Raw genomic sequence first — 288,358 nt, 5'->3', positions numbered from 1 at the left:
TGTCCAGGCCCTTTTGGTGGGGTCTGGCAGCATGCAGGTGCAGGGGATGGGAAAGGAAAGTATCCAAGCAGAAGAAAGATATCTTACCAAATACGCAAGTGAGATTGTCCCGGGAATGATATTGATAAAGGCCAAATTCTGCATGCATCACCCGCCAACCATGGCTTGCTCCCGGTTCCTCACCAGTGCAGACAAAAATGGTGTTTCCATCAAGGAGGAAGGACCCTAGCTGTGAGAGGAGAGCAGGGAGAAGGGACAGAGTCAGGTGCATCTTCTGACCAAGTGCCACATTCAAAGAGGCATTGGGCACCAAACTCGAGCAGTGAAAGCAAGGGGAAGTTTGGCACCAGTAGAGCATTGGGTACCTCCACACCTCCGTGGCACTGGGGCACACTCCCTACACAGTCACTCAGAAAATCAGGCATCACAAACTAAAACCAGCACTGGGCAAAACAAGGTAACACTGTGGCTAACCAACACACGGCCTCTCTGGTGATAACACACCCTGTCTAGCCATTGTTACCGGCATTTAGCTAAATGCCACGCACGCTCACCTCTGGTGCTGCCTCACCATCCTCTGCATGCTCTCAGGGCATGCCAGACTGAGACGGGGGTGGAAAGTGGTACCACTACCTTACATCAAAGGTAGGTGCTTTACGCCTCAGGTAGGCACTGCGTTTGGGTTCAGGCCACCCTGAGCCAAAGTCAACATGGATGTTAGAGTAATCAGGGACTTCCATGTGTTAGAGACTGTATTAAAGAGCAGGTTGCAAGCAGGGGTGGTGAAACTTGTTAACTTTTGACTCATACTGACAAGACCTCTTAATAGGAGAGGAGCAGAACCAAAAGTATTGATGGCAGAAAATCAAGGCTGAGAAAGGCAATATAAAACATAGCACATCCCCTGAAGACTCGACCAGACTGGTAGAACTGGGAAAAAAAAAACCTAAACAAATTCCTACAAGCCCTCACTGAAGCTGCCTCAAGGAACCATCTGTGTTGGAGAGTAACTTTGCAAATGCAAAACAATCACAGCCTACACAGACACAGCATGAAGCTCTATGGAGAAATGCTGTCGTGCACTCCTGACACGCTCACAGCCCCCTAAAAGTGGCTGCCTGGAGAATCAGGATCCAGCCAGCACCTTGGCACTTTCCCAGGAGCCATACCTTTCCTGGGTAGCACCACAGGCATCCTTTTTTCCCCAATATACCCAACAAATTCATCAGGAAATGAATCTTTGTGCTGACCTTCCATCAGACACTTATCTAGTCTGCTCAGCAAGGCAGAAAACCTATTTATTGGTTCCAGCCACTTCATGTCGATTTTTCCACTTCCACACCAGTAATATGGAGGAGGCAGACAAATACAATTTTCTCACGAAGTGAAAATTAGCTAGTCTTTGTAGAAGTTGTTCTCAAGCAGACCCTGGAATTAAGCTTGCTTTAGTAGTACTGACAGGTAATCTCTCATTATTGCAGGAGAGAGATATCTGTTTTCATCCTCTCATACATCCCTGCAGCATTTAGCTCCCTCAGCCATTTCTGTCCTGAAGAAGACAGCAGACTCACAGGTGATGGTGCTTGAGGCCATTCTGGAGGGACAAACTCAGTGAACACTGACGGGGGCTCATCGCACACCTTCTTTACAGGGTCCAAGAACAATCATCTTCCTGTCCTGGAGTGACACATACACATCTTCCGCATGGGAAGAACATGCACTCGAGTGCTGACATTACACAGATGGTGCCCACCACGCCTTCACTGTGCACCACCATGAGGGCTGAGCGGCTGGACACGATCAGCTCTTGAATGTGTCTGATTCAGTTTGGCCGGTGGCTTCAGAGGACTCCTGCTTCTCTGCCAGTCTTAAGGTTTTGCCTAATACAGTCTCCTAGGGATGTCTTCTCTCATTTGAAGTCAGTGAGGAGTTTGTCTCTTCTTAGCAGAGAGCTATCTGGACTCCACTGCACATAGCCTGGTCCAGTCAAGGGAACTACAATAGAATGTGAACTACGTGACCATGGACCTTGAGCCCTTAGGAAACTGCTGAGTAGGCACTGCTGAACACGTCAGCAGAAAGGCACCAAGATGTTTGGCTGGTGAGGGCAGTATGGAAACCAGAGGAGAAAAGCAGAGACGGGCACACGGATGGTGAAAGCTGAGTCATCTTCATATGGGGAAGGAAAAGACCAAGCTGTCAGATGGTTTCCCAAGAAAGATGTAATAACTTTCCAGGTACTTATGAGTTCACATGCTGGGAATGTGCTGCTGTCAGAAAGGGACACTCATTTACAGTCTGCATGTGAGAAGCTCAAAGTTATGGCAGTCTGAATGTCATCTTATTATACAAGTAATTCAGATTTCTGGTGATTATGCTTTCTTGGCCAGAAACCATGCAGCCAAATCTAACCTACAGAAGAGATGGAGGAGGTAAACTTTAGGGCTGATTGATCTGGGCATTGTAAAATGCATTTGTGGAAACGCCCTCGTCAGTATATACATTCCTGCCTAATGCTTCTGTTGGAGGTTTATGGCTTGCAGATGAAAAACTTCTGCAAATACCTTCCCCAAAGGCATTTATGGTCAAACTCTTGGAGAATAGAAGGAAAATCCAGAATTGGACCATCTTAATGAGACCCTGCAGAGTCTCCCTCTTCAAAAAAAGCCATTCCACTCGGAATAACCCTCATCGCCTCAGCCTGGGGTGTATAAACACCCAACTAATAAAAATCATCTGCCAAGCAGCCCTTCACAAACTATCCAAGGAAATATTCACACCCCGACAGGAGAAATGACAGAAATGCCTGAAATTTCGGTAATGCCTTTTCAAGTATTATCGCCTTCCAAATAGCCCAGGAGAGAGAAGGAGAGGCTGTGCAAAATACCCCTGATGACCAGGGACTTTCATCTGGCAAGGCAACCACCGAGGTCTGGAACCATCATACTTGGCTTCTGAGCAGCACAGTGACTGCTAGATAAAATATGCAGATAAATTCAACACTCGCCGTGAGGCTGATGATAACAAAAACCAAGATCCAAAATAGGGGCGCGGGTCCCAGGCTGGGCATGACTCCCCTTTTTCTCTACAACGGTGTTATTTTTTCTGATAGTTAATAAATACATAATTACTAATATACAGTTATATCTACATGCTTGCTAGTTAAAATTCTAGCATACGAAGAGTTCTCTTGTTAGGTAAATATGCTGGGAAAAGGGATGCTTTTAATATTCCCTACCAGTTTTACTGACTTTTACTACTAAGATCATAATCCTGCCTTAAACTGGAGGAAGTCTTAGATGCGCTGAAACATTTTGGATACAGCTCTTCCATCTCCACCTTTTCCTGCTCTAATTAACTCATGATGAGATTTTTTCACCAAAAGGGTCTCAGACCATAGGAGATACGTGCACACTTGCACCACATTTTATTTTTATCCCAAATGAGTATTTATTTGTGAGGATCATATTTTTTTCTCTTTTAAAAAAATAAACAGGAGTTAAGAAACCTGAGCCAGTGGAAGCATCTGGATACCAAGTCCATTTCATGCAAAGGCCCACTATCAGCTTTCACTCTTTGAGAGTAATTTTAATGACATTTTCAGGAATTAGGTTTGCAAAAGCAAGGCTGTTATTGGATATTCAGAAAACAGAAAGGTAAGTGCTGTATTCATTACAACATTACAACGCTATGTTGGCACAGAAATACTCGTGACTTTTCCATCAGCCTTGTACTTAAATATAGAATTTAAGAAACTTTTACAAGGTAGAGAAAGGGCAAGAAATTGTTGGCAAAATGGGTGGTTCTGAGGTTACAGAATCCAAAATAATTTTGGTTGGCTGACCAAAAGCTAGTTATTTTTTCTGAATGTGCCACAATCCTCATGTAGGTGGTACTAACTCATACCTGCCTTGCCCAGATCGGTGTATCACATAGATTTTTATGAACAGGGAAGAATGTAAGAGCAGTATGAGCCCAAGGAGAGCGGGCAGCTCTCCAAATGGGAAACACTCATCCTTGTCATTAAAGTCAATCTTAAGAAACCATTTAAAAGGCCGTCATTTTAGTCGTTAGGCAAAATCTCCAGCAAAGCCAAGGGAGGTTTGCTTGTGTGGGAGGGACTGGAGAAGCAAGGCCTCTGTGCATGTGTGAGCGTGCAGAGCAGGGCAGAAAAACAATTGTTTATGCAACATTAAAGCTGAGAAATGAAGCAGTCAAGAAATGCAGTGTTAGGGTTGACTGCTCAACTGTAACGTTGCCTCCCAGTATTTAAGTGTCAGCAAAGGTGGGTTTGCACATTGCCGTGAATCCATGCAATAGGCAAGATTGCTAGGAACGTGCCCTAGCTGGGGTTGTTCAGTGACAAGTCAACCTGTAATTATCCTGCAAGGAGGGGGGGGAAAGCAACACTTTAATTCGAGACCTCACCATCCTTATGGCCCCACACTTCATCCTTGATCTCCAGGCCTGCGTGAGCTGTGCCTTGGTGCAGAGGTCACATCACACCCTGCGCAACAGAGAATCATGCCTAAAATAAGACTGTCGCTTAGCTGACCGCAAAGTGTTTCAGTCTGGATGCCGTCATCCAAATAAGAGTCTAAAACTGTCACACCTGATTTTAGCTCCTGCCCGCTCCGCAGGGGCACCGGGAAGCTGAGTGTCCCTCACTGCCTGTCCAGCCCCACACACAGGCCATCACAGGACCAGCCTTTCCTATTCAGCATCTCCTAGGGAAGCTGTGCCCTGCATTGCGGTACCTGCTTTTTCATTATTCACTCAGTAATTAGCAGTTTTCTGGCTCTTGGTCTAGGACGCTCCTCACAGCTGACACATAACAAGCCAACTGCCCCTTCTTGCAAGCGCAGGAGCACCTGAAAACGCGGCTGCGGGTAGTCCCTCACAGAGTCCCCATCATCTCTCACAATTCAGCTATGCAAGACAGCCAGGGCAAGCACAGTCCCATGGCTTATGATGAGAGCTTTTTTCTCCCTTGGAGAAATGAGAATCTGTGGCTAAAAAGGAAAAGCGCTTCCACATCCCTGTGCCTTTCAAACTTTCAGGCTTACTTTGCATATAATTCCAAATGATCGAATCTAATGCTGATCTGACCCTTGTTTATTTTTCTCTCCTCAATATCTGAGTGATTACTTTGGCTCAGAAAATGGATTTAACTATCATTTCAAACAACCGCTAATTACAGCGACTGAAACCTAACACTTAATTCCAGCCTCAAAGGAGCCAATGGTTCGCATTAAACAGCAGATAAGGCGAAACATCTCAATTTAGTCTGGCTATACATTTGTCAGATTTCTGTGCAAAATGCACGCATGAGCAAGATACAACCAAGACAGGAGAAATCAGATATCACCAGGCTCTCAGTAACAATCAAGAGCGTAACCCACCCCATTCATCTTAGGTTCCTTGAAGTTCAGGCACTGATGAAGCAGATTTTGAGTGGGACGTCTAATGGGCCGAGAGGGGGAATTTCATCAGTGAAATAAATTCTTAATCGTCAATACCTCTGTTTTCACATCTTAAAGTCACAAGGTGCTGAAGCGAGAAAGACTTCTGCAAATTGAGTAGAGCAAGAGCAATGCAAGCTCAAGGAATGCTGCGAGTTTGCGGCACGTCTCCCAGGCACGCAAAGGCAGGCAGCATCCAGTGACAAGTGGGGGCACAAGAAAGGGTTTTCAGATCTCTGCGTAATCTTTTAGGATGGTGCCAATGCTGACAAACTTGAGACCTGAGTTTCTACAGCTAATTACTGCGGTTTACAGGCACTGAAGCTAAGATGCATGTTTTCAGAAGCGCTGAGAGCTCAGGCTCCCAATACGGTGCAAATTAAAGCAATAGCTTCATTGACTGTCCGGTCATACAGGTAACACATTGCAGAAGTAGCCCTAGAAGCTGGAGCATGAAGACCATTGGCATGCAGTAGAGGATTAACTTCTGGGCTCCTCCACCTTGCTTGGGTCAGATGGCAGAGGTATTTCATATTTTTTGACCACTCCCTTAAAAAATATAAGACTTGCAAGCCAAAAAAATGGCATTTTACTATTGCCAACTAACGTGGATTTAGCTGGCTCATCTTCAAATGCTCAGGTTTGAAACTTCTTGTCTTTTCTTTTTACAGGCATTTTTCTGCCTGACATTAAACCTCACATTATTCAGTGTTTGCTTCAAAAAGCCAAACACCGCATTAGAGGGAGGCTACAAACCGGACACAGGTTATCCCTGTAATCTCATGTACAACCATCCTAATCAGCTCCCGTGGTGGGAAACCCCCATACGCAGCATTTCAAGGGTTCGGGCACATCCCAGCAGTTATTTTTCCTGCAGTCTCCTGCTGCATCTGGGACTCTGACGTTGGCGTACGGCTAATGCATCCAGCTGCCCTGGAGCCAGGGCTTTACCTCTGCTCATTCACCGTAAAACCCTGTTGTTCTGTGGGAACATCTGCTCATTTGCGCTCCACCCAAACACCACACGCATTCTTCAGAAATTTCTCTTTCTACAGGTCTGGTTGCTTTTTGCCAGCAGCAATGTACACACTTGACACGCTAAGAAAAAGTATTTAACAGGAGGAAAAGTGCGTTCCTCATAAATTATTCTCACTGCAGGATGAAGAGGAGCAAACTAACACTGCTGTACTTTAGGGAACCTATTTGTAAAAGGAAAGGAGCTACACTGAGCCACTAAAAGTTAAACACCTGCCATTCCCTCCCCATAATATACTTCAAAAAGCGTTTATGGTAATTTACCCAGGTCACTACTGGACCAAGGGACTCCCCCCATGTGAATCCATGCTCAGTGAGAGACCGGGGAATGGATTTCTACCTGTGCTTCCACCTTGGCTTCTGTGAAATGGGCTGTGAGTTTGGGGCTGGTTTCTGGCCAGCTGGGACAACTGTCTTTCCTTAGCTCCCTGGTGCTGATCCATACCTGACACCAAAGACTGAATTCGCATGGAAGAGCAAGAGTCCTGCTCTGGTGGGCATGGAAGAAGGCACTGTGCTGTGCCAGACAAATGCGGGGTATGGGTTTTATAGCAGTTCTCTATACTAATAGACCCCCAGATATGCAATTCCATCCCAAAGAAGCAGGACTTTTAATTCTTATTACTTTTCAGCGTAAGTCATCAGTTGGAGCTGTTTTAATTTGACTTCTCACTGGTGATTTTGGAGGGTACTTCGCAAGGACCGTTTACAGCTTTTCTTCACAACTATAAAATCTAAACACCATTTAATACCACAGCCCCAGCATCTGAGGTTTCAAAGAAATTAAACAAATATGACAGTCACCAAGTCTGCTTTTCACTCAGATTTAAGATAGTGTAAAATTCTTTAATTTTTTTTAAAGACAATTTTCAGACATGAAAATATCTATAAGTTTTGCTATAAATTTTTCTATAAGTTAACGATTCCATTCTGACTGCACTTCCCCCCCTTGCCTTCACTCTAACGCAGGCGATGCCTGGAGTAGAACAGCCTTTTTGATGTGTGGTGGTGACTGGCCGCTAAACCCTCTGTGAGAGCTCGTATTTCAGTCACGCCTGGGCTTCACACTTGATCTTCAGCCATATGAAAGCGAGTAATGCTGTAACATTTTATGGCTAGTTGTGCTGGATTTGTTGCTAGAACTTTTTCTTTCAGTTGACCCAGCAGTCTCCTTTGGAGCTGCATTTTGAGTTTGCAGTTTCTGTGTGTTTTTCTCATCAGGATGCTAACAACAGCCTCCGTCTGAGCAGACATGGGCAGAAAGCCTTTCCTGGGCTTCTTGGGTTTAGTCTCGCTATTTTATATAAGGATCACAAGCCTGAGATCTCATGGCATTGGGCAGTGCACAAATGCATGGCACTCAACCCTTGTCCTCCAAATGGATGTTCTGGCAAGGGCTGAGGTGGAAAACCAGGCTGTAGACAGCACCAAAGAGCACAGACCCTCCAGCATCCAAAAAAGCCCGGCTCTTACCTCCAGATCTTCCTAGCTACATTTCTGCAAAGCCCTTTACTGAGTCTTTTGCAGTGTCATCCAACTGGTCCGAGTGTTAAGCAAAACGGGTCATTTGTAGGAGCTTCAAGTCATCTGGTTACTCAAGATTTGCCTCTGGTTGGATGCTCAGTGTCAGGGACGTTTGGTGGACAAAGTTTCTGTAAAACCTGTTCAAACTGCAGCGACGCGCTTCTTTCCTTCATTCCTGCAGTTTCAATTAATCTGACTTGATTTGATCTCTCATAATTGTGCAGTGTGTTTTTATTTAAGTTTGCCTCCAGTCTTCTACCAATTAGTACATCCATGCATAAGTAATGTCGGTACCTCACATCTCTCTGGACTCCCTTGCTCACTGTTTCATCATCTTCAGCTGCTAAAACGCTCCAGGTGTCTGCCAGAAGCTGAGCATTTCTCCCTCAAATTCCGAACCATCTCATGAAAAGTCTTTTGAGATCACGAGGACTGCCCCAGAACAGCTCCACATGCAGGAAAGCCCTATTAAATCACCCTCAGAGCCTCAGAGCATCTTATCAGCCCCATTTTTCCCTGTGAATCTCAGAAGTGGTTCCCATGGGAAGTGATGTGCTGATTTTGGCTTGCAGGAGAAAGTTAAGACTGAACAAATGAGTTGTTTGAATCCAGTTCCAGGTCCATCTCCGACATGTTTAATAGTGTCCATAAATTGCTTAATTCCTCTGTAAGATTAAATGGCTAGTTATGCATGGCTTGTTCTGGCTTCCCTGGTACCAGAATCGTCATGCTGTAATTTCAGCCACGAACAGGGATGACCAGCTGATAACTGCCATCCAGGTATAGGCTGCAGATGCATGTAGGGGCCCTTGCACCCATGTTGGCCTTGGTTAAGGAAAGATATGGCGAAACAATCCACAAAACCCACTTTCTTGACTCGAGCTAGAAGATTTAGGAAGTCCCTTAGAAGTGTATGCATTGCACGAGGTTAGGCCAGCAAAAGCAAAGAATGAGAGGGCAAGGACACACTTCTCAGCTCCTCACTTTATGCCCACAATGGCTTTCACCGCCTTCTTAATGCCTGCATCCCACCTGCCCTGTTGTTGGAAGAGAAACTGAAGGAGCAGCAAGTTTTTCTCTGAATTCCCCTACTTTTCACACAAAGAGTGCTGTTGAGATAAATGAGCGAATGCTCTCCTCTCTAACAAAATTTTCTGTAAAAGCAGTTGGCAATTACAACTATAATGAGCACAGACATCAGCTAGAGATGAATCAGTTGTATACTTTTTACTTGTCTGGAACTACAGATTATGTCTACAGTGGAAAAGTTCATCTTAGAAAATATATTCGTTAGCATGATTAGATCAACACCACCACAATATTCAATATTACTTTGCCTTTGGCAGCAGCAAGGACAGCTGGGCAAAGCAGCATTTAACATGATGCTAGTTAAGGCATGTCAGATAATATACTTTCCAACACGAGGCAGTCTCCCACAACAGACAAGTCATAGCAAAGGAACCAGTTTCAGTGGTCACTAAATAAATTACAATCTTTCTGAGGTTATACATGGGATGGGTCAACACCCACCCCAGTGGAGCTTCTCATAGCAGGGGCAGTCCTACGCAACGGCAGCTTACAGGAGCAAGCCCATGGCTACTTACAGGAACAAGCCATTGGCATCAACAGGAGCTCTGCACGCTCCCAGCAAAGTTTGAAATACGGAATTGGGCATTGCTGGGAGCTCTAGCCTGTCTGGGGAGTTCTTAGAAGCTGGTTTCCAGCTAACTAGGAAAGCATACCCGCTACAAAAGGCTTCTTGGACACCAAATCGGCCTGTGTCCATGCACTTGCCTCAACCACCCTCACAAGCACAGCCCTCCTCTGTGCCTTCCCCCAGACCTGGAGGCACCCTGGTTTCCGTCAAACTGTGCCCTTTCCACTCTGGTTGCGTTTTCTCAAAGCTGATGTTGTGAAGGCTTCAGTTGCAAATGCTGTCTAGTATTATTCCCTTAAAAAGCATTCTTACTTTCAAATGCTACCTCTCCGGTGGTTATAGGCACTCTATCTGTGCCAGCGGGTAGCTGATGAGGTGCAAATGCTCTAATTGAATATCCAACACACTCAGAAGTAGTTTCTTTGTCTGAAAGGGCTAACAAACCATTCTGTGCCTGTAAGATGTTTCCTCAAGTTGCTCCTTATGCCTTATACATACAGAAACAAGTGAAAAGTGTCTGTTTGGTCAAAAATACACACATATCCCCTTTAACACTTACAGGACATGTAGAGAGACATAAAAGCTCACAACACTGTATTATTGCAGCAAAAAAACTATTCTTCAGGCATGGCAGAGATCAGCGTAGGTCGGTCAACCCAGCAGCATTAAAGCAGCAGTGGAGACCCAACCAGTGAGCACCACAACCGCTAGGGCTTCTCTCAATGAGCCACAGACTGTGCAAAGCCAACTCTGCTAATGCATAGGCCAGCATCAGAAGTCTCTGAAGGCTGCTGTCATCATCTGAACTGCATCTGTCTAAGCTCACTTATCATGCATCAGGGTACAGGCACCATTGGCACTATCTCCAGCTGTAATCCAGTCCACATGCTGGCAGCGGGAATTGTCCTGCACTGACTCTGTGCCAGCAGAGGATTCCCCAGTCCATGGGAACGCTTTCCCTTAGCAGCTTAGCCAGTTTTTCTGGTTTGCTTTGCATTGCCATAGTGGAACAGAGCAGCTGCTATGGCTACTCTGGCTGACTGACTCCTACCCAGCTGCCTAGAAAAACTCTCTACCACAGGAGCAGACAGGAATGTCAATGTTTCAGAAAGATTTGTCCTACCTTGAGAAAAGCCAGAGAGCTAGAGGTACAAAGAGGTTGGGGCAATAGCCTGAAAAGTCCAAGCAGCAGAAGTTACCTTTCCCTCATGGTCAGGAGAGATTTCCAATCAGCATTTCAGCCTTTGCCTTATCTGCCAGCCTAGGTGCCCTTATGGATCCTCCCAGTAGAAGATCTGCACACCGCATAGATGTGCCTGGGTTAGTGCTTTCTCTTGCTTTGATTTTAAAGATGGCAAATTGAAAGACAGGTTAGATTAAATAAAGGACCAAAGACTCTAGAAGAGCTTGCAGCAGAGTGGAGATGGGAGCTCAGTTGAGCACCACTTCAGGACCCCCACCTGAAATCCATCTTTCCTCCACAGTGGGGTGCCTGAGCACACTGCCTAAATATCTGCAGCTACAGGCCACCATCCCATCCGTAGACACAAAAGGAAAGAAAGTCCTCTACAAATCTTTGTGAACTCTTTCCGCCTATAAAAATAAGTAAACCCTGCATTCCTTGCCATTAAAACACAAGACTTGGATGGTTATCTGCATGTATGTAGCCCCTGCAGACAATCATCTTCCTTTGCTCTCTAAGATTAACTCTTGTTTACACCTGTAAGTCTTTTTCCCCATGACAGGGATCAAACCTTACCAAGAGGCCTACAGAGTTCTCAAGAAACCTGAGTTCCCAGGTTGCAATGGCAGAAGACAAAGCCAATTTAACTACTCATGATCTTTGAAACCCTAGGGCATCACATCAACCCCCCATCCCATCTCCTGGCCACACACCCTTGCTCTATTCCCTATCAGACTCTTCCATGAGCCAATTCAGTGCACTTGACCAGCAGAAGACTGATCTAGCTCTTGAAAAAATGTGTGGCTCACTGCTGGGCTAGGAGTGAAGAGCTCAGAGAGGGGCCTGGCAAGCCCCAGAGCTCAGGAGGGGCTGTGAGACCACATAGCCTGGGGCAGAGGTGGGAGGAAGGAGAGGAGTGAGCTAGGGGGTTGTCCTAGGTGAGCTCTTGGGTTATCCTTCGAGGGGCTCTTGGGCTGTGCTAGGAGTGGCTCCTGGATTGTCCTAGGAGGAGCTCTCCTTGTCCTCCAGGTGTTCTCCATAAGAATGGACAGGCCAGGTTTATCATCCTGTGCCACTATCTCCATGCCAGGGGCAAGGGTTTTCCCTCTGCAGGTGGGGGCAGAATGGGAAACAAGAAGCCCCACGATCCAGGGGGAGTTTGCAGCCTGAACCTGATACACAAAACGTCCCCAATAGAGTTATACCAAGACAACTCCCCCACAGCCATCAGAAACAGCAGTCCCGCAAGAGAAATGTCTTTCCAGTCACAAGTTTCAAAATGATTTCTATTTGCATTGCAATGAATTTGCCACTGGCAGGGGTTGAAACTCAGGAGTTAATGTACTGCAGGTTTATGGTAAACGAATGCTTCTGGAGCCATAATTCATGTTAATTGACAGAAGCTGTCTACAACACTATGAAATATGCACATCATAGCTGCAAAACAGGAATCCCTGTGTGCATCATAAAACAAACAGTGCCTTTTGCTTCCAAGCACTGTGATTACTTCTCTTTTTCACATCAAATAAAAACTGCTAGTTACGTCCGCATCTGAAATGAGGTGTGAATAGTCAAGGAGGCATCTGTAACAAACCAGCAAAATGCAAGAACTGGAAGAGGAACGTACCTGAGAAACGGCTGACCATTCCCATCCACGCCACACTTTGATCATAAAACACACTGAACAACCAGCGAGCTCAGGGCAATGAAAATTGTCAGGCAATTACCATTTGTGTGACCCATTTTCATCACGTCATTAAAAAAAAGGGGCCAACTGGGGCAAACTGGCTTAGCTCCACTGACTAGAGCACAATCAGCCCCCCTAAGATTTATCTGCTTGGAAAATGCATATATTCTGCGAGCAGATCAGCTTGTAATGACTGAACTGGATTTACAGCCTTACAGATATATTTATGGGAAGGTATTCAGTTTGTCAGTTAGGAAATTAGAGAAACCAGTGAGGGGAGGTACCCAAGGATTTTTACTGGGACCATTGAGCCATGGATAAGTTTGTGAAGATGTGTGTGAAGTGTGAAGTGAAATGTTGGAATGTTGTGTACAGAAGGGATTTCAAGGCAGTGAGGGAAACACCCTGGAAATCTCCATTTTGTCAAAGTGTGTCATCACATCAAAGCACAGCCATCCTGAGAAGATATTTGGGTTTGACAATGTATTTGGAGAAGATTTTCTGGAAGTCTGAGGAATCCCTAGCTGAGAGTGGCATCATGGTATGGTGTGGATTTCTTTTTTTAAATTTGTTTTTTGACCTAAACCCTGTAATATTAGGATATTCCATTCCAAGACACCATTCTGAAACAACTCTGTCCTATTCCTATGAAAAATGACAACTAGCTTTGAAGATATTAAAGTTGTCACAAACAAAATTATCTGCTTACATCAATAGCTGTAGGGGACAATATTTGGCCTTAGAAAATCCATCCTAGACCAACAAACCCAGTTAATGCAAGTTAGCTCTCATTGCAGCTGTAGAGTGTTTTTCCTCATTTCTTTCCCTATTAATATTATTGAACACTAGTAACTTCAAGGAAATGTATTGGGAAGCAAAGTCCTTTTTCTAGATTATATACAGTGAAGGTTTTTTGTGCCACCATGGAACACATCGATATAAGAGTCTAGGGTTGACCTTAAGGAAGGTATGTTCACCATGTTTCTTGTCTTTTTGCAATGACAAGCAACATGCCAGCTAACCCTACCCAGCGCCACCATCCAAAGCATCTTTCCATCAGCTCCCCTGAGACCTGTGAAAACCCCCATGGGATGTCCTGTTGTCCGGGATCCCTTCCCAGCACGGCCTACCATCTTCATCAGAGCTCCTGCCAAAGTGAGGTGCTATGCAGCTCCAGGCTGGCAAAGCAAGAGCTGGGCAGACGCAAGTTGGGGCACGGCGTGAAAGGGGAGGAAGTAAGAGGTGGCCCAAATTGCTCAATCTGTGAGATTGCACAAGGTTTAGGAGGCACTGTGGCGGGAAGGAAGCTTCAACTAGGTTCTACTGGATCTTGCCCTGAAACAAATTTTGCTGTGTAATTTTTTCTCTGTTTCGTTTACTTGTTTTATGCTTTGCTAAGGCCCAGGGTCCAGCTTTCTGTCTTACACTCCTTACGCATCAGGACAAGCAGTGAGCATTTTGTTATTCCTTCACTAACTAATGGGAGCCAATCTTCATACCGCATCGTTCCTTTTTCCCAAGAGGGATCCTGGTGCATTCAACATGAGCATCTGAGGACGAGGTGCTGCGGGTGAGCTCACTGCAGGCAGGATTTGGCCCAGACAGGGCATCATTACTGAGCCTTAACTTGCCCCTTTCGTTAGCAGAGCGGTTTTGCTGGTTTGCTCCTGCGTTAACTAGTGAAGAAAACAGTGAACGATGATTCCTTCCCCAAAAGGCCTGAAACCTGTGAGCCCAGCCCTGCAATCATCACTCCCACAGCTCCTTCTTGACTTACACAAGCAGTTCCACGTGTGGACGAGGTTGGAGGATTTTCGGGATGAGACCTCAGGTAATCCTGACCTGACCTGACTCATGAAGGGGGGAGGAAGGAGCTCAATCCAACTGGCTTGGGAGGCAGTTCATCTTGCCAGGGGTGCCTGATGCCAGTTCCTTTGAAAATAATTAATCATCTTTCTGATTAAGTTTAGATACTCTTAGATGGGCAAGGAGAAACAAGTCCAAGCTGAAGACACCATCAGAAAGGAGTGGAAGAGGAACAGTAGGTGTCGGGACAAATTGTTCTCATTTGGAAGCTCAGCTGAAGTGAGGTCGGTTTTTGCAGTTAGAGCCTGACCCAAGAAGTTTTCCTCTCCCACCCCAACCTGGATGCTGAGTGAAAGCAAACAGGGCTTTTCACTCATTTTGAACCTGATCCTGCACCATTCAAACCATCCAGGCTCTGTCATTAGTCCCAAGTTCCCAGGTGGGGAAGGAACACAGCCCCCTACCTCCTGCCTATCCTGACGACGGCGAAAAGAGCGTTTCTGAAATATGTCAGCTAAAATATTTGAATGAGCCGGTTTTCAAACCCCAGTGCAGACAGAAGGAGCTGCTTTTTAGTAGGTGTTAGCAGGAAAAGATAAAGCTGCTTGGTTGAAAATATGTCATCTTTCATTTGGAAATGTGTCAGTACAAGTGTGTTAGCACCTTTGCGCCAAGTCTGTTCAAGCCCTGGAGGAGGAGGAGGACAGCTGAACCAGGGAGGAGAGGGAGTGGGAACTCACTCTAGGGGTAGCCGGTGCTACAATACTTTGGGTAGGAGAGAGAAAGCAACTATCCTCTAACGGGAACATTTTAAAGCCAAGGAGTTTAGGAAAAGCGTTTGCAAATGCCAGCGTTTTACACCTGCTCCAAGCAAACTCTGGGGATCTGTTTGAGGCAGCTGTGACCACAGGGAGTCTTTTCTGCACTAGGATTCCCGAGGCTGATGTTATTGTGGGAGCTAAACCAGGTTCAGCAGCAATGGGACCACTACTGGAGCTAGACCCAAGTGGATGGAGCCAGAGAGGAAAGGGGTCACCTTCCAAGAGCTCAAGCTATTCTTGTGCTAGTTCCTACTGCTCTTGCCGCTTTGGCATTCAAGCTGGCAGTTTTGGATCCTGCATGCCCAGAGCAAATCCCAGCCTAAGCATCTTCATGTCCCTCCATCAATAGCCAGAGCAGAGCTTCGAGTGCAGGGTTTGCTTGGCTTGTTTTTCTCTGTGCAAAGTGGCTGCACTGTCCCCTTGACTTGGCATTTGCCCAAGCAGCTGCTGATACAGTCCCGAAGAGACACAATAAAAAAGCTGGGGGAATGCACAAATTCAATTTAACGTGGAACGAGGGACCAGTTAATCTGATCCCTGAGGAACACAAAGATATTTATTTTCATGACAGTGTTGTGAGGGCTCCTATTCCAAGACAAGAACAGCTCTCATCCCTTGGATCCGCACTCCCTCTGTGCAAACATGCCCGAATGGCCGGTTTTGAAGCCAGCTCCCAACCTGCTGCTTGCAACCAGATTTTCTATTTTGAGCCATCTCTCTCTTTGTCACAAACAAATGTGTATAAACCCAAGCCACGGAGACATCTAACAGCAGCAAAGACAATGTGAATTGGGATGCTCAGATTTCTATCCTGTTTTCCAGGCACACCATGGTTCCCCTCCCATCCCAACAAATCCAGTGAGACACATCGAATGGAATGTCCTAAAGGATTATTAAACATATTAATGAGGTCTGAACAGAGCTATAAATAATAAATGGTCAGTGCCTCAGTATCCAGGACAGACATCCCAATCCACAGCTGTTAGGAAGAAGTACTTAACCCACGTACAGGGCAAACAGAACTATGAGAATATTAATCCTGATGATCCTCTGACTGTTAATATCAGCACTAATTACTGTCACCACAGCTTTCATTCCATCTTATTCCTTCAGGTCTGTACATTAGCTCACAGTTTCCCGAGGGAAAGCATTGCAGCCTTCCCTGCCTCGCAGCACAGCCCTGCTAGGTCTCCTAACCCTGCTCTCCACGCTCTGTGCCACGGGTATCCGGATCCTGCTGCTCCGACCCCGTGCTGGGGCAGCTGTAATTGTGTTGCCACAACATTGGATTAGCAGCACTGCGACTCTGAAGGTACATCACATTTTTAATTTCCTATTTGATGAAAAAATAGTTGCTGAAAGCAACTACATTTTCATCATGTTTAAGTGGGTGATCAAAGTTCTGTTGCTGTACGTGACCAGAGCTACCTCCTCCTTGGATAAAACAAGAAAAAACAATTTCCTGCCCAAATCCACTTGGAATACACAAGTTCCCTGAACGGGGACTTCCGCCTTCACGTAATGTCAGGGCCAATTGAACATGGTGTGCTGGCGTGATGCTCAGCAGCCACTGGCACCTTCGCCCAAAACACATCCCAAGGGGGAGGTGGAAGCTCTCAGCACCATGGCAGCCACGGCACTGGGCCAAGAAACAGCAAACTTGGATTCAGCTCCTTTGTTAGGGCGAGGGGACTCAGAGACATTGCTCCCATGAGCATTCCTCAACCACCATCCCGAGGAAAAGCCTAAGAGAGAAACCTTCAACGCAGGAGTCGGGACCCATCTGCAGCCAACAAGCATTAAGTGACAGTCAGAAATGAGAGCGGAAAGGGAAGAGCTGCCTTCAGCCTCCCGGCTGCAGCACTCACCCCTGAAGAAAGGGGAGATCAAAATAATTTAAAAATCAGCCCTTTGGGAAATACAAAGCAGCCTCAATTCTTTGCCTCCAATGATTTTAGTGGAATGACTCAGATGCTTCAATTGCCTCAGACACCAAAATCCCCTGAAATACTTTGTAAAGGTGACATGTGGAGAAGCAGTTTTCTAAGAGGCAGTAATTGTACTGGGGGTTTAACCCTTTCCAGCAGTTCTGATTTCCACTTCTTTCAGGAGCAAAAACCAGTTGGTTTTAGAGACAAATTAAACCACTTCCAAAGAAAATCTTTCTTCCTTGCGCCATGCAGGGCTCACACGAACAGCAGCACGGTGCCAGCGATGTTGGTGCGGAGGCAGGGCAGGTTGGCTGTGGGGACCGGCAGAGCAGGGCCAGGTTGGGCACGCTGGCCTTTCACTGCCCGCAACCCATGGCTGGCTATGGAGTCCCCTGAGAGCTCTGGACAGGCCATTAGCCACATTATAAAGAGGAGGAAAAAAAAGCTTATGGTTAGTTTTGGGCCAAATTTGCTTTCTCTCCGCGTAGGAAAAGTTCTCAGCAGTTTTGGAGAAATAGTGTGGCAGGGTCTAAGCATGCCATCAGCCTGAGCCCAGGTGAAATAACATGGCAATGCAAGCTCAGACACCGGTCCTCCAGAAGTCCAATAACTGAAGGAGATAAAAGGAGCTTCCTCCCCTGAGGCAGACAGTTCTTCTGAGCCATCTAGGGACAGATTTAGATAAGCAGAGGAGGCAAGAACAAATCGGTGTGTCATCTCTGTGGCTATGTGTCAAGGCAAAGCAGCTTCTCCACCACTTTGGGACCTGAGAAGGGACAAACCCTGCTGTTACACCCAGCTATCCTAGGTGCGGGATGAGCCTGGTAGGGCATAACTGAACAAGCTATACCTCCTAGGGTATAACTGAAAAAGCTCTTCAGACACAGTGGGCCGTGTGTGGTTTGGTCCTCTCCAGTCTCTATGTGACGGAGCCAAAGCAGGTATATTGAGGATGTAGTCACCAACGAGGCAAAGGAAACTTCCGTGGATTAAAAGAGGAAAACAACGGAGTGTGAGTTGTTTAAAGTGAGGATCATCGTTTTCTGTTGCATTGTACACTATAGGGGACCACAATTCCCGACTGGCAGACATAAGCACTTGTGCAATAAAATGAGAATAATAACAACAGGTACGGTCATTTTAAGGAAACTGAAGAAAATGTAGTACATTTAGGCTGAATATCAGTCGCTGTTTCTGGAGTCCCTTTAACAACGGAGTAATTTGTCAAAGGAAACTACAGAAGTCACATTTCAGAAGTTTTTATGGACGCTGGATGAAAGACAAAATATATTTTAGATACAATCCTACATTAACAGGAGGGAGTGGAGGGCTTATTTTTTTTTTTATCTCCAGTTTCTGTGCATGCTCAGCCTTTTACCCAGGGGGATTATCTCTTTCTTAACATGTTAACATTAAGACTGCATACTTCTCTGAAAGATACAACTCAGTGAAACACTTGGTATTGAGCTTAGTACAAAAGTAAATGGGTGACGTTCTGTGACCTCTGTATTTTATAGGGGATGAGACTAGATGATCTAATGGGCCCTCCTGGTCCTACTGGCTGCAACACCATCAATTAATGACTTTTTAGTGATTTTTTTTTAATTTTTGGATCCTATGCAATTCTCTTTGCATCTTTAGTAAGAGATAAGAGGTTTAGGGAGACCAAATTGAATTAAAGATCCATATAACAACAAACAAATAAATATGCAGTGTTTTTGCTGACAAATTGAGGGTATCATGGATCAGCAGTTTTATTATAGTCTCAGAGAGAAAAGATCAAAAGACAGATCAATGCATCAGCTTTTAGTTGGTTTTAGATGGCACGCTAAGGGATTAAGAACTCAAAGGATTTCCCTTCAATCTCTGAGAGTTTCCAGAACATGTAACAGTTTTAGGCCAAATTATAATAATTAACTTGAGATAGCATGTTGACTGGAGAGGAACTTTGCCAAAAACAATTTTGCACATCACTAAATACTGACGTTTGAATTCAGAAGGGAAACTTGCTTTAGCTCACCCACAAGTTTATACAGGCTCAGCCATTAAAAGGGAGGTTGGTCTCTGCAAAAAACAAGAGCTGAAAGTTGTAACGCTTCCCAAGTCAGATGGGGAGTAGTCCCAAGCGGATGATGTATAAAGCAGCAGAAAGAATGTTTAAACATACATGGGATCATGCTGCCGTGCAGATAGACATGGCCTCTTAAAACTCTGATAATTAATCAGCGACAGGATCGTTAATCAGCACTTCTATGTTCTTAAGAGATCCTCAGGAAACTGGTAAATGTAAATGCCAGGGCTTATTTTTGGTAGACGACTCGTGTTTGATAATGAATAGATGGACACTTGTCAGGAAAAGAAAATACAATCTCAACCCAAAGTTGAAATTTTGTATTCATATTAAAAAGCTGCTGTATCTCAGGCAGGTGGGATGGTCCTGCTGCAGGGGTCACCATTTGACACCACGCAGCCTGCATTAGATAAAAAGCAAGGCTGTATTAAGAGGAGAAATAGTTTTAAGGTCACAAGTAGCTGTTTTTTAAACAGAAAATATCCATTCCCTGTTGCTCCATATCCAAGTGAGCAGGCAGAGGGGAGCTCAAACATCTGCACTGGCCAGACCTAAGTTGTATTCAATTTCATTTCGACCCACATTCCTCAAACTTCAAACTGCCATTACTTCCTATCGCCCCTGCAAGCTGCTTCGCCCCTTTAGAGGAGAGGAGACAGCTGAAGAAAGTCATTTCATTAAAATAAAAATAAAAAAAAAAAACACAAAAAAAATAAAAAGCAGGCATCTAGGCTCCGGCTTGAAGAATTAGACAGTCCAACAATCGCCGGGTCAATTCACATTAAGCTGAACAAAGAGCAGACGGCAACAAGAAGATGAGCTAAATGGCTCGGTGGATGCTGCCTGTCCCTAATTCTCTGTTGACTTTCGCCAGCGCCTTGTCAGAGGGGGGCTGCAGCATTTGACCCCCCGTTTCCAGGCGCAGGCAGGGAGCTGGGGACACATGCGGCAGCGTTAAATAGGCGACTCCATCCCTGCGTGCCCCGGCCCTGCCATGGGTGACTGCCTCCCAAGTCAGCCTATCAGGAATTTATTGCCTCTTCTCCATCACCCGGCAAAGAAACTGTCACACAGATGTTGGCATTGTAACTCATTCAGTGTCACCGTGGGGTTCTCCGCCATTGTGTCCCGGCACAATGGGGCGGCATTCAGGGAAGGGCATGGCGGGGCTGCAAAGGTAGCCCCAGGGCCGGGGACGTGCTGATGCGCTCTTTGTTACGGCTCCTGCGCCCAGGGTATCGCCTGCCCTTGCACTCCCCTGCGCCGGAGGCAAGGCCTGGAGAGGAGCGGGCAGGAAGGAAGGATTTTCTGCCTTTTGTGGGCTCTTTCTGTGCTATTTTTGTTCTCCGGGACGGCTTTTGTTGTCCAAGGTAATGATCCTTGGCCCTTATTCATATCTCTGCTTTTGTCTGGGGGCCTTTGTAGGCAGTGCACCGAGAGTGAAACCCACCAGACAGCACCAGGGCCAGCCCCTGCTATATATATATAGCTATAAATTACTAGTTGTGAGTTATATAGTACAAAATGATTCTTGTAAGGGTATTGGCAGCAGGTTGTGCAAAAGGCTTTTCAAAGATACAGCAGATGCATCCCGACTTGGCAAAGCCTCCCCAAGAACACACCCCACTGACCGCAGAGGTGACGGGGTGATGAGCAGCATCCCAAAGCCCGGTCAGGATAAGTATCTTCACAGGCTGTCCCACAGCCATGTACTGTGGTCCCCTGAGCTTCTTTAAGTGCAGTCACACTCCTATCCGTAGGGAAGACCAAGGAAAAAGGTGTTCCAGGAATGATGTAAACCAAAGCAAAACCCTCCCCCCGAACCTCTGCCAGGGTGATGCTCTCACCCCTTCTGCGTGCTCCTCCCCTGGTGCCTGCGAGGGGATGGGATGGCAGGAAACACAGGCATGCTGCTCTTTAGACGTAGTCATCTGTGCACATAAATATAAAAAAGTAAAACCAGTTTCAGTCCTTAAAAGAAGAGGAGCTCCAAGGCCACATCTTTCCTTCCCACTGCCAGCACCGGTGGCTTCCTCACCACGCTTGAGCCAGAAAGGCAAAACGCAGCAGGGGAACAGCCCACGGTGACACCACTCCTCACTGAAGCCTCCCCAGATGCCCAGTGCGAGCTTTGTTCCGGCTCCCTACGCAGAGCTTTCCCCAGGGCTCCAGACCTGCAAACAGTTATGCAAGTTCTCACATGCATAATATTAAGCATATTTGTTTTTGTTTTTTCAGGTTCAAGGCCTTGGAGTGCAAGCTCCGGAGGGTAGGGAGGCTCTGCCGTTCAGACATCTAAGGCACCACACCCAGCCATGAGGAGGAGGGATTTTTTTAAATATATATATATATTATTTTTTTTTAAACTCCCATCCATCAGCTCAACAGCAACAATGGTGCCAAATGAAGTCTTTCCACTCATGCAATTTTTGCGGTCTAAAATTCACCACGTGTTTAACCATGACTCCTTGGCCGGTCCCCGCAGCACCCAGGTTCCCAGGTGGTCCCCCATCCCAGCACCGGCCAAACCTGCAACTGTTTAGTTTCTAAGCTCAGGGCAGTCAGGCCAGAGTGGATACGGGCCAAATATAATATAGACACACACAAGCCTATATTATATAAAATACACACACACTCTTACACATATTTTATGTATATACATATACATATGTATATAAAAATATATAAACTCACACACAATGTGTGTTTAAAATAGAACCCCCCAACCAGAAAATAAAATATTTTACTGCAAAGTGAATGGATTTTTTTAATGCTTAGAAAAACGTGTTAAAATAAAACTAGAACATTAATGAATCCCTGTTCAAATGCCGATGAAATACAGTGCTTCTTACTGACTGCACAAAAAATTTTTACTGTTTATTTATATCGGTGCTAATAGGAAAATCTCATTCTGAGTGAAATATTACACTTGCTACAGAAGGGGCCTAAGTCTTCACGGCCCACCAAGCTGTCCTCAGCAGCAAACCTGTGGTACAGAGGGTCTGGAAAACTCGTGGCCTCACTGAATGCAGGCTTGAAAATCAAAACTGAACTGGAGCACATAAAGTTCACCCTGCTGGTGGGGTCCTTTTGCCCTCATGAGACTCCTGAGCCAGGCAGTTTTCTCTGAGCCTGAGCTGGGGAAAAGCCTGTCCTCCACACCACCCTTTTTTTTAAACTTTCCCCTCAAACGGGTACCGTCCACCGTGGATAGGTGCCCAGTGTCCCCACAGGCAAGGTGACCTCCCCGAATAAAGTACTTCTCCACAGGACCTAACCTACTGCCCCTGATGCTTGCATTTGGAGAGAGGACCATCTCCATTTAACACACCCTGTTGGTTGATGAAAGACCCTGGTGAGGGCTCGTAACCCAGCCCAGAGAGGGTTTCTTGATGGAGGTAGGCTTTGAGATCTCCGACCTTCAAACAAAAGCCACGAATTGTGTGGGCAGGTTTCCTGAATCATCACACCCTGTTATTAGGGCTTTCAGCTGGGAAGGGGAGAGACCTGGACTGTTCCAGTGGCAATTTAATTATTCTATACAAATGGGAACATCTTTAAAGTTTTAGAGCCTGGGAGAGGCTTTGAGAGCTGCATTTGGACATTTCTTTGGGGAAAGCAAGTTCAAGTCCCATCAAGCACAGGAAAATCACCCATGGGAGTCTCCCATATCCCAGACAAATACTTTAATTATTGGCCTGGGCACAGGGAGGAGGGGGGAAGCACAACATTACTGCTTTCTCCAGCTCTTCTATTGACAGTAGTGATTAACCCTTCTTGGGCACCAGAACATGTCAAACTTTGGGTCTCCAATCACAACACCTCTAGCCCATGCAGAAGTAACATCCAAAGGCAATGGTAGACACTTGTCTGAGGAGGTGAGGGTGATAAGGGTCCCATTAAGCTTCCCTTGTGGTCAGTGGCCAGAGATGGGCTTCTCCAGAAGGCAAACACAACCACTGAAGACACAAATTTCCCTTTAGAAGCGTCTGTCTCTTCCCACTGAAGGAAGAGAGATCCCAGGCCACCGGAATCCTAAGGAAAGAAACCTTCTCTGGTGCTCAAACAAGGTGGGATGAATCACAGGATTATAGAATGGTTTAGGTTGGAAAGAACCTTAAAGATCACCTAGTTCCAGCCTCCCTGCCTTGAGCAATCTGGGCACCAAACCTCAGTGTTTCCTCATCCCTTCCCCTCCTGAAATTCATTAATCCCACCCTGTATGATGCCCGGCGCACTGCACGGATGCTGAGTTTCCCTGCATAAAGATTATTCACACAGTGACCCATAACTTTGGCCGGATGAGAGCACTAACATATGTAAAGGATTGAGCCAAGCTCTTGGAAGCTAACAGGAAAGAAAACAAACTAATATGCTGACATAGCACTATAGTATGGAGTAATCAAGAAAAAGAGCAATGCTAACATGGCTTGAATTATGTAATGCTGTCATTGAAATGCCTGAAAAATGGTGGGAGGAATCCTTTTTCCTCAGAGTTCAGAAGAACAGGACAGGACAGCAGACCCCTTCCAAGTCTGATGAGTAACTAGTTTTCAGCAGTTTAACAAAGAAAGCTTTCAGCATGTAGGTATAATGAATGATGGCACAACCCAAGGAGATAAAAGGAGAGGACCAATGTTCACAGTCAAAACAGTCTAGTCTGAGTCAGTTGGTTATGGTAGACTGAGCTCAATCAAAGATGATTTGGAGATTCCTTGAGCAATCTTGTGCAGCAAACCTAGCTAATGGCTGTGCTCTGGCTCTGTGTAAGTTGTAACTCGTACTCACCACTGCATCAGGAGGAAAAATACATTAAAAATCATTTTGCTTTGTACAAGTCAGTCTAGAACAACAACAAAAATACTGAAATACCTCAGGGAAAAGGCTTTCTTAAGCAAAATTACTGGGCACAGCTAGCATTGATTAGGTACCTCTAAACCCCCAACAGGAGATCTAGGCTCGGTACCTCAGGCTTTTCACCAACAGCTCTTGCCCAGGAGACCAAGGCTAGCTCAAGGTGCAATGAGAGCAAAGGAGTCCCAACCATAAGTGACTGGGTGACAGTCCTCCTAATACTCTCCATCAGTGACCAAAGCAAACATCCACCGAGTTGGTGGAAAGAATCTCGTTCATTTCAGTGGTCTTTGGATCCTGTCCCAAAGGGGGAAGCAATTTCCGTCACAGAAATATGCCTGCCACCTAGCTCATTTATTGCTCCTTTGTTAAATGTACTATAAAGACTCACACAATAAAGTTCCAGAAATCATCCAATATCAACAGGTTTCAGCTGGAGTGATTAACCAAAGCCCAGGAACTTGGAGAGCAAGAGTATTAATATCTTCTGGCCACTAAATCTTTCTTGCCAAGCAATAAAAGAGCCAAAAAAAGCTAAGTAATTAGGAAGTTAGCACAATAACTCCAAATCCCAAGGAGGGTTCACTAATTGTTTACAGAAGATAGACTGCAACGAAGGGATGATTAGAAATATGTCAGCTGCAGGACTTTGATAGCAGCAAATCTGTCTTGGCAGGGGGAGGAATAGGCTATGGAGAGCAACAGCAGTCAAATAAGCAGAGGGCAAATTACTGGCTGCTCAGCCACTGAGATTTTGCAGTCCTGCAAACATCTACTCTATTGGTCTCAATGTAAGATGGCATCAGATATGTCTGGCATTTTGCATAACGGGAAACAAATTAAAAAGAAGTGGACATGGGCCATGGTGTTGCCTTTCAACCCAGCTGGGAACACCCATCCAGCTGATGAAGCAGAGACACTCCTTGGGAGCAGCACTGCACACAGCTGCTGCTGGAGCAGATGCTGGGCAGCAGCGACCCAAGGCAGCTTGCCTTGGGCCATTGCAGCCCTGAGAAACGAAGACAGACTTGGGCATCATCTGATTCTGGTTTTCTGGATCCTGTTAGTGCCCTTGGCATTAGAGGGCGTGGGAACAGCCAGACAACAAGCCCAGCATCTGGGGTGCTTGCTTGGTGTCACCGGTGACTACACAGTAGAGTGAATTTCTACAATAATTTTCTTATGTTTGGGCCAATGTAATAAATCCAGAGTTGTGAAGCTCCACAGTCCTATCTCTTGCATGGCAGCAGCCCACTGGTAAGTGTGTAACACCTATATTAACACCTATAGCTTTGTGCCAGATCATGCAAACTGAAGCACAGAACAAGCCTAAAGGAGTGTGTGGAGAATTCGGGACCACTTTGTCTATATGAAAAATCAAGACCAACCACCATCAGTCACATGAGCTCCACTGACTGTTGCATCTCACCACTCTGGCTGTGCCAGGTACCATGTGTAGAATCTCACCTATCAGAAGCACAGATGAGCAAAGACGTATGAAAACATCCTCATGCCAAGAGGCTGATAACGTTTCTCTCTCTTCCACAGTTTCCAGATCCATTTGGCTCTGTTTCTATGAAATTTTTCTTTTTTTTCTAATTTTTAATACTGCAAACTCTGCCTGGAGCCCATTAAGCTGTGTCCATACACCCTGGGGCTCAGGGCTGTTCACAGCAGTTACGTATGGGCTCTCAAGGGAGGGAGGAAACAGGGATGGGTTGTAATAAATACTAACAGGGTGTTTTAACGAAGCCTCTGGGCACTGGGCACTCTGCACCTCAGCCTGACCAACGTAGCTTGGTGCGCCCTGCAGGATCCCCCCAGACCAAGCAGTCCCAGGCTCTCCGGTTAAACTGGCCGGCCAAAGACAAGGCACGTTGCTCTGCTGTAGCTCCTTGAGACACAAAGACCTTGTAGGTGGTACCAGGAATTTCTGCCAATGACTTCAAAGAGGGCAGGATTCAACTCATCGTTTGAAGCCCGGCCCCATTCCCTGTCCTTAGGCAAGTGGAGGAGCCATGAGAACAACTCAGAAACCTCAGCTGCTTCAAAGCGCATCTGCCTACCTTGGGAATAAAGAAGCATCCTAAAAACACACACACCCCCTCTGCACCTGCAAAGTGCTGGCGACCTGTTCGCACTGCCTGAGACGAGAGGAATGCCCATGCCCTACTTGCCAACTGCACAGCCCTCAAATGTCTGAGCCCCTGCTATTTCACGTCACATCCCAGCTCTTCGCACTGCATACAAAGCTGCCGGCCCAGACGCTTTACCCAAGTCAAACACCCACAATCAAATGAGTAAAGGCATAATCCCGTCTCGGATGCATGGCTTGGTAATTCGGCTCCCCTGACAGCAGTGGTGGAAAAACAGCACAGAAATATTTTTGTAACATTACGGCAATCTCCTTCTTAATTAATACTTTATTGCAGTAATTCAGCCTGCTTTTGCTGCTTGCAGGTCATCAGTATAAAATCACTCACCCTGAAAGGAGCTCGTAATTCAGATGTTTTCCCACAGTGCAGCCTTCCTCCCCCCATCCTGTCCCAGCCGAGAGCGAGGCCAAGCAGCGTCCCCATTTCCTTGGGAAGTCCATGGGGGCATTTTGCAAATGAAGTGATATGATGCTTAAAAGGCCAAATAAAATAGGATGAGGGGCTCCTCCCCAGCCCAGGGCACACAGGAGATGCTGGCCAAGTGCATGTTCTCCCCATTCCAAGAGGATGAGTTTTGGGAGCAGCCCCGTGCTCACACATTCCCTCAGATGGTACCAGGACACCAGCTCAGTGTGAGTTAACACAGTCCAAACCTGTGACAAGGCGTTTGCCAACACTGAAACTGTGTGGATGGTGCTAGGCCACGGTACAAGACCACGTGTTGGACATGCATGTCTACTAGTGGCAATGGAGCAGAGGGACCTGCCCGTATTGACCTCACGCTGCCAGCTAAGTGCATGACTTGTTACAGAGTTTAGAAAAGCAAAGGCACCAAATTTTCTGTATGAAAAAGACCCAAAGGGCAGTTCTGAAAAAAGGCTTGAGACACTTACTGACTGCTTGGAGCTGGTTCAGGCTGACACTGCATGAGAAAGCACGTAACCTTGGGAAAGCTCCCTTTTGTTTCTGAGCCTCCATTCCTCATCTACCCAACGGGAAAACAGCACGTTCCCTTCTCTCAGGGGTGTTGTTAGAGTTGTACATCAAAGACCACAGGGTGTCCGGGCGCTGTGGGGATGGGAACCAGATGAGCACCCAACCTAAGATGAAAACACAAAGAAAGGTGTTTTCAAACAGAAGTAATCTAAGTCAATTTTGTCATCTCCAACTTCAAAGATATAAGGTCTATTATTTTGTCTGCTCAGGAAGTGGAAAAACATGCTACTTGTCCAATACAGATTCATGCCAACAGTAGGCAAAATTTTGGCCTATTGAATTAATTAACATCATTTTTAATTGAGGTTCCAGATTTCGCCCAGCCTGGCTTAGGGCATGTCTACACAGATGGGCGCAGACACATGCGGGCTCCTCTGTCTGCCTTCCAAGCCAGCTTGACTTGAGCTGGCTTCAGCATTGCACCGTGCTCGCATGAGCTATCTGGCTACTTGAGGGGAAATAAAACATGCTCCTACCAGACAGGGTATGATATTTAGACCCAGCACTGCATGAACGTGGCTTCATGGCTTCTGGATGAAGCTGGCTCGCACCCACTTGGCTTGGAGAGCAAGAGACGAGCTCACATCTGTTTGCATCCATCCTTGCGGGCATGCCCTTATATGCCTGTTTTCATGTTTACTAAATATCTTTTTATTTCGCCACCCACTAATGGAAGTATTTTCATGACAGCTTTTAGAAACTGTAGAGCTTTCCGTTTTACCATTTCCTCATACTGTACAAAGCCAAAATACTGTGGTGTTCACAATAATCAGCAAAAATCAGGAATAGATTATGACAGCAATAAATAGCAACAAATTAATTACATTTGTAAAATGTTTTTGTTTCTGATAATCACAGGTGCTATTTACAACACAGGTTTTATTTCATACGTGGGTGTGTGCAATGATCTATTATTTTGGCAGATTCTTTTTAAAAAAGCACATTCATCTGTCCTTACTTCAATAAAATACTCAACCAGAGTAAAACCTACAAGACATGGAAGCATCCATGGAACGGATGCAATCATGGAAAAACAAACCATCCCCGTTTCATCTGTATTAATGTTCATCCAAGCTCAGGATAAATGCCCACGCAGAGACACAGCTGAAACAATCTGAGTATTTACTATGATCAGTTTTCAGCACAGGCCAGAGATACGTTTGGAGTGAGCCCAGTCGCTGGAAAGAAATTCTCTGGATATGGAATAATAGGAAGTGCATGGAGTGTACAAAGGAAAAACCTTTTCACAGGAACACAAATAATTCAGAATTCACAGGGACATAATTTACAATGAACGTAGTAATTTACTCAGGGAAGGAGGAAACTTGCAATAATTCATTTGAAATGGCTTTCTTTGCATAAACATTGACGAAGATAAAGCTTATCAGAGGCTTATAGCTTTTGTGTGCAATTGTAGTAGTCCATGGAGTATTAGTTATTTGGCAGTTAACATGTTATTCAGATATAAAACATACAACCCAATTAAGTATATTTAACCATTCACTGTCCACTGCTGGAATAATATGAGTGCTCCTCATGACACTCAACCAAAGCCTTTGCTTACGACATTGGTGTCATGATGTCATGGTTTAACGCCCTCTGGCAACTAAGCACCATGCAGCCACTCGCTCACTGTTCCCCTGGTGGAATGGAGGAGAGAATCAGAAAAGTAAAAGTGAGAAAACTCATGCGTTGAGATAAAGACAGTTTAATAAGTAAAGCAAAAGCCGCACACGCAAGCAAAGCAAAACAAGAAATTCGTTCACTACTTCCCATTGGCAGGCAGGTGTTCAGCCATCTCCAGGAAAGCAGGGCTCCATCATGCATAATGGCTACTTGGGGAGACAAACGCCATCACTCTGGATGTCCCCCCCTCCCTTCTTCCTCCCCCTGCTTTATACACTGAGCATGAAGTCACACGGTATGGAGTAGCCCTTTGGTCAGTTGGGGTCAGCTGTCCTGGCTGTATCCCCTCACAACTTCTTGTACACCCCTAGTCTACTCACTGTCAAGGAAGTGTGAGGAGAAGAAAAGGCCTTGGCTCTGTGTAAACCCTGTTCAGCAGCAACTGAAACATCCTTGTGTTATCAACATGCAACTCAAATCATGGGTCACAACAATTTAAAGGTATTTCCATTGCAGTTTCCACTCCTGGTCCCTTTGGACCAGACCATCAGGTTTAACATTCTATGAACTCCTCCCCTTGCTCCTAGCCTGGCTAGAAACAAGGGGTTCTTGCTATAGGAATCTTCAGACGCTGCATGGGCAAGAGATAGGAAAAGTTTATTGCTTGAACATCTGTGTGGAGGCAGGAGATGTTTCTGCAGCAACAAAACCCTGATGCAGCAGCCAGTCTTGAAGAGGCAGGGAAGAGAAAAGCAAGACATTTTCTCTTCTCTCATGTTTGCTGTGGTCACCACTTCTTGGAGCTTAATCCAAGCTCTTCAGAACCCACAAAGAAATAAATTTACAAGGCTGGACACTGCAGCTGCCAAAACAAAAGATTATTCTACAGTCATGAGAATTAAAATTACTCATGAGTTCAAGCAAAATCTCCTGTAAGGGGACAAATTTTCTGATCATCTGTAGAAGAAAATACCCCAGTTAAGTAGAGGACTATATCTAAACAGTTATTTAGGTTTGGCTGAAAGGATTTGGCCTGCAGAGATTATTGATTCCTTGTTCATAGATGATGTGCCTTACAAGAATGAGGGTTTGAAGGGCTGTGGGGCAATGTGAGCAAGAGGGCTTGAGACAGTTAAACCATACAATATAACTGTGGGAACTGCTCTCCACACTGACCAAAGCTTAAGGTAAAGTAATGTCTCTAACTGTCATGGGATATCTAGTACGCATGATGAATTTCATCTTCTCACCTTAGGCCCAGAATGGTGGAGTTTGGTGCAAGATGAATGAGGAGACAGTTGCTTAAACCTCCTTCTTTGAAAGCCTACCCCATGGGTCTTTTCTGGGGACACTAGTGTCAGTGGTATCTATGTTTTCATTAGCTTCACTGTACCTTCAGTCAGGTCCTACATCTATGTTTCAGCTGGGTATCCAGCACAGGCTGAAGCCCACGCAACCCCAAGCTCACTAGTTGTCTTCATTGCACAGACTCCAGCTCATGTTCAGGTTCAAGACAAGCTTTGGGGAGCAAAGGTTCCAGCATGCAACTGCTTATAGCATGGAGAGACTGGCCACAGTGTGCTGTAATATCTACCACCTTTTACTCCTCTGTTGAGGTTAATTGGCCTCAAGGACCTCAGTAGTACCTGCCACTCGGATGACTAGAAAATATAAATTAATCTGCTGCTGTAGAGCAGAAGCACACATCTGCAGACATGCGAGTCCTGTAGCTGCCATATGGTAGTGCATATCCAGGTGAAGAAACAATCCAGGGTTTGCTCATAATTTGGTCCCTGCACCAAAGGATGGTATGGCCTGTCCTGCCTGCTCAAGGGCCACAAATGCACTGAGGATATCTACGGGGCTGTCAGATGCTTCCTGCTACATCATCTTTGCTACTGTGGCCCAAGCAAGGGAGGCTGATACAAGCAGACTCACCCTCTCAACTCCTTTGCCACATAAAGAGAGAAGAAAACAGAAGAACAGATAATGCTGCTTATAGAGAGCTCCCACAAGATTTTTCAACAAAATGCTGTAACTGTTAGTTTTGATTAGTTCTTCAAAAGACCTTTATAAGATAGTTGTTCTTTGTACATCAATAGAGAGTGTCAAGCAGAGGATTATTTCGAAGTTCCACTTCCCTTGGAGCTTGACATTTGTCCCCTTTGAGTACCTGAGGAAGGTGGGAGCTGTACCAGGTTCTGCAGGTTTTCCCACCTGACAGGTAGGTGAATAGATCGTTGTTGTCAACCATCACCCAAACCACAACTGACTTACCTTGCTGCCTTGCAAGAAACCACATCTGTGCCTTGTCTCCCAAAGGATCTTACAGCCATATTTCTGACATGCGTAAGTTATTAAACTGTAGAAACAACTCTGTCCTTTCTGGAACTGAATATAGCTCCACATTCACTGTCAAGCTCTACCCAAATCTTCCACAGGGATTAATTCCACCCAAAAATTTTCTGCCTGTTGTCAAGGTAGACCTGGCATCCAAGAAAGTTATTCCTTGGTTTTAGCAGGAAAGTCTTGTACTTCCGTCTATGGTCTCCATCCTTTGCTCTCAGCACATGACCCTGCCCTATCCCATCCAGGCAGCTCTCTCCAGATCAGGAAAGATATGCAATACTTACAACTGAAACATTCGTTTTCTCTTCACGCTCCACAGTTGCCAAAATAAACTCTTCATAAGATAGAGGCAAAAAGTTACTAACAGAGTGAGTTATGGCCTGATTGCTGCATTCCTTTCGGCGTTCCCTGGGGGCTTGCTTGGTGCACAGCCCAGCGAGGAAGTGCTCCACACGCTGGGTTTGTTTGTGTACCCCTTTCAGGATTTAACTCTAGCAACACCTTACGGCAGCTCATGAATGAAAGAGTGAATTAATGAATACGAAATACGAGCAAACAAAGTGTGCTCAGTCCAGCTCCTGATTTGCTTTACTCCACGCTCGCTGGGCCAGGTTGAGGGGCAGGGGTTTGTATTTGTCACCCACCAGGCTCATGTTGCATGAAAGCATCCACCTTCCTGTTGGTTTTGAATTCCTCACTATTTCATTTTACTGAGTCTTTCCTTACTTCTCTTTGCCTGCACTGAAAGGAAAACCAAAAGCTCTCTCATGACCATGGTGCTCCCTTTCCTTCATCTTATCAGGGTAACTCACGTCAGCCCCCTCTCCAAGGTGTGGTGGGCAGCACCTCAGGCTGTGTGCTATATGAGGCCATGCCGCTCATCGTAGCAGGCAATACAATATTCTCCCTGTTTAGTCTCCACCTCATTCTTTTCCCTCACCTCTATTTGTTTTCTCGACTGATGAAATGCACAGAGCAAAGCTTTTCTCGCCTACAATCTTATGCTGGTTAAAGCAGTTCACTGAAAACACTTTTCGTGACCCGCACTAACCAGACCTTCTCATATCATCATATTCAGCTTTTTCATTCCTGTGGCTTTAGTCACTTTTTCAATTGTTGCTTCACCGATTTGCATGTACATAGATATGGCTGACTGGTTCATTCGTTCCCTAACCGTCCTTATGGGTTTTTCACGCTGCAGTGCAGTTTGGGCTACACTTTGTTCCTCTGGGGTGGCATGGTGAAGGACCTACACAGCCTCACTGCTGTTGGCATCTCACTTTCAGCTCCCCTAGGAACTTCCAGCTGCCCAGGAGCATTTTGGACAATCAATTTTATTCCAGTGACCTGAAAGGCTACCAAGTGGAGAGATGTCCCAGGTGTATCTCCCTTCCACCAGACTAATGTCCTGTGCTGGACAAATATCCTGACCCCAGATTCATTATATTGGATGGACATCTCCTACTAAATGTTTGATTCAAAGCCTCTAAGGATTGAAGCCATATAACCATCACTCCCTTCTCCCTTCAGCAAGCTCAATACATGTTTAAGGTTTGTAAGGGCAATATCCTAACATAAAACAAATACTAAAATCTACTTTATGCTGGACAAGAATAGAATCCTACCACACCGATGTGACAGTCACTCCCTTGTCATGGAGAAATGACCTCCTTAGTACACTCTTGACTACACCTATAAGGAACACCATCTTTCTACAAACAACAAAAGAAGCTGACCAGATAGAAAAGCATCTGCTTTGTGCTCCCCTTCTCCTTTGTTACCGTGTCTCCATGCTGTGCCCCAGGTTGCAGTCACAAGGTGCCAGCTGGGGTGACTGGCTGAAGCAGAGCTGAGAAACCAGGTCTCTCAACCACAAATCCCTTGGGAATACTTGTGTCAGGTATTTCTCAGCACCGCTGCCTGTAAGGAAGTTATTTCTAATGTCTTTTACCATGAAAACTTGCACCTTTCTATCAGTTGACCTCATCCCCTCCCTCTCCATTCTTCCTTCCAGCTATTTATTCACCCCAAATAACTTCCACGGCTGGCAGGGGGAAGGCAAGCCAGCTGTGCAAAGCAAATCTCCTGTTGCACACCGAGAGCTGGGTGCAGAGGTGCTAGCACCGCCTCTGCTCAGTGGGGAGCCAGGAGCTCTTTCCTACAGACAGTGTATGCTCCCTGCCCAAAGCCTGCCAATTTATTCATTAAAACCTGTGCTTTATGGAAAGCGTTGGTCTCCCAGCTGGGAGCAGGTGCTGCATCCAACACACGCAAGTGCCCTCCTGCCCAGCACAGCCAAGATTCCCTAATGCTGGACACTCGCTAAAGCAGGCAAGTGGCTGACTTGGTCATTTGACCTCCTCTAAGAAGGAAATCATAGCTCACTGTGATGTATTCAGGGCTGGTTTTGAGGGACAAATTCTCCTTCCCCCATGAAATACATTTTCCTTGAGCAGAGGGTTGTCAGCCTTAATGGGGAAAAATCTTGTTTGCTTTTAACTGTTCATGAAAATTGTTCGTGTCCTCTAAAGTATTAGGACAGTTGTAACCTTCCGGAATGACATCTTAGCTTTCTATTAAACACTTTGGTGTGTTAGTCTAAGGAATGGATGGCACAACCTGAATAAAACCTTAAATCACATCAATATTAGGTTTCAGAGTGGGAAGGGAACAAGTTTCTGAGCAAGAAGCAGCCAGTAAAGCACTCTCAAACTAAATGGAAAGTTACTGGAACGTACAAGCGCTTGGGGATATCCTTGATATTAAAGATGTGCTTTGATAGCCAGTCACCACAGAGTAGATCTGAATTGTAACGAAGGTCCGCTTCATCTGATCTATAAAGATCAATCAAACTCACTCCTGATAGTTCTGGGCTTTGAACATGAGATAATTGCAACTGAAGCAAACATTTTATTCCTCAAAGCTCATTTTCTTCTGCCAGCAGAGCTTCTAAGCGCAGGAGTGGGGTTGGACCTGCAGTGTCAGTGGCTTTGCTAATAGATTATGGTGGGGGTTAAGATCCATTTCTTGAGCAAACAGCAAAAATTTTGAGCTGATAAGAAGTTGCTGCTTGTGAAAAAAAAAGTACCTTCAGTAATATCAAAAGAAGTGCTGAAGATCAAAATGGTAGTTTAGGAGCATGATCTGTGCTGAAGCAGCTTTTTGAGTTGTCTGAGGATTTTAGGTTTCGCAAGGCTGAGCTAAACACGGTACATGACAACATGCAGGGGCAAATCACCGTTAGTCTAAATGGGCGCAGAAGGGATATGCGATGTGATGAAACTCCTGAAACCATCACTGGCAGAGACAAGAACACAGCTTCCAGCTCTGCGTTTTCCACTTGAGCCATTAAATAAAGCACTCAGGCTGTTAGCCTGGCTCTATCTGGTGTGATAGTTAGGCTGGGATATTTGCAAGTGGACCTGACTTCAAGAGGGGAAAAATACCCCGAGTTTTCAGTGAAGGTAGCTATTTACAGTCTCTTTGCCTGGGATCTGTGCAGGTCCAGCTTAGCAAAGCGTCTTTCTACAAACCAGGCACCAAGCAAGAATGTTCCCACCAAGTATGTTTAATCAGTATGCGGAGACTGTATAAAAGGAAAATTGGAAACTTAACCAAGGCAAACAAAATGAATGGCAGATAGCAAATAAAAACAAATACAAAGATCTAATTATACGTATCACTGGAAAATTCCACCAGCTCAAATGTCAAGATCCGCATTTAAATGTGACTCAAGCGAAAAGGGGCTGATCTTCAAACCCATTGTCACTCTTTTTGCCATCATCATTTGAACACCTTGCATTGTGTTTAAAACGATGGCACTAAAGAGTAGAATAAATCCATGAAATTCACTCTGACTGGCTTTGATATACTGGAAAATATACCTGGTGCAGACATAAATCTATTTTATTACAGCAGCGTAATGACATTAACTTCATATTAATGCACCGCGTGCCCTCCGTGCCCAGCCTGGTCCGGAGATCACGGTTAACGCTGGTTCAGCTGCCCCCAGGGACACGGGCAAGCAGAGAGGCAGCCCACCTGCTCGGCTGGGGTGGGAAGGTGGGTCCCCAAATAGTCAGAGAGGACATCAGCTCACACAAGTGCTTTTTATAAAAATGCCACGCTCAAAAATAAAACACAAAACCAGCGGGTCATTTTTAGCAAGCCTTGGCTGCGGGTGCAGCACGGGGGTTTCCGTCACGCAGGGACGCAGGGCTGGTGTGCAACGGGCTGCTGCGGAGCCCAGCCAACGGGGATGCTCCAGCCAACGGGGGCATCCCTGAAAAAGCCTCCTTTGCCAGGGTTATCAGCACTGTGCGTCCTTCCACTTTGAAAAATCTCACTGAAGCTTGCAGCTGTTCAAATCAATTCCATGTTTCTTCGCATGGACGGACCCCAGCGATGCGTCTCCGTGCAGGCTGCGGCTCTGCACGAGCACCATGAGACAGCCGAGGGAAATTCAGTGGCTGCTGGATGATCTCTCCGGCTTCCAGGATAACTTTTTTTCCCTGAGATTTTTCTGGATAGAAACATGTGCTGCTCTGTGCAGATCAAGAAACCTGCAGACTTTGGAGGAAAACCTCCCAAATCAGGCATGCTCTGCTCACGGCCTGTATGCATGCTCTATGGGGATTTTGGTGAATGCTTTCACCAGCAAAAGGGGTTTTAACTGCCATACATGAGAACTGGAGGCTTTGTCAATGTTCCTACCCTGCGCCTCTCCAGCCAGCCCTCTTGATGTGCGCGAGTGGATCTCTAACCTGGAGAGACACGTTTTGGGGTTCAAATGTCTATTATCAGCTTCTTGCACCATGTGGATCCGAATTCACCAACGCCAGAGATCAAGTTCATTTCTAGGTCTCTTCATCCTTGCTGACATGCTGCTGGCAGTTATAAAGCAAAATTTTGGGGTGCACTGGCAGAAATGAGCATTACCAGCCCAGTGCCATAGGGCTGCCAGACCTCGGTCACCACAGACCAGCTCCTGGCTGAGACACATCCAAAAGAGAGGGAGCAGGGGCATAGGGGATTTGGGGCAGAGTTTCCTGGGGTTACTCTTTCTAATACGAATAATAACTAAAAAAAAAAAAAGATGCAACTCTGAAACCAGACTTTTGGCTGATGGAACTTGCTAGCTTTGCAGGCTAGGCCTGGGGGGAAAAAAAAAAAAAAAAAAAAAAAAAAGAAAACCTTCAAAAAATCCTGAAACCAAAAAGAACAGCAATAACCCGTATGAAATCAGGCCCTGTCCGCGGGACGTGCTTGGCCACGCTATCGCAACATCCGCCCCGCACGCAAGTTACCTCATGCAGCAGAGAACGACCCCCGCGAGACAGTGTGGGGAGATGAGATAACGCTCCTCCTTATCTTGCAGAGGGTGGAAGGTGCCCGATGCAAAGGCTCACGCGAGGATATTGTCACAGCCCCGAGCTACCCTATATAAAGTCTCAGAAATGCGGGCTCAGCTTTTCAGCTCCTTGCAGGAACCTCTTCCCTCCACTTCAGATGTTTCTAAGCGAAATACAGCAACAACATTTATTATTATGCTTTTTATTAGGCAGCAATACTGAGCCTTCCTTAGCCAAAGCCTTCACAGGCTCAGCACAAACCAATTTATGTATTATTTTTGCTCTGTGCGGGTGTTTTTTCAGACACCTTTAAGCAAAGGGCTGTGCTCCAGAAGTCATTTGCAGCTCAGCTCCCTGACAGTGACATTACTGCACCACAAACTTACAATCTTATAACAGATTTATGGCACTGCTCTAACAAATAAAGGCACTGCTTTGCAAGGACCATTCCTAGACCACGTTTCAACATGTAAAACCAGCTCTGTCTGCTCTGTCAATGTTCACTGAGGGAATTATTAGAAATAATAATGGGAGAAAAGTTTCCTCTCTCTCCTTAAATGCAGAGATGACTTACTAATATTTGGCTTAAATAAGTATATACACGTGAATGCTTTTTTACAGGTGGAAAACAAGCCCAGAAAATTTCAGCCCAAAAGCTGAAAATTGTAACAAATTACTAACTGAAAACGAATTAGAATGGAAACCATTATGCAACTTTATCTTTGTTATGCTAATTTTCAGCTACTATTCCCTTAGGCCTAGCATAATGCCAAACTCCAGTCTCTTATCAATCTTTCCCAAGGACAAGAGGATCATGTGGCCTCTTATATTAAAATATTATGCAAAAAGAGATACTGTGAATTTTGGTTCAATTTTGTAACCCTGTGTCTTCAAGTCCTCTTTCTGTCCTGTGTTTTAGAAGAGCAAGAGCCATCAGACCGATGGTACATGCAAATTGTCTTTCCCTGAATTCGTGAGCCTTGAATAAATGCGCAGGCACACCGGGGCACGGTATGGGGGGCTGCACACGGAGAGGAAATATCACACAGGTCAGAAGCATACAGCACGCTACAGACTAACTATGTATTTTGTATTAACGTTTCCGTAGCTCAGTCTCGTGACAAAAATTGCAATGAGGGCGAAGGGAGAAGGTTGAATCCACCCAAGGTGCCACGTTCATGGAGAATAGCACGCCCTGGTTCATCGCAACCCTATTGGTGCCGTCACAAAGCCTTGTCCACGCTGCCCTTCCCCCAGGGACTTTTCCCACACACATCTGCTGGGTTCCTCTTCCCTTGCCACCCTCCCAGGTGGGCACATGTCCCAAGGGCTCCCATCCCACCTTCTGTTCCTCCCTTCGCTGGCGCTAGCAGGAGCACTTTACACCTCTAAGCTGACGGTAATTTGCTCCAGGTGGAGGGCGTAACAGTGATGTACAGCCCCCAGCACCGCACTCAGCCCTGTGCCCATCACCTGGTATCATCAGAGGCAAAAGTGCTCCAGGTTCACCTTCTTGAGGGTGTTTCTACCCCAGCAGCATCCACCAGCATTTCTGTCTTTCCTCACCATGCACATTAACGTGCATGCAGTTGTATTTATGAAAAATGAATCCAAGTGTCCATATTGAGCACAAGGTGGGTGAGGAGAGTGGAAGAGGGGGAGGGAATGGCAGATTTGGAGCAAGGCCCCAGCAGCATCACCATCCGAGGGGGCAGAGAGCGAGTGGTAACTTGAACATCTGCCATTCAGCAATGTGGCTTCCTCCTGACTCAGCGATTCGCTTGATGCTGTGTGGGAATGCCCACGGGACACATTTTGGAAGAGTTAGTGAACAAGTGCGAGCAGCTGTACACGCTCGCTTTGAAAGCGTATCCCTTCCTTTCCAGGACTTTATACATATCAAGATTTAACCCTATCGCATAATCTGCACCCTGCTCTAAGGACATCCCTTGCTGGCCTTTAAAATAACCATTCGCCATTACATAAACGCCAGGTTGGTTTCTTTGTGAGCAATTTAACTTGTTTTCCACCCTTTTTTCCTGCCTGTTGAACACAAGAGAGTTATTCCCCATGCGCAGCTGGTGAGTTACCAGCGGTGCCTGACCCCATCGGTTCGCAAACCCACGTCCACAAAATCCAGCCCACATGCACTTGGCGTTGCTCCAGTCAACACCTCTTGCACTCCATACGCTGAATATTTCTTCCAGCCGCTCCCCTCTTCCCTTAAGATGAAGCATAACTTTCCTTTCCCCCTTCACGTGAGCTCTAGGTGCAAACTGTCTCATCATCCATCTGATTACTCTTGCTAGTGGTTGCCCCTGAATAGTCCTGCCGCCAAAATGGCAGCCAGCTACTGCTCATCTGCACCACGTCTCTCTAATTAAACCCCTTGAGTGCACAGATACCTGTCAAAGACCTTTAAATGAAGCTTTCTCTGCTTAGTATTCAGTGCCTGATGCCAGGGGAAGGGTTGGGTTATTCTATCTGCCTTCATTTAAATGACCTACCTGGGACCACCAAGACACTGTCACCTGTGATAATGCCACAATAATGGCAGCGTTTGGGACTACACACACCTTAAAAGCAAATAATAAAGACTTAAAACTGACCTAAATTTTTTTTCACGCAACTCCTGTGATAAGTGCCAACATATCTTTGTGTGTCTGGGACTGAATGACAACATATCAAATCCTAGAGATTTTGAATAGAAGAGACAGTTGGAAAGGACCTGCAACCATCATCTAGTCTGTCCGTCTGACCAGTTCAGAGCTGATATCTGTTGGGGTGCATTCTTTTTTCCTTTAAGGCCATTTCGATGCACTTGAACAAAAATTATAGCACTATGCTATCTACTATACCATCATCTTGCAAATACTTCACAGCCGTGCCCAAGAATGTTACAATTCCCATTATAACGGAGCATGTGCTGCGCCTGCACAGGTCTCTCTGCAGGACTGGATTTCTATGTTGAAGCCTCCGAAGACAGAGGACAGGTTGCAGGTGGTCTCATAAGGCACCCCATTTTGCCTGGGGGTTATTCAAAACAGCAATGAGATAATCCAATAGACCCAACGATTTGGTTCTTTCTGTAAACCTGTACAATGGTGGAAATGGGAGGAAAATGAAAATCGGTTAGAAGAATGGCTGGGTCAACAAATGCTTCACCAGCAACATGAAGAGTAGTGTCCCCACAACTGTCAAATTGGGCTGTACGCTGTATTTGTGGACTGGTAAACAGAGTTTTATAGGAACCATGGAACCTGGGAGCCCAGCAGAGGTCAAACTGCCCCGCAGACAGCATCTCCAGCCATGGTGGTCTGCATTTAATCCGACAGCTCCTGGTGTTAGGGGGCACAAACAGTGGTGCTACACCCTGAAGGCATCATGGTCCCTGGGAACCTCAGACCTTTGGGGCTTCATCAGGGCACAGCTGCATGTGTAGCTGGGCACGGGGACCATCCCGCCTTACAGCCCAGGGTGGAACGCGAGATAAACATGTTGTAATCAGTAGTAATCCTGGGAATTTGTCCCGATTTATTCACATGAAATGACTGGGCTGAACTTGCACTTGCTGCCATTCTCCATAGTGGCAGAGGATTCGCTGCGCAACAGGGTTTGAACTCTCTTAATGAAAGAGGGACCTCGAGCCCAGCCTGGGAACGGCACTGCTTCTTAGTCTTTAATTTGTACACAACCCACAACTCGACGTGGCACGAGGGAGAGAAGTGGATCAGAGGGGCCCCCTGACCCTTGCTGAGGACTGCTGCAGACAGGGAAGATGACCTCTCCTTCTTCATCTTTTTTTTTTTTTTTTTACCCTTTTTTTTAAATTTGATGCGATCAGAGAAGACCCAGTGAATAACCTCAAATTTTAAATCAAACCAGTCCTATCTGCTTCACACTTACCCCTCTCTACCACTCTGCTTAATTTTTACAATTGTTTTTTCCCCCAAAATGTCAAATCAGACAAAAAGTTCTAGAAAGAGAGTGTTTATCTTAAGAAATCAATTCTGCATCATTTCCTAGCTTGTATTCTTTCCTTTCTCCTGTTTCAGAGAAAGCCACTTTCTTATCCCTGCTGCTGCCAACCTTCCACTTACAAGAGAATGAATCCAAAATAAGCCCATTAATTTCAGTGAAGATACTTTGGAATTATTTCATTATAACTCCAAGCATAATTTTCCCCAGATCTCTTTAACCACTGGACGGATTCCTTTTATGCACTCAGGTCTCAGCCTGTGTCCAGTACTCTTAATAACTCACTTAATGTCACAAAAACTCAGTTATATTAGAATTTAAAGCAGAAGCAGAGACAGTGGCACTGTTTTGTCTCAGTCAATAGCTGGTATTCACCTGGAGGGAAGTGCAAAGCTTTTCTTTCTTTTTCTTTTTTTTTTTTTAATGAAGAGGCGTTTATGAATGCATTAGGAAAAAAAAAAAAAAAGAACAAGAAACAAGATTCTGTATAAGTGCCTTAGATTTAACTTTTTTTTTCCTGACTCATGGCAGCATGACGTGGTGAGATGCAGACAACTGGACCAGACTGATGAGACAGTGGAAGAAATTTTACCTTTTGGAGGTGTAAGCTATGCATTTCTGTATCCCCATTTTGGAAGCGTAGCTAGCAAATGGAAACATTTACATACTATCCATATCACTAGCCAAGAGGATTTTAATTGGAGGATTTGATTTGTTGGTTTTATCTTTATCATTAAAAGATACTTAAAAAAAATCAAAGGTTAAAATCCACATGATCATTCAATCCAATAAATTCTATTTATACCGTCCTGAAATTTCCCCCAAGAAAAGTCAGGACCATTACTTGTTCCTGTACTGGCACAGAGCTCTGAAGCTCTTGTTTAGTTCTCTTGTGTAAAATGATTAGGTACTGAAATTTTTCTCACCCAGATAATATTGTGCCCAATAACGACTGCGCTTCAGCGATTCCTATGGAAAATGGGATTGCTTAGAAGGACATGTACTAACACACAGACAACAGGATTTTTCCTTCCTAATTATCAACCCGCACGCGGGAAGGCAGGGCGTGTATATCAGTATATCTCTGAAGTTTGGAGAAGAGGTAATACCCAGGATTAAAACTGTTACAGACACGTTATTTCTTGCCATACAACGTGGAAATATCAAAGTTCACACCCTGTTATTTTGGAAGATCAAACCAAGCGTGGATGGCAGAACCTGTCTGGCTAAAAAGAGCACCCGTTTGGGACTCATGTGCGCCACGCTGCAGCGCCTGGATGCGTTTTTTTTGCCCAATTTTTAGTCCTTCCAAATTATGTCTAGGCCATAACCTAAACCAAGAGAAACTGCAAGGACCCTGCGCCACAGTGAGCATGAGGAAGATGGAAACACCCCTCTGACTGAGCGGTCGGTGTTTCGGGACATGCTGCCTGCAGCTCCATCACTCGTCCCCCAGATGCTCCGTTTCCAGCCCTGCTCCTCCCGAAGCCCACCTGAAGCCTGGTGCGAGCTCAGCATCGCACGCAGCCTTTCTGCGCTGGGCTGCGTGACCTTTCTCCAGTCTCAAGAAGTTTTGTGGCTTCCCTGAAGGCTCTTCTTCCCACCTTGGGAGCAGGTCACTTCCTCGCCCTTCCCTCACAGCTCAGGTGATCGAGACCAGCCGCACTTGTATCAAGCTGCTCAACGCCTCCCCTTCTCCTGAGCAAAAACATCCTTTTCAATCCCCTGAGCCCATCCTCCGGTGGGGCCCGCAGCTTCTGTGCACAGGTCCAAAAAAAGCAGCTGCTCACTAGATAATAACGACGAATCGCTCTCGCTGGCAGAGCGCAGGAGGCGATGCTCCTTCCTCCTGCCTAATGGGTTATTTAAATCACCCTAATCAAGCAATGGCACACCATCACTCCCCAAGACCAGTTTTCCCCATTCCCTTCTTTCCCCCTGCTCCTGAAGCCCGGGCCTTTCTGCAGGAGGATGCAGAAATGTTGGTACATCGATGCTTGCTCACCTGCCACGCAGCAGGCACCAGGCACAATGATACGGCCAAATTAAACAGATTTAATGACTCCTGCAGCAAAAGTGCCAGGGCCCCGCGCACGTGCTCTGTTTCCGGAGCCTAACGGGGAGAACATCTCTTCCACTCAAAAGGTAATTTTTTCCCATCAATTATGATAAAAGCTCAAGCTGGAGATGAGCTACAGAGATCAGGCTGGATGGTTCAAGGGTTGATAGTCAGATTAGAGGAGCTGCTTCAGCTGTGAGGAACCTGGGAGGAACCAGTGCAGACAGACTGTATCAGCACCCAGCTGTCATCTGAGGTCTTCTCATTCATCCCAGTGTCTCTACCTGTGTCTCTCCAAGATTTCCTATAGCTGCAGGAAAAAAAGGCCTTGAGAAGAAAAGCCAGAGGAACAACTGTGGGCATCACCTGCTCTCCAACACTGCCTGCTAGAAATGCAGTTTCTAGCCTGTTTTGGTTTATTAACTACATTTGCGCTGGAGTTGTAGAGGCCTGCAAAGGGAAATGAAGTCCTGGAAGCCTCCAGAAATAATACATGGACATGCTAAGGACCACGCACCAGCATGCTGTGAAGGACAAGCTGTAACTCCAGCCACAGAGTGGGCTACTGGCAGGAATGGTGGCATCAAGGCATTTTGGCCAGTATCAGACTCATTGCAACAAATTTTTTTTTTAATTTAAAAGTCTATAAATCTCCTCTTCCTTGTCCAAAACACCAGTTTTGCCTATGAGACCCTTGCAAGCAACCAGCAAAATGAAGAGACATGGGGCACAACTGAATTACTGGTGTGGAAGACCACTGGAACGGGGTGGCCCACGCCACCACCAGCTGTTCAAACCTCCCAAAACCACCAAGTTGTCAGGTTGCTGATCCCATCTGTCCCACAGCTGCCAGATCCACACACATTCCCCTGAGCTGAAGAAACTGCCCTTGGCAGCACCCCGGGACACCTCCAAAGGACGCTTTACAATTTACGAAAAAAAAAATCAGTGCTTTTCAGAAGCGAGCAAGCAGTACCCCGCAAGGTGCCCACAGAGCCCCAACCTTGCTATTTTATCGCCATCCCAATCATTTTATCTGCTCTGGAGAAACAAAAGCTCCCCTGAGAAGTGGAAAGGTGCCTGGGTGGAGCAAGGGAGGTGGTCCAGGGGCCGGCTGGCCCCTCCAAGCCCTGGTTCTCCTTCCCAGGTCCTCCAGCATCTTGCCGAGAAACTTTCCAAACTGGGGCACAGTCTACTCTGCCAGGGGCTGTAGGAGAAGATGTTCACTTGCAGGTGGAGGCACGTCAGGAAAACTGCCAGGCAAGACGTTAAGCAATGAACTACAAACTACAGCACTAAGTGCCCACCAGCTGCAGGCAGGAACGGTGCCTGTCTTGAAGCAATCCCAACTCCACCTCCACCAGTGCTCTGCCTTCCTCTGCCCACATCTTAACCCTCTGCAGAGCTCTGGCTTGGATTTGGAAATCTGAGAGGCAGGATTATCATCTTCACAGAATGGTAGGGGTTGGAAGGCACCACCGGAGATCATCTAGTCCAACTCCCCTGCCTAGAGCAGGTTGGACAGGAACGCATCCATGCGGATTTTGAATATCTCCAGAGAAGGACACTCCACAGCCTCTCTGGGCAGCCTGTTCCAGTGCTCTGGCACGCTCAGAGGTGTGGTATCACAGGGCCCCGGGAACAATAACCAGTTCCCCTTACCTCAACCCAATGTGTGACAACACACCGCCTGGGAGCGGTGCTTGCTATCACAGCCTCTTCTTGCAGCCAAAATCTCAGCACAGGCAGAACTGATGGATGGAGATTGAAGTCGTGCATTTCAGACATGAAGTGAAACAGCTCCTTTGCACCACGCCGTGGGAGGAAGAGGCATGGGCTGCAGGCTGAGCAGCCACAACTCTGCTTTAACCCCAAGCCCCCTGTCATGCTGGGACCTTCAAGGAGCACAAGCCTGAAACAGGGCAACCCTAGGGCTGCTCTAATTTGGGCTCAGTGCTAAAGAACAGATCGAGCCACATTCAGCTGCTTCTGCCATCTCTTCTCCACACCTTTATTGGGAGCCACTTGGCTACTCCAAGGGCAGAAGAGGAACCCACGGAGGCAGCAACTCGCCGATGACCCTGCTTTGAGCTGGGGGTCAGACTGGAAACCTCCATAGGTCCCTGCCAGCCGAAATTATCCTACAAGCATATCAACTCTGCATTACCCTTCCACGCCATACTGCAGCCCTCGGCAGGAAAAGCCCACCCAGGTGAGGACAGGGGCACTTGGCAGCCCTTTTGCCCACAACCTGGGCACGCGAGGTAGACCTTTCATCTCAACCCCCGATGCTTCGAAAGCCTCATGAATTTTTTTAATCAAACACTAATGGTTTAATTCCTGCTCACATATGTAGAAACCTAGCCATGAGTCTGAGCTTTTTGGGGGGGTTGGTTTTGTTTCTTTTTAACTTTATAACAACTTTAATTTTACAAGTTCATAAATCAACTCTTCTTCCTTGCTCTGCCCCACACCTCCTGTCAGGGTGTGGCTATAAGCAAATGAGACCACTGAATGAAAAGTAACTTTTTTCTTTCTTTCTTTTTTTTTTTTATTTTCAAGAATTGCTCATGTCTCCTTAGAGCCTCAAATATTTCATGCAGGTTGTGCCATGTATTTCACAAGCTAAGCCAAGCAAAACACCGCCTTCCATATACACAGTAAAAAAATGTTTTCCAGGGCTCAAAGCATTTCTGTCTTTGGCAGAATCTTTTCTCAAAGCATACTGAAGGAAAAGTATGGAAATGAAATACAAAGAGTGGTTAAAATAATATTTTGGGTAGAGATGAGCCCAAACCAAACCCCAGATTAGAAAGCCAGATACCCCCCTAGATACCATTCCCAAAATGAGGAGGTTTATTGTGATACTTGGAGAACAACTGGGAAACGCTGCAGGTCTCCCACCAAGTTTAATTTATTAATTGAACTTATAAACTACTTAACCCCTACTGGTCCTCATAGCTAACACAAATCCTATTATATTTATATAATGGATTATATTTACCCAGACTGGCCCCAAGTAGGTTAGACAGGGGTTGGACAGGCTGTGGGGGGACAGATGGGGATGCGGCGTGCCAGAGAGGACCCACATGAGCAATGGGGGTTTTCTGAACCCAGGCAGGAGACCCAAAGCTTCCCTGCGTTTTGGTGTGGTTATATCTGCTATTTGGATCCAGCCTGTCACTGACGTGGGCACAAACTGTGGTGTAATTTGGGGTTTCAGACCCGGCACTTAGGACCGGATCCAAAACTCGAATGGAAGAAATTTGGGAAAGAGGCTTTTAAGAGTTTAATTTGAAACAGAAAACCCCGTGAATCTATTTTTGCCCTGGTCTCTAATTGAACTTTTTTTTTTTTTTTTTTTTGAAATCCTCTAGTATGCCCAGGCTGTTCAGACATCCAACAGCAACTTCTCAATATTAAATAGGAGTCTTTATGCTATATGAATGGTGAACGAATGACAAACTCAGCTCTGTGTGCACCCGCTGTTCTGGAGAGGTGAACAAACAGCATGTTATGGCTCGGCGCATTTACTCAAGAGCAGCCAAAAGGAAAGCCAACTTCAAACAAAGCCTATCTTGACAACAGATTTCAAGAGGATAATTGCACCTACTAATTCATAAATACTTTCAGACGCTGATAATGTAAGTCAAACTTAGAGGCATCTTTACTTTCTGTATCCCAGTAAAGAGCCCATGTGTGTGACTATAAAATGAAGACAGTTTAATCATGTGAAGTGTATTTTACTCCCTAGTTTAATGCTTTTTATAAACCTTAAAATAACCTCGAAAATATTTGTCCTAGTACTTGACAGGATTTGGGTTTGTTTTTCCATTGATTTAGTGGTTGTAACACAGGTCTCTAAATAGAGTACCCAGGGGAGGGAGGGTGGTTTTTTTCCCTCCAGAAGCCAGCACATATACCTGCACCAGCCCCAGTGCGGTGGCAAATGTGACACCAACCATCAGGAGCCGAAACCACCCCAGGTCCCTGCCAGTGAAGGGCAGACGTGCCCTGGGCTCTGGTGACTGCTCTGCTCCACCCCACACTGCGCCCGGGCTGCTCGTGGCTGGTCCCCACAGCACAAGCAGGTACTCAAACAAATCCTCCCCAGTCTTCAGTAAGCCAGGTAACCACACCACTGTTCCCCTGCCTCAAAAACAAGGACAAGACTTGGCTAAAGCGGTGGAACTTCAGTGAAGCACACTGGATGAGCAGGTGCTACCCGCTACTGGGCAAAACGAAATGTATCAGGCATGAAGGGTCTACAAAAGAGACAACTCACTAAAAATCCGTTTTTCTCTTGAGAATCATTTTGTGTTTTTAATGTCTCATGTTGTTAAGTCCTTGCCCATCACAGCTTGACAATTTTTGGTCTGCAGGAGTCACGTCCCATCTTTAATGCATACAGCTCCCCCCAGCCCAAGCCCAGCTCTGCCCCAGCAGCAGTGCCAGCGCCTCCCTGCTCCCCTCCCCAGACCCTCACTGCATCCCACGGATGCACGGGGAGGCACACCTGCCCCGCTCAGCCTCCTCAAGCAGTTTTGGGAACCACAGGCATCCAGGCTCAGAAGCAAAGACTGGAAGCCAGTTTTGCAGCAGACAATGTTCCTGGACTCTATCAGTAACATCTTCAGACTTGGTCACCTTTAAAAAAAAGCCTAACTCCATGAACATTGCTTGCATATACATACATGCACACAGAAAAACACTTATTAGCTTAATAGGGTGAGTATCAAAATGTAACACTAAATTATCTGACATCTTTATTGCTTAGAATGACAGATTCAAACAAAGCTAACCCTTTAATTATGTTTATATAATGTAATTTGGCATAAGTCATAAAGCACCCCTTTGGCAATGCCAGATTAAATATTTTACATTTGCTTGGGCAGCACATTACAAGACTGAAAGCGGTATTTTTGCCTGACGCGCCAGAGCAGCGACTGCAGTAGTGCAGATGGGAACAAGGCTCAGCAGAGAGGCTTTCCCCAGCGGGAATTGCTCTGGGCTCGCAGGGACCCCAACCCCACATCCCACTTTGCACAGCTCCTCTTCACACCCTCTCATCCAGGAGACCAGCACCACCAGTGTTTGCCAAGAAGCAAAACAAAAGGCCCTGCTGATGCCAATGGCACCAGAGGTGCCTCCATTACCACCGGCGGGGTTTCCTGGGGCAGTCACCTTTCTGCCCGCTGGGACTTTTCCAAGTCCTCCCTTTTGCGTACGGAAGTGGGGAGTTTCACACTTCATGCCACAAAAATTTTGGCTAACGGGCTTTGAGAAAGTTCATACCTGAGAGGATGAAGCACCTTGAGCTTTTCTGCAACAGGGCAGGGAAAAGAGAAGAGTCTCAATGTCCAGATTTTCAGGGCTCATTTTTCCCATCCCTCCTACGTATCTTTCTGAGAAGAGAGAGTTCCCCACGCCAGGATTGGTGTCTGGGTTCCCTTGTAGGAAAATCCCCAAGGGTCCCACATCCAAGCTCTGTGGCCCTGTTCTTCACTGGTGAACTAGAAATGTTAGTGATGCTCATTGCCTATTTCGGCAGGGTGCCAAAGAATAAACATGGCCCTCACTCTCAGAACAGGTCCCCATAAAGCCACCCCTCCACTGTCAGCGCACCGGGTAAATTGATGTAATTGAAGCTACAACAAAGCCCCTCAAGATCCAGGATAGCCATTTCGCTGACAACAGACTGATTGCTCTTTCCAAGAGTCTGGATTTTCCACTAGTCACCACCACCACCCTGGGGACCTCAGTCCACTCTCAGCCCTCTGAGATACACCACCTACTCCAAAATATGCAAATCCACCACTCCCAAGGGTCAGGATTGTCCAGACTAACCACATGGGTCCTCCAGAGGGGTTTCTCTGGCCAGTTCTGTTGCTAGAATTGATTGGTAGCACAAACCTGATATTTGTAAGCAAACACAACACAGTAGGACCTAACCAGTCCAGGAAGAATGTGGTTGTCCTTGGTAGATGTTTGATTGTTTCACGTTCTTCTGTTAACTTTCTTCCATCTTATATACTTCAATGGGCTGTTTACTTCGTACCAGTAAGAGGTTGAGACCATGCATACACATGTTAAAACACTGTAAATCTCACAAATTTAACAGAAAGCATTCATATTTGTGTGCAAGACAGAACTGCACACACCAAATATGAGTGTTTCTTGGCCTGCACATCATTGCTACTCAAGGGCTTCTTCCACGCTACAAGAAGTCGGGCAGCAGGCACCCTGCCCCGGTCAGCCCATGAGCCCACACTTCACAGCCCCATCACTCCAATGTAGTCCATTAACCACACCCATGCAGTGTAGCTTCTTTTTCAGATGGTATGTGCGCCTCTACTTTTATCTCACCAATAGGTTGTGACTGAGATGGTTTTTCTTCCTATTTCTCAAGTCTTCCTGTCTGACCCTCGTGTGTCACCTTTGACCCATGTGGTATCATTTGGCCTCTGCCTTCTACCCTACACCATGCTCCCCCAGTCTTGAAGTCAATTGTCTCTGTAGACAAAGATAGAAAAGGATGCAAGACAACAGTCTTATCCCTTTCTTATAAAAAGAACACTGACTCCTTCAAAAATCCATAAATGCCAGGAGTTGGGAGGGAAAGATTTTACCCAGCCTCCATCCCAATCTCATATAGTGTTGAAACTTCTTTATGTAAAAGCACAACGGTCACACCTTGAAGGAGATGACCAAAGTGGTTTTGTTTAGGTTGGTGGGTTGTTGGTGTTTTGTTTTGGGTTTGGCTATTTTTTTTTTTTGGGGGGGGGAGCATTTGAGGGTTTTTTTGGCCTTATAATTTATGTAATGTGAGATTTTATCAACAATGGTAGGATCTGCATTGCTCTGAAGCTGTCACCAGTACAGAGAAACAGATGCTGCACTGCTGGGACAGATGGGAAAAAACAAAGCCGAAAAAAAACCGTGCAAGTGTTCACCTCTGCAAAGAACTGACCAGAAGCAGGGAGATGGAAAGCCACGTTCACAGCCCGCTGGAGCACCCAGCCCCCACTGCCTGGCTTAAGTTCCGACCTTACTGTCCACAGCTGTCAGACTTTCAAACACACACACGTTGTCTAGATTATTCATTGCGCAATGTAAAGTAGGTAGCGGTTTGAATTGCTCATTACGCGCACCAATTGGGACGCTGCAAGCAGTACCTAAATCCCTCTCCACTGTCACAATAAAGGGATGGCTGTAGAGACGTCAGGAAGAATGAGGATACAGCACAGACAACAGGAGCTTGAACTTCTTCCATAATATCTAGAGCTGAATTGTGAAGACTTAACATCAAAATAAATAAAAAAAATAAATAAAAAATTCAAGTGGTCTCCAAAACAATGCATAATGTACAATTCAGAGCAGAACATTGGCTAATGCAAAGAGAAGAGGCCTTTGGAGCGCTGAGCAGAGCAACGGCTTACAAACGCTGGAGTATGCCATGTTTGCATCAAAGCATTTTAATTACAGAATGAATAAATCTACCCAGACAAAATTTCCTTGGGTTCTTCAAAGACAGTCTTGACTGTTTTGTCAAAGCACTTTCCCTTTTTGCCTTCATATAAATTATTGTGTGCAAAAAAAAAAAAAGTCAATTAAGAGAGAATAAGTTATGAAATATTTCCCTGAGCATTGCAAGCATACAGGCTTGCAAATCTCATTGAAATTCTGTTGAAACGTATTACCCTCACAACTTGCAATCTCAGCGAAAGCCACACAAAAGGCTTTCCTCCCCATTGTTTACACGAGCATTTTGGAAACGGGGCATATATCGCTACGCAGAAAGGGAAATAGAGACGGGAATGAAACGTAGTTTGTTGAGCTAATAAAACAGCAAGCCTTCCATTTGTTTCTTTAGTCCTATAGAGCCATTTCTGTTTAAGACTTACACACTCCACTGTTAGCAGAGCTGGTGACAAGCATTTTCACTGCAGATTGTCAAAGCGTGTGGGCTAGTTTAGTTTCAACTATGAGAAGGTTTCCCAGCCATAATAATGGTAGTGGCTTAATTCATGACTTAAGAGGTTGATGCATAAAAACAAAAGGACAGAAGGCCCTAAAGAGACTGGCTGCACCGTCAACCTAGATAGCTAAATTCATCTAAAGACTACAGCAAACCTAGAAAAACATGAAATTAATCTGAGTTCTGGAGCTTCTGATGTCTGCAATGAGCTTGGCCGAAAGCAATCTAATTATTTTCATATTCCTTTACATAAAGTTACCAGTACTGCCTAATTACATGAGTAATAACAGACAACAAAGCCTCCTCACATATTCAGAACTGTGGAAATACTCTTTCAGGCAGCAAGGAATGGTATATATAAAACAATTAAGACGGACATCAATGAAAGCAAGAAGGGGCATGAGCTTCAGGAAATCTGCCAAACCACTGGGGCTTCTGGCAGAACACCCTGAACGTCTGTGATCTACTCGTTCAAATACAGGCATCAAACGTCTTAGCGGAGACACCATGACCATGCAGGTCAGCGGCCACACAAGGCCACGGGAGAGCAGCTGCCTCCTGCTGCCTTCACAGGTTAGTTTGCCCACTTCAGCTCTAAAGCAGCAACGGCAGAGAAACTGAAAACAGGTAAGATAAATTCTGTTGCAAATAGCTCTGAAAAAAAGGTGTCAGAGATGCCCATCCCCACGTGCCAGGAATTCTGTTGCTCAGGCTCCATCCCTCCATTTCTAGAAGGGTTCACAGATCATTTCTAAAGGCACAGGCAGATACAAATGAGAAGAAAAGCTCAAGAGTCCAAGAGTTTCTATACCCCACCCCACCGCCCCAATATTCAGGCAAAACGAATGGGGAAAATTCCAACTTTTCTTCACAGATACCCTTAGACCATCATGGCTGCAGGAGCTTAATGCTGTTCTGCACATTTGCAATGCCAATACCAAACCTTTTCAATATTCTAAAGCCTATCAAAGGCAAAGGATTGCCTTCTGCTCAGCAGAGAGGGCTGTGGGCCAGCTCCAAACTGCTTCTCTTACCTCTTGGAAAACCCAGTTTACCCCCTCACTGTTGAGGAAGGAAGGGGAAGGGGATAAGCAGTTCTATCTAGACCTGCAGTTGATTTCAACAGGATAGTGATTATTAACAAGAAGGGATAATGCCACCAACAGGTCAACTAGCGTTTTTCTTGAATTACGCCAGCCAGGAATGATATTCACCATCAGCAGGTGAACCATCAGGGTGTGGATGAGACCTCCTCAATAACCAAGTGACTTCAGTGTGTTTTGTTTATGAACCTCACGTTTAGCCCAGAGTAACAGGAGAAGGTATGCTCCTCTGCAAAATCTCATCTTTGCGTGGTTGCGTGTGCTGGGGGGTTGGGTGAAGCATCCTGGAAGGTTTTCAGGAAAACTGAGCAGAACTCCTTTCCACCAGAGCAGGGCTTTAAGCGCTGCCCCAAAACAAGTGGGAAGCATGTTAAAGTCTGCAGCTGGGCTGGTGAAGGTCAGTGGAGATAACAGGGCAGCTTCTTTTTGGCTGTGCAATCCCTTTCCTAAGCACTCACACACCACCACGCTCTCCCAAGCCAGCCCCAGCAGAAACACCTCCCATGGAGCACTACTCAGAGCTGGGTGTTTGAACCAACTCATCAGGTTTTATCGGCTCAGTCCTTGACTCGGAGTCAAACCTCCCTTCCCATGCTTTCTCCTTGCACATTCACGCAGTGTTCCCAGCTGGTTTGATCCACAGCAGTCTCCACCTCCCGGCTGCAGCAGCGGTTTGCTCCCATACCTGGAGCCATGCGAGCCGCTTGGCTGCAGCATGCACAGCTCTGGCAGCTTGGTGGCTATCAGGGAATTTGCAAACCAGAGCCATGAACTGTATGGACTCTCTGGGGAAAGTGCTTCTGGCACAGGCACGCTTACGCTGCTGGAATTAAAATCAGGTTTCATTTCCCTCTCTGTATGACATGGAGTAAATCATCATATGCCTCATAATCAAGGGGACTGCGACAGCCGCTTCCCCGGCAATAAGCCTTAGTGACAGAAACACATACCTACCAGTAGTGAAAGATCTTCTTCACTTAGAGTCTAAGTGTTTTAACCTGGCCCTTCATCCCACACCCCTGCATGTTTTCTGCTTATAACAATTAATTGCTTCATAGCTGAAGGCAGGGTTTAATGCTGCAAGCATAAATTCACACATACAGTGATGTGATCGGTGAGGTCTGTGGGATTAAGTCCTTGGGTCCAGCAAAAATTTTCACAGGAGTATAATTATAATCAGACATGCAGCTACACGAGTGTTAAAGGTAAGCACATGTGCAATCGCTTGCAATTTGTTGCGTTTTTAAAACCAGAAGAGTTGTTCAGCGTCAAATCAATGTGAGCTGTCGCGTACAGAATAGTGCCGATTAGAAAATTCCCTTTCTAGGGATCCTCCTGTTGATTCTTTACCTAGTCCCTTCTCAACCCCCAAATCCTTACTGAAGAAAAGGCTTTCCTCCACCAGGCTTTACGCTGTTGCTCCTCCGGGGTTGAGCCCCTCCTGCCACCTCTGCATTAGTCCCAAACCTGAAGTTTCAGGCAAAGATGCTGAACTTCTTACCTACACATCTCACTGCTTTTTCCTTGCAGCCCAAACGGCAAATAAGCATAAACGTGAAGTTATCACTTTGTTAATGATGTACTTGTTCACCTGAGCCCCTCCCATTAACCCAGAAAGTGGGAAGAGGAGATTTTCACGTTATCTCCAAGATGACCTTCCTGGGTACAGTGTTTGTTCAAGAAACAGCTTCTTGCCCTCTCCTGGGAGCATAGGTCTCCCATGCTTTGTTCAGCCACGTCCTGGTGCTCAGATGAAACCCCCACCTGAGGCTGCTCACTGCAAGTCACAGACCAAACAAGCAGGCACAGCAGCAGGAAACGCATAGGAGGAACTCCCACCAGCGAACTGCAGCTTTTCATGCCATGACCATTAAGGAAAATATTTATAAAAGATGTGCTCCTCAAAGCAGCTCCTTTTGCTGAACCTCTTCAGTCAGACACTTTCCCTTGTCGCCTGCTGCCGCTGCATCCCCAGCAGCTGCTTCTGACCCACTCTCCAGGTCTGCCACAAAATCCAGCTTTCACATCTTAAACTTCCCACATCACTGTCCCAACTCCCATACTTACAGGAATCTGGCAGTGCCAACCCACACCCTGCCTGGCCAGCTGCCCGATCCTGCCGCAGTCTCCCACATGCTTTTGATCCACGTTTTCAACCGCTTTCGAGCCTTTTCAATTAAAGGCTGCACCACAGAAGCAAACTGTCCTGACTACAGCCCTAAGGGCTCCAGGTTTTGGAGTGGAGCTTTCTCCAGGTGAGCCCAGTTGCAATTACTGGATGAACAAGATATTTCAGCTGGGTAGTGCCCCAGCCTCCCTGCTGCTGAGAGCTATAGCCCTGCTGAACACCACTTGAGACCTGTGGCTATTGCTCTAGGCTTTCCTCCAGCTCCGCAGCAGGAATCAGATCATTGGGGTTGCGCTTGCGCCTTAGCCTTGGCCCTGGACCATCAGCTGTAACCCATAGACCATGCAGCCCACATCCTGGTTCCCTTTAGGGTGTCTAAAAAATTACCAGCTGCACCAAACTGTGCAGAACTCTCAGTAATTGATGAGTAACTTAACTACTGCAAAAGGTGGGTGCCAGGTGAGACAGACTGAATGAAAGGCACCATAAACAGTGATCCTGCAGCAGGAGTTTCTAAAACCACTGGGAATGTACCTGCACCCTCCCCTTGCAGGGTCTGTGCTGGCCCCTTTGACCTGGCCCTGTGTGGGCTCCAAGGTAGCAGGACAGAAATGTAGCTCTTGCACCCTGTGCAAGCTTCTCCACACTACGTATGGCTGTGTACGCGCTGACCTGAGCCTGTGTGCACAGCGCCCTGCTGATGGACTGAAACTACCATGATATAAGGAAAAACCTTGCTTCGTTAGACTAATTTTGCCCCCTTCTGATGGTACAGGTCATCAGCCTGTTTCATGGGCTACAGGTAAAACCTTTAAATCACAGAGGGAGACAGCTAAGTTTGATTTAATAGCAAGCAGTTTGCTTAATGAAAAAGAGTGCTAAACAGGGAAATATTATTCACTCCCCTTACTAGAACCATAATACTAATTAAAGCAAGGGTAATGAAAGGGGAAAAGACATATTTAATGTTTCTCCATCAGTCTGAAAATCAGGCTTATTGTTCTAGACCCTTTTAGAAGTATTTGCTCCCTTCAGATCATGCGTGCCGGGTTTTAAATGAAAATAGACTGAGATAATCAGTATTTAAACCTCTACATAGACGGTTTAATTCCAAAACCACAAAAATAGCCGTAAATATCCCCCCTCCAGTTATACACCGCACAAAATTTTTTTCTTTCTTAAAACTGGAATTATTAATTTCTGTACTGAGTGGCAGCTGCTTGCTCAGTTGTTTCTGGTGAGAATTTATGCTTGGCCCAGGCCGAGGAAAGGAGCCTGGAATTAACCTCTTGCTCTCTGCTACTGGTAATTACCTTTGCTGCAGCGTAGAGCGCGCCAGACGGAGAGCATCCAGGCAAGGCCCTGCCATTAGTGGCAATGACATAAATCAAGACGTGACAGCATGAAAGGACAAATAAATCACCAGGGGAGAGATGACGTGGGGAAGGATAAGAGCTATAAGCAAGGCAACCAGATGAGTGCATGGCCAACACCAACTGTGCTGGAGCTGTTTTGGTTGGCATCGGTTGAACATCTGGAGTTGAGCTGGGTTTGTGGTACAACCTATGCTTTGGAGACAGAAAAAAATGAGACACAGGGAAGTTAAGCTTGAGTTTTCCAAGAGCTTCAGGGGAGCGAGGCACCCTCTCCTGGTACAGGGTCTCCTCTAAGCAAGCTTCCCATGGAGAGTTCGTATCACAGCTAGAGACAGCATAAAGACATCCCAGATCCTGTCTTCTGACATCATTGACATGGGGAATTTATGTCATCCTTTACTATTCAAATACATCAGAAGTACTTGTACAGGAACAATTTCTTTTTGAACTTCTGCTCTTCTTTTTGATGAGAAAAAGAAGCCTGTCTTAAGATACATAAATATCCTAATAGAAACTACTTTCTTGGAAAGTAATAGACAAAATTTAATGGGAAGGAGCACTTCCTCTTAAAACTATACATTGGAGTTGGGAGAATGAAGAGGAAATACGGTTTTATTGGTGTTTCTTTTTTGTTTTTTTTTTTTTTTAGAGGAGGAGAGAATGAGCAGCAGAGATTTGGCTGTTGAGGGTATCTCGTGACAGTAGGTGGCAAAGGCATCTCAGTGCTCCCGTGTCATTTTGGTGAGATGTTGTGGTTGGGAGGAAAGTGAAATGAATGCAGCAGCTTTCCAGAAACCATCTCCCAAGGTTTTATCTTTAATCTCTTTCCATCCGTACTCTGATATGGACTATGTTGAGGAAACCCTGAGATCAGCAAAGCAGCCCATGCTGATGCCGAAGCATGTAACCACAGCCCGGCCCCACTCGGCAGAAGCGATAGCAAATGTCTCATCTCCTCCAGGAGCTTGAGCAGGCTCCTGGCTTTAGATACATTTTCATTGCTGCTGGTCCACAAACACTGTGCATGGAAATGCCTGCTTTGAGCTGCGGGTTCTGCCGGTGGAAAGGATGCAAGTGCAAAGCTGTGATATTTTAGCAGGAAAGGGGAACCGCCAGCCAGCTTCGGAGTTAAGGAAGAGAAATCTCCTCTTTGCTGGAAAAAGTGAACGTACACAAATAAGCTTGCTCAGCAGCTCTTCTCTTATGGCAGTGAGGGAATTAGCTGGCTAGTCTTTATACCATCAAGATGTTTGTTTCTGGTTTGGTTTCTCATCATGAATTTGAAGACCAGGACACACTTACATGCGGTGAACAGAAAATACCAAAGATCATTACAAGGATAGAAGACACATAATGGGGGGGAAGAAGAAACACAGCAACAACTGAGTGAAGAGAAACCATTAAACACCTGGAGGACAACAGAATCAGGACCCATTAGGAGACCGACAGGCAGCTAACAACACTGAAACTGAAAAAAAAACCAACATACAGTATTTTGTGCAAGACTCACACTTCAGTTTGTGTCCCACAGTGCTATGGAGGTCAAGGGCTTGCAAAGTCCTAAAAAGAATCCAGGGGTTTTGCCAGTATTAGGTCTCCAGAAGTTTTTGTTAATGAGGAATGGGAGCAGAGGGTAGGGGAGAAATTATTTCAGATGTGTGTAAAGAAATACTGCCAGCTGATCTGAAAGTGATAAACCCCAACACCACCCATAGCCAACCCTCACAGGCATTTCTCTGGGATTCCTCAACCCCAGAAATGAGTCAACTGCCCTCCAAACTAGAGGGATGGTAGATCATCAGTAAAAGTCCTGTTGTGCTGAAAGGCGAAGGGCTGGTGCATATCTAAAGCCACCTTTTGATCTATGCAACCACATCGCTTCAGCTTAGATCCTCAAAGATCCAAGTTTTGTTATTCATCTTTTGTTTGGGGGCTGCTGTGGATTTTTTAATTATTGCTACTTTTTATATTTGACTACTTTGAAGAACCCATCCCTGAGGACCAGAATTCCCTCTGGAAGCTGATAGCAGCTAAGAACATGAGAGACAAAATCATAAGGTGTTTCAGAAAATTTTATTTTAGCTGTGAGCTACACAAATACTTGCACTTTGGAGAATACACCAAGCATAAATTATGGATAAAAGGAGAATGCAGGGAAAGACATCCATGTTATAGACAAGGAAATTCTCCACACTGACCTGCCACCCCACTCCAGGAAAACATTTCTCACACTCCCTCCAGCCTACATTTGATTTTGTGGAATAAAAATCCTGCAAGACTCCAACTTTCTTTGCCCTTCCCCTCAGTTTTTTTGGACAGAATTACAGAACGATGGGGCTAAGAGAGTGCAGAGCAGCTGCAACCTATTTAGATTTCACTGAAGGACTTGATACTGTCTCCTGAAATCTTATGCTCCAAATTAATTCAAGTTGGCTCAGGCAGGAAAACACTGTCATGCTGATTGAAAGCTGCCCGAGAGGACTGTAAACACGGGGTAATGACATGTGGTGATGCTCTCGCTGCGGGCACCCGGGGGCCAGAGAGCTGCCTGCTGCCCTCATCGGCCATCCAGGGGGAAAAAAGGGGAAATCCAAGGAACACCAACAAAAAGTCACAGATGCGGTTAAAATAAAAGGGGGTTGCATCCAGAGGGGCAAGACCCACAAGGCTGAGAGAGTAAAGAAGTGTTGATAAAACAAGTCAACTTTTCAGTGGGAAGGAAATGGGACAATGGTGGAGAAACACTGCGTACCTGTGCAGAGATGGGTGAGTGAATAATATTTAACAGGGCGGAAAAAAATCCAGGAGACAGCGGTGTTAATAGAGATCTTTCTTTCTTACTCAAAGGCAAGCACAGTAATAACATTATTGGATTCATCAGCTCGCATACAGCCATCCGTAAAGCCGGAGGCCACATGTGCTGGGTGCGTTCCCACCCGTGCTGCAGCAGGGATTCACGGCTTGCCGACACGGGGAACTTGACCAGAATAGCTATTGCAGAATAAGCTATTCCACAATCACCGTTCTGGAACAGCTCCCTACTCAAATCATTGTCTTCTACAATAAGAGGTGAGATAATTAATGCTCTCCTCCGGAGCAAAATAATTGCTCTGGAATACACTCCTTCCATAAAGTTCAGATGAGCAGTGGCTCCAGAGAAACTCTTGCAAAATCAATTATTCTGGATGTTTTTGCCTAGTAGGCAAGCCCCAAAATCTGAATGCTGCTCATCCATAAGCAGAAAATCCATGTGGTGACTGAGGAAAGGAGTTTCGTAGCTCATGCAATCAGGAGTCTGCTGCCCTTGTCAGTGTCAAAATCTGCTGAGCGCTCATCCCACTGCTCCTGAAACCTAGGGGAATTTTGCTGCTTTAATAGGAGAGGATTCGACTACAGCCAGTTGAATGGTTTGCAAGGAAAAATGGCTTTTTGTATTAAAATTTTAATTCCTTCCAGATTTATTTGGGGATTTCTTTTTCCATTTAATTTCGATACAATTAAAGTGTTTCAGCTTTGGAAGGGAAGGAAATTTGGACAGACAGATAACTGAGAAGAGTTTGAGAAAATTTAGGGGAGGGGGACACATTTAAAGAAATATGGTCAGGGAAAGATAGCTTGCATTTTCCCAAGCACTGTTGATAGTTGTATTCTCCACCAGCCCTGCTTCCTCGCATGCATGGTTTCCAAATTGTCCAGCAGAAAATAAAACTACAAGAAATTCCCTGGCATCTCCTGCCCAGAACTCTCCAGTCCATGTACAAGGAGCTCACCTTTGGACTTCATGGTACTTCAGTTTTACAGACGCCCATGTGAAATTCTTCATCCTCCTCCTCCCTGACTTCTAGGAGAAAACCACTGCAGCTCCTGCTTTGAAATACTCACCCAATGCAGTGATGGGCATTTCCCGAAGCGCGCGGGTGGCTGGGGAAGCCAATCATTCCAAGGGCTTTAAAAACTGCTTTGGTCACTTAGCTGTTGGTGTTCCTCCAATGATTTGGATTTTGCATCCAAACTACCTCCCAGCTCCATCACCTCCCCAGAGAGGGCTGCATGTCCTGGGAGGAGCTCTGGGCACCTGGTACGGGACACTGCTCTCATCGGTATCTCAAAGCCCAGGCTCAAGCCTGATTGAATTCACTGCAGGGGCGATTCCAGTTTCTCCTTCCAAATCCAGAAGCCTCTTTTCTGCCCATACCAAGGTTAGGAATTTGGACAAGGCAGAGCCAGCGCGATGCAGGGCAGGGTGAATCGCCCTTCGCCCCTGAATGCAGCAGAGTGGGGATCCTTCACAGGTGAGTCCTCTGTGCTGCGTGACGCCCTGTCTCATCTCTGATATTCTTCGTCACTTGGGCCTCGATACATGGACATCTCCAGGGTGGAAAAAAAAAAAAAGGCAACCTGAAAAAAGCTTGATTTCCAGTTTAATGCAGAGTCCATAAAGAGCCAGTAACTAGGGACATGGGTTTCAGCCTCTTCTTCATCTCTCCCCACCTAATGTGAAGCAGATGTCTTCTATTAATGAGCTAATTGCTAATTAGTAACCACTTCATTTCTTTTCCATCAGTTTTATTCTCCGGTTCAGGCACAGGGAGGGCAGGCTGTGTAAATAAGCCAGCCCCCATAGAAATGTGGGATGTATTTTTTGCATGTAGAGCAATTCAAAGGCAGCAAGGTAGGAGGTGCGCAAGGCAGGGCCTCTTACCAGACAGGACACTTGACTGGGGAGACTGGACACCTCATTTGCCACTTTGCGTGTCTGTTGACTTGCCAAGGTGCTTAACTCTCCTGTATTTTGGTATTAAACCCTCGCTCAAGCCTTGTCTGTTCACATCATAAGCACTAAGCAAGGGGCATGTCTCTGATTTCAGTGTTTAGCAGAAGGGCTGTGATATTTCCTAGCATCTTGGGAGAACCTAACAGGGCAAAACGTTATAGCAATTTCTCCTTGCTTGCTTACAACGGAGCAGAGCTGAGTGATGTCAAGTTACAGCCAAATTCCCATGCCCAGCACAAGGTCATACAAAGACAATGCAAATGGGCTTTGAAAGCGAATGAGGGCAAAGCCAGACCTTGTACTCTAAGCCATGAAAACATGTGGGTTAAGCTGAAGTGGCACAAAACACCGGGACTTTTGTTAGCATAATTTTATCACTAAAACCAGAATTGCACACGTCCTTGGAGCCAGGTTTGCAAAACGTCAAAAATACAGACCACTGAGGCCTTACTTTGTCATCACATCTCCTGTGGGACAATGCGTTGGGTATCGTGACAGTAACACATGAGCGACTTGGACAGCACAGTGACCGAGCACCACGTAAGTGTCCCAGACAGAGAGCAGCATCACTCCTGACAGCTGGGTGGGATGTGCCCTCTGTTCTTTGTTCACCCTGAATTACCACAGGAAACTCCAACACTTGCTCCAAAAGCTTTCTCTTTGAGTTGCATCATGGAACTGACCGAGATACAACCCTGTGAGTTTGGATCTAGGTAGTAAATACTCCACTCATGGTCCAGAGGTGAAAAACCATTCACGGTAAACAGCCCATTTTCCTGATGGGCGTTGCAGCACATCTGGGACAACCCTCAAAGCAAGAGGCTGAAGCCCTTTGATCTGCTTCTGGTGCAGCATCCTCATCCCTTTGCTCCCAAGACACTCGAGCAGGATGGGAGAGCACCCAGCAGCTGGGACACACCACCCAGGACCCCTGAACTTGGGACCTCCAAATTTCAGCCCACAACATTACATCCCAATTCAATCAAGAGAGATTATTTCCCTCTGGATTCTGCATTCAAAAATACGATGATGCTTATGCATTATTTATAGAAAAGGGACGACATTCAAATTCTGCCTGGGTCCCAGCCACCACATTGCATCTTTCTAACGGTTTCCCAATAGAGACAGATTCCTGTTCTGGCCGCCTGACTCTCCTTTCCCCTTTCCCCCTGATACGAAGGGATCTTAAAAGCTTAGAAAGCTATAGCCATGCTAATTTTGTAATACACTGGAACTCTCCTTTTGCATCGTCCTAAGGGGGACTTACTCTAACTTGGTTCTTGGAAATAATTTCTCCCCTCATAAAACACCCCGAGTTGTAAACCTTCCAATGAACTCCTTACATTAAGGCATTTTAAAGCCTTGCGTTAGGAATCATCGTCATAAACAACGCCAGTCTTTACAGAGCTCTTCATCCCCAAGGATCCCAGAGTGCTTTCAACCACTGTGCACCAACTACGGATAGGGATGAATTCATCCCCCTGCGAAGACGCAGCTGCTGCCGGGGCCACGGCCGGCCGTGCCGAGCAGGGCTGTGCGGGAGAGGCACCCATGCGAGGGGAGAACAGCATCCCCGAGGCTCGGCCAGTACAGTTGCCCTGTTACAATGCTCAAACCTGGCCAAAACGGGAGCGGTGCACGTCCTCCACCTCTGCAGAATCATGAAACTAGAGCCCAGTAGGCGGTTACCAAGAAACACGCTGTTAAATGAGGGATTTATTAAGTAATAACTCACATTATTGATTGCATCATGACAGGGGAGAGGCAACGGCCACAAGTTGCAACACAGGAAATCGTAACTTAATATAAGGAAAAAAATTCACTATAAAGGTGGTCAAGCATCACAAACAGCTTGTCCAGAGGGGTTGTGGCATCTCCATCCTGGGACTGAGTCCTTGAGTTCAGCTGGACGAAGCCCTGAGCAACCTGGTCTGGTTGGGACCTTCCTTGTGCAGGGCGTTGGATGAGAGACGTCCCGTGGTCCCATCCCAAATTCTTCTATGCCGTAGTCTGGCACAATAACTTAAAGCATGAGTGGTGTTGGTTTAAATTAACAAATCAACTGCTGAATTGCAGCAGCTGTCACAGCTGTTAGCTTCAGGCCTCGCAACCTCCAGCCGACACCAGAAACTGCAATGCCTCAAGTTGCACTAGTGAGAGTCTGCAGAAACCCCACTGTTTCGGCAATTTCACTGAAGATTTTGTTGATTGCTCTCATCTCACCCCAGCAGCTGCGGAGGAGAACAGAGCACCGGGCCCCGTGCAGCACGTGTTTCCGAACTTGGGTGTTCCCTGCCTTCAGTCCCCGATTTTCTAGATTAAAGCCATGCAAAGCCGTTAACTGTTCCTCACAGCAACCAACCCCTCATTATTCTCACTAATCTGGACCCGCTCCAGTTCACCAGTATTAGTGGTGAAGAGCAATACTCAAACCTGGCTTCAATACACTGCACTTCAGACCTCATCGACACCCGGTGTAGCCACCTCCCTTATCTCATACAGAGCTTTCCTATGAAGCTGGCCCAGAAAGCTCTTGCAAGGCAGACAAACGGCGTCACGCTGTCCCACTTGGATTAGAGTCTCCCATAGCTTCCAGATGTTTCTCCGTCGCGCTGCAGCCTCACCAGCTGTTGCCTCCTCTTTAGGAATTTGCGCACTGGATTGCACCTTCTTGCTTACGTCTTTGCTGAAATTTTTCTTGCTGACAGCAGGTTTGTGGTTAACTCCTTCTGAAAAGTAATTTCCCCCTTCCCCCCTCCCACCCCCCCTGCCCCGCCAAGGAGTTGTGCACCCTATGTAAGGAATGACGAATAGACCTCGGTTGGAAGACAGCAAGGCAGGGAGACTCCGCCACTGCCCGCGGGTTTATTCCAATGGTTAACTTCCAGCTAACCACTTGTCGGCTCACACTAGATACTCAGGAGGTTTCTCTGTGGGCAAGGCTACAGCATGATGTAAAGACTTGGTAGCTAGACAGCAGCTATAGGCAAAGTCAGTGCGTAAACCAAGTCTTCTGGGGCCGGGAGCCAGAGAGTGGGGAAGGCAATATGGAAGATATCACTGTATTTTTTTTGTTGATATCATTAGGTTTTATATTCCGCTTCATTACAATCTGAAAATACTTTTTAACCCACTGCTCTCACGGCAATTTGCAGTCACCCAATTGCCTTGTGACGCTGATCCCGAAGGAATCCTCACATGGATTCGGGCTCTGCCTGGACTTAGAAATGGATGGTTTGGAGTTTTAATCTGTTTGTTTTTTTTTTACAACCCTTAGATACCATAGGGAAACGAACAACTGAACAGTCCCTATAGCCATGGAGCACTTTTTAGCAAACAGTAACTCTGAATTATCGAGGCAGCATTTTAATCACTGCTGTAGGGCAGGGGGACCTGGGGCAAACAGCGTAGATATCTATAGATTGAACAAAAACCCCGTAATCCATTGACTTTGGACAAAGGTCTAGTGAGTTCCAGCTCTGCTGCACAGCAGCTTCTAAACTGCAGCTGCCAGCGCTGTTAAATAAGTTGAAAAAAAATCTATACTGCTGTAGTTCACATCTAGAAAACACGTAGGGCAGAAAACACACGATTCGAAGGTGAATTGAAGAACAACTTTTTGTTTAAAGTTTTACCCTACTTAGCGTAAATAATGAATGGGTCATTTACAACTTGTAAGACCAGTACATGCAAAAATCACATAAACTTTTCAACTTACAACGTTTCACGGTGATAGGAATGCCATTATTCTTGTCATCGTAGCAACTGAACACACACAGAAATGGGGAAAAGAAAAAAGAAAACTTCCCACCAGAAAGTAATGAAAAGAAAGTTAATTACAGGACTTCAAAAAAAAATAGTAGTTGGACATCAGCCAGGAAGCTTTCTGTTTAGACCTGGTGAAGTCTTCCTAAGGGAAGCATTATTTTTTTGATGCAGAGGCCCGAGTCTATTTTTAGAGCACATCATAGTCAATGAGTTTAGCACTTTCACATTTGAACCAGCAGTCTATTAATATTTTTTTCAGACCTTCTATAACACCACATGGTAGTTTGCTCACTTAATAATAATTGCGTAAATTGTCATCAATTCCATGCCTGGCATTAAACTGGTTTTACCCTGAATAACCTCTTGGATTTGACAAGCGAGACTCAACTATTCCAAGTCGTATATTAACCGTGTGGCCTCCTTGTTTCCATTTCAACCCTTCTTGTTCAGCGATGTGTTCACCAGCGTGTTCATGGTGGTCCTTATGCTGGAGGAGAGGGCTGCGTGCAGAGGAGCTCGACAGGCTGGAGAAACCAGCTCATGGGAACATCATGAAGTGATACAAAGGCAAATACAAAGCCTGGCTCCTGGCAGGAGTAACCCCATGGTTGGGGCTTGGGGATCCCATGATGGTCATTGGCCAGTTGGACAGCAGAAAAGGTCCTGGTGGAGAAGTTGGCCACGAGCCAGCAATGAGCCATTGCAGCAAGGAAGACCAACAGTGTCCTGGGCTGCATAAGTAAGGACATTGCCTGCAAGTCAAGGGAGATGGTCCCTTCCCTCTGCTCTGCACTGGTGAGACACGACTTGGGTCCTGGGTCCAGCTCTGGGCTCTTCAGCAAAAGACACATGAACATACTGGAGTGGATCCACCAGGATGGGCCAGGGGCTGGAGCACATAGTGTATGAGGGGAGGCCGAGCCAGCTGGGCCTGCTGAGTCTGGAGAAGTGAAGGCCTCAGGGGGGCCTTATTGCAATTTGCCACTACCAAATGAGAAGGTGAGGAGAAGAAGGAGCCAAACTCTTCCTGGGGGTGCGCAGCAATAGGGCAAGAGGCAGTGGACACTAGTTGCAACATCAGACATACCCACCAGATTTTAGGAAAAAACGATCACCGTGAAGGTGGTCAGACAGAGGGCCCAGGGTTTTGTGTAATCTCCATCCCTAGAGACAAGCAAAACACAACCGGACAAGGCTGGGAGCAACCTCATCTGAATTTGGCCCTGCTCTGAGCAGATGGTTAGATGACCCCGGGAATCCCTTCCAGTCTGAATTATTCTGATTCTCTGATTCATACTTTTTCACCAAGCTACATTTTTTTTAAAACATGCCGGAGTCATTTGAAGCATCGCATCCAAACCGCTGAATCACATGTGCATAACCCACTCTAACCTGACCTAGCATTTGATCCTAAAAATGCCTCATACCAAAGAAATGAGAATGGACTTTCAGTTTTTGTTAACTAAGTGTTTATAGCACTGAGTAAAACATTTGTTAAGCCCTTGAGACAAAAGCGGAATCTGCCTTTGTTTGCACAGGAGAGCACACCGGCACCACCACTGCTTTTATAGCAACGGGAAAGTGCTGAGTGGGAAGATGCAAACCCAGATTAGCAATTATAAATCATCACAAGAGGACCGCATCTTCAAGGGTGTTTGGATGTCACCTCCAGATGTGCAGTCAAGTTGCATGCTCTGCAGCCAAGGTAGGCAAAAAACCCACAAGGCACGTTTGAACACCTTGATCACAGTGTCAATACTGACGAGCTAATTAGCAAATGTTGCACGTCACCATCCCAGAGGGACTCTGGGTACTGCAGGACACAGGTCACTAAGGAGAGAGTCAGGAAACTTCTGGAGGAGCCGTGCAGCTCCAGAGTTACCCACGTTAATGCAGCCCATAAGTAGCCCCACAAAGAAAACATTGTCGGGGGCTTTTCCACCAAGCCAACCGAAGTCAAATGAATAGAAACGAGCATTAGACAAATTCAGTAGAGGCGGTTTGGCTTTTTGTTGCTTGATTTTCCAAGGGTGGGGAGTTAATTTATTTTTCTGTTTTTAAAGGCTCTTTCCCTTCTCTCTTCCTCCACAAAAATACCCCCACAAACCACAGAGTGATAGCAATAAACGAGTACAAGGGCTCACCAAAGGATTGTGGTGGATTCTCTTTCACCATCAAATTTTAAACTGAGATCGGAGAACTTCCTAGAAATGATGCTGTATTTTAAAGAGGGATTGATTTTGGGAAGCCCAGTGGCTGATTATACCAGATAATAAGGGTTTATTGTCATTTGCAAGTGCTAGCATGTTGACAAGCAGAGAGGAGATGAAACATGGGAAAAGGGAGTATCTATCTTCCTAAGTTAGATATTAGGAAGAAATTCTTTACCATGAGGGTGGTGAGACACTGGAACGGGTTGCCCAGCGAAGTTGTGGATGCCCCATCCCTGGAAGTGTTCAAGGCCAGGCTGGATGGGGCTTTGAGGTTTAGTGGGAGGGGGGCTGGAACTGAATGACCTTCAAGGTCCCTTCCAGCCCTAACCATTCTATGATTTTATGGCTGGGGGACCGAGCACGAAGTTGGGGGTGCAGAAACATGACCTTGCATTAACAGCATCCTCAGTGGAAGAAAAGACAGATTTAAGAAAAAACAAACTGAGAAAAAGATCTTGTGAGTGCAGAACAAGAAACTGGACATAAAGACAAGCCGGGGAAAAATCAGGAACAGGATCAAAGGAGGGGAAGTAACGTGCTGGGCGCCCGTCCCGGCCGGGAGGCGGTGGGCGGTCAGGGCACGCCATCTAGTGAGATGCCACCGCTCGGCGGGCGGCCCCGGCGGGAGCCCTCCCGCGGCTGCGGCTGCGGCTGCGGCTTTACATCAACCGGTGCAGATGTTTTTTTGGGGGGGTGGGGGTGGTGGTGTTGGGGGGAGTGTCCTGTTCTGCAGCATGGATGTCGTTCCCGGGGTGGGAACCCCGGGGCGATGCCGGTCCCTGCGCTCGGACAGGCAAATTCGCCCTCCCTCTAGTCTGCTGCGAAACGCAGGTGACACACGTGTCTGCTTTCTGAGCCACTGTGTCATCCCTTAATTAAAAAAAAAGAAGAAGAAAAAAAGAAAAAAAAAGAAAAAGGAAAAGAAAAAGGAAAAGAAAAAGGAAAAGGAAAAGAAAAAGAAAAAGAAAAAGAAAAAGAAAAAGAAAAAGAAAAAGAAAAAGAAAAAGAAAAAGAAAAAGAAAAAGAAAAAAGAAAAAGAAAAAAGAAAAAGAAAAAGAAAAAAAATTTAAAGACTTTACCCCACTTCCTTGAAGTACCCGAGTTTCATCAAGGACTTTCATAAGAGCATCAAGCTTGGTGGTACAATACATTTCTCTTGCCCAAGGATACCTTCATGTGTTCAAAATTAAAATAAGTACTACAGTACCCTGCTCACTCAAGGGCAAATTACAGGGAAGAAAGCACAACCAAAATGCTAACACCATCAAATCCCCCCACATCCCCCCCCCCCACTGCTACAGATCTGTATGAGTTTGGGTAGCTGAACTGTTTTCCATGCCAGTTTCTCTTGCTCACAAAAGTATTAAGAGGTACAAGTAAGGTTTTTCTGTTAATGCTCCCTCCCCCTTCATTTATTTGAAGAGGCTTTTTTTGGGTTGACATTAGTCAATCCTTGAGTTTGCAAGTCCAAAATGTAGATACCCAAAAGGATCTCATTTTCAGAGTGCATACAAGGGACTTTCCCGGGAAAAAGGTGACCCAACTGGCTTACATACACCTCAAATTAAACAGTACTGAGTCACTAAGGGACCACAGTGTTAGTTCAATCACAGGATTTGGATGGGTAACTCTGGTTGCAGAAGGTGGGTCTAAAAATAGGGATGTGTGTGCCTTCCTCTCAATGTCACTCTTGATTTTGAAGACTCATCCTAAGAGCATATTTTCCACTGAATGCTGTGGCTTATGGAAGGGCATACGCAGTTCCCTGAGCTGTGAGCACACAGAATTCAAAGGGAAGGATAAAAGCATTCTGCTTTTACCAGCCTTGGGTGCAGAGACTGCACAGGGACCATGGTGGAGCTGGTGTCATTATGACAGAGGAAGGTGAGAGCGGAGCTTGATGAAGGCCACTGATGACTGAGTTTACATAGACTTGTAAACTCACATCACATCTAAGAGGTAGGCTTACATCTCCTCACTTGAAGCCATAGAGTGAGATGTTCACCAGAAAGATTGATGGTCGCTAAATTTCAGCTCTACTTCCACCAGTGCAAAGCAAAGTACCGAGAAACTAAAGTGCAACAAGGACTCCATAAATCTTTCCTACTTAGTCCTGTATTACTAAGTAAAGGATAGAGAAAAGGGCAAGGCTGGGGGGTAGGGAGGGAGAAGAAAAACCTACTGATGTGCTTTCTTCTTTGGGGTGTATTACGTAATTGAATCTGGGGGGAAAGAAAATAATCTGACAAGTCTGAAGTAGGCTGCAGAGATCCCCAGGTTTTCTGCGTAACAGGTTGTTAATTCCCATTTTAAGACTCTTAAGACTTTGTTTAAAAAAAATACATTTTTTTTTTGTTGCTCATCTCCCAGTTGCCCTTCAGCTCCTTGCAGAAGCTCTCCTTCAGATGGAGTCTGAAGATCTCGCTTAACCAAGGTTGTGAAAACACGGTTAGAAAATACTGGGAAGGAGCTTGGATGGCTCTCGGGCTGGAGCTAAGACAAAAGGAGGGGGGATGGAGAATCCGCAGCCGCTCCCAACTCGCAGGGGAGACCTGACATCTTGAACCGCCGGCTGCAGCATTCACTGAGACATAAATCAGGCCATTCATGAAGGGGTCTGCTCTGCCAATATACATAAAGAGAAATACTAGACGGAAAGAGGCAAATCTGAATTAGATCCATCTCTTGCATAGCAGAAATCCTTTACGCCAGTTAGATGAGAGAAACTGATGTTTGAAAACCACAGAAGGTTTGGCAAGGGTAAAATTTTACATGCTAATGAGCCCCCAAAGAATTTTGACCTGTGAAGGATATTTAACTACTGAGAAAGATTTATATCCAATAATACATAAAAATGGAAGTGAGCACAGAGTATGGGGAATTGGAAACACACTACAAACACCCTCCTGTTCACATCACAGTTGAGAAATAATTCAAGAAAATACCAGAAACGCTTTTCAACATATAAGCAGTGAGAAAAGTAAGATTCCTTAGCCAGGGAAACTGTTTGGTATGGGCTGTCACTGCCTGCATTCAGTATTTAAAAGCCTTATCATGACAAAATACTATATTTGGTCCTTGCAGGGAGAGACTCTGCTCTGAAGAACTTGTCGTCTGCCCGGTCGCTGTCAAGGAGATTCTATGTTACAGTGGCACAAGAGCCAAGCGATGTGTGATGGCAGGAATAAGCATTAACTGAACACAGATTTCCCAAGCCCCAGGTCAACGAAAACAAGCACAAGACTATCCATCTCTCCCTCACTGCTATGCATACGTATTCGCTCTTTAAATGGTATTTCACCAAAAGAGTTTGCAACAAAGATCCTTCTGTATTAATACTTTTAAGATCATGATTTCATGAAGTCAGAGGTTTTTCCAACCAGCTTTCGGCACACCTGTGTTACCAGCCTGATGTAAAAGAAGCTTCCACCCAGTGAAGGTGTACCGGTGTATCTGTTAGCTATTATTTCTAGTTAGTGAAGCCGGTTACTATTCCCTCTGTGTGCATTTGTGGACAACGCATAAATTCACCTCTGTAATAATAGATTATCACTATCTGTCAGAAGGGAAACACAAGAAAAAAAAACTTTTATCCTTGAGAGTGATCAAACACTGGTGGAGGTTGTGGCGAGGTCCACCCAGAGAGGATGCCGGGAGGTGGCGGAGTCTCCATCCTCGAGGATACTCAAACCGCGATGGGACACGGCCCTGGGAAACCATCTCTGAGCAGAGGGCTGGGCTACACGACCTCCGGTGGCCCCTTCCAGCCTCAGCTCTTCTGAGACTTGAATTTGGCTTGTGCCTCCCACCTATGCACCAACCAGACCGGCCGGGCCACTCTGCTTGGTCACAGGTACCGCTGTTCCGTTTCCCTCCTACATCAGGGCAAGAGATTCCAAAAAACCCTGTTTTTTTCTTTTGATTGTAACAATAACTAGACATAATTGTTATACATGTGTAATAAAGATTTAGAAAGGAGAAAAATTTCTTTGATACAACCAATATAACTCAGCAACACTGGATCCAGAAGTCAGTCTTTTTCCTGGGCATTCAGGACACGGGTAACCATGACCAAATGCACTTGCCAACGTCCACATTTCCTTTACAAACTCAACACCACAATTTCTCTGCCAGTCTGTTTTACCGCATTGCTGCACAACAGTCCTATTCACCCTAATTAAACCTGTCATTAAAGGAAAATTTTAAAGCAAAAGCTTAAAAGGAACAAGTTCTGCTACTTTCTGAGCCATTTATTTGATATTTGGCTTTAAGCAAAGAAAGGACACATCTGCAACCCAACCTAGCTTAACTGTTAAGTTATTCAGGAGGTTGTTTTCAGGCACCCGTTAAAATACTTTGATGCTACAAAGTAGATTCAATGTTTGCATGTTCCCAAATCCTATTTGAAAGCAGGCAAGAAACTACTTTTGTCAGCCCAGGTGCCTGCACCAGGACCTCCACATCTTCTGGGTCTGGATCTTCTTTGCTATGCGTTTCTACCGGAGTCGACCACAGCTGGGCTGAGACGAGCACCGAAGCTTCCCGAGCAGCATCAATACAAGTTACCTTTGAGACAGCTCAGTTATTTCCAAGGGACCAGAGGCGCACGGGACACCTTGGTGGCTCTGGCACTCCCTGCCTTCCCACCCAGGCCACCAAGGCTTCAGGAGGAGAGCCTTGTTAATAAATCATTAACAGCTTTTAATTGAAAAAGCATATTGTTGGATATGCCCAAGACTTAAAAGTCTGCTGTACGCTGAGATGAACCCTGTGAAGAGTATTAAGATTACAGCGGAACACATACAATTTTGCAAAATCAGTGGCAAAGGGCACAGCCTGGCATAAAATAATCAGTCTGCGGCACCATTTCAGATGTGTTCTCTCTCCTAACGTGGACAAAGACCAAACGTGGATCCTTCCTAAGGAGACTTAATCCTATTTGGAATAAATCTCAACCTTTCCATCAGCTCCTTAGAGTAAAGGGCACACTGCTCCCCATTTTCATACCTAAAATGCAATAGTTCGAAAGAACGGCTTAGCGCAGTTCATTCACTATGCCACACAAGCAGTCCCACAGGTGTCAACAGAATTTCTGCAAGAATTAACATCCCCCTCAAACCCCACACAACCCACCACCTCCCCAGGTTTAAAGATTTGTCCTTCACTTGCCCTCTTCCACCCCAAACATTTCAGTTATAATACTCAGCTCATCACTGCGCATCACTGTGACTGACATCTTATCTGAACAGTGACAAATTAACATTAAATATCAAGGGCAACAGAAAAATAATGGAGAAATGAGACTTCAAAATGACACATTTATTATAACTAAACAAAGGACACAAGCTCCAATTAACTTAATAAAATTTATACTGCATTATGGCAAACACAGAACCAGTATGCTCAGAGCACTAACAATTTTCAACTTAAATTTATTAACACAGGCTGAAATTCTTCAACTGAAAAGCAAAACTTGAAATACGTACAAAGAACAGAATATGGGATTATCCTTTTAATTAAATATACCCAATAATTTGATATAAACAATTTAAAATATTTAAATACATGCTGAAGTAGCTAAAGTTTAAATTATTAGCAAGGTACGTAGATATAAACTTACAAGAAGTATTTTGGAGTTGTATAAAAGATGTAACTTTTTCCCCCCCAGACAAAGCCTACCTAAGTGTCAGGTACTATCCTGGCACGAGAATATTCTCTACCTGCATGCAGTCCTGCTGACAAACTACCTACTAAATGAGCTGTCTGATACAGATCTACTCTCACAGCATGCAGTCAGCTATGAAAATCTCAGTAAAAACCATCTTTGGAGCTAACATGAAATGGAAACAAAATTTTTTTTTCAACAAAACAGGTCCTTTAACCCGCTTGTTTTGAAGGGGAAGAAGAAACAACATCCTACTTTACTTTTCACGCTTGTTGCTAAATTGTTGGGTTTTTTAAAGCTTTTATACGCTTTACATCTTTTCCCCTGAATAGTTTATAATAAAAATCTGATCTTATTTGAATCTGAAACAACCCCAACAATAGTCTCACCAATTACCTAACTCTGAGCTTAGAGGCTTTGCCTGTGTAAGTCCCAAGGTTGCCGAAATCCCACATATATTTTGTTTTATTATTTAAACAAATATTTACATCTCCTGGTTAAATACGCATTCAGGAATAAGTTCTGACCAGTTACTGTACACTCGGAAGTCATCTCCTTTCTCTGAAAGTACTGCAGCTTCTGCGGTTTTTTTTTTTTGGTCAACACTAAAGACAAGAAAGGCGGTTGCCTGAAGGTAGTCCTCAAGCCACTGATTTGCTGGAGTTGTCTGTATCGCCTGGACAGAGCTGCTCGAGAAGGTTCAAAGCCGGGAATCACCCAGGGCTTCCTAATCATTTTAAACTCGCAGAACAGGTGTCAATCAAATCCAGCTGTTATGGGTTTGCCTACTTTCAACATCAGAAGGAAAATATTCCCCGCGAAAATGCTTTGCTGCGGTTGACGCGTACGTCCTCTACACGCTTTCAGTAACAGGGGAAAACTGACATTTGTGATTGACATTTAAATGTATTTTATGTAACCTGTTAAAATTTCACAATATGCCAAATTTCAAACAAGTCCAAAGGCTAAAAGTGTTCAATAAATGTATCGCAATTATTTTAATCAGGACGTTCCTTATTAAAAAAAAAACAAAACAAACAAAACCCACAACTATTTTTGGCTCCCTTCTTATTTATCCACAGAAAATTTAAGTGAACAGTAAACACGGAAAAAGAACAGCAGCAAAGTCTTACACTCCCAAATACTACCACCAGATAATTTACTGTAAAGAAAGATCGTTAAAGCTCCGTAAAACTTGAATCAATAAATCTTTGAAAAGTTTTTTCTGCTACTTCCCTGTTTTAAACTTGCGTGCGTTCAAGTGCCCGCAATTCTTAGGTTTTTGATATTGCATGAAAGGTAGCACACAATTTTAGAGTATCTTTATCATGTTTCAGGAATGTCAAGTAAGATTGTTATACACCGTTTTCAAAATGAAAATACGCAACTGCAAAATTTAGTGTACTTCAGAGCCCTGTAATTCTAATTGTACGTTATACAATGTAAAATTAGTTTTTAAATTGCATTTTTGTGAAATTATTTTTACTCTGGCATTTTCATCTAAGATAATTTTTGGCCTAAAAAAAAAAAAAGCACCTAGTGAAGTCCTATCTTCAAAATCTACAAACTGACTGCCATGCTCTTCCTTGTAAATCTTGATTTACAAGGGAGAGAACAGCCCCCTTGTTTCAGGGTGCATTAACTACAAAGATCGTATTGACTTGAAATTTCAGCTTTGCCACAGCAATTTTACACTTCAGATACAATTACAGTAATTCTCAGGAGGATCTTACTGTAAGCAGCTTTCTTTGCAAACTGTACAGAATATGAACTCAATACTTGAACTACACACTGACCCTTTTTCTAGAATTAATGGTACTGTACATCTTACTGTACATCTTGCTTTGGAAGCAATTAGATACAATGGTCCATCATGCAAGCCATGAGACTGTCGAAACTGTCTTGGTTCCACTAACTTCAAATGAGTTTTTATAAATAATTTAGCCAATCTAGATAAATAGTGAACATGGAATTATGCTGAAATACACTTGGGAGTCAACATTTTCTAAGAAAATATGCAACTATGACTAAAGCGTTAAGTACTAACTGCCCACCTCAATATCACTGTGTACAGCGCCATTGTAAGATGTGCTCTCTATAGGATACACAAAATCAAGGATGTTCACATATTTTATAATACTGGGTGCAAAATAAAAAAAGCCAAACCGCAACCCTGCTGGTTCAAGTCACACTATGTCTATTTCATAAGAGATTTTAAGAAACGGTGGAAAATTCAGGCTACCAGGCATTATGGAACATCCTAGAGTTGGTATTCTGGTTTTTAAACTTAAAAATTTACTAAGGACAGACATTAATGAGTAAACCTTGACCTACTGTCAGTATTTAATCACACAGTTAAAGACAGTAACTATAAGCAATTAATTAAAAAGCCAATGATGTAATCAAAGCACTGGCAATACAAGACATGACTTGTTGACTGCACAGTAAGTAAGGCCATGAGATGAAAGTATTTATGTACTTTGACTATACCCGGCTAGTGATTTTATACCTGAGATGAAAATTGAGAGGTAAGAAACCTAGTTATGGTATAAATAATTATCAGATGAAAAACAACAAACGTGAAGATAACTAAATTTTTTTTTTTAAAATAAGCAAAAAGATCACAATTGACATTTTCCCCTTGCGATTATTTTCATTTTGCTATTTAGACAAACACTTTAACTGATTTTGTGTGACAGATTGTGTTCTGAAACTATTTTAAAGGCTCCTGTGATTCCAACGCTTTAGTAATTCATGGAATTTTGAGTAGAAGTGACATTCTCTACTCCCTCATCTTAAGAAATTTAAGGCACCCATAAGAAGCAAACTTCATGGGAAGTTTCCATTCTAGGGAAAAAGAAATCTCTTTTTCCCTTCAACAGATAGAAAATAATAATCATGAATTCATAAAAGTGATTAGAATGCCACATTCTCTGTCAGTGAGGCAATGGCTTAGTGATATTTAGCTTAAATAAAACTCAGTCTAAAGAGCTACTACTGAAGCCACAGAATCTTCACTAACAGGTTACAAAATACGTAATATTGTGATGGAAGAGAAGGTTTATTAACTTCTGAAAAAGCTAAAAGGCAGAAGCAAAGCAAGGTTGGGCCCCATGTAATGACGAAAGAAAATAAATGAGAAATATTTTTCCATGACAAATACACTTAATTTATACAGCAAACTTGCACGTTTAATGGATCACTATACCACAATGAGTGCAAATACATGATTTTGTGGGCAGGAGCACTGCTAAAGAAGCGTATTTTGTTTTCATCGGTATGGAATGACAATAAATCACTTCTCTGACGAACGTAAATGTCATCCCATATGTCAGAAAACATATCTATGATTTATTACTAGAATCAGCTCAAAATACTTCCCATAATCACAAAGGCTCAAGTAATATGTAGCCATTAGACATAGAAAGATATACAAGGTTTTGGTTACAATTGAGTTTAGCTTCAGATTCTGAAGCTTAGTTCTTTGCTTCCGCGGCTTCTTTATCATGCTTTTCCTTTGCTTTCTCTTTTTCTTCCAATTTTTCTTCTTTTTGAAGCAGTGCCATAATCTCAGCAACCTGACTGGTGCCAATATCAATATCTTCTTTGTCAATCAATTCTACTACCTACGCGAATATAAAATGAAATTGAGAGAGCATTTAATTTTTACATAATTGAGGCATTTTCATATCATAAATTTTGTTAAGACAACAAATGTAATCAGTTGTCTCATGTTCAAGGAAAACAGGTTTTTTCCTACTTGAAAACATAAATTCAAACCACAACCAGTGCCTCAAACATATCAGGAGCATTAAAAAGAGTCAAACTTAAAACAAATTATGTAGAACTTTTGCCCTCAGCACACAGAGTTGCATTTTAAAGCATTAGTAAAACAGACCCATTTATTCAATCTGTTGCAATGAAAAGCTCAGATTCAAATTCTGCTGAAACAGTATTTAAGACAATACTTATTTTACAGGGTTAACTTTATCAAAAAGACCTACTGTACTAAATAGGCATATATCTACGAAAATTTAAAAATAGAGGGGGGTAGGCCTTTCAGAAAACAAAAAAAAATGTAGCAGGCGCTTCAAAATTCCTTTATCTAGCTTTCTGTACAAACATATTCTTAGCATAAGCCCCTCAAGTTCTTCGAATTATACTGCATTACACGCAGAATTGAGAAGTACATTTTGCCCATGTTGCTAAATGTACAACAGCTATTCAGAGCAACAGGGAAGATAATCACTACTGGGACAGCTTCAGTAGAGAGGAAAAATGTCTTTCAAAAGACTGATCCCATATTTTCTCGCTGGCCACAGTGTCCTAACTTCAAGCACTACTTCTGTATTGAATAGGAAAATTACTTGCAAGGAAGTAAGTTTCAGGACTTCTCTAAATTCACCAAGTAAAAAAGAAACAAGAAAACAAAGGAGAAACGCAGGGAAAACCCGAGAATGTTCACAAGACAACAGGACAAAGCGGGCAAAGAACACAAGTCATTTACAGTGGACCTAAAGAACAGCTGATGGTCTGATGTCTTTCAAGCATAGGAAATACAGGTGCCAATGAAATATCTAAGGTATACAAGGAGGCAAGAGAAGCTGTTACACCTTGTGTTGATGTAAAGTGTATCTATAAACATTATGTCAAGACTTTGGCTGAATAGTGGTATTCCTAAAGTAGTTCTAAAGCTCCTTCACATTCTCTCTCCCATTCAATAAGCAGCATAACAAAATCACCATATTTTACAGAACTTGACATACGTCAAGTTCTATGCATATGCATAGAACCTATATGCATGTCCTATGCATATAGGAAAACCTATAGCTTTAAAGGCAATTTGGCTAATAGACACAGGATAAAGATTCCGCCCCCCCCCCCCCCAAATAGCCATATAAATTCTGAAGATGCTAACATGTATTATAAGACCTATTTAGAATATATTCCCGAAAACCTCACTGGCATCAAGACTCTTGCAAAAGACAGCAATATGAATTTAAGTCAAAACAGGTACAGTGTTTGAAGGATGGCTTAACCTTACTTTCTTTTAGTAGTCTACAGACTTACCTTAACAACATTATCTATATCAATTTTGCCATCCTTGTTTTCATCTAGTGCCTCTGCAATCCTTGTTAGTTTCTCCTCTGGAATCTTCTGAATCTGTCTCATCACGTTAATTAGCTCAGCAATACTGATGAGATTCTCCCTGAAGAGGAAGCACAAGCTGTACACGGCAAGCAGTTACTCCAAAGGAGTAAAGTTGACAAAAGGCAGTATTGAAAGTCACTACACTGCAGGTCATTTTTAAAAACAGTAATTGTTTATTTATAATCCTGAATAGAGTGCAAGAAAGCAAAAATGAATTACTGATCAGCACGCAGATTTCAAATGAATCTTTACCTTACCATCGAATCTCATGGTTTTGGTTTCCACATGTTTTATTGCACAAATACAGGCATCCAGTATTATTTGAAATAAAGTTTGCCACAGTTTCTATACTTCCTAGACTGTATCTAATGCCCTTTGTCCCCTCGTCCCCATTTATCAAAGATACAGTACCATGCATATAAGTCATCCTTTTAGATTTAGAGAGGCTGGCCTATACAAAATTAATGAAAGTCACAGGAAAACAAAAGCTGAGAACTAACCACTTCAGCAATTCAGCCATTTTGTTAAAATAGGCTTCATTTGCTCATACCAAGGAATGGAGTTTGTAGAAGAAAGGACTAAAATTGACATAATGACTAGCAGGTTTCACATGTTTCCACTGTCTGCTTACTGATCTCATGAAGCTAAAGTTGTCTGTCTTCTGCAGCTTAAAGCCCCTGCTAGCCTATGTAGTTTTGTTAGTTTGAAGAATGTCTTCCAGCACAGGTCAAGCTGAAATGCAGGAGACAGTGAACCCAATAAATATTAACCAGCAGGGCTTTATTAGTATAGTCCCAGCTCCGTACCTGTCCCTAACCTCTGGGCACAGACTGACTTTTATGCAAGAAGCATTTCTCACACTGCCACTAAATGTCCTCGACTTGTGTTGTTTCTATGACTTTTGATGGCTTGGTAATGACTGCAACAACTTAAAGGTTCAAAAACAAGCCTTTGACAATTAAGCAATATTTAAACTAATAGTTTTCAGTTATCCACAATAACCTACAAAATTATCCACAAACCCATACATTACATAAAGTATAGCTGCATTCAGAACAAGGTGATTCTATACTGCATTTTTAATTTACAAATTCGGATGGTTTTGATCAACAACTTCTCTATAGCACCATTCATATGGTTGCCTTAATCTTATTACACAAAATTTGAAACAAAGTCCCCGTTTGCCCCGGGGACTGGAAAAAAACAAGACTGGAAGCAACAAAAGCAGAATCCTTATTTCTGGTTAGGTTATGCTCTATGGGAGCTGAGAAGCTCTCTTAATGAATGGCACACGCATAAACAAGATTAATACAGCATTCATAAGCGTAAACTGTGAGAATTACAGTCACAGTTTTTAGGTATTTCAGTGCCTGTAATATGGAACATATGACCATTCAACATATGATTGTCTGAGAGACTCTCCAGTAACATTAAGACCTGGAGAAGTGTTGACAAATGAATTTTGCAATGAAACCACCAAGAAAGATCTTTCTATAAAAAAAACCTACAAGTTTGTTAAAGTTGAAATGAAGCAAATTTTCAGAAAGGGACCATGTAAAGTGATCTCCTTACTTCTATTAGATCTGTTCCCCCATTTCTCTCCAGAAAAAGAATAGACTTATTTGCAATTTTTTTCCTCACTAACACCTTCACTACTAAAGAACCCCAAATATGAATATGCTTATCATGCTGTTCTGCACCTTTTCAAAGACACTTGGCAAACCTACGGCATGAGGAGCATGACTAAAGGCAAGATTTCATCTGCATCACCATTAGCACTATAGCCATGAACAAGATGGTAAGATACTAATCAACACTTTGAATTTCATAACACCCTTAGAAATAGCATCTGGGGAATTATACCTGCTTTTTCTCTTCCTCATTTCAACCATATTTAACATACCTTAAAAAAGAGAAAATCTACATTTTTAAAATAATTTACCTTAACACTCTAAACAACAACTTATTTGCTAATTCTTTTCTAGTCACACATCAGACACTTTAAAAGTGAGACTGAACAGTCAGGGACACATTCAGTACTCTGAAGTCACTTACCCAGCAGCAGGACTATCACCACTGTCCAGCTTTACATCCGCCGTCTTTTGACTTGTCTCTAATTCATTGATAATTTTGTCTATCTGCCCAATCATTCGGTTCACTCTCTTGGTCAATCGCTTGCTCGCCTTTGACTCTTCCACTACCTCTTCCTGGCCAGTTTTAGAGAGTTCTTTTATCTCTTGCAAATCCTAAAAGAAACGGTCAAGAAAGAGAAAAGCTTTTGTCAGTGTCAATTTTCAACAATAGACACTACTAGCTTTGACTAGCATTTCAAGACAGCAGCCATTTGTAAATGAAATGCAAACGTATAGACATATAAAGCCAAACCAGAATTAGAACAATAAATTCTAACACTGCTGCCTTTTTCAGGCACCCCCTAAATGTGAATTTTCCACATCTTTCGTAAGATTGGATAAGATTCATTTTACATAACTTGAAGTATCTGTAATACTGACATCTATGCTTGATAAGAAAGAACTGCAGCATGCAGTAGTTAGTTAGCACCTGTTAGTCTAGTAATCCTGGGAATAAGAGCAGGAACAGCATTCTCATCTGGTGGGAACTACTCCAATAATTTTAACTAGGCTTTAAACATGTTAAGCAAATGAGGCTCTGCATTGTCCCACACACAGTTCATTCACTCAGCTACCAACTACAGGCTAAGAGACATCCAAGCAAGACAATCTTTAAATTTGTGGATCATTTATGCTAAAACTAGACATGAACAGAAATAAAAAAAGAACTTCCATGCTCCATTCTTCACCTCATTATACTCCTGGACATCACCCTTCAATTCCTCAAGCTCCTCCTTTTCCTTTGTTAGTGATTTTTTCTGTTCCTGCAGCTTGGTGCAAGCATCACTCAGCATGTCAATCTCCTCCTTAGTGATTTCCTCACCCTGTAACAGAAAATATAAACAAATCAGTGAAAGGCACATTTGCAGTTTTCCTCAAAGATTTCAAGTCTTTTACCAGAAAAGACAGACTCAAGATTCTTTTTCCATGTTCAGAGTCAATATTGTCATAGCCATTTTGAAGCTAATGCAGAGTTCTTAAATGCTAAGGCGATTAGTTTGCTATGGTATGTTATTTTTTAAGTGCACCAGTAGTAAGTTCAGCTAATGTGATTCATTATGTGGGTTCTGACTATTTGAAATTCTGTACTTGACTGTCTCACTTAAAAATATTTAACTTCCTCCTTTGCTGGGTGAAAAACCCAAACAACTGAGAAACGATTCACTACGTACAGGAAAGATAAATTACACAAAAAAATTTTCAGAGCAAAATTCAGGAAGCTGAGCTGAATCAAACTTATCTTCAACAACCTTTGTGAGAATAAGGATCAACATCCATAGTTTGTGAAATATATCTGTCTCTTGAAAAGCTGAGAATAAAAATCTAACCCCCAACTGAATACTTAAAAAAAAAAAAATTCAAGATGATTCATTAAAAATGCTAAAATCCCATAATGATAGCTACAGTTAGCATATTAATCTTACTCAGACACCAGCTTTTATTTTGAATTCCTGAACTCTGAACAGCCATGTGAGCGCAGTACAGAAAGACATGTGCAAACAAGAATGCCAGAAACACAGAGCAGAAGGATGATACGCTTCCAAGAAACAACTACGGGGCAGTTCACAAACTAGGCACCCAGCCCCTTTGTCAACTCAAAGTGTTTCAGAGTACTGTCAATATCTAGGCATCAACCTTATTTATGATTTTAATAAAATATCTATAGTTCACCTTAGCAAAAAAAAAAAAAAAAATGAAAGCAACTCAGTTTGAAAACAAATTCCTCTGTCTCAAACAAAAATCAGTCATCTTCAAGAAGCTGGGAGTCTTACATTTTTCCTCCAAGAGGGAAGAATGTATTCCATGGTGTTTAAAATCTTTGGAAGCATCTTTAGGGGACAGGCCACGCTGTAACCTCGGTTAAGAAATGCCACGCTAACTTTACTTCTTGTTTTCTTGTGGCGAGCCTGGTGTCATACATTCTCACGGCACTGGTGTCGTGGCAGGCAGCAATTTAAATGCTATGCCAGATGGGTAAGAGTGAACTAGCTGCGACATCACACGTCCTTGCTGTTTCCAAACAAGATTACCCAAGCCTTGCCTGTCTCCCTCCCACAGCATTCCTCATGGCTGCACTATCATGCACCCAGCTACAGTCAGCCAAGTCACAACAATGCATGATTTCAAATGTGGATTACTTCCATTTTGTTATTACCATTAAAACATTCTTGGCAGCATTCTAAAGTAAACAATGTTATAATAATAGCAGGTAGATAATGATGCTGTCCAGGAAAATTGAAAATATTTTTCTAATTAAAACTACTTTTTTAAAAAAAGAAAACAAACAACTTGTTATTCTGCAAAACAACAATGAGACTGAGAAAAATCCTGACATCAAACCTCATGGACAAAGATAAAGTGCTCGGCTACAAACAAAACTCAAGATACAACTGAAACATGAAAAGGAAGCATACAAGGCATGGAAGCCGGGACAGGTGACCCAGGAGGAATAAAGAGACACTGTCCCAGCATACATGGATTGGTTCAGGAAAGCCAAAGCCCAACTGGATTTAAAACTGGCGCGGAACATGAAGGGCAACAAGAAGGGCTTCTACAAGTACATCAGGACCAAAGGAAGACAAGAGAAAATGAAGGCCTGCTGGTGAATGGGACAAGGACTCTGGTGCAAGAGGCCACGGAAAAGGCAGAGGTAGTCAATGCCTTCCTCAGTTTTTACTGGTATGATTGGCCTTCAGGAATCCCAGGTCTTTGAGACCAATGGGGAAGTCTGGAGCAAGGAAGATCTACTATCAGCAGAGGAGGAGCAGGTTACAAAACATTTAAACAAACTGAACACACAAATCCATGAGACTTAACGGGATATGACCACAAGTGTCATGTGTTAACTATACACAGATTAAACATGCATAGATCCATTACATCTACAGACAGTGCAAATGCCCCCCAAAATAGGTATATTAGTTTCAATAACATAGATAGAGAGATAGAGGAGAGATAGAGAGATAGATAGAGGAGAGATAGAGAGATAGATAGAGGAGAGATAGAGAGATAGATAGAGGAGAGATAGAGAGATAGATAGAGGAGAGATAGAGGAGATACTCAGAGATGTTTCATGCTGACTTCAACTTCTGCATTGGTAGTTAAGAATTTGCAATCTACTAATTAGCTGTTTTTAACTGAGAGAACGTGGTGATAGAGCTAAAACTGAAGGACAGCCAGGCAATTTATCATGGTTCTTACATGGATGTTTTGAATCTGTACATTAAAAAGTACAAAAATGTACAGTTAGCCAGATTACCTTAATGCCTTCCAATACTGGTGCTGTATCTTTCAGTATCTCCGACTGCATCGCCATATCTGCCCTTGCCAGTTCTTTTTCAGTATCCATAGCCATATGACTTTTTTTAACTTGCACAGCAGCTGCTTCAAGATCTATTGCTGATTCCACCTCTTTCTATATTTGAAAGATCCATGAAGTTTTAATTAAAACAAAGATAACATTATCCATATTAGCATCAGTAAAGAATGACTTCTCTAAATAGAAATAGTTGCCAAAGTAGACGCAGACATTTTTATGAGAAGACGTTGAAAAACTGCAGCATATTGAGCTGTTTCACATTAAAATACCCACTTGCACTTAACGAACAACGCCTGTGAACTCCTGAAGCTTAATTCACCAGTAAAGCAGGCCAGCAGCTTTCATAGTCAATTAATATAAAATGACATTACCAGGTTAATGACAAATAGAAAAAGCCAAAGATATGAACATTTAAAGTATGGGGTGGGGTAAATCAAAAAACAAACCAACCCACTACCTGTGCTAGAGGAATAAAAGGCTTCTCTTACTACTCTAAACGGAAAGAGAAATCAAAGATACCCAAAACTGAGACAATCTCTTATGTTTCACAGCGAACCCTTCTATGTTGCAATTTGTTTTAATAATTCTCCCACATCTTCCATTTGTGGATTTAAAGTCCAGTTGCTGGCAGGCAACACCCAAAGCAGAGGCAGTAACTCGTAACATGCTAAATTTTACACCACTGACATTTATTTCTCAATAATTGAGAGCAGAACTTACCATGGCTGCAACTTGAAGGGTTTCTTTGGCTTTCTCTGCAGCTTCAGACAACCTTTCCATCTCCTTTTCTTCGTTTTCTTTTCTGATGGCTTCCTCCTCTTGAAGCGTTGCTTCCAGCCGTGCTTTGTTATCTACTTTTTCACCTTCAACTTCTGCCACTTTGACTTGAGCCTCTTTGGCCTAAAAATAATTGAAGTCGTCTATTAAAGTCTGTATATAGGTATGTGCACATAACAGAAGAAGTTTATATATCCTTATTGAGACAGGTAGTACAGATAGGCTAATGAACATAGTTAAAACCCCCACAAGTTACCCTATTTTTGCATTTCTCAGGAAAAGAGGATTCTCTTTCTTTGAAAATGAGAACTTTCCACCCTTAAATTGTACATGTTCTTCATTCTCTTTCTCTCAAATTACCAATAATCTACTCAGATCATTTCTCTCTCTACACATCATCGTCAACATTTTCATTTATTAATGTCTTTATATTGCCTAGATCGTAGACTGTTTTTTATAAAAGTAAAAAGTGTATTCTAAATTTTCTTACGCTATTACTATCTAGTAACATGCAATGAAATACTGCCTTTTATTTGCTTTATTCTCAGACCCCTCCACATATTATCCAACTTCTCCCGTGTTTGAAGGTCTCTATATAATTGGTCTATGGTTTAGTTTTTCAACAAAAAGAAAGGAACCAAGAAGAACATCTACTTCAGCAATGATACTGAAAGCTGGTTACAGACTATGTACATCAATACTTACAACACTCTCTGGCAGTGTTTGAAGTGTTGTTTTGAGCTGATCAGCTGGAGAAAGGGTATCGGGAAGATACATGGCTCTGGATAAAATAAGCAACGAAGTAGGGATTTCCTGGTTCAGGTGCAGGTCTAACCACTATAAATGCAACACATAAAACAAATCTTCAACTTTTGGATATTTTTCTTTTTTACAGATCAAGGGAAGCATACACAAAAAAGTAAATACTGATTTTTTTTTTTACCACTACTTATCAGTCAATATCCCAGCACAGGAACTACACGCTATAAGCAGCTAAGAATTACAGCAATCACATTGAAATATATGAAGTATTTTGTTCAAAGAAGTATTTCAAGAAGTATTGAATGAATATTTGAAAAAGTGTTTTGTTTCATATGCGCCTTACTCTAAACCAGGCAACACCAAAAGACAAGAAACTAATCTACTTGGAGAAAAGTTCTTTACAAAGTAATACAAATAATTAACAAAATAAACTGCAAAAATTGCAAACATATTTGGGATATCTTTATGTCTAAGTATCTAATTACATCATCAAAACATCACGGCCCAGTCAAAAACCAGAAGCCCACTGCTACTACATATTTACACATGTACTGACACACATGACAAAAGCTTATTAAGGAGGAAGACTGTTTTAGCCAAGCCTTTAATGAGAACAGAAGCAAAATGACTTCTCAGAATCATAACAAAAACCAGAGACAGCAACTGAAGTTAGGTCTGTGTATTCAGTCTTGCAAAAACATACCTGTTTAAGCTGTTCCTTGAGACGCTCCTCTGTCACACCAAGAGCTCTCATACCTCGGGCACGACATGCTGCCTGCAGTTCTTTAACAGTCAGGCTATCAACTCCTTCATCAGCAATTAGCTGCACAAAGCATAAAATAAACTTCAACATGTAACAGCTCAAAACTGAAGAACCACCATCAATGGTGCACTGCCAATGCACACTCAGAAGTCCGTATTTTTATAACAGCCACTAGAGGCTGCTGTGATAACACAAAATAACCTCCACTTTTTAAATAGTGAATATTATACTGTACTCTTAATGGCTCCATAATGGTAATGTCAGTCTCTCTAAGATAGTATTTCTATCAGCTCCCTTACAAATTATAGTTTCATAGAAATGCTTTTCTTTTTAACATAATTACATTCATTGCAATTAATGGTAAATTGAAAAAAAAGTCAGCTTTTTCTATACAAATAAGGACACTTCTGATTTTGAGCTCTTCAAGTCTTTTCTTTCTAAGTTAGGTCAAAAATAAGATGATTAAGACAAAAAAGGAAAATGCCTAGAAAGATATACATCTATCCACACACACTCATTAGCCTTACATGTCAAAATTATTAACCAGTGCCTAATTAGAATGACTCACTTTGTCATCTGCTTTTATGGTTCTCAACCTCATAGTCAGCTGGAAGCGCAGAAAGTTGTTTGTCCCAATTGACTGAAGTTCCAACAATTTACAAAGTGCCACCAACTGAGGCCTGGTTAGATTGTCCAGAGTCAACTCATCTTCAAACAGTTTAGAGAACCTTAAGATCTCCTCATTACTGGGTCTTTCACCAGTTTCCCTGATCTGTAAGAAAAAACAAACACACACAAAGCTTTTCAAAGCAAATGTTATGATTGGGCACTACTTTGAACAATAAAAATATTCTCCTCATTTGTCAAGTACTTTGCATCAATTTTGGGATAGGAAATAGGACACAAGGAAGACATGAAAGAAATTAAAAAAACCCCACAACTTACTGTGAAAGGCAAAAGAATTGATCACGTTGATAGTTTCCAACAACATGAAAAATTACTTAAGATAAAACTAACAGAAATAAAAATTAAATGCATCTGTATACTAATAAGCACTGAGTTGGCACCGCTATGAGATACCTCAAAAAAAAAAAAAAAAAAAAGACAATCTGAACGAATAAATAGTTGCTACAGAAGTCACGGTGACAAGTATTATTTCTGGTGCCATACTTACTAAACATAAAAGCAGTTTAAAAGCATCACCTTGTAAAGGTAAAGTGAGAAGTACGTCCAATGGCAAAAATTTTGCGACATCAGCGTCCCCATGAAACACAAATTTGGACACCTACATTCTCTCCACAACCACAATGGTTACAATACTGTTTTGCTTCCAGTTCCTAGCTGTTTTATGGCACCTCAATGCAAATGCACTTGTACTTGACGTTATTCCAAAATATAAACTACTATTTGGGAAAGGACTCTGCATCCTTCTTGATGGAAGGTTCTAAGTAACGGCTTGTACAAATGTAAACTTAAGCTTTTAAGTTATGTGTTGCCAAGTGGCATTTCACAGTAATTAAATCCAAATACTGGAAGCAGAAATAACAGTTCAAAGTAGTAGAAAAAAAATCATTCCCTAGACTCATCAGGTCATAGTAAAACATTATCACCTGTATAAATGTTGATTTTTCTATTTTAAGGATACCAGCAAGTGCTTATTAGTGATATAACTGAATCCAAAACCTACGGAACTTAACAATGAAGTCCTCCCAGTCACTTAACACCTTCAGTCTAAACAGTAAATATGTAGATATCCAAAACACACTTTTCCCAAACCCTCTACGTTTTATTAAGCCCTGTAAAGAAAACATAAGCTAAGTGACATCAAGTACAGTCCGAAAACCTAACAGTACCTATACAGCCTGATTTATTATGCCTACCTGTTTTATTTGCCAACTCAAGTCTTTTAGTGAACAGCTACTGAATACAGGGAAAGATAAAAATTTGGAAGACAAGATGATCTTGAGTCCATTAACCTCCAGGATACTTGTGCAGCAGAAAAAACAACTCAGAGAAACAAAGGTCAAAGGCCTTGTTATTCCACTTCAACAGCTCCTTCACTACAGGAGCCAAAAATGGAATTTTAAAAATAGAGAAACTTTTTCTTCCTTGTTTAAAGCTGAATTTTGTCAGAGCCAAGCATTTGTTTCTTGAGAGTACAAACTGAAACTTTCTAGTACATCACTAACTACAAAGCAACACAGATAAATTCTGGAATTCTGAAGCAAATATGTTAAGCCTGTAATCAATGGTACTTGCAGCACCAAATACTTCACTGCAGAAGCAGCTATAAAAGAATCGTAAAAAGGTGGGAAACATTTAAGCTTCTTCTTGCTCTGACATTTATTATCTAGTACAGTGAAATGAGATCAATAAAGTTTTGTCTCCATGGCACAAATGAGAAATACATAGCTGTAAAAAGAACACCCACACATAAGAAATGCAGGGCTTGAAACTTCTTTTTAGTCAGAGGAACTTGGGACTTCCTCCAGCAAATGCTGAGTGATACGTCATTTATTTCCACAGAAATTAACCGCCAAATGTAAATTCTCAGTAGCTGTTCTTTCAGAAGAAAATTAAATGTTCCAAACATGAAGCATGGCAGTGGCATGCTCCCAGAGTCTGCAGCGTCAGTGCTTCAGCTACTAACTGCTATAGCTAACCACTTAAAATGTTCTGCACATGAAAAAGAACAGAAGCATAGAAGCTTCAAAGTACCTGGACTTTGCAAGCAGATACCAACTGGCAAAACCCACCAACATTATCATCTGAGCTAACCTACACGGCACTAACAACTTGATCTTATTACCCCACCCTTTAAAACTTTATTCTCAGCACTGAGAAGCAGGAAAAGCTCAAGCGAGCTGACCGGATTTGTAAAATTCAGGTGTGGAATCCCCAGACTTATATGTCCTTTTCTGTGCAAATACATACTCTCCCCAAAGGAAGGGGTTACACTTTTACGTCCAACAAAGCACCTAGTGATGGTTGTTGGCTCAATCTCTTACTGGACAGTCCCACAATTAAGAGCAATCAGAAGCGTGAGATAAATCCTACCCTGATTTAAGAAGGTATTTTTCATCCCTCCAGGGAATACCTAACCCCTACCTACAACTCGGTGAAAGGAAACGCTGTCAAATCTAAAGGCTATCAATATAGGAGGCAGGTAACTGACATTTAGTCTGTCAGCAACTGCTTATGAACAGAGAAATTTTGCACCAAACACTGCACTCACATTCTAGGAAAACCCCAGATTATACCACATTCTAGTCACTATCCAAAAGGATTTCAGCAGTACAGCAACTGCTTATAAAAACAGTTTTTAAATGCACAGAATTAATTTTGACCAAAACCAAGTTTTACTTTACCCCCAACAAGTCTTAATCAGTTAATTCAAAAATAACTCCTTCCTCCCAGTTTTTACACTCAGTGTTCAAAAAAAAAAAAAAGTCCAAAACTACGTAAGTAATCACTGAGTGCATAATTATGTTAGAATTAACTTATTAACAAAGAGAACAAGAAGTGAATGAGCAGAAATACACTGCTTCTAGAATAAAACAGAGAGTCAAAGTACCAGCTAGAATGCCAAAGCTAAGAATAGTAAAACTTCAGCACACTGAAGTATTACTTGCAAAACCAAAATCTATCCTAAAAAAACCTATTACATTCTGCTTCTTCAAATCCAACAGAATAAAGGTATCAGATGATTACCATAGACCAAACAAAACACCAAGCTATTTTTTTGGTAGGAAGAGAAAATAAATTTTTTAAAAATTTACCTTTTGAAAGAATGTTGAAAAATCTTTCGTAACGTTTCCTTTGGCTGCTTTATTTTTTAAGGCCATCTCCTCAATTGTGTCTTGAAGGAATTTAGCCAATTCAAGCTTTACTCTCAATTGTTTCTTCAATCTTTCCTCCTGTTAAAAAAATACTCGGTTTTGAAAGTTCTTTCCAGAAATATGTGCACTAAACACCACTTCTTCTGTGCCCAGACAAGTTATGTGGAGTAACTCTGAACTTCTGCTGTAACACAACACATCACAAGAGAACATTCACTCTTACCAAAGATCCCCAGATCATACTGAAAAATAGGTTAGTCAACTCAAACCTCCATGCAGCATGAGATGCAATGCCAACAGAGTGAAGTGCACCATGAGTGGCCTCACCTGCGAAAACTAACAGGCACCCTCTGAATTAGTAACAAAAAAATAGAAACTAAGCAACTGCTTTGTTTAATTCCCAACTCTTGTATCCAGCACAGAAATCCTACACTACATCTCATCCAAACAAAGAGGAATGTATCACAGAATTTAAATTAATGGTTATTTATACTAAGTATACAATCATGACTGATTATATCTGTGACTGACTGGGAGCTCATTATGTATGAACCTCATGTAAGTACTGTGTGCTCTGAAAATGAGAACTTGTGGGGCTTTTTGGTGTGTTTTTACAAAGCTCTAAACAATTCTGAGAACACTTAACTAAAAGAAATAAAGTTTAAACAAAACTATGCACAAAATCTATTTTAAATATTAAGAAATCATACAAAAAACTTGAGTCAAGAATAAGTACTACAAATATTAAAACAAAGTCTGACCATTTTAATACAAACTAGAAAGAAATAAAGTTTCATAGCTTTCATTTCTGCTTTATGAGTCATAGAAAATGGAGATGAGGATTGCAAAAAAGACAAGAGAAGCTTACAGCCCTGATAGCACTTGCTCATATAAAAAAGTAAACCAGGATGCCACTGGTTAATTATTATATGTTAACAGCAAGATCATCAAAACGACATAAAGATAACAAAAGCGTTTCCCCAATACTCAAAAAAAAAAAGAAAAAAAATCATAATTTTTAGAATATTTCTAGTTTCTAGAATTTTTCTAATTTCTTTCTTTACCAAGGAAAGCTCTAATTTTTTCAAAACATATTACTGGATTATAAATTCAGACCTGCTTACCTTTTTAGACTTTGTCTCAAATGTTGACGGAAGCATGTTAGGGAACAACTTAAGAGCTACTGGAAGCAAAAATTCCATAAACGGGACAACAAGAAAAACTAGGAAAGGGACCAAGCGGAAGAGATCAGCACATATTCGAAGAAACTGGAAGGAAAACAAACAAAAAAAGGAGTAGATAAGCAAAATTTTTAATATTTATTTTAAAAATACTTGATATGATCATCCACACTATCACTTAAGCTCACATATATTTGTTAGAAAGGAAATTTAAAATAACACATTAAAAGGATGTGACAAAGTCAGTTTTTAGTATCTTTTTCTTCAAGTTGCTATATACTACAGAGTGCCAGAGTTTCACCAGTTTTCAACACTATAGAAAGTATTTCAAAAGCCTCACTGTGTCTCAATAGGATTACTGAACAAGTATCTCATTTAAACCTCTTAAAAGCACCTGAAAACAGGAGGTGGTCATTTGTTGTCGTTAAAGCTGCTTAACTTCTTTTATTCATCTTCATTTGTGCTCTACCACTTCTTACATGCATGAGCTACTATGGACTAAGTAATCAAGAATAAAATGAAAGATCCCTCCCCCTCTGCCTTATAACAATTGTAATGTACATTTAAATCCAGGGTAATGAGCCCAGCTTGGTAGATTCTTTTTTTTGTAAAATCACTGCTTTTCTAGAGCAGTAATCCTCTGAAGCAGGCCAATGCATTAGTTACCGAATCTTGAACTGCATAAAATAAATACTGTCCTTCTGATTTCTGTACACCCACAAATGTATTATTAGGCTGTGCGGTCTATAATCAAATCCTTCAGTATTCGTTGGAAGCTTACTAAGTTGTGTTATATGGGGGAGTGCAGATCTTGCTTGACTCTGCATCATTTTACGAAGCAAATAACCAGTTATTGGGAATACACACAGTTCCTAAATCAGACACACGCTACAGTACAGTACTGCCACAGCAGCGTCATTCAGTATCATGACTTGATAAACACAGGTATGATTGGGAAAAAACGGCAACATAAATGCTATTACAAAAGTAAAAGCATGCTTCCCCTTCCATCCCCTCCCCACAGCTCATGCCAATCCATGGGGGGAGCAGCAGCAACAGCCAGTATAGCTTGCATGTCATCAGGAATGTTTTGCTGGAATACAAACTCAGTAAAACTTCAACCATCATTTTCTTAGCATAAAACCAACCAAATACTGTTTGAGGAATGCACAAACTCCACAGATCCAAAGTCCGACATTTTTCTTTGTATATAAAAAATTCAGTTTCCCAGAAGGGATGCTTTGGTCCATTGTTTACAGGCTCAGAGATTTTTCCGTTCATTCCAACAACAGAAGTTAAATGACTACCAGGGAATTCAAAAAGATGTAAGACATTATGGAAGAAAATGTTAAAAGTCAGAAGAACAAGTACATTTTCCCTAAAAGAAAAAACCTCAAGAACTTCCATAAAGTGCAGTACAAAGTTTCTATTTCTATTCAGTATCTATTTTTAGACAGCAAGTGCAAGTATTTGTACAAGGCAAAATCCATAAATACATACACAGACAAGCAAAAAGGAATCAGTACTACCCAAAAGCCAGGGGCAAGGGTGGGAAAGTGTTGGAAAACTTGATTTAAGCACCAAACAGGACTGGCATTTTTTGCAGCAGCACCATCCTAGATCAGCTTACATAAATCATGAAACTGCACCCTCTGCTAACTCAAGGGAAACAACTTTGCTCAGGAACCTAATACAATGGTGCATGATTACACACACATTATTTGGCAGCACAGCATGAAAAACTTGTGACTACTCTCTGTCTGCTGCTACAGTTCATGTACTCCACTCCTCCCTCCTCTGCAAGCTTAAAGAGTTTGTAAAGCTTATATACTTGCCACAAACTCCATAGTGTTTGCCATCTCATTTCCATGTTCTGAACCATCCTGCTGTAGGAGGCAGCACTATAGCAATTAGTCTTCGACAGCCAGTATCATATTTTGCATGTTTTATTTCTTCCTGCCTTCTCTCCTAAGTGTAGATATGTGATCCTGTTGAATCCAGACCCTACCAGCAATTGTACAAGCAGAATTTTGGAACCAACTTTTGGTTTATATAAGCAATAGCTCGCTTGCATTAGCCATGCTGCAATTAGCTTGTTAATGTGGTTAGATTGCTTGGATATCTTTCCATTATTGCCTCCAAAGAGGAAGGAAAGGGCAGGCAGAAATAACTCATTTGTCAGTCTGCATGAAGATAAGATTTCTCTAGGACTGTCAGTTCATATGCAGTTTAATACATTTAAAGCAGTATGTACTTCAAATATTTATATATTTTTTTTAAAGTTCAGGAGCAACTTTTGCAAAGTTGTAGCTAATCTGGCATCAAAGTTTTGAGACTTCTTTAAATCAGTCAGTATACTACAACTCAAGGCTGAACTCATAAAAAATGAACTGTATTGAAACAAACTTAAAATAAGGTTTAAAAAAAGCACATGTAAATGGTTTTGTTCAGCTGTAGGCTGGTTTACTTTTCACTGACCCTGGGTTCTAAGCCTACCATGATTCCATTCAAGAGAGAGGACATCCTCTACATCCATATAAAGAAAACACAAAACCTAGATTGAGAAATAACATTACTGTTGTTCTTAAAACTTTTTCTCTACATTTTCTACACTGTATTGCACACTCACAGACACATGCGCACATCATTAGATAAGACACAGGCTACATCAATGTAAACACTAATTTATACCTGCACAATAAATTTCTATTTTATTTAAAATAAGCAAAATTATACTGAAATCGCATATCTGCCCAAAAAAAAATTGAGGAAGGCCAAATGCCAGACCACTACATAAATGTGAGAAAGACAGCTCTATCACCACTAGATGATGAAACTAAAGGACAACCAAATGAATAAATCCATCTACTCATGGAATAATGCATGTGTGTCCAAAGATAACATATTGCTTCTAAAGGTTCATGCCTTCTAGAATACAGTCCTGACCTTTCAACAGAAATATTTCCATGATATTCATATTTTACCGTTGTTTGTATAATTTCTCAGAAGTACGGCTCAGTGAACATGAACCAGGCAGAAAAACCAATGGTTCCAATCTTTCCCTCCAGAGGACTTCTGATTCTGTTTTAAACCATGAATTAATTTGTCTCACTTGGTGTTCCAACTTTCCCAAAGCTCTCAATCAGCCAGCACAAGCCAGAACTGCTACTTTGAGAAGTGCTGCAGTCCTCATCCCCCTCTATCCTCAGTTACTCTTTCTTGGCACGACATAATCCCCTCTCTTACGTCAGTGCAGACTGTTATATTTATTGCTGAGCAACGTTTCAACTGGATCAGCTGCCAAGCATACTCTTTTACAGCATAAGGAAGAGAGCAAAAATAAGTAGCGTGAAGATGCTGAGACCAAATACTATCAACCAGTGCTGTTGTAGAGAGACCAAATGTAATCACAGATGAAAACTGCTGTATGTGCATTTAACAATTGTTGTTGTTTGAGAACACAGGAAAAAAACCTTCTGCATACTGCATTAAGATATGATGTTTTTAAATTACAAATGAAAATGTTCAACTATGTACGAAATTTTATCAGAAACAAATATTCCTATTTTTGATCATTTAACATAATTTTTGAAGACCGAGATGTGAACCTAACACATTGCATGTACAGTGTACAAACTGCAGAGAACTGGACCAGAACTGCAAGCCACACTATTCGCTCCTGCTGCCAGAGCACATATATTTTTCACTCTGCAACATTTCTTCCAGCACTTTTTTTTATTTCCAGCAACAGCTGAAATGCTTTCTTTCTTTTCTAAAAAGGCAGGAAGACAGACTCTAATATTTTACCTGTATAAACTGCTTAAACATCTTGTCTTTAAAAAAAAAGAAAATGAGAACTATTAAATCAGTATGTTTGACATATTGCTCATGAACTGGTGAAGTTGAATACCAATGCATTCTTTCAGAAAAAAATGGTTTTAAGCTACGCCAGTTTTAAAACAGCTTATCATTAGCAGTCTTTCCATATATAAGCTCACGTCAAATGTTTTTAAATATCCACATATCTTTTAATCCCAGTTCAATAAGCATATTTACTTCATCCACAAACTGAAATTTCTATTGAAATGCATGTATGTTATCCTAATTTGAAAGCACTCCCATCTTCCTTTTTCTTTAAAATCATCAGTTGCATCTTTACAGTTTCATAGATGTAAGCTACATGCTATAAAGAAAAACAGAAGTATGAAACAAAAACTTCCCTCATATTATCTTCTTTGAACTAAAATTATCTCAGAAATACATTTATAACTGAGATAGTACTAGTATCTGGCTATCAATCATGCATTTCAGCCTGCAGCTTTTCTTCTGTTTAGAAGAACACAACAGAATGAGCACAGATCCAGCCTTTACTAGAAGTGTTTTCCCTCTATTTTTCCAGCTGGAATGAAAAAGCAGAGAAAGTGACCATGTACACACATGGACGTACAGCACATGGATGGGAACTTGAGAGCAAACCACAACTGCTATCCACATGACAAAACAAAAGAATCTCCTGCTGTTCCAACTAGAAAACATGGAATTTATCTTCAACATTGAGGAACAAGACTAAAACGTTTTGGAGTCATAACCAAAATTTTTAGTGTCCACATAGGGAGGAGGAGGGAAATAAACCTAACGATTTTAATTCTAGGAACAGAAGACAACAGAAAGAACCAACTCAGTTCAAATAAAACAGAGCAATTGCTGAGGATATTCAAATAGAATTGCTATTTACTCAGTACCTGTCTCCGTTCTCGACGAGACAAAGTGTTTCCATGAAGTATTCGCCAGAGCATCCTTGCAGCTATTTTTGTGTCAATCCACAGTAACCGGAAACCATGGTAATAGTGCTTCAGTTCGTCCACAATCCTCTGTCCAAGAGATTTTTTCACAACTTCCACTTCTGTTGGACTGTATACAGGACCTCCTTCTTCCAACTTCTTGTTTTTGTCCTTTAAGGACTTCAGTGACTTTTCAACTATGGAGTCATCTCGAAGGGGACGTGAAGAATGCCACCACCTAACTGGAAGATACTGGGGACCTAAAACACCCATCGTTGCTAGTGGCGTCCATGAGCCAAAAGAACTTGTAAGAGTAAAGTGTATTTGTTCAGATCCTCTAGTCCAACAACAGTAGCGATCTTTTTTGGAGTATGCGTAAACAGGAGGGACACTAGTGCAATATTTAAAGTGTACAGTCCTTCAAAAGAAAAAAGCATTCAAGAATTACCAAGAGATCATAAGCTATTTATACATAATATATTTCTATAGTTTCATAAATTTATGTATTTATAAAATGCATCATTTGAAAAATATCATTTGAAAAAACACTCAACTGTGATTCTCAAGATCAGGATGTCTATACCTGAAAAGAACGCTTGGCCTTACTTCATGACAAAAAAATAACCTGCATGGAATGTTCCATTAAACAACTTTGAAAAGGTAGCTTATTTCACTCCAATTAGATAAAGAGTAGCAACCAGAAGTCCTTTCCATTTAGAAAGCTACATTTGAAAATAAACCCGTAAATCCATAAGTAACATAAAGCTCCTTCTATTACTTCTCCCGTTTGAACAAATTACTCGAGAAAAAAATACAAGTTGGAGACTTGGGATAGGTGCTGAGTTAGAGGAAAAGAATTATTATCAGAGAAATATGATTTGTTTAGAGTTCCGCTTTTGCTGTCTCCATGCATCTAGTTTTCCTTTTTCATCAAAAACTTCATGCACAAGCTTCCATCATGGTACTAAGCTGGGGCACACAGAACCAATGCTCTTCTACATTATTCCGAATTTTGTTCTTTTTGTTTAATTAAATGTAAACTGAAGTTAGAAGGAAAGCATTGCTCGAACACCCCAAACACTCATCATACACACAGAAGAACTAATGACTATACGCAAGTAGGATCGTACACACTTTTATAAAAGGACATGACAAACTTAAAACAGCAGCTAAAATATTTTATATAAATGAGTCCCATTAGGTGTCCCTCAAATTGAAACACCAGCATTAAGTTGTCTACAGGATGGAAAGGACTGCGGTGTTTCTTCACTGAGCCCTTGTACTACCAAAACAAGACCAGAATATGTATTTGCCTTCAGTCAGTGGACAGAAAATAGGTGCAAGTGGCTCAACAGCTATGAGTAACAATTCAAGGATGAGTAACAATTCAAGGAGAAAAAAAAAAGTTTATTGAACACTTAGAAGTATTAGCCTCACTCATTCAATTTTCAGCCAGAAGCACTTTATATACTTATCACATGCATTCAAGGAACTTTATGTTACTTCGGTGGTTTTATCCATTTAATGTTATTCAAATGGAGCTTTGTACAAATAAAAGACTAAATTATTACTTTTTAAACAAGTATTTTTATTTTTTAGCTTAAACTAAAATTTCAAGCAACTAACAATTCAATGGTCAGGCAACTGCTGAAACATACACAGCTACACAAAATATTTTCTTGAATAGCTGGAAAATGACACACTTGCACAGACATTAACAAATGAGAATTACAGCTCCTTTAAGAAAATAAAATACACATTCAAAACCAGATTAAAACACTTGCATAAATCAATCCATCATGACTCTAAGTCATTTCCCAAAAGCAGAGTTCCAGGCCTGCAGACCAAGTTCCATCTACATATATCTACATTCTTCTGCAGGCAGAGAGGAAGGGACCTCTGCCAGCAGAACTGGTTCTGAATCTGCAAGAAAAAAAATTTTCACAAGAAATGTGCCTGTTTGAACACACCTTCACTAGCAGTATGCCAGACATAAAACTTCCATCCCAAGCTGTCCTCAGTACTTGTATCGTTAGAGTCCCTTGCTTTTGGATCTGGGTCATGTGGGGTGTGGACACTAGTTTGTTTTATTTTCAGCAGCAACATTACATTAACAGCAGCTTTTGGTAAAAAAAAAAAAAACAAAACAAAACAAAAAAAAAAAACAAAAAAAAAATCCCAAACAAACAAAACCACCAACAAACTTCTCAAAAGAATAACAAGAATTTCTGTCCCAATATTCTGCTGCTCATATAACATACTTAAATCCCTAAATTTCCATTTTTCTAAGAGAGGCCCCATATAATAATCTACTAAAAAGCAAACAGAGATTTGAAACTGCTTTATGTATTAAAAATCCTGTCATAACCAATGATACAGTAAATGATATAGAACTGACATGACCAAAAAAGAAAAGAATGACTGTATGTTTCGTATCAGAGGGTTAAGTCTAGAGGCACATCCTTATGTTAAGATGGAAACTTAGGAAACTGAAGAATAGTCACTGTTTCCTGAGTAGTTAGACTGTAAATAAACTAGAGAATACGTATTTTAACATTCCAAGGAAAGGCATTAGGAAATTCATATCCACAATTATGCCTTGTGAGGCAAGTCAGGAACAGAGATTGGATTCTGACAACATCCAACTCCTGAGGTTCCATAAGAACACACAGCGGCTGAATTTTTTTTTTTTTTCAGAATATGACAGCATCTCCTAGGAGAGCCTCACACCAGGCTGTAACATACAGTAAACTACTCTGGTTTAATAAAGATGCAACTCAAATTATCTACATTCCTAACTGTCAACTACGTGTTTCAAACTAGCTTTGACTGAATGTTTATTCTATGGAACTCCACAGAGCAAGTATGCAAGAAGCCCATGATAAACCTTGATGTCACCTGGAATCACTCAAGAACAAGATTAATATTCTATTGCTTTCACATTGTAAGTGAAACAAAAAGGAAGTGGGTAAAAAAAAAAAAAAAGAAAAAAAAAGACCTCACTTTCCTTCTCCCACACACAACCAAGCAGGTGAAGAGATTAATACTCAGACTTCCTTTAATCTGCCAGCAACACAAGTTGAAGCTAATATTTTCACACTTTGTCTAGAAGATTTAAACCTACATTCTATGATAGGATACTAACTGATGGGTTTGTACAGTTTTGAGTTTAGAAAAAAAGAACATAGTTACTTACATTTTGTTTGCCAGCCTCAGGGATGTACAGCTAAGACATGCCCGATCTCCCAAGTTACCTAGGAAAAATACCAACAATTAGCATTAATTCTGAAATTCAGGAAGACATTTATCTATATAGTGAATTGTACACAAATAAACGATGTAAAAGACCAACCTTTACTTAGGAATGGCTACTACTGAAAGCAGAAAAAAGATGCTGCTTAACAGCAACCTCCTTATAGTGCACTGTTTGTAAGCACGTTCACACTTTGTAAGATTGTGCATCACAAACAGCCAAGACTGAATTTTTTTTTGCTTTCACAATAAGCATGTGAAGTATTGAAACCCAAATACCTCATCCTATTCCAACACAAGTCAATGCATATGCCTTGTTCTTCTCGTTTCTCTCAATCTGTAATCCCAATTTATAGGATAAAAAAAGAGAAAGCAGTGGGAAGCAATTCTGTAACGCACCTGACATCTCCTTAAGTGTTCAAGCAAACTGTCCGTGCAAGCAGTTGAACTCTGTGAATGTGTGACGTACTGCTTGCACTTGTTCAGTTGCCTGAAAACAGGTTCCCAAGTCCCTCAGACAAGCAACTCTATTGCAGAAAAATTTCACTGAAACCAAATGTAATTTTTGAATGGCTCCGTAACAACACAGCATTAGATGATCCAAATGGAGCACTTGCCAAATGCCTAAGATTAAATTTTTTGTTTGTTTAAGCAGGACAACAAATAAAATGTGAGTAGGAACCTAAACACCCCTGACTAGAGAGGTGGAACCACAACACCATTTCAATACATTGCTGTCCATTTTGATTAGCACCTGCTAAAAATAGCTCTACCCCCTAGATCTCTCTGCAAAGGATACAAATTGTCTTGAAGGGCAAGCGACTGATCCAAAGAATATGAGAAGTTAGCTTTCCAGCAAGCACTGTGTTCCTCAAAATGAATTCTATTTGAAGCACAACTCGGAATCAGTCCTAATAATAACTAATGAAGTCCACAAGGACGACTAACACCTATATACAGGCATCCTCTAGCCAGGTACAGAGACAAGCAGCATCCACTCTGGAAATAAACCGAGGAGACCATCAAATGATAAATTATCTAAGTCAGTTCACATGCTTCAATAAAGGGCCATCACTGAAACCCTTCCAACCATCCAACACCATGGAAGCACCATCAGCTACATAAAATGCTACCTAGTGGCTCTATGTAATCTACAATCACTGAAAATCATCCTCAAGCCACTAGAAAAGAATCAATCTCCCCAAAGCAATTTAAAAGATAAATAAAAAAAATCTCGTATCGATACCTAGCTGCAATAACTCAGCAGCTAGCCAATACCAAGTGCAAAAAGACTCCTGGACAGAATAAAAGAAGATCACACGAGCAAGACTCCAAATGCCTTGACCCTTTTTTGGCCAATCTTTTCAGAATTCACTGTAACCAAAGCAAAAATGGAAGGCTGGATGGAGTACGCATACTGTGGTTTGTTTCTCCTATCTGGAACATACTATTTCTGGTCAATCCTAAGAGAAAGCAGGATAGGAAGGTCATTTTAGAGGTTAGTAGTCAACCTTTCCACTGGCAAAGCTAAGATACAGCCTATGACAGAACCTGAAGTAGGGAACTGTATCTGAGAAAACACAACACCCAATGTTGATCATCAAAAGCCTTCCCCAAACAAAATATCATAATTACTAAAGGAAGAGAGGTACCTCCAAAATCAGGTGGGGTAATCAGAAGGTATGGAAAGGGGGAGGAGGGAAAAAAAAAAGATCAAAGAAAAATCTCAATAATCAAGGAATGTCTCATGCTAAGTGGGCTTTGATGTCATTACAGTAAAAGCTATAGCATATATCAAGTCAATGGAAAAGGACTTACCCATCTCAAGTTATATCAAACTCTAACAGGTATTCACTGCAAGTAGAGACAGGGGAAAAACTGTCTCTTTCTGGCTCAAAAAGTCAAGCCCTGAGAATCTGTGAAGGCGTTCTGATACTCTCCAATATTTACAGAAATATCAGTAACTGAATTTTTTGACCCAAGAGGCTAGCCATCTCAGAAGGATGTCCCTGACTTTAAGGAACAGCTGAGCAAAGCAGACAAGTAGTCAGTCTTGAGGGATACGCTGCAGCACAGTAATCTGTTTCTCTCACCCACGTGCCAGGAAGCACACAAAGCCTGTGTGCCAAAAATGAGAGACCTACTAGTAGAGGACGTTACCTGCTATGGACAGGTCCTCCTAAAAAGAGAGATCTTCTGGAGATCGAAACTGGCTTGGAGTTTCTTAGATAAAAATCCATAACAGCAAGACACTTTCACTTTGCTTATAATTTTTTTTTTTTATTTTTTTCTAACCAGACTCATTAATGCAAAGGAAGGGGCCAAAGAACAACATTCCAAGGTTAGCATAAGAAAATATGCTGGCTGAAACACTTCTTGTCATACAGGCATTCGAAGTGTGAACAGGCACACAGAAACGTCGCTTCACCAAAAGATTCTGCAGAATAACTGTTAATTTCAACTTTGCCAGTTCTGACAACAAGAGGTCTTTATGTTTTGCAGTGTCTGTTCTAACCACATACCTAAGAGCAAGCCAGCCCTGAAATAAAATACAAACTTTCTTCATAAAGGAGCAAAGTCCATACTCCTTGCTTCTAGGATAGTACAGACATCCAGAAGTGTCTGAACAAGGTGAATGTAGCTTACCATACTCAACACTGTTTATTTAAGAAACCCGCATTAGGATTACTTGGTTTGAAAGCAAGAGAGGCATTAGTGCCAGAAAAGCTGTATGTTAACATATTCCTCATGAAAAAGAAATCATGAGAAACTTTATTTTTAAATTTAATGAAACATCAAAACTAAAATTTTCAATGTAAAATAGCTGTGTACTATGTTTAGAGAAAAAAAAAAGAAAAGGCTAACACGAAATAAGTCACTACAGAAGTATAAGACTGCAATACTTAGCAGCCCGATCTTTACGGGAAGAACATTTAGGACTCTTAGAAGCACTTAGCTTTAACTTAATCTTAGACTACTTACACGTAAAGCAAAGAAGATAAGCTAAGTAAAGCAAAACACTATACAAAAAAATTACGCCATACAATAATGTGTTAATAATAGATTAACACTCCAAATTAAAGCATTGATTGTATCATAAGCATAGTGTGTCACAGCACACAAATTATTTGGTTCTATCACAGTATTTCAGCAAATGAGAATGTTTATGTGGAGTAAGACTTGTAACACGCAAAACTGTAGCGATCATTAGCATTTCTTCTTATGCTATGCCACAAGAAGAATCAAAGCTCCCAATTAATTTGAAGGTACATGGATGTTTCTTCCCTGTTTTAAATAAACTGGATGGCTAAGATACCCCAGGTTTTTGTTCAAGTCACTGTACAAGCTCAACCTAAACAAATGTCTTTACAACAGTAGCTAAAAAAACATCAACTACAAGAAGTTACCACACTTGAGTGATTACTGGTAACCAAGAAGACACCTTGTTTACCAAAACGAACGAGGGTCCCTAGGGTTGATCAGGTTTGGCAGAATCTGAATGTGCAGATACTCTCTGTTCTCACCGACAGCACCACAGTGACAAGTCAGGGCTCAGCGTCAGTGACAAACCACGGCCTGTTAAGCTTTCACTCATTCCTTGCTAAACCCCTGCATTCTAACTCGTGGACATAAAAAGCAACCAACAGGCCTCACGCACGTCACAAGTTATCAGCTGTTTCATGTCATTAAACTTCACCGCCCAAAGATCTTTAAATTATCTTGATTATTAATGAAAACAGTATCACCCACTGTGTTTCCTTTTTATTTTCCCAAGCTTTCACAGCCACTGGGAAAAAGGCAAATTCACATTTCCCTCCTAACATAAATTAAAAAAATAATCTCTTGTCCTTTCTTAAAGGGTATTGAGGAACGTACAACTAAAGACAACAGGACTTCACAGCCAAGCTATGCTGAGAACAAGGCAGGCAGGACCGAGATGTGGTAACTCAATAAAACTGAGACTGCCGTAACTTAATTAAAACACACCTTTTTTTTTTTTTTTTTTTTTCCCTGCCTCAGCCTGCTGGCCTTTAAGAGACGCACGTGTCCTGAGGGGAAAGCATCCTCTCAGCCCACCCTGTCAGGGAAGCAAGTGCGAGGAGACGCGCTGCCCACCCCCGGCCACAGCAGCCCGGCAACGAGAGCCCCGACAACCGCTCCCCGCCAGGAGGGGCAGCGGGGAGGCGGCCCGTTCTCCCCGGCCCCGGCTTTGCCGGCTCGTAGGAGGGAACGGCGGGGACTCAGCCGGCGCCCCGCTGCCGCCCTTCCCTCCCGCAACGACCTCTCCGCCCACACCGGGAGCCCCCAGACGCGTCGTCGTCGCCGCCTCCCTCCGCCCGCCCTCCCTTCCCCCTCCTCTCCAGGCCTCCAGCGCCGCCGGCACCACAGGCCGGGCGGCGGCGCGACCGCACCGCACCGCAAAGCTGGGCCGGGCCGGGCCGCGGCTGCGCTTCCTTCCCCGCCGCCGGAGCCGGCCCGCGGGGATCCTCACCCAGGCGGGGCTGGCGGCGCAGCGCTCGGGGCAGGCGGCAGGCCCGCCGGCCGCAGGTCTGTAGCAGCATGGACGCCATTTTGGCGCTAGCGCGCGGCTGGGCGGCGAGCTAGCGGCGGCGGGCTACCGGCCTGCTCGTGCCCCGCCGGACGGGACCCGCGCGGCGATCCCCGCTACGCCCAGCAGCGCCCAGCCGCGTTTGCATAGCCCCGCCCTCGCAGCGTCGGGCACGCCGGGAAGCGTAGTCCTCGGGGGGCGCACGGTAAGCCGCTTGCCGGCGCGGGGCGCGCAGCATGCCGGGACTTGTAGTCCTCGGTGGCGTTACTCGAGCGCAGTGGTGGCGCGGCGCGGTGCATGCTGGGAGATGTAGTCCTACCTCAGGCACCCCGAGCCTCCCCGGCAGCCGGGAGCAGCGGGTGGGCGGGCTCTCAGGGGCGGGGGCTGACGAAGGCCGCGACGGGGTTATCTACGCGGGTGCACGGTGGAAACGGTGGGCGGCGGGGCGGCGACTCGCAGGCAGCTAATGCCCCCGCCGGGAAGGTCAGGCGGGCCGCGGGCGTTGAGGTGAGGGCGCTGGCGCCTCACCCAGCCCTCCGGCGCGGCGCAGCGTGCGTATCACCGCAGCCCGAAGGGCAGCGCACCCATACCAGGCCGTGTGTGCAATGGCATTCCCTCGCGTTTTGGGGCCAAAATCTGTCATTTATGCTGGTGTTAAGTACCGCTTGGCAGCAGTTGTTTCACTGCACACACGTGTATTGCTGTCTTGGGATGTGACAGGAAAAATACCTTTCTTGTGGAGCCAGGATACTCTTGATAATAGTACAGAAATTTGTCAATTGACAGATGTGCTTCACTAGTGCTGGTTAATAATTTGGCCACGGGTAGCATGTTATTCTTTAAATACCAATCTCTCCAGCCCAGCATTTTGGATCTTTTATCGAGTATTTCAGTACTCAGTTAATACAGTATGAAATAACACCACTAATGTTGCTTAGTTTTTAATTGTACGGACAGATGCAGAGACTAATCAGAATCAAACCGCAGAAATTATCATTTAATCTGAGAATAGTGAAATTTTAAAAACTACTTGTATCAGTTTTGGGTGTTAACTCCTTCCTTATTGAAAAAAAAAAAAAAAAGCGGGGGGGTGGGAAGCTGCTGGAACTGTTTTTCAACAAGATGGCTGACACCCCTTGTCAACAAGATGGCTGCCTCAAGGACAGGGCTCAAAAGTGACAAGGGTACCGTGGCTTCAGACCTCTATTTCACAGGTTATTTATTATACCAGGCATTTGTACTTCCAGCTAATCCCCAAAGAAAATAGGTGCCATTTAATTTTATATGTAAAGGGTAGCAGAAGCTTCAGGTTTGACCCAAAACATGACTGAAACAGCGTCTCGTTCAGCAGGAAAAAGCAAATGTGTCTGCCATCACCCTTTCATGCTTGAGACTTGGTGAATGCAGGAAATTAATCAGTAACATTTTAAAGTTCTTTTGTGTATTTAAAGAAAATCCTCAGGGTTTCTCCTAAGTATAAAAATATTGTATTAAACTACTTATATTTTTTATTAAAAAAGAACATGTGAAGATGGAATATTCAACTGACCAAATCTTAAAAAAAAATCTACATGCTTTTCTCCCATCTTTTGACTGTGTTGCCTACAGAAACACTGGTGGTGTTTAAATTTAGTGACTATTAAAAATTAATTGGTGTTATTTATGTACTTCTTAGAGCTGCTTTTAAAGTGCTAGGCTCCAAATGGACTGCGAGGTTTTTAGCCAGCTGTGTTTGCTTTATGAGTATTTAAATATGTAGTACATTTAAATGGTTAAAATTGTTTAAAAATGTGCAACTTAACAGTAGTACTTTATGTTAATATGGCAATCTTAAAAAAAAAAACCAACAACAAAAAAACCATCTTCCCAATCTACACATTTCTCTCACTAGACTGCGTTTGTAGCCTTCTCTTGTTATTCTTTTTTCTTTCTGGTTGGCTGATAACAAAACCAAATGAAATGGGGCAACTAATGGCAGTTCCTCTAACAAAGCTGCTTAATTATGTAGAAACATTATATGAAGCCTATACAAGAAGAAGAATATGCTCTGAAGTCATTAAACTATTGACAAGAGATTTCAGACAGCAAACAGATGATTACAGAGGTCTCAATACATTTATGCAGACATGTAACCAGACTTTCAATAGTTTCATTAAATTCATTAGTATTCAGGGTAGCAGACAATGTACACACATAAGCCTTTTCAGAGCTGAATCCGTTATGTTTTTGTACAGTCTTTTGTTCCAGATTTGTTTATACCTGGGAGTTACATGGTTTTCTACCATATATGAAAAGGAATGATAATACACTCTGTGAAAATTTCGTAAATGGATACGGTTTCAAAATACTAATTGATTTTGTACATTTACCAAGCATTGTGAAATAACACTTCAGAAAAGACAAAGTAGTAATAATTTTCAAGTAGTTGTACAAATTGCTCTCGCATGAAAAGGCCTAGTGTTTATAGGTGATACATGGCCCTTTGTTTTAAAGAAAAACATCTTTCACTCTATCCAAACCAACAGCCTGTGAGTTCACAAAGAAAACACTCATCCCCAAAATAAAACACCATACACATAGCTACTAGGGGTTTATTTTTAAAAAACTTAAGCTGCTACAGCCATTTTAGACCTGGTTCTTAGAGCAACCATGTTTGGAAAAGTTGTCAGCCATCTCGTTGAAAATGATGTGTTTCCGAGCAGGAACTGGGTGAGACTAGAAGGAAGAAATACAAACCCTTTTTTCTAGATGGATTTAATACGGATCTGAGAACGATTAAAATAAATGTAATATTGAAACAAGATTATTGTTTAGTATTAAACATCAAAAATTTTTTCCCCTGCAAGTTGAATAGAAGCAAAAGCAAGGTAATCTAAACAATTACAAAACAAACTCCAAATAACAGGAAATTGCGATGCCTGTCACAGGCTGTGGGAATATTGAAACATGTATTTTACTGATAGATGAGCACAGCCCGGTGACCTGAAAAACGCAAGCATGTTTTACTTGTCTAAAAGAGGTATGTGCATAGGACCTATAAAAGCATAGGATATGCCTACGTCTGTGCATTACTTGCATAGATCTAAAAAAGGACATGAAAGTTACTTGCAAGGACATGAAAAGACAAGAACCTATAATTCCATTGAGGAAGTCTAGAGATCTGGAAATTGGGGGGCAAATGTCAATATGAACAGGGAGCAAAACTGTAAGGTAACTAGCTATACGTGCAGTATTCTCTTTCAGAAAATCTCTACTTCACAGTGCAACAGATTTCCCATAGTAAATAGTTATATGAAATTCTTATCTGCTATTGTCCCTTCCCTCTTCACCACCTCAGGAGCTCAGGGGGGTGGTAGGCAGATCCGTATGGGGAACAGGATTCCTTTGTGGCCTGCCAAAAATACCTGCACAGTTGGAGGGGGCACCCCTCCGTGCTCACCACGGTTGTCACCACTTCCCTGAGGACATGCCACAGGAAGCACTTCCTAGATCCTGTTGATTTTTTTGGTGGATGGATAATGGGACACCACCCCCCCCCACCCCCCCCCCAACTTCAGACACGTGGTCCGTTGCCCTACAGCTTGGGAAGGGGGCTGTGTAGCGATACCAGAGCTGTGACGCTCCTGCCAGAACCACTGTGTTCGTTATGCAGGCAGGGCCTCAGTTCCCCCGTACACTCAGACGACAAGCCGAGCTGGCGGAAGGGACAGCAAGGGACTGGGGAGATGAGATTCAGCAGGCGGAGGGGAAGGAGGTGCGATGCTTGATACTTGGGAGCAGGTGGGAGCATAATTAGCACTTGATGAGATGGGAGACAGGTTTGTCACTCCTCTGCTGCAACATCATGTTTGTGTACACGGTCTGATAAACCATGTAGTGGTACAGTTCATATACAGTATTTAAAAGTAGGATTACGCTTTTAGTCTGTAGAACCTGTTTCCATGGCAATCTCCAGGTTGTCTCCTTGAATAGATTTAACAATATGGGATTACCCTCATCTTTATTCACCACTGTTCAGCGTAAATCTGAAGAGGGAAAAAAAAAAAAAGACATTACTGTGTAGTAAGTTGCATTAGGTTTCCACTCAAAGGGGGAAAACCAACAGATTGTTAGTAGTTCTTTAAAAAATACTCCCAATCATCATCACGGGTTTCTGGGAGAGGCTCCCGGGATATGGAAGCCTGTCACTCTGTAAATGTTAGAGCCCAAAGGTAAAAATTCAAGTGGTCGCTGGATTACAGGCTTGCTCTATATGTTCGTCCAGGTCACAAGTTCACCCCAGTCTGTAACGTGCCAAAACCAAGTGGCAGTGGCTACACATGAGCAGCAGCGTGGGAACAACCTGCCTTGGGTGCCTTTTTCCCACAATGAAGTGAAAAGCCACTCGGGAGATTTCCATGACAGTAATAACGTGCTGTAAACAGTCATTCCACATCGAAGGGTAATTACCTGCTCAAATTCTAGTCAAAAAGCCGTATTTTAAAAGATTGCGTAGGCTTCACCCAAATTAGCAATACAAAATAACGTATTAGAGTGGTCATTAATTAAATCTGACATGCAGGCAGACAAGGAGAACACAGCTGGGAGAGTGCAAACAGATAATTTTGCAAATCTTTTCAGACTGAGGAAAAAGCAGCATTTGCCGTTGATAGTGGAAGTCATACAGATTCTAGTCTTAACCAGCAGATGGAGCTTATGTGAAACAAACCAGCGGAAAAGATGCATAATCATGGCACAAAGCAGTGTTTTGGGGCGCTGCTGGCTGGCTACAGGACTGGAGGAGGACATGGGGAAAGAGCTAGAAGGTTCTGGCCAAGGAGGATCAAGCAGAGGAGGGAGGGCAGGCAGTGTTCAGGCTACACACTAGCAAAAAGGGGAAAAACATAGCTATAATGAGTAAATTGATTTAGACCTTGAGAAATACAAAGGAAAAAAAAAAAGGACAAAAGGAGTGTCTAGTGTTAAAAATGCACCTGCTAGTTCCAGCTGATATGAGAAGGTCTGAGATTTTGCTACAAAATACCAGTGCTGTATTTAAGATAACCTCCAAATCTGCCAAATTGATTTTACGAATGACAGGATTTAAAAATATGTATTTAGAGTTATTCTTTGCCTCCAGGTTTTTTCAAGTCTGTAAGGTTTGCAAATTCCCGTCTGCAATTAGAAACACAAAGCTGACAGTCTTTTGCCATCATCTGCCTCTCAGAGTTAGGTCTTTAAGAAAACACCAAATGTTGTGTTACTGTCAATAAAAGCCCCAAATCTGCCACCTCTGCTTTTATAAACCCATCAAGAAGGAAGACAAGAAAAGCACGCGATCAGGGAAGCCCTCCCCCACCGCATCCCGGATTTTGTAGACCTGATCCTGCACTCCTGTATCTCCAAATTCCTGGTGAAGTCCACCAGTGTTACAGGAGTGCTGGAAAAACAGCAGGTCCCTGCAAACCAGATATCTTTCAGTTTGCATCCATTAAAGAAACAGCAGAAGGTCAGCATACCAATATAGGAGAATTTTTACCTTTTTATTCTAAAAAGGAGAAAAATGGGCTCCTTCCAAGGGCCATTTTAGTGGCAATAACACAACTTTCTTTAGCAGTTTGGCAAGGCTGAGGCTGCTTGTGATAAGCACTGGTTTAGAGGGGAGAGGGTTACAGCCAGCACGTGCACACAGCTGTATGACTTGGTAGCAGGCAAAATGCTACGTAGTCCCATTGTCCCCCAGGCGTATTCGGGCTTTGTCTGCCTCCAAGGAGAGAAGCAGAACTAAGCATTTCTGTTAAAAGAACAAATAAGAAAGATATTGAAGATGGACAGGTCGATTTGCTGAAGCCTGATGCTTAAAATTCCTGTGCAGAATTTAGTCCTCTTGGGCCTCAGCTGTTGTTACCTTTTTCTTGCTGTTTTTGCTGATGATCTTATCAGTCCAGGCCCATACTTCTCACTATCAGCCTGAATGACCCTACCAGAATATGTCTTTCCAACCTTTGAATCGCTCTCTCTTGTTTACCTTTCAGCTTTAAACTTTCTACCTTACATAATCCAGACCAAGCCTGTAACGCAGATCTCACACTTTTTTATCCTGTTCTCCTTGACCCGACTAACACTCCCATCTTCCCTGCTGCCGTACAATGACCTCCCCATTCCAGCATGCAAACCCACAGCCCCTCCTTTATTCAAGTCAAAGAGCTGCTTTTCTCAAGAGGCCTCCCCACAGAGATAATGAAAAGCAGATTAAGAGATTTAAAAAAAGGAGTTGGTTCCTTTGGAATGGTCAGTGCGCTTTCCCTTTCTACAACCACCCTCTATACTGTAAATTTTCTAAATCAGTGTTTGTCTGGATGTCTGTGCCTTGACCTCAGCAGGACCTAAGCTGTTGGGCCTCAATGCTACACATGCATATGCATGCTGTGTCCCTTCGCTATCAGTGACACTCACAGACACAGACTGGTAAAGGAATAAACACAGTTATGCACTGGTGCTTGCCAGATAATATCATAAAAGTGTTGGAAAGGGCTAAAAATTAACATTTTTATCTTTGTTCTTGTGATACAGAAAGAAATGGCAACCTCAAAGGCAAGTGAAGCAGGTTTCCAAACTTGGTTTGTACTGATTTGTAGGTATATGAGAATCTTGAGGAGAAGTACCTGGCAAAACATGATGAGAAACTATAGAAAAATAACAGAGCCATCAGCACAAGTACATCCTAGTGCTGCTTTGCCAGTATCCTGTCTTTTTCTTACACGGCTGAATTTCGGGCATCAGAAACAGAAGATGCTTTGTCTGGACTTTCCCATGTAATCAGCAACCTCTCTCCTGCCTGTCTTAGGCCTCTATTCATTTTATTACTATTATAGTATCCCCTAGAGACAGACTTAGAAGGCATTCACCCCCAAAGGTCCTGTTACCTTAAAGTGATTAGTTATTTTCTCAGTAACATGTTACATGCTCTCATTCTGGTTACGTGAGTATATAAAGTGTGGCTGGCAAGTTATATGCATATGTAAGAAAATACAAAGTTGACATAAAAGAGCTTCACCATTGGATTTGATCAGTAGCCAGGGGAAGTAAAGTCCCCCAAACCAGGTGCTCTCCTCTGAAAGCAGCTTCAAGAGGGAACTTTGTGTACAAACCGAAGCCTTAGCTGGGGGTTGCAAATACCTAGCAGTTCATCGGCTGAACAGAGCGAGGGCAACTTGTTGTGACTAATCTGAGCAACAGCTAAAGGTAAGACTGCTCGTCAGGGTGACAAACCCCATACTTATTCCAATATGACACATATCGATCATTTTCTTTTTTAGTCACTAATCCAACAGCTGAAAAAAGAAATACACCCAACAGATATCAACAAAAAGACTCCATTCCCCTTTGGCTCAGCCAGCAGTGCTTTCCTGTCGTGCCAAGGGAACAACCTCCTCCCCTTTCCGAGGCCTCTCCTCCCAAGGAACATCTAACTCTCCCGGAGCGGGAAGCCTCTTTCAGCGTGCCAGCTGGGAATCAGGGCCCTGGGCTCAATCCCAGCACCTGTGCCTAGTTTTCTTACAGAGCGCAGCCAGCTGCTCTCCCAGGTCTGCAAATGTCCTGTATGCCCTATTTCTTTTCATTTCTGTGTATTGCTTTGGATAAACAATGCAAATGTGTTGCTTATGTTTGGAGTTTTGCAAATACGCTATTTTACATTTACCTTCACCTGGTTTGTGTTAAGGATCATATCAGGGTACTGACAAATGGAGCCATGCCATGTTTTCGGTAATCCTTAAACCAGGCTTGTTGAACCAGTAGTGCCCAGAACCCCTGGTCTATTTTTGAGAGAATTTGAAGGTGAGCAGGATATAACCGCAGGCCACTTCGGAAACTAATGACATGGAGTTTGGGAGGAAGAAGTGCTTTTGATGGCTGGTGTTTGTCAGCGAACTTTTCTGGCATTACACATGGTAGCAGAGAGTATAGCTGACCCGGGGGGTTCACAGGCATTAGATAATTGCTTTGGCTCTGACTTAGTTCACAGCACGTTAGACGAGTCATTTCTATCTGTGACACCGAACTATCAACTGCAGACTTCCTGTGTGGAAATAATTATGCATCTTTTCCGAGTTTGCATTACATTCTTATTTATCCAGCAGTTCTTATGCAGAGAGGCAAGGTTGGAGTTAAGAGAAGACTGTTGTCACTGCTAATAGCTTAACTCTGAAAAGTCTTCATATCATTCAAAACAGGAGCCAGACTGGGGCTTGCATTCTGTACCGCAGCAGGAAAGGGATACATAGAGGACTGGAAAATAATGAAGGTGGGAGGAAAGTGAATAGAAAATGGTTATTATCACTGCTCATAACAGCATATTAATTCAATCAGTTTATCTAGGAGCAGGGTTTAAAAAAGAACAGACGGAAATAAATTTTCATATGAACTCGTTGCCACAGGATGTTCTAAAACCCCAAAATATAAATAAATATGTTCAAAATGAAAACAGGCAACTTCAAGGGAGCTAGGCTTAACAAAGTCTCTGATACTTGCTTGTCTAGATGCAATGTCTGGTTCAGAAGTTAGGAAGTCCGTAAACTACTGATTTTCAGAAGCAGGAATGACACAAGTGGGTAAGAGCTACTTTTCCTATGCCCCGTTTCCAATTCTAAGCATCTATTACTACTTCCCTTCTTAGTTTCCCTTGAGGAAAGGACATGCCTAAGCCTGCTTAGAATTTTAAAAGCCTTCTCCATTCTGCACGAATAGAGGTGAGAATAAGAGACCATAAATGATTACCCATGGGCAGCTAATGAAAACCATACGATGCAAGTCCTAAATTGGAACCAAGGAGGTCTCTGAGGTGGACTGAAGGGTCGCTGTTCCAGGGTTGCCCCATCCTGGGGGGCTGTGGCAGTTCAGTTAGTCCTAGACAAGCACAACAGAGTTTCTGCCATCCTTGCGACTCCAGGTGTTGCTGTCACCAAAAAAAGAACAAACAGGTTAATAGAGATGGGGATTTTTTGAAGAAAAGTGTAATGAAAGCCAGGCCAGAAAGGGAAAGGATTTCAGTATTGTTGGTAACTTACATAGAACTCTACAGCATGAAACTCACAGGTAGGGAACTCGCATCTTTGGCTTTCTCACCACAGAAGTTTGGTAAGGCTTTTTGGACTGTTTGGACTTTACAAAGTTTCGTGTTTAGACTTTACAAAGTCCAACTTCTGGCACAATCCAGCTAGCGATGACTTACAGTCTTTCTCCCTCTAGTGGGTAATTACCCATGAAAGCCACGAGGGCACGTGCTTTAGAAATTTGCCTTGCACTTGCTTTCCATTGTCTTCTTTCTTAAGTTCGCTTTCTTCCTCTTTCCTCTGTGATCTTTCTCACAAATACATTCAGTGTTCTCTTGATTCCCTCTAAACATCATGTCTGCTCTTCCTCCATTCTTGTGCTATGCGAGGAGTTGGGCTGTTTGAGGATTTTCTATTTGACTTTGATGTAAGTGGAAATGAAAGTAAAGAAGCTGTCCAAGAATGAACTTAACATGAAATATTCTAGAGATTGGTGGTGTTTGCACAGAAGCATGCGTGCTACCTCCAATATGCTGGAGACTTAGAAATCTAGGAAAAAGAAAATCCTAAAACCTACCTTAAATGGGTTCCTGAGGTTTGTAATTTATTTTTTTCTATCTGGAGTCAGTCAAAAGAAAGTTGAGTTTACAGTTGGGTTTTCTCATGCTTAAAGTTGATTTATTTGGGTGGAAAGTCTTCTGCATTTTGCTTAGTAGTTTGCTCGCTTCACATTTGTTGTTCCATTACGAAATATTAACAGCAAAATACATAAGCCAGCTGTGTTATATCTGAACTTAGCTCTCTAACAGCAACAGTTAACTACCAAAGAGTATTCCCAGAGCAGAGCTGACATTAATTGAGAAAGATAGTGCCCTCAAATATGTTGAGACAAGATGCTATAGAAATTGATCTAACCAGACCATGCCTTTTGCCTATGGAGCTGCATTTCCCTCCTTTGCAGAGCATATAGGCTAGATACTATTACTGTTACTCCCTTGAGATTAATGGAAATATATTAGGGATGAATCTCAAAGGTGTTTCCTTTCTCTGACTATGATTTTTCTGTCTGGTTAAGCACATTTCAAAAAACAAGATGAACAAGCCAATATTGTCCAAATGAAAAATGACAGATCTGGCTGAAAGAAATTTTTAGGTCAGGCTTTGATAATACATTTCTCAAGTGACATCAGTCTTTGTATTAATCATTATCTATTATCCTTCTGATTAAAACTTTGAATTACCTAAGTAAACCAACAGGAAAGACATTTTGCTCCAGTCCAGGTATTTTCCAGGTTCCTTGTGGCACTGACCTTTGTCTCAATTCACTGTAGTAATGCTGTTCCTCAGAAGTCACTAATTAGAATCCCAAAAGAGTCTTTATTATGGCAAACTTAAGTATCAGAATGAGAATGAATGAAATGAAGATAAACTGGAATTTAACTGAAACAAAGTAAGATCATGGATTATTTGTTCTAAGCAAATTCTGCTCCTGCTAACACCTATGCAATCCATATATTTACATTATTTTGTGGAACAGCATCATACGAAAATAATTTTGCTATATAGCATATCAGGATTATCAACAGAGTTACTTTACTTACATGAGTAAAAAATATTGTAGCTTTTGCTCCCTTTACAACTGAAATGTCAACATAACTAATTTCATTTCACTGTAATAAAGATGAAATGAATTCCAATCCTTCTCCTATATCAGTAACAACATATTTTTATTCAGCTGAGACATTTCATAAACCTGCTGAAGGTAAGAATTGCAGACGGCGCTGAGACAGGATGTGGAGGCAGGGAGAAGGTACTGCAGAAGAAATTTACGGATTTTTGTCTCCAGAGCTTTACTGGCATTGATGTACAGGATCCAGTGACTACCAGCTTTCAAGACCAGCTTGTAGAGCTGACAGTAAGAAAATGTTCTTTCGCTTCCAAATGGAGTAATTTGTTCTAGATTTTATTAAGACACTGTAAACAAAGAAACTTACAGTGCCACATCCTGTTCTTTATTTAGGTTGGATGAGGGCTTCGTTTGGCATAATGGCATAATGGAAACTAGATCAACTGCACTGGGCTAAACGAAAGGCCTGTGAGTCCCTTTATCCAATCTCTGGTCATAGTCAGAAGCAAGTGCTTAGGGAAAGAATATGAGAAATGGGGCAAGCATAGAGCGTTGGTATCATTAGCCTATTCTGCCTGCAGCAGTGACTTGTATTTCATCACTGCTGATAAAGAAACATAGAAAGTAGTCTAGCGGTCTGAGCACAGAGCTGGGAGCTATGAATCTGTGTGTTTCAGTCTTGCCTCTGTCACCAAGGTTATTTGTATATTGCTGTGTCCCAGCTCATGTGCATGTGTGCTTGTGGCAAACCTGTCTCCAAGCCTCTGCACTGCAGAGGCACACACAGCCCACACTTACGTACGCACACTCGCATTCACGCTGTAGCTGGCCAGGTCTGGTATTATGGTTCGGAGAGATTTGTTCCTCCCTAATGAGCTGCTTAACATCTGTGATTGCTTCCTGAAGAGCTGCATTAATATCCCGGTGCACTTCTTATTGTGCCCTCTTATCTCTCCCCCATTCCTTCTCGTTCCTCTATTTTTCATGTGGTTATCATCACCGGTCTTTGTGGCCCTTATGCTTTGTCTTAAGCTTGTCATCCCTCAGTTCTTACACTCCAGAACAGCAGGCTCAGTGCAGTGTAAAAACTCTGCAAATGTTTTCCCCAACTGCGTAGCCCAAGTCAAGGTCAATCTATCAAGTAGCATGGAGAAGCTGAAGAAGAATTTTTTTAAAAAACTATGCTCCACCTTGCTTCGAGACTACCCTGCAATTTCCAGCACCACGTGATCGCTCTTGAATGGACCCTCAGAAAATGAATCCATCAGCTGCAGGCCCACTTCTGGTCATCTCACAGTTTCACTGTTGTGCCTGAAGCTCTGACACCTCCTCCTCCGCTGTCTTGTCCACTGCAACCGTTGTTCCCACCTCCACTGGTCTACGGTCCTTCCAGAAACACGACGTGGAGGCCCGCATGCTCCACACTCAGGGCACTACTCAGAACATCACAATGCAGGCAGATAAATAGGTAGTTGGCAGAATCTACCAGTTTGATGCATTACTTGACCTTTACAGCCGTTGGGCATATCCTCGTTTCTGCAAGCTGATTCCAGCCGGCTAGATGGAAGGGCAGATTTGAGGGATTTCTCCCCCAAATCCCTGCACCTCAGGTTGAGCAGAACCCTGGAGAGCTCCTGCTCCTCCTCCTCCTCCCCCAGGCCTGCAGCTGCGCCTCTGCGCAGGGCAGGGGTGCGCAGAAACTGGAGTAAGCCACATGCAAATCAGGGTTGAGTGGTAACCAAATATGTCTAACCCTGGGGGATGCTGGTGGGAAGGGCAGAGTCAGAGAAAGGGAAGCGAGCAAACAGGCTGGAATACTGGAATATGCAGGCCCTGGTATATTGGCATGTCAGGGGAGGGCTGTGTATAGTAAATAAATAAATATGGGTACACATGCTTTAGCTGTTTCCCCAGGGTAAAGTGCATTGGAGTGTGTTCAAAGAGTAATATTTGCTTTATACTGTCCCACGAGCACAAGTTCAATATATACATTAGGAAATATTTAAAGGGTGTGTGCATGCATGATCAAGGAATTTAGACAACAGCCTGACTAATCCACATCATACACCAAAACCCATCAGTCTGATTTCAATCCCAAATTTCTTACTTCTCAGTGTTACAATTTCACAAGCAATTAAAATGGCTACTGAGCTACATTATGTTATTATGAGCAACATCACTTGTCGAGATTTTAAGTATGAAAAGTTACGTTAATTGTTAGGCATTACTACCCAAGTAAAAATTACACCTCAGTGTTAAGAATGCACAGCATTAACTTGTTTAATATGATAGCTTTGAAAGAATGGTATGTTTTTCTTTTACATTTCTACTACAAGACCTTTGCTATTACTTTGTTCATTAAAATGCTTTCTGCAATAAAGATGATTCAATGATTTTGCAAACCAGCCTCATCCCTAGAATGTTATAATTTGCCAATTTCAAGGCTTTTCAACACAGACCCTTGCATATATGTCATATATCGCATTGCAGATTTCATCCAATAGCGGAAAATGTACTCTGAATGCAATATCATCTTATCAGTATTCTAGCACCATAAGCTTTCTCACTGCAAGCAGGGTACTGTTCATTACAATGAAACTGAAAACGGAATAACTGAAGGATTGATTTATATGACCTTCACTCAGGAATGTTCTAATTCTGACATAATCTCTCCGACTGAAATCCTAAACACTGTATAATTTTGATTTATTACCCTTAAAAGAAGGAGCTTAGATCTATAGATCAACAGAATACCTGGCATGAAAAACAGTAGTGCAACAGCTCAGGAAGACTGCAAGAAAATGCAGATTGATCACGTGACTTTACTCCAAACATTGTCTCCGCCAGCAAATCCAAGAACAGGGCTGAAAGCAAGTGGAAAAACATTATGCGGATGTTTTCACAAATCCACTCTGTCACTCGGAAATCTCTCTTGACTATATACATTTTTATAGCAAAGATAAGGCCTGTTAATAAGTTAAGGCATGAACCAATCTGTTTACTAAAAGTTGCAGGAAATGTTTATTAAAACAGCTAATTTATGGCAAAACAGGGCCAGGGCTTGATATACTACACAAAAGGCTGCTCTACCAGGCAGCCGTTTTCCTCCCGCACCAGCAGCATAACCTATTCTGTGCTATTCTGTCCTAACATCCGCTTGTCACGGGGGCCTGCGGAAGGCTTATCTATGGTGTGAGGGTACATTCGACCTGTCTCTGATGGCTGGCAGGTGAGAGCTAGAGCAGCCGTACAGTGCGCTGCTTAAAAATAATAGCTGATATATTTTAAGCAAAGTAGCTGGATCTGAGTCAAGTAGAATCTTACTGAATTGAAAGGTGAATCAGGCTGGCTGTGTTACTATTTGGATTTTTTTGGTGAGGTAAAGAGAGCAATTAGAAAAAAGACCAGAATCCCAATGAACACAGTTTTAATACCTTCCAGAATTGAAATCAACAGGTCATTTAATTTTAAGTGGACTAAGAAACAGAAATCTGCCCCCAACCCGCGCTTTTTCTGTTCTTACTGTTGGATGAAATTAATGCTTGCCTCCTTCCCTCCCACACACTTAGCTCACACTTCCCACTTAGCCACTTCCCAGTCCTGTTTTGGACAAATCTTTATCTTATCAGCCTTCTTTTGCAAATCCTTCTCCTCTAGAGCACTTAACACCCTCCCTTTCACAAAATCCACCTTTTACAAGTGGTATCTAATCAATGTTACTTTATCCCAGCCAGAAAACAGAGGGGCTTATTTTAGAAAAAATTTCTTTTTACTCAGTGCATTTGATGGCTGGTACGAATATTTTGTTTAGTTCTAGCAGATGGTAGTCTCCTCTATGCAGGAACGTTTGTCTGCTTCACTGTATTGCACAATGCTAGTCCAAGCATATTATTCTCACCTATGAATGGGCCTGTTCATTATTACTCCCAAAGATCAAACATTACACAACTCCTCTATTTTTCACTTACGGACAGTCTGAGCTACAGCTACTGCAGTCACTGTAAAAGCACTATAGCCTCAGAGAGATTATTCCTTCCTTCCTGAATACGTTAGAGTGGGTATACCAGGAACTAAATTTGTGCTCAGGGATAGCAGGAAGTGCCCGATTCTTTTTATGTGTTTGTAGAAAGGAAAAAGAAAAGGAAAAAAAAAGAATGAACTTGGGTGGAATCAAATTTAGTACATTTATTCCCTCAGCTATACAGACACAGTCTTCAAGAGTAATAAAATAAATTATTTATATCAAAAACTGCTTTCTACCAGACTGACATAAAGGCCTATAAGCAGTGGACAAAAGAGAAAACAACAGTGTACATTATTTTTATAATCAATCAACACTATAATCATATATGTTGCATATCAACATATACTAATACAATACAGACAATATTTGATTCTTTGGACTAGTTCTGCAAACCAGTCCTGGCATGCTTGATTTTCAGCATGAGCTATTTATTGAATTCTCAAATGAATGTATTTATCAGTAGGAAAATCAAAACAGCAGACAAACTAATATAGTCTTAGATTTCCCAATGGTGAATTCATTAGCAGAGTCAATTCTGGACTCAGCCTGGCATGCACCAGGCCATGCTTGCTTTCCAACATAATGACAGATGATCGTAAAAGCTTAACAGTGTTTTGCTATGGTGGTAAAGCAGACAGGGATGGGAGTGAAGAGCAACACAGTATCTTCTTCAACCAATGGCAAACCATTAAGTATGAGAGATTAAGAACTAGACTTTATTAGGATGATTATCATTACCCTCAACGACAACTATAAAAAGCAGTAAGTCAAATGGTTCTGACTCACTTGTTGAAGGGTATTAGCATCTGTGGAGGAAATTCTGGGTATGGGCTGTCACCAGTTGCTAATCCCTCTGGAACAGGTGCACAGCAGTTTGCCAGTCCCACATCATAGCAGGGCTGGGAGCCAGGGGATCCAGCTCATAGGAGAGATGCCCATTTGGAAAAGAGGTGGAACAAAACAAGAAAGGGCACTGCCTGTCTTGGCATCTCTCCCGAGTGGCTTCCACTGGTAAAGTTTTGGTGCCTAGCACAATTTGGAAGCCTTTCTCCCCTCGCTGCACGTCAGTGGTAATACCCTACCCTTTCTTCACCAATATCAAGTTCTCCTGGGCCACAGCAGCAGCTCTTGGGTGAAGTACTTCTACAGCCAGTATGTTTGTAATTGTAAATTCAACAGATTCTCTATAAACTGGTGACTGTTAATATTTTAAAATATCACTGGAATGCATAAGTAGCAGATCAGTCTAACCTGACTAAGGTCAAAGAACATTTATCAAGCCCTTTCAGGACAGAAGGCAGAAATATTGCAAAATTGACTTTCAAAGGAATGAACAACGAATACAGACTCAAAATTTCAACTCTGGCAGATGCTGAACCCAGTGTCATTTGATCTTCACTTAGGTGTCTGAGCAGGTCAGCAGAAGGAAACCTTTCTCAAAAATTATTGCTCTTGTTCAGCTAGTCCAAACTGGTGCCTTCTGAATAAGAGAAAACCGTTTCTTAAAAGTAATATAAATAAAATAGTATAAAGTCTTTTCACTGATTCAGATACACCCATTAAAACTTACATGTTGTAGGGTTAGAAAGGACCCTATCATCAGACCTGCACTAGATGGACTGAAAGACTTCTTGAAGGGATTTTTTTTTTCCCATCTGAAATACAACATACCTTTCAACACAATATATCTGCCCGATTAAAGTAATTCCATTGATGGAGAGTCTACCAGTCATAGTTTGATTATGATTACTTTTTATTGTAAACTTACTGTATTCATTATTAACCTGAGCTGTAAAAAATATTAATACTAGTAATTATTAAACTTGAGAACAATACTAAAAAAGATTAAAAAAAAAAGAGGGAAATGAAGCTGATTAAATGTCTATCTCGCATTGATTGCCAGTAGCTGCTAGTGTTAAATTAAGAGGTTATTTTATTGTCCTCTGCAGCCAAGCTCAGCCATACTCCATTCAATAACCAACAATTTAGGTCTTTGAGTTAATAATAATTACAATAAAAGTATTCCCCACTTTCTGGCGTGCTGTGTTTATTTTAGGATATTAACACAGCAATCCAAATACAACACGTAAGACTCCCTCAGGGCTTTCTGTCTCACATCCCAGACCTTCTGTTTCTTTATAAGCTTTAACAGCCACAGTTATAAGAGATATAAATAGTCCGAAGCACAAGAGAATCTCTCTTCCCTGACAGAATCTTTATTTACAAGCTGTACAAACCTAAGCAGGTCAAATAGTCCCTTGCTGGCAGGTTAATAAGGCCCACCTGCCAAATAAACCTACCAGTGAACTTCACAGAGCCTACATAAATCCAAAAAGCTTGGACAAGAGAAGATTTTCTCCCTAGGAATCATACTGAGACGGGATGCTTACAGTTCAAAAGGGGTTCATCTTTCAAACTCCAGAGTGCTTGTCTACCTGGTGCATACTTGTAAGTGTGCAAAAAGCTTGCAAAAAACATGGTTCTTACCTTCAGAAGACACCATTATTTAATATGTATATTTCAATATTGCTTACAGGACACCTACATGCCGAGGGCTCCTGTACTGGTGCCATACAAACATGCAAGACTTTTAAGTCTCTGCCCTTGAGTTCTCAATAGGTAAGTATGGTTGGGTCATAAATCAAATCTTTAAAATTATTTAAGACTTAACATACAATTAATCTGCCTACAATGCCATGAAAGACAACGGAAGAATAGGATAACTGATTATTTAAGCTGACCTAGAAAATAATCCTCACAAGCCACAGTACATTTTTAAATTAATATTGACCGCTATCAATGTGGAATTCTGTTCCCAGACCTGAGCTGTTCAAACACTACTGTTGGGTAAATGTTTCCCACTGAATCAATGACTTCTTTATGTTCTTTCCTGAATCAGCAAGGCCCAGCAACTCTCCTAGTGTGGGCATATCCATAGACCTTTCAAGAGGCCTAGTCACTATGTTTATATTGCATTGTAAAAAGCTTCTCCAAAGCATTCTTCAGATTTCTATTTGCTGTTTGTACAGTCAGCAAACTGTTAAATTCTGAGAGCATGCCTCCTAATTTATTATACTTTTAGGATGGCATAGGCAGATGAGGGCAGACAGCCATGCAGCAGTGGTTTGTAGCTGGGCAGGAGATTTTCCCTCACCCAAAACTCTGAAGCAGGAACTTGTGATCCATTCATAAAGGGCGTTAGTTTACCTTTGCATTGCCAGGCTGAGAACTGCAGCAGTACCAGAGATGATACACAAAGAGATCATATGTCCCAGCCTCAAAGGTGGCAAAAGCAATTAGGGAGGGCAATATATGGCTGGAGAGGCAGGGTGCATGTGTATGAAGGGCGGGAATCACAGGTCCAATTTTAACTAACCAGCAAAAGTCTGATAAAGTTCTTTAATGTATCATGAGGGACATGTCCATAGCAAGCCTACAGGCTCTCTGCTGCCTGCCTATAAAAATCCTTGGGGACAGGTTACAGCCAAATCAGGGAACACAAAAAGGTGTGCAGCTGTTCCTTCCTGCAGGTCTAGAGTGGGCTAGACCAGACTCCCTACAGGCACTGGGGGTTACAGCTGTATTAAAACATGTAGGATTGGGGCTGCAAGAAGACGACTCACGTACGTACACTAAGTACATATATTTGCAGAGTGCCTTGAATGTAAGTCAAATGTAACAGTTTTACAAGTGTACGTGAAATAAGGAACACATGTAGAATGTGCATTTAAGATGGTACGCTGTAGCAAAGCATTTAGTTGCACTTTGAAGGCCTCTCATGTCAGATCACCGGAGGGCATCAGTTTCAGGATTCTGATATTTTAGGTCAGCTGCATGCTGGGAGCAGTGTACTTTTAGTCAGATGCAAAAGTACCTCTTCTAGCCCCTACAAAGGACTTCTGGGGGGAGGCAGAAGTTGGGGCTTTGACTCACAGGTTAGACTCCTGAAATCCAAGTGCCATTTAAGTGCCTGTCTCCTCCTTTGGACCAGTGTAAACAGTTTATTCCTGCCTTGAAGAACCATCTGAAAGCCAGAAGATGCACGTAACCTCATCCCTTCAGCAAATACCACATATCCAGTTGCTGTAGCAATTGCAAAAGGAAGAGTGTCCAACACATGGTAGCTTGTGTCCATGTGAATGAAGCTATTATTAGCACAATGGTACTACAACCTTGCCCAGCTTCAGTGTGAGACAATATAGAGTGGGTGAATCTTCATGTGGGCTTGGCCAGCGTGCAGGAGACAGCCTGACACCTCTTCTCTGCTGAGTACATTCTTCATGTGAATCGCAGTTTAGTTCAGCTGCTGTAAATGCAGCTGAGACAGTCCAGTGTTTTTCTACTGTACGTACAATGGCTGCAGATTCAATGCTGGAGCCAGAACTGCCACAGTGGGATCACTCCTGCTATAGGGTTGAGCTGCTGAGAGTGAACCACAGTAGAACTCCTGCAGGCAGCTCAGCAGCTGCCTTTCACTCCCTGCTAGGGCTTCTGCACCAAGCAAGGGCGTATCATAAAATGCCTGCACTGATTTGCAGAGTGTAAGCTCTGGCTCATTAACAATAACCGAAGCGAACAAATATAGCTTAGAGGAGTGAGCGCATCAAGCTCGAGAAGAGTGTAAGAACATGGCAAAATGTGCAAGGAACACGTCCTACTCCTTTCAGTTTTCACAGCAAAACCAGCACAGGTGATAATTTAGCAGTTAGGCCTGCATTTGCAAGCCTGCTCATCCTGTGCCTCAAATACAGTTGTTTCAGCCCTCATTTGTCAAGCAAATTTGCATGTACTTAACAATATAAAACAAGTGCTAGGCATTTTATATAAAAGTCTCCAAACATTTCTCAACATTAGTGGATACTTCTGAAAATATCTGTCAATGAGCATTTTTCTCAAGGCATATATACTGACTAAATGGGATATGATCACAGCTACAATTTCTCAGTACAGGAAATTGCCAGCCACCAACATAATTAGAAACAGTTCATATGATCAAATTAATCATTCAAAAAAGAGCAATTACTGTTAACAGAATAATGGCATGCCTTAAAAAAGAATGAAATTAACCTTTAGGAGCGACATAGTTACCCTCACCATTCTGTACTGAGGCAGCAAAGATTAATATATGTGCAAAATAAAACACTGCATTAGCATCTGCTGAAAACAGAAGTAGCATTATCTATCTGGCCTATTCAACCCTTAACAAACTTTATTCTTTGGCACTGGCATAGAGTGGAAATATCAATAGTGACTTCTCTGCCAAAATGGGAAAAAAAAAAACCACAAACAAATACCCACAACTTCAAGACTTCCATTGCTATATAACTTACCACATTGTGTTTATCACCGAGCAATAATTAGATGAAGATTAAGCATAAATCAGTAATTTGAAATGCAGTAGAATTAACACTCAAACCTACATTACGGCTCCTCAAAAGCTAAGAGTTATAGAGTTAAGCTTTAGTTTACCATAACAAAATAAAATCTAGAAATGCATACCAAATATATTGAAAAAAACCTGTAGTTTCGCTCTGTAGTGCTCAACATTAGTTCTGATTATGAATGTATTACAGTATTTATACTTCTCCATGAGATTAAATTTATGTTTATAAACACAGTAACATGCTATGCTATCAATAGAAAGAAGAGTTAATGTGTTTTGAATCCTCAAGCTGTGTGTTTCTATATAGATCAGATTTATTTTATTCTGAATGTCAGCAATCTTTAAATTAAGTCATACTGATGTTGAAGATAATTAGAGACATATAACTTCTACAGATAAATTTATTAGTGCACTGAAGTTACTTATACCAGGCTGGAGCATGTTAGCTGCTTAGAACTGGTATACAGCTGTTATTTATCATCCCAACACTAGAAAACAGCAGGGACACACTCCTCAGTTTTCCTTTCTCCTGGCCTCTGCCTTCCCCTGAAGATGTATCCCACTCCCTCATGTCTTCACCTTTTCTTTTTCTTTTGCTCGATCAATGACACTTCCCTTCTTTCTGCTCCGCACAAATGATACAAACAGAAATAGGTATTTGCAAGAAGAGCGACATTTACTCCATTCTTTTCCTAGCTGAAAAGATATCTGGTAAACAGACTGGTGTATAACTCATAGTATGAAGAAGATTTACATTGAACTGTATATTTTCATCAAGGTTATAATTTCTTACTCTGAACATATTTAAGCTATAACTAATAGTTACACTTAAGATGTCTCTCATTTGGACAGAGACTAACTCTATTTGAGATTCTCTAAGCAGATTATTTTTTTCCCAAAGAATTAACTTTCAATTAAAAATACTCCATTTTTATATGAGATAACATAAAACATACGAAAAGTCTGAAAAGTCTGTACCTTCTCATTTTCAAGTGAATTTGAAATTAAAACAATTCTAATACACAATGCTGAATTTTTTTAAATAACCATTTTCAATGAACTTTCATTCCAATTAATTAGCAAATGTATGTGTGGGTTCTCAAGAACTCATTTAGTGCTATAATTTTAGGATGACTATCCTACATTTAATATAAAATATTTTGAAACACTCATTTAAGTTTTATACTTCATTCTTTCTTAACTCTACATTAGCAGCTTGCTGTCTCCATATTAAGCAGCATGCAATATGTTGTATGGCCAAAGACGTAAATGCATACATGCCAATAAAGATTTTTCTTAACAGTCATGATGACACACAGGCTGACACGCTGAAGGATCAGTGGCTCTGTTAGCTATACCTCACATAGCTAAGGATAGGTTCAGACAGGGTTCAGGCAGGTTGGAAACAACGATTACTCACTGTTAATCTGAAGGAAAAACATGGACTGTGGCCAAAATCAGCACTCAGGTGATGGGCTGCCAGCTGACAGCGTGAAAGAGACAGTAATGGTGATAGGAGGGACAACACTGGGAAGGTATCTCTGCGTCAGTGCTACAACAAAACAGAACAATGGGCGGCATTAGCTTTTCCAGTGTGTTCATGTTTTGAAGGAGAACTACAATGTCTTCAGTGTTTAGCCCTAATAGGTGGAAGAGTCCGTGAAACACGAAAAATCTACATTTGTAGATTCTGTATGGCCTAGTACAGTCCTTATCTCATTAAACACCTGTAGTACAATAAACACTGTGGACAGGCTGTGCTGCTGTATTAACTAACTTGCGAATATCTGATTAACTCATCAACTGCAGTCACGTAACTTCAGTTTAACTCTACCTGTAGTTATGTTTACATTGCCACCAAGACGATGCGCATTCGGGAAAATATTTACTGAACAGATGACTATATAAAATCCTGAAACAAAATAAAAAGGGATACAAGAAGGGAATTCAGGAAGCAATCAATCCTTAGGATCCGTACAGGAGAGAAATGTAAACATGAAGGTCCTGCCACAAAGACCTAAAATGAGATTAAACGTGCTTGCTAACCACAGCGTCGTTACAATTGGCCTTTGCCAGGGGAAAAAGAAAGCTTTAGCACAGGGACTGCTAATCTCCATTATTTCTGATAGCAATAAGTACCCCAAAGTGTGCCCCATCCCCTTGCTAACAGGGCTGACCAAACTCTCAGGGGAGGGAGTTCTGCAGTGTCGCACGGAATAGGACCACGCATGTAGAATTAGTTTCTGAGCTCTGCCTAATACAATGAAACTACAGCAGCTGCAGTGTGGGCATTAGCCTTTCTGCCTTTCTGGCACTGTCTGCCCCTGTGGTGGCACCCAAAAAAAAAAAAAAAAAAAAGAAACCTTCCTTCAGCTTCAGAATTTCAGCGTATCCTAACATAAGCCTAAGGTCAGAGGCACGGACTACCATTGTTGATGAATAAGTGATCTTAAAATGTAAATTATCTTTCGGCCTAGTAACTAATCGATAATCTCGGAAATATTTAAATATTTCTAGAACACTGTGTAGCCACTACATATATTTAAATTCCTTTGAGTTGAACAGAGGGATATTGATCTTGATACTATTTCTTAACACAGTATATCCATAAAGGCTGGAAGTAAGGAACAATAAAATTTTAAATACCAAATGAAACAGGAGTCGTTAATAAATGAGTACTATGATCTGCTGTAGTTGTACATCTTTTGGTTTCAATGACCCGTTTGGCTATCCAGGAAACATCAAGCTGTTAAAAAATATTACCTAATTCAAAATCACAAGAAAATGTAATGAAGGAGATTAAAACCGCCAATTTGCAATGACTATAAATAGGTTAGAGGACATTTACTTCAATTCTTTTGAAGCCATAACTCAAGTATAATGCAGTGTGCCTGTTATTTGTCAGCACAAGCTCATTCTGCGCTTCATGTGCATTTACACCATCAGAAGTTAAAAAATTTTTGAACTCAGTTTTCAGGAGTGTAATATAACTATATCCACTTTCAAAGAATCAGCCTCTTTGTGTCCTGCAGTGAAAAAATTGAGAGATTTTTATTATCACAATATGAGCGCAAGAAAACAGACAATTGTTTTTGAAATAAAAAAAAAAAACCTGCACGTGCAGTTTCTGTTTAAAGGGGTCATGACACTGGATTGCACCAGTGTCTACGTACAGTATAAACTGGTACCATTCCAGTTACAAGGTGTTAACTCCCAGCATAAGTTTTCCTGGAAGTTTGCATGGTGGGTCTATTAGAAGGCAATTACGTGACTGCAAATCCTAGTTGCATAGACAGGGCCAGTGATCTATAGGAGTTGAAAGGACTAAGGAAGATTTGTTGTCACCTTGACCACGAAAGCAAAATCCTTGCACTTAAACAACTGACAAAGGCAGCAAACATGTGAACTGCATAATCTGGAGGATCTCATGCATTAGTAATAAGTACAGAATAAAAATCTGTTTCTCTTTTATAAGTCATACGTAGAGATGGATTTATATCATTGAGCCTGAACACAGAATTTATTCCCAAGAGAAAGCAGATAATGCATTTATAGCATGCCAATTATTGATAACTATGTCATGCTTTGTACTTTTAATATGTTAGCATTCTTGTTCAACTATGGGAGAAAAGCACACCTGTATATGCCCTGATGTAGTAAAACAACAGGATTCACATATTTGTACTTCTGTTTATTTGTACTGATAACGGTGCTTCTATTTTTAATTAGAAAACTTTTTTTTCTGTAAATGCATATAACAACTTTAGAAAGGAAACTGTAAGATGAAATTGTCATGACAATTCAAATCAGCTATTTTAAAACATCATGACACTTTAATGCTATAAATACTGACATTAGAAAGTTAAATCTTGTTTGTCTAACACCTTTGAGATTGTGTATTTTTTTACAGAAAGGCTGTAAAACATGTTAAGTACCTTTATTGCTACCGACAGGTTTCCTTCAGCCACCTTGAGATTAGCTTTAATCAGCCAATGATTAAGTTTTGCATTTCTAAGTAATTGACGGTAAATTTGCCCTGTTCAGCTGTTAACTACCACACTAAAAAATATACACCCACCATTAAACACACACGTAAAAGCATCGACAAACTTTAACATATGAAAGTAAATTAATTTCCTAAAATAGCTAAATAAATAAATATCCGAGCCTTTCTGTAACAGATGGTGTAATTTCACCATTATCCAGAAAGCATGATGCTGGTGTCCTCCCCTCTTCCATTATTGTGTTTACCTTTCACAGGAATGGCATTAGGCCCTTAGCTACCAGGTTAATACAGTATCCATAGCACCGAGGAACTGTATTCTCGGCCTTGTACAAAAAACAGTTTCTCAACGCTCCACAAATCCCTTATCAAACCATCAAAAGCTTGAAAACGTTGGCTATTACCTGCTTTATCTGGTGTGACAGCTCATGAGAATATTTGTTCCTATTGTAACATGACGGATATTTAACGATTTGGCCTAAAAAAGAAAAAAAAAAGCTGTGCTTTCAATTGGCAAATTGCAACCACATGTACTTATTTTGATGCAAACTTTAAAAAAATAAATAAAATAAATAAACCAGGCCATACTTCCAGAAGAGACAGCCGGGGTAATTCACAGCCAGGCACACTTGGATTCTTACAACTATCCGACAGCCTCAAAATTGTGTGCAGTTGTAGGGAAAGTTGAAACATTTGGCTTAAATCAGGATTTTCAGAGAGCACACGTGTACGACGGCTCCCGAGCCTGGCGGCTGGGGAGGGCACGGTCACCAGGCTCATGGCGAGCATCCCTGGGCCCAAAGGGGAAAAAAAAAAAAAAAGTAATATTTAAAAAAAAATTAGATTGAAAATAAGTGTTTTCCACCGACCTCCGGCAGGCCCTCGGCAGCGCTCTCGCCCACCTGGGGACGCTGCTGTGGTGAGCCAGGCCCCCCCTGAGCGGGCCGGGCCCCACACAGCTCCCGCCTTCGGCCCCACCTCGCCCGCCGTGGCCTTCCCTCCCCTGGCCCCCAGCCCGCCCTCTTCTTCCTCCCCACCGGCAGCGGCTCTGTCAGGGCGGGCGGCCCCGCTCCCACCGTGGGGCCAGGGCTGGCGCTGCTGCTGGCGCTGCTGCTGGCGCTGCTCCCGCCGCTGCCGCCGCCACCGGCCGCCCCTGGGCCGCGCGTGCGGGCGGCTCCGTGCGGGGGGATTTGAAACAGCCGCTCCGGGGGCAGCGCAGCGGCGGCGGCCAATCAGCGGCCCGGATTTTTCGCGCTGGTTCTGGCCGGAGGAGGGGGCGGGGCCGCCGCGCAGGATCGCCCGAGCCGCCGCCGCCGCCGTTGCCGTGTCGCTTCAGCTCCCGCCGCCGCTCCCCAGCACCGAGCTACCGCCGCCGCCTCCGCCCGGCTCTCAGGGGAGAAGGATGCGCTAGGGCACAGGTCAGTAGGCCGGGAGTGCGGCTGGCTTTCCCCCCCCACCACCCCCCCCCCCGCCCGCGCCTCCCCGGGGAAGGGAGGAGGCACCCGGGGCACGTTCCCGCAGGCCCTGGGCGGGAGGCGGGAGCGGCGGCGGCGAGGCTCCCTCGCCCGCGGGGATGCTGCCGCCCGGCCCGGCGCCTCGCCGCGGTCAAGTGGGATTCCGTCGTCGTCCCCCCGCCTCCCGGGCTGGGACCGCGGGCCCTGCCCGGCAAAGCGCTGTGGAGGCGGCGTGGGGGCCGGGTGGGGGGTGTCCCGTCGCGGGGTATCCGCTCCTTCCTTCCCCCCGCTCCTTGCTCCGTCCCTTCTCCCGGGGACTCCCCCTCCGCCGGGGCTCCGCTCCCCTCAAACTTACCGCCGGCGCCCCGCCGTCTCCATCGCCCGGGCAGCCCGCAGCTCCCGTTTCCCCCTTCCCCGGAGGAGGGTTTTTTTGTTCGCTCCCCCCCTCTCTCTCCCTCCTTCCCTCCCCCCCGCTACCTGGCCCTCGCTGAGGGGGCCACCGGCCCCCCCCGCCATCCCATCCCTTCCCCGGGAGGCTGCCGCAGGATCGCTGCTGCTGGGCCTGACTCTTGGGTGGCGGAGGAGCGGAAAGGAGCGATGCCGAGCCGGAGTCCCGGCTGTTGCAGCTTCATCCTTCCCCCGCCGCCCTCCTCCTCCTCGGCGCTGCGGGAGGTCGGGGCAGCATAAAGGGGTGAGGGAGAGGTGCCCACCCGTCCCACCTCCCCCCCCCCGGGGAGGAAGGGGCGGGGGGAGGAATCAATCAGTGCAAATCAGAAAGAAAACCGGGGGGGGGAGAAGAACCGATGGGAAGGGAAAAAAAAAAAAAGAAAAAAAGCCTCCTCCAGGGTTTAAACCGCCTCCTTGAGGGGTGGGGTGGCTGCAAATGTCCCCCCCCGTGGCGGTGAGGGTGTGGGGAGGTGGAGGCTGCTCCTGCCCCTTCCCTGCGGGTAGGACGGGGATTGTACGGCAGCAGGAGTGAATGTAACTCTGGAAATGTATGGAAGGGGGAAGCCATGTTTGATTTATTCCTCCACTAAACACTGGTGTGATGATCCTTCTGCTTACACCCTTCTGCAGTCCATCCTGGACCTGTATGGGAGGAGAGCCTTGTTAGGAAAAACGGGAAGAAAACATTCCTGCGAAGGCATTACGGGCTCGTTGGCTCAATCTTCATTAAGTATAAGAGGATAGGGCTCTTGTAACTTGAATTGATATTTGTGTGGTAAAAGAGCCTGGGGAACTTGTATTCCCAAGGCCATAGTTACAGCTCATCCGCTGTGGCTTTACCGCTCTGGGGGTGGAGAAGGGAATTTGCCACACTTCTTGAACATATTTATACTTGTTTTCTGGTTTTGTGTTGTTTTTTTTTTTTAAAATATGTCGGCTGAAAGGAGGAGTAAATACTGGTAGAAGTACAGAGACAGTAAACACCGTATTTAAACAGATTTCAGAGAAAATGGGCCTCTTGCTAGCAGGCACTAAACAGGCAAGAGGCTGGTATCAGTCATTGCCCATGTATTTTGTGTGCGTGAATAGTTTCCTTATTGGCATTTGCATTAAAATTGGTTTATAATGATTCTTAAATTTAGGAGCTAGTGCTGCCCGCGCTGAGTAAGCTAAACGAGGTCTGCTTTAAAAAAAAAAAACCCAAACAAGGAAGATATGTTTGGCGTTTAGCCTTTTCAAACATCTGAGGAAGGTAACTGTAAACATCGTAGGATGGCAATGAAGTTTGTAATAGATTTTGCAAAGAGTCCTTGCTGGTTTATGCGGACGTATATGCTTGCTAAAATTCCTTAAGCATGGAATGTGTGGCTTCAGCTGCAAGAATAAATTGGTTCTTCACCAAAATGTTCCTATGTTAGTAGAATCTCTGTAAATTTATCGCTGAAGCTATTATTTGCTTCTTTTGCTGTAGGAATTCTGCTCAGGAAATGCAGCATATCAACCTTAGTAAACTCCTCAATTTCACAGTGTGGTATTATTTGACTGTTGGATGTAATCATTGAATAAAACCACTGTTTTGCAGGACTACGCGGGGCTCAGTACTTACAGCGTATGCAATTTTTGGTTGTTTCAGTAAGCATCTATGTCCCATATATGAAAGCATGCTGAGATTTTCATCTAGTATGCAGCCATCAGAAAATATGACAAGTTTTTTCAGTATTTGAATGTAAAAGCTCTGGATATTCCTGGAGACTGTATGTCTAGTTCTTGTGACGGTTATAAGAATATCCACCCTCATACATACTTGGAAAAATTCAGATATTAACAGTACAGTAAAACCTCTTAATTTATCAAATATTATTTGAAAATGTCAAAAGAAATTAGGTCATTATACTTTAAGGGTGTAGATTTAAAGCAGTTTAGAAAATGGAAATTAAATGTAAAATGTATTTTCTTTTAGTTCAGTATGAATCCAACAAATAGCTAGTAAGAATTAAAAAAAAAAAAAGGCGTTTAAATATCTGTAGGGCTACGTGCTTTTTCTGAAGCCAGTGGTTGTTTTGCAGATGAGAGACTATTGCATTTAAATTACTGCCTGCATGCAATAGACTAGATATTACAACAAAAACAACCCCACTTTGTTTTAGACTGGAAGCAAAAATGATGGTTGAAGTGGTTGCTTTCTAATATTTGCGTGGTGAAATTGGTGCGTACGGGTATACATACATATGTATGTATATGTCTATGTATATATATTTTTTTTTTTTATATATGAGTTTGCGCCCAAAACATTGCGCTAACAAAATGGCAAAGGAATGGAAAGAAGGGATTGTTTTTCAGTGTCCTATTGTTTGTGGCCTATTCACCTCTCACTTTTGCACTGAGCCTGCTTTTTGTTCCACCGGTGTCAGTGTGTTTCCCAAGCAAGGCCTTATTTCTACAGACTGATAAATGCGTGGCTTTCCTTGTGGTCGATCAAAGTCTATTGACTGCATTGGGACTCCATGCGTATAGAAAGGTTCATCTGCTCTGGTCAGATTACCGGATCAAGGATGTAGCTCATGATGAGGAGAAGATAGAGGCACAATTCTTGCAGCATTTCGATCACCTCTGGTCACTCCTGCTTATGTAACTGCAAGACATCTTTTAGGTTTTAAGCATAGAAGATGGTTGAGTGCATGAAAATTGCAGGTATTTTCTGTGTAGAACAAGGTAAAGCACCTAGCCTTTTCTGGGAAAAAAATTTTCACCTCTCCTCGAGAGCACTGTGCTGCACACTGGGAAGCAGCCACTAAGTGGTATTGCTGAAAACAACACATAGTCTAGCGTTCAGTAATCAAACATCAATAAAGAAATGCCTGATGGGACTAAGAGTAATGCAGTAGATGATGATGGCTGCATATTTTAATACTATGTTTGTGGCTGTACTATTGGAGCTCTTTCATTACTTTTCTGCAAAGACAAATGAAACGGCCTTACGGTTGAGTAAATATAGTAGGTCTGGTGTTATTTTCGAATCTAGCCTTTGGATGAAGGCGGAATGGAGATACTGAAGTAGATACAAGTGAATAAATAAGTCCACGTTTCTAGGAAGCATCGCTTTCCAGTTAGGATGTCGCTTTGAGAAATGTCTTCACCGAGGATGTGCTGGCATCTTGGTGATGTAAACGAGAAGGCGGATATGGAATATGGCACCAGGATAAGCAGTCAGGTGGTAACGTGGAGAGAGAAAATAATTTCCCATCAGAGCTTGGCATGGGAGTACAAATTTCCTTCGGTGCATAATTGTGGAGGACTTGGGAGAAAGGGGGTGGGTAAGGAGAGCCTTTTTGATGTGGCAGTAGTCACCTTACAGCTTGCAAATTCGTGTAGCCGATTGAATGGGTCAGCTATTTTATAAAATTAATGGTTACTTGGAAGGCGTTGGTTGTAAGACCGTTTTTTGAAGGAAAAGAGAGAAACTACCTAAATTCACCCTTCACTGCACCTTCAAATTAGCTTCTCTATGACCTGCAGTCATTGGAGGTAATAAGACAGCTGTATAAATGTATTCACTTTTTTCCTTTCAGTTTACACTGACGGAAATTACAAAAGTGATACATCAAGTGTTATTTTTAATGTTCTTATCAAGTTGATAGCACCCAGCGTATAGTTATTTTATATTTTCTAGCGTCGGCAGGAAGGGAAGTTTTTGGAACGTGTTATAAGGGAAACAAACCGTACTCTATTCTGCTGCCTTTCTGGTGAATAGCAGGCTACAAAAATATGCAAGATTCCTGGAGGACAGATCATATATACTAATACCTTGTGTATGGTGATGATAGGTTAATGCATAGTCCATCCTACATTACTTTGCTCACAGGCAACTCTGAACTTTAGCACCAGATAATCTAGTGTCTCTCTAGTAGATTTGAAAAGCTGCTTCTATCCAAAGCATATAATAGATTATACCATAAACTGAATTTTTTTAAACGTATTTTGTGTGCAATAAAGAAATACCTGTTAATCATGGTGGAACCAAAAGCAAGGTTTCTACTATCCTTCTTGCTAACGTTAAGAAATAATACCATTGCATGGAAATTGTTCTGATAGTACAATGCTGTGATGAGCTACACCTGGAAAGTAGATGTTTGAAAATCTTTTTGAATGTTTCATAGCAATCAAATTAAATTGACTAAGTATGGAAAAGTGAAGTGCTAGTCCATACGTACTTCAGAGTATTCTTATGTTGGGCAAAATTACTTTGCCCTGGAGCACCATTGATGTAGGTTCTCATATTTGACATAATTTGAAACTAATAAAATATATAAGTGACTTAAAGCATGTGTTAAATTGCAAGGGCTACTCAACAGGTGATGGCTCAGTTTCTAGTTTTGTCCCCATCATTTCATCTTGTTCTATTTTTATCTTGGTGCAAGATAGCAGTTTGATCTTGTTTTGAACTTTGGTATTCAGCTCCCCAGCACAAATTGGAGCTATTTTATATTCTTCCATATTTGGGGTAAGGAAAAATATATGGCAAATGGCTGGAAAACTATAGCGTGATGTGCTATTGAAATAGCCTTTCATAGAAGCTTTAACATTTTTCTTCTGCTGTCTGTGAAGGATACTGTCAGTTTTTTGTGTGGCTCTTTGGAGAAGCACAGGGTGGTCTTGTTCTGTTGGCTGGCAGAGATGGCTATTTACCCATCTTTGCGAAACCAAAATACTAAAATACTGACATCTCACATCTGTGCTAAAACGCACATAACAAATTAGAAAATTTGAGTTTTAAAATAATAATAATAATCTTTAAACATATTTGGCCTTGAAGGCTAACATCAGAATTCCACGTTTCCTTTGTTATGGTCAAAAACATAATAGAGAGTGAACGTTGTCCTGTTCTCTGAGCTCTGCTTTACTAAATAAGAGATACACCAAGCAGCAGATGATGAAATATTTAATGACAAAAATATTTTCAAGAAAGAAGGCTGAAGCTAGGGAAGATTTTCTTAGAAATGTGATCTAAACACCATTTGAAATATTTTGAAAAGCTACTGATAAAAGAAGCAGTAGGAAGGACATGCAGTAATGCAGCCTTCTGTCATAATGTTTGGGACCCATTTCATTTATTTATTCATTATAATAAGTTGAAGTGTAAATGTTCCTGCTGTGGCATGGGTTAGTCTGTGGAGCTGAGGTTCCCAAGATCGTGTATCAGATAAATCAATTGTGGAACTTGCCAGCCTTGGTGGGATGCCATTGGAGCAAAGAACCTGACTGCACTGGCACTCAGAAACATCTAAATTGGGGAGTTATCTCTTTAGTAGAGAATGCCCAGATTCTACTTTGATAATAAAGCCAGAAGGATTTAAGCCAAAGTATGAACCTTGGAGAGCAGCGTGGGATGAAAGATAAGAATATGGATCATTTTGCTATATGGACTACTCGCCAAGGCTTTCAATCAGATACTTCATAATGAAATTAATGTTGTGGTTTTTCAGTGGATGCAAAATGCAGACCATCAGAAATTGTTTCATAGTAACACTCCCGAACAAACCGGAAATACATGCTGTGATTAAATGTGGAACATGACTGAAATTCATCAGTAGTGCAAAAAAAACCAAGTAGTAGGCTTAAAATGTGTAGTAGAAAGTGCACATACAATATCCGTTCATCAGACGAATGCTTGACTTAAAAGTGGTAGTGATAGCTGAGTCTTCAGAAACGCCGCAAGTAAGGATAGCAGCTACAATTGCTTAACACGACTTAGTTCTACAGTCAAACCTTTTTAGATTTTCCTATAAGAAGTAGGTACAACTGAATTTGTCTAAAGAACTGAATTTGATATGGCAGTGAAGTAATCTATGGAACTAATGCTATGCTGAGAGAAGGGACAGCAAAAATGACAAGAGATACGCATTGCAAACCTCTCAACACCAAAGATTTGGAAAGTGGACAAGAAGGATTTGGTTTGTTGGACAGGAAAGTGTTTTATCTTTCTGTCTCCAAGTTAAATGGGTAAGCTACACAATATCTGCAGAAACATAAAACGTGCCTCAAATTCTAGACCTTTTACTTGTAACAGTAATTTTAACCTCTCTTCTGGAGAGATTCTTGATGTAGACGTGGCAAAAGAAATAGAAAGGGAATGAAGAACACTGTGGACGGTAATAATGCATTTTGGCAAGAGCATGTTAAAGCACATGGAGATACTTCAAATAATGTCCAAACCAGAAAGGCCACTTATTAGCAAGTATTTGGATTTGTTTGGAGGGGATTTAGTGTTCCAGGTCTCTTGTGAGCTCGGACCTTGTTTGAGTGGCATACATCCTGGCATCCATCTGCCGGTTGCGTGTGTGTTTTTTGCTTAGATGGAATTATTAACACAATTGCATGTATATAGTTACGGTCTATGTGTAAAGTAGACCAGAACTAGCACTGTGTGGCCAGGATTACATTATAGACATAGTTACATTGATCACATATGGGTATATATGTAGTTCTTGAGGTGCAAGTCTATAAGTAAAATTCCATAGTACCACTGTGTCAGTGTCAACTACCTCTGAACTTTACCTTCCAGTTCTTTACTTAATGTAAATTAAGTAAAGAACTGGAAGGATGTGAAGTTGAATGTACTGGATGAAAGAAGTCACATATATTTTTACATGTTACCTCTCCACATTAGAGAGGTGCATGATCAGTGCAATGTATTGCTGTTTCTATAAACGACAGAAGACATGGCCAAATACCGCTCTATGGTAAAGATTATGATACACTCCTATGTATATATATCTCTTTCTAGGCTTTTGTACTATTGACAAGGCCTCATGTATCACCAGTGTCACAGCACTGCTTTTTAGGATTATTACAATGCACCAAGTGTGCTTCTGGCATCTAAATGCACCCATTTGGGTGAAGAGGTTTTAATGCCCTGATACAAGACAGTAGAGTTTTAAGAGACTACACAACATGATTGTATTCTCTGTATTAAAAATTAGTTGCTATCTGGTCTGATCTGGGCAACATTGTTTATTTCTGCGGAAGTATAGCCGACAATGTTTTGTTAATGCTACAATTTGATTCATTGCCTATATTGATAGCTTATTTTGTAGTGTCATCGATTTGATTTTTCCCTTCTCAGAATTTGCACAATCAGAAATTTTCATGATACTCGCAGTGAAGCTTCAGGGAATTGCAGTGCTGTCATGACTACATATGGGAATAAGGGCAGAATCGCTGGCCACAGCGAAGAGGAAACAAACAGATTATAGCACATTTATCTACTGCAGTGAGTATTATGCAGAGCCAGAGGATCCAGGTCCTGAAGGTATGGAGCAAGAAGCCAGAGGTAGGATGCTGAAAAGAAAAAGCAGTGGGATTAAAGAGGTGGGAAATCAAGGTAGGCTTTGGACCAGGTGAAAAAACAATGTAAATAAGGCAGGAACTCTGCACCTAAGTGCTGAGCTATTTGAGATTGCATTTGGTTCATTCCCAATCTAAGTAGAAGCCAGATGCACAACTCTGGCCCACTTGAGAGACAGAGAGAGACATAAAGTTGAGTAAAGACCTAGACTGAATGAGTATTTTGGTTGTATTAAATTGTTGAGTCCTGTTTTGCTAGAGAGGGGCCATTCCCTTCAGCTGAACCATTTGGAACTCTCCAGGAGACAGAAAAGTCTCAAGTTTGCATTCGAAAACAAAACTTTTTTTTTTTTTACTTTTAGCCATTTGTCAAGCAACTGTTAAGGGCTACCTTTTAGTGTTTATTAAACACTGGTGGTAAATCCAGTAGTTCTTACCATTTTAGGCACAAATGTTCCTCTCTGCTTATCTGCAGAGGAGAAGCAATTCTCTTCTACTTGATTTGTGGTCCCACCACAGTAGTATCTGTATTCTCTCTTCAGACACAAATACAATGTTTTACAAGCATTTTAGTTTACTCAAATCCATGTCCTTCCTTCACGACCCACCTTTGCCAGCAGGAGTGAAACTGACAAAATTGAATTTCTGCAACAGCAGAAAAAGAATATTTCTTCTGATTTTGAAGAAAACGAATGAATGGGAGGAGTCCTGTAACAGAATCTTCTGGCCTTACCCTCATCAGCAAGGGTTGGTTGCAAAAGTTTTTCCTGAGGAGGAGCAAAAAGTCAAGTCTGTCAGTTCTGTAAGCTTGCTTTCTGCAGTAGCAAGTAATATTTAAAGTGAAGAAATTCTTCACTTCCCATTCTACAGTTCTAAACTGTACAAGTTGGTATTGCCTTGCCTTCATGAGAAGGCAATAAATACGTGTTTTGGTTGAAGAAAAAAGACCGTAACACTTTAGTTCTGAAATTTATCCAGGGGCGAAGGTGTGGGTGGAGACAAACGTAAAACAAATTAGAAAAGATCAATAGTAATTTTTTTCCAATATATTTGGTGACAAATAAGCATAAGTGTCACTAACTGTAAGTACACTAACCTTTTTCACACAGTTTTCAAAATATGCTTGATCTTTTTGTGCAAATGTATATTACGTCTCTATATAAACATTATTATGCACTATAAGTGTAAGGAAATTTTCATGTACTCATTTAAAAATACTTTGTAGGTCAGCCTTACCAGCTGAGTGGTTAACTGAAATCATTGTGTATCTACTGCAAGACTAATGAAGTCTTTACTTCAGGTGCTTTTGAATTTGAACTTGGCTCCTTTGGACTAAAGTTTCCTTTTTTTTTTTTTTTTTTTCCCTTTCCTAAGTCTTTTCTAAGACTAGTCGTAAATTTTTGAAAGTTTTGGTAGAGATATTTTCAGTTCTCTATCAGCTACTACAGTAATGGTTTTCTTCATGAGAGATAATTATTTTGAATTTGCTGGGTAGAGCTGGTTTGTAACAATTTTTGGCAAACCCACAGTTCAGGTTGGAGTTTTGCGTTTTCTTCTAAAGGTAAATTCTGTTTAGATCACCTAGTAATTTTTCGTTATTTTACTATAGTGCGGAGCAGTCACAATGTACTGCATAACAGTAAATATGTCTCTACTCCTATTTGATATTTTAGGGTTTTTCTACAAGAGAATGTGAATAAGCATACTCAAGTTTTCAAATATATTAGCAAGAATACGATGTCATTTTACTTATCTCTCTAAGTATTTTGTCTCATTCTGATCTGAAAATAGGAATAACCTTTGGTCTTAAAATTGATGAGAGCATGGAGAAGACTTACCATAAAGCTATCTTTACAGGAAAAAGCAGCAGCCATCTATTAGCTTTTTCAGTGCCAGCTGAAAGCCTGATTTGTAGGTAACAAAAATAACTTTTGTGGATAAAGTTCTCTTACTGTGAATCTGTGATTAGGTGTGTCATCTTCCCCCTCCCCTTTCCCTCTCTTCCTCTCCCTTATCCTTTCCCACCCCCCCTACCCCGACCCCGAGTAATTCAGTAAGTAATTCACCTGAGAAATGGCTTTAAGAAAACCCTCAGACAAAACAAAAGTGGTGTTTAATAGTGACGCTTGTTGTTGATTACTTACTCTGTTCACTCCCTTTGGCAGAATTGGAAGGAATGGACTACTCCGTTATTTCTGACACACAAGAAATGCATCTCTGAAATTGCAGCAGATGTGGAAGAAAGGAGTGATAAATATCACATAAAATGATAGTGGCCCGGACAGTGAAGGAGGAATCTGACATGCAGAGTAACTGTATTTGGGTCATAACTCGTGTCAGATGATGGACCTTCGAGTAATTAATAACATTATTTGAAATGTCTGCAAAATAATTTGCCTTACGTAGAACCTGTTGGGTTTTTTTTAGTATGAAAAGCCATTGCAAGGATTGTCCAATTATCATTGTCCGATTAAAATATCTAGAGACCTTTCTCTGATAAGTCAAATCTTTATTTTTACTGAAAGCTATTTGTTCAGAAGCCAAAATATCATGTTTATTCAGCAGCCTCTTTGGCTTTCATGTTTTTTCCTCTTTGTTAGTGAAAACGGTGCTTGTTGGGTCACCAGACAGTCCATATGGAACAATACCAGCTTAAGCTTGTTAATGGCTACACGTGTGCGGTGCTTCTGTCGCCTTTCTTTCCCTACCCGCCCCCCAGTTTCCTTTTCTATAGATACAGAGTCATCTAGAAAAATATAAGGGATTACTTTTGCTTCTGTGTGATATGGTGGTCCGGCATGAGTGCACTTAATTTAACTATCAAATCTAATCATATGCTCAGCTGCTTCAGGACCTCACTCTTACAACTCTGATCAACCGGATCTTGTCTGTGATCTATCTAGCTTCATTCTTTCATGTCCTCTCTTCTGGATCTCCTTGCATTAATTCTAAGCTCACAGTACTGCTTGTTTATCTGTTGCTGATCATTTTCTTTCCTTGCCCCTTTTCTTTTCTGCTCTATTGTCCTCTTCTCACCTGGTCCTTTTTCTTGCTTATGGTATTGTGCTACCATGAATTTTAGATAGCAAAGGTGATGCAAAATGCAACTAGCTTCAATTTTGCCCTTCTTTTTTGAAACCCTTTGTTATTCCCGTGTGTAGATTTGCTAGCTTCTTCGGTTTAACTGGATCCCTCAACATAGCTTATTTCTTTTACAAGAAGGACTGAGATGCATATCAACAGTTTCCCTTCATTGGCTGTCCTAGAGATGGTGACTAACCTGCAGGTTGCTCTCTACAAGTTTCATCTCCCCAGTGGGACTATATTTTCTTACAGGTACATCTATTATCTTTGCTCATTATTCTGCCTTTTACTTAAGCCTCTTCTCATTTGGCTCTATTAAATCTTTGTACAAACGGTCTATTTTCCATATTCTATAATCTGTATCTACTGGTTCTGATAATTTTTCTATCTCAGATTACTGCCTTTCTCTTCACCTTCCCATTTACTATTGACCTGGGTGCATTGACGTGCTTTTACCAGTTGTATGCCTGGATTTGTTGTTTCTCCAGGCTCCAGCAATTTGAGGGGCCTTTTTTAGTGCTTTCAGCTGGTTTTAGTGACCAGTGTTAGTGAGAATCATTAATTGAACCTTCACTTACCGAAGTTCTAAAATCTGCCTGCTGCGTGTCTTCGGACATATTAGGCAAATCAAGGTAACCCCTGAGCATTCAGGGTCTTTCACTGCATGGTCTTATTGGTCTTCATATTTTTGTGACATGGAATTACTACCCTTGGGTTTGTTAGCTATAGAGAGAGTAACTTGATTTCTTTAAGCCATGTCTTTTCACTTAGTTATTTACTGTCATTCTCCAGACAAGGCCCTGAGCAGCTTGATCTGCACTGGCCCTGATTTAAGCAGGGGGTTGGAATAGATGATCTCAGAAAATCCCTTCCAGCCTAAGTTTTCTGTGATTCTATGGTGATTTTTACGTTTTGAAACTCTTAAGCTATCACTTTTTTTAATGCATCCAGTGTTTTGAGATTGAGTACACCAGTAACATAGTCAAATTTGATTATTTTCTGAGTTGTCCTGGTCTGCCTCAAGCTTGATGGCTTTCTGTTTAAAGAACTAAGTGATGAGAGTAAGAGTTATTGTTAAGCAGGACAAAAAAAAAATACAAGTAGAATTATGGATTAAAACAAAGAGTTACAAAATGCAGATGTCTTGATCCGGAAATCCAGATGCTGGTAAGCAGCTACCAGAGCCGCATTCAAAAATATTTTTCAACTTAACCGTGCGGTTGATGGACAGGGGGAAGCCACACGAGGCGGTGTGGGTCCTGGTCCTCTTGTGAGAAGCTGTGATTTGCAGCAGCCTCAGGCAGGGAAGTAGGGAGCTGCCGGCGGGTTCTGCTCGGGCTGGGTCAGGCCACCACTGGAGGGCGTCCGCAGCCGCAGGAAAGCTGCTGACTTGTAGGCTTGTTATTTAGATAGAGGGAATTTAGATGCCCAAATCAAATCTCTGTTTTGCATTCTGGTTTACTCGCTTAAGAATCTGTGGGAAGGAAGTACAGATTTTGCAATGATTTAGTGTTTTGGGGTTTTTTGGTGTTTTTTTTTTTTTTTTTTTAAGGAATTTTGCCATCATCTCCGTAACCATGAGCGTCACGTGTTCTGTAACGGGTTTGCCTTTTGCCTGGAGATTTATAGAATTTGTCATCAGTTGTTTCTTAAAATAAATATGATTTCAGTTAAATCTGCTGAATCACAGCTTGAAACATTGTCATATTATTAATTGGCTTGAGAGTCTGTCTCTGATGTCCGTGTTTTCAGGGAAGATTTTGTGAAAAGTACATGAGTTCTCTTTCGGTTTAGTGAGCTCTTTGTTTTGTTCTGATGGAGTTTTGAGTTTCCTTTTACCTCTCAGTCCTCTTCAAAAGGGTTAATACAGTCGGAGATTTTATTGTTAATTCAGACTTCATCTGGCTAAAGAAAGATTAGAACCTTTTCTGTCGTAGATTCACTTGGAGTTCAGGTATACTTACTCTTCTGACCTTGTTTAATGCCAGCTTTTCAGGTTCCTGTTTGTCCCTAGAGAATGGTTTTCATTGCTCAAATGAGTCTATAAAGCTTGTATGGAGAGAGCAGCACATTAGGGAGATGGGAGCATTTGCTAAGGAGTGATGGAGTTAGGATTTTTAGATATATTTTTTTTTCTGTATCTTTGTGCGTGAAAAGGTTTCAGTTGTCCGATTGCTTTGAGTTCAGGCTTGACGCCCTTAAGAAGCTTTGTTCAGTTATAAGCATTTGTACATTGTTACTCCTGATGTAGAGGTAGCAAATATGCAAGTTTCAGGAATATGCCAGTTGGAAGCATTATAACTGTGTACATTAATAAACAAGGTGATGAGATTCAGAAGAGATTTCATCTGTAGCAACTGACAATTCAATAGTTGTTCATCATGGGTTTTACTGAACTTTTTTTGGAAGCAAGCGAGACCAGATTTAATGAATTTTTTATTTGATGTGACAGTTCTGAGACTTGATCATATATGAAACTGGTTACCTTGACAATGGATGTGATGATTATTGTGCTGAGCTTTCATAATATTTATGGTGGTGTATTTTTCTATACCATGTGTACACTGGACCTGGTAATATGAAGAGTTTAGGCATATGAATTTTAAAAATGAAAACTATCATCTTACCTGGTCTAGGGGTACAAAGGAGTCATTCTCCCAGATTCATTTGTTTGCTACAATAGTATAATGTTGAAATGGGCAGGGTTAGCTTTTAGAACCCTTGGAAAATCTGTCTAGGGCAGATAATAGTGCAGTTTTAGTTTGTTGGATGTTTTCAAGTTTCTGTATGAAAAATGGGTGTTAGATGATGTTACTGTTGTTATTAAAAAGCTGAAACCCCAGCGGTTGCTTGGACCACTTAAATTTTGCACGGTGTGACCACTGCCTTGAAGGATCAGCTGTTTCCCGGTGGGCTGGTGTTCATGATAGAAAATGCTCACTTTTTGTTTGTTCTCATAGCCAGAAGGCTTTGGGAAGATTTGGGGGCCTCTTGGTAGCGCCAGGAGGAGAAGCGTGTGCTGCTGCTGCTGCTGTCCATGGTGTAGGTGCTACAGTGACGCAGCCTCTGGGGTTTTCTGTGCTGGCACGACCTCTGGGAAATAAACTCATCTGTTTTACATTGTTATTAATGATATTATCTTAAGTCTGACTCTGACTTGTTTTAAGCAATGCACTACCTTTGAGTAATTAGTGTGGGTAAGGCTCGTGCTGTAGATTGTTAACAGATAGTTGAAATGAAAGCTGTGATTTTACTCTCTGCTTTTGTTTTAATAAAATTGATGATTCGCCGATCTGTTTTTCTTGGACTTTTTCGTAATGCATATTAACAGATATTGAAGTAGTTTGGTTATGAAGACTGTAAGCAACACTTTCTTTAGTAAAACTTGAATGAAGTACATTGAGCGTTACATTAGTGGGGACATATCTACCTGAATACTTGGTAGCTTTTGACATTTCTGTATTTTTAAAGATATTCTCTGTCTTTTTGTCTTAATATAGCAGTGTAAGACTGGAAACATCTGGGCTGAATGGACTTTAGCATCAAAAGAAGTTCTCAACTGTTAACTCGAAAAATTAACTACATCAAAATGAAGCAGGTGCCAGAGATCCTTGGAAATACCAATGGGAAAACTCAGAATTGTGAAGTGAATCGCGAGTGTTCTGTCTACTTGGGCAAAGCACAACTTTCTGCCACTCTACAAGAAGGTGTCATGCAAAAATATAATGGCCATGAGGCTCTTCCATTTATTCCAGCTGATAAATTGAAAGATCTAACCTCTCGTGTGTTTAATGGCGAGTCTGGGGCCCAAGATGCCAAGCTGCGCTTTGAACCCCAGGAAATAAAGGGAGTTGGAACACCACCCAACACTACTCCTATCAAGAATGGCTCTCCAGAAATTAAGCTGAAAATCACTAAAACCTACATGAATGGAAAACCTCTTTTTGAATCTTCCATTTGTGGAGACAATGGTGCAGATGTGTCTCAGTCAGAGGAAAATGAACAAAAGCCAGCAAACAAGGAGAGGAGAAACAGAAAAAGAAGCATAAAATATGACTCCTTACTTGAGCAAGGTCTTGTTGAAGCAGCATTAGTATCAAAGACTTCAAGCCCCACTGAAAAGAAGGTAGTACTTTTTTTTGCATTCTTTCTTTTGTTAGTTTTGTTAATCGTAACTGAGATTTCATTTGTTCATATGCTAATCTTCATTTCAGGTATTTAAATAGGTGCTACCCACAAACAGGTCACTTCCTGTGATACTCTCTTGAAGGACAGATACACTACAGTTCTGGTCCATGTTTCTTGCCTAGGTTAGGAGTACCACATAAATTCTGTTTCTGTATAAGTAAAATAAAACTCCACAGCAATCAGGGCATATAGTGGTATGGGATATATGAAACAGAAGCTTCATCCAGACACGCAGCCAGGATGTGCACCTGGGCAAGGGAGCTGCGGAGGCCTCTAAATTTAGAGATAGCCTTTAACTGTTGAAGCATGAGGTATTCTAGCGTCCTGATAAACAGATGTTTCAGAAAAAAAAAAATGATTTCTATATTCCTGGATCTGAATTAAAAGAAAAATGTACTCAGCTGTCAGTTGGCTGATAAGCTAGGCTCTTCACCTTCAGATTTTGGCAACTGGAATGTAGTCACTACCCTTATTTGTCATCTGAAAAGAGCTGGTTTTGCTTGCTATAACCTAGTGAATTGTATTGATTGAAAAGGTCTAGATACTTGTATTAAACATCATTAACTTTGTGGTCAAGTTAATTTGTTTTTTGCTTCTTTTAAACATGGTCAGAAATGGAAATTTCACTTTTTTAATTTGCTTTACCATGTTGTAAATAAGGATGCTGCTGGGAGCCCGTTTCCCCCTTTATTTAGTTTTTGTTGCTAGACACCATTTAAAGGAATGTGGTTTGCAATCATTTTATCTTGGAGGAGGAAACTTACATAGCAGGGATACTTCTACCTATATTGAGTTTCTCAACAAGTAATTCAGAATAGTGTTGTATAACAATGGTAGACATTAATGAATACTTTAGCTACTGAACAGATTCTGGTTTTATGCACCTTAAATGCGAAATGTACGTTCTAGTTTTCTGTGAACTGCAGGTTTACTAGTTAATGTTGATTCTTACTTTCTCCCAGGGACAGAGAAGGTGCAGAGAAGAACCACACACATAGATGCTGTATTACTGATTTTATTTACCCTTATTTTCATTAAAACTACTCAGTGAATGAGTTTACAGAACTGTGTAAACATTCTTTTCAGTATCAGAAATTTATCATTTATTTATGCTTTGAACATATTACTCATCCTAGAATGATCAATACTGATGTTTTCAGGAATTTTATTAAGCAGAGTGTTTTAACACAATTTGTTTCAGACTTTTCCAAATAACTGCTGAGAGGTAAAAAGTATGGGCACAGTCCATAGTTGGAGTAATACTTTGTCCTGTTAATTGTTAATGAGGATAAATTGGACTAAAGGGTGGTGTATTTATTAGCATCAACAACTCTAGCATAGTTGTGTGGCTTTTTATTTTCTCTAATAAGAAAGAGGAGGCAATATTTAATATGTCCATCTACACAGTTTATTCTGAGGTCTTTCACATCTGTTGTCGATTAAGGGTGGCCTTTAATTTTTCCTAGTGAGTGGTTCACTTAAGATTAAAAGAAGGGTTGGTCTGGCTTCTCTGAGTTGTCTTTTGGCCAGAAAGGGTCAGGAGAAAACCATGTCAACGCTGTTTCCCAGAGTGCTTGAGACATGATGGCTGGAGAGCAATAGGGTTATTAGCTCCTGTGCCAAACCAGTGAGCTACCAAATCAGGACAACCACCTGCTCGATCTCAGACTTTGCAATATTATAACCCTATTCTTCTCAGAGCACTTGAAACAGAGGGTCATGCTTCTGCCCTTTTTTTTTCTTTTTTTTTTTTTTTTTTTGCATGGCGCACTTTAAAGTGCAAAGGGCAAAAAGCATTTGAAGGTCACAAGATGTTGTTGTATGATATAACTCCTAGATTGTAAAAAGTCTGAGGCTTTTCTTTCTCTCACAGAGAGGGTTTGCAACTGTGCAGGTTTAAAATACATAAAGAAAAACATAATACTAAGGAGGTTTTTCAAATATTTGTCCACAGGTAGAGTAGTGATATACATGTGTTCTCTGTGATCGTTAACTGTACTATCTTAATATCAGTGTTCTTTGGTTTCAGGCCCCTGCTCTAGTGTTATTTCATCACCAACATCCAAAGCCTTAATGTTAGTGTATTGTGCTGTGGTTTTATGTAGCCGATTGTGGCTGCAAAGTGGAAGTTAGAGAAATATTCTTGGAGTAAAAGCTGAGTAATTTTGCACTTGCCTACCTGTTTATTGTAGGTTACAGGTTAATGTAGAACCTGTTTGTCTGGTTTTATTTCTGGGCTGGTTTATCTCTCAATTTCTTGTTGTCCAAGCTCTTACTCTTTTGATTTAGCAAAAATCGCCATGGTTCAACTACTGCCTTTTGTGTAAAGTAATTATATCTTCATTTGATGGACAGGGCAGATTACTATCTTGCTGAGGTGAGAGGCATATCGTTTAACAAATGTTCCAGTGCTCTGTTGTTGGGTTTTCTTGTTGTTTGGGCGTTTTCTGTTAACATAAAGGAAGGCTGTTTAAAACTTTATCTGCAAGTCAGTTTTCAATTGGGAATAAACGTGATCTGCCCAGCTCTGACGTGTGTTAGATTTCTGTTGATAACCACCAGCTTTTCCAGGCCTCCGAGAGACAGCTGTACTGCTTTCGCTTTCCCAAGGTAAAGGAGAGGGAGCGGGACAAGCCGTGGCTTTTTCCTCCTTCCTCTCCTGCCTCTCACGCTTCTTTCCCCCTGCCCCTGGTGTCTCTCCACCTGAGGAGTTTACTTTAAAAAGCAGGTCTCTTCTGATAAGGCCTGGTTCAGCAGCTTTTATGCCAAGGCCACTGATAGTGGTCTGACACCACCTCCCAGCATTCTGTGTTATTGGTGGTAGGTAATCACATGTTAGATGTTTGAATCCACGCCAAACCCATGGACTCTGATAGTTGCCCACTTGATAGTGCTGCTCACGAGTGGCAGTGTGCTTCAGTACTAGATTTTGTGGTGGCTGCGTTTTGAGTCATTGTTTTTGTCAGTTCTTGCAACGCTGCCAGTTAGGAATGAGGACTTTCCTAGATTTTTCTCACTGAATGCTTTTGTTAAAAGTGAAACAATCCTGTTTGGAGGAGAATGGCAGAGGTTTACTTCACCCAAGCGTGGCCAGCAGGTTGAGGGAGGTGATTCTGCCCCTCTACTCTGCTCTGGTGAGACCCCACCTGGAGTTACTGCATCCAGTTCTGGAGTCCAGCACAGAAAGGACATAGACCTGTTGGAGCAGGTCCAGAGGAGGGCCATGAAGGTGATCAGAGGGCTGGAGCACCTCTCCTATGAGGACAGGCTGAGAGAGTTGGGATTGTTCAGCCTGGAGAAGAGGAGGGTCTGGGGAGACCTTATTCTGGCCTTTCAGTACTTAAAGGGGGTCTACAGGAGAGATAAGCAGGGACTCTTTATGCAGGGGTGTAGTGTAGGATGAGGGGTAACAGTTTTAAACTGAAAGAGGGGAGATGTAGATTAGATATTAGGAAGAAATTCTTTACTGTGAGGGTGATGAGACAGGTTCAGTTCCAGTTCCAGACAGCTGGAACAGGTTGCCCAGAGAAGCTGTGGATGCCTCATCCCTGGAAGTGTTCAAGATCAGGCTGGATGGGGCTTTGAGCAACCTGGTCAGTGGGAGGTGTCCCCGCCCGTGGCAGGGGGGTTGGAACTAGATGGTTTTTAAGGTCCCTTCCAACCTGAACCATTCTATGATTCATATATTAATACAAAGTGATCCAAGTCCATTCCGTAGAGCAATCCAGAGTTTCTGTATGGGAAACAGAGAGAGTACATATATCTGCAGCTCTCATGCAGGTGGTCCCAAAGTAGGTCTGTGCTCTCTAACCCTAAGAACAGCTCAGTATGTGGTACTGGCACATTTGAGCTTGTTCTGCATAAGCCGGTTTGGGCCTACAAGTGGCAGTTTGCCCTTTTGGCATGGCTTCCTGGCATGACTCCACAGCACGGGTGCAGTAGCTCAGAAAAGCAGCAACTCTGTGTCCAGAACAAACCTGGAAATCCACACACTGCTTTACTTGCTAGTTTAGGGATTCCAGATGCGTAACCGTGTGTGTGATCCAAAAGCCGTACCTTCCATGTAGCTTCCTAACCAGTTTTCTTTTAGCCCTCTGATAGTATTATACTAGAAACTTGGCAGTTAGTTACTCTTTCTTCGTGGTACAGTCTATAATGAATTTGCAGCAGCTACGCAGGGGGCAATTGCAAGTTACTGGAGAAATTCCACTAGTCCTTGTCATGTGTTTATGTTGCCATTTCATCCTCACGGAGAAAAGCTGTTCTGGCCAATTCCATTATATCCACTATTTACATAATGTTATAGTGCCTTTCTCAGTGAATGGCAAAGGTTTTGAAACCCGGTAAGGGTAGAACAGAAGCAATCTGAGGATTATCTGCTGCTTTTTGTGCTTCTGTGCTAACCAAATACAGGAAGATGGGGACCACGGGAGGTAGTGATGTTGCCCTGATGCTTGTATCTAATCAGTAGAGATGAGCAGAAACCAATTAAGTTTCCTCTCAGATTGGAAAGCTGTGCCCATCAAGTATTTGGTCATCCTGTTATAACTGTTGCAGCCAGATCCTGAGGTGACCTGTTTTGTTTTAATTTAAAAAAAAGAAAAAAAAGTAAAAAGGAAAAATAAAGTCAAATAAACGTGTCTTTTTCAGAAGAAGGACTTGCTTGATTGTTTTTCGTCATGTTATTAGGAATTCCTGGTCAAGTATGATTACTGAACTTGTCATAAAATGTTCAGCTAAATTGCCACAGGAGTCGGGATCTCTAGTTGTAGGGTAAAATGAACTCAATTATGTTTTCCTTTTCAATAGGCTGTTCTTAAGGTATCAGATCCTGTCTTCTGGCAAGTGATAGCACTGGCTGTCTGGCTGATGTCATCAGAAGCCCAAAGGAGTAGGAATAACCCTAAAAATCTCTTCTGGGTGATCCCTTCAGGAACAAGAGAAAGAACTTCTTTATCCTGTTTGGAAGGGTTCCCAAGCTACTGTTTTGCGTTAGTTTATGTTTAGCTACGCCTTGAAAACTTGCTTGTGCCAAGCAGCTCACAGTGTGCAGCAGTAATTGTTACTTTGGAATTTTAAATTGTTCTTTCTTAGCGCCTCATTGGAAAAGTATCTTAAAGAAGTACTTGTAGGTTAAGAAACACCAAAAAGCATACAGCGTCAAGAGCATACTGGTTGGAGGGAGATTAGAAGCTATGAGTAGTATCAAGAGCGGCTGCAAAATTAATTACAGAAAGCTTAAATATTTGTTCAAGGCTTTCCATACCAAACTTCCTGTTCTTGTATGTGAAAGTGGCTGAACTAAGTACACTTTCTGCGTGAAACTCTCGTCTCAAATAAGTTGTTGTAAATAAGTTGTGGGGGGTTTTCTCTCCTTATAAGCACATTGGTGGAAGAATTCTCATCAAATATGGAATAATATCTTGAAGTGATGACAGAATTGCTATATAAGAATAGCTCTACCAAGTTGGATCAAGGAGCTGTTTAATTCGGCGCCTCAGTTCGGGGGTGAGATTCAGCAGAGGGTGCGTAATGGAGAGTGTAGACGTGGCAAATCATGGAGCGATGCTTTCTTTGAGTACACTCAACCTCCAGCAGCTTGTGACTCAGGGGTTTCTAGCACTGGTGACTTTGTATTTAATAGCTGTAGATGGCTAAATTCATGGAAGGAGACCTCAGTTTCTTTTTGAGCCAGTGTGAACTTTTTGCATCCATGACATTAAGTAATAGAGCAGCTCTTTTTCCTTTTCAGTTTGCCACCTAGTTGTTTCACTTGATGCTCTCACAATACTAGAAGTAGGAATCATGGACAAACTTCTCTATTACTGATAGTTTTATAGAATTCTTACAAATCTCCTCAATTTTTAATTTCAGTTTGAGGAGTCCTAGTGTGTTGTTCCACATATAGGAGCCATTCCAGAATGTTACTTCTTGTTACCATCTTTTTTCTGAACTGTGATGCCCTTTGGGTTCTGCTGTCTTTTTTTTTTGAGAATGAGGGACCAGAACAGTATGGGACATTCAAGATACAGCTGTCTTGTGGATGCGTACAGTGGCATGTTAGTGATCTTCTATGTTGTTCTCAATTTAATTATTTTTTATTATAAATAATACTTAGCATTTGATTGATTCTTGACTCCTGAACACTGAGCCGGTTTGCTATGGAAAAGAGCTGACCAGATGTAATCTAACTTAAATTCAAAGAACGTCAGCAACTGTTATGTTGTTTCATGCTTGTCTTTGATTTGTGCATTCCAGGACTTTTTTTATTTTGGTCTTTTGGGCACTATCGTGGAAATGACAGATCAAATAAAGTGGTGAGCAGGCCACCCCTTTATGTCTCAACAGCAGACTGTGTGCCATAACACAGTTGAGAGGTTAATGACACTTTTTTGGTTTATTGTTTTTTAAGTTCACCAGACTTAGTTGTTGCACTGGTAGTGTCATGATTTAAATGAATACTGTCATCTCAGCATCTCCTCTTCACGTTTTATTGAAGGCGTGGCAAGGAATTTACTTGGTTTTACTGCTTTTCTGTCCAAGATATGGTGAAGCCTTTCTGTTGCTCTGCTCCGTGTTCTGCTTATACCAAAATAATGTATGTCTAACTTTTCGTATTTAGCTGAGAGTTAGATCTACAGTTCAGGGTTATGTTACTTGGATGGATTTACAGGCAGATTTTTGGGAAACTTTAGTGATCTGTACCAGATGTCATTTCTGCTCCTTAAAACCCCTTTCTGTCAACAAAGAAAGATGTTTTGTAGTAACCCTTAGGCTAAGTAGCAAAGGCAAAATATTTTGATCTGTCTTGGAACAGAGAGATACCGGCCTCTTTCACGGGGTTTCCTTGTTCTGGAGTGTATTTCATGTAGGGCACATGAACTTAAAGACCTCCAAAAGAGGTCTTTGTTCACAGACACTATTTTTATGTTTGTCTATTACAATGTTTCATTATTCTCCTATTATCAATAAATAGATCCAACTAGGCTAACATTTATATTTCTGTTTTTTGTGAATACTTGAAGTATCTACAGGAGTTGTTCTGTTGGGCAGTGACTAAAACTACAATTTGCGAAAAATAAGGAATTAATTCCCATCTGTCAAAAAGAGTTTATAAAAGCGCTTTACTTTGGAAGCCCGGTGCGAGAGGGAAAACTGGATCTTGCACAGACAGTTGTTAAACAAGCCCCGCTGCACTTGGATGAAGGGAAGCGAATCTGTGGCCTCATAGCAGCAACTAATGCTAAAAAGATTTGGGTTTGTTGTTTTCTTTGGTTTGGTAGACAAATGTCAACTCAAGTGTTATGTTGAGGATGCTTGTGACGAAGTAAAATAATTTGGGATCTTAGTTCTTGTAGAATTGATAGCACGTCGATCATGTGCTTCATGATGTTTTACTGCAACGACTGCTCTACTCTAATGTTCATATGGGGTTGAGGCATTTCTGGTTGGAGTTTCCCCAGATTTTCTGTACATCTTTATTGCTGAAAATAGGGAATGTTTCAGGAATATACTACTTCATTTCCAAATCAAGGTAATGTCTGTCTGTTTAGGGTTTTGGGGTTTTTTTTCCCCCCATTTGCCCCTAGGCTGATCAACTGCTGATACTGTTTCTTACGTTTCCTCTTTAGAAGAGGAGGATCTACTGGGTATATGTAACAACACAACCTGGAGGGAAACCTGTTATATCTGCTTTTACATCTGGGGATTCATTTTAAAGGTCTGATCTCAAAGGCAAAGTAGTAATTGGACTATGTCAAATTATAAGTTAACTAACAGAGCTCCTTCATGCCAAATATTTGTTCTATTTCAGCAGTCTAGACAGCTTCTTTCAGAAATGTTCTTATTGCAAAAAAGTGTAGAGATAACTATCTGCCTTCACCAGAAAACAGAGTTGTGTAAATCTAGTTGATTCTTGGCACTGTTATCTGGGTTTGGGTTTCTGTGTTTTCTACCAAGAATATTAGGATTCAGAACACCTACCCACGCTACCTTGGATGTTTTTGAGATACCAAGAGGTGACTATCTGTTAAGAAAGTGTTTGGGGTAAACTCTTTCCTACTGAACTCTGTAAGGGCGTAGGAGAGTGCTAAGGGTAAGGCCCTGATACAGATTCTGATCTTGAAAATCTGTGAAACCATTGTACATGCGGATAACAAAATACATATGGATATGGCATTCTGAAAATCTGTAGGTATGCTGAGATGGTTTAGCTTTCGTTCTGTTCTCCGATGTGAAATTCATATGGAAATTATTCAGAAATAACTGTTCCCCATGCCAAACTTCGTCATGGCTCTACAGTCATGCTTTTCCAGACTTCTGTAGCATCTCATATCCACGTTGTCTTACATACCCAGATACCGCATCAAAAGTTGAAATTTTTGAGGGTAGGTGAAAGTTAGAGGAGTTGGATGTAGGTAGAAATCTTTTTCTAATACTCAGTATGAAAGGTTTCATTCATTCTGATCAAGCCTTATCTAATTTGAATACCTATTTCTGAAACATGGAACCTTTCAATAATAAGCCAGTAACTTACAATTTAAGAGGTCATCTAAATGTAAATGCAGAAATTCAGTAAAGCAGCTGAAAGAAACTGCTCTCCACATTTTTAAGAAAGATTGAGGGTTGGGAAGTGTTCCAGAACTTGCATCTTACTCAATCTATCTGTGAATGATTGAATCTGTTTCTTTTCAACTCTTTACTCTGAAAAAAAGGTTGTATCCTAGTTACTAAAACACCATGTTAAGTTTATTTCTAAAATACTTGCTCACATAGTGTTTGTGTAAAGGAATATTGTTGATTTGGATAGACAGATTTGGGTTTAAATGTAAAAGCGTCTTAAAAAAAATTCTCATCTGCTTGAGACTTGCTAATGAGGGAACGAAAGCCAGAAAAAAGTATTGAAGTGTAACCGGGAGTTTAGTGCTTGATTTGAAAAACAAATTTGAGCTTTTATTTTGTTTTAAAATCCATAATCTACATTATGAATCACTCTCTAAATTTAAACGGATTTTTATTTTATTCTGCTTGTTTTCCCTCTTGGAGGGGAGGGTCCTGCATGGTGGTATTTATTCAACATGCTGTCCATGAACTGCTTTAGATGAGTTTGTGAAAAGAAATGGATGGAACAAACCTATTGTCACAAAACTTCCATGTGGTTTCAAAGAGCCAGCACAGAAAAGTTTTCAGGGGATCTGCAAGTAGAACATTGATTTTCTTCAGCCTTTTTTGTCCTCTTGTTTTATAGCTTTACCATCTAAGCACATTGCAGAAAAATAAATAAATCCTAGTTGTCGTAAGAAGATTCAAACTTAGTGTGTTCTGCAAATGTAATTCTTCACATTGCCAGATGTGACCCCCTTTTAGTAATAGAAGAAAAGAAGTCATTAGTAATACAAGAAAAGATAGCTTGGAGAAAGACATTTCATTTAAGGCATTTTTGTGAAATCTATGGCTCGTTATAAAACAATTAAAAATCTGAAAAACGAACAAACCAACCCCCAATATAGTTTGTTCATTTTTATTATTATTTTTTTTTTTATCTGGACTTTCCATGTCCTCTTTCCCCTCCATCTTTACCTCACTGCACAATATAATGCATGTTTTACCAGGGTGTTGCAAATTAAATTGTCCAGAGCTTGATGCAGTGGCCATTTGAGGGCTGCAAGTCTTTGGATGCTCTACTGAAGTGTTCTTTTCTGTTTTACTGGAAATGGAACACAAAACTTTGCCAACTTATTGCTTCTTTCTTCATGTTTCCTCATCCTTCTCCATTTTGTAGTAGTAATTCAGTATTTTCCTTAATCTTCTTGCGAGGGTCTGGTTTAGTCTTCTGCCTGAAACGTTCTCTCTGTAGGCAGTGGTTTGCTGAATATGGATTTACACAGCATTCTCCTGTTAGATAATAAACAGAACATAACAAGACAAAGTGATAAAACTTATTTTTATTCTTAATGCATTCAGTTACTTGTGGTTTACTATCTAAATATATTCCCTCACATCCCAGAAGGTCGGAGCTATTCGGATAAACATAGGGCCTCTAAGGACTTGACCTTCTGGGATAAACAGATTTACTATAACATGTGAATTATAATCTTAAAGAGAAAAAAAAAGGAACAAAACAATAAGGCAGTTATGTTTCTGAGGATACTGTATTTTTATAGACAGTCATTTAGAATAAGCAGAGGCCATTTCTTAACAGACTTATGTTGCCACCCATTTCACTTGAAGCAATAGCAAATCTTGAGGTGTTTGCATAGGTTTTAATCTGCTGTAGGTGTAATTTTTTGTTTTGAAGTGATTTGACTTTATGAGACTTTTGTCCTCAATCACAGAATGAGAAGCTGTTTCTGTGTCCTGAATGACAGGACATCAGTCACTGGGAGAGTAGCTGCATCCCTCCATTCCTTTGCCTGAAGACTGAATAGTCATTTGTCTGTTGTCAAATTAAATGCCTGAATCTTTCAGGAAGCAAGAGCTTTCCTAAGAACATAACTGTGATGGTCATTTTTCAAGGAAGAAACGTTTGGAATCGTTGTCCTATTTGGTAGTTTTTTTGTTTGCTTGTATATAGTGTCCTTAATCACTGGTGAATTCAAGTGACAGAACAACATTACAAAAATAATCCCTTCAGTTCTGTTGCTCCCCTTTTCTCCAGAGAAGCCCACCACCTCTCCTGAATCTCTGAAAGGAATGGAGTTTGTTCTACAACCGCTTCCGTCATTCACTGTCTTTCCTGATAGAGAGGCAAGAGAAGACAAAACATTTTTACTTTTTTTTTTTTTTTTTTTATTACACAAGTCCATGATAGAAAATAGGAGTATTAGTGGGTGAAGCACAGCACAAGTAGATAACAGGACCAGAAAAATATGTGGTCTTGGTTAGCAAGCAATGTTATCTTTTCCATAGTAAAGAAACACATTTGACTGTGGGTTCTAACTTTGATTCAAGGTACGTTTTAATTGCATGTATTCTGTTTAGAGACCTTGATTATTCTGGTTTAGTTTCTTTGTAACACTAGTAGATTTGTTTTTTTTTTTATTCTAGAGTATGTGTTTGCAGCATGGCCTTCTGTTATAGTGCAGTCCAATCGAAGTTTGATCCAGGATGGACTTGAATTGAAAATGAAAACCGAAAGGGAGATAGCAGATATCTGCAAGTTGTTCAATATGTACTTCCCTGATATGTTACACAGAGGAGAGCATTTACTGTCTTCACTTGTCTTAATTGCTCTCTTTTTTCTTGTCCAATATTAAATTCTGGTGATGTATTCTTCACCAATTCTCAACATTGTTCTTTGTCTAATCCCTTTTTGACAACTTACAGTTAGATTATTTTATTATTGTTTTTAGTTATTTCTATAGCACTCCAAGTTTGTATAGTGACATACTAGCTTTTTGATGCTTCGAGTAATTTACATGAATTTTGAGGGGTTATAATTCCTTGCACGTGTGTGCATACATGCATATATACACAAAATAGATAGCAATAATATTATTATCTCTACCACTGGTCATTTTTAAAAGGATACGTATCTCAGTCTGACACCACCTAGTAAGCTTTCTAGGTGTTTTTTTTAAAAAAAAAAAACAACCTTTGTCCCTTGTTTACTAAACACTCATCATGGTGTTTTCATAACAGAGTCTACAAACAACCTAAAGCTCTCAGTACAGTAAAGATGCTGCCCTTAAGTGCATTTTTCTTTAGTCATTTTAAGATTTTTTTTAAACTTTTAAATTGCCCATCTCTCATGCTATGTTCTTGTCTTGTCGTGTTCGTTAGTCAGACCAGAACTAAACGGAAACTGGATACTTTTCATCAGATGTAGGCAAAGTTAATTAAATACCAATGTTGTCTATGGCCAAGCCACTTCTTTGGGCTGGCAGAATGCTGACAGCAGTATCATAAATTCTTGTCAACCTGCCTGTTACTCATTGCTTATGAAAGTGCTGAGAGAAATGACAAACAAATCTGTGAAATTTTAAGGGATGAGGAAAGGCATGTTAAGGTTTGGTTTTGTTTTTTGTTTTTTTTTTTTTTTTTTGGTCCTTCTCAGCCTATTGCAGCTGCTGTCACGGATGAGTTTCTAAGGATGCTGGTGCTCTTCAAGGCATAATTTCTCACAGAAAAACTCAGTTGCAGTAAGGGAATTACTCCATTCCACACTCCACGCCCCCCTGGACAAAATAAACTTAAAATCCGTCTAGCTGCCTTTCAGAGCAAGTGTTTCATGAGGATACTAATCCAGAAAGTCAGGAATTTCAATGTCTGCCGTACTGAGTAGCGCAGAGCCTGTCAAATGGCCAGTGTATTCAGTGCAGGGACTGGTCCGTGTGGGAGTCATCACCTCCTCACCCAGGCTCGGACTGCCCATTTCTGTAACTTCTCTGCAGCCTTGTGTTTGAAAGGGAAAAAAACCCACAGGAATTCATTCCCAAAGTAGAAAAGAAATACGATCACAAGCTGTTTCCTCCTTCTGTTTAGGGTTACTGGTTTAAATTTTTTTGGGGGGGAAGGTGGTTGAGGTGATAGCTGTCTCAGAGGCTGCAGAGCTGGGCTGTAATCGAGGAAGGACAGGGAGGGGAAATCCTGCAACTAGATGTGTTTGTGTTTCCCTCTGTCAAAACTGCAGTAAAAGGTAAGGGGATGGGGCATACGCAGAGCAGTCCAGACTTACTCGCAATGACAGCAAGCAAAGTCTGTTCTGTCCTCCTCTGCAGCACAGAAAGCCCAACGGGCTTTACTTTGTTCATGTTTATGGGTAGGAGATCTAATTCGAAATGAGAACAGTTTCTAGAAATAAAAAAAATCATCAAAAAGACGCAAGGAGGCAAAAATTGAGGGGAAGGCATTTTAAAATAGCTTGATTTTTGGGTGAGCTTCCCTTGCTTTACAGTTGTGCCCTAACCCAGGAGTCTCTCGTCTTAATTTGCTTGCTTAAGTATCATCACATGAAGACGAGATCAGCTGTTGCAGGAGAGGGTATTCCCTGTCTTCTGCTGGATTCAAACAGACCACCAAAAGTGTGCTTCCATCCTGCCTCTCCACGTTCCACAGGTGCACAGTCAGATGCCCTGTTCTGTCTGACTACATATCCTTAGGAATCAGAAGTTCCCTGAACAACGATTCCCATTTTTCTTCTGGAGGGAGAAAACCTACAAGCCAAATTGCTTTTTTCTGTACCGCTTTGTAACTTGAATGGTACCTTCCTATTCTTAAAAACTGCAGAGAGTACAAAAGTGCCTTATAAAGAAGCTCCAGCACTCATCGTACAAGAACATAGATGCCATCAGGGGACTGAATGGCAAATTTGTTTAGAAATGCTCTCTTCCTTCCATCCCATCAAGAATTAAAAAAAAAATACTAACCTGGATACTGAAGTAAAATTATGCATATGACTGCCTTCCAGTATCTAGCATTTTCTGATGTTTTTAAACAATTTAAATACTTAAGCATTTAACGCCGTGCTGTCAGTTTGCAAAAATATTTTTGAGAGGAAATACTGAAAGGACTGTTGATGTCATACGGCTGCTCCTTTCGGAAGTATATGCCAGGAATTTCACCTCACTGTTTACTGTTGACATACCTATGAAATACATCAGAGTAATTCCCAGAATGAGACAATCAAGCTAAAGCAGAATGATGCGGGAAAGTAAGATGGAAATGAGCAATTTCATGGTTATATTTTCTATAGGTTTTTAAATAACCTCATCTGAGAGCTCTTAAAAAATCACGGATATATAGAATTCTGTGCTGTATTTTACCATCTTTTTTAAAGTATGCACATTTTATCAATAAAAGAAAACATAAATACAGCAAGTGGTTTATAGGTAAACCTTGCAGGTTTTATCAGAGCCTGTCATTTTCAAATTTTTTATCATGATCCAGTGTAATAAAAGAATTCTGGGCATTTTTAAAATTTGTGCAGTGCTTGTAGATATGTTGAAATGCGATATTCACCCCTGTGCTGTCTGCCGCCCCGTTTTGATTGTGCTGCAATAAGAGGTACTGCTAGAGCCTTTTCGTTATTCCAGCCAGCTCCCTCTCAGACCGTAGTTGTAAATCTGTGCAGCTTAGTTGCACTTTATGAAAAATATAGGGACTCATAAATGAAAAGTGAGATTCAGAATCCTGAGTAACTTTTACATTTCTGAAAAGTTAACTCATTGAAAAATATTTTCATCCCGCCTATTTAGTTTAAACGCTGAAGTCGGTTTGTGTGTGTTAGGATTAATGTTTTTCTGGATCTGTTCTCAGTATGTGTATTTCTTAATTTTTAGCTTTTAAGCATAACTTTTCATGTCATGTTTAACTGCTAGAAGGAGCATTTGATTTTCCACATCTGCTTGGAATCTTCTAGGTCTATTGAGAGCGCTGGACTCGAGGCAAGCTCAGCAGGAGGGGTTTACTGACAGTCTTACAAAATCCTTAGAGAGCCAAAAAAACCTTGAGACATGGGAACATGGCTCTAGCTGGAGGCACATGAACCAAGTCTGAATTCATCAGAAAAGCTGAATCACTGGATGAGTAACTGTCCCGAACAATCAGATGACAGAGCATCATGTGTGTTTACCAGGCATAGCTTTAAAAGCTTTGAGGAAAGGAATTTCTAAGTACATTAAGCTTTAGGTTTTTTGATTGGATGTACCTCTGTGTTTGAGTTGCAAAAAAGTCTCTATGCTGTTGCAGCACATCAAAGATTTTTGTTCTTTGTGGTTGGAGAATAATGTGTAATTAGTTATGGTAGTAGTCTCTGGTTTTAAAAATCTGTACAAGGTAACCTGAGCTACTCTGATTCAACATAATGCTCCAAATGCTTGTTTCCGCATTCTAAATTTCCGTTTTCTGAACAGTGTTCTTTCTTTCCTCATGCCACTTTTAGTTAATTAAACCAGAATTTTGCTCCGGCTCTAACATTAAATCCACTGAAAGCCTGAAACTCCAGTCCACCTTCTGTATGTTGAGCTGGTACTGCGCAAGATGAACGATGTAACGTCTTGCACATAAATTTAGTACTAGAAAAATGAAAAAGCAAATTAAAAAAAAAATATATTTTTTTTTTACAGATACATGTAATGAGGCATGTTGTGTGCTTTTTTACATTCAGAATTCAGAGTTAGTGCTTAGCTACATAAAGGCATTCATTATTTATATCAAGTAGAACAGATGAAGCCAAAAAGACAAAATGTAACTACCTTTGTGAAATGGTTTTTGTTGGTGAATAAATGTCTGTTGCTGAACTTTGTTATAACGTAGTAAAAATGTGTGTCTGTCAGAGGAGAACGCAAAACTCCCTTGCAGTTAAATCTATTGCTAGAAGTGGAAACAGTTCTGCAATTGTTTTCCAATAGCTAAAATAGCTTTAGAGCACCAGCTGAGCACTTGCAAACTTTTACTGCTAGAACTGGAACAGAAAAAAATAATCTTGCAAAAGGGTGTGGGGAAGGGTTCATGTCACAAATCTCAGTATTTAAAAAGACAGCTGAAAGATGTAGAGTTTGGGTTTTTTAAACTGGTTATTTATGTAGTTTCTATTCAGATATAAAGACAGTATTTCAGTCTATTCCAGTTTGGGATTTTTTTTTACTTCTATTTTTTAAATCTAGGAACACATTTGTGTGTATAGAGCTTAACTTGATTAATAAAATTCAATACAGAGGGAGGCTGGCTCTCCCACTTTTACATCCAGTGCTCAGTTAATGTGTTTGAAATTAAAGTAAGCCTTCCTGATAGTCTCTTAGCAGTTATTCGAAAAGATAAAGGCAAACCACAGCTTACTTGCCAATATTTCTAACTAAAACCAAAAACATTAATAAAACTTGGGAATTTTTTGCTGTGAGAGAACAAAGATTATGACAAAGTTTTTATTACACGTGAATATAATTATTGTTAGCAAATGTGATAGCTCTTTATTCTGGTGGACTATTTCTTATTTCCCTCCTTCCATGACCACTCTGTGTTTTTATGTATAATGAGAATATTTAAACAGAATATGAACTGTGGTTTGTTGTTTATTTTTGTGTGCTATTTAGTAATCCTAGCACATATCTGAAGAAATATTTTGGTAGTTTGATTTTTGTGTTCTCTTTTTTTATCTTTTAAGGCTCCTGCTAAGAGAGATCCAACTCAAAGTACCGTCAAAGAAGACAAAGTCCATCTGTTGAAGTATAATATAGGAGATCTAGTGTGGTCAAAAGTGTCTGGTTTTCCATGGTGGCCGTGTATGGTTTCTGCTGATCCTGTTCTCCATTCCTACACTAAACTAAAAGGTATGTCAGCGATGCCACAAACATTCAGATTTCTTCAAGTATACATAACCGTTATTTTGGGAAAATTCTGTTCTTCATTTAATCTAGCCAGTTGTATCAGTAACTGAATCAGCTCCGTGTTGTCAAAAGGAGTGTTAAAATCATGTAAACACTATTCTTGAGCATATAGCAGACGGAGCTGTTTTCCCCACTATGTCTTTATAACTCTGTGAACATTCTCCAAAAGATATCGTAATTGTGATCTATGAGACTGTGTGGAGTTTTATTAAAAAAAATATCTGATGGTACTTTCCGTTGTTTTTATGGAGATGCTCGGAGAAGTGATGTGAGCTAAAAATTTTGTTGAAAGCTAATGGGAATTAAATATTCCTGGTGATTAGGCTGTACTAAAAGCAGTCCGTCATGCAGGCAGTTAAATTTTTCTGTGATTCATAGAATCAATACTGTTATCCACAGACAACATTAGTTGATTCTAAATGCAGAGGCTACCAGGTGTTAATTAAATTTTTAAGTAGGACTCTCTACCATTTCTTAAGCTCATTTGCATCTTTGTTTGTTCTGATACCTGAAACTTTTGAAGCTTGTCTATGCTGCTTGTAGAATGATAAAGTAATATAGATTCGAAAGAACCTCTACAAGTCATATGGTCTCCAAGTTAGAGCAGGTTACTCAGGGCCTTGTCCACTCAAATATTTAGTGTCTTCAAGGATGCAGATTTTAGAGCCTTTCTGGGAAACTTGTTCCAGTGACTGGCAGCCATTATGGCAAGAAGACTTTTCCCTTTATGTAGTTGAAATTTCCTTTGTTGCAACCTGAGTCCATTGCCTTTTGTATTAGCACTGTGCAAATCAGATTGATTTAAGCACAGTTTGCCCCTGGTGAGTCTGTGCTGGCTCTTCCCAGACACCTTCTTGTCTTTCATGTGCTTGGACACGTCTTTTAGGAGAATTTGCCCCATAATCTTGTAGGCATTGAGAGTAAGCTACTCAGCCGAGCTTGTAGTTCCCCAGACTGTTCTCATTTTACTTGAAGATAGGTGCAATATTTGCCTTTTTCCCAGGCATCGGGTATCTCCCCTGATGGTTGTGACCTTTCAAAAATTAGAGATCATCCTTGCAGTCACATTGGCCAACGTCTTCAGCTCCTTCTGAGGCATCCTGTCTGGTCCCATAATTTCATACATGTCCAATTTGATTAAGTGCTCCTTGACTCTTTCTTAATGTGCTGTGGGTAATGTCTCAATCTTGCAGCCTTTATCACTAGACTAAGGGACCTGAAGGCTTGTGGGCAAATGGTACAGTTTAAAACAAACAAAACCTCGAGACAGAGAAAGCATAGAGTACCCCAGCCTTTTCTGTGTCTTTTCTCACTCAATCTCCTGTCCCATTGAGCATTCCTTAGCCTTCCTTTTGCTACTGTTGTATTTACAGAAAATCTGCTTGCTGCACATTGCATCCCTCACTAGTTTTAAGTCCAGCAGAGCACTGTAAACTATTTTTTTACTATGTTTATGCGAAACTCTACTGAAAGTTTAGAAAACCTGAAAACAGAATCCAGAAAACTTGCAAATTAAGGAGAAAAGCAAGAAGTTAATAGGAATATCAAACCAAAGTAGGAACACGTACCTTTGTTTTGATATTTGTGCTTCTAAATACTTTCATGTATTCTACTAGATCAAGCGAAAGTATCAGCATCCGTTGTTATGAACAGAGATGGGCATTTACTTGTCACTAGAGATTTCAGTAACTTTGAACTATGTATTTCCAAGTCTCGGAAAGGAGTGGTTTTGTGGTTTTGTTTTTATGTAGTTTTCAAGAGTTGCGTTGAGAACTTGGAAAATGCACTAGAAAGTTCATCTAAAATTTGCATTGGAATTACCAGTTTCCAATGTGGAGGGACTGTAAACATGTAGGATTGGAAATCAGAATAATCTTGACACTTTGGAGGTCTGGTCTGGAAAAAAAAATGCAGTTCAGTAGGAATAAGTGTTGAATTTTTACACTGGTAGGTGATCGAGCTGGGAAAGGAATGGAAAGCTGCATTTTCGCAGAAAGGAATCTGAGAGTCATAATAACCCATGTAGTTTTCTCTGCAGAAAGACAAAAGTCACACTGACATAAATTAGTAGTGCTCTTGTAAAAAGCATGAAGTAGATCCTTTGCTTTTCCAGCAGTAGCATGGCCTCAGTGGGAGTACTTTGTTCATTTCATCCTGTTTGGGCCATCTCATTTCAAGAAATGTGGACCAAACAGAGAAGGTTCTGAGGACAGCATGAACAGAAATCTAGGAGTCTACCTGCATGGGCAGACTGAAGGAACTGGGGCTATTTAATCTGACCAGGAGGAGCTAAAGGAGAACCCAGTAACTGGCCTTAAATAACTTAAGTTACATGCAAAGAGGAAAAGGCATAAACTCTTCTTGTTCTGAGAAGAAGAGAGCTTAGTAGAAATGAATATTTAGACTACATATTAAGAAGAACTTGGAAGGGTTAAAGGTTGGGGTGAATTGGCTGGAGAAATAGTGTGATCTCATTCATAGGAGGTTTTTAAGAACAAACTGAATGAAGATCTCTAGGATTATAGCTAGCCTCAATGTTGATTGTAAACTAAATGCTTCTTGAGAACCTTTTCAAGCATTCATTACAGTTGCTAGAATGGTTATTATAGACTCCTCAGACAATTTTTTTTTTCCTAGCAGTCTTTCAGAGTTTTGATCAGGCAGTCCCCGTGACTTTAGTCTTTGGATTATTAGATCTATTATGAGATAAACAGCTGGATTTTGAGAGAAATAAAAGATGTTTATTTGTTCCTAACTGAATTGCTCTGCTCCTTGAAAGAAGCAAGGTTTGTGCTTCATTATCAAGGATTTCTGTGGTAGCTTTTTATAAGAAACTATAGAAGTAGATCTGGCAGAACCCAATGTCGTGTATGTGAATGCAACCTGTGGAATACTAACAGAAAGAAGGGACAACGTACTTTGAGATGTTAACTTCCATCTCTTTGAAACAGTATGGATGATGATCATTTCTGATATTTGCTCTGGAGTTGGCTTGGGGCCTGCGTTTTCCTTCAGGAGGTTTGACTAGATCTGGGCAGCCATCATAACTGATAAATGCACACTGATGTGCATGTTTCCATCAGTACACATTTCCAGTCTTGTATTATCTTCCACCTACCGTTTACTACTGAGGCATTGTCAAAAGTCTCCTGTTCCAAACAGAAGAGTCCTTTTATCTGAGACTTGTAGAAGTATTCAGCTAGGTCTCTGTATTTCTCATTTCTAGGACTAGAATCAGCAGTGTTTGCAATCAACAATCTGAATTTCTGGATGCTAGTACTTGATTTCATCATTCCAGCTGTTTAGGATTGAGAAAAGTTTGTAACTTTCAACTTGCAGGATGTACACTTTCATGTAAGAAGGCCCATATTGAGTCAGACTAAAGCTCCATCTCATTCAGTAGCCTGCCTGTCTCTGACTGTGGTCAACCACAGACGCTAGGCTACAGAAAAAGAAACATAATAGTGGTGGGTCCCCGGAACACTCTCCCAAACCTTCAACAACTAGTGGTTCCACGATTCTGTGAGCCAAAAAATTATGTCTTTGTATATAACAACCCTTAATGAATTCCATTATTTTATCCAGGAGCATTGATATGAATTCAGCCCACGGAAGATATCTGAAGATTCACAAATAGGTTCAATGATTCTAGTGGTAGGCACTATTATTTAGATTTCGTAATTAGGCAGTTACAGCTGTCTAGCATTACGTTGTAAATGGAACAGTGTGTCTGTGTCTGCTTGGAACTGGGCTGTTGGTTGCTCCGAGGCAGATCTTTACAGGTGGTTGTAAATGTAGTCTGTGCCATCTCGCTCTCTGCAGCTAGGACATCCTGGTAAATAAAATACAAAAATTATCCTTTATTTTATCATAGACAGATTAAGTCATTGGAGCTCAGTAGACCCTAATTAAGCAACATTTTCTTGATGAGGACAAAATAATTGCTGTGTGAGAGAATTGCTCCTGACTGTGCATTACTGGAACACGTATTAGACTACTAGATTGGATGTGTGACAAATGCAGTCCCAAGACCTTTCCCTATACCATTCCTCTAGATTCTCATATCTGATCTCAAATGAGTCATTAGTGTTTTTCTAGCTCTCATGTATGTTTTTTATATATGTGTGTGTGTGTAACGGTTAATAAAACTTATGCACATACCATTAATTAGGTTGATTTCATATGACCGTTCTAGATGCCACATCTTGAGACAAGATCAAGCCCCTTGAAAAATAACTATTGGCTGAGTAATTACAAAAAGCAAGTTCTTTCTAAGTCTAGAAACCCCGGTAATAATATTGCATGAAGCAATCAGGTGGATGTATTTGCTGATTAAGGTAGAAGATATGCAGTGTATGAATAACCTAGCAAAATCTAGACCTAGTTTGAAGACATCTGTAATGGAGAACTGTGACTGTTATTTGTTCTTACTGGGTAGACGTCCTTACCTGATTTCCTCTTCCTCCCAGGCTACCTGTTACGTGTACTAATGTGGTGACATCTTGAAAAACCATAGATCCTGTAGGGGGAGGTAGCTGATCCTTTTTAGCAGGATTGAATTTATGAACACAAAAGTGTAGGTCATCACAGTTAAAACCTTTTCTATTTTTAAATGAGACCCTAATTTGAACACTTAGACAACAAATCTGTGAGTTTTAATGAAGAAGATGCTAGAGGTTGTCTAAGTCTGATTCTGTTCCCTCTGTCTTCAAAATTGGTGAATTTTGAAGGTGTTGTCTTTCCCCTTTGCCGTAGAATAGCTGAGATGTTTGGAAGGGGAAGGTTGTATGCTGTATCTTACTACAGAGAGATGGTATTCCTCTTTACAATCTTAGAAGAATTAATGTTTCTTGTCTAGGTTTCAGAATTGTTCTCTTATCTTCCCTCTCTCGCTTCCACCACCCAAATCCTTTTCATCCCTTGCTTTGATTCCTTAAAAGCTTGGTTAAGATGAATTTGTGATTGCAAGTGTTAAAACTAGCTGAAGTATGTGTTTCTGTTCAAGAAATTGAAAAAAAATTCTGTTCGAAGATCAAGTTTAGGCAAATCAGAGAAGAGGCTGAGAGGACAGGCTATCCAAGCTTTGGAAACTTTGTCAAATGTAGCATTTTCGGAAACATCCAGGCCTACGTGTAAGTTAATATACATGGAAAGCACTGACAAAAGATCGTAACCTTAAGTTAATGTAGCAAAGCATGTTCTTGTGTGGAATTAAGCTATTGGGCTTTTGTGTCAAACTTCATAGATTACAGCTCAGAGACTTTCAAGCTGATTAAGTGGGTTTTTTTAAAGGTTAACCAGTTGTACTGTGCTTTTGTCATGGTAACTCTAGCAGCTTACAAAAGACTAAGTCTGAAAGCACTTAAATTGTCTCTTAAATACACTTGTTTTTAATTTTCAGGACAGAAAAAGAGTTTTCGTCAGTATCATGTTCAGTTTTTTGGAGATGCCCCAGAGCGAGCCTGGATATTTGAGAAGAGCCTTGTGCCCTTCAAAGAAAAAGACCAGTTTGAACAATTGTGCCAGGAAAGTGCAAAACAAGCCCTCACTAAAGCAGAGAAAATAAAGGTAAGAGGCTACCAAGTCGGACAAGATTTGCAGCTTTTTATTTTACTGTAACAGGTATGTACAGATATAAATAGATATTCTAGAAAGCTTTAACGACAGCTTGTTTTACAGAGGCGTGTCATATTTTGCTTACAGATGCAAAGAATGGGATGATTTACCACTGTTGGTTGTTTATTAAAAATCAGTACTCTTCTGCTTTGTCATTGTTTCATGCATGGTATCAGTAACATCAAATACAATTCCATTTGAATGTCTGAGTTATAATTATACAGTACACTAAGTCTCTTGGAATTGTTTTGTGTTAATGTTGGCATTTTGAAATCAAAAGTGGGCAAATTTCTCATGCTGTTGTCTTCTTTTGCAGATGTTAAAGCCTGTTTCAGGGAAGCTGCGGCCACAGTGGGAGATGGGTGTTAAGCAAGCAAGTGAAGCAGTAGGCATGACAGTGGAAGAACGGAAGGCCAAGTACACCTTCATCTATGTTAGGGACAGACCTCATCTTAATCCTCGAGTGGCGAAGGAAGTTGGCATTCCTGTGGAACCGTTAGAGGAGATAGACGAGTCATCTTACTCAAACGAAGAAACCACTCAAAATCTGAAATCGATGAAGGAGTCTGGCATTCCTAACAAGAGGAGGAGAAGGACATCAAAATTGTCTGCTACTGATGATACGCAAGAAAGCAGTCAGTCGGGGACTAAGAATACTACTCCTCAAAAGTCATCTGAACAGGCAGAATCCAAAAGAGGGATAGGCTCCCCTCTCAATAGAAAGAAAACTCCAGCATCTACTCCGCGAAGCAGAAAGGGCGATGGAGTATCTCAGTTTTTGGTCTTTTGTCAGAAGCACAGAGATGAGGTTAGTCTCTTCTAGCCGTTATTGTTGTTGATTGCCTCTTCTCATTTCTGTACTTAAAGAAACTTCTTTACTTTGTTGACAAAAACTAGTTGTTACTGTAAAATCCATAATGCCCTGGGCTTGACAAGGGATGCCTGCATCAAATCTTACTGCAGACACGAACAGAGAAAGAAGGGAATGTAGGTGAGCAATATAAACAGGATAGTCATAATGCTGTTGTACTTTTAGCCTAAGTCATGTTAGTATCTTCCTACATAATCTACTAGTCCTTTTTAGTAGCCATAAATTTTTTTAATGTATGTAAAATGTGGTAGATATGCGTACATATGCTCAGGCAAATATAGCAGAGGTTATGTTGTTTATGCCAACCTACTTGTAGTTAGCTCGTACATGCTTTCTGAAGATGTGGCTCAGTTTTTTCAGTGTGTTCCCTTGCCTTTGAGCTCCTCAAAAGTTCCATTTACCTAGCTAGAATCTTTTGTTGAGCATCAGAAGAAGCTGGTTACCAAAGCTTGTGAAAATCACTGTCAGTGTGGAATCTGCTGGGACAGAAACTAGGTCCGTTTGAGAGATTACATTCCAAGACAAGGCAGAATAAATAAATTATATTTTTTTTTCTTAATATCATCATTTCTAAGGAAGACTCTTAGAAGTGTAAAAGCAGTACTGCTGTTCTAGCTCTTTATTTTAAAATCATGACCATCATTTTTCTTCCTTACAACCCTCGGCTCCATTTGTAGTACAATTCCATGCACTGAAAGGAGCATGAGTTCTCGTATTTTCTGGTAGTTGTACTATTCCATAATACCCATAGAAGGACCAGTAAGTTACTGGTGACTTTGTCATACTCTTTAGCTACTGAATAGTTTACTTTATAGGATACTTGTGTTAGAAGACATGAATCGATATGAACATCATAAAGAAAAATTGAAAGCCGTGTTCTGTTGTATGGAAGTCAACTAGTTGTGGTTCAACTTAGGATCTTTTTAGATCATTGCAACTTAAGCTAATATTGATAATTAAAATGAACACAGTGTTACATATACCTTTTAGTGGCTGTGGTTAAGTTGAGAAAAGCACTGGCGGTTCAGTTTGCTGGCTCCAGAAAGGAAAGGGTTTTGTAGCCAGACTATTAAATATAGATTTTGACGGTACATATTCATTATGAAAGGCTGTATGGGTAAATCATCTGTCTCATGTTTGAGAGGCCTGAGTTCTGTTTCCAGTTCTTCTGTAAGTAGCCTTGTGTCTTGTATAGTGGCAAGGGGGAATTTCCTTGGCCTTTAACATAGGTAGCAAGAAGTCTTGTGCAATATTGAGGGATGTGAAATTAATTCTCTGGAATAAATGAGATTATTATAACTGGTTTTATGGACTCCTAGCCAAACATATCTTACCACAGAGGAGACATGCTGAGTCTCTGATATTGTATTTCTGTTTTCTGTGCCAGTTATCAGGCTTCATTCCCTACTATGGTTATACTGTAATTCTCAAATTAATAGATGGAAACTATGAAGACACTTAGCATATTTGAGTGAGGAATTGCTTTGTCTTCAGTGTCATTTCAAGAAACTGAAAAACTTGCATAACTGAAAATCACACTGGTGGTAGTGGTTAAAGTTGCACAGATCTTTGAGTAGAAGCAACTAAGTTTCAAAGTATTACATACATTTAGAGAGAGGACATCCCACTGTACCTGCCCAGAGTACCTTTTAATCAGATCAGTCATGAAGACCCAAATCCACCTGATTGTGTGATCCATTCTAATAGGTACAGAAGCACTTCTGTGCATAGAACAGAAGTAGGTTACGAAAACTGCAGATAACAGTCCCTCTCACCGATCAGGGCAGCAGAATCTGTCTTTCCTTCCTCTTGATTCAAAGTTAACTGGCAAAGTGGGGAAATACCATTTTAGATATTCGTGCTTCTTGCACAGAACCTAAGTTACCTAAGCTCAGTTAGGACTTCCAGCCTGTCATGTCACTTTTAAAATGGCAGTTTTGTGCCGTTGGTGGAAGGTGGAGATTGTATCCAAACCAGTGTTCATCGTTTCCCCTTTTGTTAGGCTTATCTGGTTCAACTTGCGTGGTTTGCTTTCCATCCAAGAGTTTGTTTTGTTGCTGTTGTAGATGTTCTGATGCTTTAGGAGTGATAACATTTTCTAAAAAACAGGCCTGATTTTGTACTACTTGTAGTGGTGGCATCTGAGAATTTAGTGTGTGGCTACTTTAGTGTGTGTGGGTAGAAACTTCAAAGAAAGGAAGACTATGGATCCAGAAGAGGCTGCGTGGCCCCCAGATTTGGGAAGGAATGGAAGTGACTGAAGACTTCTCTTTTTGGGGCCTTTTATAATCACGAGCTCTCTTAAAAGTAGAACCGTTTCTGCTGTGTCTTGCTTGGAGGCTGGCTTTGTACAGTAGCAGGATTCAGATATCGGTTTGGTTTTATTAATTACTACTTTTTGTGTTACTTTTCCTGGGGATAGGAGAGTGAGGAATGGTTGAAATTCTAGAAGTGAATGATGGCTGCTGGAAGACTGGATGAACTGCTGGAAAATGTTTTTAATGATTTAAGAGGCTTGCTTCCCCGAGGGAGGCATTGAAAGCTTGAAGCACTTTAATGGTCATAGCGACACATTAAGTGTTTTGTGCTGTTACCAAAGGAGTAAAGATGTGTTTTGTACTGTTGGCATTCTTATGCTCTTCCTCTGTGAAGTATAACCATAGTAGTCGTTAGAGGGGAGTGTCTGACTTGAGGTAAAGGTATCATTCAGTGAGAGGCAGACAGCTATACTGTTTGTATTAATTCATTGATTTGGGCCTTGAGTCTGTTTTAAAGTAAATTAAGAAATAATTTCACTAGTAGTGTTTACAGTTGAAGATTTCTGCATGCTTAAGGAGTTGGTAAACATCAAGACAATAAGTGCGAAGGTAATATACTTGCTTGGATGAGCTAGGACAGTCCTGGTCTAATTACCATGTTTTCCACACCTATAGTGATATTAATTTCCAGATCCAAGAAAAGATCTTCCATGTGTTCTGTAGCGTAATGAGACTTAGAATAAGTAGCTGGGAGAAGGGCATGATTTTCATGTACATCAAGAGACCCGATACATCATTTCCAGTACGTATGCCGGGACTGAGTATTACAATATGAAGACTTTGGAGAAGAACGCTGGGCTTTTTCCTTGGAGGCCGCCTTTGCAAGGATCCCTTAACCATTAAGAACCATGAGTGTCTTTTGCTTGTCATTTCACAGCGCTCCTAGTCAACTGAAAGTTGGTTTCATTTGTATTTTGTGGGACCGGAGGTGATGTTAAACTGTATCTCATTTGTGCGAACAAAGCTAGTTATTTCTTAGAGAATTAAATAACTCCATGCCCTAGTTGAGTACAATGAACTTATACACTTAGCAGCAATGGTCAAAAATGATGCTAATTCCTTTTCCTAAAGAAGGGAGATTTGTGGGAAGAGTATCTTGTGGGTCTGTCTACATTGTCCCTCCTCAATAACTTTTCTGACATTGTTGGATTTTAATCAAACTTTGAGTAGAGGCTTCCAAAGGTAGTTGTAGTCTCCAAGCTTTATCCAGATGGGTTATGCCAGATAAAAGCAAGAGAACTCTTAGTACTCTACTAGGGGAAAAATTACAGCATGAATTTCCCTACTAGACGCTGAATAATCCCAGTGGAATGAAGGTACTACAGCTATTCTAACCCCTGAAGTCACACTTGTATCTTGCTTGACAACAGGAAATGCAATTTTAAGACACCAAGTTCTAAGAAATTAGGTTTAATCATTTCCACTTGTCACCAAAAATTTTTATTTCTGTTCTGTTGAATGGTGTTACTGTTTGAACGCTTGGCTTTGTTGGCCTAGTTTTCATTTTGCTCCATGATTTTGGGGTATTGGTTGCATGACTCCAGTACTAGGATCTTGGACAATGCTGGGTAATGAGATGAGAGGAGTTGTTTTTAAAGCCACTGTTTAATTTCTGTAGATCATACAATCTTGGAGCTTTCTGACTTCTATGATTAATCAAATCTGGTTTTCTTTAAGTAGAAGTATGGAAATACTGAAGGAGTTTGGAAGGATTTTTTTTCTTTGTTCCTAATACTGGATTTTCTGTTTGTGTTGAATAAACTAGAAACACTCTTAAATTGCATGTTGATGTCTATTATGTTGTTTAGAAAAGGTGCACAGCTTTTTGAGTTCCTGATATTCGAATACATAGTATAAAATGATTAAGACAGGAAAATGTTGCATCAAATGCTACCTTATGTAAATCTTTCTGCTAAGATAGGTGTAATGAGTTCTATGCTTAATGAGTTCTCCTGTGAATTGATGGGTGTCCTTGTAGGCAAGCATATATTCCAATATTGCTTGTCCTTCCTTTGTGGTATAGATTCAAACTTCATCAAGAAATAATAGAAATTTTTTGACCGACCACAAGACAGGATTTATACTTACTCCGTTTTTTGAATGTTAAAAGGCATATAGATACTTCCAAAATGATTCTTAATACTTCTGAATAGGCTAATAGATATTTTTTAGAGGGATGGAGAGAGAGACGTGGTTATTCAATTAAAATTGGTTACAGAAGGTTTTAATCTAGTTCTGTCTACAGCAAAAATGTTAGATAGTTTGTTTTTATCTAGTTTTCCGGAGCAATAGAAGTACGTATGCCATTCTTTTCAATGGTCACCTGTTTTTTAATACAACCCTATTTCTGCATGTATAGGTGGTTGCTGAACATCCAGATGCTTCAAGTGAGGAGATTGAAGAATTGCTCGAATCGCAGTGGAACATGCTTAGTGAAAAACAGAAAGCTCGCTATAACACAAAGTTTGCCATAGTGACCTCTCCCAAATCTGAAGAAGACTCTGGTAAACGTAAAACTGTGCTAGTGTACTCTAACTAAATTTGATATACATAGTGGTGTTAAACTAAGCACATATTTGAGACCTGTAGGGAAAACAGCTTTCACTGTTTTCCAGTTTTAATTCTTGGTGTTTGTGCCAATAGCAAAGGAATGCCAATGGTTACAATAAACGCAACCCATGAAGTCTACATTTCTTGCTCATTGTTCTGAAAAGTTGTTATATGTAAACCTTCTACTGTTTAGAGATTGCCGATTTCTCATTCTTCTTCTGCCCATAAGCAGCTGCCATTGCATCCACTGCCTGTTACGAGTGGATGGTGGGAAGGGAAGACGAAGTGTTACTACTAGTAAAATTTGAGTGATTTTTTTATAGACTAGTTGGAAATGGTTTAAAAAGTTTAATCGGTGCTACACCTTTTCTTCACATATACCTAAAGTTTATTACCTCATATCATCATCAACTCAGGAAGAAGTATTCCAAACTTTATTCTGAAACTTTCATCCATTTGGCATTTTATTGTGCTACTCAAAGTTTTTTAGGACATTGTACAAGATTGCAAATACTTTCTTTTTCTCCTTTTATTTTTTCGTTGCTGTTGTCTAGCGTTTGGTTTTGATAAACAGTCTCAATTATTTTGCAAAATATTTGAGGGGGTTTGGAGTCGCTTATTTGAGAAAGAAGGAGGAAGATAGTTTGGCATTTGCATGAACCTTATCAAATTTAACTAGCTATCATTTTTCAAATTTAAACAGCTTTACAGCACTGTAAGAAGACTTACTATGGAAGTATGAGAAGCCAACAGGTGCTGCTTTGGGCAATGACAAGAATGAGAGGGAGTGTTTGAAAGTTTGTGAGACTTGGAAAAACTTGTATAAAAATGGCAGTCAGTTTTGTTAACTATCTGTGTGTGTGTGAAATAACATCATTTTGTGGAAAATTGAAAAGTTTTTAACTTTAAATTTTAAGTGTCAAATATTTGGATATCAGTTTAAAAAAAAACCACATTCTGTATCTCTCAAGGTTCATCATTGAAGAATATTGGAGAGGCCAAACGTAAAGTGTTTCAAGACTCACCTAAAAGGAGATCAAGATCCAGAAGTAATTGAAATTTGTGTTGTGTGCAAATAGTTCATCATTATAAGTAGCTATTGAGTGTATTTTTTTATGTAATCACCCACGTATCATAATCTCTTTATTTTATCTCAGATGTTGTCTTCCTTGACGTTAGAATTTTAATGGATCCCAAATTAAATATCTAAACACTGTAGTGCTGAATTTTGTTCACCTTCCTCAGTGTCATATTGCAAGAAATGTAATTGAAATTGTACCTGTACCAGGTGTTTCTAGTACATATATTGTGTACATTTATAGTTATCTACAGATGAAAACATGTCAGTTCAATCGTTCCCCTACCCAAATCCTCTTATCTTAAACTTGGAAGAATATTGTGGGATTTCTTTTGCTGGCTTTTTGTAAGTAGCAGGTTCTCCTGGAGCCATTTCAGTCTGCTTTGTGGATTCAGAGTATGATAATAGAGTATGTACTAGATTGTTTAGATAAGAACGTTAATTTGAAAATTATCCATATTTTCAAGTTGCTATATTTTTAATATTTACGACTATTTGTTCCCACTGGAATAGAACGCTTGTAGCTGTAGGGCAATTTTCAGTTAACATATTTGTGCCCCTGGAGCTTGCAGTCTTCATACTAATAATACTCTGTAGCTTCATAAACTAGAGAGTACTGGAGAGTGTAAGAATGTTGTCATTTCATCCTGATGAAACAGACCACTTCCTAAACCTTCATCTGTCTTTTGGAGGTAGAGCAAGTGCAAACAATAGCTGAACCCGTGCAAAGGATACGTAGGTTAGTCGCTGACCTCTTGTAATTTAGCAGCTGCTTGAACTTAACAGGGAACGATCATCTAACTGTGTGAATAAGTCTGTTGGTTTAAAATGACCAATGTGATTCTATTCTTAGGATTTTGGTTCACAAAGGAAGGGGATCTTAGTCTCCTGTAAAACACAAGTAAGCTTGTTAGAGAGAGTCTGGAACTGCCACACCAGAAAGAGAACAATAATCTGTACGGTTGGTGATATCTTCTCTTTTCCAGAGGCCCCATAATAGATGTCGCCAGTATTTTCATCTGTATCACTTGGAGATGTTAAAGGAGACTTAAGGAGGAGACTTAAAAATTGATTTCAGTGATAAGATACTGCAACAAAGTGGCAGGAGATTTAAAAGCTGTATAGATCAATCGTGCAGTCTGACTATAAAACAAATGTTGGGCAGTAATATTCACAATTTAATCTAGTGCTTATACAGGTAAACTCATCTTTCTAAAATAACGAGGGTGAAGCAGTGATTTGTACGTGTTCTAGAGTTAGTCTTCAGCACCAGAAACCAGACTTTTAAGCATTAAGAAGTCACCAAACTGTGTTAATGTTTAACCGTGTTTTAAAAATAATGACTGAAAGAAAAGTAACGAATAACTAGATCAGTTCAAAATAATTTGAAAGTGGGTTTTAGATTATTTTTCATGTAAGTTTCCCCCATCCCCCATCCCAAGGTAACTTACATGGAAATAAAAGAAACCAAAAAAAGAGGACAAAGGAACCTACAGAAGATTTTGAAGTTCAGGAGGCACCTAGGAAAAGACTCAGGATGGATAAACAGAATAATCGGAAGGTAATTATGTCGTTGGTTTGTTTGGGTTGATTTATAGCAGCACCAATCACATTGCTGTAGTTAAGTTTGTCAGCATTTCCGTTTTCAGGATTAAAAAAGTAATGTCTGTGTATCAAACCAAACTGTTGCAAATATTCAGAGATACACGTGAGCTTATCGCTGTGGGGTTTTTTTTTTCTTTGGTTTTGAGGATGGAGGTATGACAAGTTGCACTTGCTACTTAAACTGTGGTGAAAATGTATACTGAGAAAATCTGTTTCCCGAAGGAATGTGCAGAGGCATGACTTTTCCGTGTTGTCATGCTTTGTAGCTCTTTTTCTTCCCTCCTGAATTTTAGTTCAGAGATGTGTACAGGAATGTAAAGAAAATAATATCTTTAGTCAATATTTAATGTAGACAAATGTGGGGCGAGGGAGGAGAGCAAGTAAAGCAAACCAGAAAAACTACTTTTCAAGAACTGGAAGCCTATAGAACGTTTTAGAGTGGCATACCGACCCATTTCTTAAGTTAGGAAAATGCAGTAAATATTACAGGATATTTATCGCACAAATCACAGGCTCCTTTTCAGTTGAGCTTGTCTGTTAGAATGAGAATTTTCCTTACATAGGTCATTAAAATTGTGTATATGGATACAGCCCAAATCTTGTAGAGACTTAAGCGTAGGTATATTTAGTCATGCGTGTAGACCAGTGAACTTCATGGGTTTTACTTGTGTGGAAAGCTTAGCTCACAAGTGTTTTCAGATGTTATTGCAGTATCATAATATAGTGTATCGCATCGCAGATCTCATCTCAGGAATTTAGTGGTACAGTAATTAAGTGAAGCAACCTAATATAAAGAAAGGTAATGGATTTTTTAAATGAGTTATGTAGGCCTCATTTGTAGGTGTCAGTTTGTTTGGTAGGCTGTTGATATTGTGGATATTCAGATAACTTGTTTAAAGTTCAATATAAAAAAATAAATAGAATTTCAGATAGCCAGGCTTAATGAGCTTATTGTAAGGGACAAAGATAATTCGTAGAGAAATGTTGTTACTGTTGCAGAAAGAAGGGCCGAAACTGACTTGTGCACTTCTGGCTCTTACGGGTTAGTTGTTGAATATTCATCATTGTAGAAGTTTTTGGACCCTTTTAAAACTTGTCTAATTGATTTGAATTCACTATAATACACTAGATCCATGGAATAATTAAGTTTACTTCTTGTAATTAATTCCTGCTATGAAGTCCTTGTTTTGATTGTCACTAAAGTTACTCCTTTACTGTCCCACTAGCATTCGTACGCTACAATTAGCCTACGTTATCACAAGTAGAATGAAAGGTGGTTACAGTATAGTTCATGCAGAGGAAGTTCTGGTATCTTGGATGCTGTGATGCAGATGTGAATATTAACAGGAAAATAAATTAAAAAATAGGATTAATGGTTTCCATAAGATACATACCGCTAATAACGCTGACTTAGTAATGTGCATTTAAAAAGTGGTGTCCTCTATCTGATCTGTGTATCAGAACTAGTTACAAGGCATCTGGTGTGTGTAAATATTAGGTAATTCGGCAACTCTAAATGCGTATAGCAGTGTTTTGTGCTTCTGTCCACAGAAGGGTCAGATATCGTATAATGGTTGCTTTGCGGTTTCTTTTATAAATTATCTCTTAGTCTTTTTCCCGCCTTCACCAGCCCAGGGTACTTCTAGCTGTATAAGCTGCTGCTTAGTAAAGCGTTTAGTGAATGACAGTGGAAACGTCTGTGTAATTATTCAAAAAAGCAAACACTAACTGTACACCTTCCTTCTGCTGTTCCCAGTTTATCTTCAGGCTTTTGTTACAACCATTTTGGATAGGAGAAGCTTTAATGACTTTTATTAATGACGTTTTATTCTTGCATGAGAGTTGTGCATTATCCTCTCCTTTTTGTCCTTAATTCTTATTTACCAAATCTCAATGTTTTCGCACAAAATAATGAGGTCGTAAGTACCCATATGGAAGTTTTGAAAAACTAATTCATTCATCTGTGCTTTCTGACGTATTTAAAGTGCACATTAACAAAATAGGGGTTCTGTAAAGCATGCTTTAAATTTAAGAGTGAACTATGCTGTACATTTTCTTTCATTTGTACACAGATGTGTGACAGTAATCTTACAAAGCTGATATTGGGAGCCTCTGGCAGCATTAGTAGGTCGTCTTCATCTACTTAGAAGTCAGAAAAAGCAGAGTGTAGCACATCTGCAGTACAGTAGCCATTCATATTTATTTTTACAAAGGAAAGCAGTTCTCTGGCCTTTGCGGCGTTCAGCTGCATGTCTTCTGTAAAACTGAGTGTAAGATGAAGAATATGAAAAACTATGTAAAACCTTCTGTTGGGTAGAATTACTTTTATTGATCAGGTGAGCATTTGTTAGGGTTGGGCGTTCTTGGCTACAATTTTAGTGACTTATTACTTGAATGATTTTGTAACATACAAAAAGAAAAAAAAATAGTGGCATGTGTAAGGAACAGTATCTAATTCTGACAACGCTATGACAAAAACTTCCCCAGTTTTCAGCCTAAACTTCTACTGATAAATTCTCAACCTGGAGCAAATTTATGTGTTGTTTGTTCTCCCTTGAAAATAGTGCTTTTATTTTGGAAATGCTGAAACAATCTTAACCATAGTAATTTAAAACATGGCACTGCTATGAGTTCTGGAGTTGAAAGCAAGCCTCTCTGAGACTTAAAATTCTGCACAGGGTTTATTCTTAAATTTATATACTAATTATGCAGTTTACCTTTAATAATTAAAGGTTTTAATGTAACCATCTTAGACAAAGAATAGTAAGGATAATTTACATGTTTTGTGTTCATTTTGAGCTCCCCTTTTTGATATGCTGAGTTTGGGATGGATAAGTGGGATGCTGGAATACTGTGTTCTTTAATTTTTCTCATTTGTTTACGGGTTTGTACCCTGTGCTGTAAATGAGTTTTAAAAATCAATTAGATGGGGCTAGCATAACTACCTTACCATTCAGATATTTGTAAAGACACTTTCTTTTTAATAACATAAATCCAGAAGTAATTGCCAGTTTTATCCAACCATTCATAAATTAGGAGTTTTTTTATTTTTTCATATTTTTTTTTGTGACAGAGGGAGACAAGCAATGACAAAACAGCAAAAACAAACTCTTCTAAGGTCACAGAAACCTCCTCTTCACAAAAGAACCAGTCAGGTAATGTGGTCAGAATAAGTTTTAATGTAACTTTTCAATTAAATAATTTTAAAATAAACAGGTTGTCTGAGGCAGCCGGCTAAATTTTGCTGACGCAATAACCAGTGCCAGCCACTGTGCCACAGATGGGGGGGGGGAAAGCGTGCCCTCTTCCTTCACTACCACCATTTTGCAACATTATGCTTGACTGAAATTGTGTATTGCTGATTTAGAGCAGCAATTCACAAGTTCACCATTTGATGGCACCAAATTAAAGCTATTGCCCTGTGATCTTGGCGAGCAGGGATAGAAACCCCACTGCTCCAATTTGTCGTTGTGCATTAGCCCAGTAACATAAGTGCAGTGCCCATCAATGTAATCAGTTACTGTGTGATTTTTAGTCCTTTTAAATGATGCTTGATGGGAGGCAGTGTGGAACGCGAGAGGGAATTCTAAATAACCTTGGACCAAAAGTCAGACTTGTTAATGATGCTCAAGTTTAAGGTAACTTCTGTAAGAGCATGTCTCTTTAGGTGTTACAATGATATGCCAAAGACAAGTAAACTTCAGTAAGTTCTGCACAATGTAGAAGTGGTGACGTGCCATAGATAATGTCTGGTACCTGGCTCCTGTATATAACCTTTCTCTTAACAAAGAGTTAGTGGCACTCAGTGCGGTGAGATCACGTAGGCCTTCTAATGTATATCTGAGGAGATAACTGTTACCTCTGCTTTAAAAGAGGTCATAAGTCACAAGATATTTTGATTTTAATAGAAATGAACCAAAAAAAAAATTTGGGAAAACATTTCTTAGCCGTTTGTAGTACATATTTGATTAACAGAAACCTCTTCATTTTTAAAATCAAGCCAAAACACGTGGTTTCAGAAACTTACTTTGTGTTCTCTCAGCCCTGTGTAGGTGCCCAGAAGACCTACCTAAATCATTCCTTCCTTTATCTGAAGGAATATTTTAAATGGCTTCAGGGAGATAACGTTTTAAAGTTCCAAACTTCACTTTGTAAACCAAAATTATTTTACAGCAACGAAAAATCTGTCTGATGCATGTAAACCTCTGAAGAAGCGAAATCGGGCTTCAGCAGCAGAATCTTCAACTCTTGCTTTTAGCAAGAGTTCATCTCCTTCAGCTTCCTTAACTGAGAATGAGGTAAAAAAAAAGTGGTGTTTGCACACAGCCATTTAATGACAGAAATTTTCAGGTGTGAATCTTGTTTAAAAACAAAAAAATCAAAGGCGAATTCTCTAACGTTGGTGCTCTAGACAAGTTACAGTTTTGGCCTCTGTGAAACCTGTTAATGTGTGCATTGCAAATTCATTTATTGTAATACGAACGTCTGATTTGGGGACGTCGAGATATTATTGTGGTTTTTAATGTATTTACCAACAAAGTTTTAGAATTGTAACCTTCTATTAGAGGCAAAGTAAAATGCCAGTGTGTTCTGTATTTTCTTCTACAGACTTTATGTAAGTGTACTACATTAGTTACATTATGTAACTCAATATTGTCATGTTGCCATAGCTTTTATATTGAAGCAAGTTTCCTAATCCTCTGTTTGATCTAGAACTGGACAGTTTTCTGAGCAGAGCCCCTCTAAGCTCGACTTAGTTTTCAGGCTGTTTTAAGTGCTATTTCTCTGTGATGCAAATAGCTTCATCCCCAGTAGAGTTAAACAGGCAGCGAAGGGCGTATCTTTTTGATACTTACTAATCATAGTCTTAGCTCTGCATATTTGGAACTGTAATTCTTCTCGATTGACATACAATAAATGACATGTATGTACCAGAAGTGTACTCATATACAATCCATTAAACCATTCCCCGAGACATCGACACAGTTAAAACCAATTAGCCAAAGAGTGGCAGCATGAGGGTGAAGTATGCATGCTGGTTTGCAGGTGGTTCAGAAACATAGTTGGTAGGATTTAGTAAAATATCCATAGACAAACGGCCTCAAGCAGTTTGTATTACAAAAGCTGTAGAGAAAATACTTGCCTGCTAACAAGGGAGTAGGGCTTCCAGCTATCCCAAAGACTCTTTCATCTCCCCTAACAAACGCATGAGGTGCTTAGACACTGCAATGAATGCAATGTTCAGTAAATGGTTTACCTTTGGGTGGGGAAAAAAGATTGCATGTTAATGGCTCTATATCTTACTGTAACCAGAAAAATAACAAAAAAAAATCCCCAACAGATTCTCCCTCCTGTACCCCTATAAAACAAGCAGAGGAAGTCCCACAGGAAATAACGTCCATAGCAGCAGTCAAGTAAAGTAATATTTGTTCTCATTTTGTTCTCCCAATTGAGAGACGCTCATCTATTGGCGTACCAGCTTCTGCTGGTTTGGCTTTACTGCTGGGACTTGCTGTGTGATGGCTGCTTGGGTTTGGGACCATCTATTCAGCCAGACTTGTTTAAGGAATGTACTGTCTTTTTGGCTCTAAATATATGTCTCTAAATAGTGTCATCCCAGGAGAAAGATTTTTCTATCTCTAGATAGTGTGTTTATAAAATGAAATCTTTCTTGATGAAGGCTCATTTTTGTAGGATTTTGGGTTGTGACTTAATGGTTCACACGTAAAAAAAGGATACGGTTATATAGGCTGAGATGGAAATTTTAAAACTTAGCTCTTAATTTACTCAGCTAGAGATAAACAGCAAAAGATGTGAGAAAAAATAACATCATGCACTGCTCACAAAACGCAGGTACATGAACAGGAAAGTAAATTAATTGTTTTCACGTGTTGAAAATATTTTCAAATATTAAAACAATCCCAATCAACGTAACAGAAAATACACCCTGTCAAATAACAGAGATTTTGCGGGACTGGGTGCAGAGGGGAGTAGATCAGTGGGCTAGATCCTTAGACGGTTTAAAGCTACACTGACCTGAACTTGTACCAAGTTTCTTTCCTATGATATTAGATATATTTTGCCTTTAAATAAAAGAAAAATGCCAGGCACGTGTTTCTGAACTTAAGATTGATCTATTCTACAAAACAAGGAAAGATATAAATTTTGGATTGTGTGGGTGGCTTTTAAAAACTTTTTTCCCTTTTGTATTATTATTTAGCACTTGTTTAAATGGCTAAATATGTGTGCCCTGCGAGCATTCATCCAGAGAGAAACCTTCAGAGTGTTAAGGGAAAGAGTTTAAAAAACAGACACAATCATGCAATGACAAAAGCCTCACACAGCTAATTGCATAGGGTGTAATTCTTCTCAACATCAAATACATTCACCGATTAACTTTTATATTTCTGTGATCACTATAATACTTCTAAATGTTGGCTTAGATGCTCTCTTAACAAAGATAGAAAAAAATCTGCATATTCCACAAGCACATACACTTCCACAAGCAATACTAAGTGGATTCTGGCCTTTCTTTTTTCTCATTTCTTCTCCTCCCACGCTGTTTGTGGACAGCTGGTTCCAGAATGGAACCCGGATATGGCTGTTATTTGTCAAGGACTGTTGCTCGCTGCACACCTCTTAAATGTCAGTCCATTGCAACTAAGATCTAGGAGAGGTGTGTTCAGTAGGAAGGGTGTGCTTGGTTTTTTCTTGATTGAAAAATTATTTGACATTTTGAAAAAAGATTTTCCATGCTTTTTGTTGTTATTGGGGTTATTTTTTTTTTTAATGGGGTTTACTTGAAGTATTATAAAATCAGTCGAGGCCAAATTTTCAATTGATAAGTTACTTTGGGTATGTAATTTACAGGGGAGAGAGACAGGGGTGGGGGTGCGGACTTCTGCCTTAAGAACAAGCAAACATTTATAGACCCAACATATCAGAGATTAAAGGGTAGGCTCTCACTCACTTCAAAAAGTTGGGCTTTGAAGTTGTTTTACAGTAGATGGACAGAAGCAGAAAGGTGTTAATACACGAATAAATAAACCTGCATTTAATCTTGAAACAAAATACTTAATTTTACTTCTAAACACTAGACATCAGTAGTCATTTGCTCCGGTACTTCATGTGAAATATGATTGTGTTTAAAATCTGATTCTTAATGAGCAACTGGTAGGGCCAGATGTAAGAAATACCCAACACTTCAGAGTCTGCAAAAGCTCGGAGTCGTTTTTTATTACCTACGTAAGACTTGGTGTAATCATCCAAAAGCTCATGATATTTGTGAGAAGAGATACAGAGATACTGGTGGTGTATTCTCGTTTCTTTTTTTTACCTTAGCCCTCCACCCCCCTAATAATGTAGTAGGTGCCAGTAGAATGTAACCAGTATTTTTTTAATAAATAAAAAGGTTTTACGTTACCATTACTGCTGGATTATTGGCACACTTTGTGTGTTTGCATGAAACATACCTGCTTTAGCTTTCCAAACAATTTTTGTGGTTATTGGCTGGCTTCGTTAAATTGGATGGATTTGTTGACAACAGATTAAGTGTCATAGTCTCCTGCAGAGTCTAGATACTACTTCTGAACTTTTTCAAAGAAATGGTAATTTTTTTCTAAGAGAGGACAAAATAAAGAACATGGAATACTCTAAATTCTTAGCTAGCCTGTCATTCATCATACCCTCATGAAGGATGAGCTGACCAGCAGATGGCAGTTTAAAGAAGCCTGTGAAAGATTTTGAAGGTGTTGCTTTTATTGTAAGTTCCTTATATCTTCTCTAGATGGAATTCTTTCTTCTTTCTGTAACATCCAGTGTCAAAACAAGCTCAGTTGCTGGTTACGGCTACAACTTCTTGTGTTTCCAAGGCCTAGTGATGCAAGTTATAATAATGCAAGCCTTAAGTTTTGCTTTTTTTCTGCATATTAAACAGTCTATTTTTTTCTTATTGCCGATTTGAGGCAGATTTGTTTTATCTGCATTGTTTAATGGGTATTAGGATGTATACACAATGGAGAAAACACAATTGTTAAAAGGTAAGGTCAGTCATGAGACATGTACAACTTGAAACTAAAAAAAGTACATCAGCTCCATTTATCGACCCTGGAGCCTAGTTGTCCTACAGTATACAGCTAAAATATTCTAGGCACGCTTACTGAAGGTAAAAATAAATGTCTTTGAGATCCTAAGAACAGGAAGGAAGAAGGGAATTCATGTTATGTTAAACAAACTACTGCCCTAAAGAAAAAATAGTTGAAACTAACCTTGCAGGTTGTTAAACAAAATCAGCGTGCTTCTAGCGTTTCATTCTAGCTTGCTTCGAAGATAATTTTCTCTTCAAAATAAGGATAACATAATACATAGTGCCACTTTAAATCCTCTGACTTAGCAGACAGTCGTTTCCTGTGTTTGTTTCTGTATGCCTATAGATTTTTATTTTTATTTTTTTTCCCCTATTTCAAAGCACCAGTAAGCAGTCAGGGGTATGTTTTTGTGGAACACTGCAAGTAATTGGATTTGTTTCTTGCTAAACCTCTGCTAAAGCCTCTTAACAATTGAAATGACCTGCATCGCCCACCAGATCATGCAGTTTTGTTACGATGCTTCTACTTTCACATGGAAGAAAATTCTAGGCTTGACTCTTGTTCTTTGCCAGCACATTCTGTGTAGAAAAATAAGTTTCTTATGTGATTATTCTCATCTTGTGTATTATTTAGGCTTCAGAGTGCAGAGAATCTGTTTACTGAATGTTTACATGATGTAGGTTTTTATTCCACATCCCCTACCAAAGCATCATGAGTATCTGTAGGCAATTTTATAATGTTTTAAAATGTTCTCAGAGTTTTAATTAACTTTCCAGGCAAATTCAGAAATGCATAATATCCTTATCTGAAACGTCTAACTCCTGCTAATAATAAAAATGAAACTTGTCCCAGGCCGTCTTTTTTGCTATTATAGTACTGTGTACACTTGTGGCACCGCATACTTAAAGAATTTATCTAGTCTAGCAGTATGGGCCAAAATATCATTCTTCATTCAGTTCAGGAATTCTTATACTGAAATAAAGGAAATGTTAACTGTAACTCAATTGGCTCTGTCAGTTTTTCTGTCTCCGTGTGGGCGCACGATAGATTGTCTTTTGAATACAGTCTGACCTGATGTTTGTATGTTGCTTATTGACTCTTACAAGTTGTGCTTAGATTTTTTTTTTTTTTTTAAAAACCCAACCTTCTAGCCACTGAGATTTTGTTAATAACAAAAAAAAAAAAATGCAGTTGGGGTTTGTCTGTGGAAAGACTGAAGAGTTTGCTTATCAGAACATACATATTCCAAGCTTTCTAGAGAAAGCTCTTAGCCAGAGCAGACCACTTCCTCCCACGTGACTGTGGTACAGCAATCACGGACTCCAGATTCATCTCAGGAAGTCTGAGCTTGTAGCTTGTCAGACTTAAGTTTTAAGCAAAGTGGAACTTGAAAGCCAACAGCATTCGGAAGTCGTGGAAACATGCTTCTAGAATGCTTATAAAAAAGATACCGTCTAGCCGTTAAAGATAGCAGATGACACGAGAGAGGATGCCGCTTAAGCCAGCGAGTGTCTTAAGACAACTCTTTGAGTGGTAGGCCACTCTTTGTGAGCCCTTTCTGTGATGGATCCTGCTGATCCTGCTGTGGAGGTGACTTGCCTACCAAACAAAAAAGGCAGAAGGAAATAATTTCCTGCCCTGCTTTACCCTACCCCTACCTTTAAAATAAGAATACATAGTGGATTTGGTTTCCGTGTGATGTTCTACAGCTGGGATTATAAAACAAGAGATGCTAGAGTAAAACAAGGGGAAGCGGGAGGGTTAACTTTTTTGGCTCTGGAAAAATTTGCCCTTTAGTTGTTTTTATAACTGCTTAAGCACAACGTGACGGAACACCCTTGTCTTGAATATGATTAAGACCAAAACTTGTATTCTTAATGCTTAAGAAGTGCTGTTAAGCAAGCATATATGAGTAATATAAGAAGTGTTTTTTACAAGACTGAATGAGTTTATAAAGTGAGTTTTCTGAGGAAGAATTTTTTTAATGAAAATTGCACTTTGGTAGCTAGAAAAGTCTGAAAAGGTGCGTGACTGGTGGAGTAGTGACTGTTGGAGCACATTCTGGTGTGGGCACCGTAGACGCATAAACGTTAGCAACTTTTTCACTCAAAATTTCCCGTTTCGTTTTGAACCTCCAAACACTGAGCAGGGAAAGTTTGTCTGAATTTGATCTAGGAGAGGAGAAGTCCTGATCAGCACAGACGTGTGAAATTGGTTCGCTTTGCACTTGCTAACACACAGTGAATAGTATTTGAAACTTACTTCTGCTCCATGAGGCAGGAGCTTTTGCTTTAATAACTACTGATGCTCTAGTCCTTTAGGACATCCTTTAGCCAGGAGGTACTTGCAGGGAAGGAAAAAAGACACCACCACCACTCCCTCCCTACCCCCGGGATAACATTGAGCCACCAAAGGTGCTTTTATAGATCACCTTTTAAAAATGAGGACTTAATACTAAAGCTAAAAGCACGTTTCATAGCCAGGTCGACAGCTGCTTGAGGGCCAGTCTTGACAAACAGAGCAGTTGCATTTTATGTTCTTACTGTGGTAACTTCTTAAATTCTGGGGCTGCAGGTTGGCTGGGTGCAGCCATTTATTTTTCAGACCTAGAATTTCTGGACTTCTTTTTCCTTGGAATTACAGTGTAATGGTTTTGTTGGCACTGATATTTACTGTTTGATTTTGGAGCGGTCTGAAAGGAAATAGAAAAATTTAAATGGAAAAAAAAAACAACAATTATTTCCTCAAGTGGGTGAGTGGATGGAGCAAACGTCCACATAAATGTTTCACTTCATCCTCACCTGCTTCTTTGAAACACAGCATCATTTGGATTTTTAAATTCCAGGCTGTCCTTGTATTGCGTAGCAGTATGATTGGATGCCACTGAGAATATGTCAGTACCTATTCTTTTTTCTTTCTTTTTTTTTCTTTTTTTTTTTTTTTTTTAAGAAGTGAAATTTCAACCATCCAGATGTGGAACTAACAATACCATTTGCAAAGCTCACCCACGTGATTCTAGAAATATGCAAGCTGAGTGTACATACCAGCTTGCATTCGACTTTCTTTTTTTTTTTTTTTAAAAAAAAAAAAGCCAGAGGGAATGAAGAATTGGCTCGCATTTCTGCTGAGGTGCGTGGCTGAGACTGGAATCAGGTACCTGGTTACAAAAAATGCTGAAAAAGTTATTGTAAGCATGAACTTAACATTTAGATGTAGTGAATGGTGTGAGAAACATTTCCCTATGTTAGTGCTTGTCCGTTCACCTTTGAACACTTTAATTGACGGTGCAGTGAACTATGCAGTTAACTGGAACGCAGTGTTGCAGCTGGGGAAAGTCTTGGAGTAGGAAAAAAAAAAACGTGAGAAGTGATTTTGTACACAATGCTTCTGTCAAATCACCTTCCTTCCCCGCCCCCCCTTAATCTTTTTAGAGAGCTTCAATCAAAAGGAAAATTAAAGAATATAAACATATAAACTCACAAAATGCACATAGCTGACTTGATTCAGTTCCTTCCAATACTCCAGTGTTTTAAGTCTTATTTTAAATGTACGAAGTTGCACACATTTCCTCCTCTTCTCTTAGCCTGCCCAGCAGCCTCCATCAAAACCAAATTCTTATTTACTCAACACAGGAGAAGGAAACCATTATTCCACAAACAGTCCTTCCATCTGTATGTACAACTGTATATCCCTTTTGCACAAAACGGGAGCAGGAGTTCAGGAAGCAGTGAAAAAGTAAATCTCATCCTTATATTTAGCAATTGAACAATTAACCAGTATACAGTGGCGGTTGCTGGTGTAACCGGACTTTATACATCAAATATTGCAGTATGCAAAGAAGTTAAGAATTCAGTTAAGAATTAATGCTGAAGGTTGCTTTTATAAGCATTCTTATATAGTCTTTCTAAAAATAGGTTGATGTTTGTCTGAAAGAATCCATTAAATGTTTCTTTTGATTATCATGAATAGGGAATTTTAGCATATAGTTCAAAAGAAAAGTAAATATATTTTGGGGGTACGAAGTCTTGATATACTGATTCCTGTACCGATGTGGGTCTGAGTAACTATTGCCAAAAAAAAGTTGTATAGTAGTATAAGGTGTACGACCAAAATACTTTGAGATGAGTAGACCCAATTCTTAAACTATTAAGACATTGCCACAATTTGTATCTTTACACAGATAAAAATATAGTAGTAAACCCAAAGAATTTAGAGATGCCGAGATTTTTGTCATAGTTTGACTTAGTAACGAGTATTTTTCCAATAACAAAGCTATAGAGAACTTGGAAAAATGCAGTAATGTGTCCTTACATGTTCCCTTTGAGTGTTACGTGTGTGAGTAGTGAGTAATAACCGATACACACGGGAAAGGAAAGATTGCCGTGGGAGCCCGACGGGAAATTTGTTGCTTCTGTGAGCAACCGTAGTCTGAACCGCATTGATCCCTGAAGTAAGTTCTGGTCCGGCCCCAAATGAGAGAGCGAAGCTCATGATTTGCTTTTTCGGCCGGTTTTTGCCCTTTCCCTCGCCTGTGTGCGCAGATGGGCAGTTCCCGGTAGAAAGAGCTGGATTTGATTTCTGAAATCCCGCCCGGTTCCTCGGTGCTCAGGCAGCGCGGTGCGAAAGCCTCTGCAGGCAAGTACTCGCAAAACAGTGTTGACGTTCGATAATTGAAGGAAATGGGAAGGAAAGCCTGAGTGATGTGCAAAATGTGAAGCTTGGTGGTGCTTGCGATGGTGATAGCTTCGGCAGGAAAAGGGTATCTTCCGTGTTGCAGCATCGGTAATTGCTAATGAAAAGTGGAGGCGATTAAAGAGTTTGGGTATGATTTCATTGCAGAAACTTGTCACTTGCTATAAATCTGAAGGGAACAGCCTTGCCTTTTTTCCCCCTAAATTTGCGTTCTTAAAGATCTTACCTCGCCTTTATGAGAAATAAAAAATTACTCAAAATGTAAAACAGAATAAAAGAGCAAACCGGTGATGGCTAGAAATTGCTAATTAACAGGTTTTGCCACTAATGTAAATGTTGATTGCTTTGAACCTTGGCCTTAATATCAGAAGAGTTAATTACATGTAATTTACTTTGCTAAGGAGATTATATTACAAAAGTAAGGACAAGACAAGGTCTGGCATGATCACGAGAGAAAGATTTATGTTTGTAACTTAACCATGAAAGAAAAAAGCCCCCCAGAAACCTGTGCTGATTTTTATTGAATGCTGTGATTTGGGCACTTGTATGTGACCTATTTGACATTCCACTATGGAAAGTTGTGTTAACAAAACACAAAAGCGTAATGCTTAATTTTAGAGGTGGCTGTTCCACGTCAGCATGATTTCCAGCAATCGTCTTATAAATTGTCTTTAGTTAGTGACTGTTTCAATCTAAAAGTATTTTTATTGTGAAACTCAACTGTCCTCTTGGTGAATCGGAACCTGTCAGTGCCGCTGCAGCTTGCTTGGGGTACCAATAGAGTTTTCCCAACTATCTCGTGCTCTACCTGTCATTAGGTTGTAAGTCCTCTCCGAGAAACATTAGATGAAGGTTGTCTCAGCCTCTTCTACACAGGCCTGAAGGGACAGACACTCATTTTACTTCCCTGGTGTTTCCATCGGCTCTTCTGGGATAACATCAGGAGTTGTTGGTGTTGAATTCTGGCTCTTTTCATAGAAGGAGCTTCCCAAAAGATGGTTGTATAGGGCAGGGCTTATTTGGAAAAGGAGATGGCTGGTAGCGAGTGTTTCACCTTCTGCAAGATATAAATAAGATTAGGGTCAAACTCCGAATTATCCTGAAGAAATGCTTCCCTCTCCTATAAGAGGGAATCTGCTAGCCTCCCCCTTTTATAAGCCCCCTAAAATTAGGCAATATGAAAACTGTGAGCTGACGGTGGAGTGGACGGGAGCTGTGCGTGAGTTACACGTGGCGCGGCTGTGGGATGTGATGGCCAAACCTTTGGTGGCGGTAGCCGGGATCAAGGGCTGCGTTCTGCAGCAGCCACCCGCATCAGGCAGTAGAAATACATCGCTGAGCTTTTTAGGAATGTATTGATTCTTAGGAGTTGCAATAGCCATGAGCCAGGTATGGAGGCTTGTCTGTGTAGTGCAAAACCGGTGGTTAATAGAGCGTTTGATTTGTGAAGCGTGGGAGGCTCCTGACAGCCGTAAAGGAGAGATCTCGGAAGATACTCTCAGCCTGGTAGCCATACGGTTGATGAACTAAAGGTATTTTATTCATGCTACACGTGTTGGTGTTGATGCTTGAAATCCGTCATTAATTTACAGGCGGGTGTAAATTGCCAAGTTTTATCTGGAATGGGCTGATAGAATTTGAGGTTTGTGGTTGCGTTTGCCATGTAAGAGTTTGATTCTTGCCAACGCTGCTCATTTTTTGGCTCAGTAACCATTCAATTTAAATGAAGGGTCCGTGCATTAATACTGAGTAAAATCTCCATTCTGTAGGAAAAAGGCTGTCAGCCTGTGGTTCACAAATGGCTGGGGTTTTGTGACCTATACCCAGGGGATTTCTGAAAAACTGTCATCTGCTGGTAGGGTTACCTTTCCGTATAGAGGTCTGCATCCTTCATTTGAACATTTTACAAGTATATAAACCAAAGAAAAACTAGGAAACCATTGCTCCGAAACAAACCTTGTTCTCTTGTGACTGAATGCATTTGTCACTGGATACGTTCTGTTTCTCTGCTCTGCCTTCAAAAGTGGTGAGCTGGGGAAAGAGGAGCGCTATCCTCAAGGGCAAGACCGTCAAGTTTTTGCTGCTGGAAAGACAGTCTTTTAACTCTTTTAACGTGTGCTCCACAAATGGTTTTTCTCAGGGTTTTAGGTGGACTTTGTGGTGTGGGGGAAAGATGAGGGACAACCATAGTGTCAAGCTAACACAAGACTGCTTGCTTTGTTTAGAACATAAAGCGTACCCTTTTTTTTTTTTTCTTTTTTTAAGTAGAAATGCAGATCTAAGACCTTCCAGTTTTTTTTTTTCTTTTTTATCTTTTCCTAAACATGACTAATTTTGGCTAGTTGAAACAGGAACATAATGAGGTACTAAAGATGTTAGAGCAGTGCACTGCTTATACTAATTAGCGTTTCTGTGGGAATAGTTTAAACAGAAATAAGCATGCGTGTAAGTTTACTTAAACCAGAAGGGAAAATGTTGTTGTGTTTTTGCCGAACTCTCACGCTACCTTTCTTTATCTGCCCCTTCCCAGTAGGAACTGGCTGCTCCTGGCCGTGCTCTCGGGTTGCATTTGTGGTTTACCCTTTCACAGCTCCTTCCAAGGGACAGAGATTTCCTGGTGCCCCAACAAAGCAATGATTTTACTTGCAGTTTCTTTTAACCACTTCTGAAACGGTCGGGCAGAATCTGCAAATCGCTCCAGTTGTAGAAATATTCATAGGTGAGGTGCAGGTGTGAATCGCTTTGATAAGTCTGCATTTGCACAGAGGAAATGCATTTACACCCTTGCAAGTAATCTGGGAAAAAAAAACCCCACCAACCAACCAACAACTGTCATTGTGATCCAATTCACAAAATATTTTAGATGTGGTCAAGGAAAGCAAGTATTAAATGGAGGAATGCAAGTTAGCTGGCAGCCACGGTGAGAAGTAATCGCTCAAAACCAGTGTTTCCAAAGGGACTTTATAAAGACTAATGCTAGGCCTGGTTCGGCGTTACATTTCTCTCTCTGATTTCAAAATAAATCACTTAGAATAAATTTGCACAGTACATGGAGATTGGCTGATAGGGAGGCTGCACGTAGCTGTCTCCGTTACTTGATTAATAAAATGTGGTTTACTATAGATAAATATGAGATCGTATGTCTGAAAAGAGAAAGCCAATTCTTCATGTAAAGCGGAGTGTCTGCATCCTGATAAATGGCTATTGGCAAAATGATCTCTTGGGTACCACCCCACTTCATAGTGACTTTCAGCGTTGTATTGAGAAGTCTTAGGGAGATCCTTACTCAGCAGAACAGAAGCGATGAAGAAGAGTAGCATGTTGGTTTGCTTTGGATATTGTACTCCCGAGACTTGTAATGGGTTATTGCCTCCAGTTCTCCTGCCTGATTTTTCAGCAGCCTTTTTAAAGTACAGATAATTTTAGCGAAAACCCACCAAAACTCTCTCCATGCTGGAAAAAGTTCCTTAGGGAGAAAATTAGAGGGCGTTCTGGCTTACCAAAAAGGATTGAAACGGGCTTAACTGCAGCGTGCTTCCACAGGAGGGAAATGTCTGTTTCTGAAGGACTTTTAATATAGTTGAAATACCTGGAGAAAGCGTCATCAACTGTGAGTTGCAGTTAGACAACTCAAAAGGGACACGAGGCAGTATATTTGGTGGTGTGTGTGAATAACTATTAACGAGCCTGAAGACAAGAGACAGGTTTCTTTTGCAATTCCAAATGGTGATGCTCTCCTGGAGAGTGTACTTAGAGAAACACAACTCACTGAGTACTGTCAGGGGGCAACAATATGAAATTCTGCATCTTCTGGTGCAACGGGAGATAACACAAATGACTCGGTTGTCCATTCCCTCCCTAAATTCTATTGAATGGAAAACTGTCCTATATTTTATTTTAAATACGTTACTTGGGTTGGTTTTTTTTAAAGTAAATTGTGAATATTTTTTAAAAAATCCTCCATCTTTACTACATCTACATCTGTTGTATAAGATTTATCCATAACAGGGCGATCTTTTGTAGTATTTTGAATTCATTGTTGGCTATAACATTCCTTAAAGATATTCAGAGGGCCACTTTTTCCTTTCTTCCTCTCTTCTATATACTGTTCCCACATTCTTGGAGGATATTTGGGTCAGAGACTTTCATATGCAGCTTGAAGTTTACCAAGTTCCTTTCTAAAATAATCTGTTGCTCTCTCATAACACGCGTATTGAAACTTTAATCAAAAGATTTGAAGATATCCCTGTGTTACTGGTTAGGCATTTCCGACTAACTGTGTTACAGAACTGAGTATAAATAAAATGCCATATTACAAAGTTTTGGTGTTTCGTTTCGGCTGCTGTTGAGTTGGTGAGGATGGTTGCTATGTAGTCCTTTTGATGAGACTTCCACAAATGCACAACTCGGGTTTTAATCAAGATTTTTTTTAAAGTTGGGGGAGGGAGGGGAGGGGAACAAAACCAGAAAAGTGTGCCTAACTCTGCTAGTCTGAATTGCAGTCTGTTTGCTTCCTTCAGTTGTTACTCTGTACAAAATTGACCATACGTGACTGCTTTCTCTAACTCGTATGTTTAATCTTCAGATCTCTGATGGCCAAGGAGATGAGCGGTCGGAGTCTCCCTATGAAAGTGCTGATGAAACTCAGACTGAAGTGTCTATATCATCCAAAAAATCTGAGCGAGGAGCAGGAACAAAAAAAGAATATGTGTGTCAGGTGAGAGATGTTAGCTGGGGCAGCGAGCCATGTTTTCTGAGGGTTCCTAGAAAAGGTCTTTCTAAATATGAAAATGACAATGTTAGGCCAGAAACAGGTTTATCGTGTGTGTCTGAGATGTCTGTTAGCGATGAGGGTGCCATGCCAGTAAATCGAATGCTTCATTCCCAATTATTGTTTTTTCTTGATCTCCAGTAAGCGACTTGGCCTTTCTGCTTGAGTTTCCAGATCTCTTCAGATAAGCGTAGTTTGTACCTCAGAATAAGTGCATGGCTGTTGCCAGGGAACTAGTTAAATGACTGAGAAGAGCTGCTCGCTTATCTGTTAAAAAAGAGGGAGAAGGAAAACCCAGTGGGTTTTGTGCTTCTGCGGGCAGCAGAGATTGCAGCCTGCGTGTGGCATGCTAATCGAAAGCAAAAAGCTCTCTCGAACTATTCAGAAAGGGTTCTTAGATTACAAAATGATAACACAATGCAAATGGACAGATCAAATTTGTTTCCACAAGACTGGGCAAGCAGCTGTATTTCCATTTCTTGAACATAGTGATGATGAGGTTATATCTATCTTTAAATGTTGGCTGATCCCTTAAATTCTGCCAGTATTATCGTTCAGTTCATTTTTAGTTATGCATGTGTCATTGCTAGCCCCTCGGACGCGGAAGTATCATTGTGCCACCTAGATTAATTTCCTTTTGCCAAGGAAAAAGGAAAATAAGGATGCTTTTTAACCCTACTCAGATGCATCGGTGTGCTCAGGGAAAATTTCTTAAAGCTTTTTTTTCTTTTCCTTTTTTCTGTCAGATTGTATTTACTCATGAACCTTGGTTCTATGAGCGATGTTTCTAGTGGTTTAATGACTCCATTATCTGTTTCAACTGGAAGCCAGGGCATGTGATGGTGCTTGTAAAATTATCTTTCACTTGTTAAATTTTATTTCAACAAGGGGGAAAGAGATTTGGAGGAGCAATATATGAAAAGGAATAAAGAAAACAGTTTTTTCCACATATGAACTTTTCTTTAACATTCAATGCCTTTGTGTTGTAAAAGCTGTGTGAAAAAACAGGTGATCTCCTACTGTGTGAAGGACTTTGCTATCGAGCTTTTCATGTAAGCTGCCTTGGGCTCTCTGGAAGACCAACAGGAAAATTCATTTGTAGTGAATGTACATCAGGCAAGTTTGTCCCTTTCTATTAATAACAAAAAACAAAACAAAACAAAGTTTTCCCATACGTTGTTGTAGGAAATCCTCCTGGACAGAGTATGTATCTTTGGAGAAGCCAAAGTGGTGGGAGTTCATGTCGTACCGTTGAGTGTGCCATGTTTTAGAAAGTTCACACTGTTTTCAGTGAGAACTCTCTTGCAACTTGGCTGTTTTAGTCCGAATCCCATCGCCTTCATAACTGCAGAATATTCGCTCTCTGAGTACAAGTACAGATTAGACTTAAAGTCTGTCACAAAGACTTAAGAAATCCTATTAAAAAAAAAAAGCAGCAAGTGAAACTTTTAAAGTCCTTTTTCAGTCCTTTGTCAATCTTTTGCTTTTCCTATTAAAAGACTACCTTATTGCTATTAATTTCATTTGCTTTTAATCCTATAATAACTGCTTGGAAGTTCTTAATCTTAAAACTTCACGTATAGGATTTGCGTTCTTGCTCATAAGCCCAGTTCAGTACCTGCTGTAAACCTTGCTGGAACAAGGCTGCTTCGAAATAAAGCTGTTCCAAGCGGTCCAGAGAGAAGATCAGAGGATGCTTGTCTTTGGTTTGTGGACCTACTTCAGATTTCACAGGATCACAGACGACCCATCATCCCTAGTTCGTTGCTTTAAAAAAATAAAAAATAAAAAAGAATTCACAGTCGTCCTGGCATACTGAGACTTATGAATAAGAACGTAAAAAGCAGATCAGTGAGGCTTTGGGTGTTGTTGTGTACACTTTAACTGCAATTGGTTTGCATTGTAACTTTATTTTATCTGTATCTCAGCAGATTAATATTTAACACTAAAGAGTTAAAGTAAACAGATTGCTGCATCAAATAATAGAATTTTGAGTTTGTTTAAAAAAAAAAAAAAAAGAACAAAAGCAACTCCCCCGTGCATAACAAGAACTCGCAACAGAAGCATTTTAAATACACAGGTTTGGATGAAAAATTAGTTACATTATTTCTATTACTTTTGCCACTAGGTGTGCATACCTGTTTTGTGTGTAAAGAGAGAAAGGCAGATGTGAAACGCTGTGTCGTATCCCACTGCGGAAAATTCTACCATGAAGCTTGCGTGAAAAAGTTTCACCTTACTGTGTTTGAGAACAGGGGGTTTCGGTGTCCTCTGCACAGCTGCCTGAGTTGTCATGTTAGTAACCCCTCACATCCACGAATTTCAAAAGGTAGTTTCATTTTACATTTTTATGACTGATGAATTAAGTCTATGTATGGTATGTTAAGGTAAGGATAAGAGCTGCTAGCTGCAATTTTTCAGGCGTGCATGGACTACTGACTGATACACAATTTTTCTTAAATAATAATCGAGTAAATTTTAGTCAACGTTAGCATTTATCTTGCTTGCATTCTTTTTCCTTAAAGCTAGCTTTCAATTATCATAGTTAACCATGTTTTCTTCTCGAGAGAGAATGAAGTCTAGGATCTGTGTGTGATGTGTGATGAGGAGAGACAGGCTGAGCAGAGGGAGGGCAAGACCTGTGAACGTACAAATACCGCAGCACGGCTCGCTGAACGTGGAGACATTTGATTCTGTGCATATTTTTAGCCTTGGGCAACATCTCTAGACAAAATTGCATAACTGAGGAAAGCTTGTCTACCCTGGCGTGCATATATGCATTGTTAAAGCCTTCACGTTTAAATATTACAGTGCTTTAAACTCAGTGCAGGTTTCTTTAAAAACCTTTGTTAATTCAGTATCGTCGCTAAATACAAATATACAGACTTTGAAAACATAATGGATTTTTTTTGTGTGTGTGTGTCTATAGGCTACCTCAGACAGTACTACTGTTTTTTCAGCTCAAATAATAAAACAGTTTTGTTCAAAAAATAACGTGGCAGTATTCTGCTTTGCTAGGAAAGATGATGCGTTGTGTTCGCTGTCCTGTTGCATACCATGCTGGAGACGTTTGCATTGCTGCGGGATGTGCAGTCATCGCTTCCAACAGCATTGTTTGTACGAACCATTTCACTGCCATGAAGGGAAAAAGTCATCACGCGCATGTCAATGTCAGCTGGTGCTTTGTGTGTTCAAAAGGTAAACTGATGTAAAACCCTTCCATAAATGCAGCGGCGAAACTTTCATTCTTCAATTTAAATTTTATTTTACTAATCTGTTTATAGGAAATTATTAGAAATGTGGCATATTAAGTTAGGCTCCCTTAGGTATTGAAATAACTTCAGGTTGGCTTGTGCCACTTCAAGCATTTGAGTATCCTTTTTTTGCAGATATAATGTATTAAAAAATGTTTTTACTTGGACTTTGTCCAGCTACCAGAAGCCTGATTTAATTCTTTACCAGAGACACGTATTGAGAAGTATTTCTCTGTTCTCTCCCCTGCGTTCAATGTACTGAGGCTTTTTTATGTTTCTGTATTGCTAATACATAAAATTAAAACATAAATATTTTAAGAGTTGCCTTTAGTTTAGCAGCAGATGGCAAATTGAATCAGTATTAGTTGTTGCTGGGAGTGCCGCTAATTAAGGGTGTTTTGGTTTACGTTGTACAATAAGTTTATTTCTTATTGAGAACCACAAAATGCATCGTGCCGATTAAACCGTAGCAGTGAAAGTTTACCTGATTTGTTAACAAATTAACATGCAACATAGCAGCTTTTAAGCTGCAGCTAACTTTCCACTTGATAATTCATGGGACAGGCTAACAACCCCGTTCCCTGCCCCCAGGAAAAACAAACATGAGAGAAATCTGTTGTTGTTAAAATCTTGCGTACAGTGAAATATTAATATATATTAAACTATGTTAAATATATTGTAGTCATTAAAGTAAAGCAAAGTAATTCTAATTTGCGGTGCATTATTCTGGCTTTTTTTATTGCTGGCTTGCTTGTTATTTTGTATGTGTTACTAGCCCAAGTCTGCCAGGCATTCAAATTAGTAAGGATCTTTTGGGGTTTGTACACAACTAAACGACACGTATTTGTTGCAGGCCAGCATGTTTTAACCATTTATTTCCTAACTGAACCCTACCACATGGGTGTCACGCTGCTTTGAACCTGGTTGGAATGCAAAACTTTTCTTTTTTGCCTTGATGTTTTTCAGCTTCTTTGTTGTTTTGTTGTTTACCCCCTCTCCCCCCCCACCCCCCCCCCCCGAAGGAGGAAGCTTGTTGTGCTGCGAGTCGTGTCCTGCGGCGTTTCACCCGGACTGTCTGAACATCGAAATGCCAGATGGGAGCTGGTACTGCAACGACTGCCGGGCGGGGAAGAAACTCCATTTCCAGGATATTATTTGGGTTAAACTGGGAAACTACAGGTCTGATGAACGGATTTATTTTGTTTTACAGTACTGGACGTTTAATTAAGGGTCGTACGATTGGTTGCTTCTGTAGACCAGCCTTGCTGCTCACAGATTTCTCATTCTGCTGTGAACTAGAGACCCCATCTCCTTGCAAGCTTCAAGTTCAAAGACTTGCAGCTTCGCTGTTGCACTCGGCCAAGGCATTACCTGCGCAGGGCTCCTTGTGGTCTTCTGACATCTGCTTCCAGCATATGACCCTTTTGTTTTGGAGATCTCTTCAAATCATTAAGCTGGTGTCACTTGTAATTGGGTAAATTACTGCCTTGCAGGCTGGGAGAGAAGTCACTCAGGTTGTAAGCGTTGAGATTTGAGGGAGATAGAGGTGGGTGGGGTTTAGCCTAGATGGCATTAATAGCTGTTATCAGCTGTCTCTTGATCTTTGACAGTTACAGTGATTGCGGCCTTGTTAAAGACAATGTCTTTGCTAACCAGACCCAACAAGCTTTGTACATAGGGTTATCTTGCGGGTGAGCAAAAGTCCCCCAGATTTGAGTGTCAGGCTTACCTTTTCTAGTCCTATCTTCTCTCCTGAGTCGGGGGAGGAGAGGATTTTAAATCCACGTGGATCTTGGAAATAATGATCAGTTACTGCTATTTAGAGAGATTTTGTTAAACTGTCTCTTGCAGAAAGAGCTTGACTAAAATGCTGTATGTTTTTTATTTGTACTTCTATGCTAGATGGTGGCCTGCAGAAGTTTGCCATCCGAAAAATGTTCCCCCAAATATCCAGAAAATGAAGCATGAAATCGGAGAATTTCCTGTGTTTTTCTTTGGTTCTAAGGATTACTATTGGACGCACCAAGCGCGGGTGTTCCCTTATATGGAGGGAGACAGAGGGAGTAGATACCAGGGGATCAAAGGAATTGGAAAAGTCTTCAAAAATGGTACGTAGCTAAAAGTAAACAAAAATAATCTTGTGATATGCATGCTTTCCTTTCTTCACACATAGCCTTGGGGCTGGTTTTGTACATTTGTTTTACAGTACTGAATTTTAAAAATTGCTTTGGTGTCCTGGGCAGCAGTCACTATTACTAACTTTGAATGAAAGATTATTTCCATGGCTTTTAAAAGACTAGCATCTAATTGGAATTATTTCTGATGATTTTTGGTTTCTGTAAAGGAAATGATGAGAAAGAGTAGAATTGATACATCTGTTAAGAGTATTAACACTCCAGAAGCATTGTTTGCAAGCAAATTGAATGGGTGGGACTAGGAAGTAGGAGATGATTCTTTGTTTAACACGTAGTGGAATGAGCAAGTCAACTTGGGGGGAGTAATTCTCTTTTTAGCATTTCTGTTGATACAAGAATCTCTTTCAGCTTTGCAAGAAGCTGAAGCTCGATTTCGAGAAATAAAGCTGCAGCGAGAAGCCAAAGAAACCCAAGAAAGTGAACGTAAACCTCCACCATACAAGCACATTAAGGTAAAGTTTGAGGAAATTACACTGGATACTGAAAGGTCTAAGCCAGCACTGGGGAGGAAGAGCCGAGTGGTGAGATGGGGAGGAGGGGCTATAATGATGTGCTGGTAATTGCGCCTTTACGGGCACGAGCTGGTGAAATTTTGCTTCCATTGGAACATCTAGTGTTGCAAAACCCAAACTAGTAACCGCTGAAATAACTCTTACAGCAAACTTAAATGTTTTAAAGTGATGTTTGAACTATTTTAATGTATTATTCAGGTGAATAAACCTTGTGGTAAAGTGCAGATATATACTGCTGACATTTCTGAGATTCCCAAGTGCAACTGCAAACCCACAGATGAAAACCCTTGTGGCTTTGATTCCGAGTGCCTCAATCGGATGCTGATGTACGAATGCCACCCACAAGTTTGTCCAGCGGGAGAACGGTGCCAAAACCAGTGCTTTACAAAACGTCAATACCCTGAGACAAAGATCATCAAAACCGATGGGAAAGGGTGGGGTCTGGTCGCTAAGAGGGATATTAAAAAGGTATGAATCATTCCTGCCCGGTGAAGAATTGGAGACTTGTGATGCTGTTTGTGGGTTTGGTATATACTTTACTAGTGATACTTGGTATCTTTCAGGGAGAGTTTGTGAATGAGTATGTCGGTGAGCTGATTGATGAAGAGGAATGTATGGCAAGAATCAAATACGCACACGAAAATGACATTACCCACTTCTATATGCTTACTATTGATAAGGTAGAGTATTTGACTTTTTTTTCCGTTATTTAATTATAACATTATTTTGATCTCTTTTTTTCCTCCTTTTGATCACCTTGGTAGGGCACTCCTCTACCTTTGGTGTTCCAGAGTTTCATGTATTCGCAGTGTTGTATCTTCTGTGCCTGCTTGCTCCATTCTATATATAATGTGTCTCATTAGTTCTAATTGCATAATGTAATAAAGTATATATTAAGGTCTACAAATTGTTCTTTTTTGCTTGAAATCAAGTACAGCAAAAGCATTTATCTGCCCAGTCTCAAAAGCGAGTGTGAAGTTTCAGGAAATAGTAATGATACAGTTGAAATAATTACTGTCAGCAATCCTTTTACTAAAGTTTCAACAACAAAAAAATTCTCACTTGAGAGTAGTGTGGAATATAGTTGTGATGCTGTGTCCTATATTGGGTATTTAATCTCTTTTGCAACTGCCTGTCCCTTTCTTTGTTTATAGAAAACCTAGGCTTGTGCATTCGTAGAAACTCCTTTCTGAAAGCACTATCTGCATTAGTAGCCAGCCAGTGCTCACAAATGGATTCTGCAGATAAGTTAAGGCAGCAAATTAATCCAGCATCTGTGGTTCTCTGTGCACACCTCTGAGTATTTTATTCCTGAGAAGGAGAAGAAAGTGGGGAACCCAGGCAGTAGGGGTTATTGATTATATATATTATACTCCTTCAGTCCCCAAACGGCTGCTTTAGGAGAAACCCAAGAACTGGCTGTCAGTCCTGTGTGTTTTTTCAGTCCTAATCACCTTTCTTTTGCCCGAGACTGTCCTGCTCTGTATTTCCACAGCTACTGTTTTCATTAGTCCTGTCACTGAGGAGTTCCTGCAGAGGAGTTATCACCTGCTTCTCTGGACACTTAAGTTTCTCATCCCCCTACTAAACTGACATACAACATCAGCGCGTTAAACATCTGAACTGAACATGTATTTAACTCTTGCCATAGTTAATAAATGCTCATTGTGGTTTTGTCTAGCAAAAATGCCCATGTCATTAGGAGGCTGAGCTGCACATGCAGTTAGAGTGCCTGGTATGTGCTCATAGTTAACGACGATCATACATGTGCATTATAAAAACGAGTTAGAGGAAAACTATAATGATATTTCATAAATCAGCAAAGCTTTCTTAAGCAGCTCTGCAAAGAAACACGGTTCTGGCTATTTCAAGGCTGTATTTTATTTTGTTAATGTCTGGTACATTTGGTGGAGATAGAAATTAAAAGGCAATTGTGTGTGGGGACGGGATTTTTTTCGTTTACCAAGAGCTTGTTTTTATTTAAACTAGGCTGATTTGGGGAAAGAAAGCTAGTGAGAAACTGGTAATCTCTGCACGTAATCATGCAGTGACTTGGTAAATACCATAAAGCACAGTATTTGTAAATGCGTCACAGCTTTGTGAATGCAAAATAAAAGGTAAATGGACTGCGTTTGAGTTTTGAGGCTTGCTGGAGGGAGGGGGTTGCGAACATGACCACTGCCATGCTCACAAGAACACTTATCCTGCCCTGTGGCTGCGATGGGTTCTGGGAAAACGTGAGCTAGAGCACGAGTATTGCTTTGGGAGTGTCCCATTCCAGGCCATATGAGACACTACAGTTTTCAATACGACATGTACCATCGGTTTGCTTGTGTGCTTCTGGGTAGCAACACCATGTCTGTTTTGAATGCCACTACTGAAATAATTTCTGGATTTTTTGTTTGGTCTGTGGGTTTTTTTTTTTTGTGAGGGGGGGGGGAGAGAAAAAACATTCATTCTGTTGCTGGTTTGATCTCCAGGATCGTATTATTGATGCTGGCCCCAAAGGAAACTATTCTCGTTTTATGAATCACAGCTGCCAACCAAATTGTGAAACTCTAAAATGGACAGTAAATGGAGACACTCGTGTCGGCCTGTTTGCTGTGTGCGATATTCCTGCAGGTATATCAGCATATGTTGGTTTGGGCTTAATTCCTTAAGTTAAACCTTTTGCACGGTTATGAGTGGGACGGTCATGGTTTAACTGATTCAGTGCAAATATTTTTTTAGAGAACTCGGCACGCGGAAGAGATGCTTTGTGATCTGCCTGGTATTTAATGTTTCTTAATAGTGAGTCCCACGGCTGCTTTTTGTTGCTTGCCTCTAAGGGAACGCCAGAGAACCCCTAGTCAGAATCCATGCATTCACTTCGTGTTGTAGAGCATGGGTTTTGTTTTAGAGATCTCAAACAGTACTTGAAGATTATAAGCTTAAGGAGTGGATGTAGGAGACAGTTTAAAAGTTATCTATGTTCTGGTTTGCGTACACACATGCACACGCACATATATCTATCTGTCTATAGTTGTATCTAGTTGTGTAGATATGTAGATGCATATAATGTGTGTGTTTGTGTGTGTAGACCAGACACACGCACAGTTTTGTGAAGTCAAACCAATTTATTTTAAAGTATAATTGCATAACACATCATGCTGTTAATCTTTGTCAGTGCTTATGAGCCGTAAAGACGGGGGAAAACCCTACGATAATAGGTCAGCAAGCAAGTACAAAACCAGAAGACAGATCATGAAAGCTTTATTTGTTAGTAATAATTTTGATAGACTTCGTTGCCTTGTCCTTCATAATAAAAGGGTATGTCTTATCTCACTCAGGGACAGAGCTGACTTTTAATTACAACCTTGACTGTCTGGGCAATGAAAAAACAGTCTGCAAATGTGGTGCCCCAAACTGCAGCGGATTTCTTGGGGACAGACCAAAGGCAAGTAGTATGTCAAGAGAATTTGATGGTGTCTTGTCAAACTATCCTAGCCTTGTTTTTCTTTTGCGGGATGCGTTGGTGGACCAGTTTTGTGTTATGATAAGGGTTAATGTTGCTTAAACAGGTGCGAGCTGTCCTCTGAGGACAAGGCTTACTGTTTCCCTTGCTGGGAAGGTAGAGACGTTCTTCTGCGAAACATAAACTTGATGCCAAAGAATACACTTTTATGCTGCAATAGTACAGCAGGCGATACTGCTTTTGGGAACATATGTTCTCCCACTTACCCCTATGAGAAATTAATTACTTTGGTCCTGAATGAGAAATATTGCTAGCTAATGGCACTAGCATTTGGAATGGAAAGCCTATAAAAGAAGGGGTTACAAAGGGAATAACCTTCCCATTTCTGTTTGAAGTATGAAGGAGCGGAAGGGTTGTAGGAGCTAGGAACTGACTAAGAACAAGCCTAACTATATCCAGTGAGATTATTCTGACATTGCAGTTTATATTTCCCCTATCTAAACCTTAAAATATGACTATTTTATTAAGACTTGTTAAAAATCCTTCAGAATAAAAAAATGTTAAGTTTTGAATGAGGAAAAAACGATATATCAAATTGTGTCAAGAAATGGCCTGTATGATTCGTGTCAGGTTAATTTTAAAACCCGTAATCCAGCAGAAGTTGATGGGTTTTTCCTGGCTGTCGTAGGAGTGCGAGGGAAGGCACGTTCCCAAGAGAAAAAAAACCTGAGACAGTGCTGTGGAAGGGCTGCACCTTCGTGTGGTCCCTCACACTGCTCAGTGTCAGGCACTTCAGAGGGTGGATTTAAAATCTCTAGAATTCGCATGGCTGGGTTTTATTAAGGGAGAGGCTTAAGTGGGGTTTCACATAAGCTTGTGATCAATTTAGGCGGACAGCCGTGAAGAAATGAAATGTTACAGTCCGGTTTTGCAGGGCTGTCCGCATTGGTAGATAGAATGGGCTAATTTTAAAGAAAGTAGGTAAGGATTACTGGGGTGAGGGGAAGGAATGACAGTAGGAATGCTGAAAAAACATCCATAATGAATTTTATATGATTTGGTGAAGGAGAGTTGAAGTGCAAGCAGCAGACTGTCAGATGGAAACAGGGATAAGGCTTGGTATGTTCTTTCTAGCATTATGGGCATTCCTGAAATTCTGGTGTCTGTTCCTCAAAGAAGGGAAGTGGAGGCTGTTTTTAACAACTCTGGCATGAGTATACACAACAGGAAGAGAAAAATGGATATTGAAGTGAAGTGATTGGTGGTGCAAGAACAAAGTGGAGGTAAATTAGCTGCAAGTAGATTAGACTGGAAATTGGAAGACCTGTTTTCAGTCATAAGAAAGTGGAGGAGCTTTCCAATAGGAGGGAATTGTAGGGACAAGATCTGGTTTCAAAATCACTTTTTACAAGGGTCAGCCTGTTTTTCTTATCAACACAGATAGGTACCATGAGGCTATGGACAAGTCTGTACCAAGTCAAATTTTTGCCTGTGTGCCCAGTCTGCCAGGCATGTCAACAGTTTTGCTAGGTCGTGTAATATTTTTCCTTTGCAAAACTGGCATTTAGAGATTTGCATCTTACTCTTTTAGAATTCTTCCACTAATGCCTCAGAAGAAAAAGGCAAAAAGACCAAAAAGAGAACACGGAGACGCAGAACGAAAAATGAAGGGAAGAAAGAATCTGAAGACGATTGTTTCCGTTGTGGTGACGGAGGCCAGCTGGTATTGTGCGACAGGAAATCTTGTACTAAAGCTTACCATCTCTCCTGCCTTGGTTTGGTGAAACGTCCTTTTGGTGAGTCGGCTTGCCTCTTAAACTGGTGTAAATAAATAGCTTGTGCATGTACCTCATTTATTGCACGGAAGCCTTGTCAAGAGTGTCTTCTCCAAAACATTCTTTTCATATGGTAAGAACTTCCTTCCTGCTTCACCTAGGAGCTCTTCTTGAGTATGGAGACAAAATGATGGCCTTCCTCCTGCCTCTAGCAAAACGAGCCTTTAGTTTTACAACTGTAGGTAATCGAGTACATCACTGGGTAGGAGCACTGTGTCCCTGTCACAAGATAGTGGATTATATCTGAGAAATGCATGAAGCTTAGTTGAGTTCAAGGCAGAAGAATATCAGCAGCATCTGGAACAAGGTGAGCAGGAAAACGTTAAGGGCAGCAGACGTCAGGTTACTGTTCCAGATACCACAGGAGTTACCTGGTTCCACAGTCAGCCGTCTCGGGCGGGATATGAAGAAGTGAAGCAGGCAAAGCCTGTTACCCCAGAAACAAGTAAAACAATGACTGGTAAAAGATGCTGGGGCAAAACAGTGTCTGTAAGTAAAACCCATCAGCCATCCCTGAGCAAAACTTGCATAAAATAGGTGTGCATTGTAACGGTAGGCAGCAGTTGACTGGATGCTTGGATACTCTACCAGCCTGCGAGCTCTCTAAAATGCTATTGAGTAGAGCCTGAATAATTTCTTCTAGCTGGAGTTCACTGCTGTATTTAAAGGAAAGGCTGGCAAGTCTGCTACTTACTGCTGTCAGTTGAGCTTTTAGAAGTATGATGTAGCATTTTGATTTTTGGAGATTAGCCACAGTAGTTGCCGTCTCACCTAGCTTTGTCAGGGAAGTCGTGCGTTGTTCAGCTGCTAAAACACAAAACTTTAAAAGATGATGACAGGCTTTACTCCCTACTGATGCACTCTTTGTTTTTTGAACGCAGGGAAGTGGGAGTGTCCTTGGCACCACTGTGATGTTTGTGGCAAACCTTCTGTTTCTTTCTGCCACTTCTGCCCAAATTCTTTCTGCAAGGAACACCAAGACGGGACAGTACTAAATTCCATGCTGAATGGACAGTTATGCTGCTCTGAACACGTTCTCGGGGTGGATTCTCTTGAAACTCAGAAGACTGAGAAACCCCGCAAAAAACTGAACAAGTTGAAGCCTAAGAGAAAGCAGAGGAACAGATGGATGAGAGCTGAATGCAAATAGTCATGGACTGCAGTTTCTACTGCCAACACTATCTTGTAGATAAGTTGTGAATATGACCAGGGAAGGACACAATTTTACATATATTCTGTAAAGGTTACATTGGGGGCCGGGGCGGGGGAGGGGGGGATTTTTTTATTTTGTTTTGTTTTGTTTTTATAAATCCACTGAGCCAACCGCAGCAGTCTTCTGCTGCCTCTGCACTGATAACGAACTGCATAGTTCAGAAAATTTCAGGACAAACCAAACCTATTACTCAGCATTACAGTTACACTTGAATTGTTACGAATGTAAAAGGTTCCCTCCAAAATACTTTCGGGTTGGAGGTAGGTTGAAATCAAACCAGGTAGACGTAAACATAGGTTTTTGAGATAGTATTTGTCAACCAACAGGTGTTAAAAATAGTATATCCTTGAAAGAAGTTTTTAGCTCTCAAGTCCTTGTAAGTAAGAAATGGCTTGGTCTGTGGTCCCGATGAGATTTGCTTGCCTTGGGTGTTTTTGAGCAAGTGCTTGACTGCCATTCACGATCCAGGTGCATATTTCTCTATCACCACACCCATAACAATTTGTTTGTGCTCTTCTAAGGTAGCTCGCCAATGGTTTTTAAACAAACATGTTTTTAAATATCCTTCCACCAAGATTTTTTTCTATACTGTTTTTTCCTGTATTTCATTCCAGCGAAATAGAAGTGACTTGATCTTACAGAGCTGTACAAGTCTGGATTTAAAGGGATATTGTCTTGCCATCTAGGCCCAATACTCTAGGATTTTTGTGTCTTAATAAAAATAAATCTTGCAAAACCTATCATTTGAAAAAATTACTTGATTTTTTTCTTAATGTCAAGTAAAACACAGAGGCAAACATTTCTTTGGAATGCGTGGAGTCCAAGCATTACAACTTTTTGATAACGCAGAAAACGCCCAACAAGGAACAAAATTCCCCCGTGAATGAAACAGAAGGTGAAACTTGACCAAAGTGCAAAAACTAAAATTCAAAACGACTAATTCAAAACAACTAAAAGTGAAACAGATTTTTGAAGAAGCACGTAAGGAACAATTTTAAAGTGAAATTTAGCCTGACTGTTCCTTTTGATGAAGTTTATGTAAAACTGGCTCCTTGACTTGGCAGACTGTTTGGAATCATTTATTTTTTTAGGAGCTCTGCTCTCGACTATCTTATTGCCACTGTGTTGTGTCAGCAAAGCTGTTCTGCGTTCTTTGCTCCCGTTAGGTTCCCACGCTTGCGGCGAGGCAAATATACGAGATTTAGTATTGATGGAAATAATACTAGACCTAGGAAAAAACGGTAAAGAAAAACATCTTTACCTGTTTTCTTCCCAGTGCATGTCATTGGTGTGTGATTAGGCAGTGTTACAAGTAAGTTTTGACTTGTGCCATTGTTATCTAGCCCCAGTGTGCGCCTTCATGTCCATTTAGTAATTTGTGTATCTTATAGCTTAGTTTGCCTTTAATAGTGCAGAAACTCTGTGTAGCCCCTTTGGAAATGAAGCCTTGCTATGTCATGAGAGAGTATGTTTTTTTCCAAAGTATTTCTTCAGGATTTGATTGCAGATTTAGTTTTTGGAATTATCGAAATCCCCGTTTGTTCCCAACACGTAAAAACTTCTGTTTTCTTAGTAGATATTAATTGAAAGAGGTTTTAAATGTAGCGTTGCCCTACCCTGAACCCTTTGGGTTTCTATTTTGTGACCAAACTGCTTTGTTCTTTTAATAAGTTTTTATAAACACTGTTGGAAGGTTTATTTTTTTCAAATAATATTGAAAAAATAGCACAGTTCAAAATAGAGGGAAGTGTTACGTGTTTGCATTTTTTTTTTTTAAGTGGTATGCCAAGCCTTGCACTCAAGGGAAAAAATGAAGATTTCTTAATTGATTTTGAGGGAAACTTTCCCTCTGCTATAGATATGTGTTATACCAGGACTGAAGCGTAGGCCTGTGCCTAAAATCAAAACCAAAAACTGGTATTATGCATGTTTCTCTAATATTGGTTTTTGAGAGGAGGAAAGAGAGATCAGGTGGTAAAGGAGAAAGACTTTCCTCATCGCTTTTAAACAATGAAGGAATTTGATGTTATTGGGACCATTCTTTGAATACTATACCATGTAAGGAAGGCTTTATGAGAATACTTTTAAATAAGTTATTATAAAATTTTACCTTTACATTCCATTGCTTTTTCAATTTGTTAATTTTTTAGTCGTTTCCTTGCTTTTTCCTCTTCGCATATAGGTGTAACAGCTCTGGCACCCTGAAACAGTTGTGCCCCGGGTCCTAAGAGGCAGATGCCCAATTCCAGAAGGCACCATCTCAAATAGTTACTGATTGGCACTGCTGCAGTAACACCATCAGTTTTAAGATCAATGGCAGAGCCTACAACTCCTTGCCCACCTCTCAGGTGGGCTCACAGGCACATTTAGTATGGCGGGATGCAGGACAGCCACCCATTCCGTATCTGTCGGTGGGTAAAGGCAGGCTTTGGTGTTCAAAGCAATCGCTCTCAGCACTCTTTTCCTAACGTTAAATTCACACATACAGATCTCAGCGAGCGGCTGTTTTGACTTTCTGCTTCCTTCTACCTCTTCTCTGCTCTTTACTACACAACCCTTCGGGCCAACGAAGGTTTCCATCGCCGAGGCTGCGAACTAAGGGTTTGCTTTTGAGTGGCTGGGAATTCTTTCCTCCTGCCGATCACGGACTTCGGAGATGGCTCTCTAAGAGTAACGTGGACCATGTTCTTCATTAATATCTACTGACCATGTGACCCCATGAGCTCAGCTAAGTCACTCAGGTGGTGATCTGGTAGAATTTTAGTTTCTGATTCAGGAAAGGTGGATTTTAGGTGTCTTTCAATGAAGGCTTCTGTATATTACTCTGCAGCACTGGGAAAATACACTTAAGTTTCCTTAAAAAAAGAGGGCAAAATAAAAAAAGATGTTTCACTATTTTCCTTCTCCCACTGTTCAGATACAAAGGAAAACAATCTTGAAAAACTGAGCTTTCTCATGGTGCAACTCAATACTTTTTAGCATTCAGCAACTTAAAAGATTTTCTGTTATTAATTCACCTCAGTAACATCCAAGTATGGAATATTATGTGGCGTTAAATTATGTACTTAATGTCCTGCCCATCAAAGTAGAAAGATGTCTTTCCTTTTCCAGCAAACTCTTCAAAGCTGGTACGTGATAGCCAAATTCAGAATTTGTTGTTCTTTTGTCACATGAGCAAGCATGGAAACAATTTTCAGTTGAATATGTTAGATGTATTTTCATACAATCTAGGAAGAATTATCAAATTAAATGTCTGTTTTGTTCAATAGCTTTGTGTTTATGGTCAGTTTTTAGGGTTTTTTTTTATTTTAATTACTTGGAAAAGCAAAATATCGTGAAAGACATATTAATGGGATTTTTCCACACTGTTGAGTCACATTATTCCATGGCTGACTGCTTGAGAAACTTCAGTGTCTTATTAAATATTAAAATCTATTCCTAGTTATTTAAGAAGTTGCTAATTCTTTTTTGGAAAACAGCTCTATATAATTATTTTTGCATCAATTTTCTTTTTTCTTTAAAGAAAAAAGCGAAACGGTATATGCTAGGGCAAGCATGGTTTGGCACTGAGGGAACTGGGTGTTGCTCCAGGACTTCCTAAGAGACTCTGTGGGAGTAATGTTTTAAGCTTAATATGGAGGCAAAAATGTTTGTGCTTTGGCTTGTTTTCAGTGTTGCTTATCACAAAAACATTGACCTTTTTTTTGCAGTCCAGTTTTTCCTGTTACGGTGCTGGTTTCTGTCGCTCATAATTTTACAGGCTGTAACGACTTGGAGCTGGAGCCACGCAGTCCTACCAGTTCCATTCCCGTGGGTTCCTTTAGCTGTCACTGGGGCTGTTCCTGCTTGGTCAGGTCTGAATTTGACTGCGTTTTGCTTTTCCAGCCCGGTTTTTGTTTGGGTCTGCTTTGTCTTCATGTGTGGAATCTCCCACGTCTGACAGGGGCTACATTTCACTTAAGAGCATTTCAGAAAATTGCTCTGATACTAATGGATTGCTGTTGTGCTGTGAGATCATCAGCACCGTGTCCCTCTGCTGCTCCTGTGAAAAGCCACAGTTTTGTGCCAGTTGCGTGACTTCATGCGTGTCTACTAAATGGAGGGTGTGAGAGAGACTGCGGGGGAGGATGTGGGAGCTCTGCCCGTGCGGTGTGGGGGGCTCCAGGGTAGGGTCAGAGGCACTATCCATGTTGCTGCTGATCCAGATTAGAATCACAGAATGGTTTGTGGTGGAAGGGACCTTTAAAGAGCATCTAGGCCAACCATCTAGTTCCAACCCCCCTGCCACGGGCAGGGACACCTCCCACTAGACCAGGCTGCTCAAAGCCCCATCCAGCCTAGCCTTGAACACTTCCAGGGATGGGGCAGCCACAGCTTCTCTGGGCAACCTGTGTGACAACAAAGGACAACATACCTCTCTTCCCATCCATTTATTCACCTGACATAGTTGAGAGAGATCAGAGACTGATTTTTTAATTTTTATTTCTTTTTTAACACAGTAACTCCCCTGGGGAGAGGAGAATGAGCAGCTGAGGGCAGCAGCCACTTAACCCCCCACCAGCCGGGTTCCTTCAGCTGACTCTGCTGCTGCACTAGCCCAGGGAAAGACTAATGCGAGAAGGAACACCGCCTTCCACCTCAGCGTACATTCATTTAAAAGCACTGATCACTGAATATTAGATGCTATTTTTACCAGCACTCATAGAGCTGGTGAAGCACAGCGCTGTGACGAAGGGTCAGAGCTGGCTGGTCTGTCTGAGGTTACGCAGCACATCTACAGCGTGTATGAATTTCCCTCTAGGAGGAGGAAGAAAGACAACAAGGTGGGAAGGTTAAGAGACCCCAGGTAATGATTTCATGGAGCAGCTGAAGCATTGGGCATGATGGGCGTTTCTGAGTGGCTGGTAGGGTGGTGAGACCTCAAATGGCCATGAGGACCAGGTGCAGAAAGCTAAATGGCACTGTAAGAAAAAACATGATAGGAAAAATACAGCAAACAAAAAATTTAGGAAGAGAAGAGTCAACTAGCCACACAAACACCTGCACAATTTGAAATCATCCCTGTAAAATACAAATACATGAGTTTAATCAGAGGGGTAAACTGGGCCAGCTGCAGAGGAGAAAGCTTGGAGTTCGCCAGAGCAAACAGGTACAAGTCTCACATGCTGCTGCGGTGGGTGGGAGGTGAATCAAGTGTCGAGGATCGAGGCAAGAACGCTGCACGGGCCTTTAAGCCATGGGTCCAGTACAGGCAGGTCTCCTAGGCGTGCAAAAACGTGTGAGACACCTTCTGCGGCTGCAGCGTGCTGCTCCATTTGGCCCCAACGCGTTGCCAAGACAAGTTCCCTGTCTTCCCTCTGTGCCTTGGTGGAGAATGAAACAATTCCTGTGAGGTTTGCTGGAAGTTTTGAGTCACGTTTGTAGCTGTAGTATGAAGCACCACCTTAGAGCAGAAAACAAAAGGGACATATTTGTCCAGGAATCAGCTGTTATTTCTGTTGCACGTGTTTTCCCACAGCTGAGAGGAAGGAGAAAGCTTTGGGATCCCTTTCCTTGACTTATCCTTGCTTAAAGTAAAAGTCACATATGCTTAAAAGAAAGCACATTTATGTTAGTTCCTGCTCAGGTGGAAGTGATTGTTGGAGCACAGGAACCTCAATAAATGGAGCAGTCAATCCTCGCTCAGTTTGTTGAGCTGACTGTTGAAAGGGCGAGAGAAACATAATTGTTTGCTGTTTTGTGGTTTCTTGGTTACCCCCACCCCCCCCCAAAAGGAGAAATGTATTTCCTTGTGAATGAAGCCAGGAATGGAAGAGGGAAGACTTTTTCCATCAGTCCGTTTTGGTACAGCAGGCAGCTGGGGTGGGTTACAAGTAGCCACAACTCAAAAACTGAGTTTTATTTCTCAGCGCTTAATTTAGCAATACAGAAATTGGTTGCTCGTGGTTAAACATCTTGCCCATAGGCACACATCTGCATCGCCCCGGGCAGAAGAGAAGCGGGTGGCTGCTGATGGCATGTCCTGGGCTACCAGCCAGCGTAGACTGGTTCTGTGTGCTCCGTCCCCCCGTAACTTGTGTGTTGTCCTGAGCCCCCGGGTAGCAATAGAGACTTTAAGGATTTCTTGCTATGTTCTTGCCGCCTTCTCAGAATCAATAGAAAGAGAGCAAGGATTCCACCTGGAAGGCAAGGAAGGGTAGTTATTTTCAGAGAGGAAGGTGAAGCATCAGGTGTCCTTTGCTCTAGGGCTTCCCTACTCAAGTATTCTCTTCCGGTAAATTAAGGATGTTATTTTTTTTTTTTTCTCCTGCATATTCTGCACAAAAAAAGGTTTGGGTGGCTATAATAATAAATACTCGACTTTGGCATTTCACCTTTATTCTGGAAGCTGGGGGGAATAACAGCAGGATTTAATGAAGTCATTTAGTAGCTTGCTTTCCGACTGCCATTTACTCTCTGCTCTGTGGAACTATTATTTTCTACTTGGCATCTTATCCGTTGCTGATCCCACCGAAGGATCATGTTGAGAAAGAAGTTTGCTCTGTGCAGTGCTTGCACCGAAGCACGAGCAGTAGCAGACCTAGATTAACTCTGAGTCTAGACTGAGGTGAGGACTGTCAGGAAAAATCACTTTTAGATTGGGCATAGACACGGAAGTAATTGGCAAATACCAAGTCCTGCGACATTCTGTGTGTTTGTTTCTGGCGGAAGCATAATCGGGGAAAATTGATCTTAACAGAAGAGCGCAAATCTGTCGCTGTGATGCAATATGGCCAGACAAATACCTCCAAATTTAGGTTGCGTGAGCAGGCAGTCTCACAGTAAACAACTGATCTGTTAGACCAGCCGTGAAAGACTCGCAGGTTCCTGTGTGGGCTGTTTCTTTTACCCGTCTTCTGAGCGAGCTTTTTGAGAGGCAGGACTTCACCGAGAAGCGTTGTTCTGTGACCCTCAGACTTGTTTATGAGAAACGCTGATTAATCGGCCGTTACCCCTCTGCGAACAGGCTCTCCATATGCTTCATTTTAATCTACTTTTCCTAATTAATACTCACGTCAGATGGCATCTGTCTTGGCAGATTTTTGGACTACAGCCTGGCACAAGGGGCTATGGGCCAGCGGAGGAGCTTGTGAGAACAACCCTCATCCGCTCCCCCCGGGACATTTCATCCCTCTGGAGAAGAGCAGTCAACCAGCACTGCTAGAGCTACGGCCCCTCCAGCCCCTGCTGTCCTCTCCAGAGAGCCCTCTCCTCAGGCGCCGAGAGAGGAGTTTGATGAGAGCAACCAGCCCTGCTTTGCTGTTGGAGAAGCAGCTTTGCACTCTCTCATTCATTCTGGGGAATAATACATCTATTTTATCTCCCCCCCCGCCTTTTAACAACGGGGAGCTGGGCAGGAGAACGGGTCTTCAGGAGGCACATAAGTGTTGCGCTTAAAACACAGAAACCACGGATAGGAGGCTATAATTCCTTATCCTCTGATGACTCAGTCATCTCTATGACTTAGAGATTAAAATCGTGTGTCAAGGGAGCTGGCAGCGTAAGTGGCACTTACAGTGGGGCTCCTCTTCCCTCTTCCCAGCTTGCTCTTCTGCTCGTTTTGCAGTTCGTAGCAGTTAGAGTTGTTCATTTGCATCATAACTCTTACCTCTGATTAAACCTCCCCCAAACTTCGGTTAAAAACTACAGAACTCTTATTCTTCCCTTTCCTAGGACTACAAACGCTATTCATTGTTTTGCAATGAGCATTCATGGTGTGGCTTCCAGGTGGAAAAGCTCATCCACCCATTGGTTTACCCTAATGAGCTAATTATGGCAGGTGGCATCTGGGCTGAGGGATGCCCCACATACTCGGTAGGTGCTGGTTGTCTTTCTTTCTGTTGGTTACAAGGTGCACCACAGCATCGAGACAACCAACGCTGCACAAGCGGCTGCAGCAAAAGTTACAGGGGAAAATGCTTTTAGGAAACTTCAAGCCTCGTACCAAGAGGAAATTGTCCTTTTTCCTACTTGTGGGCAGACAAGAAATTCCTGTTTTGGGGTCTATATACGCACATGCTTCCCAAGGACAAACAAAAAACATGCTGGTCTTCCTTCAGAGCAAACAGCAGCACTATCCCTACTTACAAATGGGGAAAGAATTATCATTTGCATTGAAAGGAAGTAGAAAGACCTTTAGTAGAAATCCAGGTTTCCAAAAACATAAAATACACCGCCCAGAGAACACTGTTGGCCTAACGTGAAGGTGCCCAGCTGCAGAGAGGTGTCTAATTTTACCAGAGGGCAGAGAAGACCAACACTTACCTGCCGAGAAGATGGCCAGGAGAACGACCATCAGGGGCGTCAGCTGGCAGGAGTCCCCAGCCTTGTAAAGAAAGACCTCCATGCAATACGCTGGCTCAGTGCTGCCCGCGGGGCAGAAGGCATCAGGAGGACACTTGACCGGGTTCACGTCTGGGCTCTGCCCGAGAGAAAAAGCAACTTGCTCAGCGCCAGCAAAGGGGGAAGGCTGCAGAAGGTAACTGGCGTGAAGGGAGGTGACACAGCAGCAAAAAGTAATCAAGAAATGAACCTGCCATCGTTAAATTCAACCCGTCTGCCCCTCCGGTATTACTTAGAATAGGCTGAAGGGCAGAAGGTGTCATTATACAGCACGTCCATACATCCAACCCCCTCATTAATGGATACACTGATCTGACTTCCCCCTGGTGGCCCAGTGAGACGGGGCAGCTCCAAGGGTGGCACAAAGCCTGACTCCTGGTGTCATAATTGTAACCATCTCCCTCCATCAGGGCTCTGTCTATGTTTAAGAAAAGGAAATAGGCTCAGATAAAAATGGTGTTAACTGAAGTGTATTGAGCTTGTCACGGGACAGCTGTATTTGTTAATCCAGGCTGTCGAACCAGCTGATGGAGACTCACAGGGCAGTAGTGGTTTTCGGGGCACAGGTCACAGCTCTCCTTGCCCCGCTGTAATTGGTATTCTCCTGTCCTGCAGAGCTTGCATTTGCTGTCGCTGGGACCTTTGAACGTACCTGAAATAGCCAATAAGCACAAAATTAAGACCTGGGACTAGACCCCGGGGCCTTTGCAATTGCAGATGGATGATTCAGCTTTCAAAGCCACAAGGAGAAAGACGCATTAAATACTTCATGTGCGTAACAAAAGCTGGGCCTGGACTTCGGTGGCAAAGGGGCAGGAAAAAGAACAAACGGGGACAGAGGGACTAAGGGCTGTCTGGGGTTAGATGTGGCGGAGCGAGTGCGAGTAGGAGTATGGTGGGAGATGGGTTTAGCAGCGAGCTCTGGCTTTCAGGCAGAGGGGAGGTTGGAGCTGGAGGTCGGCAGCGTTTCATCCTCTCTAATTCTGGATTCAAACACCTTGTCCAGCTGTTTGAAACTTGCTGAGCGAAGCTTAAAGCACGGCTCAGTTTCCTAAGCTTTGTGGGAGTGACGGGTCACAGAAGTCCCGGGTCTCAAAGTGCTAAATGCTTTTCTGCATGTTTAAAACGCAACGGGACTACGAGAGATCCCTAGTGCTGTCTCCGGAGAGGAGGCTCGCCGTCTCTCCCCGTTGGTGGTTGCGGGGGTGGCTGGAGCGCTCTGCCCTCCCGCTGACTCACCCCCTGCGGTTCCGTGTTATTTTAAGACATGGATGGAAGGAGCAGAGTCATTTCCTCACTTCCCCTCACTGACTGTCCCCTTTGCCACTGCTGCTCCCCAGCCTCAGGCAACCCCCTCTCCCCCCAGGGTCCGCTGGGGCAAGTGTGACGAGTCTGGGGAAGAAATCGTTCCTTCTGGTGATGAAGCCGCACGTTCCCAGACGGGCTGTGGCAGCCCCCCACCCTCCGCTGCAGAAGGTACCTGGCAGGCAAGGTGTGCACTCCTCCAACGCCTCCCGAAGAGCCTCTTGGCCACCGGGGCACGGCAGACACCCCGTGCAGCTGGTGGTGCTGGGGAGGGGAGCGGAGACAGACCACGCTGTAGGACAAGCGCTTCCAAGCCCAGCCCACCAAAGCCAGCTCTCTTATGTATGCACAGATTGAAGTCTCCAGGGTCTACCAGGAGCTTAGCTTTGGCCAATTTGGGGGTGTTCATAGTGCCTCTCTCCAGTGTGGTTTCTCCCATGTCTAATTAGGGCAGGGCACATGGTGGCATTTCTGTCCTCTCTTTGGGTGCTTATTTGTATGAAACTCGTAGGAGCTTGCTATCCCAGAAGTCACTATTCCATGGTGAGCTTGGCTGGAACTGGTCAACAGGTAGCGAAGGGAGTTGGGAGAGAGACGGGAGATACAGCCGGTAACACGGATCTGGTCTTGTGGCAATTTAATCAAATTTCAGCAGAGATCTGCTGCGTAACATGGACAAGCGAGGCCAGAAGGAAGGTAATTATTCACATGCCAATTCACCTGCTTTGGGTATAAACCCCGCAACTTCTGTGTGAGCATCCCTACACAGCAGGGTGCAGAGCCCATCGCAAGGTACCCCACCAGCGCCTCTCCCAGGACCCCTCTCCCAGCCCGAAGGTGACAGCACAGCCGGGGTAGTTTGGCTGCTGCCTTCTGCACATCCTGGCTCAGGATAAACACACCATCAGCTCAGCTTAAACCTACACCACACAGAGTGACGCTCAGCTCCATCCCTGTGCTGGTATCAGTCTGTTTATCAGGGGCGTGCAACGCCCACGCAACGCAGCAACGTTGGCAAGAGGGGATGGTGGAGGTGGGCTGCAAGCTGACGCTCTACCACCTCATCACATCTACCACCCCACATCCAGCCAGGATCCTCCCCTCGGTCATACCATCCTTCTCTCACCAGCGCTCAGCACCAACGTCCCTACAGCTGAACTAGCAGGTGACTTGCCTTTGGCCACTACATTGGGTCTTTTAGCTCAGTGGTGGCTACCAGAAATACACCACCCCCTCCCTGGCCATCCCCCACCTCGACAGCCAAGGTCACGTGTGGACTTCTTACTTGCAAAATGATCCAGGCAGGCAAGGCAAACAAAAAGCTGCATTTTGCTTGGAGCTAAAATACCCTGAAAAAGAGAAGAGTAAGGCTGCAGGACTTTTCCTCCACCATCACTGCCCCATATCCCTGGATATCTGCTCATCTCCATTGTACAAGCAACCAAATCAACTCCCCACAACGGGCTTCAAGGGGCATTTCACGGGCTAACTCAGGATGCTTCATTTCCTATTTGTCAAAAGCCGTGAAAGCGCAATCCAAGGTTCCTAACGCCCTCTGCCACGCTGAGGTGAGCGTGGAGGGGCTTGGACGCATTTCCCTGGTGTCACTCTCGCATCCGAGATCCTGCCAGGGAGACAGAGAGACTCTTCAACCTTCCCAGCACAACAGGTTGAACTGTAATGAAGCTGAAATAGGTGACCCCAGTGCCGACTCCTGGGTTATTCTGCTGGAGCAGGTCTCTGGCCAGGGGAAAACCCTCCGGTCACCCCCATCCCTCCAGGGATTCTCCCACCCCAGGAGGTCTGAGGTACATCTCCTTCCCTCCGAAGAGAAGGACACGAGACTCACTGACCAGGATGGCACTGCTCAGCGCAGCAATCTGCTGTTCGCTCTCCCTCCCTGCACCACCAGGACAGGGAAGGGCAGGAGGACATGTGGACGTGTCCAGACCCTTCCCTAAATCACACCAAGGAGTGAAATGCCCATGGCAGGGGCAGGGAAGCAGGCAGAACCTGGCTCGTGAGTCCCTGCCATGCCAATAGGAACCTCTAAAGGCAGGAGAATGCCACTTGGGAGTCTGGGTGGTTTTGAGAAGGTGCCTGATGGTGCACAACATCGGTCACCGCCATGGGTCCACATGGGGCAGAATTAGGGTGCCTGTGTGAAAAAACCTCCCTCTCCCTACAAGGAGAAAAAACAACTTTTTAAATATATAATCGCATGATTTAGGGGCCACCCGCACAGACTCCTCTGTGGTCCAACGCAGTGTTCAAACGGGCTGAGTAAAGGGAGCGAGACACCGCAGCGCTGTCACCAGTTCCGCTTCTTTCCTCCCGAACTTCCCAAGTGATAGCCAAGGTGTCGGTACCAGCCGAACAGTTTGGTGGGCGGATTTTCAAAAAGAACAGTTGTGCCCGTATGAGGAGCGCTTAATTTGTGTACAGAATAGCGGCCACATTGCATGTGTTAATTAGGTTTTTGCATAAGTAAATGCCGGTCTGTTTTGAACATGTTTTGTTTTGGTTTTTTTTTTAACTCTGTCTGCGAACACATTGTACCGGGCTCATATTGCATTAGCCAGGTGCCGAGCAGCTCACTGCAAACCCAGCCTTTAATTCCTGGAGAATAACGAGAGTATTACATTTAGCATTCAGGCTGCAGAAGGTTGCCTAAGTGAAAACAAAGATGGATTAGACTCATTTTTGACATAAAAAAATAGGGGAATACTTTATTTCCCTGACACCCTCCTCCTTCTTGTGCTATAACTGAATTTCATAAAGCTTCTTTCCTGACTTTCTGGAAAAGGCTTGCGTTGCAGTGGTAGTAGTAGCTCGTTGCAAACAGAAGCGTGGCTCCGAGGTCTCTTCTTTCCATTTTAATAAAAACGTCAATAAGAGAACGGGAAGAGATCTGCTATGCTATTTTTAGCCTGAACAAAATAACCTGTTTACTCTTCGGTGCTTTTAAGTTACCTGGTAATTGCATCTGGCCATGGGAAAGAGCATCGCGGAGCCTGACGAAAATGCATTTGGGTTGAATACAAAGCAAAGCCTACCTTTCTCACACGCTCTGCAGGCTGCGGCCCCAGACTCATTAGCGTAATTACCGGGTGGGCAGGGAAGGCATGCGGTGCTCCTTGTGAAGCTAGGAGAGACCCGAGCAGAGGTGAGTGCTCTATTAGGTGACCCGAGCCCCTATCCACTTTGAGAGAGCAGAGCACAACTCTTTGTTTCGCTAATAAGTCTAGAAATAGGGTAATTATAATAAAGGAGTTCAGGCAGAAAAAAAAACAATGATTTGAACTCTCCTGAATGTTAAAGGTCCACTGAAAAAAAATAAATGACGTTTTCTGTATTGTTAACGTTAGAGATGCCCTGTGCCTGTGGGCTATATGGAAAGGGATGGGTTTCAGAGCCTAAATTCTGTATCTTGACAAAGACATTGCAGCCAGGCTTAAAAACCTCGGTTTAAAGTCAGGCTCTTAAATCCACGCTTGGGAACTGAATTGAATCAGAAAGGTGCTTCGTGTTCAGCATCCATCAGCAATTTTAAAAGGAGTCGCTCCATTGTTGAAAGTCAGGTCGCTTCGGAGTCGCAAAAAGGAGGGAAACCCCCGGCACTGATGTGTGAAAGTCCTGACCTTAAATAACAGGGACTGTGGGAAAGGGGATGTAACATGTTAGACCTCCGTGAGGAGGGGGAGGGAAAGAAGGAAAGGCAGAGAAAAGAGGAAATCTTTGCGTTCATCGCCAAATCCCCAACAACAGGCATGTGGGTATAAGAATTTGTTAACATACTCAGGGATGCTTTGGAGGAAAACAAGGACACGCTCTTTAGTTCCTTCAGAAACCCCAAGGCTGAGCGGGATTTGTGGAAAAAATAATAATAAATCAAAAAAATCAATTGGAAACATAGCTTCCCTTAAAACAAACCAACACAGGGCCTGCACCAGCCAGACCCACTGAAAGCTCAGGGGAGCCTGGAGTCTCCAAATACCACAGAAATGTTAAACGATCCCATCGGAGCCCTGAGGCCAGGGACGCTGCCATGGAGATGGCCGTGCACACGCTGTGTCTGCTGGACCCCCTCCCCTCCACATCCCCCCTTCTCCTGGTCCACCCCCAGGTCTCGTGACCCCAGCCCCTGTTGCTGGCCCTTCCTTCCTGGTCCCCGGCTCCGCGTTTCCCTCTCCGACATCCCAACAGCAGCCTTTGCGTGGTGCCCAGGAGACTGCTTGCTCCTGATTCTATTATTTTTTTTTTTTTTAAAAAGAACTTGGAGGGGTAAATAAGGTAAGGCAGGTCCCCACTGCACCACCAGCAAGGGGGGAGCATGGAGGAGGAAGCCAGCGGCCCCTCAAACCCATGGGCTGCTGCAAACAAACTGCAGGGTCAGGTCACCCTTCCCCACGGCCAGGTTCTGTTCAGGGCTGATCCAAACGGAGCCGCTCTGCGAGGGACACGGTCCCGGGAAGCTCTTGCCACTCCTCCTGTCCTTGCAGCTGCCCAAGGGACAAAACCCACCGGTTGCTTGCAGAAGACATTGGATACAGCAAGGGAAAACACGATGGGAAACGGTGAGAGCAGCACGTGTGGGTGTCACCGGAGCCGGAGGACACTTGCCCAGCATCCCCAGGAGAAGGCAGCCTGGGGAAATTGCAAGGCTGGGCTTCTGGCTGGGGTGTTGTGTGAGCTTTTCCACACCGTATTGGCTGAGGGTGTTGCTTTAGCTGCCAGAAACCCAAATGTAATGACAACCCTTGGAGGCGACAAAATAGACACTGAGAAAATTGAGCAAAGCGCAGAGATGAAGCCAGTTGGCCAGAGGTATCCCAAAGGAAAGCCAAGCAGATGAACCCACACTTCACTCTCAAGAGCCCCTCTGTCACAAAAAAAAAAACGTATTCTCTCCTAATATGTACAAAAGTCCATGGAAGAAGAAAAGGGCAGCCCGCTGAGAGCTGGAGCCGGCTGCTGGGAAGCCCTTGGGAGGAGCTCCCCCCCACCAGAGTTTCCTGGAGAGAAGAGTCCAGCAGCACTGAAGAGGTGCACACCTTCCCACCGCCACCTGCCCCACGGGGACCTCATTTAAAGCACAGACTGAAGGCAGCCTGGGGCTGTCTCCAGGGTTCGAACAGCCTGGCGGACAGCCCGTTTCACAGGCACGTAGCTATTTCGGCTTTGCAGAGAACAAGCTCCCGGCCACAGTTTGCCACAGAGCCCTGCAAGAAGCTGAGGAGCACACGGACACCGAGCATTTTCCACCACGGGTGGGTGCTGGGGCAGCAGGTCCTGAGCTGCCCTTCCTCTTGGGGAAGCAAAACCCTGCGCTTCCCACTGAGAAACCACCCTGGCAGCACTTTTCCCTCAGCCCAAGGGAGATTTTTGCCAGCTAGGAAGCGTTTTGAGGGAGAACATCCACCACCCCTTGCCCAGGGGCTCGGTCACTTACTTGGCGTAACGCCCCCGCGGACAAGGCAGGCACGACGGTTGCCCACTTTCAGGCTGGTAGTGGCCCAGCGGGCAGGAGGCGCAGGCACCGGGGTCCGCACACGAGCCCCCCGCACAGCACGAGCAGCTCAAGGTGCCTAAATGGGAACAAAAAGGTCAGGATCAGGACTGGGAGACTTGACTTGTCAGGACAGGTCACTGCAATGGATGTACAGCGTTGGGTTGCAACCCCTCCAGCAAGACAGTCCTAGGGGGTAGAAAACTGTCATATTGATGCTAATGATGCTGCTGCGCGTCGTTAGCAAGCTGAAGAACAGCCATGAGGTGATCTAAGGTCTCGAGTCTATCAGTGTGGGTTTCTGGTAATTAAGATGACTTTTTTCCCCTCTTAATTTGAAGGGCTGGGAGGGTTTTCCTTGTTTTCCCTCCAACACACAAACAAAAAATTAAAAAAAAACCAAAACCAACATACTCCTTTGGATTTCTGATAAGTTAGGCTTGAGGGAAGCCGAACCGAAGAGTAAAACCCCAGAGCAGAGGACGTGCCTTGAGCAGCAACAGTTTTCCTTTGAGCACAGGTACGGTGGCATTCCCACCACACACGAGCTCTACCCCTCTCTGCTCCACAAAACAAACCCAGGCTCCGCAGAGCAATCACGTGGGATTTGCTGCAGCCGCACCCGTGGGACCCGCCATCCCGCTGCTTGCGGGAACCAGTCCCCCCGGCGCTGCGGCACAGGCAGGAGGAGAAGATTCTGTGGATGAACATCCTGCACACGAAGGTTGGTGGGAATTACCTCCTGTCCTCTGGGGATCTACCCTAGAGCACCAGAGCTGCTTATTCCTCTCTTTAAAAGCGCCCTGCAGTGGGGGAAATAAGCAGAAGGTACATGGCTTGTGTTTTAGGTTGGTGAGGGTTTTTTTATTTGGGATTTTTTTGGGGGTGGTGTGGTGGTGTTTTAAAAAAAAAAAACAACAAACAAACCAACCACATTACGACACATAAATAACTTCTGAAAGAGGTAATAGTATGGACTCCTGACCACAACAGAGAAACCAGGTGGTTTCTCAAGCCCAAGTGAAAAGGCTGTTTGTATAGCGGGGCTTCTCTTCCAAACGTTTGAGATGGATAGTCAGACACTGTCCTTATATTTGGCACTGTACTTCAAAACAACATCATCCTGCCAATACGCCAGGTTGCGTTTGAGCTACACTTTGCAGCCACAGCCCTGCTGCTTCTTCATCCTGCTGGGGAGGCCTTGGGAAAACCAACAGACAGCACAAGGCCAGATCTTTAACTTCAGAAAGGTGCAACAAATTAACTCCCACTCCTGCTCCCTGTCCAAGCCTCCAACGTGAGAACGTGTGCTGGTTTCACCTCCCTTGGTAAGTCACTTTTCCACCTAACACGAGAGGGAGAGCCGGGGCGAGCAGGGACTCTTACCTTCGTTAGGAAACGTCCCCGGGGAGCATGGGGCACAGGACGTCACATTCACTCTGCTGCAGTTTGAGGGCTTGGCGGTGGTGAGGAATGGAGCTGCTGATGGGACCCCAGGAGACGTGGTCACACCTGGAGGGGATGCTGGGGTGCTGGTGGACACAGCCATCAGTTCTGTAGACACTTGAGAGGTGGCTGTGCTGCCAGAGGTGAGGACAGTCACATCCGTGGTGGTGGGCAGAGTCTGACCTGGCTCTTTTGTGCTTGGATCAGCAGAAGGCGCTGCCGTGGACGTGACAAGGTTTGCAGTGGTTGATGCCACTTCAGCCGAGAGCATTGCAGAGGCAGTTGGGCGTGCAGAGGTCGCGGTACTGGTTGCATTGGGAGGCACCTGGGTTGATGCAATGGGGACCTGGGTGGTGGTTGTCTGGCCTAAAGCAATACCTAAGAGAAGAGAAAACAAAATTAGTGGCCAAATTATTGTTCTTCTTTTGATGGAGGCTTCCCTTTAGGTCTTTACCAATTGCTTAACTCGTGTATCCTTGCTTGATGTTCAGAAAATCCCTTCTGCTATGGTCCGCTACGGAGCAGTACAGAAGCAAGGAGACAAACAGCGTAGGCAGCATCTGAGCCTCCCTGGCACAGGAGGGTAGATGCCAGTGTCCAGGAGGTGTGACTCTCTTAGATAAAAGGGTGTGAGAATTGCCTGAAACACTTGATTTTCGTTAGCAGCAGCTGAAGACAGTTTACCCTGAGATCCCACGACAATCTGATTTAAGACGCTTGTCGAGTAGCTGGCTGTTTTATCCCATCTCCCTTAAAGGGATCAGCAAAGAAAAGTCATGGGTTTGGGATTTTCGTTTTTAAAGCTGTTCTGGAGATACATCCAGTAACCAGAAGGGCACCCGCAGGCTAAGATTTGCTTGGCTTGATTCTGAACCCCCCCCCATCAGAGTGGGACAGCTGTAATTTTCAGAGAAAAGGAGTATTACCGCAGTTCCAGTTGTTTTGCCGTGATACGTAGTGGACTGAAATGCTATCTGCTGGCAAAAGCCCTCTCTCGGCACACAACCATGGGGGATGGCTCCCGGTCTCCAAACCGAGGAGAGACCAATAAAACTAAACATGGAAAGCACCAAGTTGCTTTTAATTTAGCAGCGTGGTGCTGAGCAAACGAAGTGAAGCAAAGCAAAAACAGAATAGCCAGCTCCTGCCACAGCAAATGTCGCATCAGCTTGGGTCAGAAACTCAGGGCAGAGATTTACTCTAAAATAACTGCAGCTTCTGAACACAGCCAACTTCCTACAGCATCAGTATGCGACTGTGGCCGATACAGGCTCACAACCAGCACACATCTGCTAAGCCACCACAGCAAGAGGACCTGCTGAAATCCAGTGACCATTGGCAGGGAAAATAAAAGGACTGTTTTAAGAAATTGCTTTATGGATTTCAAGCAGCCCAAAGAGCACAGCGGACACCCGACAGTGAGATGTGGATGAGGAAGGGCACGAGCAGGATGAGAGGCTGGAGAGTCAGAGGGGCCACATCTTTGAGTGGTGACAGCACAAGCACCAGCTGGCTGCAGACCCGCGGGTCCCTGCAGGCTTCTTCCCGAGCCTGGTTCTCCCCCAGCCTTTGACTTCTCTCTCAATTTGGGATACACCACGTGAGACCGAGCACCATGGGTACCAGTGCTTAGCACCTCCGTGGTAGGAACAACAAGATGCAGGCCAAGTTGACTAGTAACTTTAATTAAATTTCCACAGAAAGATCGGGACGCTGAATAATAGAGTCCTTACAAAGTTGCAATCACAAGAAGAGCCCGTTGGGAGCACTCCCTCCTATTGCATCCTGCCTGCTTTGTACTCCGCAGAGGGTAAAGCCCTATCTTCCTGTAACTACCGAGGACCACAGCAGATGACCACCCAGCCGCCTGGGCCACTGCCCGCATTTTCGTGCTGTGGCTCCCAAAACAGAAACACCGAATTTAACAGTGATCGTTTTGTGGCGTATTTGTTCGCCCCAAATCCAGGTGACCTGGAAACACCAGCATTGGTCCTCGGCAGGGAGAGCAGCACCCACAGGGGACGCTGCTCCCGTGGCCATGCCTCAGCCCAGGACCGAGGCGCACAGCTCCCCTCGTCTGACCCACCCGCCTCAAGGGCTGGAGCCACTCCGCTTCTCTGTCCTCACATCTGGCAACGAGCCACATCGGTCCCGGGGTTTATTGAACTAATCTCAGAGTAAACACCAGCAGTAAGTCAAGGGCACCATCGGGTTTCTCCTGGGAAAAGCTCTCAGAAGGATCACTGGGATCAAAGTCTGATCTCCCACGGAGCCGCCTCTCCCCAGCATTTTCTCAGCTCTGCCAGCCAGAGACACCGCTGTGGATTTAAGCGTCTTGGACTGCACACAGCTGGCTGAATTTTCTTGTTGTTTGTCTTTTTTTAAAAAAAGATTTATTTTTTTTTTAGTTGAATTTTGCCTCTTTGGTAAGTATCCCTTGGTTGGTCGGTTCTGGTGTTAAACGGTGGTAGTGTTAAGATGGATTTATTTTTTTTTTTCTTTTAAATTGAAAATATCTTTTCATAACATATTGCTAAAGTAGCCATTAAAGAGTTGCTTGCAAAGCTTCAGTAGCCATCAATAGCCTTCAGTAGCCAGTACTTCATAAATTCATTTAAACAACTTCTGGAGAAAAAAAAATAAGTAGGCAGGCTGGAAAAAAATAGCTTTGAACACCTGGTCAAAATGGGTGATGTCTTGTTTTACCAGTTATAGTATCTCAGGTGTGGAAAAACAGTACTCAACCTTAGCTGCATCAGACCATTTCCTCTCCTGCACTTACACCGTCTGACAGGGAGCTGTGATTTTGCTTTCTAGAGCCTTTTTTTGTGGGGTGCTGTGAATCCACAAGAGCACCCCCAGGGACACTTCGAGGACGGGTCTTTGTGTGACACCTTGGCACGATGTTTCACTCCAAGAGCCTCGAGGACGCCAGGGGAGGTTACAGAACTCTCCACTGCAGAGCTGAGATCCTTCCTGGTTCATATGGCAGGCAGCCCTGCCCGCTCGCGAGGGACACGGACGCTGGCCAGGAACCCACAAAATGCAGAAATAGGACGGACACTCCCTTATTTTTGTTCCCGTCCATCTTGTACAACCGCACAGTCCGAAAAACTAACCCTTTGAGCCAAACAAAACACAACCAAGTCAACAGTTACAGATCTAGGTAAGGATAATAATCGTCTTTGGGGAATTCAGCAGGTGAATAATTGGCTCCTGAAACGGAGAGCTTCCCCAAATTGTTTAATTTCAGGAGAGTGCCAGGCTACGGCTTGTACCTTGTTACGTGCTCTGGCTGCCCTGGATGCCCGCAGCTAAAGACGAGGCTCGGCAGGTAATTGCTTGGAGCAGTTTTGCCCCTTTGCCAAGGAACTCTGGAAAACACACATTGTTCTAACAGGGCTGAGGGGTTCGCACTCCACAAAGGGAGGTGGCCACAGGGCCCCTGGCAGCCCCCGAAGGCAAGTTGGCTGCTGCGAGAAGGGATGAGGGCAGCACCTCACCCTACGTTCACCTTCCAGCTGCTCGTGGCCAGACTTGCCCTGGAAGGTGCAACAGGTTTGCCAGATCCCACACAGCAAAAATATTAATTATAAGAAGAGATTTTTTTTATATATATATAAAATATTAATTATAAGAACACAGATTTTATATATATATATAGCTAAGCAGTACAAAAGGCTGAGAAGAACAAGGAGAGGAGCAGGTAAAGGCATGATTACCAAAATACTCAGCCGTTTTTACATATGCTGTTGCTCCTCTAAAGACCCAATTAACAAAACAGCCCGAGAAAGCGAAGATACTGGGGCATCTTGTTCCTTGGGGTCTAAGATAAAGCCACAAAGAGGCCACTGCAGCTCCTCAATACGCAGAGTAATGGGGCTCTATTTTTTCCACCTCCCCCCCCCCCCCCCGCCCCGGGAAAAAAACAAGCTTTTATACTTGCAGTGTTCAGCCCGCTGCCGAGACTGCATGTCTTTCAACACTTCTCTCCTTTCCTGCCTTCCTTCCCCTTCTCTTGCCCTGCCCTTCCGCAGCACCCCAAGATGGTGAAGCCCAGGGCTTTCACAAGCCCGTCACGGCTTTACCCACCACCGACCTCAGCCAGCGAAGAGAAACACCACCTCAGGAGGACTTACCTGTTAAGCACGCCGTGGTTAAGCTCCAAAGCAGAGGAGAGGGCCAGGCGCTCATTTTTCCCTAAGGAGTCGTAACACAGCGTGTCAAAAGGCAGGATTCAGCAGCTAGTCTCCTACACCCGACTGTTTATCCTCCTCCGGTTGTGTGCCCGATGTTGTCACCTGACTCGGATCATGCGGCTCAGTCAAGTCAACCTCCCCCCGACAAAGCGGGTTTTATGGTCGGAGGCTGCAATAAGTCTTAAGACGTTCCCGGCCTTCCCAAAGCACGGCGCAAACTACATCACCAGCAGAAGAGCGCATCGAAGCCTCTCCTTGCGGCCTGCAGAAACACGCGCAAAAGAAGCGTCCTGGAGGAAGCGACGGTCTCGGAGAGAGGAACGGGCAGAGCCGCGCAGGAGCCCTTGTGCCTGACTGCTGGCCAGCCCCCCGTGACCTCGTCAAGGGAAAGGATTTCATTTTTCAGACACCCAGGATTTCCTGCAAGAAGAAAAACAACCCCAGAAGAGCCCACAGTTCAAAGCGGCTCCCATTTCAGCTGGCACCAACCTTGCTGTAACCAAAATTCCCCCTCCGGCGAGTGTAGAGCTTTCCCAGTCAGAATTTAACCCCTGCCTCATTGCCCCCAAGGTGGCCAACTCGATGCATCAAGTTGTTGTGATCAGGATCAAACTTAATGATCCTGATTATGATGATTTTGAGGGGAAGATGTTTAGCGAGGCCCCATCCCATTTTCCACGTGTTATCCGGTGGCTGTCCTGCTTGCTGTTCACGCCCTGAGGCCGGGGCCTCCTGCCCGTGCTGCCCAAGGACACGGATGTCCCTGTGGTTCCCTCACCTTACAGCCCTGCTTTGAAAGATTCACCCCCGACATTTCCCTCTGCCCCCATCGGTTAGTAATCAGCATTGCTGAGCCTCCACCATGATAGAGGATTTCTTTTCGCATATGGCTGAATGTCGCATCTCATGTATGTCACATCTTCCCCCAAATTCAGGTAACAGCTGGCTACTCCTGTAGGACTGCGGATGCTCCACAGGCAGAGCACTTTCGATGAGACAATCGGGCATCGTCGTATGCTGCCCGTGTCTTTCGTGCTCCAAAATCCTCCGTAGGGCTCAACACATTGAGCCAACCGTTATCACGCCCTAACCCAAGCCCCCAGGCTTTCCCCACAGTGGCCCAGGGAGGGTCAGGTTGGCACCACGCGTAGTGCCCTGGCAGCACTGCGCTGCACGTGTGGTTGCTCCTCTACATTACACGGCCACCGCAGTGGCCGGGAGGTTGCGCAAGGGAAGGTTTCTCATGCCACCCCGGCCTGTGCAGCCCCACAGCACGTCCTGCACCAGCAGCACAGAGAGGCACAGACCCTGCTACGGGGCATGCAAGCACCCACCAGTTCCTACCCAAGGACCTTCTCTGGTACCCACAGCTCTGCTGGGGACACTCTCATGTCCTTCTGTCTCCAGTAGGAAGAGACTGTTGATGCTACCATGCCTTATGGTAGCTGCAGGGAGACAGGGCGGCCTCCTCGCCTCTGGTACCACCAGTTTGGGTGGGTATAGGTCAGTCAGCTGGCTTCCCACTGTCAAATAGAACCTTAATCTGAATTGCTCACAGATAGAAAGCAAATTATCAGACTTCAGGACACAACCCTAGGCCCAAACTCAGCAGCTTTGCAGGGGCAGCCCCTTGCAGAGATGCTGCTGTGGGCAAGGCAGCGACGGAGGTCTGCCCTTTCCCTGCAGGCGGGCAGGCTCTCAACAGGACATTTCTCACCGTGGATTTATAGGTTCTACAAGTCTTTGTGTGGGATGTTTGATCTCAGTCTGTGTAAATGACACAAGGACCTGTGGCAGGGCTGTCCGTTTGGCAGCCCAGCCTGTGGGCCGAGGGTCTGGGGCGGTGGGCAACTTCTGCAGCAGCATCCTTGCAGGCTGAGGCAGCCATGGGCACTGATAAAACACACCAGTGAGATTTATTCCGCGAGAGGAGCTGATGGCAGACCAGTCCCCTCCACACCATGAGTTGCACCCCTCGTTTGTGGCGAGCCTTCCCCACACCCCCAAGCCCCAGGAGCAAGTTACCCATTTCCTGAGCAGCTGCAGCACACACACACACTGGAAAAGCACTTAAGAAGCACCCTCACCACTGTGACGATGTGTTCACTTGCGAGTCTCAGACCGACACGCGGAAGAGAAGGGGCAATTGCATCTTAAACCCCATTCTGTGCCCTCAAAGCCCCCTTCACCCATGAGCTACCAGAGCCCAGCTGGGAGGCGAGACAGGTTGCTTACCTCTCCATTGCTTTAGCAACTGGGCAAGTTGGAAATACTCTTGAAAAGTCTGACACCACTTCAGGGCAGAGAAGTACTAACAGTTTAATTTATAAACTCCTGACCTGCCCTGGCTCGTCTCCGTTGAGATTAAATGCTTTTGCTAGTTGGTTCACAGAGAATAAAAAACAGTGTCATGGCTGATCAAAAGCAATGTCCTAGGCCGGCACACAGCCCCCCTCTTGTCAGTTCGGCTGCTCTTCCATGGGTGGTGAACCTTGTGTCCCCAAATAAACCAGACTCTGCCCTCCACCCTCAAAACTTGGCTGGCTCGTTACAGGGCAGAGGCAGCAGCGGTGACGTTTCTCCCGAGAACATGGCATCCTGCGCAAACACACCAGCAGTTCCCATCACCTCTCATGCACTGCCTAGCCTGCAGAGGACAGCTGCTGGCCAAGGCTGCCCGGAACCACACCTCCATCCAAGCTGGGCAAGTGAGGGAAGTGCCATTAGACACTTCATCTGTTGAGGGCACACTTGGATTTCTGAGCTACCCAGGCATCGCAAACCCGAGGGCCACCACAGGACTGTGCATCAATTGGCTGCAAGTCACCTGGGTGTTAGATACCCAAGTGACCCCTCTGTTTACAGGGAGAGCTACTTATTTGATAAGAAACACTGGGCAGGAAGAGTCTCTCAAACAGCAGCCCTCTTCCCAATGTCAAGCGTGAGCTGCCACCACCCCAGCTTTTGTTAATTGGGATGAGACAGCAAGTGCTGCAGGGGTGAAAATCCCCAGATGAGGTCCCACCTACAGTGAAAAGGAGAGGAATGCATGAACTGAGAGCTGATGGACATATCCATCAGCCTGAAAATGGTGACAGCCACTGGGTGAACCTCTAAGGTCGGAAAGTCCCTATTAACTGCCAAGAGATGAGAGCAGAAAGATCACTTTATTCTTGTATCCTTAGGCTCTTCCCACAGTTATCCACCACTCCGCTGTCACTGCTAGGGTCCTAGGCTTAACAGACACTTGTCCTAGTGCCAATGCCTGCCATGCTCCAAGCCGAGCAAGCTACTGCAAAACTATCTTGTTCCCCTTATGCCAGGGGAACTGATGGTCCTTGGGGTCCTGTGGCCAGCTGTTTGACAGGACTGCGGTCCTGTGGTAGCGTGTCCCTTATTTGCACTCTGTTGGTGAGCAAGCACCAGGAGGGGCTGGGCTGCGTCTGTTGCCTGGGAAAGAGCAAGATATTCAGGCAAACTGCAAGCTGGCTTCCAACAGCTGCTTTTCTTGGAAAACAACTTTTCTTCAAGTAGTGCAGCTTGCACGTCACACCACAGCCTGGCTATATACAGAAGAGGTACCGGCCAGCAGGTACCACTTCCTCCTTCACTGATGAAACCAACAGCACCGAAGCATTCCCGACACCCACAGGATGCAACTGGGAATCCAGAACCTCCTTTCAGACGCAAGGCTGGTGCAGGGTCTGGAAAACAAGTCTTATGAGGAGCCGCTGAGGGAGCTGGGATTGTTTAGCCTGGAGAAAAGGAGGCTGAGGGGAGACCTAATCGCTCTCTGCAACTACCTGCAAGGGGGTTGTAGAGAGGTGGGGGTCCATCTCTTCTCCCGAGTAACAAATGACAGGACAAGAGGAAAGCCTCAAGTTGTGCCAGGGGAGGTTTAGATTGGGTATTAGGGAAAATTTCTTCACCAAAAGGTTTGTCAAGCATTGGAACAGGCCGTTCAGGGAAGTGACTGAATCACTATCTCCGGACGTATTTAAGAGACGGGTGGACGTGGTGCTGAGGGACATGGTTTAGTGGTGGCTTTGGCAGTGTTAAGTAAATGGTTGGACTCGATGATCTTAGAGGACCCTTTTATGATTCTTCCAAGTCCCTCCCTGGTACGTAAATTGACTCTCGTAAAACAGCACAGGAGCTCAGACTTTAGGAACACAGGTCCAACAGCCAGTCAACAGTCTGCAAGTCAGCAATGTAAACGCGGCCCATCCTCTGAAGGCTCTACAGTAGCTTACCTGCAAAACCATTACGAGGACACGCAGTGGATGAGCCTCCCAGTCAGGGGGACCTCTGCTACAGAATTATGACCAGACTCCTCTACAGTTCTAGGTAGATCTTGAACTCTAGGAGGAGGCAGGAAGGAGGCCACTGGGAGTTTCCTTCATTTCAGGTAAGGAGAGGAGTTCTGCCATGCTGTGCTGCTCCTGAACGATACTGAAACCAGCGTTGTGCCCAAGAGGCAGGCCAAGACACTTCTACACAGGTAAAAGAGGGGAAAAAAAAAAAAACCAAACCAAAACAAAAAACAAGGCAAAGCCATCAGTGGTCCTGAAGGAATACACGCATTTCTGTGCTCTGGCGACATTGGAACCTGTACGTGACCAAACGGCCACGTGATGGCACCACAGCTTTGGGGAGCGAGGACACACCACTTCAGAGTTAAGACTAAAACCCTCTAAACCCCAAAAAGGTAGTACTGGTCTTCTCAAACTCCCATCACAAAAGGGAGCCAAAGGAATTTAAGTAATAAAAAGAGTAATTACAGTCACTTTGAAACAAGTAAGTCAAACCTCTTCTTTTTAAAAGTGTGTTCCTTCTGCACTTGGATTTATAAGGAATAATAATAATTAAAAAAAAAAAAAAGAGATAGCCAAAGGAAAGTTGTGGTACTACAGCAGAGATCTGATGGTTTATCCAACCATGACAACATATGAACTAAGTCCACAGGTTTGTTTTCTCACAAGCAGCACTAAACATCTAATTAATTAGACCCCATCAGTTAAAAAGAGGGTCTTACAATGTGAAGAACTCCAAAATGGACCACTTGTGCCTTAGGTGCAGCGAGTGTTGAGGATGCAGGTCAAACCCACCTAGTGCTCTAGGCAGAAAAGTTATACTCATTGTTCAGCTGCCTTAGAGCAGAATACACAGAAGAAAAGCAGGATTTAATGAAATAAAGGTAAAAGGGAGTAAGTGTGGTTATCTGAAAGGCGGCTCTCTAGGATCAGACGCAGCTGAGACACTAAGAGCATGACCAAGTCAGGAAGGTCACTCGGCAGCAGCTGGAGACAGGCTAACACATTGCCCATAGTCTCGTTGGTCCTGTGGGGATTTAAACCCTGGAACACCCAAGCTGAAGATGTTGGGTTTTCAAGCAGCAACTCCCAGGGGATGCCAAGAACCCGTCTCCTTCATGAAAAAACAGCGCATAAGAGGATGGGGCCTTCACACAGTGCTCCAGCTCTACTGGATTCAAACTGTGATCTCTCTACAAGAGACTCTGTAGAAGGGGAGATACATTTGTCAATACACAGCTCAAAGAACCTCAAGGTAAGATGCCTTGCATTTTCCGTCAAGTCATCGCTCACATACACATGTTCATTCCGTGGGCAGCTTTCAGGCACCGGAAAAAAAAACAAAAACAGAACAGCAAAGCAGCAGCATGGGGAACTGCTCTGGCAGCGCTTCTTACATCTGACATGGCCACAGCTCCACCTATTAGCTCCCCAGGCCCCAAACTTTAGGAGTGCTGAGAGGGTAGCTGGCGGTCTGTAACACGGTAAACCAAAATAGTTCAGGGAGGGGATTTGACAGGCACTGCATCATAGAAGACACAGAAAACAGCATCCATTGGTAACTCAGTGGGACGGCTTTTAATCCACATCACCAAGGTCTTTGCAGAGAAGAGACCAAAACGTTTTCCAACAGACTGAAATGTTTTCCAAAAGAGCTATATTCTACTCAACAGAGGAGACAGACGTTTAAAGTCCAGCACAGATAATGTTGCTTCTGCTGTCAGTGCCCATAGTATCTGGGGAAGGGAGGGAGGAAACAAGGTTGAACTTCCATTTAGGTAGAACCTGGGTCCCATCTAGCCAACAGCTATTGATAAATGCAGATGACCACAAAATTTTAGTACAAGCAAGATCACACAGGAGACCTTGTGTCTCCATCTCTCCTGCATGAAGAAACAGCCAATAAAAAGTTTTTATTGGAAGTTGGAAAGGAAAAAGAGAGACTATGGACTTCAATGACATCAAATGATAGTTCAGACACTTAAGCCAAACTTACATGCTACTAGGGTTTGAATCAACCACTCTTAGAGAAACGGCTTGTTTTCTATTGTTCAAGAAAATTCTACCAGAAAGGAGTAAGTATATTTTAATACCGAATGCTACTCAGGAACCATGTTCTGAGAGCCAAATGAAGGTATCTCCCTCAAGTTCCCCAGGAGGAGGTCTGGTACCATGCAAGTGTCTTTAAACACAGCAGTTTCTGAAAGCAATGTTACCTCATCTAACTTTAGAACAATTACCTTTTTGCTTCTTGCCTTATTTTTCCTTTCCTGCTCCCAGGAGAACCTTTATGTGCACACCTGCATGCACAGGAACAGGGAGAAGAGTGAAGTCTCAGATGTTTTGGTTTCTGCCTAAAGGCATTAGGAATACAGGACAGCCTTAGGCCAGCATCTGATGCTAGTTTGTCGGGGTCTTCAAGAGGTCAATCCTCAGTCATGAGGAGTATGTACTAGGAGCTCTAGTATTAGAGCAGCATCCTTAACATTAAAAAAGCCCTACGTGCTTCTACCAGCTAAGCCTCTCTAAAATGTCTAGTGACACAGAGATCGCTAAAAATAGATGGGTCAGATTCTACATAGGCCACTCTCAGAAGACAAGCAGACTGGCACATACCTATTCATATAAAAGGTATCACTGAGCCACTCATTTGGGCACCAGGAAATCTCTTTGACAGAGTAAACGCCCTAGGAAATAACAAACAAAACGCGCATCTCAACCTATTCTCCAAGCTTTGTCCCCAGCGTTCCACCAAAGCAGTTGACCTGGAACAGAATTCCCTCCCCAGCTATTTGATAAGGTTGATCCAACAGAGAAAAGAAAAACCTCAGACTGTGCCTGGCACTGCGCCAGCACAGGCAAGCTTAACAGAGCCACGTCACACGTCTGTACAGAAGAAAACTGGAATGAGGCCAGTCACACATGTCCACGTTACTCAACATTGTAAGATAAGCCTTCATGTTTACCACAGGATAAACCAGACCACAGAAACGCTATCGCGGAGGGAGAGCAGGAGGGAGAGCAGGAGGGAGAGCAGGAGGGAGAGCAGGAGGGAGAGCAGGAGGGAGAGCAGGAGGGAGAGCAGGAGGGAGAGCAGGAGGGAGAGCAGGAGGGAGAGCAGGAGGGAGAGCAGGAGGGAGAAAAGACCCACACCAAACCCAAAAGCCCAGCACCAACCCCAAACTAAAAGCCAGCCACCTTCTGCAGCACTCTAAAATTGAGAGAAGCTATTGCTGAAATTCAGTTAAAGAAAGCATTAACAACAAAAAAAAAAAATATTCCAGTGGTTTATTCCACACTTTCATAGATACCAACTGGGCCATTCCCAGAACCCGTGCACAGCAGACCTTCCTCGCACCATCAGGTCTAGGCTGTGGCTCCAGGGCTTCAGTGTATGCACACCCACCCATCGTGGAGGCATGTCACCCAAGGTTAATCAGCTTTCAGTGAATCCACCCAGGAAGCAGGAGCAGGTATTTTGGTAACACCTCCTACTCACAAATATCCTAACCAGCAAAACTGGCATATGTCGACTTTAAAACATCAACTTTGAAATGCATCTATAGAAACAGTATGACAAATCTAAAATGGATACACATTATCATGCCATTTGGCCCTTTGGTCTCAGGGTAGTGGTACTCATCACCAATTTAACTGTTAGTACAATACGCAGCTTGATTATTAAAAAGAATATCAGTCTATCTCCTTAGAAAATCTAAATTTTTATTATACATACTGTATTACACTGAAAATACGTACCCAAAGACAGAATATCTTGAATTTACAACTGTACAAAAAAAAAACCAATAGAAAACATACGGGCTATGCTATAGATGTAACATTTTACAAAATGACAGTTCTTGTTAAAGGCACCAGATTCCCAGAGGGCTCTGGCTTAACATTTTTTAGTCTTTTTTTTCCAGTCAGATCTTACTATGAAAATGTGATTCACTCAAACTGTATCATGTCAAAATCTCAAGCTTCTTTCATTTAGACAAGTGGTTTGCACGTTGACACAACTTAGTGAGAGAAGTGACCAATTTCAAACCGAGGCGTCAAGCAACTACCAAAGGCTCCTCCCCATCGCACCCAGCATCCCACAGTATTTAACTGAAAGATTAAATGGCAAAGCTAACAGTGAAAATCAAGTTAACCCACAAAATACTGGCCCAATACTAGAGTGTTAACCGTACTAAGCCTAGACTGTTCTGTATGGAGGTAACTACAAAGCACTAGAGTAGAAAAAAAGAGTTCTGTCTAACGCAAGATGGAATCTATGATCAGAACTCTTGCTCAGCATCCTCCTTGGGCTCACCTTCTTCATTACACTCATTTCACTTTCTGATCCTTATGGCATTCAGGAGCTGTAGGGCAAGTTGTTAAAGAATGCTGGGTATGCATGCATGTGTTCTTTCTCCCCTAAGAATAAAAGTGTTGGATAGGACGGGGAAAAAACACAAGCCACTTTCATCACTTCTTTCTCCAGTATTCCACACTCTAAAAATCAAATAAGCTAACTGATATCATGCCTAAGCTTGCACAGACAGGTGCTTCTTTGCAAGCAAGGGCAAGAGAAGCTGAGACATCCTGCCTTGCTGAGGTGCGGTAACACACTTTGGAAGTTTGGGCTTGCTATTTCCTAAAATTTCATGCTTGGATAAAGGGAAAGAGGAAAGAACACAAAGCTTTAAGAAAACTACTTCTCTGGTCAATTTCTCAGTACATCTGCAAGTCATTCGAGAGTCAACAAATGTTTTTGTTTAATCTTACAGCACACATTGAGCCTCAATGGATAGAATCCAGCTAACATCCAAGTGACTGAATATTCAAGACAAAAAAAATATTAAGTTCCAGGGCCAGATTTTGTTCTGTATGCAACAATCCCATTACATTGGAATTTAAATGCTGATGTTGCCCTTTCTGAATTGTCTGGCATTATCCCTACTTTCAGGTCACTGGCTCGACGATTTCATTCTCTGAATGAAAGAGCTCTATGTAGTTTTACTTCTTACCATATCATTTTAACAATGTTGCAAAAGTTTCCCTTTCTTCAGGCATCTAAAAAAAGCTTTCTAGATTCACAGATGAAGTTGAAGTAATGCTCTAGTATTGAGGGTCATAAAGTCACTTTTAAAAATAAGTTATTTTTTCAGTGTTAAATTGTCTCAACCTAATGACTTAACGGAATTAAAAATATACTATGCTTCTATTTAAATTTTCAATTTATTGCATATGATTGACTTTAGACAAACAGGCCTGGAGGCCAACTTTGTTATGCAGCAAATACAAATAGGTAGCAGCATGGTTAAGCTTCCTACACACTACTGCACTCAAATGACTCAGCTGCATTCTAGAAGGGTGTCTTAAAGAGGAGAGGGACAGCACAAGCCTGAAATGCAGACTTCTGCCAACTAAGTTTAGTGAAGGACCCCCCACTAATCTCAAGTAAGCCAAAAGAGCCATCACACAGCAGCTCCTGATCACTACCAAACTGCAAAGACTCTTTCTTGCATCAGCAATTCACAGTGGCAGTACATGCCCATTAAGTCAGCCAATTTTCTAAAAGTTCTTTCTTAAAAATTGTGTTTGGTACTTGCAGCTTATCTAGCAAGCAGGAACAGAAGTATCATACATGTTTACATGTATGTAAATCACAAGAAATCTTTAAAAATCTGAATGCAGACAAGAAAAGGAATGTCACTTTTCTTAACCTTTCTTTTAAGAGATTAATACTTTCATGTTCTATTGTTAGCCCTTACTGTGTAACACACTATAATCAAATAAGTTAACCATAAAAACGCATTTCTACTGAATTCATTCTAAAAAACTAAAACCCACTACTCATCCTCACTTGTCAGGCCGTTTTCTATCTGTTTAAAGAAAAATCGCAATCAGAATCACAATCTACATTGCTTCTGAAATGGGATAAATACGTGGAAGAGAGCCCCCAGTGTGACAGTTATACGCGAGTAACTTTCACACTAATACATGCATAACGCTCCGTAATGGTAGTGGGTACCATCAAAGAACTCCCCCACTACAAGAACTAGAACATTCTGTCTATTTGCTTAAATAAAGTTAAGAAATGTATACTTTTGGTCACATCTTAAAACACTGTAGAATACAGATCTTCTCATTATTTATACTTGCCCTGTCCTGTTGGATAATTTGTTTGAAAAAACAAAAAAATAAAATGCAATAAAAACTTCCCAGTACAAAAAGACTCTAATGAATCATTTAAACCTCTTTGTTAGTATAAGTGTACTTATGGGATTTGGTCTGCTTTTTTTTCAGGAAAGAAAAAAAAAAAGCCTAATTTTGTCCTAAGAGTTTCACTTTAACATGAACCTCTAGTCAGCCCAAGGTACCTCCTCAGCACCAAACAACAATTATGCTACTCATCTTTGCATTTCTTCCTTCTAAGCACCGTTCCCAACCAAGCACAGCTCCACATACAAGTATTGGCAGAAACCAGACATTTAAGCCAAGCTTCCTTCAAATGATGAAACCAAGTCTCCAAAGGATGAATCCTGACCTAAGTACATATGCCTTCTCAATACATGCAAGCTTTATTTGTACTATTAAAGCCAGATTACACCAGTAGTGTGAACACAGTTATAAAGATAAAAATGTGCTTCTACTAGGAGAGGAGAAGTATAAGGCACATTTATATGCTAGTACAACTGTGGCCACATTAACGATTATACTGATAGAACTACACTGGTAAGAACCACAGCTACAGTCATTCAAAACTTTTTGGATCAGGGCTTGGCGATCAAACACGTTATGACTGCTCAACTAAACATAAATTAACACTGCCTCAAGACAACAAATCTTCCCAACCATCTATATTCAGATATTTGTCGCTCAACCACTTCTAGAGCTATCTTTAAATTAAGCTGCAATTGGTCTCGAGATGTAATAGTTTCACTTCCTCCCAGGTAAGTTGTGCTGTTCAAAGGGCTATGCAAGAGCCATAGATCAACTTCTACCCTAAGACTTACACGGCAAAGAGCTGTCACTTCCAGGTAGTGACAAGCCACTGCTACTTTTTTCTTAATTTTGATTTTTTTTTTTCTTCAGAAAGTTACGATACTGTTTCTTTTGATCTCAAAAAACGCCAAATACAGATTAACTCATGCTGGGCATGGACACTGACAATACAGTGAGTTAACAAAGTTGCTCAATCCCATCCTATGGCCCAAGCATAAGCAAGATAAACATACAGTGGGTACCATTAGACGCTGGACATCTACCACCTGCAATATTTAGTTATACTGCAGCTGAATTACAAAATAGTCAAGCACCGGCTTTTGGTGCTTTAAATGTCCATTCTTAAAATAGAGCCCATGTAGCCAAAGAGAATATTTTCACAATAAAGATCTGTGCCCTCATTTAACGGTAAACCATGAATGACTGCGCAGTAGTCTTCTCTTCCGGTACTCAGAAGTAAACTGCTCCCATCTGCAATCTTTCAGTTGTGATCTCCTTTTCTGGCATCTTTAACTGTAGGAAAACAAAACCACACCAACTTCCCCCTGCTAAGATCACCTCTCCCTCTCCCAAGATTCCTTTTTTAAAAAATAAAAAAAAAAAAACAAAACAAAAACAACCCCAACAAACCAAAACAACCCCAAAACAAAACCAAAGCAAGTTTAACACCATCTTCTTCTGCGTTCACTGAGCCCAGTCAGGTTGAAGAGCCACAACTTTTACTCTGGAGGGTAGTAAGAAATGTACGCATGAATGCCGTTTTGTACAGTTGAATTACTCTATGAGCTGGTTGACTCTAAGCTTGATTTGGTCCAGTCTGCTGTTGCTGCATCTCTTAGGAAACATTAGTTATAGGTTTGTACTTCTTGAATCTGGTCCATTCACCAGTAGCATAGTTCATTTCAAAGACCGTATCAACCAACATAGTGGTACTGCCAGTGCCATCTGCCTTTGGTAAGTCTTCTGTATGCTCACTGAGTTTAATTTGGATGATGTCACCTTGCTCTTGGCAAGGATTCTCTGTGAAAACAAGAACAGGAACAAAATTATACATTTCAGCATTGTATTAGAAAAGGTAAAGAACACTTGATGGAGATTATAAACTTTATGCTGAAAAAAGCCCCAAAACTCAACAAACCAATCCCAAACTGAGCAAGTCATGTCACTAATACCTATAGCCACACAAAGATCTTCCTCCCTCCATACACCAGAGCCTGAGTTTTAAGGATAAGAAAACCAGACTCCAAAAGATGGACTCCAAGGCTAATGTAACTGGAACAACAACAAAAGGCGGAGTAAAGCATGCTGATGTCATTTCTGTCTGCCTCAAGATCCATAAGAGAAGCTTATATTTAAATGGGAGTTGGTAAACTTGAACTACCAGAATTACTTTATTTGGAATATATTTTGTAGTTAAAAGCCTCAACAATTTTCATCTGCTCTGGAAGCCCAAACAGCTTCACTGAAATCATTCATCCAAGACTCGGTTCCATTCCAGTAGAAGTACTGAATGTCACATTTCAAGGTATGGAATTGACACTCAGGAAGCTCAAGAATACCACAGTTGGCAGCTATCTACCCAGCCTTCAGAAGATGCTGACATTATTACTGAAAGAATTAATGTTGTTATATACTTATCTCTATATGCATATGTGAATATATGTAACAGACACACTTCCAAAATAATATTTTACCTTGCATTACAAAAAACTGTCCATGTAGATATTAAAGTACACCGTCCTACTGCAAATTGAAGTAGCATCTGGTAGTAAGAGCACCATCATTAATGCAAGATACACAGAACTTTTAAAGCCCAGGGATCACCACAGTAACTCTACCCTGGTCATGTTCAATATTGTATTGCATTAACACTAATGCGTGAGCCACATTTAGGCTCCAGCACTCCAGTGATAAGAGCCCTCAAATACCAAATTAGAAACCTGAGCTAGTGCAGATGATAGAGTTCACTTAAGGACTCTTAAGCCCCTTCTCATCTTACATCTGATAATCTTCTTGGTAAAACAGCCTTGGTCTATCAAGGCAAATATATGACAGGATCTAGCTATAAGACAGCTTCTCTCCCAGCACAATACCTGTGGCTACCTAAAGTACCTGAGACAACAGTTGCTACATTTCTAATACTAAAGAATTAGCGAAGAGGCTCTGTACTATGCAACCTATATCTCAGCTTGCTGTGAAAGAACTTACGTTCATTGGTCTTTTAGACAGGCTACTAGGACCTAACCAGTCTGCTCACTGTTCTGACTGGCTGCCTTGCTTCTCCTCAACCCCTAAGCTATGATATTATGTGTTCAGTTATGTATACATTGTGAGCCTTGCACTCACATACACATGTTTAGAAATGCTAGGCTCTATTTCAGATTTGTGTATTCAAAAGCAAGCTAAATTAGTCTCAATACATGCCTCTGGATCCTGCCATGAATCCAAGTATAAGAGCCTTTTCTGGCCTTGTAACTTTGTTTGCAGTCTTGAACATTTCCTGTGCAGCATACATTTGCTCCCTCTGCAACAGATAAAACAAATATGAATTCCAGTGGAGAAAACACTGCCAACAGGTACCAAATTAATACCCACAGACAAACATAAGAGTAAGGTGGAAGTCTATAGACCTACAAAGAGTAAAAAAGAAAAGGCTTAACCTCAAGGCTTTTCTTCCTTAATGCTTAACACCTAACACTTACAGCAGTGACAACCAGTTTCTGAAACTGGAAAAAAAAATATCGAATCTTTAAATAGCTACAGAAACATGTGCTAAAAAACTTAATGTTTACATTATCAATTTTGTGTTCTTTATGACATTAGGAAAAAAGGAGAAAAACCCCAATGCCTACTCCATAGTCCAACAGACCCAGGCTTGCAATAAATTCTGAGGAATTTTTTTTCTTTAATAAAAGAAGTAAAGGTACTAAAAAGAATGTCACCCAGCTTCTTAAAATTCAGATCTTGCACACCAGGCTTACAGACATGCTTAGCGAAGTCTCAAATCAGCTGCATCTTTAATTAGTTATTTGCTTAACTTCAAGCATGCACATAATATATACCAACATACCAGCAATAAGAAGCTTCAGGATGTAAATAATTGCTGTTGAGTTTCCTCTCCTCCCCACTCTCAGGCTTTAGAAGATGCATAATGGGTGTGTGCATGTGAAGGGATCAAGAAATAAAGGCTTTCACCTTAGAATGATCTGCTGATACCTTTTCTCCTACCACTGCAATGATGGGATCCCTTTTAGCAGTTTACATTATATGCAATTGGCTGGGCAACAGCTCTGCTGGAAATACACCTTTCTCCCAAAATTCTTTATAATGAGTAACACAAGATTATTTTACATAATAAATAGCAGTAAATAAAGACATCCTACCGTAACATTAACACTGCAGAAATAAAAATGTTGTGATTTACATTAAGACAGCAATACTAACGAAGCCACAGAACATTTTCATTATCTTTGGTTATAAAAAGCAGCCTCAACCACTCCATGATCCAAATGCCAGGAGCTGCCAACATACTAAATGAGATCCATAATAATATTTGCATTTTCCAATCTACATCAAAAGCAGTCGTCAAAAAGAACCTGGTTTTACTTACTGTGAGAGAGAGGCTTTTTTTCGGTGGTGCCTGTTGCTGAGTTTGGGGGGCCACTTGTGGTGCTTGTGCCGCAGGGGAAATGGCAGGTGGTGTCGTAGGCGTTAGGGGTGAGGTAGGTGTAGCTGCAGGTGGGTTAGAGTTACTGTTGTACATGGGTGTTCTTTGTTTGAATTGTGCAGGAAGAGTTGTGGTAGCATTTGGAGCTGCAGGTTCTTCAGTCTGTCTGTTAGTCTGCAAGGCCTCTCGTGCAGAGCCAGCTGCAAAAACCAAACAGGATAATTAAAAACATTATAGTCCACAAACAGGGATTAGCATCACCAATGGCCTTTCAAGAAAACTAAAAACTCTGATTATTCCATTTTAGCATCACAATTTAATAAGCCATCTAATATCTGTATGAAAAACCGAAGAGCTAATGGCTCTTTCCACTCAATTATCTTCACCAGTAATTAGACAACTGAGTGACCAGCTGTCCAGTATGGATTACACTACACTATACTTAACGTCAAGTTTCATAGTTAATTAATATCAGATTTATTAAACTGAAACCGCTTCATTTACTTTTTAGCTTATATTGCTATAACCAACTGTACTCCGACCCTACCATGATTATTGCTGTACTGTTATGTAGAAGCCAAAACCATAAAAATATTTCATCAGTTTTTACCTAACATAGCAGCACCTTCCAAAGGAAATGGTAATTAAGTTTCAGCCAGTAACACATACTGAAAATACACAAGTTCTTAAACAGATGACAGAATTAAATGTAGTCTTCACAAATCACTCATTATTTAGACACTAACTGCTAAGAGGCTGAAAACCCCAGAGTACTGACAAATCCTAACTCTTGTTATTTCTCAAAGTCAATCCATTCACCTGCGCTTAAGGGAGTTACTATTCTGAACCTGGTTGCAGGTGGAGGCTACACATACTATCAAGTTACTGTAATTTCATAAGTTACCATCTGTCTAGCAAACACTCTAGCCAGTTACATTCTTTTGCAGCTCTCAGAAACAAGCAGAGCCGCTTAAGTACCCTTCACGAATCTCACGAGGTTTAAGTTAATCTATTCACATTATGTTCACAGTAGACTAAAAGGCAGATAGATACAAAGCAGCCAGAGCTACACTGATGCCTTTCAGATCAGATTTTAGAGAACAAGAGGTCTACCACTCTGCATCTAGGCACAGATACAGCATTGGTTTTAACAATATGGTTATTACCCAGTAAGATGTGGAGCAGGATAATGAACACTTGAGAGGACAAGCATTTGTAACAATTAGTTACCCATTAATTTCGTAGAAATCTCTGAAGTTTTATTACTGACTTCCTCTCATGTCAGAATAACTGACTTGCATAAAGTATGTCCTAATTATGCAACCTCAGATTACACGAGACCAAATCTGTGGATCTTCCGTGTGCATCTTGTATCAAGGAAACCGCTTTATATTCCTTGTCCATAAGAAGAGCTAGATACCCCATACTCCAGAAGGAAAAAAAATAAATTAGAAAAAAAGTAGAGAACAAAGACAATAGAGAATTTTAAACTAGGCTTTTCCTGCTGTTGAACACAACGCCAAGGCTCTGGAAAATAATACTAGCTGCTGACAACACTGATGTGCTGTTGGCTGCGTTCCTTCTGGAGATGCCAATTTTCTACCAGAGAAAGACTTGCATGGACCTTCACAGAGATTCTGAACTGTTTCCAAGTGCAGTGATCAGGTTTTGCATAGAGACCAACATGCTAGAGCTCACAAACAAAGACAAATATTACAGTACCAAACCACAACAAGCAAGAGTAAAAATAATGCATTAAACTGAAATTTGGTTTTCTGTTAACTACAAGGTCTGGTAATGAATTCCAGTCACGCACATCTGTTAGCACAAACTGATATGCTCCTCTAAGACTTTACATGCAGCAGGGAAGGAAAAGTAAAACCAATTGTGTTAAAATAAGAGGTGTAGAAATAAAGGATTTGTACAAACACTTTTTTACTACAGAATATTTTCTAGAATTGAAAATAATGTAGCACTTTTCAAAATACGTAGGAGCTCAGCTATTAGCTATCAGATTGTTAAGAAAAAGTAAAAGTAAAATGCATGGCTTCATCCCAGCCTGGGTGAAAGTTATACGTACTTGCCCCTAGAAACTTACCTGACTCTTCAAAGCAACTGTTTTGTAAGTGCATGCATATAGATCTGCGTATGGAGTATGTAGTCTAGACTTATGTATATTATTGGTGTCTCTTTAGGGATAAAAAAATGCTGGATTTTCTATTACAGAGTAAAAAAAAACCCAACAAACAGTAAATTGCTTTGCTTGCTTGACTTAACTAACAGGCATTTTAAGACTTAAAAATAACAACCATTTTCTTTATTTAGGTTAAATGACATGTCTGGTTACCCAAAGGCTGGGTTCCTGCAATGGATTTTTAGACTGCTAAGGTAAAGTTTCAGTAGAGTTGAGGGACAGTAAATTTATAAATAAAAGAGATAGACAGTAAAACCCTATAGAGCTGGAGGTATTAAGGTGCAAAAGCAAAAATCTGTCTTTTACCTGGCTGTGTTTCAGAGCTTGGGATATACGAGGAAGACGGCACCACACTGGGGGTAGCAGGTAAATAACTTGTAGAAGGTAGTGCAGGCTCATTGTTCAATGAGCCAAGTTTCTGTAAAACAGAAAAGAAAGTGTTACAGCCATACCACGTATACTCATGTGCTGTTTCTGCATTTTAAATACATTTACAACATTAGTTCTGCTACAATATTCCTTTTGGGAACTTAATTATGAACTCCTCTGTTAGGGCAAGTCTGCCCTTTCAACCCTAACTCCCTATACAAAATTCAGACATTAGAATTACCCTAGGAGAGAAAAAGCAGCTTTTATTTCCCCTAATTCAGATCAAAGTTGCTTCCAAAGGCACAACCTGAGCCAGGAAAAAAACTTTTACAGAGAACATACTTCTGCAAAGAAAGTCAAGCTGCTGTTCTTTTGTCCCATTCCTCAGTTAGTACTGTGGAGACCAAATGATGAAATTTGCGCAGATGGTGCTCTCTGAAGAATTACATTATAGAAATAAGTGATCTTCTGCTGGAGCAAGCATGTTCTTCACTATCAGCAAGCAGAAACCTGTGTTCATCCGTAGGCAAAAGGCCTACTAAAATATCACCCAGCAGAATGCAAAGGCCTCTGGGACATAAGCAAGCAAAAGGCAGCAGTAAAAGCACAGGTAAAACCCTGCTTCCACTGAAGAGGCAGTCAACACGAACATGATGGATGTCATCTAGGATCAAGCCAAGAAAATGCCACATGTGGCATCATGCATGATATTGCGCACACAGCACAGAGACAACCGCGTGGTATCTCTATGAAGATCTTCACTTTAATCCAATCCAGCCTACAAACATAAGGGGTTGACAGAGGAAAGACGTTTGGGGGGAATAGGTCTAGCAGAAAAATCCTTTAAGGTAGCGTTACTATACAAAATTAAGATGGATACTCTGTAAAATGTGGAGCTTGCCAAAAAAGATATTCTCTTCTTGTCTTTCCGCAGAGTGCTGTGACCCTCACTCCTGACACAGGCCTACCAATATCTGCCTATATGTTGGTTTTGGCATGTGTGCCATAGATTGCTACCCCCATAACCACGGGACCAATGTTGCATGTGCTTACTATCAGGCTCTAGAGGAGAGAACCCCTGGCTTACCAACCAAGACACAAGTCTTTTACATGGAGTGCTCTCCAAAGGCAAGTGTTGCAATGTCAACACACAGACTTTAACAGGCAGAGCTAATCATGACCACTTAAAATTTAGAACACAAGAAGACACTTAAGATTTGAGATGCATTTCTATCACCCCGAGAGGCTTGCAAACACTAGCTGCAGCAGCCTCAAATTATCTGTTAGTATCTAAAGAACCCAGTTGTCCAAATTAATTCCAGGTCAACGCTTGCTGGAGTAGTTTCTAACTTGGAAGTGGGTGGAGGACCTAACATTCTTGTAATAACTATGTCCTGACTGAGAAAACAAAGCTGCATTGCATTTTTACTAATAACGCTGTATCTGAAAGGATATGAAAAAACCCTCTACACGCAACTCCTCCCTCCACTCCCCAACTGACCTACCTCTAGAAACAGGTTAGCTTTTTCAATGGATCCTAAACAACTTTTGGATTAAAAAGACAAGATGACTGTTAAGACAAGGAGTGGCCACCTCTGAAGTTTATGGGTTTTAAAAAGAATAAGTTTGTAAGCCATAGGTAATTTGAATGGACACCAATTCCACTGTATTTCTCCTCCCCTATCAGTAGCAATGGGACTGGCTAAGCACAGTTACATATAGGTTCGAAGACCTCAGAAAAAAGTCTGCCTTCTGGATTAGAGCATCAATTCTCTAAGATTACAAACTAAAAATGGAGAAGAGAACCACAGAACGGTACAGGTACTAGTGTGTAGGTTCTTTTCTCGAGCCAGAAGACAGATGAGTTGTAAATACTTCCTTCTTACTTGGCTGCTTATATTCAGCTATCCCTCCTGGGCATAGGCCAATGACAAGTGATCCTCACTGTGGGCACTGTTCCACTAGGGTCACAAAGGATGCACAGGCACCAAGTGAAACCTGCAGGAACTCCCAAAAATGATTGTACCTCTGTATGATCAGAGAACCCTTCCATCTCTTTCATCTCTGACAGAAGACTACAATCCTCAGTTACAGAAATGCCATACCCCATCACAAACTTAGAACAGCAACAAGAAAACAATCAAAAACTTTACCTTCATCCTGCTTCCAATTTTTTATCTAGTTTAATGAAAACATAATGGAATTTTGAAATAATTATGTAAACATTTTTACATTAAGAGGCATATTTCAAGAAGTTAGTAAAATATCATTAGTGTTTAAGTGTTTTAGAATACGTGCATCATGGTTTCCTCTTTTTTGTTTGGTTGTTTTTTGTTTGCTTTGGTTTTGTTAGGTTTTACCTGTGTAGACACAAGGCCAGCAGCATAATCTGGGGTAGCATTTTCTACTACTGTTTCTTCTTTGGCTTGCTTTTCCACAACTTCTGTATCTATAGCATAAAAATAGAAGTCAGTTCAAGGAAGTTTCCTGAAATACTGAATCAGATACACCTTTTTAAACAAAGGTACAAAAATGCATTTCTCAAAGTCTGGTAAAACATGCTTAAAGAGGTATACACTGAAAGGTTGGTAGATACAGTAATCTTCATACACAATTTTATAATCAACACAATTATGAACTGAACTACAATGTATATCCACCAAGATACAGTAACTGAGTAATGAGGCAGAACCGGCTAATTTCATGATATTAGGAAGCACCAAAACCGTAACAAAAGTCTAACTGCAATTAAGATTTTGTTATGAGATGGTACTAATTTTTTCTTGTGACAAATATAAAATGGTTGTTTTGGGGAAACTATGCTGCCTAGTGTATCTTCCTGATATGGTTAAGTGACTGCACTGTCACTTGACTTAACAGCAGTATATCAGATATTATTCACTTGTTAAGATCTCTCAGCCAGGATTCTGGAGTGCGCTATAAGTTTTGTCAACGTTATTTTCCATTAATCTACTTGGCCACATAGCCAGTAGAAAGAAGTATACCAAAATATCTCAGAACAGTTCCAGTACTGAAGCCACTCACACACCTATATGCTGCCCAAAGCACAAATGACTAGTTCAATCCTTTAATGCAACTGAGTTGAGTTATTACCTAGGCACTTGGCAATATGATAGGGAGCATTAAAAAAAACAAAAAAAGTTAAAATCCTCCCTTAAAGAATTTTTGGCTGGGTTTGGTTTTTTTCTCCCCTCTCCTTTTTTAAAGTTCATCTGAAATAAGTTTTAACAAATGAAGAACAAAACGGTACTACAAATCTAGATCCTATTTCCAGGTGTATTAATAGACTTTGTAAAAAGCATGCTATACCAACCTAATGTCTTTCTTCTTCTCTTTGCTTCACGGCCAGCACCTACCATATCCAGCTCAGAAATATCTAGAAGCTAAAGAGACCATAAAGAATATAATAACCATTGCCAAATTTATGTAGTTTACCTGTAAATATTATCCTTAATTTTTTCTTTAATACATTGCTACTTCATTCAAAACAGCATCAGAAATTCACTTTAGATCAGGGAGGAGAAAGCAAGAGATTACGAAACAGTGCACCCACCTTTACTCCTCTTTCTTTGCGCAAAGGTGTTCTTGAAGGAGGAATAGGAGTTCTGTTTCCAGAAGGACTAAATACACTAGGTGCTGAAGTACTCCTGAACGGAGCTTGTTTTGGTATTCCTTTGAGTGGTGCTTAGGGAAGATCAAAAAAGGCAACAATTGTAATCTATATATTTAATTAGTTACAAAAAGCAATAATGAGGAGTTCTTCGGCTTTTCCCCTTTTTAACACACACACCCCCTTCCCCTTTAACTTCAAATGTTCATAGTGTGGAAATGTCTGTAACACACTATGTGTCACTCCAAGGTCAATTAGGTTTTACCCTTCAAACAAGGAGTAAGGGCCAATCTCTAGGCTAATGCTTGCAGGCCCATTCTACATGAAGTAAGCAAACAGGAGAACTGCTATCAAAATACACTTTTCTCACATACATTGAGGCTTTCCTCACCTATAAACTTTGAACACATAAAAAGGTATCGGGCATGAATGTTCTGAATCCAAATATTGCCAAAGCTACTCTTTGAACTTTAAGATCTAGTTACTTGGTAAAACTGTACTTCATCAAAGATTCTTAGCGAAGCTTCTGCAGGGCCAAGGGCTCATAATCTATTGGAAAGGTAAATTACTGCTTTACACAGGGGTTTGAAATTCTGGAGCTGCTGTTTGCACAAGTAGGAAGACCCAATTTGGATCTATATTGCAAACAGAAAACCTACTGTCTCTATACTAAGTAGAAACTGCTACAGCTAGAAGAAGCTGTTTTCCCCCAACTTTACACCGTTACCCTTCTACCTCACACTTAATGTAAGCGTTGAGGACAGCATTCTTTCATCAACTGCTAAAAAATCAGGGACACATATACATATCTATCAGGTCTTTGAGCCTCCTGACAATCTCATCATACCCTACAATTTGAAGATAAACACAGAATTTTAGTCTGAGGTTAGATACTCTGTATGCCTCTGTATGTTGTACTGAAAACCTTTGTACCACAGGACAATTCTCTCTGACCAAAGTGACTAAGTTTCAGCATAGTAAATCCCAGCTGGTCCCATAACTCATATTTCCAGAGACCACTTGGCTCTAAACGCTAAGTCTAAAAACTAGCTCCATTAGTTCAATGGCTAAAAAGAATGCCAAGAAGAGCTAATGGTCGGTTTCTATCCTGGGACAATTCAAATTACAACTATACTTTTTGCATTTGCTGCATGAACATATGGCCAAATTTTGGTGCTCAAAAACTCATCTTAAATAGCATCAAAGTACGTCATAGCTTCCGGCCACTACACCAAGAAGTCACTCAAATTTTACATCTCAGCATCATATTGGTGGTCAGAAAAGTTATACTTGTGCACTGATTTGAAGTATGTAGCTAATTTTGAACCCTCCTCTTCTTCCTAGACAAAAACTTATTTGAAAGATTCAAGCAGCTCAGAAACTTCAGCAAACAGCTGAAATCTATTAATGCAAAGTTGAAGAATGATTATACATCTTTGTGACGCCCATTAAATAGAAGCCACTGCACAGTCTTGGCTGCAGGGAACACACTGTCCCCTCTTCTTTCTCCACGCAGAATTATACAAATACAAGATAGTTTCAGTCTAATTCAAAGTATTTCAAAGAGCACAGCAGATTACTGTGATCCACTCTGCTCCCTTTTGGAGCAATATGGCTTAGTCAGGAATTATTCCTGGAGTGATGCAACTTAAATTCTTACCAAAGTCTATAGGAATGATCTAGCTGCGTACATTTTAGAAGCATGGCAGATATACTTGTCATTTAAGAAAAACCTCACACTTGTGTTTCTTTCTGACAAGACACGTCAGAAACATTTAAATATCAGGAGAGATGAAGGCAGAAAGGGAGAAATCCTTGGCTTCAAAAAGAATTAAGTTTTTGCAAAAACTAGATGGTAATTTTAGTCTTCATCAAGGCTATTTTATCAGATTTTCTTTCCGGGAAGTGATGAAAGCGAGCCATACTTGTCGTATCTATCTTTTTGACCAATCCCCTGCCTTTGGCATGGAAAGGCACTCCTGCAGTCTTCTTCAGCTGTTGTGCAGTTTCTGTTGCTAAAAAAAAAAAGCTTTAGTTATTACACAATATGTGCTGAAAAAACACAATACATTGCTTCTTATACGAAATGTTATTAACTAATACATAAAAAGATGGGAACAGCAACAAAGAAAGAATTATATTTTAATTAAAACCCAGATCATTTATGCAAGGTAAACACAGTATTTGGAGAAAATGCAAAATCAATATGACTATGCAATTGACAACATGGTCTAAGCTAAAAGAAATTATCAGAGTAGGCAATTTACTTAACAGAGACTGAAATAATTAAAGAAAGTTCCATATAGCATTATAAAAAGTTACAAATCTTGTATTTAACCAGACCAACTACTCAAGTCACCCGCAAGAAAGAAGCAAGCTGCTGCAACAGAATAGCAGGTACCGTAAACTATTTTAAGATCGCTTAAAGCGGTTACCAATACATATATGCACACACACGCTGCCTTTTGTTAGCAAAACCCCTCTTGGCTTTCACACCCTATATAGCCATATTGAGCAAAAGAAAGCATCAATTATCAGCTCTTGTTCCCTGTTGCAAAAACATGTGGCAAAATAAAACTAGGTGCTCATTTCAGTTTTGTTTCAGGAGCTTTAACCAAAGCTGTCCCTCACAAGTCCTCACAACTAACTGTTAAATATACCCATGAGAGAATATAGCTGTGCTTTAAAAAGCTACAGCTTTTTGTATGCCTTGAAATCTGAACAGCATTTAAATCAAGATTAGCATTTTAATGTAATCATGGCCAAAATGACTTGCACCTGCTCTTCCACACATCAGTCTATCAAAGAAAAAAAAATAATAAAATCAGCCAGCAAAGCTCTTAGAAAATTTTAATGTATATCCCCATTGGGGGGATATTCTCCCCACTGGAGAATAAGACTGAATATAGATTCTCCTATCACCATTTAATTTGTTACTCAATCTTATCAACTAGCTGTAATACTACTTACACTTCTGCAAGAGTTCAGCTCTGAGAGTGGCACTTTTAGGTTTCCTTTTCAGCTGGAAGTGTTTCACTGGGGGAGTAAGTGGTCCAGCTAGTGTTGTCAAGGCATTTTTGTTTAAGTATTGGCATTCCAACGGCAACATAGCTGAAGTTTCACATTCGCTTACTGCATAAAGAGTTAACACAATACACATGGGTATTAGCACCTCTTTGATAGCTAATTACAAAACATTTTACAACTAGACTCTACAGGTGTTTTCAAATTTTAGATTACTTGTTTTAAACTTAGTTCTAATTATTACACAGTATATAACCAGTTATTAGGATGTTTGTTTTTCACATTAGCTTCTTAAGAGCTTCCATGTTAATCATACCTATGCAAATTATAGGAATCTTAAATATGCTACTTTTGTCAGACTAAAAGACAACAAAAAAGACTGAGTTCTCAGATTCCTTAAAAATTACACATAAAAAGGAAGCTACTAAACAGAAGTCCAAGCCAAAAGTGTGAACAGACAAATTATCACTTGTTTATAGTAAGAAAACAAAATGCTTCCACCTCCAAGTCATTTCATTATTGGTCTGCTGCAATCCTAACTCCAAGACCTTGTCTGCCCATTGATGCCTGAGGGCTTTTTCTAGTCAATGTGCTAAATCAAACCCACTGAAGTAGGAGTAGCTTTGCATCACCATTTATTACGTTGTTTGAAGCAGCAATTGTGCAAGTGCCCGAGTCAGTATTTTCGGCTGCTATGCAATCCATAGCTAGTTGGACATCAGCAGCATAACTCTTCTTGGGATCAGTCTCCCCAACAGCACCTATTATTTGTTGGCTAGAGGAGGACTTCCAGCAGAGATGCACCCCATCCGCCCAACAGACTGGTGGTGCTTCCACACACACAAGGCTGTCCACACAAAGCACTGCAGAAGCAGGGCCTTACTGTCTTCTTTAGTACTACAACATACAAGACAGAGCAATATATGAAAAAGCTCAACTTACTAAGCTGCAGTAAGTCTGACAGCTACAGATAGCTATCTGATAGCTGCAGATAGCTAACTACCTATCAATGCACATACAGTCCATCTATGATACTAATGAATCCACATTAACTTGCATGCTGCCCTTCACAAACACTCAGGGCAATACCTGATGTGCAAGTTCTGATGATGTGTGAAAAGATAATTTAAGAAGTTACCACTCCTCAAATATCACAGTTCAGTAACATGCCAGGTCATGAACTGTGGCAGTTAAGAGACAAGACATACTGCTTGTCCTGCTACCAATACTGTTAAGATAGCAAGAATGCCTGTGAAATGACAGGTTATTTCTGAAAAAAGGCATCATATTCCTGTAATTTTTATTGACAGAAGAGGCTTACCTTTTTCTCTAAGCTCTCCTAAAATATCTTGAACATTGGGATTCTGTTCTTCAAGATCAAGGTTAAGGGAGCCAGTATCTGGAAAGGATTTTAAAATATCAGCTACCATTAAGACCCAGGGGTCTGAATCCAAGGTAGCGAGCTGGATAATTTCAGTCAGTGCCCCTTTCATCTAACAAAAAAAGAAAAAGAAAATCAGCCAATTGGAGACAGTTTTAAACAGATTATACTTGGTTTTCTTTTTATATTTTAAAAATACACTAGCACAAACATGCACAATGTTTTACTACTGGGGAAGGGAAGAGGGAGACCATTTCAACACAGTTATACATTAACTCTAGAACTAAGTAAAGAACGAACCAAGATAATTTTTTTTTTAAATATTGCTTTCGGTCAATCTAACCCAAGTTTGGTTTGAGCTTTTGGCAGCTTGAACCTTTGTTTACTACTGAACATTTTTACTAAAAGCAACAGGCCAGATTCTCACATTACTGTGGGACATAAGGAGACGCTTATATTCCCAGTGTACCCACACCTTATATTCAGTGATAAGAATATACAACTAGAATAAAATAAAGTTATTTAGAACAGGCATCTAAATGAAGATGTGCCCCTTTCTGGAGTACAGAATAATACAGCAGACAGACCAAATCTGCATCATATGAACAAAAACTAAGTCCTCAAAATGGTACTTAAGCTTAGGCCAATATAATGTGGGTTTGTATTGTTTGACAAAAACTACATATTACAGAAGTACACCCAGTCCTCTAATACAACAAGCAACAAGATTTTCCATCTATCCAAAGTTTACATAATCAGAAAAAAATTATTTTTCTTTAAGCATCTAACCTGAGAAATGTAATATAATGCTTAAGATTAAAAATTATTACTGTCGTAGTATTATTTTTTTTTTAAATTACTGATCAACATGTCTGTTGGCACCATGAAATGACATAAAAATCAAGGTGACTACAGCCAGGGTTTTACACAGTGTACCTTTTCAATTAGTTGTTTCACTTCATTCACAGGTAAGCCTAAACCCCCCAAACAAAAACTGAATGCTTGCTTTTTTTTCCTTAGTAAGTAAACTCTTACGTAAGAATTAGAAGTATTAGCTTCATAGAACTAAGATGTTTGAGATATGCTGTGTGTCTATCAAGCCACAAAACAGAGTAAAACCACATAAAGTATTTAGGCATACTCTGTCTGTATGGTATTAACATTGAAGCATTTACAAGCAAGCATAAGGAAATCCCTGAATTTTGACTTTTCACAACCCATTGTGGCACATGTAGCTTAGTTACTGTCTACATGTTTCTGAGCATGTGGAGACAAGCAAGATATTCACCTTCATGCTGTATTTCTTTCCCTTTACTTAAAATCAGCCTTTTCTTACATGAAAGTTTCATAAAATAAGCTCAATCCACCCATGCAACTCTAAGAAATAAAAGTTAGATTTCTGGTCTCCATTTTCTCCTCCCAAGCACTTTTAAACCTCAGGGGTCAGGCACACATTGACATTTCTCAATTCTTTCCATCCATACAATGTTATTGCCCTCTCACTTCAGAGAGGTCTATAAGTGCAAGATAGGGGCAATTTGTCCTTTACCCATTGCATGTTTTAGCACTCATAGTAATGCGCTTGTCTAATGAACCAGATCAGTTCATCTGACTGAAAACTAGCATCTCCCCACAGCTTTAAGATTGATAAGCCTCTTGGTGTGGCTGACTACAGTCGCACAAACCCTAGAACCAGGAAAAGAGTGGAGCAGAAAGCAGACACTACAACAGTCAGTTACCACCTTCGGCAGGACTATTGATTTGGTTTGGATTAAAACTGACCCCACACTGTTTAACATGCTGTCAAATTTAACCAACACTTATCCAAATGAAGAGCATCAATTTCTAAGGTTCTAGTCTTTGTTGTCCTCCTTTGCTCATTTCTTTCTCAGTAAACATAAAAAACCCCACCCAGATTCCACACAGACTTGTAAATCTCTCTATTCTAATCCTAAACTGCGCATCACAAATCGCTTCTCCTACAGTGGATGAGGACAAGTGTGAATACTATCGAAACAAAGTCCCTTATTCTCTTACCTATCCTGTAGGAATTACAGTACTGATTTATGCAAAACATTTGAAAATTTAAAACATGCCATGAAAGCCAATGAAGCTATGGTTTATTTATAGCTCTTTTACAAGCTTTTATCTGGACATCACTAATGCAGGTAAGTGTACAGAATGTAATTTCCTCCATCAAAGCAAACTCCGCTAATAATTGGAGGAAAGATTTTTCTTGCGTTCTCCCAATTTACCCTTCATATCTGCTCCACAAAACTCCTATTTGTAGCAAAAATTCACAGAGCTACATGTCTATACTATGTATATTCCTATGAAGCTCTTGTCTGGGCACGCTACATCCACTCTGCTCTCAAGGCAGCTAAAAGTTCAGGCAACCTACTTAAAACACAACCCATCGCTTCACATGACTTTGGTTCCTTCAAGAAAGGAGCCCTGAAACAACTTGTTTGCCTAGCACCAGGCAAATAGCATTATCACAAGGTCTCACAGCAGAAAGAACATGGTGAAAGAACAGTCACTGTCACACACAGGGAAGCAAAGCACACTAGGACGTGCTGTGAGCTAACCAGAGACCTTGCCTGAATACAGGTTTGCATTTAACAAGCCTGGATTTGAGTTTTGACTCAGGCTTGTCTTCAAATGACAATTTAAATACACGTTCCCAGTTCACAGTTGAACTGGCAGCTGAAAAAAAAAAATTTAATTTGCAGTTTGAGAATGCATGAAACGCAGCTACATACAGTTTTTCCTGTTTTTTTATAGAGCACAGCCATGATCCCAAGCTCTCAATTGTGTAAAACTGCAACACTGGGTCAATAATAGTCCCATCAGCTCCAACCAGCGTCTTGTTAAGCATGAACATCAAGATATGATGCAACATGCTCTAGCATTTCTCTCATCCAAAACTTAAGGATCTCAAGTATTTTTCTCAGCCTGCTGGCACCAAAAAAAAAAAAGCATAAGGCATGACTAGAAACACCTAACAAGAAAGGATCAGGCAGGACGGCAAAAGTCTGGGAACAGAGACAAAGGGAAATTAATAATGGCTGTGCAGGAAGAATACGCAAACAGCACCGTGGGAAGGGGTAAAAAAGGAAATATTACTAGAAATACACAAAATGATAGCTCCAAGATTACTTCTTGCAAAGAATTTCCATTCGTTTGCTTTATATTAAGCCTAAATTAATATATGTGACTATACCTTTAGACAATTGCATCAACAGCTGGCAAATAAAGCCAATCAAGTTTTAATCTTTCAGGGGTCATAGAGAAGGTGATATTTGATAGGCATCTGCATTATTACAGAGCATTTTCATTAAGCTAAAAGCATTGGATTGGAAGTACAGTATTAATATTTACGCAACACAAAACTAGGATGGATCAAATATCACTACTATATATGTTTTGTATTTTAATCATGAAAGAGTAGAAGTGGCCAAGAGTAATATTAGATTAAAATATACCATATTACATCACAGAAAAAATAAGAACACTAAATGCAGACCAGAAAGATGCACAGCAGCCTGCCTGTTCTGAAGACAGAGGGAAAGGCAGGTGTCATGTGCCTTCTTACTCTTTTGCAGTAGCATGAACAGAGGACTCCCGATTCACACAGCCAAGCGAGAAGAAACAGTCTTAGCTTTTGCTCTCTTGCCACTATTGTCACAAAAGGGCAGGCCACTGCCAGGATAGGCAGCCTCTTCCTCTCAAGATAATTCAGAGTGCACAAAAGCACATAGTCCTCATTCCAGACTTGGTTGTAACATCAGAGTCTAACCCTGAACAAATAAATGAAATGCTGGCACAAAAAGAAAACTTGCACTTGCCATTGTGAATCAGGTTAACAAGGATATAATATACAAAATAAACAGAAGTAACTGTTCTGCCAAATTCACAACTGAAACTCCAGTCAGCACTACACTGAGCTTTAGGCATCATTTCAAATAAGCATGATTATGTGGAAAAAATTTAGCAGATGAAAAGCTGGGGGGCAGGGAGATTCAAGAGTTAGCAATTTCTGCCCAGAGAGTAACAGTGGGAAAGGATATTTTTGATAACTGCCTACAAAATACACTTAACTTAAAATGAAAATGGAAGCCAATTATTCTTATTAGTCAGCAGGAACAAGCAAGCAGTAATAAGGTTCACAGCCTGATAAAAATTTAGGTTTATTACCTATCCCACAGGAGTATTATGAGGATTAAGTCACTTGTATCTATACAATATTTGGAGGGTTGAATGAAAACTTTATGAAAATTGAAGGATATTACGTTTTAGAAAAAAACACACTCAAGCAAACAACTGAGCTTTCAAGAGAGCTCACTGAAGATTCACTTGTCCAGACTGAAGCTTTCACAGAGATTTAGAAAGGACCAGCAGCCAATTAAACCCCTTCTAAACCAAATACCACCACTCTTTTCTAGATTCCCACATAACTTTTTACTCATATATCTGCTCCCAAATGGTTTCCACATTACTCTATGCCTCAGTGAAAACGCTATTCTAGAGAAACAGGAAAAAACACTGATCTAAAATAACTAAGTCCAATCTGTTATCTAGAGAGGGAAATATCATTTAACATGTTACATAACAAACCAGTAACATATCCTGCATCCACTATTGAGATTCACGAAGCTTTACAAAGCTGATGCAATATATTTTCCAATACTATTAAGTTTCCAAATGCCAGCTCAGTGCTTCTCACACGATTGATACAGACTGGCACATGGCATGGAAAACACACATATGACTTCTTAAAGAGACTAATGAAGTACTTTCACAGTTAAGTTTAAACATTTTCAGATACAGGACTGATTTCCAAATGACAAATTTTACTTCCAGGCAGCTACAGGTATCCTATACTGGTGTATTTCTGCTAGCAGAAAGACACCATGCTTGGCACTCCACAATACATTGATGAGAGAATACTGCAGAAAAGTACACACCACAGCACACATAATACTGAACACAAACACATATATATGTATGTTCTGGGTATTGTATGCAAGATACTCAATGCCAGTTAAAATATCAAAAATCTTGACAGTAAGTTATGTACCAAATCTTCACAAATAAAACCTGTTTTAGCAAACTCACCACAAATGATGAGTATCTGGTAAGACAATGTCCCTTTCTGTCAGCAGTTTGGTTACACCAACTATTTTTACCATTTATAGAAGGAAGTCTATAATGATAATAGCAGACCTACTAACAACGTTAAGGATTTCTGTGTCATGAGTTTTTCATTTTTAACAGTTTCAAGCCCTTCATCTCAGTTAAAAAAAAATGGTAAAAAAAAATAATCACATGTCCCCGGAATAATCAAGATGTAACAGCTACTTTGCAAGGGACTGAAAAATACGCTAAATCCCTAGATCTCAATCAAGCACATTCCGTTTAAAATGAAAGCTTAAATTTACGACTGGATTCACAAATGCTACCAAAGTAGTGAGAAATCCCACAATATTTTTTGTTACAGAAGTACCAAAAGCTTTATATTTGGAACACAACTGGCCACTTTAGCAATACACTAAAAGGCACAGCAACTGACTTGCTCTTCTTTACATACACTTTATCTCCATGGCTAGTAAAAGCACAGATCAAGCAAAGCTGCTGACTACCATTTTCCTCAGAAACTGTTTGAAAAGTTCTTTTACCCACCCAGTGAACACTCCTGCAGCATTTCAACAAGTTAATTCGGTTTGCTTGAATGCTGCTCCCTCAATGAGGTGGCATGAGTGTTAGTTAAGAAGGTCCCTACGCTTTTTTAAGCTCTCTCCAATCTAAAAACATCACTAATTTGTTAGCTTTTTCTAAGCACTGCAATACTAATTTCTTCCAAGCTACTTGGATTTTCACACTACTTCAGAAGAATTCTGCATATGCACAGTTCACACGAGCTTATGCATAGCTCCTCATCCCCCCTTCTGGCCTTGCTTATTTTGCTTGTCCAAAACATAACTGCGTTTGTCACACACAAGGAAGATAGCTTGTGCACTGGACAGGCACTAAACATGAATATAATGTTTTAAAAGTTACAGTAAACACCCTGAACAAGAATATATTTTTTTTAAAGTGACACAAATTACATGTAACACAGTGAACAATCATACAGATGCATGTGGCAAGACAGACATCAATATACACTAAACTATTGCTTGAAGGTGATGCTTGTCCATTTTCAGCTTAGAAGCACACAAAAGCTGAGCACACAATAATCCAAATTACGTATCACATCCCCACACCCTGCCTAGTATGTATGTATATTAAGCCTAAGCAGCAGCTGTGTCCTAGCCAAGAGTGAGACTGGTGCAAGCACAGCTGAGGATACTCTACACAAGAAGGTGGGGATTAACTACACACCACCTCCATGATTGTTACCAGGAACCAATACCATACACAGTGGAAACAGAACAGGCATTCTTAGAACCTGGCTAAAGAAACTGAAATACTTCCCAGTCATTCTCCAGCTATTGCCCCAAACATCAGTAGCTGCTTACTGGTAAGAATAAGCCAGCTGCACATGAGGTATTGTCCAGGGACAAATGAATAAGCTTTTCTGGATCTATGACAACTGCTTCAATTGCCAGCTCAGACTCAAGCCGGCCAGCTTATTAGTGGGGGTAGGACAGTAAAGGAAAGCACCAGCTATTCCCAGAAAGGTAAAAAGAAGCAAAAAAACAGCATGGCGTTTTTCCTCAAGCAAGACCTAACTGCAAGAAGGTGGGAAAAAGCACTGTTCAGTGCAGACTCTAGATCTTCCATTCCCAAAGTTTCAGCACTTGCTGCTGTCCTTCCCAGAGCCGAGATGTTCGACCTAGGGACACCTACACAGCTGCCAGTATTAAGGAAGAAGAACGAAGGAAGCCAAACAAACAAGACTGTTCCTAAGGGATCACGCCTCTTTGTCCTACTCTTAGAACAAGCACAGCCACAGAAAAGCTCTCTTCCCCAAAGGCACCTAAACTGTATCAAAACACCAGCCCTACGCCTCTGAGTCCGTGTGGAGGCATAAGATGGGTTTCAGGTCAAAACTGCTTTCCGAAGCCTAGTAGCAACCAGGGATTCCCCGAAGAGCAGGAGGAGCAGCAGCAGAGATACCGCTCCACTCTCTCCCTTAATCACGGGGAATCTGAGCACTTTTTCCTCACAGCGAAGGCCGAGCCCTCCGAGCTGGGCCTCAAGGCACCGCTCTGCCAGCCACGGCCTCCTACAGCCCCCTCCCCGAAAGGCCGCAAGGGAGAAGCGGGGATGCCTGCGGGGACCAGCCTCGCCGTGCAAACCCCGCCGAGCACGGGCGGGCACCTGCCCTTGAGGAGCAGCCGCCGCCGGGCTTCTCTCCACCTCAGGGCTGCCGCCAGGCCGCTCCGACCGCACGGCGTCCCCCGCTTCTCCATGTGGAAAGAAAAGGGCGGGCGGGGTAGGTGGTGCTGCCGCTGCTCCCCCTCCCCCCCCGCCTTCCTTCTCCCCTCACGCCATCTCCGACAGACCTCTCCCCCCCTCACACACACACGCACCCCGCTTCGGTTAAGCTTCCCGCGCAAGCTCCTACACCCGGCACTCACCTCATCCACCGCCCGGCGGGGCAGGTGCAGCATCCCCAGGAGCAGCTTGAGCTTGACGGCCGAGGAGAGGCCGTGGAAACAGAGGCGGATGTTGTCGATCACCGAAGCCGTGAGCAGCGAGGCAATGCTCGGCGGCGCCCACAGCTCGTCGGTGGAGCCCAGTTTGTTGTGCAGCCACAGGCCAGTGTCGCTCTCCCGCATCGACGCCATCTTGGGAGCGGGGCGAAAAAAGAGGGGATTCTCCACGGGCATTTTATGAAGACACCTAAAGGGAGGAAGGGAGGGGGTGAGGACCCCTGCGGGTCGCCGTCTTGTTCGTAAGCCAAGATGGCGGCGCCCTGCGAGGTTGCGCTGGGAAGGCGCAGATTCTGCCGTAACCTAAAATGGCGGCGCCCAAGCAGGGAAAAATAGGGCGGCTCTTCTCATCCCTCTCTCAGATGCAAAATGGCGCCCGCCACAGCTTTTCTTCCGTATTGCAAGATGGCGCCGCCTCACCGCCGAGGAGCCTGCCGGTCGGCCCCCAGTGGCTGTTCCTTACAGTTGGCCCTCATTTCTCCGGCGCTCTCCTGGGCAGGAAAGGGCCGACAACCAGGAGCGGGGTGCCGAGCCACCGCGGGACCAGGCGGCACAGTCCGGAGCCCGCCCTTCCCGCTGAGGATGCCGGACTCCCCCAGCCGCCGGCTCCCGCCTTCCCCTTCCTGCCAGGCAGCCGCCTCACTGGCTGGTGAAGGCGGGAGAAGGGCTGAGGGCCCCGCTGCCAGCCCGCCCTTCCTCTCCGGGGCTGGGCCGGCCTACGGCCGGCAGAACGTTTAGCAGAGCACCACGTCTCTTTCCCCCACAGCCCCCCTGCCCCGGAGGGGGCGGATAACCCGGCGCCCGCCTGGGCACTTCAAGCCCCAGTAGCTCGGCCAGCGTTGAAAAGGCCGTCCGTTTTCCCCACCCAGCGCCATGGGGAGGTTATTAGAGCGAACAGCACACCCACCTCCCTCGTTTCCTCAGGTCCTGTCAGCCCTTGGTTTTCTTCTTGCCTAAATCGGCTGACGCGGTGCTAGATAGTGAACACACACACACCCCCCCCATCCCCCAGTGGTGCTACTATTTTACACAAGTAGAGTTGAGTATCTTTTTCATCATTTTTCCCTAGAGATTTCACTGCTGGGAGTTTTGGAGGTGGAGGAGGTTACCTCAGCGTCTGTAACGCTAGCGGTAGGTACTCAGAAATTGGGGGCTGGCATGCATACATTCACTCACATTCCCTCGTGATTCAGCTCATTGTTATTTAAATTTGAAAAATTAATCAATTGCCTAAATCCCGGAAGACTCGGAGTTTTTTGAAGTGCGGCATAAAGGGTTCATTTTAGCGTCTTTCTAATTGAAATTAAAGCACAGGAGTTGTAGGAGTGCATAGCAAATTCACTTTCTCTCTGCTCTAAGTTTTTGAATGAAAGCATTTGCTTTACAGCATTCTTCCTTTAAAGGAGATTGTTTACAACCTGGTTTCTCTAGGAGACCAGAGCAATTGTTGCTCAGGTGCTTTATCTTTCCTCAATATGGCATTGTGGAGTGTTCTACTTTATTCTTGTTCCCAACTTTTACTAATGCTGAGTGACGCCAGCTCTTGGGTGCTATGAAACACTGACTTTCATCAGTGTGGAAGTGTTTTAGAGCAAAGAGCTCCTATGTGAATAAATTATATATTAGCACATTTGTTGTCCCTAAATAATGGTTCTTTACCCCGTGTGCAAGAGCCAATCAACACACTAAGTTGAGATATTTGTTTTTATTTAAATTCTGCAGAATCAGGTGCCAGGCGTTTAACAACAGCCAGCACACCTCATATTTCAAACTACCCAATATTTACAACGATAAAACACAGCTGATTGGTCAATAATGATTAATTCACCACTCCTAACTACACGTATGCATCTAAGCTCGTGTTTAAAACATTTAGGGAGGTTACCTGATTAGCATGCTTATTATTCACAAAGGCGTGTGTATTTTAGCAACATAGTAACCCAAAGTTAGTTTGGGATATGAATTTGGTCCAGAAGCTATATTTTTTGCTATCTTTTGTCTAAGTCACCAACTGCAAAAAGAACACATAAGACCCATTGTTTTGTTTTGTGTCCTGTTCAAGGTTAGGTACATTCCTTGATGCCTCAGCCATGTCCCAACCGAAACCTTTTGATAAACTTTTAACATTGTTCTTTAGACATCACGTTGGGATTTTTTTTTCCACAGCTAATTATTTAAAATGTGTATGCAAATGCACACGTGCATTTTGTTGGTACGATCAATGTATGCTCAAAACCAGTGTGATTTAAGACAAAACTTTTGTATACAGTCAGGGGACGTTTTAGAACAGCAAAATCCGAATTGAAACAGTTTGTCTAGCACATAAATTGTTCTGTCCAGAATTTCACTTGACCTCTACCTCAGTACGTTAGTTTAGTAAATAGTTGTGGGAGAATTATTTATCTATAAGTAACTATTTGCCTGTTAGTTTGTACAGGAAAAAAAATGTGAATAAGAGACTGGGATAAATGATTAAATTGAAAACAGAATAGGAAACAAATTAAAGCAAAAGCTTGAAAAACGGCTGTAAAGGAATGGTATTGGTTTAGGTACGTAATTAAGATGTCACTATCACTCATAACCTTTACCCTCCATTAATTATACCCAGCTGTTTAAAGTACGCACCAGTATTCCTAAGACTTAGGTACATGCTTAACTGTAGTGCAAAATCCCATCAAGTTCACTGGAACTATTTGTTTCATGGCAGGAGAGTGAGCTTTGGATTGCAGGTTACCTAGGGTAGAGAGCATGTGTTCCTGTACCTTATGAAGCCCCCCCATAGATGTAGGTCTGATTTTACTTAAGGGTATGGAGTCTGCTGTGAGAAAATGTCCTGAAAATAAAAAAGTGCAAAGTGGCACAATTGTGACAAAATTCCCCAAACTGGTTGGTGAGGCATAGCTTAATATCTCACCCTTAACTCTGCTTTCTGCTGTCAGCTGCTTTTGAAAATGTATAATCCATGAGATGAGTGTAATTACAAAAAACCCTAGTTGAGTAAGGAAAGCGAGGAGTGTTCTCACCTTCAAATGTGAGGAGAAAAGTAACCAACTCCTTTTAAAGGTGGGTTGGAGGAACTAAATAAATGGAGAGAACATGCAATGGTTTGTGCGGCTGGTTGTCTTCAAGCAGGAGCTAACACAGAGTTAACCTGGTTCCATTGAGATGGCACGGATGGTTTTTAAGCATCAGACCTGATAAATGCTCTACAACTCCATGGTGCAAAGCGTGCAGATGTACAGCCTCCGTCTACCAGTTCACATGGACTGAACGCTTTTTTTGAAAGCATGACTTTGTTCTGGTAAATTTTGTGTGGGATTAGGTACTGGCTTTCTCGAGCAATGCCAAACTGCACGCTAATGGAAGCTAAGGGAGTATTATTGCATATTTTTTTTTTGTTCCTGTGATTTCCTTGAGGCATCTATTTTTGGACACTGTCAAGCGTTAAAGCACTGAGCTGCACGGCTGTCTAGTCTGAGCTACTGTAATCACTTCTGTGTTCTTATCTGAAGTGTGACTTGAAAAGGGAGCCTATTCTGTGATATGTATCTGGAATATAAGGTTTGCATAGTCAATTTGGCTCCAGTCCTATCGCCTGCAAATTTGTCCCTATCAGCTGTTAACTGAATGGGCATGCAGATGCTGTGGAGATTAAGACAAAGTGCCAGCTAGCTAGCTATAAGAGCATGCTTTTGTTCTGTCTAGTTACTATTACCTTGACTTCCAGTTTGAATATAATACAGGTTTATTTATTTTTTGCTTAAATGTAGTTAGTTTAGTTCGAGGAGTGATTTTCAGAGTAATATGGCAAATATAAAAGTGCTCATTTCTCATGGATTCCTGGAGTTAGAAAGAGTCTACTTGATTTCTCTGGAAGTGCTTTATATACCCCATGATGTTGCATTACACAGTTAATTGTCTACAGATGTTTTCTCCTCTAAGTTGCAAGTCCCTTTTTCAAAGTTGGTGATGTTGAATATCGAATTGTTGAGAAGAGCTGGAGCATGCTACAGGATAGACTGGGAGGAGACACCTTAGATTCACTTGCCCAGTTGTGGCAGTATTCAAATAAAAAACAGACATAGGCAAGGATTCATGTCTTTGAATCCACTTTATTATTATTTTAAGAGAGATGAACTTTATCTCACACCAAAACCAGTGCTCCATGAGTTTCCTAACCTGCTGTTTGTCTTGCTACGTGTTGAAAAATATATATGTTGGGGTAAATTAGTCCTGCACTACTGAGTGTGGAGTGCTGTGTTCCCTCTGAGACTCAAAATAACTGTGTATACTCAGAAGGACGTTACAGGGATAGAGCCTGGCGTTTCCCTGGTTTCAGCTGGGATAGAGTTAATTTTCTTTCTAGTGGCTACTGTGTTTCAGATTTGATATGAAAGGAATGTCAATAATGCATATAGTTTTATTTGTCAAGGACTTTTTTCAGCTTCCTACAGGAGCTGAGAGGGAGCATTGACGGGACAAGCTGGCCAAAGGGATATTCCATACCAAAGGTCTCAGGCTTAGTATTTAAACGAGGGTTGGTTAGGGGGCAGGAATCTACTGCAGGATCACTGCTTGTGATGGGATGGGCAACCAATTCACCCGGTGGCGAGAGAGAATTGTGTTGTATTACTTTTTCTCGCATATTCTTTTACCATTATTATTGCGATTTTCCCTTATGTTATTGTTCTATTAAGCTGTCTTTATCTTAGCCCAGGAGGGTTTTTTTTACCCCTTTCCGCTCCTTTTCTCCCTCTTCTCCCTACCACTCTGGGGGAAGGGGGAGAATTGAGTGAGCAGCTGTGTGGTCCTTCCTAGCTGCCAGCTGGGGTTAAACCACAACAAGGTTAACCAGCAGTGCATCTCAGCTGGGCACCACAGTTGAGGAGCAGTAGACTGATAGGCAGAGATTTCAGATTGGTGTTGGCATTGAGCTCTCAGTGAGCAAGAAGCTGCTTTCACTGTGTTTTAGGAAGCGCTGAGGCATGAGCAATAAACACAACATTAGCATTAAGTTCCACTGGCATCCTATTCTGTAATGGCAAGTATGGCAAATTCTGAGCCAACAAGGCTTTAGGCTGTGATTCATGCCACGATGACAGTGACCTGCCCAAGAAGGTAGACACAGCACTAGATTATCTATTACCATATAATACACCACCCCAGCCCCACAACATTTCCATTAAGATTGAATAATTGAGCTTTTCTGCAGTTTTATTTTTACTTTCATGTTTGTAACAGGAGTTATAAACACTGCAACTTTTTAGTACGTTCAATATTTCAGTATGTTTTTAAAGTGCAGTTTCCTAGGTTTTCAAAGCATAATAAGAGGACAGACTTTATCCTGTGGTGTCAGGTTGACACATAAGTTGTCTGCCTGGTTAAACCTTTAGAGCTGTCACGGGCAGTGATGAAATAACTGGTAGTAGTAATAGGCTAATATCCTTTATGTTAACTGGCAACAGAGGTTTGTCAGTAGGTCTAAGGTGCACATAATTTTAAGGAAAATCCATTTTGCTACCTTTACATACACAAATTATCATTAAGTAGTAGTTGGTTTTATGAAATGGTATTTACTGTCGATTTTAATACCTGTCAATACATTTTTATACTGGTTCAGTTCCTAAAATGTTGCTTATTATGAGTTTATGCATTTTCATTTTGTGCGGGTGTATCATTTTCTGTGGGAGTTTATTTGATCCATCTTAAAACTGCTGTAGTGATGGGCTCTGAAAGGAAACACTGTCTGAGAATTTACTCAAACAAAGCCGTATTATCTGACTTCCTCAAGTCAAATGGGAAGCTTACTCATGGTAACCTCTTGTGTCAGCTGTGACACAGCCAGCCACCTTCCCTGGCAGGCAAAGTCTCTTGAAACCAATATAACTCTGTTCTGGCAAAAATAAATAAAGATAAAAGCTATGAAAAGTGTCCTGGATACGTCTTCTTTTGTGAATTGGCATGGCATGACAGGCAGCAATTACTGCAGTGGTGCTCCATCTGGCTACCTGTGTCCAAGATTATGCTTACATTGTCATCCCACCCTCTTATGACTTCAGCTACACAATTCTGTGATTATTTTTTTTTCCCCAAATAAAATTCCAAATGGTGTAGTCACTTCAGCCCTAAGATGATAACAGTCCATGAAGAGTAAGAGGTCGAACTCAAAACAGTCATTGCCTTTCTATCTTGCTCTAGAGCAGTTTCATTTGATACACTGCCACTCTTGGGCTCTGACGTCTAGTAGTAGCTAATGGGGCCTGAAAATTGAAGGTTATCAGCAGTGATGGAACAATTTCCTTGAAGTCTCTTTGGAGCGGCATACCTTTGTGACAGGTCCCACCCCTGAGGAAACACAGCCATCTGTTTGGAAAATCCCCTTCTACTTTCCCCCATCTCCATGTGTCACTCATCAGTAGCTAATCAGTGTGGTGGTAGTGCATCCCCCTTAGGGTTGCCCTGGCTTCATGAGTATGCATGGCTTTGAAGAAGGTGCTGCCTTCCTAACTAGCAGGGCGTATGGTGTGATTAATGGGACTTCCAGATTTCAGTAGAGCCTTATTTGCTTCCCATGTTTGACCTCAGAGGTCATCAAAAGGGTGTTTGTTTTCGGGGCTGGTGGACCTGGCTGAAGAGTATTGCTTTAGCTTTTTCTGGACATCTCTGCCTACAGCCATTGCTGCTGCTTCTGCTAACGTAGCATCACTTGCCTTTGCCACCTCTTACACTGGCTTTCTTCCACTCTTGATTTTAGTAAGTTTTGTAATGTATTACTGTAACAAAAGGAGGCATTTAAATGGTTATTTAAAACATAAAACTATGAATGCAGAGCTCAGTTACCTTTTCAATTACTTTCTAATAAACAAGAACACAGTCACTGTGAGCAGTACAAATAAGATTAATCAGACATGACGATGTGCAAAATTAAAAACAATTAGGGGTTTTAAAAAACCAGTAGGACCTAAAATGTGCTGGACACAAACATTTTCTTTCAAAGTCATATATTTGTGCATGCGTGGTGCCTCAAATTGTCTCTGCTTATGATATGACCAAATGGTAGAAAGGCCTTGCTAGGTAAGGAATTCAAGGGGATCATTCAGGATCATCTCTTACTTGACATCCCATGGCATACACTGTGTAAAACATGGCATTGCTGTTTTGCTAGAAGCAGTAATGGTTCAAGCAGCCATCACAAATAAATTGTGCTCTAAAATGAGGGGTATTTAAGGCAGTGGCATCAGGCCACATTGAAACAACATTGCGATCTCTGACAAGAAAGTCACCAATTTTTCAAGGAAGGTTGCTTCCCTCTTTGTTACCTCCAGGGACTTTGTTTGCCAACACCCATATTTTTCTCTCTACATTTCTCTCCCTCTTTACTGTGTTTCAGAAACTATTCTTCATCTTTTTTCATTTTTTATCACTTTTTATGAATGCAAAATTCAGGAATGTAGGACTGGATGAGACTTCCTACATCACCGCTTGCTGTCATGTGCAACATTATTACGCCAGTCTTTTTATAAACTATTAAACTCTATTTTTCAACTAGTTTGATTATGTTATCCTGCTGCTGAAGGCAGAAAACTATTCCAGAAACGCACTGCTGAGGATCGCTACTTTTTAATTTTCCAGATAGATTATGCCCATTTTTATATAAAGGTGCTCTTTTTCTTTCTATGCATACTGGGTAAACATTTAGTTAAAGTAGAATTTGTCAGCCTCTGTGAAAATTTTTGCTCCTAATTTCTCTGTTTTAATGACTGTGGGATAATACCTTCCCTGCCACACCTTTCTCGATGGAGTCCAGGGTACAGTTTGCTTTATTTGTGGTGAGAATGCACCGTTGGCTTAAACGGGCTCATGCTCCAGCCTGGCATCACCGTGATCCCCTGGTTCTTTTCATAGGCTGATGCTCAGCCAGTTTCCCACCTGTCCTGATGCCGGGAGTTATTCTGCTCTGTTGAGCTTGAGGTATCTGTTGGCCTAATCCTCAAATATATTGAGATCTCTCTGGATTAAGTTCTGCTGGTTCTCGTGTCAGACAGTCCTTAATTTGATGTCCATAAATTTGCTCGGGGTGCATCCTGTGTCATCATCTGGGCCTCTGCTCAAGATGCTAAACACTGTGTTCTTCACTAGCTACACGTCAACCATTCGCCTTCACTGGTTGAGCCTGGCGGTCCAACCAATTTTCAAATCTGACAGACTGGTGGTCCAGCCCATGCTTTCTCAAAAAAGACCAGTTTTGTGTCACTGTATAAATTAAAGTAGAAGAGAAGTGAAAATTTATAATTTTTTTCACACAGATCCCACACTGACCGCTTAGAGAAGATTTAAAAGCCTAGGTGGCAGAGAAAGGACACACTAAAATATCCAGACAGGAATTGTGGTATCTAAGACTTACCATAAAGTCATATTGTATTGTACATACCTTATCCCACTGTTTGAGATACTCCGTGTGTGATACAGCTGGATGTTCTAGGTGTGTTTTAGGAGCGGTAGGTATCTGGGCCTGAAACTCTTTTCATATTTATGACTCAATGGAAAACCTGGATTTCACAGTCCATCTCTGCTTGCTCTGGATCATGGTCAGTATCAACATTGGCAGCGACCCAAGATAGAAGTAATTGAATTTACTAGTTGATAACTCCCACAGACAAAATTTCCTACTTTTAGTGGTAGCTGCTGACCCAGTGAGTTTGCCAGGGTTACTGCTGATGTATTTCTTACTCTTATAATTGAAAAAGAGATTCCTTATGGCAGTATTTGCTTATGTTCCAATTATTTCCTCCATTTGTTGGTATTTGCTTCTGTAATTGTGCAGCTTGTTGGGCAGAATTCCAGTGGGACAGCATGTACTCCTTTTCCGAGGACAATGAAATTAAGAGCTGAGTACCAGACCACACTGATGCTTGAGGCTTGGCTGTACAGACACAGGTCTGCTGGTATGGGAATGTGTCAGAAGCTGGAACACCAGTAGTTCAGCCTGTAGAGGCAATTGGTAAGTGTGATAGAAAGGACAATCCAGGTAGCCAGCAAAATCATGGTTTTTTATCAGTGGAACCACTTAGTAATTGCAGAACGATGGCTTTGGGATAGTGTTTCAGTAAGATATGCGTGGGATGATGGGAGTTGTTTGAGCAATACTTTTTCCAAATAAGTTCTAATAGTAGTGCCTGTAAAGCCAGAGAGTTCACAAAAAAAAAAAATCATTTGATGCAAACGATTAATCATGAAATTATACAAATTCACCCTCAATAAATTTCAAATGCATGCATGCTTTCCAGCTTTTCTGAATAAACAGTAAATGTCAGTTAGTGCCTAGCAAAGAAAATCTCTAGTGTTAGTTCAGATAATTCTTTGAGAACTGGAGTCTTTTTGAGAAATACAGATTATAGTGGAAAAAAATGCAGAAACTTCCAAAAAGCATGAGAGGATATGCATAACTGAAGAGTCTGTCTGAAATCAAAACATCTCTCATGTTTAAGGGATACTGTGAATTTGAACTATAGTCACTTAAAGATAAAATGGGCTAAAAGCTTTTCAAGTGTTTTCATGCCAGTGAGTTTTCTCCACCCATTTTAATGTTTTTACGATGGCTCTTTCAAGTTTTTTATTTTTGTTCTTTACATTACTATGAGAAAAATCCAAATAAGCAGGGGAAAATTACTAGCTTTACACAATTTTAGAGCTACATAGAAAACAGTGAAAATTATTATAAATCTTTTAATCTTTTTCGGTCATAAGTTATCTCAGGCTTTATTGGCAAAGGAAGGGTTCCAAATGGACATGTTTTATTATGTCATTTCATATGTCAATTTGTTTGTTAATATTTATCAGCCATAGTAAAGTGTTTCTTGTAAATGCTTTATTTCAAAGTAATACTTTTGTAGTCTATGAAAAGGTTAGGCTTTGTTATAGACATCATTATATTTTATCAGATATAATTGGAAAAATAAATAAGCTTTCAGGCTTACAGGCCTTATATTTGGTCTGATTTAATCTAATAAAACATATCACCTGTCCTTACAAACTTTCTTTTTCAGCACAGATTTTCTCAGCATCACTGGATTGCCTCCAGAACTGTAATAACAATTTACAAGGTTGCAGGTTTTGCAGGCAAACTTACAGTATTTAGTATGTGATTGTTCATGAATTACTGAGGCATTGCTACAGTCATGATATTGCATGTTCATTATAGACCCAGTAAATCCACTTTTTAAGCAATTTTACTTTTCCATGGGTCTTGGATTAGTATTAGTTGTTTCACTCTGATGTGCTAAGAATTTTCTTGCTTTAAAAAAAAACATTATTACATTTAAGCAAGACTTTTGTTGTATTCTAGAAACTGAGGTGATGTCTTGATGGATACATTTACAGGGAGCTTCAGAAGGTATACGTTTGGTTTACGTGTACTATTTGTATCTGTTGGTGTGGTTCTAATTGCCATTGGATTTTACTGACTCAATCCCTGATAAAAAGGATTTTCACAGTTTTTTGAGATTTGTACACGTTACCCTGTTTAACAAAAAGGGAGCCAAGGACTAGGATAGATAAAATTATATGCTTAGGGCCAGGTAAGAAAACGAGATGAGGCAGGTCTTTAACTCAATTCTCCAGCATCTGATGGATGAGCTACTCTACAGTTTTCCTCTTCTGAAATTTAACTGGGCTAAACCAAAGGAGGAGAAAGCTGGAGTTAAAAATAATGTTGTACTCTTCGCAATTTCCAGTTGTATTAATGAGGGGGAGGTTTAAATCCATCTTAATCTGTTAATCCCTTTTTCACTGTGGGTGATGTAAATTAGCTTGAAGGAAGATGTTTTGAAATGGATTGTATTGACACACATAGAAGAGTTTTTGATCTACAGCTCTCAAAGCCTTTTCAAAGGCAACATTATGGACTTAGGTTTTTCAAACTGATGGAAGAAGGGAGTGAGAAGAGCAAAACAGGGAAGAGAAAAACAAGGAAGAAATTTTAAAAAACCCAGTAATTACCAAAAATATTTTTTTTTTAAGAAAATGTTTTGGAAAAAGTTAATGATAGCAATTTTCACATTATTTCTTAAAATCTCTTCAAATCCTACTTTTTTTTTAAATCAATAGGAGACCATCATTGAGTTTAATGGCAAGAAGATCAGGCATAATAGGAAGACAATGAACACAGAACAATCTGACCATCAGGTATAATTGACTTACTGGTACTATGCTCTTTCATAGGATGAAGAGTGTGTGATTTACTGTGACTAGATGGAATAGATTGTACACTGACGTGGGGAAAGCCCAGTAGTGCAATTGTATCCTAATTACATATCAAGTGATGTAGAACGAGGAAAGTAACTCCACCATTGAACTAGATACCCAGCTTCTCTGCAAACTGCCAAATGCGGAGCTGCCAGATACCTTGTAAAGATCTCCATTTAATCCTAGCACTCAAAACGCAAGCCTTGAAACTGAAATCAAAATATCACAGTCCTAACCTGCAGGCTACACAGAACCTTTCTACAGTAACTGGGGGAATAACCTGGTAAAATGCTGATGCTGGTGAGGCTGGGATAAACCAGTTCTTTGCACATTTGACAACATGGCAGGAAAATGCAGAACAGGGAATGAGCAAGCAAAGGGAAAACTGATCCCAGCCAAGCATGGGGTGGTGATGAACATGAAAACAATGGTGGATTTACATTTTTTTTTGTTTTACTGTCATTTGCCATTTGCTTTTTCACTGTTAAAATGTTCACAGATGAAATGCTAAAGGTCCTGATGATTCACATACAAACCTTTACAAAACTGATTCCAGAACCAGCTTTTCAGAAGAGCTTGCAGGAATCCAGGGAGGAAGCTCAGAGGAGGGCAATTCAGTCACACGTGCATAGATGACTGGATTGTTGCATCTTTGAGTAAATTCAGTTAAAGGTCTTTGGAAAATATATTTCTGGCAGCTATGCGAGGTACGAGGACAGATAAGGGTGGGTATAGAGAGAGGTCTTCTGTGTATAACCATAAACATGAAAATTCTTAGTGTTCTAATAGCTGATTTACAAGTGTGTTCTTATCCTCTTGGCTGGTCTATTGGGATTGTGTTTTACCTCCTACACCGTGAATTTAAGAGGCAGGATCTGTTACTGAGAGCTCAAACAACCCATATCCTGATGAAAGGAGCTTAAAGACCAACCCACTGCAGTGCCACAGACCCAGGACCAAGTGTGTCAACTTTATGCACTGAAGCATGGGACACAGATGCTCAAATATGTTAGCTACAGGCATAATTTCATCAGTGTAGTGTTCCAAAGGGAATAATTAGCTGTATAACTTACACTTTGCTATCTCTTTAAATGTCTCATATTATTATCTTAAATCTGTTTATACACAGAGTTGCACTGCCTCATTACTGTTTGACAGAAGCTTAGTTTAACTAGTTCAAAACTCTGTGGACCCTTTTACAATTCCAATATTATGATAAAGCTTGCTCTGATAAATGTATAGGTTTAAATTAATCCACAATAATCAGGGTTAAAGTCTCAGAAATGTCAGTCTTAATGCACTTTTAATCTACAGAGAGATTCCTTTTATGGTTCTTAATGCTTTGTTTTACATAATGCATTTTTAAATTCCATACAAAAATCATATGAAAGCTTTTAAGACTGCAAAGTCAAGCATTCTGAAGTTAGAAAATGCCAGAATTCATGTCGTTTGCAGAACTTTGATTTGCCTCCCCTTGTGTTTGATTGCAAGGTAGTCATTAATGACATGCAGCCATCCAGTGCACAGAAAGGATAGTAGTCCCTTAATGAGCAATGAGCAATTATTCAATAGTTTGTTCTCTCTTTGGGGACCCTGTGCCTTACTACTTACTGTTCAAATCCTGCTCCAAAGACAGAGTTATTAATTTTGTTATGGGTTTTTCAGTGGTATACAACTGTGTAAGAGCTGAGAGTTTCACAAACAGAATTTAATGAATTTTGATAACATCCTCATAAAGTAAGGGCAAGATAACATTACAGCTAAGTACCTTACATTGCAGCTACATTTTTAGCCATAAAAGCACAAGGTTAGAATTCAGTAAAACCCCGCACCCAGTTCATGGCCACCCATGAAAAATGGGTTTTTAAGTGGCTAATTTAGTAGTCTATGTGAAAGACAAAAATAGAATCCAGTTCTTCTGAGCAGCATACAAACACCTTAGCCAGCAACCACTTTTTTTTCTTCCTGCAGTCATTGTGTTCACTTTCTGCAACCAAAAAGCCAGGATCCTCTGGACAAGATCTGATTCATTACACAAGCCTGACTCATCTCTGTACCACAGTCCATTCTGCGCACTGAGTAGCTATATACAGCTCTATACCAACAAGCTAGATATGCTTCCCTAAAAATGACGTAAAAGTTACAGAGGGAAAGAAAAGAAAAAAAAAAGCCCATCCCTGCAAGTATTTCCAGCAGGCCTGATGGTCCATGTATTTTCCTGCCTCCTAACCTTGATGTGGCTCAGTGACTGCTTTGGGCAACTGCCTGCCAGTGCTGGTGCTGAGCGGGTAGGCTAAATGGATAAAAAAATCTACCCTTGGAAGATGGGTAAAAAACAGTTCATGAGGTGTGTGGAAGATGAGTGCTGAGATGGGGAGAAGGAATTCTGGTCGCCAAGAGGCTTAGGGGGATTTACTGGTAGGAACAGGTGGCCTCATTTACTTCTGGAAGGATGTGTCTTGCTGTTTCCCACCACTGACCCAGATTGTTAATGGCATCATCCTGAAAGATAACAGGATGCCCCCAACCCCGAGAGGTTAAGCAGGGCACTGCACCATAAATCAATACACCACTTCCCTCCTCAAAAAGGGGAAGATAAAATCAATTCCTCTCTTCCTTTTCCTGATGGGTGATGGAGCTAAACTTCCTGAAGAAGTGATAAACACAGGTGGGGTTGTTTTGCCTCAAAATTCCTACCGACAGCCTTGTTGTAGGTCTCCTTCAGCTTCTTGATCTTTATATGACACTGTCTGTGAAGCTGTTGAGTGCCTCTGCTGGGACTGTCAGTGAGTGATCAGTGCATAAAAAAGATAATTCCTAGTGGTTTTCTCACATCTGTGGTCCTCTGGATATCATTCCAAATGGCAAGAGAGCTTAGAGCTCCTCATGGTGCAAGGGTGTTGTGTAACTCCCAGCTTTTGGAGCGTGGTGCAGTAGACAGTGTAAGGTGGCACCGTTAGTATATTAAACGTATGCACGTCTTTCCTGAGACAGGGACATTTTGCATAAGCACCCGTGTGTAAAGTGTAACAACAGCATGATGTGGCGTAAGGGCCTAGTTCAGGTCTGCTGCACAGCTTTGCTCATGGTTGAGTAACTGGGGCTACTCCAGGTGGAAGGTGCACCAAAGTGCAGTCTGCATGAGCAGTGTCCTCTAAGGTGATCTCACGGCTAGACACTCTTAGGGTATATTGTCCTGGTGTTCCACCTGAGGGACCCTCAGCACCCTATCAAGTACTCCCAGAGCTAGATCTTTCAGACTGTCAAGGGCTTCAGGTCCCAAGGACCAATGTGTCACTGGCAATACAGACCTACCAACACTGCTTCAATGGTGCTTGCAGAATTCCTGTCCCTTCTGCAGTACAGGCAGACAGGATCCCCTTTACATTACCCATATGCCAGCAGAAGAGATTGAGAACTCAGTACCAGCATTGAGAAACAGAAGATCAAGTGTTTGATGGATTTTTGTGCTCCAGGATGGGGCACACTCAGTGAATCTGTATGCGCAGTAAATGTAAAGAGACTCTGGCACATGGGAGCTGAGAGTGACAGAACATTCATGCACTTGAACTCACAAGCTCCCTTAAGTCTTTACAGAACATATTTGAATTGAGATATTCAAAGGTTTATCAGTTGGCCCAAATTTGTGCAGTGACTCATAGGAGCAGTGAGAAGCACATCCCAAATACAAGTAGCTCCTCTGTTAAATTTCAAGGCGCTGCATCAAACTAGAAGGTGCACAAACATTTTAAGAGAACAATCTTGCATTTCTTTTATTAGGATGGGCATTCTTTCATCTTTTATTCTCATAGACATCCGAACCAACATTTTAATAAACAAGAAAACAAAATGCCCTTCAGGTCCTCAGCAGTCAGTCAGCACAGAAAATCTCACTCAAACAGGTAAAGGTTAAAAGTTGTAATGTGCTGGTCATACTAATAATGAACCTAGTAATGAAGGTGTCAGGCTGCCTTAACTATGTGTGTCCACATAAATAGCCAAATGGGAGTTAAGACATGCAGTAACTTACTTTTACAGGCTACTAATTCCTGAGATGTTGTACTTCCTATTTGTGCTGCTGTATTCCTCAAATCAGTTTAGTGATGCAAAGCATTAGTTTTAGGTGAGTGAGGTGAACTCAACCCTATGTGTTTTAAATGAGGGAAATGATTAGTTATTGATTGATAATTATTAATTAGCCTGAACAAGACTGAACAAATGTGAAATATGTGAGCTAAGCTTATAGCAACAGGTTAGAACATGAAGGGATGCATCTCGCACTATATGGACTTTCAGGTTGTTTTATTACAGAAAACAAGCATAGATGTCTTTTAATTTCCACCGCATAGATCTTTCCAGATAATACCTGTTCTCATTTCTATAACCAAAAGGTGGCAGCATATTGTCTACTTTCCCTTTCCATCCATCCTAGCTCTAAGCTCCAAAATAACCTTACTTGCTCGGTTTGATGGAATGTCAGGAAGTCCAGAACAATCATGCTGACTAAGGAACGCTGATGAGATCTTATATGAAATCAACTGTTTATCACCTTTAAATAGAAACAGGAACAGATCAAGGACTGTTGATTTTATTCCGTTGTTTCAATGACAGACTGATTGAGTTTTGGAAATGCGAAGAAGGGTTAAATTTCAGCTCAGTAGTGTAATTTCAGAAGGGACGCCTACCTGTAAAGCTTAACACTTTTATTAACAGTAATGATTGTTAAGAAGCCTGAGCCTATAGTATCTGGCAGCTACTAATTATCTACCAGACTTTAACTTAGTTTTGTTCCTACTTAGGTACTTCCTGCTTTGGTAACTAGACAAAAGGCCAGTGGGCATCCAAAAGAGTGGGAAAGGTAGGACAAATACTTTATGCAGTGCAAATATCAAGGTGAAAAGGACATGAACATGTACCAGTTGAGTTTTGCTGCATGAGTGCCTCAGTTCAGAGGCTTCTGGAAAGATGCCCAGAGTCACCCATTTCCCATTTTGGCTGGTGAAGAGATCTGGAGGCAGAGGAAAGCATTCTGAAACATAACCTGCTCCCTGATTTGCAGGGGTGCTGTATACCTGGCATGATGCCACAAGTCCTCAGGAAACATGACTGCTACAGAACACTGCAATGTGTGTCCTTAATAACTCAAAACACCCACATGCATATCAAACTCATTCCTGCTCTCTACACTGGCTTCCCATACTCAAACTCAGGGTCTCAGTCATGATTTCCCAGCTGCTCCGTGGCCTGGCCTGGAAACTGTAAATGACACTACTCTGGGATGCTGGCCGGAGTTAACAGGACTGTTCCTGAGGCACTATGACGCTTTTTACCACAAGGGTAAATAAAGCCTCTCGACTTGAGAGAGTTGAGACCTCCAGTTAGCTCCATTTGCGAGCTGGGGAAGAGAATATGTCGGATAATTACAGAAAATTTTAGGGTCACTTTCAAGCCCCAACTCGGTAGATGCCTATAAATAAATGCCCTAAGTACAAGCCTCAGCAGCCACCCTATCTGACTCCAGAAGCTTTTCTGAAGTTATATGATATACTTAGTTCATCTGGCTGCTGCAGCTTGCAAGTATCGGTAGTGGTGAGCAGCAGTCCCCCATGGCACTATACCTCCTGTCTCTGCTGTCCATAACAAGAGATAAGACTTAATGAAGAAAGTCAATTCATAGACAGGGCTGGCTGGATGATTAAGGAAAAAGATGTGGAAGCTGGTGCTGACAAGCAAGATGCAGATGCAGGAAAGGTTGCTGTCATGGTTTCAGTTGGGGTAGAGTTAACTTCCTTACTAGCAGCTGGTATAATGCTATGTTTTGGATTTGGGATGGGAAATAGTGTTGATGCTGCACTGGTGGTTTTGGTTGTTGCTAAGCAGTCAAGGCCTTTTCTGCTTCTCACAACACCCCACCAGCAAGTAGGCTGGGGGTGCACAAAAAGCTGGGAGGGGACACAGCTGCGACAGCTGACCCCAACTGACCAAGGGGATATTCCATACCATATGACGTTGGGCTCAGTATATAAAGCCGGGGAAAGAAGAAGGAAGGGCGGGATGTTCGGAGTTATGGCATTTGTCTTCCCAAGTAACCATTACACGTGAGGGAGACCTGCTTTCCTGGAGTTGGGGTTAAACCACAACAATTGCTTAGGTGGCTAGGAGCATGTGATCCTTCGTCTCAGTCATAACTGCCAGCGTAGATGCATTTTTGGGGAGTAGCTCACAGACTGAAGACACAACTCCTCTAGATATTAAGGATCATCTTAAATTATTACTCATCCCTCCAAATGGAAGAGCTAGTTTTTGGCCTGCTGTCTCTCACACAGAATCATACACATCACGTTCTCCCTCATAAGACTAGAAAAGGAACAACAATGCTTATATGAGAGTTATACTTGATGTTAAGCCCAGCACGTGAATCCAAAGTACTAAAATATACATAGCAATGAGGCAATGTAAAAGCACGTTTGGAGGAGGATTTCCGGGCTTTTGTCTGGTTCTGTCATAAGTAGAGATGCCTTTGAGGGAGGCTGGAGGATTTTGATGTGGTGGTTGTATCAAGATGCTCCTCAGCCAGCACAGCACCGGGTAGGTGGTTTGGCGTGCAGTATTTCTGTTGCTCTCTATCATGTGAGTGGCTGCTCCTGGCCTGTCAGTGCCTGCAACTTGCCTTCCTATTTAATCTGTCCTCAGTTCAGTCACCTTTCCATGATGTCAGTGTTGGCTCCTGAAGGAGATGATAACCACCAAAAGGTGGCACACATAGTGAGCCCCAGCCACTGCAAGTCTGTTACTCAGAAGGAAGGATGCCCCTTGCCAGTCACGCTAGGTTTAGTGTCTATCATTGGAGAGGCAGCAAAAAGGGGACCATAACTAATTTTCTTCTGTGTACTTACAAATGCGCAGGTGGGAAAATCCTCTGTGAATTGTCTTATATTTTACACACTGTCAGCTAAGGGATGAGTTAATACAATTCAGCCATGCCAATATGAGCAGATTTCAAAGCTGCTTCTCTGTTGCTCCCTCCATTTCCCACCTCTTGTTGAACAGCTGGTCTCTAGAAACAGAGGAAATATTTCTATTCGGAGATTTCAAAACCAGCTTGAAAGATAAAGGACAGAGAGCACCTCAGTATGTTCTCTCTCTCCCTCAGTGTTGGTGCAGCTGGAAAATTGTCCATATGACTCGTAAATCTCAGACCTTTTTAGACCTGGAATAGACATTCAGCACAGGTTCTATTTTGAATGGGAATCTATTTTCCTCTATCTCTTATTTTAAAAGCATCTGTAGTTCACAGCTACGCTCAAAACTGACAAGTCTGCGTGTAAAATGGAAATGCCAACATAATATGGTGTGACATGAACAGCGCCCAAACATTTTCTTACGTTTTTTTTTTTTTGCTGGTGCAACAAAGGTATTTTTTAACATTTGTCTGTCTCAGATGAAGATGGGGTCTTAAGATTATATTTTCTTTATTCTGGAGAGTTACTGTTTCTGCCACCTTTATACCCTCCTCTTCTTCTCCAATGACATTTGCAATTTAACACTTAGAAGATAGAAAAGCCAGAATTTACAGATTCAGAAACACCCCACACAACAATATCCAGTCTCTTTTCCACCTAGATAAAAAATGCTAGCAAAAAAGTGCAACCTGATTTAAATGACTGATATAAAGATAAAATGTGACTCATGGCATAATCAATCTTCAAAGCCTATTTTTATGCAAAAGGCGACAGTTTAATCCTCTGTTAATTTTGGTGTTTGGAAAGAAACAATTTTCAACTCCAGCTAGGAAGGAACTGGTTGCCAAGTGTAGCATTCAATAGCATGAAGATGGGATCTCTAAGTATAGTGTGTGCCTTTGCCCTCCAAGATACTTTTACACTTAGAGCTAGGCCTAGTCCATAAAAAAACTCCCTTGTTTTGGCAGTTGCTATTAGTTAATGGGAAGTGGCAGGCTTTTTGAATAAGCTAATGGCTCCTGACTGTGCTTAATTACAGCCTTTAAAAAAAATACATCTGACACTTTCTCCAATTAATAAAATAGTTGACTAAGTAAAAACAGTCCAACTAATAAAATAATTGATAGCAAACCAGCAAATATTTTCCTCTCTTTAAGAGTTTTAAAATTTCAGAATATGGGTACGCTTTTATTTTTATTTTTTTTTCAGCAAGCTCAGAGCAGAAAAGCAGCTTTGCAGGTCTAAGTGATAATAATGAGGAGAGACACTCCTGAGGTACAGGATAAAGAGGGCTAAACTGCTGGTCCAGAGGTGCTTCTTTTTTCTCTCCTCAAAAAAAGAATACATATTCCTGCAGAAAACTGGCTGGAACCAGGCGATTCTGCCTCTCAAGGAAACAAGGTCCTGCAGCTGGTTGGCTAATGGGAGGTACTTTGCCTCTCTGGAAGGCAGCAGCTCTTGCTGGGCTCAGAAGTTCAATTTGAACCAGGAGCTGACAGCTATGGCCTCTCACAAATGCCTCTCTAAAGAAGCTGTGGCTCCTGGCCCTGCACCAGCCCAACAGCAAGCTGTCTGCCCACTTGCCATCTTGGGTGTCCTGCATTGCTGATCTGTCTTCTAAATCATGCGCAAAGCCCCTCCAGTAACATCATTACCACAGGGCAGTGAATCAAATCGTGCACATCAAGGGAAAAATGTTAAGTACTTCTAGCTTTAAAATTTCTGAACAGATGTTCTTTGTTTTTGACTCAAAACCATTCAAGTTTAAATATAAAAACAGCTGAGCCAAGTGGGAGTGTTTCAGGCTAAAAAACCCACTGGAACCAACGAGGAATGGTAGCCTTGTTTCGTTCTCCCACCAGTGCATCAATTCTGTTTAAAGTGCTTTCTCTAAATTAACTAATGTGCTGGGACAGTGTATGAAAAAATTAGCAATTTGAGAGGTTAAGTGAGGATCACGATAAAAGTTGTAATTCAGCTTTAACAACCCAGTATGCTGTAGCCACGTTTATCTGCCATGCGTGGTGTATGCTTTTTCAAACACTGTAGAGAGTCCTGGTACCTCTTTGTTAAAAGAATATTTCATCTAATGTTACTTAAAAACCTTTCTTTGCCTCACCTATATTGTAAAGTGATATAAATCCACTAGAATGCATTTTATTTAAATCTTGAAAAATATTTGCTTCAAATTGTTCATTAAAATTTCTCCCCAAACTGCATGCCCCAGATATGAACCCATTGCCCCATAGTGATTGAGGGTCATATTAGATTATACAGTAACTCTTGAAAGGTTGATGCTCATGTTAGCAAAATTAGCATATCAGAAGTGCACCATTAGCATAGACATTGCAGGAATTTATGCTTTGAAAAATCGGATCTTTAAACCCTCACATAATCTATTTTTTGTCCCTCCTGATGCAATTTCCAGAATATAGTGGGAATCTAAGTTAAAGACACCTGCTTTCTGAGGAGAGGATGCTGCTGTCTGGGATAAAAATGCAGGATGCTTGCCCAGAGAAGATTCCTTGGCAAGAGAAAACTATTTATGCAACTGAGAGCTCTGCCTTGTTCTTTTCTTTCCTTTTTTGAGATGCAGAGATGAGAAGTAGTTTGTGCATTATCACAGATTCAAACGTAGGACTTAAAATAATGCAAGACGGTACTGTGGGCTGCTCATGTTCCTGAGAACAGGGTACTCCTCCCTGTTGCAGACTCCTCATCCAGAAGCAATGAAAAGAAATAACCACGTGGTTACTGCCTTGTCTTTTCGATATCCTTAAAAATAAGTAGAAAGTCCTAGAAAAGGCAAGGTGGGCCTAAGCATGGAAAAAGTGGAGAACCTCTAGTGAGGGTCTTTTCAGCACTCCTGCAGCCTCCTGCTAATGGCTGAGGGTTTGACTTGGAGCCAGCTGTTATTTTTTGGGAGGGAGATAGGGCAGATTTTTCTCCCAGTTCTCCCCTGCCTATAACATTCCTTTTTTAAACAGTGTGTGTTTGTGTCTTACTGTCCCCAGATAACTGATATACACTGATTCAGCACAGTCACAGTACCCATCTTTCTAGAGAACCAGGAGCATTTTGGCAGAGGGGTAAGGCAGTGGAGGGGTGCATAAGGAACCTTTGGAGGATTGCTACACTGCACTCAGAGAGTTGAGGGCCCAAACCAGGGGTCAGCATTCACACATTGCAGCTGAGGATCGGATTGCAGGAGAATATCAGGGGCTGAGAGAACAAAGGATGTCAAATGGGGGACAAAGAACTAAGAAATGGAGACACAGAGAAAAATAATTACAGCAGAAGTTGTATAAGAGGCAAGAGGAATATATGAAAGGAGCAGAGGTAAAATAAGAAAGGGAAGAGCTTGGTTGACAGACACCTCTTTCCTTTTCTCTCAGCTGACATACTGTCCAGTGCACATCTCTAAGCACCCAGTAAAATATCTTCTGTGATTTCTCTTCCTCCTCACCTTGAATATTTGGCTGCACTGTAAATAACCTGCTCCTACTTTTAAACATAAGCACTGTTTCAAGCTATTAAAATTGTATAAGGATCTGTCCAAGTCCCCATTCAGGCAATGCTGAGTTTTGGAAGCATTCAGCTGTTATGGCAGGTAGATTCACCTATCAGACAGACATCCTCATGACTTTCTGACAGTTTTGGATTCCAGCATAACAGTGGGAATCCTCTTTTTCTTGATTTGCCAAGGTTTAAGTTTCTAAAAAATAGTAATCCATGGTATATGGGAAACATCTAGAGAGTACCCCATAGAACAAAGCTGCGTAATGGCGTCCCGTTCCTTATGATGTGTTACCCTGATGTCTACATCCCTTGAGCAACACTTTGTAGTTCATGGATCAGTGCTAGACCTTCAAAGTCAGGATATGTTTCTTCCTCAAAGTGTTGTGTATCACTGTTGAAATTTTTGAGAAGGTCTAGAAAAAAATATTTTTATTCACCTCCAAATACAAAGCATACTTGTCCATCACAATTATACCAATCTCACCTGAGGACTTGAAAGCTTTAAGAAAATGGATCTTTCCTCCACTTTTCCAGCTAAACTAGCCCTTCTTTTTCTCACCCCTACCCAATGTACTTGGTTATCTCATACCACTATTGCTTTGCAGCTATGTTAACTTCAGATCCCCACTTTTGTCTGCATCCTGCATGACCATGCTTGCTCTTTTCTCCACAAAAGGAAATCTCTCTTCAATCTGACCTCTACTGGGGCTGCTCACCACATGTCCTTCAACCTACTTGACAAAATTAAATTTATCATTATCTCCTTCTCCTATCAACAAATGAGTTATAGATGAATCTTTGCCCTTCCGTGGAGAAGGATGGGAGTACAAAGAGTTTTCTTTGTATGGATGGGCAGCTTATTATTTTTTGTCCATAAGAGGAAAATATTCCTTTTTTTGGCTTTTCAGTTTTTTAAGATTTTCTGTGATCTATTAATCAAAGAATCATAGGACGGTTTGGCTTGGAAGGGACCTATAAAGATCATCTAGTCCACGCCCCTGCCACGGGCAAGGACATCTCTCCCTAGATCAGGTTGCTCAAAGCCCAATCCAGCCTGACCTTAAAATAATACTTATCCATCTGTTTTAGAGTTTTTTAATACAGTTATCATCGTGGCATGTTTGCTTCCATTCTACACCCTCATACCCTTAGAATACATTTTTTGCCCATGGTAGGGATTTTTGTTGCTTTTAAAGTGGGTAGATGTGAAGATTAGAAAGAGTTCAGGAGAAAAAGAAGCATTTCAGTGCAGCATTTCAACATTTCACCCTCCTGGGAGGTTGCTGTTTATTGAAAGGCTTTTATTGAGAGGAAGATTTTGCAGCATTTTCTAATTCTGGTCAGACTCTGGATTCACCATATTTCTTCTGAAGCTTCTTGTGCAGACAAATGCCCTCAACAAGACTGATTTGTTCTCAGCTCTCTTAACGCGTGTTCCACATGGTCTCAGAGCTGCAGAACTGGCATTGTGTTTCATAAGATGAGTTTGATTACTCAGCCTCATTGCTGGGGCATGAGATACTTAACTGCCTTGCGTATTGTAACAGGTGTTGGAAGTGCACAGCAAATGAACGGTCTTAAAGCAGAGATGCCATGCATTTGTCTGCCTAAAGCTGGATGGGGATCTTGTACTAGCTAGAGCCTACATGTTGTCTTTCTGCATACATTCCTGTGATTTACAACAGTGTGCAGGGAAAGCCAATAACATAAGCAGGAGGGCAACTGTGGAAGAAAGCAAAGCGTATTTCCCCAAAGATGTGTGTGCAGGAGGGTGGACAGGGACAGTGCAAGCAAACATCCTAGGATGTTAGAAATGAAAGAATGCATTGCTTAGAAACCAAGACTGGATGTCAGAGCATAGGAAGGCAATCGCCTCCAGTATGGGAAGAGCCCTGCAGTGCATTTGGACAGCACGTTTGGCATTGGGGGTGCCAGCACAGGTTGACAGTAGTTGCTGCTACTAACTGTAACTTAGTAAATGAGAAGACTAACATAGGATACTTCATGCATTTTCTTTCAGGTGAAGAGCTCAATCTGTTGTTTTGAGTGTTGTAGAACTACATTTTCTTTTTTGGCAACGGTTAAAAAATATTCTCCAAGGAACAAATAACCGACTCTGCCCTGGTGGTCACTGTGTCTCCCTTCTAGAATGATAACCAGGTGAGATCAAGGACTTGGTCTGTGTAAGCTGTTAATGAGCGTGTGTTAGAACTTGATCCCTGCCTGGATCGAGTTCTAGACCTCCTGAGGATGGCAGTCTCTCCCAGCTCTGATCACTGGTTCTTGACTCAGTCATTTATGCTGTAACTAGCCGTGCTTTTAGCAGGAGTGGTTCTGGTCTGTTTTCTAGCATCTCAGCCAAGATTGTGACCACTGTAATGATACTTAAGGAACACGAATTGCTCATTTGTCATTGGCTAGTGTCTAAAAACATCCCTGGATCACAAATGACGAATTCATTCACAGGGCATTTTGAAGGCAGACATGAGAAAACTCTTAGCTGGAAACTGTGCAGTCACAATTAGTGCAACATTGGGGTAGTACTGCACTAACCAGCTTGGAATTTGTAGCACTGTCACTGTAGAAAGGAGAAAAAAATTGCAAAAAGCGGAAGCCACATCTGTCAGCTTGCAAATATCTTGTAAACATGAACTCAGATGAAAGATGCTGTTTTCAAACATAGATGTATGAAGGTACATCCATCTTTAAGCCATTAAATCATAGAGATATCAATGTCAGAATTATTGATTATCAATGAGATCTGAGTATTGCTGCCATAAAAGTCATCCTGGATCAGTCTCAGGTAACTGATTGCAAAGCAGTTGATTCCTAGAGCAGGGAATGGATCTGGAGCCCCCTGATTGTGGGTCTTCTGGATTCTGAAGTTTGAGAGTCCTTATGCAGACTTTGGATAATACACATCTTTCGGGGAAAAAGGGGGTCGTTGATAAGCAGTGTCATTTCCTTTAGTTTCCTCAGTTGCTCTTTTTCAAGGCAGCCTTTGCAAGGAAACTGGCTAACGGTGCACTGCTGCTCAGCTAAGAGACCTTCTCTTTTCTAGGCCACCCGTGTTAGAAGAAGGCCCTGGATTCTGAAGTCTGGTTCTAGAACGGGAAGCTTGTAAAGAGAGCAGTTTGTTCCCCTGGGGTTCAAAGCCCATCGTATGTGTGCGTATTTGTATAGTTGCTGCAATGACTTAAGACATCCTTGTGGACTTAGCAAACTAGTTGAAGTTGCAACTATTATGTATCCACAAATAGCTCAAGCACATCTTGGAACACAATTTATTTCCCCAAAGATGTGTGTGCAGGAGGGTGGATAGGGACAGTGCAAGCCAAGGATAGCTCAGCTAATGCTAACCCTTCCTGAATATTGCCATGGGATTTTTAAATGCTTCTCAACTCCTAGAGAGATGCTGAAAGATTTGACCTCAGTTTAGCATCTCATCCAAAAAGTAGTAAGCAGTTCTGACAGTGCAGGTCTCCCTGAGTGCTGTGTGGAAAATTCAGACTTGGACATGAGCCCAGCCTTAGTATTGTACTTTTGGGGCCTAGAATGATTTCAGATGAGCCATACTCTGACAGATAGGGACTGCAGGAATCAGAGTTACTGACGAGGAAATTATTCCTAAAATTACTGGTGAGGAAAATGGAAGGAGGAACAGTTTCAGTTATTTGCTGCTACCAAGATATGTGAGACGTGTTTGGGGAACAAAGGAATACTTCATTTCTTAATCTGGTCACTCTGACATGTCCCAAGAGCTTTACATTGGAAGGGAAAGAACAAGAGGCTTGCTCTATGAATAGCTTGTATATCAGAGCGTGGGACAATGCGATCAGCTTTAGGTAGGTTGACATTATTATTCATCACATCTGCCTGAAGGCCTCAATCAACACTCCAGCCTTGTGGTGCTGCGCCAACAAGTGCAAACAGAGCCCCTGCCCTCCAGCATTTGCAGCCTGGGATTACGATGAGATGACAAGGGGGGGGCTCAGCGAGAGGTGTGAGGCGGCGAGATATTGGTATAACGAGCATATTTGCATACCATCAGCAGTCACAGCCAGCTTCCTCCCCAGGCTCTGCCAGGCAGCAGCGCTTTGTAGGATTCGTGGCAGAGGTAAAGCTTGAAAGAGAATTTGATGGAAGACAAGATGGTACCTTGTGGGGAGATTTCTGCCATGATTTAGAGGGCAGGCTGTGAGAAAACATAAAAGTGTCTGCAGGAGAAGTGACAGAATCTGTTATCTTTTGTGAGGGAAGAAAGTTTTCAGTTGTGACAGAGTATTAGATTTAAGAGCCAAGGAGAGACCAAGCAGTGAAGAGGCTTAGAGGTAAAGGCTTGAGCTTTTCTCCCAATCCCACAGAAATATTTGTAGTATCAAAACATGCACTATCAAGATGAAGAATTGAAATCTCAGAAACAGTGCTTTGATGTTTTTTAGCTAGTGGGGATCTCAAAAAAAATCCATTGTGTTTGACTTCGTTATACAAAGAAACTATAAATTCTCTCTGCTTACCTCATGAATGATCCCGCCGGGCAGCTGGGAAGTCGGGATGTTCCAGCTTTCACTTAAATGTCATTTTTCACACTCAGCCCAAGGTGCTGCATGACCACTACTACAACTTTGGGCACACCAGTGAAATTGCCACTGAGGGCTGTTGAGCAGGTGCTGTGTAGTCCCAGTTCTGGTCTGTACTTCCAGTTTTGGGGTGCCCTCGGGCTAGCATCTGTACCACCTACACTTCACACGTGAGAGAAATAAGAGTAGGAAGGATTTTATTGGGATTGGAACATTCTGGTGGGGATATGCCCCAATACCTTTAAGGTAAGAGCTGCTCCCGCTCCGCAATTCCATGAACTGAGCATGAAGTGTATTTTCACTCTGTTAAGCTTAGGTTTAAAAAGGAAATAATTTTCAAGCAAAAAGCCAGAAATTATCAATTTGGAAATTGTCCAAATAATTTTTTTCAAAACATTTTCCAAATGAAAATATCCTAAAATACCTCCTCTGTGGAAAGTCTCCTTGGTGAACTGATATTTTCTGGTTGAGAAAATACTAGCTTCAGTGAAGAGAAAAGCTGGTGCTTAACATAGTACAGAGTGGGGAGAAGTGAATAAAGAGGAAACGTGGTTAAAGCATTAAAAAGGAAGTTGTTCCATGCAAGACAAGTAGATTTAGGACAAGGCTAAAGAAGGGAGGTCACAGTAGCTGGCATGAGGTGCTTAGAGCAAGGAAATTGGCAGCTGAGAATGGCAGAAACCAATTTTTTGAACTGTGTTTAATGGAGTCAGAAGCCCATTGCATGGGTCTAGAAGCAAGAATCAGTGATAACACGCAAGCTGGAGGGCTGACTGCTTGGTGCTACTGTTGTGATAGAGAAAGGGCAGGATTTGGGAGAACAGGGTAAGATTTACTGGAAACGATCAAAAGCACAAATTAAAAAAGGCACATATACATATATATATGTTTGTGTGTGTATATATATGTGAATATCTATGTTATTTATCAGGAAGAGTGGCCAAGGTGTGAGATTAGATGGCTAAGAATGATCATGAATAAAGTTCTGCGTTTGTAATTTGTGTATAGGCAGATACTTAATCAGACCAAATCCTGTATGGATATCTCTGCAAGAGCAATGCTAAATCTCGTTTGCCTGAAAGAAGAGTTTCTAAAAATTATTTTCCCCTTCTTTCTGTTTTTGTGATATATAAGGATGGCAGTGCTATAATATCCTTTTGACTCTGCTCATGGATGCTGTAACTTCATGTAGTTACACACGGAACAACCTGAAATTTTAGCATCTTACTTAAAAAGTTGAATTAATAGGAGCAAGCCATTCCCCTAGGGCTGTACAGGAGAGAGAGATTTTAGAGCATATTGAAAAGAAAAATGTTAGCCAGCAATTTAGTCATAATTCTGGGAAGTAAAAGAAAAAGGTTGTGTGCCTAACCTTCCTGGACACCGAGTGCCCCCAACTTTCACCATGAAAGCATTGAAGATTGAGTCCCTATTGAACTGGCTAAAAGCAAACACAGAGCACGGTCCCTTTTGAAGTTCTGTGCACACTTCTCAGTGCTGCGCCTGCCCTCAGCTGTGCGCATTCTCTCTGGAACAAGAACAGGTAGTGTCTAATTTGTGACGGGAAATGGGTTTTGAGGGGGAGATGCGACCCATGGACTTAGCTTTGCTTTGACAAAAGCACTTTTATCATCTGCGCTCCATCACCGTATGGCATTCAGCACGAAAGCCGTTGATGTTGTTCTGGAGTACAGCTCATGGGGCATTGAAAGGGGAACATAGGAGCAGGCTGAAAAAGGCCGGGGGGGGGTGAAGTTTACTCTGAGTTTGGACTCAAGTTTTCCCTCAGAGTTTAAATGCCTGCACTCCTGCAGCTGTACCTGGCAGCCCTGAGACTGGGATCACAGAAATGGCCAGGAAAGCAGGCATGGGTGGTTACGACCCCGTAACTCCATTCAAATGGCAGCCTGCAGACTGAACAATTCCTGGCCTTCAGCAAAGTCTCAGCTGTGACGTGCCCTGCAGTTCTGGAGTGCAATTCCATAGCTTTTCCTGGTTTCCCATAAAGCAGATGCAATTTGTCATGGTTATTTTCAGGCACTAGGAAGCAAGTTGCTTGAATCAGGCACCACATCCAGCTGAGCAGGCTTTGGGAAAACCATTCAGCAGACTTCAAGAGAAATGAATCAAATGGCCCGGCTTTAAAAACTGTAGCCAAAGCAGGTAAGTCACTGCTGGAACTTGCATGTCAAAGCAGAAGCATCTTTCTCCAGACCTGGGAGACACAGCCTGTTCCTCTTTAAATCCGTGCTGTGTGCTGCAGTGCTCTGCATTGTTGCCATGGCAGAAATCTCCCCATAGTAATAACCTCTTTCAGAGAAGGTTAAAAAGAGACAGTGCACATGCTCAGAAATGCTGCACTTGTTCTGTTAGCAGTTTGCAGCGGCCATTTCAAAGAGACCATCACAAAGACAAGAGAGAGATCAGGTACTGATATTTTTTTCCTTTGTTAGAGGGGGTGACTTTTCTCTTTCACAGAAGTCCATGCACGGATCTGTCTCCGTTCCCAATTGAACTGCAGAGAGACACCACCCTTAAAGCCTGTCATGATTATTCCTTGCAGGTAGCAAATTCCCACGGAATAACTAAGAGGCAGTAGTTAGATGTGGCCTAAGGTGACTGCTGCACTTGGGGAGCAATAATTTTACAGCAGGACTCACATACAAAGCTGAATTGATGCTGGGGTGGGTGATACGTGAGTTACCCTGAAAAAGTTTAACAGTGTATCTGCTTTGTTTTGTTGAACCTTTCTAGCACTCATAGTCAACTATGAGAATTGCCTCTGCTCCTACTGACCAGGAGGCTTCTGCATTAGGTACTTTCAAAGGAGGCTGCTATTATCCTAATTTACTGTTACTTGGAGACACTGCTACATCCTGTTGCAAAGCCTGGTGTCTTTGATTGTACTTGCTTTGATTGCAGATCACCATTAATTTAAACAGAAAACCTAAGCCACTTGTTATGATTTTAATCCCTTTATTTTAAGGATTGTAGAAATAAGAAAAAGAATCACATCAGATCACTTCTAAACAGTGGGAGGGATAGGAAGCCCAGTTCTGAGGCTATAGGAATTACATTACCAGATCTATTTTTTACTGTGGGCCTAAATATATCTGTGACTCTACGTGTACATGTGTGCCTCTGGCTTCTGATCCATCCCCTACTCTTATGTTTAGGTTGAGGTGCACAGGAAGGGGATGTGTATAATGCTGCTCCTTTCCTGAATGAATTGCCGGTTTGCACATGCTGCAAGTGTTTGTGCAGAATTTGCAAGTTCAGATTAGCTGTGTCTGAAATGGTGGATTGCATATATTGAAGAGCAAGCTTGTTCCAGTCTGTGTTTATGACAAGATGGGGAAATACCTTTCCTTTCCTGCTTCCCTCTATTGCCCTTCCAAATGTGAAATACAAGCCAGTTTGGGGTGTGCTGTACTCTTGCATTCAGCACATGCAGATTTGATGTTCTTATGCAACATCTTTTGCTTAGTATGCAATGACTTAAAAATCAAGAAGAGATAGAGTGTTGTCCTGCTTTCCTGGGTTCAGCTAAAGAGAATGTTCACATGGATTTTATTGTTTTACTACAAATTAACCTTATTTGAATCCTTCTTTCTTCCATTTGAACATACATGAATGAAAGGTAAACTGGCTGAACTAAGGACCACCCTAGCAGTTTGCCAGAATCCTTGAGGCTTGGATTGAATTATGTCATAGACAGGTGCAGCTTGAGCCAGTCCTGTGTTTCCCGTGTTCCCTCTTGATCTGAACAGTTTACTTATTGGATCAAGAAAATACTTCGTTTGAAACCTGTGTACTTATTAAAATTTTGTGCGTGTGTGTCAAAATCTGTGTAAAGGGGAGGTGTTGCTGGACCAGACTGTACCTGTCTTTAGCGCATCGCGTGGCCTGGTTGTGATGTTCAGGAACAAATGGAGGGCTGCAAATAAAGGTCTGAAACCCAGACGAGGAGGGGAAACTGAAGGTCAAAGACCTTTGATGCATTTACTGTTAGAAGTTCTACTTATGAATCTGTGGAGGTTTAACAAAAGTCTTTTCCCTCATCTGCTTTCATAAAGGAGTAAGTTTTTATGACCAGTGTGGCGTGTCATTAGTGATAATGGTTAGCTTTAGTTATTATATTGTGAAAAGATGGTGCATCAGTAAAGCAAGCGAGTGGGTAAAAACTTCATTTCCAGGTTCAGGTCTGTTTCAGCCAGCTCTATAATCCCTGCAGTTTTGATCTTGAAATCTAACAGTGAAACAGCTGTCCATATTCATGTGCTGATCTGGGACTGTGTAGTTAGAAAAAAGGTTAGAGGCACAGAACAGGCAAAGTTGCTGGCATCCTGGCTTGCAAATGAAACCACAAACTGCCTAGGGACTTCTGATCTTCTTCTTCATGTCTAGGGACATTCTCTACCAGTTGGGTTTTATCTGCATTGCTGGAAAAATAGAGAGAACTTCTGTCCATGCTCTAGATCTGATTTTATTTTTGCTTTCAAAGGAAGAATGCCAGTGCTTTAGCCACCAGGAACATTAAGTTCTTTGTAACAAAACCCTCATATCTCTAATGTTCTCTACTGACTTGTTTGTGTCTCTTGATAAACAGAGAAGCACCCAAGATGCTGGCACCCTGCCTTCTGAGAACAGTGGTCCTTACAGTTCCTTTAGTTTTTGTGGTTGCACTGCTTCTCATGGAGCCTGTTAGATCTGATCAAGAAGCGGGAACAGCCATACCAGCTGAAAGTACGTACCACCCTACAGTCCTCTCATACAACTTGTACTGTGGTTTTAATGTTGCAGGACTTCATATCATTGAAGCTTGTCTAAATAATTCAAACTATTTATTTTGGACATGTCTTGCTTATGATTTTTTAAAATGACAACTTGATAGCATACCAGTGCTGGTTTTCTCCTGCATCCACTCCACTCTCTTACCCTTATCTCCTGCCTGTTACTG

At 41.9% G+C, this 288,358-nt stretch overlaps 4 protein-coding genes, 1 long non-coding RNA gene and 1 other non-coding gene across 14 annotated transcripts; 3 read left to right on the top strand and 3 right to left on the bottom strand.

Annotated features, from left to right (window-relative positions):
• Positions 1–71,190: 71,190 nt before the first annotated feature.
• On the bottom strand, positions 71,191–102,138 carry LETM1 (leucine zipper and EF-hand containing transmembrane protein 1). Of its 2 annotated transcripts, none has more exons than XM_054201914.1 (14): positions 102,001–102,138; positions 97,453–97,510; positions 94,218–94,674; positions 89,419–89,562; positions 88,235–88,372; positions 85,024–85,227; positions 84,396–84,515; positions 83,636–83,767; positions 82,874–83,053; positions 82,094–82,249; positions 79,524–79,658; positions 78,758–78,948; positions 76,622–76,778; positions 71,191–75,177 (listed from the first exon to the last, which is right to left on the bottom strand). In XM_054201914.1, the coding sequence occupies exons 1-14, from the start codon at positions 102,077–102,079 to the stop codon at positions 75,028–75,030; spliced, it is 2,301 nt and encodes a 766-aa protein (XP_054057889.1). In that variant the 5' UTR covers positions 102,080–102,138; the 3' UTR covers positions 71,191–75,027. The 2 variants fall into 2 exon arrangements, with proteins under 2 accessions (XP_054057889.1, XP_054057890.1); XM_054201915.1 differs by having other exon boundaries at positions 76,622–76,760.
• NSD2 (nuclear receptor binding SET domain protein 2) lies at positions 102,127–203,055 on the top strand. 7 transcript variants are annotated; one of them, XM_054201908.1, is made up of 26 exons: positions 102,202–102,262; positions 106,322–106,498; positions 119,277–119,359; positions 138,594–138,707; positions 141,956–142,581; positions 158,746–158,911; positions 164,370–164,536; positions 164,901–165,392; positions 170,133–170,277; positions 171,295–171,372; positions 172,844–172,962; positions 176,080–176,161; positions 177,180–177,304; positions 190,371–190,502; positions 191,549–191,672; positions 192,685–192,885; positions 193,575–193,754; positions 194,833–194,989; positions 195,713–195,918; positions 196,354–196,457; positions 196,716–196,985; positions 197,081–197,197; positions 198,998–199,139; positions 199,847–199,953; positions 201,563–201,767; positions 202,688–203,055. In XM_054201908.1, the coding sequence occupies exons 5-26, from the start codon at positions 141,985–141,987 to the stop codon at positions 202,954–202,956; spliced, it is 4,185 nt and encodes a 1,394-aa protein (XP_054057883.1). In that variant the 5' UTR covers positions 102,202–102,262; positions 106,322–106,498; positions 119,277–119,359; positions 138,594–138,707; positions 141,956–141,984; the 3' UTR covers positions 202,957–203,055. The 7 variants fall into 7 exon arrangements, with proteins under 7 accessions (XP_054057882.1, XP_054057885.1, XP_054057883.1 ...); XM_054201910.1 differs by lacking the exons at positions 106,322–106,498; positions 138,594–138,707 and having other exon boundaries at positions 102,147–102,262; XM_054201907.1 differs by lacking the exons at positions 106,322–106,498; positions 119,277–119,359; positions 138,594–138,707 and having other exon boundaries at positions 102,127–102,262.
• On the top strand, positions 198,701–198,831 carry LOC128910744 (small Cajal body-specific RNA 23). Its single transcript, XR_008466850.1, has one exon. It is a non-coding gene; the product is annotated as a small Cajal body-specific RNA 23 (non-coding RNA).
• Positions 203,056–207,495: 4,440 nt separating the features above from the next.
• On the bottom strand, positions 207,496–224,182 carry LOC128910532 (sushi, von Willebrand factor type A, EGF and pentraxin domain-containing protein 1-like). The gene is made up of 9 exons (XM_054203895.1): positions 223,801–224,182; positions 219,602–220,039; positions 218,159–218,294; positions 215,763–215,851; positions 213,992–214,055; positions 212,882–212,970; positions 211,941–212,053; positions 211,324–211,480; positions 207,496–209,198 (listed from the first exon to the last, which is right to left on the bottom strand). Exons 1-9 carry the CDS (start codon positions 223,853–223,855, stop codon positions 209,047–209,049), a joined length of 1,293 nt encoding a protein of 430 aa, XP_054059870.1. The 5' UTR covers positions 223,856–224,182; the 3' UTR covers positions 207,496–209,046.
• A 7,694-nt stretch (positions 224,183–231,876) lies between these two features.
• NELFA (negative elongation factor complex member A) lies at positions 231,877–257,665 on the bottom strand. 2 transcript variants are annotated; one of them, XM_054202536.1, is made up of 12 exons: positions 257,397–257,665; positions 257,019–257,283; positions 249,373–249,544; positions 247,998–248,159; positions 246,953–247,042; positions 244,971–245,101; positions 244,731–244,800; positions 243,757–243,845; positions 241,334–241,445; positions 238,777–239,033; positions 237,591–237,690; positions 231,877–236,186 (listed from the first exon to the last, which is right to left on the bottom strand). In XM_054202536.1, exons 2-12 carry the CDS (start codon positions 257,268–257,270, stop codon positions 236,002–236,004), a joined length of 1,620 nt encoding a protein of 539 aa, XP_054058511.1. In that variant the 5' UTR covers positions 257,271–257,283; positions 257,397–257,665; the 3' UTR covers positions 231,877–236,001. The 2 variants fall into 2 exon arrangements, with proteins under 2 accessions (XP_054058511.1, XP_054058510.1); XM_054202535.1 differs by having other exon boundaries at positions 257,019–257,665.
• A 225-nt stretch (positions 257,666–257,890) lies between these two features.
• On the top strand, positions 257,891–288,139 carry LOC128909953 (uncharacterized). The gene is made up of 4 exons (XR_008466564.1): positions 257,891–258,224; positions 265,918–266,094; positions 268,200–268,277; positions 288,008–288,139. It is a non-coding gene; the product is annotated as an uncharacterized LOC128909953 (long non-coding RNA).
• The last annotated feature ends 219 nt before the right edge of the window (positions 288,140–288,358 follow it).

Source organism: Rissa tridactyla, chromosome 5 (assembly GCF_028500815.1).
Source record: "Rissa tridactyla isolate bRisTri1 chromosome 5, bRisTri1.patW.cur.20221130, whole genome shotgun sequence".
Classification (NCBI taxonomy): Eukaryota; Metazoa; Chordata; class Aves; order Charadriiformes; family Laridae; genus Rissa; species Rissa tridactyla.
Note: the sequence above shows the minus strand (reverse complement) of the source record. Positions and strands in the feature narration are given on the sequence as shown.

Bases quoted from the DNA above. Each gene is read 5' to 3' on its own strand.
- LOC128910532 (XM_054203895.1), bottom strand. From the start codon at position 223,855: ATGAGCGCCTGGCCCTCTCCTCTGCTTTGGAGCTTAACCACGGCGTGC. The intron at 214,056-215,762 runs GTAGGCTTTGCT...TCTCTTTTTCAG, and splicing joins CTGCAGAGCGTGTGAGAAAG to GGTATTTTAGCTCCAAGCAA. The intron at 212,971-213,991 runs GTAAGAAGTCCA...TCCCCTCCCCAG, and splicing joins CTGCCTGGATCATTTTGCAA to CACCACCAGCTGCACGGGGT.
- LETM1 (XM_054201914.1), bottom strand. From the start codon at position 102,079: ATGGCGTCCATGCTGCTACAGACCTGCGGCCGGCGGGCCTGCCGCCTG. The intron at 89,563-94,217 runs GTACTGAGTAAA...TTTTCCTTCCAG, and splicing joins CTCGTCGAGAACGGAGACAG to TTTCTTCGAATATGTGCTGA. The intron at 82,250-82,873 runs GTAAGTTCTGCT...TTTCAAATATAG, and splicing joins CCCTTCAAGTTGCAGCCATG to AAAGAGGTGGAATCAGCAAT.
- NSD2 (XM_054201907.1), top strand. From the start codon at position 141,985: ATGGACTTTAGCATCAAAAGAAGTTCTCAACTGTTAACTCGAAAAATT. The intron at 142,582-158,745 runs GTAGTACTTTTT...TTATCTTTTAAG, and splicing joins CAAGCCCCACTGAAAAGAAG to GCTCCTGCTAAGAGAGATCC. The intron at 191,673-192,684 runs GCAAGTTTGTCC...TTTTGCCACTAG, and splicing joins TTGTAGTGAATGTACATCAG to GTGTGCATACCTGTTTTGTG.
- NELFA (XM_054202535.1), bottom strand. From the start codon at position 257,270: ATGCCCGTGGAGAATCCCCTCTTTTTTCGCCCCGCTCCCAAGATGGCG. The intron at 248,160-249,372 runs GTAAGCCTCTTC...CTCTTTATGCAG, and splicing joins AGGAGAGCTTAGAGAAAAAG to TAAGCGAATGTGAAACTTCA. The intron at 237,691-238,776 runs GTAAGTAAAACC...TATCTGTTGCAG, and splicing joins AAAAAAGCCTCTCTCTCACA to AGGGAGCAAATGTATGCTGC.